Consider the following 202,511-nt stretch of genomic DNA (forward strand, 5'->3'; position numbering starts at 1 on the left):
CTAAAAATAAATAAATAAAATCTTTAAAAAAAAAAAAAATAAAGAAAGCTGTTGTTCAACCAAATCATTATCTCACGACAAAAGCATTATCAACAAATCTTCAATCAGCAAAAAGAATTTTAGAATTCTTCTAAAACTAATATTGTTATCACTGAAGGAGGAATTTGCAAAATAAAAAAATAGATTTGGGGACTTTAACACCAAACTTCATTCCTTTTAGCAAATTCTTTATGTTTAAAGATGTTTGTGCCCTGGCTGGCATAGCTCAGTGGATTGAGCGTGGGCTGCGAACCAAAGCATCGCAGGTTCGATTCCCAGTCAGGGCACATGCCTGGGTTGCAGGCCACGGCCCCCAGCAACCGCACATTGATGTTTCTCTCTCTCTCTCTTTCTCCCTCCCTTCCCTCTCTAAAAATAAATAAATAATTTAAAAAAAAGATGTTTGTGACCAGCCTTTGCAAAATATATGGATGCCATGGGGACTATCTAGGAGGATTACACCAAAACAACAGTGGCTGGCGATCATTTTATTCACCGAATACTTCTGTTACCGTACAGTGTGTGCTGGGAACTTAGCTGGACAGTGACCGGTGAAATGGTGGTGAATGAGACAAATTCAGCTCAGGCTGTCACTGAAGTCACAGTCTCGTTCAGACACAGATAAGCCATAAACAGGGACAAGCACAGTGCGACTCCACGCCACTAGGGTGGCATTAATCAAAAAGATAGACAGTAACAAATTTTGGCAAGGCTGTGGAGAAAGTGAAACACTCAGACATTCCTGGTGGCACTGGAAATGGTTGGCAGTTCCTTACAAAGCTAAACATAGAGCCACCGTATGGCACAGCACTTTCTCTTCTATTCTAGATGTTGCACATCCAGACGAAAATGTTCTGGAACCAGATAATGGTGACAATTGCCCAACATTGTGAGTGTACTAAATGCCACTCAACCGTACACCTTAAAGTGGTTAAAATGGTGAATTTTGTGCTATGTGAATTTTAGCACAAGAAGAAATATGGACATCTGCATTTTCTAATAAGTGCTACTTGCTGCTGTTCTTCTCGAAATTAATTCGAGGCCTCCAGGAAGAGGAAACTGAGGCCTCATGGTCACTCAGCTATTTGGTGGCAGAATAGGGCCCTTATTTCGTACCTACCTTTCCTGCTCTCAGCCATATGGGGTAAAAACTAATTTTAAACACAGCATAATATTGGATGCCTTTCCATCTACTTTAGGAAACAAGATCATCACATGAGTACAAACGAGCGATCAGCCAATGGAGAACCCTATGCACAAATGTAGAACAGTTGAATGTCAATCACTGAGCAGGAGTCTATAAATACTGCATTTATTTGGATAGTCAGCTTTGAGGAATCTCTCACTGCACGGGAAGCAATTCTAAGTAAATGAGCCAGGCACACCAGGCCGTAGGAGGCACCTCCCAACCTATGAAACACAACATCTCTGTCCTTCAAAAGTATCTGTGGTGAGCCTACCACTTTTTTGAAAAGGAGTTTATTTATTTATTTTTAGAGAGCAGGGAAGGGAAAGAGAAAGAGCAGGGAAGGGAAAGAGAAAGAGAAGGAGAGAAGCATCGATCAGTTGCTTCTTGCGCACCCCCAGCTGGGGACCTGGCCCACAACACAAGCATGTACCCTGACTGGGAATTGAACTGGTGACCTTTTGTTTTGCAGGACAACGCCCAGCCCACTGAATCACACCAGTCAGGGTGAGCCTACTACTTTTAAGGTCACGGTGAGAGGCATAAGTCCTGTAATCAGACTGCCTGGGTATGAACCTGGCCTCACAACTTATTATCATGGGATTTGGGGCAAGTTACTTAATCCTCTGTGCCTCAATTTTCCTGTCTGTAAAATGGGAATAAAAATAGTACTAACCTCAGGGGTTATTATAAGGATTAAATAAGAAGACAGAGGTAAAATCCTTACAAAAGGGGCTAGGACTTAGTAAACCATAGAAAGTGTTAGCTGTTAATTGCATTTTTAAAAAATTGATAAGCTGAGTAATTTTTTACCTATTCCCAGTCAGTCACTAGCTTTCTCTCTACCTCTGAAATGGCAAGGGACCACCTCCTTGACTTCTGAGGCTGAGGACCAAAATAAATCATAAAGGCAAAGTGTTTTGAAAATGATAAAGCACTCTACAAACATAAACTGGTTATTGAATGCAGGGGAAATCATATTTACCTGTTCATACAATCAAATTTTCAAGAATTTCAATTTCCCTAAATTTTGTTTGGCCTATTTGGAGTTATTGCACATACTCGAATGTGCTAAAATCACATTTCTTCCAGAATTATCATAATTCAGACTTTTCACTAATCCAGAGAGGTGTTTTCTCCATTGTTGCAGAGCTGTGATTTTATATTATACCAAAAAATACTGTTGTGGATTTATGCTCTTGCAGGGATTCGAACAAGAATATTTCTAACATCTCTTCCAACCTCATGCTGATGGAATCCAGAAAGAATTTCCTCAAGTGCAGGCAGAGTTAGGTGAGTCTGATCAGGGAACATATTTTAAGTCCAATAAAAAAGCTGTAATTTAGGAAGAAGAGGGAAGTATGAGGTGCCACATACACAGGACTACAAAGACAGTTGTTGAGTGAAAAAGAAAAAGAAAATCTGGAAGGAAATGGTGTTAACAGCAGTTATTTCCTGGGTTAGAAGATTTGGGAATAATATCGATCTTTTCCACAACAAAATATCATAGACTTGTTGGCTTAAACACCAGAATATTTTTTTTTCTCACAGTTCTGGTCACTGGCAAGTCCAAGGGCAGGTGCCAGCTGATTCAGGACCTGGTGACAGCTCTGTTCCTGGCCTGCAGATGGCTGCTTCCTCGCTGTGTCCTGAGAGAAGGGTGAGGGGACCTATGAGGCCACCAGTCATATAGAGCTCAGGCCTGACCCCTATGACCTCATTTAACCTTAACTATCTCCTAAAAACCTTACCCCAGATATAGTCACATTAGAGGTTAGGACTTCATTACATAAATTTGGGACACATTCAGTCTGTGGCACACGTGTGTTTGCATTTTCTGCATTTTGGCAAACAGCATGCATTATTTACATCATTAGTCTTTAAAAGACAGAAGTGGAAGGAAATATGTTGAAGGAAGATGTTACAAAGGAATTAGTAGTGATCAACAAGAATGTTAAAGCCCTGGCTGGTGTGGCTCAGTGGAAGGAGTGCCAGCCTGAGAACCAAAGGGTCACCAGTTCGATTCCCGGTCAGGGCACATGCCTGGGTTGCTGGCTAAGTCTCCAGTAGGCGGGCACATGAGAAGCAACCACACATTGATGTTTCTCTGCCTCTCTTTCTCCCTCCCTCCCCCTCTGTCTAAAAATAAAGAAAATCTTAAAAATAAATAAATAAATAAATAAGGATCCTGGTTTAGGGAGAAAAAATATAAAAGCCAGACCAGGTAAGATCTTAATCATAATTAATTAGAAATACACTAGATCATAATTTAAAATCAAACAATTGTTTTATGCACAGGTCATGCTCATATTTTTTAATCATGGCTCAAGGAACAAGATGCTGTATCTCAAATAATATAACATTCTTCTCTTAAATTTATCTTTCCTCCCTGTGAGTTAGGATTTGTCCTACTTCACAAGAAAAGTATTTTTTCAAGCATCAATGACGAAATAATGAACTACTCAAATAAAAGAGATCCTTCTAAGTCAAAAATTACCTTGAATTACAAGAGGTAAGAATCAAATAGAACTGAGCCAGCTGAAACAAAAAATCTTCCATGTAATGTCAGAAGAGCTCAAGATCTTTCCAACAATGCCCAAAGGAAAAGGCTATTTTATTTTAGCAAAGACAGTCAGATGTGTGTTTGGGAATATCATTTGAAATCATGACCTATACAAAATTACTACAAACATCATGACCCTAGAAGGTTTTAAGGCTTTGAAAGTAAGGGTGGACAGAAGATTGACATGTTAGGGAATAACTATGATGCACATACATATTTTACATGATTGTAAGTGAATGCGGTGGTAGAGAAAAGGGAAAAGTACTGTTTAACCTCGCATAGCTTGAAATTGGGATTTTTCAAGACAAGTCTCCTTATCCCAATCATGTGAATATTGCCATCTCTGAATGTTCACCTTGTTCATTTATGAGTGGACTTGTTTGTACCCCATTGTGTCTGTACAATTTGTCCGTAAATGTGAACCAGCGTCAGCCTGTCTGTCTTGCGTTATAACTGTTGGAAGAGACAAGGTTTAGCTAATTCTCTCTGTGAATCATTTAGCATGCCACAGCTCCACAGTGCAATTAGAGATTTCATAAGCGTGTTTATTGGGACCTTTGGTAGGAGCCTTTGTCGTGTTGACTGCTGTCTTGATCCTGCCAGCAGCTGTCAAGAGGCTGGGGAAGGTGGACTCGATCTACTTTTCCCAACTTGTTAGCCAGGAAGCGAATGCTGAGTGTGATCACTGAGGCTTATCACTGATGTCTACTGGTGAGTGTCTGGGTGGTATGGTAAAAATATATTTGGAATTTGTCCCCAGGTTCCTGGCATAGAGTCCCTCAAACTCTTGGAATTTCCTGAATGATGGGAATGTATTTTATCGCTCATAAGGAGTCCCTTTTAAGCCCACCTGAGTCTGTGCTACAGGTGACACAGGATGACTTAGAAGGGGTGGGTCACCAGAAAGACAAAATAATTAGAGGGTGGGAATTTTCAGCCCCACCCACTCATCTCTGGGTGGTGGAGGGAGCTGGAGACGAAGCTCTGTAAAATTGCTCAGGCAAGACTGGCCGGGATTCTGGGTCGGGGAGCACACGCACGTGCTGGGAGGACGGCACAGCCCCGTTCCACGGGGACGGGTGCTCCTGCGCTCAGGACTCCTCCGGACCTCACCCCGTGTACCGCTCCATCTGCATCCTTTACTGCATCCTGTATAATAAACTAGTGAATGTAAATAAATGTTTTCCTGGCCCTGGCTGGCGTAGCTCAGTGGATTGAACGCGGGCTGGGAACCGAAGTGTCGCAGGTTCGATTCCCAGTCGAGGCACATGCCTGGGTTGCAGACCATGACCCCCAGCAACCGCACATTGATGTTTCTCTCTCTCTCTCTCTTTCTCCCTCCCTTCCCTCTCTAAAAATAAATAAATACAATCTAAAAAAATAAATAAATGTTTTCCTGAGCTTTGCGAGCCACTCTAGCAAAGTATCAGTCCAGAAGACGGGGTTGTGGGAACCTCAGTTTACAGCCAGGCGATAACAAGCACAGGTGACAACCTGGACTTGCAGTGGCATCGGAAGCGGGGCCAGGCTTGTGGGACTGAGCCCTAAACCTATGGGGTCTGACACTGTCCCCAGACACAGTGTGTCAGCACTGAGTTATATCTGCAGGACACCCAGTCAGGGGCCGCTGGGCACTGGAGAGCTGTGCTTGCTGCTGCTGAAAAACACTCCAGTCTGAAATGTCATATTTTCACATTTCTGCAGCTGTTTGATGTGATATTATTATACATACTTAGCAACTTGACTAGAAATAAATATGTTCTAACATTTGATTCACTTTACTTATTTTTATTTTTTAAAGATTTTATTTATTCATTTTCAGAGAGGGGAAGGGAGGAAGAGAGGGAGAGAAACATCAGTGTGTGGTTGCCTCTTGTGTGCCCCCTACTGGGGACCTGGCCCATCCCAGGCACGTGCCCTGACTGGGAAACGAACCGGGGACCCCCTGGTTCCCAGGCCTGCACTCAGTCCACTGAGCCACACCAGCCAGGGCTAAAATTTGATTCACTTTAGCATGACATTCAAAGTTTGTGGGAAATAAAGGTTTTCTTTTTTTTTTTAATATGGATCAATTATTTCACACCTGAACCTTTGGTAGAACTCAGTTAGAGAGAGAGAGAGAGAGAGAGAGAGAGAGGGAGGGAGAGGGAGAGGGAGAGAGAGAGAGAGAGAGAGGGAGAAAGAGAGAGAGAGAGAGAGATATTTATTTTTAGAGAGGGAAGGGAGGGAGATAGAGAGAGAGAGAGACAGAAACACCAATGTGCGGTTTCTGGGGGTCATGGTCTGCAACCCAGGCATGTGCCCTGACTGGGAATCGAACCTGCGACACTTTGGTTCGCAGCCTGCGCTCAATCCACTGAGCTACGCCAGCCAGGGCGAAATAAGGGTTTTCAAATAATGGAGAATTACAAAGCTTTACTTTGTCTTTAACAACTGTTATTGGGAATGGGAATGTTTAATCTTTGAATTTGAATGTAGACAAGAGAAGCTTCTCACTACCAGCACAGGTAAAGAACCTGGACAAGGGCCCAGGGAGAGACAGTGCTTCTATTTTCTGCTGTGTTCATTAGTCACTTGGTACAATAACATTTAGTTTTCTTTTATTTGAACTGATCCCATAGGCTAATCACTTCTGTATGACATTTAACAAGCATCCACAAAAGCATTTGATAATAAGTTTTTTTTAATCTAGTAAAACAGAGACCCTTGATTTGGGGTCCCTCAAAATTGTGAGCCAGAAGTAAGGTTCTTATCAAGTGTGTAGGTTTAGCAGGAGTGAAAAGCAGGTGTTCAGATCAAGAGAACTGCTGAAGCTAACCATGGAACAGAAGGGAAATATTATTCCATGAAAATCTGTCAACATTGTCTCAGGAACTATTGTTATTAAAGTTAGCAATGTTAACCTTCAAGATCGCCAAGTAAATTAATGTAATCACTCCAGTTTTATTTTTTTTAGATTTTATTTATTTATTTTTAGAGAGGGAAGGGAGGGAGAAAGAGAGAGAGAGAGAAACATCTATGTGCGGTTGCTGGGGGCCATGGCCTGCAACTCAGGCATGTACCCTGGCTGGGAATCGAACCTGCGATGCTTTGGTTCACAGCCTACGCTCAATCCACTGAGCTACGCTAACCAGGGCTTCACTCCAGTTTTCTATCCATTCTACCCATGTGCCGTGTGCTCATTCATGCACCCCTATTTATAGAGTGCCTATTATGTGCTTGGTTGTGAAATATGTAAAGAAGGTAGACGTGGGGCTTCCAGTCTATCCAGACAAGTAAGCAATTACCCAGTGGGGCCCTTGCTGGTGGGAGGGGGTGCTGACTAGATAGAAACATCAGGGAATTTTCTGGGATGATGGAAATGTTTTATGTCTTGTTTTAGGTGGTGATTACATGGGTGTATATAGTCACTAAACCACCAGTCTTAAGATCCATGCATTTTATTATATCCTAATTGTACCTCAGTTTTAAAGAGGGGGCAGCAGCCAACCACCCCCAGGAAAAGCAGTTATAACACAATGTAACGAATGCTATGACAGAGTGTGGGGTGTGATATACATATATAAGCATACCTGACCCAGTCCTGGAGGTTCAGAGGAAGCTTCCCTGAAAAACTATACAGGGGGGGTACCTAAAAGCTGAGTGATAATAGCCAGGTAAAGAAGCCAGGGAAGAGCTCCTTCGGCAGAGAAATTGCATGTGCAAAAGCCCGGAGGCAGGAGAGACTAGGAGCCACCTAGGGCACTGCACGCAGTTCAGTCTGATTAGAATGGAGGCTGTAAGGTGAGGCCGCTGGGAGATAGGGCTGGAAGGATGAGCAGGGAATAGGAAAGTCCCTGTAAAGCTATTTTAATGAGTTTGGGTGTTATCATGAAGCCACTGAGAAGCCCCAGAGGATTTTAAACAGGAAGAGCCCTCGCTGGTGTGGCTCAGTGGATTGAGTGCCGGCCTGCGACCCAGAGCCAGTCCAGTTCCCCGTCAGGGCGCAGGCCTGGGTTGGGGGCCAGGTCCCCAGTGGGGGGTGTGCAAGAGGGAACCGCACACTGATGTTCCTCTCCCTCTCCTTCTTCCTCCCTTTCCCTCTCTCTAAAAATGAATAAGTAAAATCTTTAAAAACAAAAGCAGGAAGAGAGACAAGGTCAGGTGTATGGTACAGAGAGGCGATTGGTCTTCAGGGTAGAGAACAGATAGGAAGCGGGCAAGGCTAAGAACAGAAGGGCAGTCAGGAGAAGACGTGGCCTGAGCACGGGTCATGGCCAAGGGGTTGAAGTCATGGCGATGAGCAGAAAGCAGAGGACGGAAATGCCTGGATACGGGATTTGGAGAGAAGTCAAAATCAAGGATGACTCCCAGGTCTCTGGTGTGGTGCCACATACCAAGACAGGGACCCAGGAAAAGGCGCAGGAGTGGAAGAGAAACGGGTACGAGTGGGCAGATCTGTTCAGCCAGCAGGTGTGCGTAGTCTGCAGCCGAGGGGAACGATTTGCAGGTCTGGCCTGGGAATTTCTCAGATGGCTGCGGTGTCTGGAGTCACACTGCAGGTCCAAACGTCAACAGTGCCGAAGCTGAAAACCCTGCTTTAAATGTTCACGATTTTTTCCTACACAGTACAGCATGATTCAATATTGGTATATATTGCACCCTGGCTGGCGTAGCTCAGTGGATTGAGCGCGGGCTGTGAACCAAAGTGAACCAAAGTGTCGCAGGTTCGATTCCCAGCCAGGGTACATGCCTGGGTTGCAGGCCATAACCCCCAGCAACCGCACATTGATGTTTCTCTCTCTCTCTCTCTCTCTCTCTCCCCCCTCCATTCCCTCTCTAAAAATAAAAATGAATAAAATCTTTAAAAAATATTGGTATATGTTGCAAAACTAACACCACAATAAGTCTAGTTAATGTCCATCACCAGACATCGTCACACCAATTCTTTTTCTTGTGGCGGGAACTTTTAACATTTGTTCTTAGCCTCTTTCAAATGTGCCATACAACATTACTAACTGTAGCTGCCATGCTGTGCATGACACCCCATGGCTTACTAATTCTGTCACTGGGTTTGTACCTTTGACTCCCTTCGCCCGTTTCTCCCGCCCACCACCCCGATGACTGTGAATGCAGATCTAATGTACAAGACATAACTTGTTTGGCCAGGTCTGTCTCTTTATTAGAAGAATAGTAATACAGGTGAGCAAAACACTCGGCTGGGGATAGGAGACTTGGCAGCTGTTCTGACTTTCATCCCTGCCTCATAAGTCTCACAAGCCTCAGGCTAGAGGGCTCACTTCTGTGGCTCAGTTTCCCAAGCCATGAAAGGGAAATCTTGTCCGCTTTTGTCTACTAAGGAGAATCATGGGGGCAGGGAACAGCCTGTAAAGTGCTCCAGCTTATTTCAGAGAAATATAAAATGGCCCTACTTTATTTGCTTTACTCTCTGGAAACCAGTTTAAAGTTGTGTTTCCATTTTACTTTAGGCATCAGGGTTCTTCAGCCATTCAGGAAAGTGTAAGACCAAAGCCAGTTAATGATCATTATGTCCATTTTCTTTTTTTTTAATTTATATTTTTTAAAGATGTTATTTATTTTTAGAGAGGGAAGGGAGGGAAAAAGAGAAAGAGAGAAACATCCATGTGTGGTTGCCTCTCACACGCACCCTACTGGGGACCTGGCCTGCAACCCAGGCCTGTGCCTTGACTGGGAATGGAACTGGTGACCCTTTGGTTTGTATGCCAGCGCTCAATCCACTGAGCCACACCAGCCAGGGCTCATTATGTCCATTTTATAGATGGAGAAACTTAAGGCAGAAAAGAGTTATATATTAAGTCAGCAAAGTAATTAACCAGAATTCCAAAAAGATTCTGAGCCCAAAACAAATGAATCTGTGGAACCATGTGGTGTGCTACCCCAGAGACGGCGCTCTAAAGTGCTGTTGGGTATTTTCGAAACCGTTTTTGCTGTAGCAGAAGTCAACCAGTCAGCTGGGATTCAGTAAGACCTGGCTTAAGCATTCCAGTGAAGAGATACTTTTTCATTTCATGAGTGGGTAGATGTTATGACCTGACTACAACTTTGGCATTTGCAAACTCAGGTTAAATGAGGACAGGCGGAGAATCCCTTAAGTCTTTTTTTTTTTAAACATCAATGTGCGGTTGCTGGGGGCTGTGGCCTGCAACCCAGGCATGTGCCCTGACTAGGAATGGAACCTGCGATGCTTTGGTTCGCAGCCCACGCTCAATCCACTGAGCTACGCCAGCCAGGGTGTTTTGTTTGTTTTGTTTTGTTTTGTTTTTTGGTGGATATTCGTTTTAATTTCTCTTGAGTTATGTCTACAAATGGAACTGCTGGGTCCTATGGTAACTCTGTGTTTAACACTTGCAGGAACACCCAGACCATTTTCCAAAGCAGCGGCACCCTTTAAGTCTCATCGGCAATGTATTAAGGTTCCAATGTCTCCACATTCACAGCAAAACTTATTATCCCTCTTCTTGGTGTTAGCTATCCTAATGGGTATGAAGTGGTGTCTCATTGTGGTTTTGATTTGCAGTTCTCTGATGGCTCATAACGTGGAGCTTCTCTCTTCATGTGCTTATTCAGGAATTCTTTTTAAAAAACTTTATGGTTGGTACTATTTCATGAACTCTTGAGACAGACCTGCCAACCTCCCTTCTCATGAGGAATAGGGCTCTGTACCACCAGCAAATGTTTACATTTCTTTGTGTACCTAGACCATTAGAAGACGGAATACTTTCTCTTCCACGGAAGCTCAGCGACCACTCATACATGGTGAATGAAAGTCTTTCTTTGCATTTTTCCCAAAGAAGAAAATCCAGGACTGTCCTGGATAAGAAGTTCAATTACATTACCCAAGCAATGCTTGAGGCAAGAAAAATAAACGAAAAAAGTATCATAGCCTAAAAAAAGTGGCGTGGCTCTGTGTTTTAATCAGAGACAGCCCTTACAAGCAAATCTGTTACCAAGGAGCACAACAGTCTCAGGTGCGAATTATGAGAAGCGAATTGCCATCTTCGCGTCTCTTTCTCATTGAGCCACTCAAGTCCTGGTAGAGCGGGAGGGGAGAGGGCGGAGCGCAGGAAAGCCAGCTGGGTGCCACCCAGGCAGGCTGCACCCACCGACCCTGCACAACCCCCGTTTTTCCGTCCAAATGAAGTCAGCTCCAGGGGGCTCCCCAGAATTCTCGCATTGCGCTGGAACGTGGTTGTTTTGAACGCCGCTCTCCAAGAGCAGCTGGGGCTGGAGAACCGTTCGGTGAAGTGTCTGCAAGAAGAGCCTTTTCAAACCCGCGTCCTCGCGGGCGCAGCTGCCGCCGCTCACAGGACCCTCGAGCGAGGCGACGTGAGTCACTACCGAGTGTGAGAAGCCTGAAAGTCTCTTGAGAAAATCTGAGGCCCTGCTCTGACGGTTGTAACAAAAGCCTCCCATACGGGCGTTTTCAAATCTACAACGCCCTTTCCCCTGCTCAGCGCCCGGGGAATTTGACCTAAAGCCAGACCTCTGCTGCACCCGTTCCTCAGGGAACGCCGATTCCCCTCTCAGCAACTCCGCGGAGAAACAGCCGGCGGAGCAGCTACCGCCACGCCCAGGTCCGCCCTTAGCAGCCGGAGCCCGGATGGAGTCGTCCTCCGCCCACCCCTTAGCGCCGGAGGCCCCGCCCCATTACCGCTACCTGATTGGGTCTGGTGACCGGCCCCCCGAGTACCGGCTCTGGATTGGTCAACTTGGCCGCCGCTCGTTGCTTCTTCGGGCGGTGCGTGGCAGGCGTGGCCACGCCCCTTACGTCCAGACGCTCTGTCGCCTCTGGAGGCCCCGCAATCGCAGTCCAGAAGGAAGGGGAACCTCGGTGCGAGGAACTGTTATGGTGTTGAGTTTGCGGCCAGAGCCGACCGAGACGCGGCTGTCGCGGCCATGAAGGTGAGGGATCGGTGGAGAAGGGCAGTCCCTCCTAGCCGCTCCCGTCCGGCCGGGGCTCCCGAATTGCCTTTTTCCCTCGGCAGCACCTCTCCAGAGACCTCCGCGGAGGGGCTTCCCGGCCGGCGTCTGGGTCCCTGACCGGCCCAGGGCGGCTAGCCTGGGCTCCCCGATCTCTCCAAGTCCCACACCGCCTCCGGTCGGCGAGCCCGAGGAGCGGGGAGAGGCCGGGCGCCCCCGGCGCTCACGCCTCGGGGTTCCTCTCCGCGCCGGGCCCTGTCCGCGTCCTCGGGGGCCTGCGGCAGACCCAGCGGTGCTCGGTTCAGCCCTCGTGGCTTTGCCCACAGCGTGCCCACGCCCCCCCCAAGTCCTTGAACCACCCCAACTGTCGGGAACACCACGGGACTGTCGCAGGACGGACACTGCAGGATGAAGGGGAAAAGAGGGGTGCGGGGAGCCGTGAGGCCGGGGCCCGGCTAACGGGTTAGGGATGCCTCGGGGCGGGGATCCCACCCTGAAGGGTTCTCTTTTCATAGACTTAAACCTTGGGGCCGCGACCTAGAGCGGCAGCAAACTCGGCGCGTCTCCGTCGCCGCTAGGTACGCAGCAAGTAATCGGACAGCTTGAGTTCTTCCAGGTGGGTGTGAGAGCGTGGGAGCCGCGCTGAGCGAGAAGTTTAAGGGAAGGGGGCGGACGCTGGCCTACTTTGGGGAGCCGAGAATTCTAAAGAGCTCCGTGCGCAACAATCATTCAGGTATTGATTCATGTGCCTAACTCCGACCAAGTGGGAAAGAGCCGTCCGGGGAGGATACTCCTTCAGACACAGCCGGTTTCTTGAGTCTCCGTGAAGAGGTGTGCTGGACGGTGCGGGTGAGGAAAGGAACAACAGTTTTTATGCCGCCGGCATAAAACTCTACCTGCACAAAGGCCCAGAGGTTTGCTGTGGGAGATTGATCAGGGAGTGTCACGTGGCCCGCGAAATTGAGCAGATGTTTTGTGGAACATTTCCTGTGTGTCGGCTCAGAAGGAGATAACTGTGCGTAGAAATAATTCAAAATAGGATCCCACCCTTGAGGAGTTTGCCAGTCAGAAGAGGCATTCTCAAGGAACCACAGTGTGAGAGTGAAAAAAATGTGAAGCTCCCGGGAGCAGAAAAGGTTATTTCAGGCTGCAGGAAGCAAGGAGGAATGTTGCAGTAGGTAACTTGTGAGCGTTCAAGTATGAGGCTGCCTTAGAGCTTATTTTTAATTCCCGGTTTAGCTGTAAAATATTTCAACTTAGAATACCTAGTAAAATGCCTAAAACTGGCTTTCCTTCCTGAAAAAAAAATCATCTTCCAAACACAGGGATCTTTATATAATGCCTCAAAGAACGTCATTACTTAATCAGGATTAAATTTGTGGTCCATCAAGGAACTAGATGTAGAAGGACAGAATTAGGGACGGGTCCAGTGTTGAATTTTTCAGCCAAGTTCTTTTAAAAACAAGTGTTTTTTAATTTAGGTGGAAGATAACTGCCTTCTGAGTTGAAATTTTACAAACAAGGTTTGGTGGCAGTTGAAAATGTAGAAAAGAAAGATACTTATTTTTTGAAGCATAATGCAGACCCAAATAGATAAATCTGAGCGAGATGACAGTTCTGAAGATACTGCTTTTCATTTATGTTTTTGTGAAACTGGATTCACAAAAATTGGGATTTCAGATGTTCGTTATTTGTTTTATCCCACAATTAAACCATTTCAGTATATTTTCATCTAGATTTCTAGGCAGGTTCAGTGATTCCTGATGTCATGGAATTCTAACATTTGAATGTTCATTTAAGCAAGTGCTTTCAGTGAGATTAAAATTTATTTAAAAGAAATCAGAAAAAGTACATCTTCACTCAAACCCAGGAGCAGCTGATTTTAGTGTATGTGTGGAATGGGTATTTATGTTCTTCCCTCATTTGTAAAGAAATTGGTATTTTGAAATAGGTTTTACTTCTTCAGACTTAAGTAACTGTTTAACTTGAGAGTAGCATTTAACTCCCTAGAAGGAATTAAAATTAGAATTGATGTCCTATGTTAATTTGATTTAATACTCTTTCTTGTTTTTCCATATTTATTTTGTTCTCACCCTTCCTTAATTGTACTAATCACGTTAATTCTTCCAAGCTCAAAATGAGATATCAAGGCATAAATGGGTTGACTGTAATTTTCTTTCCTTTTTTTTTTCCCTGAAAGGTGGGGGAATGGTGCTAAGGATCAAGTACACTGTTTTAGAAAAAGAAAACAAAACCCAAACATGAGGAAGGTATGATCTCCAGCACACGTTGTTGTAAAACTGTATCAATTTGACCAGATGTCTTGCCTAGAAATAATAACATTTTTAAGATCAGCATGTTTTTTCAACCTGTTTACTGTCCAGATGGTATGAAGAAAATATTTAGGATGTAGGTAGTATTTCTTCCTCCGTGGTATATGGTCTGATATTGGTCATAAATAGAGCAGAGTTCTTTTCATACTGTGTTTCAGTTAAAGCAGCAATTTCAATAAGAAATCCTTTCACATTTTAAGGGGCATATTTTCTCCAGTGGCTGTAAATAGGATAAAGGTTGTTGCCTATTATCTTAACTGTTTCTTCTGTTTTACCTTAAGTGCTAGGGGAAAGCTTAACCTAATTGAAATTCAGGCTGTAAAACTTATTTATATTACTGGTTTTAAGATTTGAAACATTTTTTCATACTGTTTACAGCAAGGACATTGACTTTTAGCAAACTGAAGGTTGTTGGGAGTTGAAAACAAAGCCAAGGACTGTTGATTTCTCTGAGGAAGCTTTCATGGGTGGAAGAACTGAATCCCTGCCTGGTCTTTGTAGCTTCTTACAATATCCAGGAAAATTAATGTTCTTGAATTTGAAACTGTGAGGTTTATCCTTAGAAATTTCTGTAAAATATTATAATTTTTAACTTAGAGTGGTGGCAAGCAGGTCTTAGGAGTTGGCGTTATCATTACTACTTATCTATTGGGTTGCCCAAAAAGTCTTTGTTTTTTTCTGTAAAATAGAAGACACATTTTTCATTTCACCAATAACTTTATTGATTTGGATATTTTGAGTATGTTGGCAATCTCCTGCTACTGGCTTTTAGTGGGTAGAGGCCAGGGGTGCTGCTAAACACCTTCCAGTGCATAAGACAGCCCCACAGCAAAGAATTATTTGGCCAAAATGTCAACAGTACCAAGAAATTTCACAAGCCACTTTTGGTATACTCGATCAGTCATAGCAAGTTCTCCATGCACTGCACAAATCTTGTTTTGCATTTCAGTTGTGTTTTTACCTTTCTTGAAATAATAAAGCATAATATGCTGAAAATGTTGCATATCTTCTTCCATCTTCAATATTAAAATGGCTGCACAAAAATTCACTAATTTTCATGTTTGTTTTTTAAATGCATGCTGATACGATTGTATGTCACAACAAATCTAACAAAATTGTTTGAAATGAAGTTACAGACAACCAAGCACTACTAGTAGAGTCATAATATGAAAAAAACTAAACAGACTTTTTGGGCAACCCAACAGTTTAATCAGAAGCAAATGATTTAGACTATAATTGTTGGCAGCAAAATGGCACCAGGTATCAAACTGCACATTGTTTCAGCAGCCTCAGTACTTGAGTTCTGGCCAAGAAATAATTCAGAGCAAGCCACAGAGGTAGAAGTGGTGAGCTACAGAAGAAACGGACTCGGGAAACAAGTTGCAAAGGCAAAAGAAGGGCCCTTGGAGCCAGAGGGAGAGAGAGAGAGAGAGGAGGAGAGCATGCCTGAGTGAGTGGGGTGGGCAAAGGTGCTAGCTCCTCCGTCCTGAGAGTTTTCACCCCTCTCCAGAGGCAGGGATCTTCGTGGAGGTCCCAGTAGCATATTCATCGGCTTTCCAGGTGTGTCCTCTCACTGACTGGTAGGCACCAGGTAGGGGGTCGCGCGTCAGAGCGGCTGGTCTTGATGTTAGCGTGGCACTGCTTATCTGGTTTTGCTGTTTTTCTGGGCCTGGAGCTGAACACAGGAAGGCCGAGATGTTACCCCTGGGAGTGAATGCTTACAGGAGTGGTTGTGCAGGGGCTCGCACGGGAGTTGCACGTGGCCCCTCTCGGGCCTCCTGTCCCCCCTCCAAGGGGAGCCACTGCGTGAAGCAGCACGCCGGAGGAGGAGCGGCCGGGGAGGGGCCACGGGGCATGAACAGGGATGGGGAAGGTCCGGGGTCTAGTCTGCATGACCAGTGATATGAGGGCAGGGCTAGCCTGGGGATGAGGTCCTTGTTTGCCCGGTTGTGCCCGCTGCTAGGCACCCGGCGCCTTCCTCCCTGGTGACCTTCTGTACCTGGCTCCTCATCTTTGCTCTGCTCACGTCTGTCTGACCAGCAGGTGGTCATTTCGTTTTCTCTGGCTTTCAGACCCATCGGCTCTCCCTCTCTTCGGCTCTCATCTAATCTTCATGGAAACTGCCATAGCTTTTCTTACTCTTCCTTCTAGTTTGCCTGCTTACTGTGACATACGGTAGAATCATGAAAAGGGATCCTAATGTATTTCAGAATAGGATTCAAAATTTGTAGTAAACTTTTTGTTAATTCTTTAAATTTTGGAAGTACGTTTTCCCCACAGGGATTCTAAAAGCACATAGGTCATACACTCACACACACGCACGCCCACAGCCAAAGGCAGCGGAACCTCCAGGCCGCTGGAAAACTGGCGCTCTGCCGGAAAGGAGAGTGCGCTGCCGCTCTTGCAGAGAAACAGCGCATCTCCTCCTGCCCTGCTGCCTGAAGGATGATTCAGAGTGGGCTGATACCCTGTGAATCTGACTGAGGAACCTGCGAGTGCTTATAAAATCCTTAGTCTGTTGCTGTTGTGGATATAAGTGTCACAACCCTGGAAACTGGCGGTCCCCCTCTCATGCAAATCACTGAGGTTTGTGGGTAACATTCCCTCCCCCTCCCCTCCTTTATACTCACTCCTGCCCGGGAGAGGAAATCTCTAATTCACCCTCTAAGAACTATATAGGAGGAACACTTTCAGCCTTTCTGCCACCAGAGAAAAAACAGCAACTTTTATGTTGGTGGCTTTTAGCAAATGAGCTAAAGGTGCTTTGGCACAGTACTTTCTGGGCCCTGTCCGGTCTGTCTTCCTGTGGCCGGGGCCAGGTGGGAGGGCAGTCTGGCCAACCGGGTGGTAAGCTGCTGGGGGTCAGCTGGGGCGTCATTATCAAGGCCAGTCCAGTCGGCTGCAGAGCTAACATCATGTTCTCCAATTGGTGTTATTAGTAAACAGGCAAACATTTAAATTTATATTTGTTTTATTTCTTAATTCCAAACTGGGTAGAGTTATTGGCCCTCAAAAATCTTGGTGCAGTGGCTTTGAAGATAACACAAAAACGGGCACTGGGGGCCAGAGTAACATGAAGAGATCCAGGTGTCTGTGGCCTTGGAATTTAATCTCTTACTATGGCCCCTGTAAGTTTTAATGGTACCTGGTTCTTAACTGATACAAACTGGGCCGCGGTCCCAGGGCTAATCTGGTCAGAGACAGTGCTGGTCTAAGGGGATGTGCCGGGAAGGGATTACCGAGGAAAAGCCGGCTGTCTTCGGTCGGCAGGGGTGACTGGGAAATCGGCCACGCAGATCGCCCGAGCGGCAGGTGTGTGCCAGGCATCAGTGGGTGGTGGTTGTCTTTGGGCTTTCTCCACACTCATGGTCCGTGGAGGAGATGCTGCCATCTTGACAGATTACTGTTCTTTCTAACCCCTTCCATTCATGGCGTTTGACCTGTGGAGTCTTGCTCTCAACCAGGCTCCGAGTAGGCTTAGAATTGTTAGTCTCATAAGGCCAGATCATAGCGTTAGCGTTCAGCGATCCACACTTTGCCTTCGTTTGTGGAAGGGGGGTAGTGGGTTGGTTTTGTTTTCTTTTTTAGTAAGCAAACAGAATCTGGGCAGCGACCCCTACATAAGGCAGAGCAACAACTCGGGGAACTTACTGCAAATTCAAAAGGCCGAAGGTCTGAGCCTTGTGTCCTGTCTGCACATTAGTTGGGTCTGCTCGGACAATCTGGGAGGAAAGTGGAGTGGTTTGGAGAGAGCTTCAAGCTTCCTACCCAAAGATAAACAGAGCAAATGTAAAAGGGAATGCGGAGGGAAGGTCTTAGGGGATAGGGAAGACAGAAATGGAACTTGAGTCTCCAGGGCTTTTAAAGGAAGGGTGCAAAGAGGGAAGCTTTTTGGTTATCGCTCTACGAGACACAGTAACTGGGCTCCAAGGAAATACGGCAGGCGGAGAGTCAAGAGCTGAGAGACTGGCACGCCCCCCACCCCTCAAGCGCCCACACTGAGTAACCGCTGGAAAATGCTCCCATAGACAGTTCCCACTGCTGCTGGGAGGAAAGGGTAGGCGGGTCGGAAGGAGCATGTGGCTGACGTGCTGGTCTCAGAACTCCGGAGGCGCAGGCTTCAGAGGGAATCGTGGTCCCCTTGGTTCAGGAGCCTGCAGAGTGATTCTCCAGCCCAAACCACGTGGGCAAGGAGGAGAAGTCGCCTAGACTGAGCGGTGAACCTTTTCACTTCAGCTGTACACGCGAATCACATGGGGAATTTTGAAACACTTCTAATGCCTAGGCAGCACCCCAGACTGTTCAGTCCGAATCTCTGGGGCTGGGACCCAGGCATCAGCATTTCTTAAGGCTCCGCTGGTGAGGCCGTGAGGGTGGCGGCATGGGCTTAGGTGGTTTCTCAGCAGGAGAGGGACAGCAACCACTGTGGTACGGGACTAAAAATACCTGCTCTGAAGTTGTTGGGGAGATAGAATCACTGAAGAGATGACCTTCATTTTCAGCACTGGGGGGCCAGAACACACGGGGCTTAAAGGGGAAATGGCACGAGTTTTTAAAGTGCGCTGGATGGGAGAGAAAGGTGCCGCAGAGAACACCAGTGGTGTCCAGGGTTTCAAATTTCTGACCTTTCAGGAAGGCAGGAGTGTTGCAGCTGCTGCCGTCAGAGGTAGCAGTGCCTGCAGGTAGATGTATCCTTCAGGATGACGCTAGGAGTGTTATTGGGAGATTATTCTCTTATTGGGAGATTTTGTCTAAGTTTAAGTTCACACGTCTAATGAGGCCGAAGCCTAGATTCTCCAGTGTTTCCTCTTGCCCTCTGCTATGGTTTTTGGTTTAGTTTGACCAAATAATAGGTTATTTTATTTGCCTGGAACAACACTTCGGGGGTTGGCTTGGGCTCTGCTTTTTAATTTTTATTTTATGATGAGCTGGCCGAAAGAAGAGAGTGTTGTTTTTATTATTTTCCCTCTCGGGGAATAGAGAGGAAATTCCCTCCCTTTCATAGAAACATGAGGAATGGGGCAAGATTACTACCTGTCAATAATGATGTCTGCACAGGGATTCCACCTATTTTCCCAAAATAAGTCTCTCTCTTCACCAGAGCTGTAAATATTTCAGCCTAGAATTTTAACGATTGTGCCATCAGTCTGGTTTGACAACTCACATCCTTCTGTAGCTCATTGTAAAACCGATTTCCGCCAGGACAAAATGTGTGGTAGTGCTGCTGTTAAAAGGGAGTGTCATCTGAGATTTTTAGCCTACTAGGTCAGAATCATTTTTTACCCTTTCTCAGTAAGACAGTTTGAACTTTCTGGGTAGCATGAAAATTTTAAGTAGTGTTACATTGCCTTTCAAGAAGTAATGTGAAGAAACCCTGCCTATCAGTCCCAGATGCAGTGGACCCAAGGAGCTCCCATGGGAGGGGGCAGGCGGCATCCCCCGGGAGTCAGAAGGGGGGTAAGAGCTGACACAGCCGTGTAATAGTTTGGTGGCGGGGGCAGAGGAAGCTGACGCTCAGGTTTTCCTTCTTCAGACTCCTGGAGTGAAGAGAAGTTACCCTGGTGGCACATTCTACAGTTCAGGTGTAACTCCCCAACAGTGTTATGTGCAAATTAAAAATTTTTAAACGGCCTTTCCCTTGTTTTAAGAGCGCAATGTATAAAGCACTGCAGGTGGAATCCTTGGGTGAAAGACTCACTTTAGATGAACTCGTCGTCAATCGGATTTTCATCCTTTCATGTTGAAACAAACCACGACTGAGTCTGAGGTTTATATTTAAAGATACGAACTACTAACGATACTGTAACCCGACTTTTAAAGGCAGCACTGTTCCTTGAGAATTACATGGTATGAAGCTATATAATACTTAAGTCAGTGACCCTGACACTTAAGACTGTTTGAACCTTGTATTGTGGCTTCTTACTGCTCTACCTTCTACTTTCCCTGTATCTAATACAGCGCATTGCTTCCGGGTAGTAGCAAGAATAGCACGATCCTCTTACAGCATCCCAAATAGCCTTTTAAAGTTCTTAAAATTTTTTTTCGAAGAGCTGGTTGGACAGTGAATATTGGACAGAGTCGGGTAATTCAATGAACTGCAGCACTGTCGTGGGCTGCCATCTCCATTACCTTCCCCGTTCTCGAGTCGGCAGTACGCTGAGAGTGAGGACGGGGGGCACACGTTCGCCCCAAACATCGTAGCTTTTCCACTCGAAGCATGGGACAGTATCTTAAGCCCTTACTGAAAAGCACTTGTACGTGCACGCACTTCTGGTTCCCGAGTCGGCAGCGAAAAGAAGGCAGGCTGCGAGGCAGGCACGGTGAGGGCGGTGGCGGTCCGCAAAAGGGCAGAGGTCAAAGAAAAAAACAAACAGCCACTAGTTCCAGGCCATTGAGTGGAGGGGCAGATAGCCCGCGCACTTCGGGGTCGTTGCGATTGCTGAGCCATCCAAAATTGTGTTCAATACTTGAAAAGGAAGGATACGTGCTTTTTAAAAATATTTTCCTTAATGTCAAACTAACATATTCTTTTAAAAGAATGTTGAAAATACAGAAAAACAAGAAAATAATTTTCATGAGGTACATTAAAACCTTCTCTTTCTTGTGTTAAAATACCAACCTTCAAGTTGGTACTTCAGAAGATAAAAATACCTTCCATTGGTATTTTGATGTTTTTCCACTCATTTAAAAAAAAATCGTATACCACAGTTTATTGTGCCCAGCTACAAATAACAATAGAAGTTTAATGAAATTAATTTGAATTTATATTCTTTCTGCTATGTGGTAGCCGGGAAAATTGTCTCACCCGATGGCGTGTGGTAGTCACCATCCAAGGCTGTCAGATGGAACACAGGGTGCTCAGTTAAATTTAAATTTCGAGTAAACAACAAACAATATTTCTGTGTGCAAGCCAGCAATTTTCAACCTTTTTCATCTCATGGCACGCATAAACGAATCACTCCACCCGCCCCCGCAATCTGACCAAAAAACAAAACACAACGCAACAACAACCCAAACCACACAGCATTTTGACCTGCTCATACCAGATAGCTCTTGTTGTGTTGTTACTGGGCTAAGGGAAGAGAGGTCAGTGCCCCTGACTAAATCGTCCATAAACAGTCAGGTGTTGCCTGTTTTAAAAAATTCTTGCAGCACACCTGTTGGAAGTCACTGGTGTAAGCACATCTCAGATATTGCACAGCATGTATTTCTGTCCCAATAAAAAATTGTTTTTATTTAACAATATATGAGTATCCCCAATGCCAAATATTCTTTGCAAACACCAGAGTTACCTCTTTCCAAATAGCTTAGAAATGTTTGACGCTGAAAAGAATCTGAGTTATTTAGGGCAAACATGCCTCTCCAGAGTGGCATTCCCCGAGGATCTCAGAGAGGCCATGTTCCACCTACTTTACACCGGTCCTTCTTGTGGTCTTTTCCAGGCGGGCGCCACGTCTATGTGGGCTTCATGCTGCGGGCTGCTGAATGAAGTCATGGGAACCGGAGCCGTCAGGGGCCAGCAGGCAGGGTTTGCAGGAGGCACCGGTCCATTCAGATTTACACCCAGCTCTGATTTTTCCACTTACCCACCAGCACCTACAGAAGGGCCTAACATAGTTTGCAAAGCTTGTGGACTTTCATTTTCAGTCTTTAGAAAGAAGGTGAGTTGTCTCCCTCTCTCTCTTTCTCCCTTCCTTGAAAATAAAATCTTAAAAAAAAAAGAAAAGAAATGTAGTAACAATGCACCAAGCAGAAATGACCACATCTTAGTTGTTGTCTTTAAGCTTTGCTAGTGGGTGGCTTTGCTTGTGATTGAGGTTGTGTAGGTCCCGATTACTGCATTAGTCAGGTCCTCTCTTGACTTGGACTGACCTTGAGAGATCAGTTGCCTTTCTCTTTCCTAGTTATGCTTTTCCCCCTCCTCTTTATTTAATTTTTATTTAATCTTTTAGTTCCCTTATACCCCACTCCCAGCAGTGTCTACACTATTGTCCCTGTCCTTGAGTCCTTTTGCCTTTTTGCTTAATCCCTCCGCCCCCCAGCCCCTTCCTCTTTAAATGGGGAAGTTGCTCACACGGGGAAGGAGCAGGAAGAGGGTTTGTGGTTGTGCTTTCTGCTCCACGTGTTTCAAGTCGGCTCTGTTCTGCTAATTACATGTTTGCACCGAGGGGTGGAAAGGTTTTAATTCACTAACACAAGAGTGTATGCTTTTCTTAAAGGGCTGTATTTGAACTTCAGTGAATCCAAACTGCCTCGGCAGTAACTGTTTTGATTTTCGTGGCTTTTGAAACACAGAAAAACGCCTGTGAGAATAGTCTGGTGCCACAGAGGACTTCATAAGAACCAGAACTGAATTTTAATAGAAGGCAGAAAGAAAGGGAACTGGTGCTTTCACAGTGGCTTTTGTATCTGGCTACCATTAAATGCTTCTTTTCTTTTTCTTCAGCACGTGTGCTGTGACTGCAAGAAGGATTTCTGCTCCGTTTGTTCGGTCTTACAAGAGAATCTTCGTAGATGTTCCACCTGTCACTTACTGCAAGAGACGGCCTTCCAGCGCCCTCAGCTAATGCGCCTGAAAGTGAAGGACCTGCGGCAGTATCTCATCCTTAGGAACATACCGACCGACACCTGTCGGGAGAAGGAAGACCTGGTGGATCTAGTGCTGTGCCACCACGGGCTGGGCTCTGAGGACGACCTGGACACCAGCAGTCTGAATTCCTCAAGGTCCCAGAGTTCTGGTTTTTTTGCCCATTCATTTTTTTCAAGCTACACAGCCCCCTCTGCGACAGTGTCTTCATTTCAGGGAGAGCTCATGGGTAGAGATCGGACCTTGGGATCTGGAGCGCTGGCGCAGGTACGAGGGGCTACTTACCCAGCGGGCCCGGCATGGCTGCTGTGGCCACATGCGGTGGGGCCTTTAGGGGCTGCTGTCTCCTTGCGGGAGCCAGAGGTCCTGCACGCTGAGCTCTGTGCTTACAGGCTCTCCTGGTGTGATTGTCCGAACTCAGGTGCCAGGTAGCCCCCCGTCAGCTACCTGAAGGGCCTAAATAACTAGTCAGTTCGTTGCACTTGGTTGTCTCAGTTTCTCTATCTTAAACACTAAACACAAGTGAAATAACGGCTGTGAAAAGTACTAGGATATAAACATCGGCAGGACTGTTTATGTCAGTGACATGGGAACAGTCCTGTAAGTTAACCTGCAGCCCAGCTGCCGTGCTGTAGAACTGTCCTGATCAGATCGTGGGAAACCACCGTCTGAATTAGGGAACGTGGTCACTGCTAACTTCAAAGAAGCGCCAGTGCAGAGCACTCGCCCAGTGAGGTCCTGGGCGTCCTGATTGAATAACATGCCAGGGCTCGTAATGAATAGCAATTTGTATGTATGAATGACTCCAAAGTGCTGAAGGAATTATTTCGAATAATTCTCTCCACATTTTCTTCCCTGAGTAACAGAGTTAGAAGCAGAGGGAAGTGTGGTCTAGTTGTCTTTTAAATAGTCACAAAGTAGATGAGTTCGAACTAGGAGTTTTTTCATTTCCCAAGTGAGGGCTGGCGGTTATCAGCCAAACCCTAGAGACGTCTGACTTCCGCGCCACGTTTGGGTTTACAGCATCACGTGGGGGTGGGGGTCTTGGGACACTACCTTACGGTGCTTGTGAGCCAGGGGTGGAGTATTTGAAATTGGGAACCGACCTAGACTGTTACAGAGCTATGGTCAAAGTAAAGTCAAAGTAAAAAGACATGAAATAAGGTACATAAATCGCATCAAAGGGATTTGTGTCCTTCCTAAAGAGAAGCACACCCCCGACTACTGAGGAATTTGTACAGACTGGACCTAGCATCAGCCTCCAGTGAGGAAGTCGGGCAGCCATTCTGGGGAATGGAGTTGTTCACAGCAGCTACCTCTGACCTTGGGCTAATCGTAGAGCTTCAGGTCCCGTCTGTGTCTTAGCGGCTGCAGGGCAGCCGGCCACATGCAGGCCCTCTGATGGCGACTTCAGTGCAATCGCACATGACGGCGGCCTCGGCATTCCATGGTGGGACCTTCCTTGGGGGCGTCTGGTTAGGTTTTGTAAACTCACGTACGATTGGGGTTTGGCTGTTGTGCTAATTTCATGGAGGCTGTGTGGTCTATGGATCATGTAGGGCCCCGCGCTTGGGGAGGGGCAGCTGCATCCAGGATCCAAAGAAGTTGTGGAGTACACCGGGTGCTGGGGGGGCAGGGGGGTCCTGCGGGGAGGTTTACTCCGGCGATGAAGGTGGGTTGGTTGATGCTGTTAGGAAGAGGAGATTCCTGACATGACTGTACCCATTGTGTGGCAGGTGCAGAGTGAAATAGCTTCTACAAACACCGAAGAGGACGACGACGATGATGACGATGACGACGACGATGACGATGATGAAGAAAACTTGGAGGAACAGGTGAGATCCCCTGTAAAATTTGGTTTCCCTGACGTTGCAACCTGGCAGACAGGAAGATGCCCGTGTGCACTTCGCTGGAGGAGCACCGGATGCTGCTTCTGGTTTGAATGTGGCACAGCGTGTAAGACACTCTGAGGACGGGCAGATCTGGGAAGACCGTCCGGGGCCGGTGACGACTGGAGGGGACCGTAGGGTGGCGGGGGGCTGGGTTCGCGGAACAGAGGTGACAGAGCGCTGCGATTGCAGACGCCGGGCCTCTCCAAGAAGAGACTGAGGGCTTCGCTGTCGGACCTGTCGAGCGTCGAAGACGTGGAGGGGATGAGCGTGCGCCAGCTGAAGGAGATCCTGGCCCGGAACTTTGTCAACTACTCCGGCTGCTGTGAGAAATGGGAGCTGGTAGAGAAAGTAAACCGGTTATACAAAGAGAATGAAGAAAACCAAAAGTCATGTAAGTTTTCTTCTTCTCACGTGGTATCCTTCCATATGCTTTAGAAACTGGGTTGTTACAAATCAAAATCGTTCTGAGAAAATGTTGTGTATCCTTTCTTGAGTGGGAATTCCTTATATGAACCTATTTATAGATCTGTTAAGAAGTAAGTTCATTACATGAAGTTGGCATTCTGAGATCACTGTTGCCAAGTGAGTGAGTTAGGTGATCATTTGTTCAGTCTGGTTTTTCTTGGCATAATTTGTTAGAACTAATGAAATTCCTTGTATCTATAAAAATGTTTGTTTTCTCACTAATTACTCAAGTAGGCCAATTCTGTGGTTATCTTGATTGGACCTTTTAAATCCCATCATTAGAAAGAAATTCTCTAGATCCACAGTGTTAAGTATTACATTTTTAGGATCAAGTTGCACTAGGCTGTTGGGTAAGCCACAGAGAGCTGAGACTAAGAACTTCTGAATGACTTAGGGATGAAGCACGGGGCAGAAATCCTCTGCTGCTAAGAAGTCCAAGCCGCAGGGCATTTACAGACAAGAAAAAATACTTCAGTGGTGTGCAGACTGACCAGTATTACGTTCGTATCCGGACTTCAACAGCCCTACCATTATTAACTTTTATCATCTCAAGTTTTTATCTTTGAAGGCTGGTTATAATACAGCATTTGTTGATAAACAGGTTTACACCTAGAATATGCACAAATTATTCTGGCACACCTATTTCCATGATGCTACAATGGTAGGCACAGGAATCTTAGTTCTCAGAGCCTTCCGAGGTCCCGGCCTTGTGCCTGGGAAATGGCGTGCTGGCTGAGGGGAGGAGCCAGTTTTAAATGCCAGCTGGAAGGGCGTGGCCAGGCCTACCCACGAGGAGAGACAGCCAGGACGTGCACTGGGGCCCGAGAGCCTTTCACAGTCCGTCATGGGCCCGATATCTAAGCTCATGGAACGCACGCTTTGTTTTGAGCACAGCGTGACCCTTTCCTAATCTGACTGGCTTCAGCCATTTGCACCAGGGTTTACCCTGGCAGCCTTGCCTAATAGCCTCGACAGACCCTGGACCCTCTGCTTTATGCCCAGAAATTGTAAGAGTTGGAAGGAGCCTTCTGCGCCAGAGAGACCAAAGCCCAGAAGACTCACTCCCGGGGGGCCCTTCTAGTGCCGTCCCCACCATTTCACCTTCCTGTGTGGGTCCGCTCTCCCCGCTCCCTAGCAGCGCAGCGGCGTGGGCCGTGAACCAAATTACAAGAAGCTCTTGACATAACAATGTTTATTTTTCTAAAATCCAGGGATTACTGGCTTCTCAAGCCTGACTTCTTGTTCTTTTCTAACCACATTCATGATCCCCATTGATCTGTTCTGTGACCTGTAGAAAGGGGAGCCACGTCCGTAGCTCTGTGGCCGGACCCCAGGGTGTAAACTTTCCAAACTCATTCAGCATCTTTCTTATTCAGAGTCTGGGTTTCCTCAAAACCTAATCTGGGCCACAGGGGCAGGACGGCCCATCCTTTCTGAGTTAGACGGATTCCAGCAGGACCAGGGTGGCCAGAAGCACAGGCGGCTTTTGAGATGCTTCCACGGCCGAGGTGGGGTGGGGGCTGCCAGGCCCTGTCAGTGTGGAAACGCAGCTCCTTTTCCCTGCGGGACGAGACCCCGAGACCGCGACTGTCCCAGGGCCGCACGGTTGGGCTGATGAAAATTCCAGTCGCGTTCTGACTCCAAGGCCCATACTCAGGACGACCCAGGGACGCTTCATGTTCACTTACGGAAGCAGTCTGTCCTCACAAAACCCCTGAGTTACAGAGACTGAAATAGAATTAAACAGCGGACAGGCGCTGGGCACTTCATACCTGGCCCCAAGCTAAGCATTTCCCATTTATTCATCAGGAAACTCGACCAGGCGCAGGCAGGACTAGCACCGCCCTTTCCCGTGGAGGGGGTGCAGCGCAGTCGGGATGGTTCTCTCACGGGAGGGTCCTGCTGCGCCTGTGGTGGCCACTCAGCCTGTCGGGGGGCCCGTCAGCAGCCCCAGCTCTCTGTTGCCTTTCAGACGGCGAGCGGACGCAGCTGCAGGACGAGGAGGACGACAGCCTGTGCCGCATCTGCATGGACGCCGTCATCGACTGCGTGCTGCTCGAGTGCGGGCACATGGTCACCTGCACCAAGTGCGGCAAGCGCATGAGCGAGTGCCCCATCTGCCGGCAGTACGTGGTGCGCGCCGTGCACGTGTTCAAGTCCTGAAGCGGCGCCCTCCCTGCCGGGACGCTCGCGCCCAAGCTCAACCCCAGACACTTCAGAGCACAGAAGGGACTAGAAACCTGCTGTTCAAAAGTGAAGTTATTTTTAAAAATTATTTTCACTACTGACTGGGAATAAAGATTCACCCCGAGTTACAGCAACACTGGTTCATACCGTGCGCCTGTCAGCCTGTGGGCGGGCTCGGCCTCCCAGGTCCCGCCGGGCTTCACTGCGTGTCCGTGGCCATCGCTCAGAGGCCAGACTGCCGACGGCCTCAGCTCCTCCCCTCATCCCTATTTCTCCTCCCTCTTTTCCACTGAACCTACTCAGATGTTTGCAACTTCGCTCTTTGGGTGAGATCGTTGTCCACAAGTGACCGACGTGGTACGCACTGACCAGTGGTGGCACCTCTGAATGTTCACTTTATCAGTCATGTGTATTTTAAATGCTACTCTTTAATGAATGTAAGTTTCCACATTGTTGCTATTTCTGCATTTAAACTTAATTGGGAACAACTGACATTCTATAGTCAACTGCCAGGGCCTTAGACGAACTGTGTCCATTTCTGTTCAGGTACAGCTTTTTATAGCAAGGGCTGCATCTAGCTTCTTTCACTAGAGAAATGTGTGTGTTAAATTCTTTATTAATATGTAACTGGGTTTACACTGTTTTGTATAGTGAAAGTGTATTTTCAGTGCTACTGCTAGCTGATTTGAACTTTAGGAATAAAATTAGATTTTCAAAAATGCTTTTATTTATATTGTCCTAGTCAGTTCCTAATTCACGTGGGGACAGCTTAAGTGGGTGTCCGTGCAGATTCGAGCCCCTTCAAACGCGCTGCGGCATCTCCCTTCGCATCTGGCTGGCTTGGTGAGGCGAACTTCAGATCTGCTGTTTACCGTGACCAGGAGTCTTAAGGCCCTCCCCAGCACTCTGCAATAGATAACGCCTCCTCCCGCAGGTGAGGCCCCTGACCTCTGAGAAGTTAAAAAAAAAAAAAACTTGTCTAAAATTTCAGTGAAATGGCGACTCTGTCAGACTTTGAACTTAGCTCTGATGCCAGTTTATCTTCATTCTTCCAATCCTGCATATCAAATGAGAAACCTGAGATGTTAGCTTATGCAAAGCTGTCTCAGGGAGCGAATGATCTGACATCTCCTTTAGGGTGAAACTCTAATGGGGGCGGGCTGGTGGAGATGAGACTGAATGTGGGCTCATTCCCATGGTAGTGGGCAGGTATGTTTTTAAGAAATGTTTTTTGTTGTTGCGATAAAACTGTGTTATAAATACTGAGTTTTTTTTAATTGTGGGGTAATACTCATTGTACAAATACACACTTTAAAACATTTTTTCATTCCCATCCCCCTCCATTTGGGCAGCCACCAGCTAGCTTGTTCTGTGTGTGTGTCTGCTTCTATTTTCTCCGATTGCACATGTAACTGCAGTCATACAGTATCTGTCCTTCCCTGATGTGCCTCACTTAGCGCAATGTGCTCTAGGCCCATCCACGCTGGGCTCTCTACTCCATTGAACTATATGTGTTTTCATGCCAGTATGATACTATTTTGATTATTGTAGCTTCACAGTCTAGTTTGATATCAGGGAGCGTGAGACTTCCTACTTCGTTCATTCTCAAAATTTCTTTGGCTCTTTGGGGTCTTCCGTGGTTCCGTGTAAATTTTAGGATTAGTTCTGGGAAGAATGCCATTGGTATTTCAACAGGGATTGAATTGCATCTGTATGTCGCATTAGGTAGTGAGCACATTTTTAATACTAATCCTTTCATTTATTTGTATCTTCAGTTTCTTTCTTCAATATTCTATAGTTTTCAGAGTACAATTCTTTAACCTCTTGGGTTAAATTTATTTTATCCCTAGATATTTTGCTTTTTGATGCAATTATCAATAATATTGTTTTCTTAATTTTCCCTCCTAATTGTTTATTGTATAGCAACAGATTTCTGTATGTGGGTGGATTCTGTATCCTGCAACTTGACTTATTTTAATATTTTCTGGTAGAGGTTTTAGGGTTTTCTCCATATAATATCACATCATCTGCAAACAAGTTTTACTTCCTCTTATCTGAGCTCGACACCTTTAGTTTCGTTTTGTTTTCTGATCGCCAGGGCGAGGACTTCCAATGCTCCGTGGAGTGGAAGTGGGCGTCCTCACCCTGTTCCAGGTACTAGAGGGGAAGCCTCGGCAGCTTTCCATTGCCGAGTGCGCTAGCTGCGAGTCTGTCGTATACCACCTTCATCATGTTGATCTCCTCCTTCTGCACTCCCTTCGCTGAGTTTTTATCATAAAAGGGTGCTGCATTTCATCACATGCTTTTTCTGCACCTGTTGGTGTATCTTTATTTTGTTAACGTGATGTATCACATTAGCTGCTTTTGCATGTACCATCCTTACAATCTGTGGTGTAAATCCCATTTGGATGTGGTGTATAATCTTTTTAATGTGCTGTTGAACCTGGTTTGCTAATACTTTTTCAGAATTTTTGCATCCGTGTCCATCAAGGATACTGGCTTCGAATTTTCTTCTTTTGTAATGTTGGTCTGGTTTTAGTTTCAGAGGAATACTGGCTTTGTAGAATGAGTTTGGAAATGTTAACTTCTCAACTGAGTCTTAGTGGGTTTTTAATCTTTTTTTTAAAGATTTTATTTATTTTTAGAGAGAGGGGAAGGGAGAGAGATATCAATGTGTGGTTGCCTCTCATGTACCCCCTACTGGGGACCTGGCCTGCAACCCGGGCATGTGCCCTGACTGGGAATCGAACCAGCGATCCTTTGGTTCCCAGGCCTACGCTCAATCCACTTGAGCCACACCAGCCAGGGCGGTTTTGAATCTCTTGACTCTGCAGTTTGGTAACACACAGACCTGAAAATTACAGCAAGGGAGGCAGACAGTGTGCTCCCATGCTTAGAGGAGGAAGTTTAACAAGTTGTGAAGAAAAACATGCCTTTGTACTACTCTTTTTGAGTTTTGAGGGTCAAAGCATGTAAATCAAGGCCTTGTGGATGTTTTCAAATACCTTCTCGTATTTCCCTGCAGAGCCCAGGGTGGGTGTGGGCCTCAGCGCACACTAACCCACACGAGCAGATCATCGCCACCCTACAGAAGCAATTAAAACTCAGCCCCTGCTGCAGCTTCAGGGGCACTTACCTTGTCCGTGCTTCCCATGAGACAGTGAGCTCCAGAGGTTCAGCCTCCCCCACAAGCTGGGAAATCTTCAAATCCAGGCCAGCACACGACGGGAAGCACATTTAGAAGCTGAGGGAGCAGCAGGTGCTGGCTTGTCTAAAGTTAAATTAGAAAATTGAGATTTATTTGCACATAGTCTCAGCTTAAAACAGCGTATTTGATGTTTTCCTCTTGGATTTATGTAAGTTTCAAGTGCCAATTTTTAGCAAAGAATAAAAACTCCTAATAGTGGATCTTTTTAGGTAGTGTTTTGAAGTACCCTTGGTTTAATGAAGGCCAGCAGATTTTTAGCCTCAGAAGCTTGACACTTGCAGTAACTGGATTGTAAGGTGCTCACTTGTTTGGCAGAGAGCAAACATTTCTACCTGGAATCTGCATTTTGTAGCTGGCATGCCAGGCCTCCAAGTTAATTTTCTAAATACGTGTCATATGAATACAATTCTGAAGGTTCAGAGTGGACTACAATGACATCTCCTCGGGCCTGTCCTCCCACTGCAGAAGCATGTCATTGAATCCTTTAGAGGGGCCGTGCTATCTCCCTTTGTAATCATCAGGTTCCCCAGAGGAAGGAGGGCTGGGCCTCTTCTCTTTCCTTGGTGAAGCAGCTAGGATCTAACACAAGTATTACCTCTGGTTTATGGCACTTTCATGACACCATCAGGCTCCGAGCAGCTGTTTGCAAGCTCCTAGCATAGCCTGGCCTCATCTAAAGCTCATTTTTAAACAACAGGTCTGCAGACTGCGCTGGGGCAAAATCTTAACCGGGTTTTCAGTGCACTGAGGCGGGGGTGGGGCTCACCTCTGACCGCCGCAGTACAGCAACCTGCCTCAAGCCCGGAGAGAGGCTGTGCTGTGTCTTGGCTCTGCAGCACATGCCTGTGGGGCTGCGGCTTCCCGCCCTGGCAGCCCCTCCTCTGCCTCCTTCCCGGAGGACTTGCGTGCTCCCAGAGACGTTAAAGTCCGCCGATTGTGTGATAGCACAATCAGGGGCCTCGGGCACTGAGCACTCTTCACCCGGAAACCACTACGACCCTTAAAACAATCCCCAAGGATGAGGAGATCTCTCCCAGATGTCAGGGTAACTCTTATTCGGAGGTTCAGAGAACTCGGGCTGTTCTCCGAAACCAGACTGCTGCATGGTGAACCATCAGGCTCGCAAAGGCAAGCGGCGTTTATAAACAAAGCACAGAGTGTCCAACTAATCTTACCTCTCTCACGTGCATCTCCCGAGTTAGACTCCGGGGGACAACAGCTTCAGATGTCTTCAGTCTGAGTCAGAAAGGATCTTGGGATTTAAATTACCAGGAGGCAGGAACCTGGATGGGATCTAAAACCATTCTGCCGTGGCCAACCACGTAAGGGGAGGGGCAACAGGAAAACTACCATTAACGGACAAGGCAAAGGCTCGTCCCCCGACACCCAAGTCTTATGTTGCTACTGACTACAGAGGCGGGAAGCTGGGTCATCGTCACCGTTTCCAGATTCGTGGGAGCAGCTGTGTCTGTGTCTGTGTACAAGACAGCAGGGCCCTGTCTGAAGACTGCCGTGATTTAAAATTACTTCTCACTAGTTTCTGTGTCTGCCACCCAGGGAACTGACCGCATAACCAAGTGCCTCCAGCCTCCTGGCCCGTGGCTACTACACTAGCCCAGGATGGAGCCTCCCATGGGAAGCTGAGGAACCGGACTCCCCCCACCCCCATCCTTTGGCAGTGGAAATGCCAAAAGGCCGTCTGGTGTAGCATAGCTCTTTCCCATCACCGTGATTAGCCACAGACAGTAAGATCTCTTTCTGAAGACGGAAAAAAAACACATCAAGGGGGCCACTGCATTTCTCAGATGAGTAAGAAATCATAGCTTGCTGGGCTTTAAAACAGTGGATGTAGTAGGCTAGTGCCGAGATCCGTGCCCCTGGACTTCCCGATCAAATGTCCTGTCCACCCCTAGAACAGAAACCCTCCAAGTCCAAGAGTGTTTTTTTTGTACAATTGTTTATACAAATTCAACAAAGGTAAAACCGCGTCAGGGGAGGTCTAGGAAAACACCACCTTACAACAATGGCACTTATGAATGCGCAACTTTACAACCGGGAAATAGCCATGTTATAAACCTGAAACGAGAACTCAACTCACACCCCAAAGGAGAGAGAAAAGGAAGAGGAAGGCTATGGTGGGTCGTTTACTCTACTTCTTGACTCACCGTATAAATTAGGTCTATGTCGAGTACAAGAGCTCATGCTGGAGCAAAACCCTCCTGAGTGCAAAGGTTGAAGTCTGAGTTTTAAAACTTTTGAGAAAAAGGTGAATCCTATACAGAGGAAACTTGGCAAAGTGTCTTACTTTGACTATAATTTACATATATGCACAACATGCTTATGGAACTTCTTGATGTACAAAGCAGGCTCTCAGCTTCCAGGTAAACATGCTTTTAACTGGAAGGTCTCAGCCCGCTTTGCCAGACCTGGGCACATGTGTAACTGAATTATTCGTGTCAATGAAGTACAGGTTCAGTTCTCTCCTACCTTAAGGAAACCAGGAAAGTTGGCAATCAGAAAACAATAAAAACACTGGTATGCATTCAGACCTTGCATAAATAACTTTTAAACAATTTGTACAAAAATAATTCTGCATAATGTAAGATGTAATAAAACCAAAGTGTGTCGAGATGGCAGACGTGGCGTGTGGTCCACTTCAGGCTGACACCAGAAACCCCAGTCGCAAGGAATAAGGTGCCCAGAACAAAACACCACCACCAAAGAAAAAAGAAGAAAAAAAAAAACCTCCTAAGCTCATGCTTCAGTAAGAGAATTTCTCCGAAAGTTCATCGTGCTCCCCAGCAGGAATGTCTTCGTGGTCAAGGCCGCCTTCGGAACGGTCCGGGAAGCGGTGCGGGTACGAGTCAGACCGGAGGAAGGCGTCCGGCCCGCGCACCCCCCACACGGCTTCGCCCTCGGCAAGACTTGCAAAATCGCACCGTTCCGCGGTTGCTCCGAGTCCCAGATGGAAAAGAAAAGCCCTCGTTTCTGTAAGGTCTCTCACCCTCCCCTGCCCTCCCCCTCGCCCCGCCGGCCCCGCGTATGTACACGCTAGTCCTCGGACTAACTCAGTTTCTGCAGGAGTTTCTCTTCCACTTGCCCGAACTGGACACTCACAGACATCTCCGCTATGAACTGCTCACAGCCTTCCTTGGTGACTTGCTTGCAGTACCTCAGGTCAATATGACAGATATTTCCACAGCGTTTGAAGAAGGACAGGCACTGGTCAGTGACCTTATTGCAGTCTGCAGGGAAGAGGACGCAGTGTGAGGCCGGGGGAGCGCGGGGCCCGCCCCGAGGCCCTGGGACCCCCGGCGCCCCAGGCAGGACCACTGGCTTAAAGAGCTCCCTTCGAAGGGGGCAGGGTTCCGTCTGCCGATGACAAAGGTTAACTTCTGCGTGAAGAGCGTTCTGAGTGAAACCTTCACACAGCTGCCTCCACGCACACACACACGCATTCTCACGTGAACAGGCCTCCTGTGTCCGTGTTTATACACACAGGACCATGGGCACGCTAAATCAAGCACCGTCCCCCGTTACAGTGCGGAATGCCCGTGCGCACGCCGGGGCACACTTATGTGCGGACTGCCCTCACACACCAATCCCGGGGGAGCAAGAAGGAAGCTCCGGGCGGGACGGCGAGTGTCTGCAAGGCCCCCTGGGACCCGTGGCCCTGGGGGCACCAGGGCTCCAGGGTGGGCACGGCGTGCCCGCCAGCCCCTCCACTGAATGTCCGCCTGCGACCTGTGCACAGGGCCCAGGTGCCGGAGAGACCCTGTCGGTACTGAGAGGAAAAGGGGAGCTGAACGGATGGATGGTGGTGCGAGATAAGACCCCGAAGATTCGATTTACACGAACGTGCGTGTGAACTGCCCGACGGGGAAGGGCGGTTCGCGCTGGGATCTCTGCTCCGTCGGCACAACCGAACGTTCACGTGCTAGACCGAGCGCTTAGGGCGAGGTGCCGCCTGGGCCCTTCTCGAGCACCAGTTCCAGACCACGGGCCGAGCCGCGAGCCAGCCGCCCGGTGAAGCTCACGGCAGCACCGTACTCTGTGCCCCACCCTCCGCAGGGTGGGACAACCCCGCCACCGACACTCCGAGGAGGAGGAGTGGCTTCCTAGGCCGCCAGGGACGGAACGATCGCCTACCACCCAAGCCTCCCCGCCTCCGCGCGAACGTGGCACTGGTGACGGGAAGTGTTCATCGAGCATGAACGTGGGGTGCAAAGAAGCAACTCAACAGCACGGTGGGTCCTTTTGAAGCAAAACATTAGAATGGACTGTGTCAAAATGTAACTTAAATGAGGCAATTCAGTTACCGCTTGGTAATTTCTGGAGAGAGAATTGGCAGGGGCGGGGGAAGCGGGGTTGTGGTTCTTGCTCAGATCTCACAGACCCAATCTGACCCCCCAGAGCGGCCCGACCGAAACTGGGTTAGCTGGGCCCCGAACAGACGGCACTGCCTCTGTCCTCCTCGCGGCCGCTCCGTGTCCCAAGCCCTTGGACACGGACTTGCACCCCACCAGCAAACAGAGGGGGTGAGGGCAGACCCCACAGTGTTCACGACGAGGCGTGGAAACGTAAGGGCACCAGCTGTGGAATTTCCCTCCCTCCGGCTCAGGCGGACTCCCGGGACGGACCACGGCAACGGGGGACACCAGGCCGCTCACTGCCACTCATGGCCGACTCCTCCCCGCCCCCCGCCCCCCCGAGCTGCGGCCGGTGTGCACGGAGGGAAGCTTCCCTGGTGCTCACGGTGGCTCGGGAACCACTCTCTGGTCTGCGTGCTCATACAGCTACCAGCACTTCTGGGGTAGCGACTATTACAAACCTGGCCATCATTTCTTTAACGTGTCTCCCCCCCGACCTAGGCTGTGTGTCTGTCATGATCACAGGTATGTCCTAGCACCTGACACTGTGACCCTGTAACAGCAGGCGCACACAGGTGAAATCCCCAGTTCGTCCCCTTGGGAGGCCGGGCGGTCCCCGAGGGGGGTCCCCGACTGACCTGACAGGTTGATCTCGGTTAAGGAGTCTCGGGTGGTGGTGCCCACGGCGGTGAGCAGGTTGATGGACTGGTCAGTCACGTGGTTACAGTAGCTGAGGTGGAGCTTGGAGAGCAGGGGCATGTGGCGGATGATGAGCCGCAAGGAGGCATCCGTGATGTCCAGGCCCGCCAGGCGCAGCTCCACGATGTTCCGGAGCTTGCTCCGGTTGTCCATCTGACCTGGGGCGCAGTGGGGAGGGGCGGCCACGCGTCACCCTGGCCGGAGGGCACCCAAGACCCACCAGCCAGACTGACACGTGGGCTCCAGTTCGTCCTCGAGGGCCTCCCCCCAGAAAACCCATCTGTTCCGACATTTAAAAATCGGACGACCCCACGTCAGATTTTAGACATCTAGATTCTTGAAAAACCAGAAGATCTAGGAACACAGAGCCACGCGCCGCCCAGCAGCACCGGGCCGACCGGCGCAGAGCTGGCGCAGCACGTCCAGATCACCGCAGTCTCCTTGTTCAAGCTGCCGGTGGGAGCGAGGACCCCCGGAACCCGACCTAGCAGGGTGGCCCCAGCCTGTGAGCCGCTGTCCGACCAACCCCACGGACCCCGATGCTCGAGGGGGCCTGCAGCTGAGGCAGGACACGGTAACAGAGAAGCAGTCAGACGTGTGCAGAGCTCCCGGAGGGGGCGTGACTGGGGGCCTCTGCCCTTAGCCCCTCCGTGTCCTGAGAACACAGCAGCCAGGACTCATCTCTGCAGCCTCTGGAGAAGGGCGGAGGCCCAAGGCGGCCCGAGGATGCGCAGACCAGACAGGGTACCCGGTGACAACCAGACCCGACAGCGCGCCTCAGACACACCACCTCCACATGACCTCAACTGACAGGCCCTGGGCCTGGCCACTCACCTGGCCTGTTATCCGTGGGCGGGGACAGGAGATCCCGCATCTGGGCGTCCTTTAGCCCTTCTACCCACTGGACATCCAGAGTCCGGAGCAACGGGCAACTGGAGCTGCAGAGGGCTGAGACCGCGATCCACGAGCAGCCTGACAGCACCAAGTCTCGGAGCCCTGGCGGGGACAGAGACGGGGTGACGGGTCAGGTGATGCACCCAGTCCCCACTCCTGCACATTCGGGGTCGCCGGGCCAGGAGCTCACCAGGCAACCGGTTGATGAGCCAACTCAGCTGTTTCTTGGAGATATTGGTCCAGCTGAGGTCCAGGGAGACAGGCTGCCGCCGGATGATGCCGCTCAGCATCAGCGGCGTGATGGACTTGCAGTGGTTCAGGTCTATGCGGGTCCACAACCGCTTATCGCAGCACCTGGAGGCCGGCCCGGCAGAGGGGGTGCCGTCAGCGCTGGGGGCTCACTTGTAGAGCGAGACCGTGCTTAGCGTGGCCGTGGTAACGCCCCACCTTCCCAGCCCAGGGGAGGAGGCTCCTTACTCCGCCCTCTGGACCCTTCTAGCTAGGTCCCATCTGCCTTCAGGGGCAACCGGGCACCTCCGCTCTGGCCACCGCAGGGCCTCCGAGGAAGGGGCTGGCACCTGCTCTCCAGTAAGGACTTAAAGGGGGCTTTACACACCCTGGACACGAGCCTGAGCAGCAGGCATCCCGCCCGTTCACAGAGGGAGGTAAGCAAGTGGGCCAGAAGCTAGGAGACGCCAGCGCTGGGATCCGTGTCTAACCGGCACCCCGGCTGTGAACCACCCCGGGCTACCGCTTTAGGGACGGGACTCTCCTTGGCCCTCAGTTCATTTTCCGAGCAGCTAAATCAGGAGATTAAACAGGGGTCACCTCTTCCGACAAGCCCAGACCGACTGGGCTGCTGGAGCTGCCTGGACTTCTTTGGGGAGGGGAACCAAGCTGGACCGGGCTTAGACACAGGGGAGTGGGGCCCCCGCAGGCCACCCACGCGGCATCCCTGGTCTAGCCTGAGCCTCGGCGCAGAGCTGGACACAGAGCCGGGCCCCAGGCCCTCCCCGTCCCGGCTCGGCCGGCGGCCCTCACCAGCGGTTCCAGGTCCTGCAGACCCGCATGCAGACACACAGGTCCCGGTGACTGAGGTAGCTGAAGACGGCCATCCACACCTCCCGGTGCATGACATGGGCCGCCCCGTCGTCCAAGGGCAGCGAGTCGGGCGGGGGGCTGATGGGCGGCGGCCGGATCACGTGTCTCTCCATCTGGATGCACTTGGGCGGGGACACGGAGGGCGGGGGCCGGGAGATGACGCGGGGCGGGCTGCGCAGGCCGGGCCCCAGCTGGTGCCGCAGCTCCCGGGGGGTGCCGTTGAGCCCCTTGCCGAAGCGGTGCGGGCGCTCGCAGAGGCCCGGGGGCCGCTTGGGCTCCTCGTTCTCGCTCTCGGGCTCCGACTTGATGGGCTGGTGGTTCTCATTGGCCAGGCTGCTCTCCGTCTTCTGGATCTCCTGGTTGAGCTCCTTGCTCAGCTCCTTGCTCAGCTCCTTGTTGGGGAACCGCCGTTTCCGGCGCATCTTGACCTTCTTCTTCTCCTCGGGGCCCTCCGCACCCTCGGTGCTGGGCCCAGCCGTCGGGGAGCTGGAGCGGGAGTGGTCGCTCTCCCTGGTCTTGGGGGGCGCCTCGGGCAGATCGTCCTCAGGCTCCTGCTTGAAGCGCCGCAGGGGCTTGTTGGCGAGAGCTATCCGGTCCTCGGCGTTCTTCCAGGACCTCCGCTGAGGAAGGGGTGGGGGGGCCAGGGCAGGTAAGGCCCCAGCCAGGGCTGTGCTCACCTAGGCCTCTCCTCCACCCTCCTCCAGGGGCCCACTGTTGCAGGCTGGAGGGGAGGGGAGGAGAGGGAAAGGGAAGGGAGGGGAGGGGGAGGAGAGGGGGAGAGGCGGTGCTGGTAGTACCTTTTTCCTGAAAAGCTTATCTTCTTTGCCTGGTTTTAGCTGTCACAGGGAAGAAAGGACACAGAGGTTGCTCCCAGGGCTCGTGGATTCGGTCCCCCCGACACCCAACCCCAGCACCAGCCATGGTGTCTATCGCAGGGGCTGGAGGGGCATCCCCCCCACAAACCCACCACAGATGGGTGGGCCCTGCCTGCTGGTTTCAAGGGCGAGGCTGGAAGTAGGGGAGTGCAGTGGAACTGCTCCCACCCCGCTGACCTCCCACCTTTGGACAGACCCAGAGATAGGCAGGGGCCGGGCAGGTCAGACTTGGCCCTGGGAGCCCGTCCTGGAGGGAGGCAGGGCCTGCGGGATTCCCAGCAGAGCCTGAAGGGCCAGAGAAGACCACTAGGCGCCACCTCGTGGCTCAGGCTGGAAGGGCCGGTGGGCGGAGCAGGGCCGCCGGGATCCTCCGAGGTTCCCCAGATCCCCAGGGCCTCCCAGCCGCAGCTTCAGCTTCCCAGGCCCCGCGCCAGAACCGCGAGCCAGCGATCTGGGGCTGGGGCTGAGGCCGGGGGAGCTGGGGTGCACAGGCGCCTGGGAGCAATGGGCTGGAGGTCCAGTGTAGCACGGCGGGGGGGGAGCGGGGTTGCTTGCAAATCCCCAGGGCCTCAGGAGGGTGGGGGCGGCGAGCGAGCACCTGCTGCTGGAAGTAAGTGAGACTGGATCTCCACCAGGGGCTGAGGCTGCTGCCCAGAGGGGGCCTCGGCGAGAGGTGAGAGGAGGAACCGGGGGACGTCTGCAGCGTCGAGGCCTAAAGGGCAGGAAGAGTGACCGGCTGGTTTCCCCTCCTTGCGCTTGGGCCGGGCTCTCAGCACCTAAGGGACCTGCTCAGGCAGCCGGAGCAAGGCCTCCCACCGCCCGTGCGCGCCCCCGCCCCCGGGCCGGCCACGCCACGCCACGCCACGCCACCCCTCCCCCACCCCTCCCCGGCCGTACCCTCTTCCGTCCACTCGGCTCCTGGGGCTTCTCGTATTTCCTCTTCCTCCGAAGGTGCACGTCGTCCGACTTTCGGCGCAGGATGCCGTCCGGGGCCACCTTCTTCGGGTGCTCATCCGACCTGCGCCGCGGCGCCTCCTCACACTCGCTCCTGCGCTTCGCCGACTCCGGGCCTTCCTTGTTGTCGCGGTTCATCTTCTGCTCCTTGAGCAGGGAGCCGGGCAGGTTGGACGCGTACTTAAAACCGGGGCCACGCTTTTGCTTGTAGGCCAAGAAGAGACAAGGTACAAGCGGACTGTATATCTTTGGACCAGCCCGCCGCCCCGAGCCCACTGCGCCCGCCAGCCGGCAACGTGGGCGCGGGGCGTGTCTGGCAGGGCCAAGCTCCGGGTCCGTGTCAACCCCCCCTGCCCCCCGCCCCGTGACCCCGCCCCGTGACCCCTGGGACAGGGAGCCCGGCACTCACTTTCCCGGTCTTGCCGGCGTGATTACACTTTGGACACTCCCAGCAGTTGGGAAGCTCATCGTTCACCACGCCCTCTGACTCCTTAATCTGCGAGGGACGGGCCAGTCAGCGCCCAGGGAGGGGGCGGGAGAGGCCGCCTCCCCCAGAAACATTAGCTCGCCCCCCACCCCAAAGGCCTTGTCCAGCCCATCTTTGGCCCAAAGAAAAGAATGCAAGAGTGGTTTAAGGCAGGTGACTCTGAATTCGGTCACTGTGTGACCCGGGGCTGGGTGTGACCAAGTCGGGCAGCCCGTCCCTGCCCGGGTCCGAGAGAGAGAGAGAGAGAGAGAGAAAGACAGAGAGAGACAGAGAGAGACAGAGAGAGACAGAGAGACAGACAGAGAGAGACAGAGAGACAGAGAGAGAGACAGAGAAAGACAGAGAGACAGAGAGAGAGACAGAGAGAGACAGAGAGAGAGACAGAGAGAGAGAGAGACAGAGAGAGAGAGAGAGAGAGAGAGAGAGAGAGAGAGAGAGAGAGAGAGAAGCAAGCGGACAAGGCAGGCGCGGTGCTCTGACCCCCAAAGGTCCCCTTCAGAGCGGGGAGTGAGCGTGAAAACCAACCCTGTGACCGCCACCCAGGGACAGGGGACACTTCAGGGCCGAGGCATCCTTCCGGGCAGGCCCCCTCTGCCCTCTAAAACACACCGATGCCCACGGGCCGACTCCCGAGCGCTGACAGGGAGGTGCTGGCATGCTGACATTCTCCCGGGACAGAAGCCCTGTGCCAGCCCAGAGCGGGCCCTTCCTTTCCAGCGAAGAACCTGCCGCCCAAGCCAGGCAGGTCCAGCGCGGCAGTCCCACGGGAAGGCAGCCCTGCCCTGGACACACCAAGGGCAGGCCCCCGCACCCAGGAACACAGCCCCCTGCTGGGATGGCACCCGCCCGCCCCTGGCCAGGGACCCAGCTGTCTCAGAAGCCCGGAGCCTGGGGTCCAGCGAGCAGCCCGAGCACCCAGTGTGTCTCCCCTGCGGAGTGCGTGTGCGTGTGCGGTCTGAGCTACCCCAGACCCTTCTGGCCCTCAGCTCGCCATCTGCCACCCCAAGTCCCCACGCTTGGGAGTCCCTCCACAGCAGGAACCAAAGTTCCCCCTGCCCCTGAGAGCTTCAGAACCCCCAGGCCCGCCCCCCCCACCGCCCACGGTGGGCCGGGCAGCACGGCCAGGTCCCAGGGCCGCTCACCTTAAGGCATCCGGGGTGGATGATCTCGTTGCAGATGGAGCACTCCATGAGCATGAGGTTGAACTTGCCGTCCTCCTCCTCCACCGTGTCCTCCTTCCCTGCCTCACCGCACACCAGGCACACGGCCGTGTGGGGCAGCACTGGCTGGAGAGCCGGGGAGGGCAGAGGTCAGCAGGGGCCGGCGCCCCGCAAGCAATGGAACCAAGGCGTGAGCTGCTCCCCTCCCTCCACCTGCCACTGTCACTCACTCACTCACTCACTCAAAATATTCAGGCTCCTGTGCACCAGGTACCACTCTTAAGCACACCTCTGCCATCCTGAGCCTGCATCTCAGTGGAGGGGGGAGGGCAGAATGGAGAAGGACACAGCATACTGCACAGTGACGAGGGGTGTGGAGAAAAACGCAGCAAGCAGGGCTGGGGCCAAGGGTGGGGGTGGGGGGTGGCCGGCAGGCCAATCCGAAACATGGAGGTCAGGAATGGCCTCCCATTTGAGGAGGGAGATCTGCAGGAGGTGGGGGCTGAGGCTGCACCTCCCCAGCGGGCATCACAGCCTAGGCTGCGGGCCTGTGGGACCCCCAAGACCTGCAACAGGAGGCCTGGGGGGTAGGTCAAAACTACTTTCAGGGCACGACCAGGCTGCACTGGCGGTCCCCTGGGCTACTCCTGGCCACACACCGGCTTCACGCAACAGTGTCTCACATGAAGCAGGAAAAAGGACTAATGCTATTAAAACTCTGACCCTTGATCCTGCTAGCACACTGGGTGACGACACAGAAAGTGTGCGCAAAGTGCGTCTGTGGGGGGCGGGGCGACAGCTGTCTGAGGCTCGCGTGCACGTGACCCAGCGCCCCCCCCCCCGCAGGGCGCCTCTCTGCTCGGAAGAACGACGGGAAAACCCGAGGATATCGGCTTACTTCATCCTCAGAGATGAAACCAGCGAGCCCGCCGCTTCCGGAGAAGCAACTTACAGCACGGGCTGCAAATTATACCACTCTAATTTTCCAACAAAAATCAGAACTTTAGAAACCTTACATCAGCCACCACGAACCAGACAGCTGCCCAATACTCAAAAAAAACTTTTCTGACCAGACTGGCAGCGGTGTTAACAAACGTGGTTGGGTTTGTGTTAACACTGTAGAATGCTACGCACCAGCATTCAGGAAATTCTGAGTAACTCAGCGACCCAGTATCTTCTGAATGGCTAATACGCGGTGTTACAACTCCATGCATGAGCCAATGAGCTATTCCAGGGGCCAGAAAGGCTGAGGCGTTTTAATGTAACAGGATGGAAAGTTCATTGATACAGTTTCAGATTCCACGTTGCAACTAACCTTTAAGAAAGTGCCACCCAAATAAATGAACAAAAAGAAAAAAGAAAAAAGAAAAAACCCTGCCACCTGAGGGGCTCTGGTGGAGTGCCGGAAATGACAGCGCACAATGGCCTGAAATGACCTTTATGATACTCCTGCCTTTCCCAACTACGTATCTGAGTGAGACCAGATATTCCTCTCACAGTTCTTCCAAAGAAACTGCAGCAGAAGGAATATAGAAACAGACGGTGAAAACCCAGGCCTTTTCTAATGAACCAGGCGTGAAAGAGAGTTACAAAACATACAACAAGGCCGCTTTCCACTAATCATTTTTGTTGGGAAGATATAGTTATTTCTTATAAAATGCAATTTTTGTTTACATGCAGTGGGTTTCTTGTTATTTTTTTTTAAGATTTTATTTATTTTTAGACAGAGGGGAAGAGTGGGAGAAAGAGAGGGAGAGAAACATCAATGTGGTTGCCTCTTGTGCGCCCCCTACTGGGGAGCTGGCCTGCAACCCAGGCACGTGCTCTGACTGGGAATCGAACCAGCGACCCTTCGGTTTGCAGGCCGGCTGCTCAATCCACTGAGCCACACCAGCCAGGGCTCTTTTTATTTTTAAATGAAGTCAGTGTGAATTTTGAATACAATAATAATAATAAATACCCCACATAAACAAAAGCTCTTTGGGTCCTCTTGATTTGGGAGGGGAAAGGGGGTCCTGAAAACACCGAGTTCGAGAAGGGACTCACTCGGCTGGCTCTGCACATGCCCGGCTCCCAGCACCGGGTTCAGGGATCCAGACGGAACCCATGGGCCATTTTTATTAAACTGAGTTAGAGGAGTTTCCAATACACTGGGGTACACACTCCACGGCATATATCCCAGCGAAAAAGTCTACACAACGGCACAAACACTACAATTCTAACAAATAAAACACTGAAGGTGAGAGAGCCATCATTCCTCCAAAATACTTCAACGAACACGCGCTAAAGCCGGAAGCAAGTGGCCCAGACGGGTACGGTGACGAGAGAGGATGGAGGCAGATCGCGCTGCAACCCTAGGAGAAGCCGGACAGGCCGTGCGCGCGAGTGTTTGCAGCGCAGCAGCAGCAGCAGCAGCAGCGAGGCTGCTGGAGGGTGTGCGGGCCGGGGAACTCGGGCTCACAACGGAAAGCGGGGAGCGTGGCGAGGCAGACGGGGCACTGGAGGAGGGTGGGGCAGGCGGCGGATGACTCCGACGAGAGGTAGGAACAGAAGTTCCTGGAGGGGACGCCCAGGGGCTGGAGGTGGTGCAGCAGCAGCGGGAAGGGATGAGCCTTCGGAAGAGCCTCAGGGAGAAGGGCAAAGGGGAAGGGGGGGGGGGGAGGGGGGAGGCGGGTGCGCTGACATGTCGAGAGAGAAAGGCCTGGAAGAGGAAGAGAAGGGGGTAAACCTCCCAAGAAAGTGGAAAGGCTGGAAGAAGATGATGACGGAGAAACAGCGCCCCCGCCCGGGTCAGGCCGACTCTGCGTCTGCGATCAATCCCAGAAGCCACATCGCAGCGGAGAGGAAGCGACACATGGAGGTGAGCGTCCTCTCCTTCCTTCAGCCAGCACCCACCGCGCCAGGTGCCGGGCCAGCACCAGGACCGCGGAGAGCAGGTGGCGGCAGGCACCGGTTTCCTCTCCCCGGGCCTGGGACACTCACTGGGCGGGCCGGCGGGGTCAGGAGAGAAAACAGTCCTGGGTCACGGCCAGCATGGCGAGTTTTAGGTGACACTGTTTTCAAAACGAACAGCCCCTGTGAACAGCCTCTCAAACCCGGACAGAACGCAGTGCGTCACTCGGGACCACCCCCCTCAGAAAAATACACGCACACACACGCACTCAGATAAAAATCTGTATTGAATTTCAAGGGGCATCTCAAATTCCCTGAAATCCATTCAAATGACCTGGGTACAGATAACAGAAACACCAGCAGTGAAACTTAAAAACTTCTGCACAGCAAAGGAAACAGTGAAAACACCACCCACGTACGGAGGGGGAGGAGTTACCTGCACACCGTATGGGTGATAAGGAGCTAACCCCCGTATTATTATGAAGAACTTCTATTCTAACAACAAAATGACAAACAGTCCGATTTAAAAACCGGGCAAAGGCCTTCAACAGACACTTCTGTGCTGAAGCGACAGACAGCCGATGTCGCATGCTCAGCCCAGGCAAAGAGGCTCCACACCACTCGTCCTCGGGAAAATGCAGATCGAAACCATAAAGGGGCACCACACCACACACCCATTCAGATGGCCATTATTAAAAAAAAAGAAAAGAAGAAAATAAGAAATTGTGCTGACAAACAGGGTTATATGGGGAAACTGGGACCCTCGGGGACTGCTAGTGGATTGGAAATTGCTGCAGCCACTATGGAAAAACAGTGTGGAAGTTCCTCAAAAAAATCAAGCATAGAATTACATATGGCCCTGGCTGGTGTGGCTCAGTGGCTGAGTGCTGGCCTGCGAATCAAAGGGTCACTGGTTCGATTCCCAGTCAGGGCACATGCTTGAGTTTCAGGCCAGGTCCCCCGTAGGGGGCATGTGAGAGGCAACCACACATTGACGTTTCTCTCCCTCTCTTTCTCCCACCCTTCCCCTCTCTAAAAAATAAATAAATAAAATCTTAAAAAAAAAAAAAAAAGAATTACATAGGATCCAGCAATTCCACTTCTGGGAATATATCCAAAAGAATTCAAAACAAGACCTCAAAGAAGAGGTACCCACACACCCGTGTTCATCACAGCATCACTCACAACGGCCAAGGGCGTAAGCAACCTAAAAGTCCGTGGACAGATGAACGGATGAAGAAAACGCAGGGTATACCCACAGTGGAGCATTACTCGGCCTTTACAAAGAAGGGAACCCCGCCACAGGCTACAGCACGGATGAACCTCAAGACCGTGCCCAGTGAAACGAGCCAGGCACAGGAGGGGAAATCCCACCTGATTCCGCTTACGTGACGTGTCCAAAGTAGTCTGAGAAACAGAAAGTAGAGGGGTGGCTGCCAGAGGCCGTGGGGCGGGGGGCGGGAAAGAGGAGCTGTGGTTTGACAGACACAGAGTTTCCATCTGGCCAGATGGAAAAGCCCCAGAGCACACAGGTGTACGATGGTTCTGTGCCCTTAAAAACGCGTGAAGTGACGGGGATGCGATGTATACGGCACGGGAGAACGTCAGTAACGCTGTAATACCAAAACTATCTGGGGGGAGTCTTTGTAAAGCGTGTGACTGGCTAACCACTAAGCTGCACACCTGAAACAAGTACAAATGTTGAATGTAAACTGTAAAAATGAAAAACTCAGCCCTGGCTGGCGTAGTGGGCTGCGAACCAAAGTATCACAGGTTCGATTCCCAGTCAAGGTACATGCCTGGGTTGCAGGCCACGGCCCTCAGCAACCGCACATTGATGTTTCTCTCTCTCCTTCTCCCTCCCTTCCCTCTCTAAAAAATAAAATCTTTAAAAAAAATAAAATAGAATAAAAATAAATAAAAAAATAAAAACAAAAAATTCTCCCCAAAACCTTTTGATTAAAAAAATGAGATAAAATAATAATTAATGAACAACAAAAAACTGTCCCATCAGAAAAAAATATGTCTTATCTGTGCACTGAGACGGATGTATTTATTTGGATGTGTGAACTAAGGAGTGGCTTTTTGCTTGTTCATTTAGAAAGTAAGCACAACTAACAATAAAATAAAGAAAGTGAAAATATACCGTGACGATTTACTGGAGCTTACCAACTGTTAGTATGAGCAAAATGTTTCTCATGCAAAAAAAAAAACTTGTATATATCTGTATCAAATATAGCACAAAATATATTTTGCAAAAAAGAAAAGGTTAAAATGATGGGTTTTATGTTACGTATCTTTTCACCACAATAAAAATAAAAGTCTCCCCAAAAGCAGTGTGTGGGGATGGATGGAGGAGGGGAAAATGCCCGCGGGGCTTGCAGGCACCCAGCAGCTAGGGAGAAAAGCTCGCGGTGCCCCGGGCGGGCCTGCAGAGGCGCTCGCCCAGGGCCTTGCCTGTCCCAGCTGAGCCTGCCGCTTTCTCTCGAAGCAGAGAGATCGCTCCCCGGACAGGGGGCGCCCCAGGGCCCTGAGAGCAGCACCTCCCCAGGGAAATCAGCGTGTGTGCAGGGGGGACTCGGTCAGAGTGCAGGCCAGGCCAGGTTGTCACAGTCTGTGTCCCCTGCCCTGGCAGGCGGGGGGGGCGGCACGGGCACGCAGGCAGTCAGCGGGGGCGGGCCAGGCTCCGCGGCGCCCAGCTCCCGAGCCCCATAAATCAGTCCTCTTTGCCCCGCGCAGCCCCTCAGGAGGGACACTGACCTGCCCCGCGGACCCCCGACTCTGAAGGGAGGACAGGAAGGAAGGGAGGGCCTGCACGACCTGGATCAGACGCGCCGGCAACGGGGTCGCCCCCGGGACAGGCTGCCCCGGCGTGCTTAATGGCAGACACTTCAAAGCACCCGGCCATCCAGGGGAGGAAGGCGTTGTAAGACCATGGGCCGACGGCGAACAGGAGCCGAGCACACGGCAGGAAGTGCTGCCACGTGGAATTGGAAACAGCACTTATCTGAGCCCCCGCGGGAACACTCCTCGTGGGGGGCACGGGGCGGGCCAGCAAGCGGGGAGCGAGGTGGCCTGATGGGGGGGGGCAGTGGGGGGGCGGGTGCCGGGGCCGGAAAGGGCCCACTCACCGCAATGCACTGCCGCATGATGCAGCTCTGCTTCATCCGCCCGGGGCCCCCGAACTTCTTCATGTCCTTGCAGAAGTGGCACTCCCCGCACTCGGTCCGCAGGCAGGCCTCGCACTTGCGGCATCGCGTCCGGCGCCGGCGGGCTCCGGCCGTGGTCCGGTTGGCGGCCAACTTCACCGCGGAGGCGGGGCCCAGCTTCACCTTGGGCCGCCCTATGGCCCGGTTCTGCGGGAGAACACACAGGGCTGTGAAATGCGGGGCTGCTGGGGTGGGCCAGACCCTGGCAGACAACGTTTCGGGCCGCTGTGTCCATTAAGACTTACGGACCCCAGGACCCCAGAGTGTGACCGGGTTTACCAGCAGGGTTTTTACAGGGGTGACCCAACAACAGCCAAGTCATTAGGGTGCACCATAACGCAAGAGCCCGGCACCCCGCATGACCCGGAGAAATTTGGACACAGGCGCAAAGGGATCCTGTGTGAAGACACAGGGAAGAGACGGCCACGTGGCCCGAGCGCCGTGCCTCCAAAAGCCAAGGAATGCCGGGTTTTGCCAGAAGCCGGAGGCGGTGCGGAAGGAGCTCCCCTTGCAGTCTTCCCGGCAAGCTGGCCCTGCGGACACCTTGATTTGAGACTCCTCGTCTCCAGACCTGCCAGAGAATTAATTTAGTTTCTGCCGCTTTAAGTCCCCCAGTTTGTGGGGCTTCCTGATGGCACCCCAAGAGCCAACCCCAGAGGGTACTCCAGCTTCCCACAGCCGCATGCCTGGGCTCGACACCCTCCCGCGGCCCCGCGCCGCAGGCCATGCCCTGTGACTCGTGCTTCCCCCAGAGGCCACGGGGTCAGTCCCTATTTCCTGGGCCAGAAACACCGCCCCCACCTACCCTGGCTAATGCCCACCTACCCTGCAAGCCCCAGTTCACATGCTACTTTCTCCCAGCAGCACCCCCCCATCTCCACCACCCTGCACCAGGCTTGGTGCCTCCTGCTGACCCCTCAGGGCACCAATCAGAACTGCCCTTCCATAGGCCCTCCCCTGGGACAAGGGGCTCGGGAGGCAGTTATCAAGGGTGTCATAGCTCCACTGTCCCCGAACAAGACGATGGGCACAGAGGACATGCTCCATAAACCACACAAACCCCAGGAGAAGGAGGCAGAAACCCTGAGGAACCTCGATTTCTGAGACCTCCTCGAAATGGACGGCAAATCCTTCCCACCGCATGACTCAGGAGGAAAGAGACAGGTAGATTAACCGCTACACGGCGAACAAGCCAGCCACGTGTCCCTGCATCCCGGTGGTCACAGCCCCCCCACCCCCACCCCGGGGCCTCCTGAAAACAAGAACCAATGGTGGAGCTCCTGCTCGCCCCGCCCCCCCGGCCACGCCCTGTGGCGGGCACTCAGCCCTGCCCCCACCACCTAGGATCTGATCAGGCAAGGAAGAACCCGGAAGGTTGTGTGGGTCTTGTGTGAAGCCCCTTCCCCAGGAGCACGAGTTTGCAGGGAAATGGTTCGTCCCTCGGTCAGGGCGACCATCACTCAACCCAAAACTATCTGATCTCAGTGGCGGGTAACGCTCCAAGTCACTTCTCAGCCACCTCCATAAGCTTCAGTCTGGTCCCGGCCTTTCCGTTTTAACTGCTTGCCACACTTTGACCCCTAAGCACAATCGCATCCTCCCGTTCGCTCCGGGCCCAGAGGCACGCTTGTAGTGCACCACGAGGGCGGCCGGGGTCCCCCTGAACCTCCCACAGCACACACGGCCCCCCCCTCCCGAGAGAGGCTGCCCAGAAACGTGGCCGCATCAGAAAGAGAGACAGTCCACCCCGCTCGGTGAATAAACCCTCACCCTCACCAATTTCCTTCTGCTGTGGCCCCTGCGAAGGGGGGGGGGGCGCTGAACATCTCACTTATCTCGACCCACACGCACCTCTGGGTGTTGATAGAGGCGAGGATCCTGCTCTGTCATTTATTTTCCCAGCAGGCTGCGGGATTCAGGAAGACAGTGCGCGGCCTCTGCGCGCGGTAGTGTCCACCCAACGGAGCGCGCTCCGGCTCCCTGTCCTGCTCGACTTGGTCTGAACTCCGCGGGTGAAAGGCAGGCGCTACACCGGGTTCCAATGGCGCGTCTCTTCCGACCTCCCCCCAAGTCACGCCAGGGTCAGTCCCGCCCACCCACCTTCGGGGCAGGCACTGGCCAGCCCACACAGCCAGCAGCTGCCCCCGGGCAAGGGGCCGCCTCAACATCTGTCACTCTTCCGCGCAGGTCCCGCAGGCCTCCTGGCGCAGCAGGCCTTACACAATACCCAAGGAGAGCCCGCGCCACGCCGAGTCACATACTCCTAGCAGTAACGCCGATAACGCCGATAACGCCGACGCCACCCACACACACTGCGCGCATTAATTCACGTTTGGTTTTGGTGCCCAAGGAGCAGTTAAAAATAAATAAATAAATAAATACAGATGTTTTCAACGCCTTTGGATTTGAGGACTGCAGGCAAGGGGCCGCGGACCTGAAAACAATGACAAGGACGGCGAACACGGAGAAAGTATTCTCAGCTACTTGCTGAAGGTGAGCAACTGTGCTCATATTTCACACGTGGTATTACCTAATTTTCCCGTTTGGGTTATTACCCAATGGGCCCCGGCTGGTGTGGCTCAGTGGACTGAGCGGAGGATGCGAACCAAAAGGTTCCAGGTTCTATCCCAGTCGGGGCACAGGCCTGGGCTGTGGGCCAGGTCCCCAGCAGGGGGCGCACGGGATGCAACCACACATTGATGTTTCTCTCCCTCTCTCTCCCTCCCTTCCCGCCCACTCCAAGAATAAATAAAATCTTAAAAATAAAATACCCCAAAGAGATGCTGTTTTACAGATAAACTGGAGGTGGAGGTTCAGTGACTTGCCCAGGGTCACGGAGCCAGCAGCGGACGCGCACACCTATGTCTGAAACACTAGAGACTACAGCGCATGTGCAGGCAAAGCGGTTCGAGACCCCGGAGTCCACACACCCCAGGGGGCGGGGCTCACAGCTAGTGCTGGACGCCTAACTTAGTACAACGGGCGCCAACAGGGGGTGCGCAGAAGCCTGGCTACTTCCAGAGAAATGGAAACCACGAAGGCTTCTCCCTCTCTTCACGGCCCGGAAGATGTGTCTCCCGTTAACAACTGCTCTTCAAATCATCACATGAGCAACCAAGAGGAATCCAGGGTCTCCGGTCAGATGCAGAGAGCGCAGCGCGGGAGCCGCCCTCCAAGGACAAACCAGAGGCGAAGGGCTCTCACCTAAGGTCTAGCTTCTTCAGTGGAGAACTGAAATGGGGGTGGGGGGAGGGTGGGGAACCAGGCATCCAAACAGGCCTCCCGCCTCCCACTCAGGAATGGCAGGTATAAACAGCCGCTGAGCCGGGCCTCTGGCCTCGCTGGCCACGAAGACAGTGCCTCTCGGAAGTTAAAAAAAAAAAAAAAAAAAAAAGTTGGGCCCGTCCAGCCAGTCGCAAAGCTTGTACGTGCTCTCCAAAGCGCATTCCTATCAGAAGAAGCACTTTTCTAATCTGTGGAAAAAAACAAGCCCGTCTGGATTTCCGTGGCAGCTGAGACATCCTGGAAAAGGACAGAGCAAAGGACAGAAAGAAGAGGTGTAAGGAATCCCTGTTCCTGAGGTCTTTGATTCTGGCCCCCTCTAGCCAGCCGGCTGCCCATCAGGCTGGAAGAGTCGCAGCTGACGGCAGCTTCTCCTAGTTAACTGAGCAACACCTGAGTCCTGACCAGCATGGCTCAGTGGGTTAGGTGACATCCCCCAAACCGAAAACGTCACCAGTTCAATTCCTAATCAGGGCACATGCCTGGGTTGCAAGCCAGGACTCTGTTTAGGGGTGGGCAAGAGGCAACCAATGAATGCATCCGTGTTTCTCTCCCTTCCCCTCTCTCAAAAAATAAATAAATAAATAAATAAATAAATAAATAAAGCAGTGTATAAGATTTGCTTAGGCAGATGTGAGCAGTCTTACCATTTAAAATAATAATAATAATAAATAAAATCTTAAAAAACAAACAACCGAGCAACATCTGAAATGCAGGATCCTGATAAAGAGCGCTGAGAAAACGGGCACAGAAGCAAAGGCATCATCAGATGGTTTCTATGTGGGAGCTGAGCAGGCCTCTCTCGTTTTGGGGTGAAGCTTCAGGCCCGCTCTCCGCTGGGTGCCATCAACAGGTTCACACACTGCAACTGAACTCCAGGGTCTCCGGCCCCTGTCTCTGAAGGGCCTCTGTCTGTTGGAGTAGAGAACCAACCAACGCTGGGGGCTCTCTGTTAATTTCAGCACCACGTGTTCTTCTCAGCAAAAGGCAACTAACTAGCCCGAGAAGAACTAGTTGCCTCCCACTAGCATGGGAGGCACCCGACTGATTTTCTGATTTTCTCACATCCACGTTTCTCTCACTCCCTCTCCCCACCTCCCTCCCTCCTTCTAATATCAATACACACATCCTCGGGTAAGGATTAAAATAATTAAAAATAATTATAATAATAATGGCAACAATGGGACGTACTGACTTCCACTTCCAAACCAGCCTCCCCGACGCTGAGACCGCTCGTTGAGCTCATCCACTCAGGGTCCACAGCCTCAGCTTCATCTGGTTACAACAATCTCAAGTCTACAGGCCCACGCCCATAAATCTTAGTATTCCAACACCTTTTTCCTACCAGCAACCTGTCGGCATTGTCCTTAAAAGGAACACCAGTAAGGCAGTGCTTCCAGTCATTTACTCCACAAATATTAAAGGAGTGCCTCCTCTGTCAGCCCCTGTTCTCCAGGATATCCACGGGCAGCACCCCTTCAGTCCCTCCTCTCTCCAAGCCGGGGGTTAAAATTACTTGGATTACCCCAAATTAATGAAAAGACATCCCATGTTCATGGAATGAGCGGCAACGTGGTTAAGATGGCTACATGCTCCAAAGTGCTCTACAGATTCAACGCCATCAAAATCCCGGTGACTTTTTTGCAGAAATTAACAAACAGACCCTGACATTTACGTGGAAATTCACAGAACCTGGAACAGCCCAAACAATCTTAAAAACGAAGGACAAGATGACAGCACCCATATTCCATGCCTTCAAAACTTACTGCAAAGCTGCAGAAACAAGAGTTGGACCTGTAGCTCACACCATATACAAATATTAATTCAAAAAGGGGCTGAAGACCTAAATGGAAGAGCTAAAGCTATAAAATGCTTTGGAGAAAGCCTACGGGTAAATCTGCACAGCTTTGGACGAGGCCAGGGTTTTTCGCAGGACGCAGGCAACAATCCACAGTGAAAGACACCACGGAACGAGAGAAAATATTTGCAAATCACGTATCTGGTGAAGAAGCCAGTGCCAAGCATCTATAAAGAACTCTTGCCCTGGCTGGTGTAGCTCAGTGGATTGAACGTGGACTGTGAACCAAATTGTCGCAGGTTTGATCCCCAGCCAGGGTACATGCTTGGGTTGCAGGCCATAACCCCCAGCAACCACACATTGATGTTTCTCTCCCTCTCTCTCTCTCTCTCTAAAAGTGAATAAATAAAAAAAAAAACTCTTAAAAAAAAAAACTCTTAACAACTCAACTACAGTAACAAATGTCCCGACTTTTAAATGGGCAAAGGACTTCGATATTTCTCCAAAACAAGTAGGTGGGCAAAAAAAAAAAAAAAAAAATGTGAAAAGATGTTCAACATCACCAGTCAGCAGAGGCTGGGAGGTGCACGTGAGACTCGGTCATTAACCCCCACATGCACCCACCCAAGTGTTTCTGGCCGTGAATTAAGCACCAGAGTCAAGGCCACTGCCTGCACTACAGAGACGAGCAAGAGCTGCTCCCTACTCTCCAAGGCGCTGCGGCAACGGAGGGGGAGGCGGACTATATGTAACCACACGCACGCGCAATGCAACACGATGATGAGAATACCAAAAGCTAACATTTATTAAGTAATTACTCTTTTCAACGTTTGTATCGATCACCAATGAGGCGGGAATCATTGTTGCCATTTAGAAATGGGGAAACGGAGGCACGGCATAGTTCAAGTCGTCTCTACCCAATGTCACGGGACCGGTCAATGAGAAGCCGGGACTCGAACCCACGCAGTGGGTTCAAAAGCCCGGACCCCGGTGTGCGGACCCAGGAGAAGTGCCCCTTCTCCCGGGGAAGGGGGGTTGGGAGGAGTGCCACAGACACAGGAGGTGGCGACTGCAGAGAGCCTGAGAGGGCGGCCAGGACTCCGCGGGCCAGGGGCAGGGGTGGGGTTAAGGCACGGGGAGCCTCGGCAGAAGGAAGAGTCAGATATTGACGTGCGACAGCACGGCACGTCCATGGAGCAGGCTGATAGGACTGCCGGGAGCCAGCCCCGAGGCAGCAGAGGCCCGACCCTGCAGGGGCCCATGTCCCACAGCAGAGACACGGTGGCCCCTGGAGGAGCCGCGGAAGGACTGTACACGCAGGAGCAATGAGGTCGTTATTCTGGCAACAACGTGGGTGGGGTCATTTTTTCGGGGGTGGGCAAGGCGCGAGGCAGAGAGACGGGTGGGGGACGCTGCGGCTGTCCAGCTGAAGATTATGGAGGGATGAGAGCAGGGGACGACCAGGAGACATTTCAGAGGCTGGCTGACCCAGTGTTAGGAGACCCGCAGGCTGTGTGGACACAGGGCATGCGAGCAGGAAGGGGCCTGGAAAACGTGGAGGTTTCCAGCAGGGGCATCAGGAGAACCATGGGGCTCAAGAACACAGACAATAAAAGCTCCGCCGTGGAACGTGAGGAGCCCACGGGGCATCCAAGGAAGGTGGCCGCCCAGCAGGCAGGTGGGGCGGGAGCCGGGGTCCACTACTGGGAATGGGCACCGCTCATTGCGAAACTAGTGAAGTCCATGTGGCAGTCCAGGTAGAACGGGCAGAGTGAGAGGAGGAGGGTCTTGGACAGTAGCTTCAAGGCTAGTGCCACCCAAGGGCCAGGTGACAAAAAGCCACCTGCGGAGGACTGGTCAGAAAGGCAGGAGCAAGGGCAAGAGGTGAGGCATCACAGAGCTAGGAAATGTTTCAAGTAGAGAGATGGCTGGAGTTTCAACTGTCAAGGGGGAAAAAGCGAGAAAAAGAGTAAAACCTGGGTGGAGGTTTTCACAATTAAGACGGTTCCCCACCAAACCACCTGCCACAGCAGCGCACGGACACTTAGCCCCTCCAAGGGGTGGACACAGGCCCCCTGAACAGTGGACTTCCTTTGTCACGCTGACGCTGCGTTCCACGGCGGAACAGATTCCTGTCAACCTTGTATCTGCGCCCAAATCTTCGGGCATCGTGGGCGTCCCGGGAAAAGCTGGGTTTCAGCAGCACCACGGGCCCCTTAAGACACACCTGGGGACCGCAGGAAGGCTTTAGTTTGTTTACACGCTGAGGGTAAGAGCAAGAGAAAACAAAACAAAACAAAACAAGGGGTAGGAGAACCCAGGGGACGGTTTCTGGAGAGTCTGGGGAAAGCGGAGGGCTTTTCCCCCGGGAAAACGCACACACACAGGCCCAGAGTCCCCAAACTTCTGCATAGAATGTCAGGAAGATCCAAGGATCTCCGGTCTTGAAACGCCGTGATTTAAGAAGCCACCGTGAGCAACGCGGCGATTAGGGCCACACACCTTTCTGAAGGACCTTCTTCTGCCTCGTTTCCTAGTTTTTGTTATTTTAAACAGGGAATAATCATTTTCAGTTAGAGAAAAAAGAAAGGAATAAAACTATTTTCACTTCAGGGGGTTAAAAATAAATAAATAACCCAGGATGGAACAGGAATTCTTCTCCCCTAACGAGCCCTCCTTAAAGGGGCATCTCCTCCAACTGAGCAGCAGAGCCGAAGGATTTCCTGACACGTCCTGCCCTGGGAAGGCAAGCCAGGGCACCGGGAGAGGACGCAGCCAGGGCCGAGCCCCGCACAGCGCGATGCTGCAGGGGTCTCCTCCCACCCACCCTCGCATCAGCGCCCGGCTCCCGGGAGCAGGGGAGAGACCTGGGCTGCAGTGGGACGGTCCAGCCAGCCCAGAGCGGGCCTAAGGGAGCCCGATGGCGCCCAGTACTGCACCCCAGCCTCGGGTGGGGGTGAGACGTGCAGACTTGTACGGTGCCCCACGGGGGGGTGAGTGAGGGACTAGGCGCAGCTGCAGGCAGGGACAGGGGGACGGGAACTTCCCGGCAGAGCCTCCACGGGGTTCTTGCCCGCAGCCGGCGGGCAAGCACACCTGCATGCCCTCATGCCAGGACCCCAGCACCTGCCCACCAGGGGCCTCTCCTGTGGCGCCAGCCCATTCCGGCAGGGGTGGGGGCAGAGGGGCCAGACCTCCGGAGCCCTCTGTGAGGAAGGTGCGTTTAAAGACGGGAGTGAAGGGCCTGCGCACTGGAGACTCTGGCTTGCGTTTGGAAACAGCTGCCTCTGAGGTGCCTGGAGGAGGCCACCCTTCCACTCAGGCCCGAGAAGTCCCAGGACTGAAAAACGCTGGCGAGGGCAGGCTGGTGGCCGGGCAGCACAGCCCGGAGCACTCCGACGCCGATTACCTTCGCTGACAGCCATCCTCTCCCTGGGGCCGTGGGAAAGACCCGCTGCCCACGGGCCTGGCTTGCAGGCCGTCTCCCTCAGTGCACCTGAGCCAAAGGAGCCATCCTCAAGCAAACATCGCAACCTCCGAGAACTTCTGTGGCCAAACAACTCCTCAGGCCCAACTGGGCTGGCTGAGGAGGAAGAGGAGGAGGAGGAGGCGGAAGCACACGAAATCTGGCTACAGGGCATATACAGGTCCTCTCTTGATGGACACCTCTCTCGGGAGTGGCAGGACCTGAAAACGTGTTTTTAAAGCCCAGAGACATACTAAGCCTTGTCTCACGCGGCGTCAGATTATGGCTACCACAGGCCGTAAGTGTGGTCAAGTTAAAAAACCAGAAACAAAACAGGTGACAGGCACCTCAATCCCGAAACACCGAAGTTCGGGTACCCCGTGTGGAAGCGTCTTAAGAATGGCCCGATGCCACAGGAACGGCGAGCGGTGGGCAGGGACTAGGTAGCGCCCAACAAAACTGAAACTTCACACCAAGAGTTGAGGCGTGAACTACGCGGGGAGACCAGGAGAGCCGCTCCAAGGCTGCGCTGCGGCCTGGATCTAAGTCCCAAGCGCCGCCGGGACCACTTGGGTCGTCTCTGGGTTAATCCATTAGCCCAGTGAGATCCAGCAACATCCCGTAAGGCGCGCGTGCCTGAAAAACGTCCAGCAAAGCCGAGGAAACGATACAATTTAACTTCATCTCTGCCAAATAAACCCACTTAATAGCATGTGTGATACGATTTCAGGACAACACGCACAGCACTTCCTCAATCGCGCCTGGTGGAAGGGAAAACACCTAGGCCTGAACATCCCCAAACATCTTTATCCCACCCAGGCTTGTGAGCAAGCATCTTACTCACCTAGCCCCGTGCCCACATGACAACCCAACCGCCCGGCGCTTAATTCCTTGCCCAAGTCTACCTCGCCTGGGTCCTGTTTCAAATACTCTCCAGATTATACTTCGTAAAACCTCCACTTTCTTCCCCGCTTCCTGAACGCGAAATCTTCCCGTAGTAAATTCACGCCGTAAACACACCCAGGGCTTTGTTTTATACACAGATTTCTCTCCCCTGCTCCCCAGAGAGGTTGCTTTCCCTTCTAAACCCAACCGAGGCCAAATACTGCCATCTGGGGTCACGGCTTCCTCCGCCGCGGAGCGCACTCGCCGGTTCCGGATTCCCCGCGCCGATCGCGGCTCGCACCCCTTCCTGTCTCCGTCTGCCCACGGCAGGCGGCGGGCGCGCGGCGCCCAGACAAAAGCTCGGGCCGTCGGGCCCACGGCCCCGGGCCGCACACCCTTCGGGCCGCGGCGTCCTTCAGCCCAAAGGCCGACGGTCCCGGTGCAACTTTGCAAACGGAAAGGAGGGAGGCGCCTGCGCCCGCAGGTCCGGGTGCGCCCGGGGCGGCCGGCACGCGCGTGGGCCGCGGGCGAGGGCGCGAGGGGAGGGCGAGGCGCGCCCCGGCCGAACGCGCGCCGGCGCCCGCAACTTGCCCGCCGGCCCTGGCTGGCGCCCGGCAGGGCCCGCCCGACGGCGAGGCCCACATTGTCCCCGAGGCACGGCCGGCCACCCTAGCGCACAGCCGCTTGCACACGCCCCCTGCCCGGGCCGGCTGCCGGGCCCGGGGCGTCCGCCGGCCTGCCGCGCTCCTCGGTGCCCCGCTCGGGCCAGGCCCTGGCGGCACCACCATCGGCGGCTGCAAAACTTTCTCCTCATCGCGGCAGGGTGGCGTCGCGGCCGCCCTGGGCGCGTCAGTCGGTCGGTCGGGAGGTCGGGTGGCGGGTCCCTCCCTTAGCCCCACCCCGGGCCCCCGACCTGGTCCGGCTCCGATTCATAGTCGTCGTCCTCGGCGCTCACGGACATGGCCATGGCTCATGGTGGGCCCAGGCTCGCGCGCGCTGACATGGCTGGAGCGCCGCCGCCGCCGCCGCCGCCGCCCGCCCGGAGCAGGCTCGGCTCGCCCGGGCTCGGGCTCGGGCTCGGGCTCCGGCTGCCGCGAGGAGGGAGCCGCGCCGCGCGCCTCGCACGCCCGCGCGGGAGGGGGCGGGGAGGGGCCGGGGAGGGGAGGGCCGGGGCGCTCATGCATATGCATAAGGCGAGCCAGGAAGGGGCTGGCCCCCCGGGCCGGCGGGCCAATGGCGCGGCCGCGGCTCTCGGGCCGCACACAAAGGGAGCCCGGCCTGCGGTGACACGGGGGCGGACCCGCAGAGGGCGGCCCCTCACGGCAGGCGCGCGGGGACTGGGGCTGCGTGGGGGCGTGCCCCGTGCCCCGCCCGGCCCGCGCGCCGCGGGATACACATGGGTGGCTGGCTGCACGCCGCCGCCAATCTAACAGGAAATGCACGCCCGACCTCGGGTGGGGTCTTTTGTGTGGTCCTGCGGGGTGTCTTGCGGGAGCCCCGGGGCGCACGGGCCACGGGGTGCACCCCTGCACGAGAAGCCAGGCACGGGTCCCTCTGCCCCCGAGGGCGGACACCCAGGCTCCCGGGTCTGCGCAAGCTCTGGGACCAGGACCTGATGTCCGCGAACCTGAGAATCCCGTGCCCAGCGCTTGCAGGCCCGTTGGCCTGGATACGGTCTGGGGGCCCATTTTTCCCAGATGAGGGCATTTGGGTTGGCCGATCGCCTGACGCGGCCCTCTCAGCCCTCAGGTTTGCCTTTCCAGGTCCGGAGGGAATTGGCGTGGAAGGTGGGGTGATGCAGATGGGAGCTCAGATTGAGCGTCAGATGTGCAGGCTGCCAGAGAGAAGCCCTGAATGCATGTGTCCCAGGTGGGGGCCCCCAGTTCTAGGAGACTGGCAACTCCCTGGGGGGGCTGGCCTGGAAGGTGTGCGTTTCTAAATTCTTAAACCGTAAAGATTCCTAGTGCTTACTCCAAAAGCAGCCCACTCCTGCAGAAAATGGTTACTGCAAATCCAGGTGGAGATTGATTAAAAAAAAAAAAGTCTATGGGGTCACTTACCCCAACCGCCCTTACTCTGAAGGGGGACCTCCGACCATTAGCTATAGTGGACAGTGCTATATTGTCAGCGTCCAAACCGCAGCTCCACTGCAGCTGAGGAGCAGAGAGCCTTAGCCCAGGGGCCGCATACTCGGCACTTAGCTAGAAGCGCCCAAGGTGACACTAAACGTGCACACCTGCAAGTCTTCATTTGTAAAACCAGGAGGTTTGCCCAGCAGAGGAATGGGTGACCTGTTAAGAGATGCGAGGCTTTCCCAAGGGGAGGGGGGGGAGCCCATTAGCTGTGAAATCTGGCGATCAATCGACCCTGCGATGTCATCCAACTGCTACTCGCACTCTGGCCACTGGCCCCGAAATCCACTGTGAGAACAGAAGGGACCCACAGGCAGGTCTCCGCCTGGTCTTTCAAGGAAGGCAGAATGTGTGTCGGAGAACTTGTAAATAAAACCCAGGAGGCTTCCAGCAGGGAGTCAGCAGGAGTGAGTAAACAGGGATGTCAGTTTCACGGAGGGGGTTTTAAAGTTTGTCTGAAATGTATACACCCACTGACACTGGGGGGAGGGGGGCAGGGAATCCCAGCAGACTTGCTACTTTCTGAAACATGTCTGCTCTGAGTATCTTATATTTTTCACAATCAAGGTTAACAACAAAAACAAGCCACAGAATAACCCCACACACACCTCACTCGACCCTCAATGATCTTTTAAAAAACTACCTTGTCTGAACCGAAGTCTGAATTTGATACTGCCCTTAGGGGACATGCTACCCAGAAGGAAGACCCTTAAAGAAAGGCAGGGATGCTGATAAAACGCTAATCATGCTTTCACATCATTGTAATTGGCAAAAAACACAAGAGTACAGAGACTCCCAAATAACAGCCCAGACTAATGGGCTGGGTTCTAAGTACTAAGGGGCTCCTGCTAGCCACTATCCTAACACCTCTAAAAATTCCTCTTCTGACATTTACAAAGAACTTCCTACTCCTCTCTTCCCTCAATTGTTTCCTTTAGCTAAATGGTGCACACAATTATCCAACATTGCTTTTGTATGAATCGTGTCCTGATCTGTATATGAAATACATGATGTCAGCCCTTGCCCAGCAGAACTGCCAACTCAAAATTCAGTGTTTATAACGTGCCTTGGGCTCATTTCTTCTCCTGGAGCTCGTCTTTCAGTGACACTAAGAACCGAACACTCTCCCAGCTCCATTAGCTTAGGCTGACATTCTCAGAACGTGCCCTGCAACGCTGGTGCCACCCGGGCAGTTGGCAAACGCCCAGAGCCAGGAGGATCCAGAAACTCCACCAAGTGGCGAGGGAAGAAAAACAGATGTATTCCAAGTTCACTTGGGCCGTGTCACCCACTCCCCCGCTTTCTCTTGAGTGGCATTTAATTTTCTGTCTGCCTATCAGATCGTGACCCCTTTCCGCCCAGGGGTTTTGTCCTGATTTAGCCACCTAAGGGTGCTGCAGGCTGACCCAGGGTGGGGACAGGCGGGGAGCTAAGGTCACAGGTGGCAGGGAACCCGTCCTCTCCACCTCCATTTCCAGGAACAAGAGAGAAAAAGGGCAGGCAGACTGGGCACTCACTCCCTGAACTCGGAGCTCCCCCAGGGCAAGGGCGACTCCTGCATGTGGCCCCTTCCCCTGAGCCCAGGTCACAGACAGCACGGCTACAGCTTGGGAACATGACTTACTAGAGGATCAGGGCAGGAAAAGCGAGTGGATTCTGTGTCCAGACCGGTAAGGGGCTGGCACTCTCCCGAACCAAAGGACAGCATTTGTCAACATGCCCGAGAGGAGGAAACAGAAATGACAGAGCAGGCATGCAAGAGGTCGCTTATTAATGCAAGTAATAATTTATGTTACTAGAGAACACTGGTAACATAATGAGCACTAGAGAATGCATACCTCGGTTATTTTACCCTGATTTCACCATTTTTTAAGTGTATTGCTCAAGTTATTTCACCACTGGTCTCCCTGTTCTTCAACAGGTTTTCCCCCTTCAGGGCAAGGGGAGGTCTCCTGGAAGGTGACTTTTCCAATACAACGTACATGGGAGGACTTTCGGCACGGTGTCGCACAGCAGCCCGGGACTGAAACCAGGGTTCAGAGGGTGCCTGAGGGACAACGGGCTGCAGCGATTTCTGTGACGGAAATTACGAATGTTACTTAGTTACCTTTTATGGCCCCCCTGGAGAGCCACGCCACAAGCATTTAAAAACCAAGTATATTCGTCAGATATTTAACAGACAGAGCTTTCTGTTCAATGGGGCTCCTCTCCTAAGCATGTCTCTCCACATCACCGACATCAGCCAATAAATACTCACATTCCCCGCCCGACTGTGACTGTACATAGGGTTTTTAAAGAATTAACTGGTTTAACAGGTGAAGGGCATGGATCTCAGAAATGTTTTTCCACCGTCCACCCCAGTTCCGATTCATTTGCTGACCATAGAAAGGTACTTCCCTTCTCTACTTACTTCCCCACAAAAGTCCAGGCTAAGGGCTGAGGGCTCAGACAATCCGGACAAACAAATGGGTTCGTTTGACAAACCGCCCTACACCAGCTCCGGAAAGTTTAAGGAGCTAAAGACGCATAAAACGCCAGTATAATTCCAGCCTACAACTAGAGCTTTTTACATTTAAAAACATTCTTCATAACAGGGCCAAATCTCCCCCTAGTCACCCACCCTTGGTTTCCCGGCGCCACAGCATCTGTGATGTCGATCCCAAGGTCCTCCAAAGACAAGACCTTGGAGAAATACAGGACATAAAGAAATGTTCCGTGTTTTTAAAAATGAGCCATCCTAACGGGTGTTCCTTCGTTTTAACTCCCTTTATTTCCTGATGCTGAAGTATTGTTTAGAAAATTACAGACACCACGAAAATTCCACCCCTAAATACTTACATTTGTATCTCTGAAAAAAGAATGTTTTCTACTTAGCCAAAATATGTTTTTAAATCCAGAAGACCGAATCCAAAGATTACGCAAAATGGGATGATAAAGCAGACAGAAAAGAAGTAACATTACGGCCCTGACCAGTGTGGCTCAGTGGGTTGGGCATCATCCTGCAAAGCAAAAGGTCGCTGGGCTGATCCCCAGGCAGGGCACAGGCCTGGGTTGTGTGTTCGGTCCCCAGTCCAGGGTGTGTACGAGAGGCAGCGAACTGATGTTTGTCTCACACTGATGTTCCTCTCCATTTCTTTCTCCCTCCCTTCCCCTCTCTCTAAAAATAAATAAAGTCTTTAAAAAACAAAACAAAACTAAAATTATGTTCACCACTGATAACAGCTCTGTTTGCAAAGGCCAAAAGGTGAAGACAAACCAAATTCCATCCAACGGTGATGAGTGGGTAAACAAAACGTGGTCTTTCCATCCAACGGAATATTATTCGGCCACAAAAAGCCACGAAGGGCTGACACACACACACAGCAACATACACAGACCTTGAAAACACCACGCTGAGTGCAAGAAGCCAGACACAAGGGCCACACAGGATATGATTCCATACACAGGGGCGGGCGAAAGTAGGCTTACAGTTGTTCATGTAAAAATAAAAAGACCTGCAGGTTATGATTATTTATACTATTTACACCTACTTATTTACACATGACATTATTTACACATTCTGTGCTTTGCATACTGACAACTGTAAACCTACTTTTGCCCACCCCTGTGCATGACATGTCCAGTCCAGAACAGGCACATCCAGAGAGACAGACAGTAGACTGGTGGTCGCCAGGGGCTGAAGGGGGGTGGGGTTGGGCCCGGGTGGGGGTGGGGGAGACGAGGAGTGACTGCTAAAGCGTGCAGGGTTTCTTTTTGGAGTGGTGAAGTTATCTTGGACTTTAGACAGAAGTGGCGGTGGCACAACATCGCGAATGAACTAAATGCCACTGAATTGTTCCCTTTGGTTACTCTTACGTGATTTTTACCTGAATGAAAAAGTATATATACATATATCTATGCCATTATTTGGCAGTGATCTTAGTTCCTATGTCTAAAAAAGGTAACCTGGTTGGGACTGTTGGGTGTAGGGCCAACGGGGCGTGTTGAAACGAATCGAACCTTGGAGAGAGCTGAACCAACTCTTCAGCGAGCCGCCGCCAACAGTCCCTGATGGGCTCAGACAGAACCTGAATGCCTCTCGCTCAGGGATGCAGGCCTGACGGATGCAGATGCTCGCAGGTGGGTGCGGCTGGGGGACACACACACACACACACACACACACTCACTCACACACTCACACAGGCCGAGCCGCCACCGGCCTCCCTTCATTTACCGTTCTTGCTTTTCTTTTCAAATGGCTTATCCCCAGCAGGCCAATTTGCCTCTGAAATCCCCTTGGATCTATGAAAATCCGTGAGTTTATCATGACACTCAGCATAGAAAAAAACCTGACAAAACTCGCCTGTCACCACTGGAGGCTACCACGAACCGGGCTCCTTTTTGAAAACTGGTCTTTTTTTTTTTTTAATTGGTCTTTAAAGGGGAAGCAGCAGCAGCAGGCAGGCAGCCCTTTCAGGAGGAACTGCGTGGATGAGCGAAACCCCTGGAAAAAATGGGAGCGAGCTGGCATGGGAGGGGCGGCACGCTTTACTCCGCCTCCTGACACAGCTATTGATCCAGGCAAGGACGATCCACCGATGTTGAAACCGTCTGTGACTGGTGCCAGGGAGCAAGGGGCCAACGCCTCCCCTTCCAGATCATTCTCCGGAGGAAAGACGGACAAACATAACTGAGTTTGAAGAATCAGGCCTCAGCCACCTTAATCGCCATGACGTTTAACTTTGATCTAACCAAGCCTTTAGAGGTTTACTGTCCAGTTTATGGACATTCCAACAGGGGGCGGGAAGAGCAAAAAGACACCGCGAGGAAGCAGAGAGACGCACGCGTCGAGCAGGACTTCCTGCTCGCCCCTCCGAGCTTCTCTGCAAAGCGACATCCTGAGAAAGGTCTACAGCAAAGAGAGAATTACAAACAGGTTCAGTGTGTGGCCCCGGGCTGGGTCCTGGTTTGGGCGATGCAGCTCCAAAGGATGATCTGGGAAATCGGAGCATGACCAGGATGACCAGGCATTAGGTAGTGTTAAGGAATTACAACATTTTCTAGGGGTAATAACGTTATTTTGGCCATGTATAAAATCTGCTTTTTCAGAGATGCAAGCGTTAAGCATTTAGGGGTAGAGTTGCCAAGTCTGTCGTTTTCTAAACAAGACTTCATCCTAAAAAATGAAGGGAGTTAAAAAGAAATAACAGTCATTAAGATGGCTACTAAAAAAAATAAAACAGAAAATAACAAGCAGGGACCAGGATGCGGAGAAACGGGAGCCTTTCCGAGCCGAGGCTGGGAATGCGAAATTGTGCTGCTGCTGTAGAAAAGGGGGACGGCAGTTCCTCAAAAACCGAGCACACCGTCACCATCTGACCCAGCAGTTCTGTTTCTGGGCTGATGCCCAAAAGAACAGAAAGTAAGGGCTGGAAAATATGTTTACACTCCCGTGTTCACAGCAGCATTATTTACAACAAAGACGGAAGCAAGCCAGCGTCCACCTATCAATGAACAGAAACGCAGGATGTGGCCCGTCACCCTTGCCAGGTGGCTCGACTGGTTGGAGTGTCAGCCCGTACACCAAAAGGTCGTGGGTTCGATTCCCAGTCAGAGTGCATACCTAGGTTGTGGGTTCAATCCCCAATCAGGGCGCGTATGGTAAGACAACCCGATTGGTGTCTTTCTCTCCCCCTTCCTCTCTCTCTCTCTCTAAAAAGAAAAATCAGTACAAACATATCCTCGGGTGAGGATTTAAAAAAACAAAACAGAACCGTGAATGTGGTCCATCCACACAATGGAATATGATGCAGCCATAAAAAGGAAGAGACTTCTGACATCGGCCACCACATGGATGAGCCTCGAAGACATTATGCTGAGTGAAATAAGCCAGACACAGAAAGACAAATCCCGTGTGACTTCACTTCTTCCAGGTCCTCGGAGCAGTCAGACTCACAGAGACAGAAAGCAGAGCGGGGGCCCCAGGGCCCGGGAAGGGGGGCCGAGGACGGGGAGCTACTGTTTAATGGGGTTTCGATGGAAAGATTCTGCTGATGGATGGCAGTGATGGCGGTACAATGATGTGAATATCTTTAACGCCGCTGAACTGCACACCTAAAAACGGTTAAAACAGTCAACTCTATGTTGTGTTTATTTTCCTACCATTTAACAAAACAGTGATAAAAATAAATATAAAGAAGGAAGACTCTCGCCTAGAAGAACCAATCAAGTGGGAATAGCCATGCTAATGAACCTCCCTCGGTGAACCTCCCCACATCCGGGCCCCTCCCCCCACCTTGTCCCCCCAGCGTTAACAGAGAGAGCAATGAACCTAAATAGCGCCCCCAAATCATTCTTCTGAGTAAAATGATCTCTGAGCTCTTGCAGAGCGCTTCCCTTCGTCGTGTGCGTTCACAGGTGGGGAAGGTCGGTGTGTTAGAGCAGGTTCTACTAAGGGTTCCACTTCCCGCTTTTTTTTTTATTTTTGAGTTACAGTTTACATTCAATATTATTTTGCATGAGTTTCAGATGTGCCCACCTACTTTCTTTGTCCCTATAAGCACACTTGCCCTCCCCACCTGTGAAACACAAAGCAAAATGACACAACGTCCATAATTCCCCTAATCGTGCTTTTTTTTGTCTCTGGAGTGCCTGGATGTGGAGGAAGACGACCTGACACCAGCAGATGGCTCATCCATGTGGTGGCCGATGTCAGAAGTCTCTTCCTTTTTATGGCTGCATCATATTCCATTGTGTGGATGGACCACATTCACGGTTCTGTTTTGTTTTTTTAAATCCTCACCCGAGGATATGCTTGTATTGATTTTTCTTTTTAGAGAGAGAGAGAGAGGAAGGGGGAGAGAAAGAGAGCAATATCGATGTGAGAGAAAGACACCAATCGGGTTGTCTTACCATACGCGCCCTGACCGGGGATTGAACGCACATCCCTGTCTCTAACGGAGCCGGGTTCCGGAGAAGGGGGGAAAAGGAACGTGACAACTCACTCCCAGCGTCAGTGACCAGGAGTCCTCCTTTAAAATGGGACAACTTTTAAGCCCTGGCTGGCATAGCTCAGTGGATTGAGCTCGGGCTGCGAACCAAAGTGTCGCAGGTTCGATTCCCAGTCAGGGCACATGCCTGGGTTGCAGGCCACGGCCCCCAGCAACTGCACATTGAGTTTCTCTCTCTCTTTCTCCCCCCACTTCCCTCTCTAAAAATAAATAAATAAAATCTTTAAAAAAAATGGGACAGCTTTTGATGACACGTGACACAAAGGGAAGTCTGAAGGACAGGCCACTGTCCCGGAAATACGACCGTGATCATGGCCCGTGGTCCCCCTCGCAGTGCCTGCCGGGCTCTCTCATTACTCCACCGGAGGCAGGAGCCCTCAACACCGCTGCCGCTTTCCAAGAATTTGTCGGCGGCATTACTAACGCAGACAGCCGAGCAGGCTACAGCCCGAGAAAGAAACCCGGGGCTGCAGACTTTAATTACAGGTTATTTCAGCCGAGCGCTGCCTCCGAGTTCCGATAAAGTGGTTGCACAACGACGGAGAGGACGGCTGGAAATCTCCAGGTGCGACGGGATCTTTCTCGGTTGGCAGACGAAGGGGGCTGCCCGAGTCTGGGGGACAGAAGGGTCTGGGCCCTGGAGGTGTGCGAATGTGGTGGCGTCCCTGGGCCACGCTGCAAGAAGAAGGGTTGTCCTGGGCCACACATTAAACCCACAGCGACAGGTAATCACACACACACACACACACAATCTCATAATGCGTTAAGTGAATTTACGATTTGGTGTTGGGCCGCAGGTTGGGCAGCCCCGTGGCCCTTTCTCAGGACCCTTCTATTTAGGGTCCTCTCTACGGTTGGCTGGGACTGGGACACAAACGTTAAAGTCGGGAGAGACCCTCACTCTCCGGGAAGAGAGGACGCAGAGGCATCTGGAGAATGAAAGGACTAAAACTAATCCAACACAACCTCATCTTCTGGAAGCTCTGGGAAGACCTTGCTATCAAGCCGATCCCTTCAATAAGCACTTCCCAGTCCCTGGCTCCCTGGGACCAATCACGCCCGACAGGATGCAAAAACCGACGAGGGAAAAGTCGACAGGCGAGCTCCGGTCTCCAGAAACCAGTGGGGGCTTAGGACCGACACGCGACAACAGTCAGAGCGGAGTGTGGGCGTCCAGTGGGAAGAGAAATTGGGGAGTGTATCGCCAGGATGTCGGCAGGACATGGATGGCACCCCGGCCCCCTCCCACCCGGTCACGGGGCAGAGTTGAACAGGCTCAATCACAGAGCGCTGGGTAGGGCCAGAGCAGCCAGCTCCGCATGGCAAGGCAACGCACCCTGAGCCCAGAGACGGTGGCAAGCTGTTACCTCCCTTTGGCTGACGGGCCAGGGGGGCCGTCACCAGACACACAGAGAAGAGCCGGAGCAGGCCATGGAACAGGAGCCATGGTCCTCGGTGGGAGGGAACCACCAACCCGCAAGGACGCTGGGGGAACAAATACCCCGGCCCCTCTCCCCTCCCACGTCCCCATCTCCTCCTGCCGGTCCCTCCCAGGGGCTGAGCCCAACCACAAGCCAAGGCGACCAGGATGCCCTTTGACCTCTGAGGCAGCCCACAGAGCAGGCCGGACATGAGGGTGCAGGTAAAAAACACCCAGATCAGGAGGCTTCCTAGTGAAGAAGGGAGTCAGTTGGGCGCAGAGGTGGCGAACGTGTACGTGGGGAAATAAGGGCATTCTCAAGAAGGGGTACCGTATGAGCAAAGACCCAGGCCGGCAAGAAAAGGGAAAAGAGGGGGTAACGCGGCTCCCCTGCCAGGCCGAGAACAGGGAGAAGCCGCCACCGGATCCTAAGGCGGAGCTCCGGGGGAAGACTTGGGCACTCGAGGCCAGGACGGGGACTTGGGAGGCGACTGAGAGACGACAGAGAGCCACGGAAGGTTTGGTAACAGCTTTCTGGGCTGAACTGCCTTTCCCCCCAAATCCACGTGGGTGAAGTCGGACGCCCAGAATGCCACCGTCTTTAGACGCGGGGTCCAGACAGAGGCGATTAAGTTAAAATGCGGTCGCTAGGGCCCTACGCGCAGGGCGGGTGTCCTTATCAAAAGGGGAAGTTCGGAAACAGACGCGCAGAAGGAAGACCACGTGACGGCACAGGAAGGAGCCGGCTGGAACTCGCACCCGGAGCCGGCAGGTGAAGCCGTTGCCCTGCGGCCCGGCCCCGCCCTCCCATCTGGTGTGACGCCAAACCTCCCCTTCCAGGCTCCCGTCCCCTCCGCGAAGAGGGGGGGTTGGAGGGGTAGCTCGCAGGCATGCCTGTCACACGGTTCAGCCCCTGACAAATTGGGGAATCAGAGCTCACATAAGCTGGCTAGAGAGCTGGACCCCAGCTTGCAAAGACACGGTGGCGCCCGAGCCACCGAGCATTTTCTTTGCACCGGATTCTCCAGCCGTTGATGTAAACAACTCTGCTCAGATCAAGGGGACCGCCTTCTGTGGGCCAGCTTTTAGCAGAGGTACCTGACGGAGCTCAGGGGCACCCGCCACGCTCCAAGCTCCACGAAAGCCTTCGCTGTCATGTAGGGCACCCCGGGGAATTCCAGACAAGGGCCCCAGGTTGGTTTTTACTCGCTTCCCCCTCCCTCACTGCACCCTGCTCCGTCCGTGTTGCTGCGCATTACCGCTGCCACCCTCGGAGGCTGCCCTGTCACCAGGCCTTTCCTGCACCCTCTCCTCCTACCCGGCCCAGCGGGGGGAGGGGTGGCCTCAGCCGCCTCCACCCCCAGGGGCACAGTCTACACAACGGTCGCCAGGGTGAGGGAGGGAGAAGGAAGCACTTTCTGAAACCAGCCCCCTTGTAGGAAACGCCAGCCATTTCGGCACGGCCCGTGACCACTTCAGGGAAATTAAGCCACTTGGGTCTTGCTGGAGATTAAGTTGTATCACGAGCCGAACAATGATAATAGCGGGAAATGTCTCTCAAGTGTTCACCTCCTTCCCTGCTCCCGGCTCTTCCTTCTATGTCCTCTAGCTCTACTGAGAAGATCACCCGCCCTCGGGGAGGGCGAATTCAGAATTGTATCATTTCCTTACAAACCGTGATTACAAAAAGCTGTAATTGCCATCGTGGACGGATAGCCTACTGCTGAGGGGTTTCATAGACAGCACCTTGCAGGAAAGGCGTCATCGGCCCCTTTTACAGATGAGTCAACTGAGGCTCAGGCTGGCCCACAAACACCCAGCTAGAAAGTAGCACAGCCAGGATTCGACCTCCAGGTCCACCTGACCCCAGAGCTCGCCCTGGTCGTGGATGAGAATTAACTGTGAAGCGTTTAGAAAGTGCAGGTTCCCGGGCCCCGTGCCAAACCTACTGGCTCACAGTATCCGAGGTGGGGCCTGGGCAGCTGTATTTTTTAAACCGATTCCCCTCACCAGGCTATGCTCACTGTCTAGGAGACCACCTGGCCCTGAGCACACGCCACAGCCGGCAGTCCTCCTCGTCGTCTTCCTCCTCCCCAGCTGTGCGCCACCAACGTGACTGCTCCGGCGGTGACAGGAACTGCAGCAGAGGACAAACAGGAAGTGCATGGGGGCCCCTTCCACCCACTGAAGTCTGTGCCTCCCCTGAAGGGAAAGGCTATCGGGCCCCCAGATCTAAATGACCAACGGTGGCGGAAGGGGAACAGAAACAGCAGAACTGAGGGTGACGCACACATCAGGGGTATGTGTGTGTGTGTGTGTGTGTGTGTCTTGCTTCCTCCCCTGGTTCCTAGGTGGCCCCATAACAGCCCTGTAAAGAAGCTGCCCCAGTAGCTGCTGCAAGGGACTGCCCCCGCATTCCCTGTCATGCGACTTGTTCATACACACTCCAGCCACTTGGCTCCTACACTCCAAAAAAATTTGCCAGTAATTGAAATTCAAGTGGCAACCATCTTTGGCCACTAGAGATAATGGATGAAGAACCAGGATGCTGCCCTTGCTGGTGTGGCTCAGTGGATTGAGAACTGGCCTGCAAACCAAAAGGTCACTGGTTCGATTCCCAGTCAAGGCACATGCCTGGGTTGCTGGCCAGGTCGCCAGTAGGGGGCGCACTAGAGGCAAATACACATTAATGTTTCTCTGCCTCTTTCTCCTTCCCTTCCCTCTGTCTAAAAATAAAATAAATAAAATCTTAAAAAAAAAAAAAAAGAACCAGGCCGCTTCAACAGGCTCGCTTTCCAAAAGGGGTGCTTTCCACATGTGGCCAGGGCTCAGCCTCCCAGCTTCCTCAGTTTCCTCCCATGAATGAACCAGCAAGCCGGCCAAGTAGTGTCGCCTGGCTGGTGAGCCGGTCTACTCACTACTGAGTTCAGAGGTCAGGCTTCAAATAGCTCAGCTCCTTCGGCTGGGTTCTAAGGTCGCAGACAGGCCCCCACCATCGCGCCACCTGGTCGTGAAAGGAAGCGGACGGAGTGTAGACGGATCAAACAAATCGGGCACCACCGGTGAAAACAGCCCGTCGAGTGGATGGTGACGGATGGCGGTCCAGTAGCATCTTTGATTTGAGAGACGCCAGGTCAGAAATGACCTCCCGGCACCTCATCAGTTCCAGGAAAGGACCTCGTTTCTCCGGGAGCCAAGGTGGGAGATCAAAGCGTTGCTAGCTGATCATCACTTATCATTAATTACTTGGGAAGTAACCTGACCCAGACCCCAGGCAGCTCCCTGCCTCGCATCCTGACAGCCTCAGTGGGCACCCTTGATCTCTCAACCCAACCTGCATGAAACAGAGAGGAGGTGGCCCGCAAAGCTGGGAACCAGGAGACCCCGGGCGGCCCGGGCACCCGGTGGCGCACTCGCTCCTTCCGCCCCTGTTCACTTTTTAACCCCGCGGGCCAGGAAACGCATAAATATAGCACCCGGCCTCCGCCGCCCCTCCCCTCCGACACATCTCATTGAGTTCCTGAGAGCACGGAAACACATCTGGCGGCAAAAGCGCCTTAGGATCCGCAGCTGTGTGGCCCCGAGCACGGCCGCGCGCCTCGGACTGCCCTGCTGCCAGAGCGCCCTGGAGATAAGACGACCCGCCTCCTGGCCTCCTTGTGAGGATTAAATAAGATCTAGTAACGGCATCCAAAAACTGGTGCGTAACTGGGAGGGGGAAGAGCCAGGGGATGAGGGCTGTACTGCCAATAGTTTATTCTAGAACTGGGTGGGGGGGGTGGGGGGTGGATGGTATTATTATTCCTATATTATTTATACCTTTTTGTGACTCTGAACTATGTTGGTAGTTTACCATAAATGCTATTGGCTGACTTGTGCCCCCCCCACACACACCAAATTCCTAGGTTGGAGTCCATGAGCCCCAGCACCTCCAAATGTGACTGTATTTGGAAACAGATCTTTAAAGAGGCAACTAAGTTAAAACCGGGCCGTTTGGGCGGGGTGCTAATTCAGTGTGACTGGTGTCACTGTAAGGACACAGACACACCCAAAGGGAAGACCTTGCAGACACACACACAGGCCGTGGCCGTCTACAAGCCAAACACAGGCCCCGGAAGCAATGCTCCCCGTCCGCTGACACCTGCTCTCCGACCTCTGCCCTCTGGCAGCTCGAGAAATTGGATTTCCATTGTTGAGGCCACACAGTCTGCAATTACTGTCATGCTAGCCCTCGCAAGCTCAGACGATGCACACTGAAGAAGTGAAAGAAAACACAAACGGAATGACAAAGGGAAATCTGGGCTAGCATGGCTTTCGGCAAAAAGACGGACGATAAGTGTTGGCCAGGACATGGAGGAGCCGGACCCCTCGAGCACAGCGGTGGGAAGGGAACACGACGCAGCCGCCGCCGCGGCCAGCTGTCTGGCCGTCCCTCAGCAAGTTAAACATAGAGGCACCACCTGACCAGGCTAGGCATCTACCCAAAAGAAACGAAGACACAGGCTCACATTGAAACCTGTACACGCATGTGCATAGCAGCACTAGTCACAGTCGCTACAAAATAGAAACAGCTCAAACGTGCCCATCAACAGCCCTGGCCGGGTAGCTCAGCTGGTTAGAATGTCGCCCCAATAGGACAAGGTTGTGAGTTCGATCCCTGGTCAGGCCACATAAAAGAGTCAACCAATGAGGCCTGGCTGATGCAGCTAAGTGGATCGAGCACAGGCCTATGAACCAAACGGTCACCAGTTCGATTCCCAGTCAGGGCACATGCCTGGGTTGCAGGCCAGGTTCCGGGTAGAGGAGGGGTGCACGAGAGGCAACCACACATTGAAGTTTCTCTCCCTCTTTCTCCTTCCCTTCCCCTCTCTCTAGAAATAAATAAATAAAATCTAAAAAAAAAAGAGAATCAACCAATGAATGCATAACCAAGTTAAATGACAAATTGATGTTTCTCTCTCTCTCCCCCATCCTCTAACATCCATTTTTAAAACCTGCAGATGAATGGATACACAGAAGGTAACATGTATCCATACAACAGAATATGACTTAGCCGTAGAAAGGAATGAAATACATGCTCAACTTGGATGAAGCTTAAAAATATTACACTAAGTGAAAGATACCAATGACACAGGGCCACATACTGTATGACTTCATTTCTACGAATGTCCAGGACAGGCAAATGCACGGAGACAGGAAGCACCCCAGTGACGGCTGGGAGAAACGGCAGCTTCCGGAAAAGGTGGAACGACCGCCGAGGGGGCTTCGAGAACATGAAAATGTTCTAAGATTAGATTCTGGCGATGGCTGTACAGCTCCCTCGATATTGCCAATGTACCAGAGCATCTCACTGTGCACTTTAACTGGGAGACTGGGAGGTATGCAAGATAGATTTGTTTTATTACAAGGTGTCGTGGAAGTGAAACTGGTACCCCAGAAGTGTTGCTGAATGTCGAAGGTCCTTCCCTCTCCCTCCCAATCCCTCTTTCCCACCAGCCTAAGGGCCCCGGTCTCTCCCACCGGTGCGGACACCAGCCCAGGCGGAGCTCGGGTGCAGCCCAGTGCTTGTGACAGATTCTCCTCGGGAACCTTATGTAAGGGCTTCTTCCCCTAGAAGCCAGCTTCCCTGTTTCCAGGCCTTTGGAGGAAAGACAGGAGAGGTCTGGTTTAAAAAAAAAAAAAAAAAAGCCTAGCCACATCCGGTGTGAATCAGCGGGTTGGGTGTCATCCTGCAAACTGAAAGGTCACCGGTTCGATTCCCAGTCAGGGCACGTGGGTGGGTTGTGGGCCAGGTCCCCAGTTGGGGGCATGTGAGAGGCAACCAATGGATGTTTCTCTTGCACATTGATGTTTCTCTCCCTCTCCTTCTCTCTCCCATCCCCTCTCTCTAAAAAATAAATAAATAAACCCTTTTTAAAAACAAAAAATAAAATCCCCATAAGCCCCCTAGGAGTGGGCCACGGGTCTCCGGCCCGGAAGCCAGGGCGCACATGTGGTCCTGGACTGATGTTGCCTGGGGAGGCTCACTCGGGCCTCCCTGCGAATTCTGAGAGGACAGTGGGCAGTGGTGAGTTTGTCTCTTTAAACGCCCACATTCTGCAAACCCTGACCCCCCCCGCCCCCCCCCCCGGGGAGCAGTGAGGCAAAGCCACGGTTTCCCCTGCAGGGTCGGAGCAGCTGCGGGGCGTGGCGGGGTGGCCTCGAGGTGCTGTGTCTGCGAGAGGACAGTTTGTGGTCTGACAAATGGCATTTGCATTTAGCGCCCCTGTCGGGGAACGCCAACTTGAAAACCCCGTACGATTCCGCGGACTGGGGAACCGAAGGCAGAAGACAGGGTGGCGAGTCATTTTCCATTCCCCCCGCCACATAAACGACCACTCAGCTTCACAGAGTATTTGGGTCCAACGCCCTCAATACCCACGGGAATGGGTGTCCTTCTCCCCACCAGGTCCGCATTTAGGGACGTGCCCTAAGGAGATAAACAATAGGGAGAAGAAGAGCCTAAAACAGCACTGTCCAGTAGAAGTAGAATGTGAGCTACAAGTGGGTTTGTTTTTAATTTTTAAAAGATTTTATTCATTTATTTTTAGAGAGAGGGGAAGGGAGGGAGAGAGGGAGAGAAACATTGATGGGCGAGAGATACATCCATCGGTTGCCTTTCAACTGCGGGACCGACCTGGTGCACAACCCAGGCACGTGCCCTGACTGGGAATCAAACCGGCGACCTTTTGGTTTGTAGGCCAGCATTCAATCCACTGAGCCACACTAGCCCAAGCTAGATTTAAAAAAAATTTTGTAGCCACATTTAAAAAGGTAAAAAGAGACAGGTGAAATTAAATTAATAATCTATCTATTAAACCCATACATCAACTAGGGCTGCCCAATCTATTTTTTTAGGGTTGACTGATTCAGCAAATAATAAAAATAAAGTAACCCAATGACACCTCAGAGCAACAAATAATCTTTTTTAGCGTAAGTATATCTCATGCAACATGTACGACATACTTATAGCAAACACGTTACTTGTTGTTTATCTGAAATTCAAATTTAAAGGAGCATCTTTTTTAAAATCTGGCAACCCTAACTTCAACATGCAATCACATAAAAAATTACATTAATGAGCCCTGGCTGGCGTAGCTCAGTGGATTGAGCGCGGGCTGTGAACCAAAGTGTCGCAGGTTCGATTCCCAGTCAGGGTACATGCCTGGGTTGCAGGCCATAACCCCCAGCAACCACACATTGATGTTTCTCTCTCAATCGCTCTATCTTTCCCCCTTCCCTCTCTAAAAATAAATAAATAAAATCTTAAAAAAAAAAGAGTCCAAAATGTCTTTAAAAAATTACATTAATGAAGTATTTTCCATTGTTCTTTTCTGGGATAAGTCTTTGAAACCCTCTGTGTATCTGGCACTGAACATGAGCTCACCCTGTCTCAGGTCTCAACAGTCATGTAGGGCTTAGTGGCTACCATTCCAGACAGCACGGGTCTCGAAGGTTCCTCTCAGTGTGTCATACAATGACAAAGGAAAAACCCAGAAATTTGCCAAATACACATCAATAAGGAGGTTGCTTCAGTCACAGCTACCGTTTGGAGAGCACCAACCACAGTCGGTCCTTGTCCCAAGAACACTCAATCCTCACGACCACCATTCAGAGAAGATCCCCTTTCACACACAAGGGAAGGAGGGAAGGTTCTGGGAGCTTATACAGCTTGCTTAAGAAAGCCGGGAAGTGCCCTGGCTGGTGTAGCTCAGTGGATTGAGCGCGGACTGCGAACCAGGCATCACAGGTTCGATTCCCAGTCAGGGCATATGCCTAGGTTGCAGGTGATGACCCCCAGCAACTGCACACTGATGTTTCTCTCTCCCTTCCCTCTCTAAAAATAAAGAAATAAAATCTTAAAAAAAAAGAAAGAAAGAAAGCAGGGAAGCCCTGGCCGGTTGGCTCAGTTGGTTGGAGCATTGTCCCATGCACCGAAAGGTTGTGGGTTTGATCCCTGGTGAGGGCACATGCCTGAGTTGCTGGTTCGATCCCCAGTCAGCTCACATACAAGAGACAACCTATCGAAGTTGCTCTCTCACATTGATGGTCCTCCCCCTCTCTCTCATTCTCTTTCTCTCTCTAAAGTCAGTGGAGTTTTAGGGGAAAAAAGGTGGCGAAGCTTAGTATAGACAGAGTGACAGTACATGGGTGGGCTGATGCTTATGAATCCCACGCTAGCACAGCCTTCAGAAGGAAACACACCAAAACGCCACCGGTTTTCTCTGGATGGCGGACTCTGAGGTGGGTGCTGGCTCAAAGGTTTGGGTCTGCTGTCTGTTAAGCCATCCCTCGCCCCGGCCAAGCACCCTCAGAAGGGACTGCTCCATTTAAAGCCTCAGTGTCTTCATCTGCCAAACGAGGCCCAGGTGTCTGCTCCACAGGGTTGTCCGGTCTAAATAAGACACAGGATGGAGAGCACTAGGCAGCGCGACCCGCTCCCGGTGAGTTCTAGAGATGTCACTAGTGTTCCTCCCAGTGCCTTTGTCCTTTCCTGTTTGATCGAGTTTTTTATGGTGAGCACCAATCTAATTTACAGAGATAAAAAAATCACTTTCAAAAGAGAAGAAAACAGCCCATGCAGCAGCTGGAAAAAAAAAAGAAAGGAAGGAAAAGAAAGCAGGGGTTTGGGGGAGTGGAGTGGAGAAAGAAAAAAGGAAGGAGAGGAAGAAAATTCCTTGAATCACAGGTAGAGGTGAGGCATCACTTCTCTGCAGTTTCCTGAGTGACCACCAGGGGTCACTGTCTGCAGTTCCCGCGCTAGTGCAAAGGATCCCTTCCCAACACCAAAAACTTGCAATGAACAAATCACAAATCTCAATTGGGATGCCCTCTCCCAGGAGCTCCCCCTGGAAAGGTGCCAACATTCACCTTACAGGAGATGGGAAAGGCCAAGGAGACAGTCTTCCAGCTGCGGGCAACCTGCCTCTTACCTTTGGAGTCTTCTTTGGCCAAGTGACTATGGGGACCCCGGTGATAGCCAGACTGGGGTCGTCGTCCGCATGCTCCTTCAGGACATTCTGTGGCCAAACAAAGGAGCCATATTAGCCCAGGGCAAGGGGAAGGCCTTTCAAGGGGGCTGGAGGCCAAACCTAAGCCCCCAGCAAACCCCTGAGAGCCGCCCACCCTCCCCTGCTGCACCACCACCCACACTCTCAGTAGAAACCAAGCCAATGTTACCGATTTGTAGATGTTGTCTACACTTGTCTTGGTTCACTGGTGTATCCCCATAGCCTCCTACAATGGCTAACCTCTGGTAAGCTTCCAGTAAATAACTTTTTAAAAAAGCCACAAATCCCCAAAGAGGGACTTTCTACAAAACGCCTGACCAGTACGCCTCAAATCCGTGAAGGTCAATAGAAACAGGGGAAGTGTGAGAACTGTTGCCGCCAAAAGCCGCCTAAAGAGACAGAAGAGTAATTGTAACCGGGTGTCCTGGGGGAGGGGGTGGGGTCCAGGAACAGGTAAAGGACATCAGGGAAAGACTGGGGAGATGCGAGTAAACTGGAGACTTCAGTTAATAATAATGTACCAACACTGGCTCGTGGACTGTAACCAATGCGCTATACTAATGTGAGATGTTCATGATAGAGGGAACTGCCCCTGACTTGGTGGAGCCAAGTCCTCCAAAGCGGAAGGAAGCCGGTTCGATTCCCAGTCGGGACACATGCCTGGGTTGCCAGCCAGGGCACGCGAGAGGCGACCAATAGATGTTTCTCTCGCACATCGACATTTCTCTCCCTCTCTGGGTTCCTCCTCCTTTCCCCTCTCTCTAAAAATAAACAAAATATTTTAAAAAACAGAGAAAAGTGGGTGTGTGTAGGTCTATGGAAACTTTCTGTACTACCTGCTGAATTTTTCTCTAAATGTAAAACTGTTCAAAAACATGAAGCCTATTAATAGAAAACACGTTTTTAAGTGCTCAGGCTGTAACAGTAAAGGTAAAATACGATGCACCAAGTTTTCTACCGTGCACACACCTAAAAAGAAACACAACAGAGAGGAAACGGAGAACAAGGACGGGATTCAACTCTGGAGGGCACTCCACGTGGGTGGGGCACTGGGGGAGGTGACCAAGGGCTGGGGGAGACGGTGGGAACCATCCCATCGTAGGGGAAGACGTCATTTTTAGAATTGCCAACTCCGGATGATATACAAGGCCCACCAGCTTTTCATCAGTTTCCGCTTCTAATTATTGGTTTTAAATGCGCCGCAGACATTGTAATCCTTAGTTCGCAGGCCTGGGTGGGCCTCGGAGTCCAGGGTTCCCAAGCAGCTTCCGGCCTAGAAGCAATTCCCCCCTTGTGCTGCCCCCTTGGTGGCCACCAGGGGGCGCCGTGGGTTCTGCCCTCACGAAAAGCCTGTTTTCATTTGTGGCTGTAGGACGGGATAACTCAATTGAAGATTTCTCTCTGAGAAATAAATTGTGCCGAAGGCAATCTTGCCATTGGCTGCCCGAGGCTCTGCCGCTCTTGGCAGCAGACACCAGGGAACGTGGGTCCTCACCCCCCAGCCCAGCGCCCTGCAGGCTACACGCTACAAGTTTTCACTAGGAAAGCCCAGGGCTTTCAAAAGGAGACAGATCGGGGCCCCAGGGCCCCTTCTCCTGGAAACTGGCCAGTTTGTGACTGAACAAGATCACCAGGGACCATGCGTGTGGCGGGTCTCTCCCCACGTTGACAATGGGTTTGGGCGGGTCCCACTGGTTCTGGGTGGGAGCGCTGATAATGAGAATCTCCGCCTATACCGTGACTAAAGATGCCACCACTGGGATAATACAGCAGAGTCAGGCATCAAGAATCACCCACTACAGGCAGTACAGGGGGAGGAACGCGGCAGGGAGGCGCTCAGGCGGCTGGTCTGGGGAAGCCGGCCGTCTCAGCGGTCCCCCTCCCCACCGGTGAGGACCCCTGCAGCCGGGTGTCAGTGCACCCTGGGTCTCCCAGGGCACCCCCTGACGCTCCAGCCCAACCCTCATGTGCCTGCTGGGTCACACTGTGTCTCTCACAAAGGTGTCTTCAAGCCCTGCCTCCTGACACCTGGAATGTGACATTGCTTGGGGGAGTGACGCTGTGGCAAGCCAAGGAACACCAGGAACCACCAGAAGCCGGAAGGACCCTCCCCGAGAGCCTTCCCAGGAGCTCGGCCCTGCCAGCACCCCGAGGTCTGACTCCTGGCCTCTGGGACTGTTAGAGAACAAATTCCTGTCGCCGTAAGCCCCCAAGCTTGTGGTCACTTGTCACGGTAGTCACAGGAAGCAAACACACCAGCCTTGCCATGGTGCGTCGTAGTTAAACGCGGATCAGCTCCATGACGTGGGTGAGTCATCACATCTCTCTGAATCTGCTTCCTTCTCCAAGAAACGGGATAGTGACAGCCCCCACCTGTGCAGGTCACGGTGAGGACCATAACGCGTGGAAGCTACTGGGCGCGTGGGTAAACGCTCAACCAATGCCAACCAGTCCCTTCGGGCTCGCACCATTGGGATACGCTGCCCCCATTCTCTGTGGAATGTATCCACTGAACGAGTTCTGAGCACGGGGAAATGAAAAAGTTTCTTTTGTTGTGACAGGGTAATTTAAAAACTGGTTTAGCTGCATAACTAGCAGGGATAATAAATTTGATGCAGGGGCCCAGAAGTTAATTTCAGAACAAAAAAAAAAAAGCGCCCAGTGGCAGGGGTCAACCTAACCATTCTTCAGATCCACGGTTGCCCAGACGACTGGCACGGAGCCCTCTGGCCCCCCCACGGCTCTCCTCCATCCTCCCGAGGGGGTACAGGAGCGGAATCGCGTACCCAGAGCTCTCTCGTTTTGTGATCACACCGGGAGCTCCTCAGGTGAGAGGCCCGTCTCATTCCTCCTCCAGTCAATTCTCTGTACCCTCTCTGCCCTCCCCCCTGCCCTCACCCCCCATCCCCCACCCAAAGTACCAAACACAGGGCTCCCTCTCAAACTCCAGCAGGAATGCCTCCGCAGCTACGGGCGGCCTGACCCCGAGGGCTGGGCTAAATCCAGCTGGGCCCCATCTCCATGTTCTGGGTCATCTCAGGGTGGCAGCAGGTCAGGCTGCAGACCGCCCACGGGTCCCCCGTGTCTGGCTCTGCGTTTGGCCCTGCTGAAGCGGGCAGGTGTGTGATGATTCAAAAAAGCCCCCCAGTGCTGCCAGTCTGGGCTCGACAGCTGCCTGTTTTGCGAACAGCAAGAATCAGGAGGGGCAACTTAAATGAGCAGGTGGGTTCCGAGGTCAGGAGCTGATTAACCGCAAGGTCGTGGGTTTCACACACTCAGACTGGAACATAAACAGACCTGTGTTCATTCCATAGCGGCTAGTGTCTGGAATAATCATAACAATATCGGCTTAGCTCCCTGGCCCTTTAAGGGCCCCGTCCTAGTGATACTTTGCCAAATCCAATGAGTCATGTACTCTTACTATCCCCATCCTACCGACGTCCCCAAGACCCCTGAGCTGATTCATCACGACATGGGGGGTTCCGCTGGACCCTAGAACCTGTGGTCTTAAAAGATAACACCGGCCCTGGCTGGTGTGGCCCAGTGGGTTGAGCCCCATCCTGCAAACCAAAAGGTTATCAGTTCGATTCCCCATCAGGGCACATGCCTGGGTTGCAGGCCAGGTCCCCAGTTGGGGGTGCGCAAGGCAACTAATCGATGTTTCTTTCCCACACTGATGTTTCTCTCCCACTCCTCCCCTCTCTGCAAATAAATAAAAATCTTTAAAAAAAAAAGATAACACCTGTTTGGATAATAGACTCTTAATTTAGGGTTATTTTCTATTATATCTGGGCTTTTTTGTGTTTTTTAAAAAAAAGATAACCTCTGAAAACAATGGCTCCCTCCCTTATTGTCTCTTCCACCCCCTTAACTCTCTGTGGGAATTCCGCTAGTCCCGTAAGTCCCCGCGGTCCCGTAACACCTCCAATAGGAAAGGCTGCTGCCTACAGTGAGCTGGCGTGTCCACCCCTCGCTGACACTCCGGCAGCCGGGGGAGCGCGGCCTCAGTGCAAAGAGAGCCTGCAGGTACCTGAAGGGGCAGCGGCAGGATCACCCCGCCGAGGGGTACGGGACAAAGGCCCTCTGCGGCCAGCCCCCGGGGTCCCTCCCCTTCACGGCCTTACGACGCGCTGGCGGTTGTCAAGCCGTTTACAGCCCACTGGAGGACTAGACCCACCGCGACCAGCCAGACGCCCTGCGCCCCCGCGCCCCCCGTCGGGAGCCTGTGCTCTCCCACCAAGTTCTCAGTTCTCGAGGGAAGTGCAGGTCCTTCGGGAGAGACAGCGGGCAGGGCCATGTCCCTCGTACCGTGACTCACTCTGCCCACCCACGAACGCGTGCCGCTCCCAGAGGGAAGAGAGAAAAGACGACAGTGTCAGGCGGATCGGCACGCGCCCCCAAAATTCACATGCGTTCCCAACCTTGGAGCCCCCCAAATTCACATGCGTTCCAAACCTCGGAGCCCCCAAAATTCACATGCGTTCCAAACCTCGGAGCCCCCCAAATTCACACGTGTTCCAAACCTCGGAGTGGGACCTTATTGGGAAACAGGATCCTCGCAGGTGTCATCAGATCAAGGACGAAATCCAACAGACCGGGGCAGGCCCTGGGCCAATCAATGACTGGTGTCCCTGCAAGAGGAGCAGGCCCTCGGAGACACCGGGGAGACAGGTGGCCAGGTGAAGACGGAGGCAGAGGCTGCAGTGGTGAGGCTGCAAGCCGGGGAATGCCAAGGACCACGGCGAGCAGCCGGGAGGAACGGCACGGGATGAGGACGGAGCCCTCCCTAGAGACTGGCAGCGCGAGCGGGGATGGCTGACTTCCTGCCTGCAGAACGGACAGATTCAGGCTCCCCGGCTTTGAGCCAGGCTGGGGCTCTTTGTTACGCAGCCCTTGGGGACCAACACAGACTTCACTCATCACCCTGAAAGAGGGTAGGGGAAGCTGCGGGTATAGGGGGGAACCGCTTGGTTGGGGAGGGCGGGGCGCTGGCCGAAGCCAGTCCAGTTCTCCCCTGACGGATGCCTGTGAACAGCCAGGCCCTCTCCCAGCACTGAGTGTTCACAGCCTCGCTGTTTCTCACAGTCGTTCCGTGACACAGGTCCCTGTTATTACCCTCACTTTACAGGGAGGACAGCAGGTGGCAATCCCTTAAGCACTTCCAAACAGCCAAGGATCCACGGAAAGGTGGAGTGACCTGCCCAAGGCCACACGGTGAGTAGTTAAGACAGGAAGCAAAACTGGACTCAGGGTTCTCGTGCATCCCGCTTCCTTGGTTTTCCCTTTGTGTAGAAGCCACCCCGCCGCACCCCCAGCCGAGCAGGTGTCTTAACAGAAGGAAGTCACCGAAGACGCCTCAAGGCCAAGTCCCAGAGGGTTTCACAAAGACGGGCGAGAAAACGTCTTTCTCAGGCCCTCACCAGAGAGTTGAAATCTTCCTTTCCCTAAAGCCGATGGAGTAAGTAGGACGATCATTGAGGATCAGATCTAAGTCAAGTTTACACGGTCCCAGTGAGCGAACCTGCACTTGCTGCAACCAGCGCCTCTGGGGGTCTCCCGTCAGCACGGCTGCATGGGCGACCTCCGCTGCCGAAAGTTCTGCCCACGAAAAAGAATACGCTAGACTTACAGGAACAGGCGCACAAAAAGAAAGCTTTAAGGGACAAAAGCAAGTCGTAAGATGGTATGATCTAATTTTTTTTTTAAATTATGATAGCACTGGCTGGTGTAGCTCAGTGGATTGAGCGCGGGCTGCGAACCAAAGTGTCGCAGGTTTGATTCCCCATCAGGGCACATGCCCAGGTTGCAGGCCATGACCCCCAGCAACCACACATTGACGTTTCTCTCTCTCTCTCTCTCTCTCTCCCTCCCTTCCCTCTAAAAATAAATAAATAAAACCTTTCAAAAAATTATGATGTGTTTGTATACACAGGGGTGAGAGGAAAGCTCCGGAAGTATATTCACCAGGTGATTAACAAAGGGATCACCTCCAGGGCGTGAGGACTGAGCAGAGGACACTTTCTGTCCCGTTGCCTAGGATGTTAAATTTTGCTTTACAACGATCAGGTAACACTACCACGTTTAAAGCCTTTTTGCAGAAGAGACATCCTCCAGAATAGGTAAATCCACAGAGAGACAAGGCAGGCCTGAGGGCGGGGGCCAGGGCTCTGCTGTCCCTGTCCATGGGGACAGGGCTCTGTCTGGTGTGACGACAGAGGTTGGGACTGGGTAGGAGTGGTGGTCGCACAATCCTGTGAACGTGCTGGACACCACCTTACCATGGTAATAATACAGGCTCCCTCCTGCAGGCTCTAACCTGGTGGTCTAGTAGGAAAAATGAATGAATGAGTGATGATAAATGTTCGTGTGTCTTCTACCACAATTCTAAAACCCATTATATTCCCTGTTCTCCAAGAACCTGTCTTTGGTTGGTTTTCCCTCTCCTGGAAAGTATGCCCCCTCCCCCTTCCCCCTCTCGGCTGGTCTGGGTGGCTCCAGAACTTGGAGAGCAGGGCACACAGCACCCGGCTGACCGCTGACCGCGTGACGGCCGCCCTCCAGGCCTAGAACGGGGAGCCCCGGGGACCGGCGAGTGGGGCAGAGAATGAACCTGACGGTGTCGAGGGGACAAGGGCTTTCTCTCCGCATCGTGCGTGGGAGGCCCCGGCAGGGTTCCCCGAGCAGCCGACACTGACACCACCTGCCTCCTGAGCTCCACTCTGGAAGGATCACGGTCCGGAGCCACACGGTCTCCTCGATCCCGCCACGCGTCCCACGTCGCCAGGGAGTGGCATCGGAGGCCCCAGCCCAGCAACATTAACTGAGGTGCGCCCATTAGCACCAGACGCCTACTCTGTGGGGAGATGCCCAAACCACTGCCAATGCCCTGGAGCAGGCAGCTGACCCTGGCCCGGTTCCCACCTGCCTCCCTCTTCAGCGGCCACCTGCACGTCACATCTTGTGGTTAGTTTTGTAGCTTCATCCCGTGACTTCAAACGCATTTCCTGGCTTGGCCTTCGGAGCCTCCGAGCAGCAGGCAGGGTAAGAGGTCTCGTTTCCACGATATAAACGAGAAATAATGGCTCAGAGGAGTGCAACGACACGCCCGAGTCACGCAGCCACAGCCCGAGGGAGCAGTGGTCGGACCGAGGTCTTCCGACTCTGAGTCCAGCGTTCCTTCTCCACGCCCCCCACACCCCACGGCCGGCCACACGGCGGGGGGACAGCTTGGGGAGAGAACACTGAAGGAGACACATTGTCCCTTCCCGGTCCTCTCAGCCTCCAGCCACAGCCCACTCACCAGAAGTCTCTGATCAAGGTCTGCAAACGTTTAAATAAAAAAAATTGTCCCGCAACGCGAAAGGTCGCCGGTTCAATTCCTAGTCAGGGCACTTGCCTGGGTTGCAGGTTGGGTCCCCTGACAGGGTGTGTATAAGAGGCAACCCATCCATGTTTCTTTCTCACATCGATGTTTCTCTCGCTCTCTTCCCCCCTCCCTCCTCCTCTCTCTAGAAATACATAAATTTAAAATCTTTTATAAAGAATAATAATAATAAAATAAAAATAATCCAAAGATGCATTACAAATGTAAGAAAAAGTGGGTTATTGAAGCCCTGGCTGGCGTAGCTCAGTGGATTGAGCGTGGGCTGCGAACCAAAGTGTCACAGGTTCGATTCCCAGTCAGGGCACATGCCTGGGTTGCAGGCCATGACCCCCAGCAACCGCACATGGATGTTTCTCTCTCTCTCTCTTTCTCCCTCCCTTCCCTCTCTAAAAATAAATAAATAAAATCTTTACCAAAAAAAAAAGTGCGTTATTGATAAAAGCCAAAACCCAGCCATCCGGAGACTGACTGATTTTGGGGACCGTCTCCAATCCCAGGGGCTCCGATGACCGTGAGGCACCAGGAGCAGCAGCCTGAGGCCGCAGAGAAACGGAGAGAGGGAAAGAAGACTTCGTCTCTTTGCAACACCAGCCAGAGAGCAAAAGTGGTCGGTCACGAAGGAGAGAAACACCACCGGGGAGAACCGGGACGCCCTCCCCGGCGGCGGGAGCAGGGGGCATCGGCGGGGAGGTCTGCCTTGGACTCCCATCCCTGAGCCCGTCCTCATTCTCGGTGAGGGCACAAGGGAACCCCCCAACACCTGGGAAGAGAGAAGGGCGGAGGCGCCCAAGAGTGCGGCCAGGAAGAGGCTGCTCACGCTCTGACCACACTCGCACTCCGAAGGCCAGCTTTGGCTTCAGCCACCTCTCCTGCGTCTCCGGAGACTGGAAGACACCCTGGGTACGCTCCTGGCCGCACAGCATTGCAAGACACTAGCAGGAGGCCCGATTGTCCCAGGGCTCCAGGGCACCTGTCCACCCAGCTTATAACCTCTTGAGCCCAAAAAGGGCCTCCTCAGCCAAGGCTCAAGAGCCTAAGTATCTCTAAAGACTGTTGAGTTCAGCAAACGAGCTAAGTGGCCAGATTACATGAAAAGGACCTGTGCCAGCCGTGTGCGGAACACACGCTCAGGGAGGCAGTAGGGAGTGGTGGGGACTGCGGTGTGCGAAGTCAGCCTCGACTCACTTCCACAGCTGCAGCCAGTCAGAAACAGGGGCCAGGATAACCGGGCTATTTTACATGACTCTCCTGATTGGTTAATGTTGGCAACGAATTAATAACAATGTTGAACACCATGCAGGCCAGACACAATTGTTGGGAGGTTTGAATGAGTAAGTGTACGGAAAACACCTACAATAGCACACAGTAACTGAGACGCCCTGTCACACATCATCATGAACTGCACCCCACGGAACCCCATGGGCGGGGCAAAGAGCCTGGCTCCTTGACAGTTGTGAGCCCGCCACCCCCCCAGGCTTCCTCCACCCCTCCCAGGGGCCAAACCGGCCTCAGAGGCCCGTCAGGCGAGAGTAGGCGAGAGACAGGAGGGGCCGAGTCCCACTCCCAGAAAAACACCTGACTAACCAGGCACCAGGAGCACTGCACGCAAACAGATCAGAGGTGTAGGAAGCGTGTAAAGAAAAAAACACTCTCCATAGCACAGAAGAACATTTCCTCTCGAGACGAATGTGTTTTTAACTCCTTTGCAACATTCCGGCACCCTCACACTATGACTGCTTTAATTATTCATGGAAATACCTTGTTCTCACTTTTCAGGACCTCACAAGAGAGAAAGCAGCCACCGGGCGGTCTTCTCAGGCTCCCTTCGGGGACCCTCATACACAGAACCCCTCCTCACAAGGTTCCCGCTTCCTCACGTGGGGCAGAGGGACAGGCTGGAGTTCACGACGCCCGAGTGTTTCTTGGCATGCAAAACGTTTCTGTGCATAAAACCTGTTTTCATAAAAATCTCAAGAACAGCCGGCAACCTCCAAAAAAAAAAGCCAAGAGTCCATGAAAAAGGCCCCATAGCAAGTAAAGATTTGCTTTACAGAAATATCTAATACAGCATTCTTTTACTGGGCAATGTCCCCAAGTTAGAAAGACACTTAAATTCAGTTCCCGGCCCTGGCAGGCAGCTGGATTTTCTGGGGGAGTCGGACGTTGGAGGAGGAAAGCCAGGGGCCTCTGAGGCCTCGCCCCAAAAAGCTTCAGCAGCGCTGACAGGCGGAAGCTGGCGCGGTAGGTCGACACAGGCGCTCCGGAGGTGCTCCCGGGCCTTCGCCCCAGCGAGGCCATCTACCTGCTCCGTCACCTCGGGCATGTCCCCGAGCCTTCCCCAGCCTGCTCCCTCGTGGGGCGAAGGCAGAGTCAGGGTAACGACTGCTTGCCTAGCGCTGGTACCCGGCCCTGGGCAGCAAGCTTTCAGCAAACGTCATGCTTGTGAGGACAAAGAAGACAAGGCCGCCCGGTGCTTCTCCTGTTTCTTAAACACCTGCCCGTGAGCACTCCGCTTCCAACAGCCTTCCCCATCTGCAGAAATCCTCCCCAGCCTCTCTGATCCGGCTCGCGCGGCCTCTGTATCCCTCCGCCCGAGCCCCGGCCCGCTCCCGCTCCCGCGCCCTGGGCGCACACAGCGGGCCAGGGGCGCTGAATTCCGCCTCCCGATGTCTTCACCTGCGTGCTGTCCTGCTAGACGGGGAACTACCCAAGGTCACTGACCATGACCCCTGCTCTCTGCTCCCCCGTGGACAGCACAGCTGGTGCTCCCTGAGTGAGTGTGGGCGCCATACCTGGGCTCTGCTTGGCGACCTCTGAACCCCAGGTGGCCACGTGGCCCACCATGGCTGGGCACCCTGAAGACCACCAGGAGGTACAGCTTGCTCACGTAAAAACAGAGACACGTTGCAGCGGGAGCCAACCCAGAACCCAAATCTCCCTGACTCGATGGCCGAGTCTGTCTGCGAAACCCACAGCAGCACTCGCGGCGCACGCACGGCACCAGCGGCTGGCAAATCCGCACGTTTCGACAAGGGTGGGAAAGAGCGCATCGTCAGCCGGAGCCAGCCTCCACCCAGATACCCTGCAGGTCTCGGTGGTGGCCTCCGCTTGGACACCCCGGATGAGGTGGCCTCTCCAGGCGTGGACACGCCCCGAGGACAGTCGGCACCAAGCCGCCCTGAGCTGAGCTGAGCTGAGCTGCCCTTGCAAAGCTGTGCTCCGAACAGAACCTGCCCGGCCCTCGGCTGCCCAGCCCCTGACGCCACTCCCTGCCCACCTTCACACCCTCCAGGAGTGCCTGGGGGTCCTCGATGCCCTCGGGGACGCACTTCTTGTTTTCCGGGAGGGATTCGAGCTTCTCCACCAGAGCTTTCAGGCCCTTCAGCTCAAACTCGGTGAGGTGGGTCCATCTGGCAGAGCCCTCGGGGGTGGGGGAGCCCGTGGGCGTCTTGGGGTACTCTGCGGGCAGCGCCGTGGACTTCACACTGTCCTCGGACTCGTTCGACAACGTCCTTTTCAGGAACCGCAGGGCGGGGGCTTTGGGCTTCTTTCTGGGGGGCTCCTGGTCCTCCGAGGGGGTGCTGGTGGGCGAGGCAGGGCCCTCGGCAGACGGCTTGGGTGCTTTATCTGCACCCTCTTCTTCCTCCTCCTCCTCCTCCTTCTCCTCCTCCTGGGGCTGCTGCTCACAAGACTCCTCCTCCATCTCCAGCCAGGAATCCGACGAGAAGCCGTCTACACTGGGCTTTCTTGGGGCATCTATAGGGAGGGGGTGGGGGTGGAGGGGTCACAAGAAAGACTGAGACCAACGCCCCAGACTCCCTGCTGGGCGTCCCTGGGACCTTCCCTCACTAGGCCTCCCCTTCGCTCCGGAGATCAGGCTGCTATTGACAGCTCTAATGGTCTGTGCCTCCCTCAGCTTCTAGGAAGTTTGGGGTCAGTCAGACATAGGTTCGAATCCCAGCTCAACTTCCTACAGCTGTGTGTACCCAGACAAGTTGCTTCCCCTCTCTGAACACGCCCAGCATTTCATTTTTCAACATATAAAAAATAAAACAGAAGGGCATGTGTTATGTATGATTCACTCACTGAAAAGGCCAGAACAGGAAAAAAAAATCCATAGAGATAGAAAGTGGAGTAGTGACTGCCTCATGCCGGGGAAGAGGGGATAGGTAACATAACTCAAGGGCACAGGTGTTGCCCCGGCCAGTGTCGCTCAGGTAGTTGGGAACATCATTCCTGGGGACTGAAATGTCATAGGTTCGATTCCTATCCAGGGCACATGCCTAGGCTGCAGGTTCGGTCCCTGGTCCGGGAGTATGCGAGAGGGAACCAATCAATACTTCTCTTTCCTGTCGATGTTTCTCTCCCTCCCTTCCCCGCTCTCTAAAATCAAAGAGCACGTCCTCAGGATTAAAATAAGTAAGTAAGAAAATAAATAAAGCAAGCAAGCAATAGACGGCACAGGTTTCTCTCTGTGTGATGAGTGTCCTCAACATTAACGGTTGTGACGGCTGCACAACTAAAAACCTTCAGCGTGAACGCAAGAAACGGGGCAGAGTGTGTGGGAGCGATATCCCCGCAATGGTCTTGAAAAACTATCACGCAAAGATGACTTCCTCCGAAGGCCTGTTGCAAGGAACAAAGAAGGCACCACCGAGCGCGGTTCCTGGCGTACGACCCAGCCTTCGGTCCAGGAGGGGGGTCCCCCTAACGCCCACCTCTCCCTTTGGCAGACGGACCGGAGAAGTGGGGGAAACAGTGGCGAGAAATTTTAAGAAAAAAGGAGGCGCCAGAGCCCCCGACGCTGGCTCAAGTTTGCCCCTCAGAACTGGGCATGTTCTTCCACAGCCCTGAGTATCCAAACAAGAGAGAAGTGACCCTCATCTCTGGCTCCTGGGCACGGCCACAAAAATCAAGCCTCCCGTCCGCACGGGAGCGCGCTTCGGCCGCCCAAACTGTCCCAGCAGTTCGCGAGAGAGTCGTTTCCAGCTCCCACCAGGCTGCAGGCTTCGGAACAACAGGTGGTAGGCTCTCGGTGTCTTTCACGCCTGAGTGTCGCCACATCTGACGGAAATGGGACTCAAAGCACCACCCCCCGACCGCTCCCTGCCAGACGGAACTGGATTTCCAAGAGGCGCATAAGCACTTCCCAACAGAACCCCAGCAGAGACATTTGGGCCCCATCCTGGGCCCACCGGGAGCCAGCCCCCTAAAGGCACTAAGGACGGGAGCCACGGAAACAGAGGAAGAGGGTTTAGTGAGCGGAAGAGAAAAAATAAAGAGTCCAAGAATCCTGGAGATGACAGGGCAAATCGTGTGGACCGGTTGCATTTTTCAATCTCGCGATGAGAAAGACGAAATAAGGGAGGCCCAGTGGACTCCGCACCCAGGACAAGCCCTCGGCGGTGACAGCTCAGAGGCAGGGGGGAGGGACGACGCGAGGCTGCCACAGCTCTGCGCAGCTCTGGCGAGGACATCGATGAGCCCGGACACAAGGACCGAGCGCCGTGGGGGGGGTGAGGTCCCTTTGAGTAACGGCAGCAGGGCCGGGAGCTGCAGCCGGGACGAAAAACCACGCACCGCTCTGCCGAGCTTGCGTCCCCAGCCCCGGCATCCTGCCGGCGGGCTCAGGGCCGGCCTGGGACTTGGCGGGCTGGCTGCCTTTTGCACATCTGCTCTTACATGGACAAAAAACCAAGCCCTGGGGCTCAGGTGGGGAAAAAAAAAATCAGCTGGTAGCTACTGAGAATTAAAAAGAACCAGGATGGCCCTGGCTGGCGTAGCTCAGTGGATTGAGTGTGGGCTACGAACCAAAGCATCACAGGTTTGATTCCCAGCCAGGGTACATACCTGGGTTGCAGGCCATGGCCCCCCAGCAAACGCACATTGATGTTTCTCTCTCTCTCTCTATCTCCCTCCCTTCCCTCTCTAAATAAATAAATAAATAATCTAAAAAAAAAAAAAAAAGAACCAGGATGCTCTGCTCCGTGGGGCCCTGCTTCAGCAATCACGGCCAGGACTTGCTCCCCCGCCCCACCCCCACCCCCCGCATTCACAAAGTCACTGGCGAGCCCTGGAAGCCAGCGCCGCCGTTACTCTGTTGGGGTCACGATTTCATTTTCGGGGCGGGGGGGGAAGGGGGTGGGCCGCGCCGTGCACTCACCAATCAGCATCGACTCCCTCTGGTACTCCTGAGTGAGGAAGGACCGCTGGGTCACAGAGTACACGTATCTCTCCAACACATACCAGCACATCTCATAGTAGAAGGGGTACCGGAATTTGGGCTGCACCTGAAAGCGAAGACCCGGGGCGGAGGTCAGCTTCTGGAGGGCAAAGGGGGAAAAGGTGGGCGAGAAGGGAGGAGGGCGGTGTTTCCTGGGGGGCGGGAATTATTGTCATCATCTCAGCGAAGAAAGCATGAACGGTGTGAGGGGAACATGGTCGGAGGGCAAGCTGCAGGGCGAGGGGGAGACGCTGCACGCGGGGGAGACCGGCAGCATGCACGAAATGAGGCGGAAGAGCGGAGCGAGAGGCCTCGGTGGGAGCGCTATGTCAGGGTTCCCTGAGCAGCACGCCGCGGGGAAGGTGGACGGGGGCCGCTTGGTGCCTCTGGAGGTGCAGAGAGACTGTGTTGTCCCCGGACCTGCGCGGACGGAGGGTGCGGGGACCTACGAAGGCGAGCCACTGCCTGATTCTAGCGACAACAGAAACGGGCTCCTGCTCGTTCTCCAAGATTCTTGCCCAGACTCTGCTTTGCCTCTTTCCGTCTTGAAAATCCATAATTTCCAAACGTCACCCGCCTGCGGACAGGCTGTGAAGCATCTCCTGCACCCTGGGGGAGGGGCTGCGCCCGCTGGGCCAATGAGGATGAAGGGGTGTGGCCGCTCCTCCCTCTGGGGGTGGGGCCGCCCAGGGGCCCACCTCCTGCTCCGTCACCGCGGCCACCGCTAGCTGGCACCGCCCAGTGCGCATTCCCAGGGCACTCCCTTACTTAGACACGAGTCCCCAGTGTAGCCCTAACACCAAGGGACACAACCCCAGGTCTGGAGCAGGAGTCCAGACAGAGATCCGCTTTGGCTGTTTCTTGGAGGGGAGGAAGTACAGGTGCTGAGAGCTTCACTGTGACAAGAACTGTGACAAGGCCTGGGCCCCAGGGGGATTTTGTGGGGCCTTTAAGGGTGAGCTGACAGCAAAAGACAGGGAGGAAGCCATACCACTGACACCCCGACACAGAGGACCCTTCCAAAAACTGCACCCTGAGTGGGCCAGGGGGGAGTGGCAGCGCTGGGAGGGTGGCCCCTCCCCCACCGCTGGGCCCTCCTCTCCAAGGCTACATACAGACCCTGCACGCCCGCGGCCCACACTCACACCTGGCCTGCTCACCTGCCCTCTCACCGAGGGTGCACCTGCCTCGAGGGACCTCCGCAGGGGCCAGAGACCCCTCTCCACCTCCTCTGTCTCCCAGGGACTCAGGGAGCCTGACGTTAAGCACAGCACTCTCCTCACTTTCTCTGCGGACAACCAACAGGCAACCTTCCACACGTGGAACGAAGACACGTGCAAGCAGACCCGGGTCCACCGCGGGTCCTAAGGCACTGTTCTCCTGCCTCTCTCACAGAGCCCACTCGGAAAAGGCCCCCACCTCGCCCCACCCGAGCGTCCCAGGCTCTCAATCTCCCTCACTGACTCAGTTTCCAGCTTTGAGGCCCTTTTCCCACGTTAGGGGCCTCACTTCTCCCATCTGCGCATTGGGTCCATCGGACCTCCCTGCCTCGGGTGGATGGTACGCTTTGGAATGATACCCTGGCTGCATGCTTTTGGGCTCCTCGGGGGCAGGGGGGATGCATGGAGTTGGGAACATCATTGAGTGGTTTCCTTGGCTCCAGCTTCTTCCCCAAGAACTCCAGGCTGATTGCTGGGGTCGTGTATTAATAATGCTTTTTTCTTCAGGCACCGGATCCGTGCCCTCTGGAGTTTACATGGAAGAGAGGCTCCTCAGCCTGAGGCAGGCCCTCAACTCCTGGGGAGAAGGGCTTGGGGGTCTCAGCCCCACCCCGACTTCAGAACAAAGGCCAAGCGATTTTGAAACAAGCTGCCAATTGCCAGAGCAAGCCAAGGACACGCAGGTCCGCCTCTTCTTGGACCCTCACTCAAATAACCCCTGGCTTTAGGCTGGATCGGCCAGACTCTGAAGCGCTTTTGACTTTTCAAATTTGGGGAGATCATCTGAGCCACTCTGCATGGAAGGGCACCATCGAGCCCAAGAATCTCTGTGGATTGGGGCGGGGAACAATTTTGTGTTTGGCTGTGTTTCAGGAGAGGAAGGTAAGTCTTTGCTGAGCCCAAAGGAAACCAGCTGGGTGAAGACAAAATGCTGATGAAGGAATTAAAATCTCTTTCATTTCATTTTATTTTTTTTTTTCCAAGAGAGCACCGCAGGAAACGAAATTGGCAAAGAATTGACTTACAAACGGGTTGTCGCCTTCCACCCTTCGCCTTCAAAAGGATTCAGCCACATGCCTGGGAACATTAAACACACGATTGCTCAACATGACTTGTTGACGGGATCGGGGCCTCCTCGAACTGAGTCGTCGCCGAAAGGCAAGGCGGTCAGAAAGCGTGCACTGCTCCCTGCATCGGCGGGGCTCCAAGGGTCAGGGTGGGTCCCCAAAGACCCCCTCGAGTGAGTGGCACCTGGCCTGAGCCCTTCCTCTTACAGCAGAGTGACCTCAGGGGATCAGAACCAGCGGTATTTCAGTGCATCTACAACTCCCAGGTCTCGGGACTTGAAAAAACTGAAATATGAGATTGGGTGGAAGTGTCTTAAAAATTTGTTTGTTTGTTTTTTTTTCTCCTGGAAAAAAAAAGTCAATGAGGAAAAAAAAATAATCCAATGGTAGGAGAAAGGTGAAAGGAAGGGTAAATTATTTGTAACTTCCGAATAGATTCACTGACTCAGAGGAAATGGGGCATGCGGGCGTTACCTTTCCTGAGAAGGCTGTTTTCACTAGAACCATTAGGGGGCGTGGAAAAAGGGTAAAAAAAAAAAGAGAGAGAGAGAGAGAGAGACACTGCAGTTTAATGATCATCTGGACCATCCCTACCCTTATCAATCTAGCTGGAGTTAAAGTATGTACTGCTCATTGTTGAGATGTTATCTTTGAACAATAAACACGCAACCCATCCATTCTCTGGTGTAGCTCTCCACCGCCCCTCCCCCACACATATCTTTAGAGTGAGCGGCGAAAGGTGTCATCTCCAAAAGGGGCAGGAAATGGAAACCCGTCAGTCCCAGACACCTGTCCGCGCTTGTCTTCGGGGCAGCAGGTGAAGGCTCCTATCATCCAGCCCAGAAAAACTAAAACCATGAGAGCAAGACCTGGCTTTCTAAAGCTCGGAGAACCTTGGGACTCCCCTGCTCTGGATGGTGGGGGGTCCCCCACCTTGGACCACGAAAAGCAAATTCTTTTTCTCAGACAAACTCGCACCTCGAGGCTTAGAGACTGATGCTGCCCACTGTCCTGCCCCCTGCATGTGGTTTCCGAGCCACGCCATGTGTTAGGACTCTTGAAAAACTCTTTTTAAATGGCCACGTCCTTCTGGAGCGGCTCGCGGGGATGTAAAGAATGAAGCTGTAGCGCGTTGACAAGGAGCCCTGGCGCTTTTCCTGGCCTCCAGTGCTCTCTCCCCGGCATCTTTTGTCTGCCTGGGCTCCCAAGACACGAACAATTGGGCCTTGCAGACAAGCCCTCGCCAAGGACCAGAAATCAAAGCAGATTAAACAGCCTGCCTCTGGGTCCAGTCCAGCCTGCCCACTCGCCCCGCCCCCGCCCGTCCACCTGCTTGGGGGGAACCAGATGGGTGTCCACTCAGACGACAGAGACAGTGGGCCTTGGGGGAGGGGGCCCTGTCATCTCATCTGGATATGGCCGTGATATTGCACGGGAGCTGGGGGTTCCACTTCATTTACCTCCCCCCACCCCCGCCTCCTGCTGAGGAGGGAGGGGGGCTGGGCTCCTCACAGGATGATGGGGCCCAAAGCCACCGTATGAGCTGGATTCCCAGTGGGGAGGGGCGGCTGGAGCCTTTAGAAATCCCAGCCTGACTCTCTCTGCCTTTCAGGAATTGCCTGGAAAGTCATGGGCCTGGCTGCTCTTTCTAGATGTTTCCTTTTCTAGCCTGCACTTCCTGGTCTGCTCACAAACTGGCCCATTCCTCAGCACCGGCCAAAGAACAGTTGGCCAGAGCCCCAGGCGGCACGTGACCCAGACTCTGAGATGACCACTCACACCCAGACGGAGCCTCTCCCACAGAACACGCCCCCCCCCCGACCAGGAGAGGGATGTTGGGCGGGCGGCAGAGAGGAGAGGCACAAACGTCCACAAAACGAGACCCGATCTTGGCAGATCTGGGCGTCCCACGGAGCAAGCCCACCAGGAGGAGATGGGCACGCTCCCCTCTGGTGCCCCTGACACTGAATGCGGCTAATGTGGTCCCTGGGAAACCCTCTGGGCGGGGTCCCTCGACGTCAGGACCGCTAGAAAGGTCAGACACACACACACACACACACACACACACACACACACACACACAGGGGCTAAGGCTTCGACTCCTCTGTGCGATTCCATAGACACCGAGGCCAGGAAGCAAGGCCAGGAAAGGCGGGGGTCTTCAAGGCCCAAGCGCAGAAATGCATCTTTGGGGCAAGAAAGCCAGCTGGGTGGCAAAGCCCGAGAGGGCACGGTCTGCCTGCCTCGTGGACCACGACTCAGCTGTGACACGGAGTGACGCTCGGACACCTGCCGCACCACAGAGGACGCCTGGAGTCACCACGCCGAGCGGGGGAAGCCAGACACGGAAGGCCACGTGACATGATCCCGTTTCTGAGAAACGTCCGGAACAGACGAATCCACACAGACAGAAAGCAGATTAGTGATGGGGGGGGGGGGGACGAGGAGTGACTGCCAATGGGGGACGGGGGTTTCTTCTGGGGGGGGGGCGCCCTGGGTCTACACAGAGGTGGCGGCCGCGCGACACTGGGAATGCGCCGAACGCCACCGAACTGTGCACTTTAAATGGTGAAATTCGTGGTATATGTGAGTTCTGTCCAGAAAAAAGGAAGAGCACTATCTGAATAACTGTAAGAAAAAAAGAAGAAGAAATGGGCCTTTTTGGCCCCGGTTTCCCACCCACCCTCTGGCCTGTCTCAAATGCCTGGGGACGGTTGGTCAAGCTCCAGAGCAGCAAAGAGGGCGGCAAGTTCCAAGGAGCCAGCGCTTTTCAGGGGACACTCGCGGAGCAGAGCTGGGGACACCCGCCAAGTCCTGGCTGTGGGTGAGGGTGAGGGGACCTCATGTCTGAGAAACCATTACCATCACTATCGAGGGGAGAGCTAGGGACCCCCCGTGGGCACCCAGACGGAGCTCAGAGGCAGCCCCCGTGGGGTCCACAGACGCCGGCTTCCTCCGTCTCCACGTCACACCTGAGGTCCCCGGGAACTCTCGGCCAAGACCTGACCTTTCTCCCAAGGCCCAGCCCCCTGCAAACCACAGCAGCGACCACGACGAAATTCCCCCGGCTCCCTCCAACCCCCTCTCCACGTGAGGAAGGGGAAGAGCCGGGCTGGCTGACAAAGTCGCAGTGCTTTCTCAAAACACACTTCCTCTTTGGCAAGGGGGTTTTGGCTGCCACGAGCCCGGAGAGGAGCAGAAAACTCCCAGGACTCGGGGAGGGGCTCCGGTCATCACCCCCTGCCCCGAAAAGCCAGGCCCGAGGCCCGGCCTGAGGCAGGGAGCGGGAGGAAGGGGGCACCGTGGAGGACTTCGGAGCGACTTGTCCGCACACCCGGATCTCAGCAGAGCCCGGGGGCCGGGCACGCCCACCCAGAGAGGAGGAAGCCGACTTACCCGCGTCCTGTCCTCGATCTCGTAGATCCGCAGCTGCATGGGCACGTTGAAGCTGTGCAGGATGTTTCCGCCGAACACCAGCGAGTCCACCGGGGTGTAGACCGCATGGATCCAGCCTGGGGCGGGGCGGGAGAGACCCGGTCAGCCGCCGGCCCCACCCCACCCGTGCCCCGTGCAGGAGTGGGCTGGAGGCCCAGGGCTAAGGATGCTGGGGGACGCCTGACGCAGAAGCCGAGGCTCTGGCCGGCCTGGAGGACTCAGGCCGGCAGCCGGCTGGACGGTGGCAGGCAGTGACGTGCACTAGCTCAGGCCAGGTGGTGGGCAGCGGCCGGCCGGCCCCCACCTGTCGAGGATCGTGATGACAAAGGCTTCCTTGTGCTGTTTCGGACCTGGCTACGGCAGCCGACGGAGAAGGCGGGCCCTGGCCCCTCCCGTGCCGGCCAGGGAGAGCTGGAAAAGCCTCCCTCGGGCTGCTCGGATGTCCTTGAGCCTTTTCCTGGACATCCCAGGGACCGCCAGTCTCTCGAGTGGTCACAAAGGATTGCCGGAGGCCACAACTAAGAAGTGACATCTTAAGCCCTGGCTGGCATAGCTCAGTGGATTGAGCTCGGGCTGCGAACCAAAGTGTCGCAGGTTCGATTCCCAGTCAGGGCACATGCCTGGGTTGCAGGTCATGACCCCCAGCAACCACACATTGATGTTTCTCTCTCTCTCTCTCTCTCTCCCTCCCTTCCCTCTCTAAAAACAAATAAATAAAATCTTTAAAAAAAAAAGTGACATCTTGCCAGAACCACGGGACCCAGCCTCTCTTCTCTGCCCGATTCCACCTCCTGCCGCCAAAACCCGCCAAGGCCTGTTTTCAGGCGTCTCCCTAGCCACACGACACCTGCACCCCCGCACCAGCTCTGCCCTACAGACCTGCAGCTTCGTAACAGGCTGGGGCACCCTGGGGCTCTTTCACCCCCGGAGCACGCAGCCCCACGTCTGGCCCAGTAAACGTGGTAATCAAGTGCTTCCAGGGGCCAGGCACTGGCCTAAGGGCAGCATAGGGCTTAACTCATTTAATCTTACAAAATTCTGAAAAAAGTGTATGTTAGAGTCACCCCCCATTTACAGAGGACGAGCAAGCATAAGGCGGAGAAAAATAAAGTCACGTATCAGGACTAGATCCCAGAGAGCCAGCCCCCACTCGGTCCCTAAAAGCCAGAGGCAAAGCAGGCTGCCTCATTCATTCCCTTCAGCGACTCCGGGGCTGGCCAGGATTCAAGCGCTCACTGCACCGGCGCGCAGCTCCTGGCGACCGTAAGGGACAGCGCAGAGCAAGGCGACAGGGAGTATCATGATCCACTCGCATGCACAGACGCTGACACCGAGGCTGAGAGAAGCTAGGTCACTCGCTGAGTGAAGTCCCAGCCGGTAAGTGACAGCAGCTCCGTTTTCAGCCGCCACGCTGCACCGTGACTGCGTCACGGGCTTCGCACGGCCCGCGGGTCCCTGGAGGCAGGCCTGCAAACGCGCAGGGGGAGAACGCAGAGAGGAACGGGGCAGAAAGAACAGAGGCGGAGACGGAGGATGAGCAGAGGGGCTGGGGCAGGGGCAGGCCAGGATGCCGCGCCAGGTGCCACGGTCCCCTCTCCTCCCACCCACCGAGCTGTCCCGGCCTCTTCCCGCCCGGGAGCTGACACGCGCCAGCCGGAGTCACAGGCGGCCACAGGCCGTCACGGCTGCCGGGGCGACGCTGCCAGTGGAAGAGAGCTCAGAGGCTGCAAGGCCACTGCTGGCACGCGGGCCCTGGCCCTCCCCTGCTTGGGGCCTGGGCAGAGGGCAGAAGGAGGGCGCCGGCCAGGAGCCCAGGAATGAGGGCTTTTACGTAACTGGCCGTGCTGCGCGAAGCAGAGGAGCGGCTCCGCACGCCCTAGGGGTGCCCTTGCAGTCGCCGGGGCCTCCGTCCCCACCCCTTTTACCCCCCTTTGCTGATACCTAGAGTCTGTTTCCTGTCTGCTTTAGCCTCTCTGCCTCGGCTGGGTACCACCTGATTTCTCTCAACCTTTTTATGTTTCTGCCAGGAGGAGCACTATTATTACTGCTGTTGTTACTGCCCTCTGTGGTATTTCAGCCACATTTTCTACACCGGGACCGGGGCCGTGCGGTCTCCGTGGATGCACGTGGCAGGGGGAAGCCTGCCCAGGGACGAGGATTCCCGGGTCCCGCTCCCCACGCACCTCACGTGCCCGCTCACCTCCCTACGGAAAGGCCGGGTCGGGACTCGTAAGTCCAAAACTGTCCCCAGCACCGACTCACCCTACCACCTGCGGCACCTGACCCTCCCCCTCGCGGCCACCACCTACCAGGTACGCAACTCGGTGGCGAACAAGAACTCATCCCACACGAGCACCTGCCGCCGAGGTCCCCGTGGCCCCACCCCCCGCAGGGCTTTGGAAGGCACAGTGCCCCGTGAAGCGCACCGACCAGCCCCCGCCTCTCCCTTCACTCCCGGCAGGTGGAAACGCAGACACACCTGACGTACGCCTCCACTCACCTGACGCGTGAGCATGGAGGGCGACAGAAGAGAGGTGCTGTTGCAAAGAGGGAAACAGGAGCCTGCCCCCCAGGAACACGCCCAGCAGGGGGCTCTAAAAGCTTCTCCTGGCTCCCTCCCCCCCATCTGGGCTGAAAGGGTGGGCAGGCAGCCTCCACTGGATTAGAATTAGAGTCGCTGCCGGGGGCCTCCCCCTGGCCCACCCCCCCACACCTGCTTCATTACTTCAATGATTCCCTCCAGAAGGGCCAGCGAGGGGAAACGACACTGTTCCCAAGGCCCATCCGTACCCACCCTCCCGATGGCGTCTCGCTGGCTGCCCCCCAGGGAGCAGGGGAGCGCAGGTGTCCCGAGCTGCGGACGGGGCCGGGCCGGCTGGCATCCGCCTCCCGCTCCCAGGCCAGAACCGCCGACAACACAAAGGTAATAACAACAGAGGCTATTCAGGCCAAGTGGCGGGGGACAGATCCAGTCGTGGAAGGAACGCAGGCGACCCACAGAACCCACTGGCAGGCACTCTCTGCAACCAGAGAGGGCGGAGAAGGACGGCAGGGGCCCGTGGAGCCGTGCCCGTGGAGCTGTGCCCACGAGTCCGATGCTCAGACTTCGGAATCCAGCGTCCCACCCGCTGCCCCGACATTTGTCTATCTTTGCGGCGGCTGCAGGAGTGAAACCCAAGGTCACGGAATGCAGGGGTGGGGCCTCTCCCCACGCTGTGCCAGGCCCGAGTCTGCCGTGAGGAAGCAGGGAGAGCCTCTCGCCTCTCTGGGAGCTGGGAGCTGGCAATGGGGCCCCGAACGGTCAGGCCACAGGCTGCCTCAGGGCCCAGGGCTGTGCTGGGTTGGACCCACTGCTATGATAAAAAAAAATGGGGAAAATGCAAATTCTGAATTGCTTCCTTCTCAAGAAAAATGAGAAGATGGGCCCGCCTGGCCCCAACGGGCTGGAGCTGAGCAGCGGCCCGGTGCCCACAGCCCCGCCGCCCTCTGCCTCACTGCCACGGGGGCCCTTCCCTGTACCCATTTTACAGCTGGAACGTCTGGGGCCTGAGCCGACTGAGGCTCATAAGTAGTGACCGGTCACAGTTCTGCAGGCTGGCCCGAGTCGGAGGAACACCGGGAGCTGCCATGAATTTGGGGTCCCGGGTGTAAAGTAAGGGTGGGTAACACCTTCAGGACAGCCCACATCACTGACCTCAGGGGCCCCCTACACTGAGCACCCCACCCTCCTGGCAGCCACCTGGCCGGGCGTGAGCTCCAAACAGAAGGAATCTGTCTCGCAGCCTCCCCCCCAGCACCTTCCAGGCTGCCAAGCGGACCCTCAAGAAAGTCTGTAAAACAGACAAATCCTTCTCCGGAAGCCGTATGACAAAGAAAAGGGGACAGACATCTCAAATCTGCCGGCTCCCAGGCAAACAGGGAACCAGGTGGGCTCTGGAGCCGCGCACACCTGGGCTCCCGCCCTGCCCTGCCACTGATTAACTGTGCGACCTTGGGCGGGTTTGTTCACCTCTCTGGGCCTCGGGAACCTTCTTTATTACCAGAGGGAGAGGGGGATGGTTTTTCTTAACGTGCCTGCAGAGAAGATAGAAATACAAAATATTTGCTGCTCGGTAATACCAGGCATTATTAGTGTTAGCTCTAGTTCACCTGGGCAGGCGCAGCCGGGGGGAGGCCAAGCCTGGGAGCGAACATGGGGTCAAGTTCCATAAACTCCTCGCCGTCGAAGTGCAAGTGCCGTCCTGCATCCTGAGGGCGCGCACTGCCCACGTGTTCGGTGTCAGAACGGCCTTCCTCTCGTGAAGCACCGGCATACATGGATTCCGTGTTTTGTGTGTGTGTGTTTTTTAAATGTCCACCTTTAGCAATCTTGTATTTATCAGCTCCCGACCTTTTTTCTTTTTTAGTTTCATTGGTCCATGAAATCAATGCCTGGGAACCACATGCGCCCCCCTTCCCCCGAGATGGTGACACATCCCAATGGTCCCTTTTTGACCTCCCCCAAATCCTGAAAGAAAGTCCTGCGTCTCGCTGAGGACCCTCAGGAGCAGAAGGCTTTGCCTGCTCACGGCAGGTCAAGTCCATGTCCTGCCTTCCGGTCCCCCCGCCACCCCACGCTGTGGCTCCGATGCTGCTTCCCTAGACCTTTTCCAACGTGCCGAAGTCACAGCACCAACCTGCTCCCAGCCCCGACTTGGGGGAAGCGACGCGCCACCTCCCAGCTCCGCGTAAGGCCCTGAGGGAAGAAGGCCCGTCTCCCCAGGGACACGAAGAGGTCTGAGCTCAGGGGACAGGATGGGAAGGACCCGGAGGGTCTCGGGGTTCAGCCCCGCCCTGCCCCCATTGTAGAGATGGGATAGTTGAGGTGCAGAGAGGAGACAACAGCCCAGGGTCAGAGTCAGCACGGCCCAGAGCGTGTCAGAGCTCTTTGAATGCGCAGGGCCCATCCTCCCACGCCCGCGGCGTGGCTGCGTCACACTGGAGAAGGACACCACCTCCTTCCCGACGCTCCATGCCATGTCCCCTCGGGTTCACACCACAGACACTGCCCACCGGTCCAGCCCGTCCCGTGCTAAGCAAGGGGCCCTTCCCTCCCTGAGCCACACAGGCCCGAGGATGGACCTGGGGCCACGATAACAAGGTCACCTACTAAGCCCCGCCTCCTCGAATCTCCACTTTCCCTAATAGGGAAGTCTCCACCTTCTGTCCAACGTTCTGGAAGAGCCCAGGTGTGCAGACCCCATCGCCACGGTGGGAACTGCTGCCACCTCCATCCCCACCTCACCCGACACCACACACTGGTGCCTGGTGTCCAGACCCGAGGCCAGCTCTCAGCCCAGGTCCCAGAAACTTAAGTGTCACCCAGCTTCTCCAGCCAACGGATCTCAGTGGCCTCCTATCCTAAGGTCCAATCATCTACTCAGTGGCAAATGCCCTGCAGTCCCCTTGGCCCAATCATATATACTTTCTACTTGTATACCTCCAGAGATGGGGAGTTCACTACCTGGTAGAACTCATTCCAGTACCATTTGGTTATACCTCTCCATCCAGGAGACAATCCTTCCATTGGCTGACTGCATTACCATATACCTTTGCTTCCCCGGGTAAAAACCACCCAATTCCTCCTTCAGATTCATCTCATGAGATGCGGTATCCAGAATCCTCTCTCTCTAGGGCAGCTTACCCTCCAAAGTACAATCAGGAGAACACAACCTCCTAGGTCCTCCCTCATCCTGGGTAGAATGCTCCCATTAATGCAGCCTAAGGCCGCACTTGCTCCCTGACTGCCAGGTCAGCTGTCACGTCCACCGTGACCCGGCTTATACCTGGCCCGAGGTGCTCAGCCCACCTCCAAACAGCTGCAGGACTCCACTCACGCAGTCCCATTTTACAGAGAGGCACACCAAGCCACAGACAGGCAAAGTCCCTCCTGGGAAGTCACAGCTTGTAAACAGCAGAGCCGGAATTGGCAGTGAGGCCACACGGTCTGGCTCCAGGGCCGGCGCTCTTAATCACCACCCTCTGCTGTCGCGGTGCAGTTAATTTTGGCTTTGGCGTGGGGAGTCCCAGCGCGAGAGCTGCCACCGATGCCAATTCCGTTTCATCATGTTCCGAGAGAAGGAGGCTGCCCCTCTGGGTCCTTCCCAGGCAACCCAGGCTGGGGGGCACCCCAGCAAACCCCCAGGCCCCTGGGGACTGCCCAGAGAGTCCGCAGGGTAAACCCGCCACCCCCCACGACCCACAGGACCAGGCTGGCACCCAGAGATCTCCACGCGGGGAGTGCTGGGGAGGCATCCAAACTCTCCCAGAGGGAGAGCCCCGGGCGTCCCCCCTGGAGAGAATCCCAGCCCGCAGGCGGAGAGACGCGGGTTGGACGTGCGAGGGAAGAGAGGCTGCTTTTCCCCACAGCCAGGAGCCGCCCCTCTCAGGGACTGCCCGCGGCCAGGAGGCCCAGAGGAACCAGGTCGCTGGGCCTGAAACCCGGGCTGAAGCCACAGGGACGCAGGGACTCGAGAGCCCGCCACCAGCCCCGCTGGCACCTACCGGAAGGGATGAAGAACGTGTAGCCCTGTTTCAGCTCGATTCTCTGGCAGCGCTCCACGCGGTCTCCCAGGAAGATGTCACTCTGCTTGCCCGACAGCACCCACTCCTCGTACAGCGCCAAGTTGTGCAGGGTTGGCGGGATCAGCCAGAAGATCTTGGGAGGAAAGGAAGGCAGTCAGCTGAGGATGCAGGCCGAGCCTCTGACTGCTCCAGGCTCCGCCAGGGCCGAGGAGACAGCCCCACCTGCCTGCGAGGGAGGAGGACGGGCTGGGGAGGGGGGCACCCCGGGGATGCCTCCAGGACCGGCCCGAAGGGCCTCTGGGGTGGCAGGGAGGGCTGGGCCGCCCTTGTGGGATGCCCGGAACACGCCTCTGGGGGGGAACCTCTGCTCCCCGTGAGACGCCAGGCGGGGAAGCCTTCCTGGACTCAGTGGAACATTCTTTCTCCTGGGCCACGGGCTTGTCGGGGAGGTGGGGGCAGGAGAGGAAGGGCAATTTCCGAAGTCGTATGATAAAACGAAGTCGAAAAATAAACCCAGCTCAGGCTCACTCCGGAGAAGGAGGACCAACATCTGGAACCAAGCGGGACGACTTCCTAGCCAGAATTCCTTCCAGCGAGTTTGATTAAAACAGGCACACACGCAGACCCGGATGAGCGGGGCGGCGCACACGTATTCCCAGGGGGCACCCACGTCCCTGCGGTGATGCCCTCGTCCCCATGTGACGCTCACAGGAGCAAACACAGCAGGAGCATCCTGAACACCCCCTCCCACCACGTCCTTTCTCTGGGTGACGTCGGTCCCTGATGTAACATGTTCTTGGAGGCAGGTGATGCTGGCAACTAGAGTTTTCAGTGAAATGGTCTCAGGCTGCAGCGAAACGGTAGCGGAGGGAAATGAACGCTGGGGGTGCTTGGGAGCCAAATCTGGAGTTCCAGCCCGGCCTCGGGTGCTCAGAGCCCCAGACTGGGTGAGTGAGTGTGCACGGGTGACCCGATGTGACACAAAAGAGGTGACCTTGAGCTTTCCCCTCCAGAAGAAGACAAGCATGAAGAGGTGGCCCCGGGAAGACCGAGAGGCCCCGACAGCACTCACAGAGCAGGGGCTGGCTGGAGGAAGGGGCGGAAGGGAGAGTAAAAGCAAGTGAGCCCCACCACGCACAGACAGCCGGAGACACACACCGAGTTGAAGGGGCTGACCCCGACTCACCTTCCCACCCCGGAAAACATGGTACCAGACAGACGTGCCGCCGAAGTCGATGTGGAAGTCAGTGAAACAACCCTTCACGCTCATCAGACAGTACCTGCAGCACAGAAGTCGGGGGGTGGGGGGGCAGGGAAACAATTCAACGCCCGAACCACGGGAGGGAAGAAGACAGCCCCGGGGACGGCGGACCTGCTGCCCTTTTATAAACGCTGACACTGGGGAATTTTCCTTTCTCTTTTTTTAAACTCAACCAGAACCGGAGTTCCCCACGGGGGAAGCCCCTGTGATCAGGTGACCACCGATCTCATGCACTGGCCACCTCCCCCCCCCCCACAGGGCCGGGGGAGGCACTTGTGTTTTCAGGTTCCCACGAGAGAGCTGGCAGCCCAAAGGTCACCCAGGTCAGCCCTCCCAGGCTTCTACCCTTGCCTCGCCCACGCTCCGACGCCAGGGAGGTCTTCCTTTCTGCCCCTATGAGGCTCCCACACCTACAGCTCTCCCAAGCCGCCGGCCCCCGGTGCGGCAGCCGGGCCCCCGGAACCTGCCTAGTTTGCCAGTTCCCAGCCCCCATTCATCCTCCCAGTCATTCAGTAATCGTAACTATTGAGAGCCGCCCAGCGCTCCAGCCCAGACCTAGGCTGGGCACTGAGGGAAACGCAACAGGCCCCCCCGCCCATAAGGATGAAACCCTCCTGGAGCACTGCACAGGAAAAGTTCAATGGCAAGACCGGCGGCCCCTGGCCGCGAAGTAAGCAAAGCGGCTAGAAGTTCAGGGGTGCCAGCCACAGCAGACCACACCGCCGGTGATTCCACGTATATGAAATGTCCCGCGTAGGCAAGTCGACGGAGACAGAGTAGGTGAGTGGTGGCCAGAGGCTAGGGGTGACTCCCGAGGGTACAGGGTCCCATGTAGGGTGATAAAAAAATGTTCCCAAATTGACTGTGGTTGCCCAACTCCACAAACCTAACTAAAAACCACTGAATCGGACACTTTGAATGGCTAGATGGCATGTGAATTATGTCTCCACAAAGCTGCTTTTAATCAAAGTAAAGGGATGAAGAGAAGACCCTGGGGGGGTGGGGGGTGGACAGTGGGCGGGGGGAGGCTCGGCTTTAGAGGCTGGGGGGGGGGGCAGGGCATTCGGGGGGAAGGAAAGAACAGTCCGCAGCCCCCTCCTGAGCCCTTCCTTACTGGGACTCATCAGGGTCCCCCCTGCTCCCTGAACGCGCTGCCCTCCTAGAGGGAGGCAGGACTGGAGGAGGAGGGAGAACGGAGCAGGCTTCCAAGTCCAAGCCCGGCAGACAGGAGTGGCAGGGTCCCCCCTCCCACCTGTCCCTTCCCACAAGAGCCGCGGGAGGCACAGATGGGGCAGCCTCCCTGGGGCTCCTGCCTCTCGGCAGCTCCAGGGCTCCCCCTCCCCCATGCTTAGCCCACTGACCTCTTTTCCCGGGAGCACTTTTCTTTTCCACGGTTTGGGGACGAGGGGAGGAAGGGGGCCAGGCGGGCCAGCAGGGGGAGGAGCCAGCAGCTGAGCGGCGCGGAGAGAATAAAAGGGAGGGGCGGGGCGGGGCGGGGCGGGTTAGGAGGCGGGAGGGCCGAAAGTGCCCCCTCCTTCTGGGGCTGCCTTTTGCACCTCGCCTTCAGGTGGACCCGGGTGCGCTTGGCAATATGCAGGCAGCGTGCGGCGCCCCTCCTCGGGATAGGCTGGAAGGAGCCTTAGGCGTGTGTCTGCAGGAGGCTGACAAATCAGAAGGCCTTCCCCGCACATCAGAGCCCCGCTGCCTAGCAACCCCATCGGAGGGTGTAGTGGACAGCGCAGGACGCAGCCCTGTCACGGAGACAGGCGCGGGCTGCGGGGCTGGCGCTGGGGCTGTTCAAGTCCCGGCTCCGGACTCCGGGTCCACACCCGCTCGCTTCTGCCCAGCCCCGGCCATGTCCCCATGCTGAAGGCCGGGGTGACCCCCTTCCCGCCCCCCCAGAAACTGGGGTGGGAGGGCAGCTGAAGCCCCAACCGCCCCCCCCCACCACCACCCCAACGACCACACAGGCCTCTTTTCTCTAAGCACCACTTCAAAATATTAGTCCTCTTTCCCCCCCTAAAACCACCTCTTCCTCTCCGTTTTTTTTTTTTTTCTTTTTTTAATCTAACCTTGGTTTCCACCCCCTCCAAGCCTCAGCAGAGCACGGTCTAAGGAAAACAATTTAAGTGTTTGCGGAGCAAGAGACACGCTTCCTTCAGTCTGCAGCCGAGTGCCCACCCAGGTGCCCACCTAGGGCAGGGAAAGACGGCAGTGCTTCGGCTCCAGGCCCCAGGCCTGCCTGGCCAAACTGCCCGCGGCCCCAACCTCCCCAGCACGTGTGGAAAACGGAATCGCAGGGTGCCGCAGCTGCTGCTGCGTGCGGGGAAAGTTCTCCAAGTTGAGCTCGAGTCTCATCTGCCCTCGCGGCCACCCTCCAGCATCCTCTGAGGGCCCTGGGAGCTTGGGGGCACCACTTCTAGACGCGCCTGTCCTGGAGTGGCCCCTCCTCCCACGCCCCCTTATTTCCTGGCCACCAGGCCTGGGCCGCCCCCTCCCTCCCCTCCCGCCCGCACTCGCACGCATCAGGGCAGCCAGGGTGGCTGCGACAGGGCGGCTTTTGTCCCTGGCGCCTGTGGCCGCCACCCCCGCCTGCCCCCACCCCTCGCAGCCCTGCCCCACGCTTATTCCGGGTCCCCCCCCCACTCCTGCTCTCGCCCGCTCTGGCGTGACGTCTTTGCACTGACCTCTACAGCTTCCTCTTCCAAAGCACACCGCAGTCACATGGGCACCCCGGCTCGGTGCCACGGAGGCTAAGCTCTCCCTGCGGCTGGCGGGCTGGCCGGCCGGCCTGGCTTCCGCCTTGGCCGCCCCCTGCCTGGAAAGCCGCGCCCCCCGGACACCCCCACCACAGCCTCCTAGCTTCTGTGTCAGAGGGCACCCTGGGTTGGGGGCTAAAAATCAGGAGCCCCCAGAGCCAAGCCTCTAAAGGGTTCCCGCCTCCCAGGGCTGGCTGGGGAGGAGCTTGGCGGAGGGGACGCTGCACCTGCAAGCACCAACTTTGGGGTGCAGCCTGGGGTCCGGGCAGGCGGGGAGGCGGGGCAGCCCCACCCCGCCCATTTCCCTCCAACTTCGTGAAAGTCCCCTGGCAGCCCAGGAAGCATCCCCCTTGGGCGAAGGGCCGGCGCGGAAACCTGGAAAGCTTGCATTGGGCGCCGGGGCTGGAGGCGCCGACGCGCGCACACCCCGCACTTACGCTCAGAGCCTGGAGACACAAAGAGCAGCTTCGCGACGCCACGGTGCGGCCCGCGGGCGGGAGGCCACCCCCACCCCGCCCGGCGCGCCCTGAAGGAGCAGCCGGACGCTGAGGCAGCCCCCGGCCGGCCCGGGGTGGGGGAAAATCGCAGGGACAACCGCCCGGCCCCGCCCGGCGCGCCCGCGGTTACCCTCGGCGGCGGCGGCGGTGGCTGCGCGGCACCCGGGCGTCCCCTTCGGTGCTGGAGGCTCGACGCGCGCCCGGCCCCGGCGACCAGAGCCGAGCCCCGTCCCCGGCGCGGCCAGGCACCCAGCCGAGGACCCTGGAGCTGCCCGAGCTTCCTTCCTTCCTCGGGAAGCCGGGCGCGGGCTGCGCTCATCCCCGCGCTGAAACTGAACACCGGCGCGGCGCGGCGGCCGCCCAGGAGGCGGAGGGAGGCCGCGGCGGCGACAGGGAAGCGCCGGCCAGCGTCCAGGGGACGCGGCCGCCTCCCACGGCCGCCCCCTCGGCCCCGTCCTACAGGGACCCCCGCAGCCCTGTTTTCAGGGAGCGCGGACTCCTGCCGCTGGAGCGGCCGACCCAGCAAAGCCACTCTCCTTAAACGGGCCCGGGTGGGCACGGCTAGAGAAATGACCGGTGCTAGGGGCGTCAGAGGCGGGGCACGGCAAGCCAGGGACCAGAGCCGGGGCTCTGGCCCGACGACAGACAGGCTGTACGAAGACAGACGAGAAGACAGACGAGCCGTATGACCTCAGACAACGTACTTCCCCTCTCTGAGCCATTTCCTCGTCCTAACGGCCGAGAGGTGACCTGAAGTTCACCTCTGCGCTCCAAGATGCTTTCTCGCCGCCCTTCCTCCAGCCGCCCGCCGTGGCAGCTCTAGAACCCTACAGCACAGAAGCATTCTGGGAATTGACTGAGACCTGTACACACGTGAACACCTACCTGACACCTGCATATTTCGATTATTTCACACAATTTTCACAACAGCCCCACGAAGTCATTCTCGGGACCGGCCTCATTTCACAGGTGAGGAAGCCGAGGCCCCGAGGCAGTGCCCGGCCCCGGCCACTACCCTGGGCTGTGGTGGTGCGCACCCAACAGCCCGTCTGGGGGTTCCTGAGTCCTCCTCCACCCACGTCTACCTGGTAACTAACGCCCAGCGCCCCCCAGAAGCCGCTCTGCAGTTACAGCCAGGCCTCCGCCGCGGGCTTCCTGCTGGGGGAGCGCATCCAGATCACATCAGAAGTCCCACCCTCCACGGCCTGCTCCCCGGGCCCCGGCCCTCCTCCCATCCGGTCCCCACACCCTCGCCCCCAAAAAACATGACAAGGGGACAGGAGACCTGCAGCACGTAACCACGACAGGGGTAGAAACCCAGCTTCTCCGTTCTTTGACCGAACCCCATCCACTGGGGCTACCCACCAGTATTAATGATCAAGTGCTAATTAAGCCACCAAAATCAAGTATCAAGTCCAACGATCAAGTGCTAATATTAGCTATTTACATGCATGATGTCCTTTCACCTTTAAGACAGCCCTAGGACCCCCCCCCTCCTAGGGAGGCAGACACTAAAGCCATTTGGAGGTGGTGTGTGCCTCCAGCCAGGGCACTGCTCCCTGGTGGTGGCCAAGCCAAGGGGTGGCCGGCCAAGGGGTCAGGCAGAGCTCCTTGGACTGGCTGGATTTTCCATCCTATCTATGTTTTGCCTTTTTGAGAGAAAAAGTAATAATTACAAGAACTATCCCCCACCCTGGATTTGAGCAGTCATTCATGGGTGTCCTTGAGTGAGGGTTTCGCCCCCCACAGAACGGAGGTGGAGTTCAAGGAATTGTCCACACGGGAGAATTATGACCACGCACGCCTCAGCTCCCGAATGGCAGGGGCCCTGTCGGGTTCATCCGCGTGAGTGGTGCCCCCGGCAGCAGGCCTGGAGTTCACTGGACTCAGCCTTTCCCGCCTCTGCGCCTCGGCGAGAGTCTGGGGCCTCTAGCGCCGGCCCTCCTGAGTCAGATCAGGTCCTGCACGTGTCTGGTTTGGGCCAGCACGGTTTCCTTCAGAAAACCAAACCAAGCTTTCTGAAGGCCTGGCTCTCCACTTAGTCCACAAGCCACACCAGCCCTTCCAGGATTATTCAGTTGCTACACCCTGGACCTGCAGGAAAGCTCCATGAACTTCAGTTTTCTCGTCTGCAGATTGGAAGTAGTCACACCTGCTTCCAGCCCTGCTACAATATGTGCACTAAGTGTCTAACTCACAGCACCTGGGTGTGTACATGGCGGCTCAGAAAAGGCCGGCTTTCTTTGTTCCTCTTAAACGTAGAGAGGAAAAGCCAGAAATCCAGCTCCACCCCACCCCCGCCCCGCCCCGTGTGAGCTGAGCAGCCTCCCCAGGCCAGTCGGCCTCCCTGTCCGATCTACCACACAGGGATTTTCCTTTACAAGGCCCGCACGCGTGGCTGAGGAGAGGACCAGCTGGGCGTGGGGTGCAGAGAGAGATAAAAGCCCGACGCAAATGTGAGCGGGGAGAGACCGAAAAGCAGAGGATGGCCCTGGCTGGGCAGCTCAACTGGTTAGAGCATCACCCACATATGACAGATGCGGGTTAAATGAATTCATCAGTAAGTAGAATAACAAATTGATGTTATTCTCTCTCCCTCTCTCAAACCAATACAAAGAAGACAAAGCAGAGGAAGTAGGCTGGGTCCTGTGTGACTACCTGAGGCCACCAGGTCTAGCATCTTGTCACATCCACTGTAACTGTAGCCTATGACTTCCCCAAGGCATATGGGGAGGGGGCAGGGGCAGGCGCTACAGCCCCCGCACTTCACAGAAGGGAAATCGGAGTCTCTAAGAGAAGATGCAAGACTCGCTGCGGCCCCCAGCGTGGCAGAGGAGCCCCCGGAACTGGCCCGTCCTGTGCCTGTTTTTATCCTGTTTCAGTTTTGCGTCCCCACATTTCCCCAGTTCTTCCTGTCGCCCCGAGAAACTGCACGGCCAGAAAATGCTGCCAACGCTCAACGCTGTGGGGGCCAACACGCTTTTTGCGAGATCCCCTTTCTGCTGGGACTTTTGAGCTCTTTCAATCCACAGCCAGCAACCCTCATGTCCACCGGCCCTGCGTGCTGCAGAGCCGGGGAGGAAGGGACTTGCTCGTTTCCTTCTGGAACGCGTTATAATACCCAACGGTCCACAGGGGAAAATGCACGCCCGTGTCATACACCCGGGGCGGCGATTTCCAGTGGGTGTGCCCCGTGCAATCAATACCTGACTGTTTTAGTGGGGGGAGGGGGGCGCTGGCCTCTGTTCCCTCAGATCGTTCAGTAGCATAATGACGCGATAGCCACCCAGTGTGAGCGAGTCGAAATCACACCTATTTTTTCATCAGATCAGCAAAAAGTATATGTTTTGGTGTACCGCAGAATTTTAGTAGTTAGTTCTCGTGTGCAGGGAAATGAAAAAGGTTGAACATCGCTGACCTGGGAGACAGTGGAGCCCTCAGAACAGGCCCACGAACTCTTTAACACCCCTCCCTCCCGGGGGCAGAGCCCAGTTCCCCACCCCGGGAGTTCGGGCCAGAGGCGGTGACTCACTTTTAATTAATAGAATGTGGCTGAAGTGAACGGTATGCAACTTCCAAAATTAGGCCTCGCGAGGCACTCCGGCTCCCTTCGTGCTCTCTCGGACCCCAGGCTCTGGCGGACCAGCTGCCATGACATGGGGACACTCAAGCGCCCCTTGGGAGAGACCCACGGGGTGGAGAGATGAGGCCTCCTGCCCGCAGCCGTGGGGGCGGGTCCTCCAGCCCCAGGCGAGCCTTCAGAGGGCGGCGGCCCCAGCCCGTCTGGACAGGAGCTCCTGAGAGATCGGAACCGGAGCCACACTGCTGAGCCACCTACGGAATCCTGACCTACACAGACTACGAAACAACGCTTGTTGTTGTTAAGTTGTAAGATTTTTTTTTAAGTTGTGAATTTTGAGGGGTGATCTGTTGTGCAGCAATAATACCCCTACAGTTATGTAGGGTTATTCCTACATAAATGATCACTGTGGATATAATCATAAGGAATTTGCCTAGACGATTCTACACAGCAAAGAGTATTTTTAAAAATTCTGTAGGTAGAGCGGAAGGCAATAGAAATGGACAGTACAACTGATATTCATTCAGTCCACCCAGTCGTCCTCCTTCCCCTTTATGTTTCTTCACGTTTGTCACCTAAATTATATTATTCACTTGTTTGCTTGCCTGTTTCTTCTCCCCGCCAGACTATAAGGACCATGAGAACAAGCAGTCCACCAACTACTTAAAATAGTGTCTTGTACATAACACTGAATAAATGCAACAACAGCCCTGGCTGGTGTAGCTCAGTGGATTGAGCACCGGCCTGAGAACCAAGGGGTCGTCGGTTCGATTCCCAGTCAGGGCACATGCCTGGGTTGTGGGCCAGGTCCCCAGTAGGGGGTGTGCAAGAGGCAACCACACATTGCTGTTTCTCTCCCTCTTTCTCCTTCCCTTGCCCTCTCTCTAAAAATAAATAAACAGAATCTTAAAAAAAGAGAAAAGATGGATACAATTTTTAAAACGTAAATAAATACATGCAACAATAGATAACTAACATACTACATACTCAGTATGAACCTGTTGTCTCCCATACACTTGTAACTGCCACCTCCACAACTGTCACCACCCCTTGCCTTAAGTATCTCAATCGAAACCCGTTAAAATGCCTAACCCCTGCCTTGGCTGGCGTAGCTCAGTGGGTTGAGAGCAATTTGGAACCAAAGTATCGCAGGTTCGATTCCCAGCCAGGGCACATGCCAGAGTTGCAGGCCACGATCCCCAGCAACTGCACATTGATGTTTCTCTCTCTCTCTCTTTCTCCCTCCCTTCCCTCTCTAAAAATAAATAAATAAAATCTTTTTTAAAAACCCCTAACCCCTCAGGACTGAGCAGCACAGCTCTGGAGACGGCAGTGACAGTTTGTGACGCTCCGTCTCCCCTCCCGCAAGCCCCCGATTCGGGTGGCGGGCCGGCCGTCTCCAGTCTCCAGGCACCTCCAGCATGAAAACGCTGTGATTTCCAAAACAGTGCCGTTTTAATTAAATTCCACAGAACCATGCTGCGGTCCTGGGGGCCTTCGTCGCCGCAGGATTTTACCTGGCTGATTAACGGAAACCAGCATTCTTTCCAGCCGAATGAGCGGGCTAGCTAGTTCCACGGTGACGATTTTCCTTCCAACAGGGTGCAAATCCTCTAACAAGTTGGCACAGCCACTGGCGGAGCTTATAAATCTGTCTGGCACACAATCCCACCGGTATGTCCAAGACAGGTGGTCCCAGAAAACGGTGAGCCCTTTTTGGGGTAATTAGACAGGATTCTCAAGGTATTAACAGAGCTCACTATGTAGAGGAGTCTTTCAATGAAGCGAAATTCTTCCCTAAGTATCTAAGGGAGTCAAGGTAGACATCAGTTCCCTGAAATACACGTCAGCCACTGCTGTCTATTATTTCCCCTTCCCACACGCCCGGTCTGCCCTCCGCCCTCCTCTCCCCGGCCCGTCTTCACCCTCATCTGACGCTGCAGTGGTTCCTCGCGCTGCCCCACCCCCCTCTCCCTCAGCTCACACAGCAGCCGGGAAGCGTGCAGGATGCAACTCCGAGCCCATCCCTCTCTGCTTCTGATCTCAGCAGGCTCCCCACTGCTCTTAGGAGAAATACAGGCCCCTCGCTATGGTGCACCAGCCCTGTTCCCCCTGGCGCCCCACCCCCACCCGCCGTGTACCCAGTGCCCTTTCCCTGACCCCCAGCCTCACCGGCCACCCTTCCACAGGTCGTCGCCCGCCCTACCCTGCCACCCAGGCTCTCTGCACAGCCAGGAAAGGTCTTCCTGGGCCTCAGCTCCTAAGAAACCCCTTTCCCTTTAGAGCTCAGCTCAGGGATGCCTGCCCTGCCTGCCCCACCCCCGCCTAGGGGATCTCCCGATACAGTGTCCTATGGCACAGTGGGTGTCCGCCTGTGGCCTCATCTCAGCTGATAGGGTCCCTTTGTTCCTCTGGTTATTAGATGAATGTCTGTCCCCAGAGAGACTGTAAGCTCTATCAGGGCAGGGAGCTCATCCGGGCTTCTCCCGGCTGCATTCCCAGTGCCCAGCACCAACTCGATGTTCAGCACGCTGAATGAACGAATGCATCAATCAATCAATCAATCATCATCCAATCAATGAGAACCGGGGCCTGCCTCTAACTCATCCCTGAGTCCTGCCTGCCTTCCTCCAGCTCCACCTTCATGATTCCTTCCAGGCCCTTGGCACGTCCCTCCCTCCGTCCCCGCCCACGTCCCTTCCATCTCCTTTAAAGCCCAGGTTCGATGTCTCCTCTGAGAGCATTTCCCGCTGCCACCAGCCAAAAAGGACTCCTCCTGGGAATGTTTGCCTCTGCTGGGGGGAGAGGCACACCTCAGCCCTTGTCTTTGAGAGGAGAAAAACGCCTGGGAAGTCATTAAAGAGAGCGAGAGCGAGAGCTTGAAAACAAAGCCTGGCGAAGCCCAGCGCCAGCACCCTGGCCTCCCTGACAAAGCCTGGCGCCGAGTCTGCATTCAGCAGGCGCCGAACGAGGTGCCGCCCGAATGAGGAGTTCACAGCCTCTGTGAGCTCCTGGGGGCACTCCTGGCAGCAGGGCAGACAGACGCTGATGGACTCAGGCCACCAGAGCCGACTCTTCTGGGAAGCCCAGGGCGGCCGCCCTGCCTGGGACAGCCAGCATCTCCTTCCCGTCCTGGAAACGGAAACACCGACGGCCCCAGAGAGTGAAGGCCTCAGGGTGACTTTGTGGCCTCCTCCCAAGGGGCAGTCACACAAATTCTCCAGCCCGTGTTGAGCAACCGGACGGTCTCATGACTTGCTCGGCACGGCGTATGTCTCGAGGTATATGCGGCGACACCCCTGCTAGTGGGTGTGGCCGCCAGCCCAGCCCAGTGCCAACCTCGTGCTTACAGCCACGTCTCAGGATGTCTGGTGAGGAAGCGGTCCCCGGGCTGGCGTGGGGAAAGGCTTTCCTGGGTTAGTGGCCCCAGGGCCCAGCAGCAAGAAGAAAAGAAACACCACAACCCACCCTATCCCTCCACAAAAGCAGTGTCCACAGTGGGTGGGCCTCCCTGAGTTGAGAAAGGCTGGACAAGTTTGTGTGAACACACACATGTGAGTGCACACACGTGTGCAAACACACATGTGTGCAGTCAGATGCATATGCACAGAGACCATTCCCATTACTCTTCCTCCTCCTCAGGCCACACCCCCCTGGGGACAGCTGGCAGGGAGGCCAAAGGACCGTCCGGAAGGAGGCTGCAGCCCTCGAGCAGAACACGGGGCCTCGAGTTCCGGGGAAGCGAGATGCCCACCCGCCCACACCGAGGGCCCGTCTCTGCCCGTCTCAGCGTCACTCTGGCCTCCGCAGGGGCTCACTTCCGGCCTCCACCCCTTCCCAGCCCCCCGCTGCCAGCGGGCCGTCTTACTTCTTCACTTTCGGATACTTCATCTCCGCAATGGCGTTTGTGGCTTCCATCTGCTTCTCCTTCAAGTGCTGGGGCCACATGTTGTCCACCCAGTCCACCAGGTCTACCTGGAAGCCAGACCCCCGTCAGCACCTCCTGGCCTCAGCTGTCCCTGAACTGGGCTCCCACAGCGCCTCACCCCCGCATCCTGTTCCCGCCATCCCTCACCCTCACCCTCCCCCCGGCCGGCAGCAGCAGGGCAGGCAGGGTGAGGCCTGGAGGTGGCGGGTATCCCAAGGGAGCCCCCACGCGCGCGGCCAGGGGCCTACCACAGTCGGCCGCTTGACCAAGTGCTCCAGCTTGGTGTGGCTGAACTCCAGGCTGATCACGTTGTACAGCTTCTCCCGCTGAGCCTCCGGCGTCTCGTAGTAGCGCACGAACTGGGACATGCTCATCTCCGTGCCCTTCTGCGTGTTCACGTCCATCACGTCCACCAGCCGCCGGCTGCCTGGGGGCGGGATGCACACGCCAGTTAACTCCCGCCGCCTGGGGGGCCACGCCCTACCTGGGAGCGCCCCCATAAAGTAAACCTCCTCCCACGCCCCCTCCTAAGGACACCCCACACGCATCACCCTTAATGCCACGTTCACGCTATCACCTCGCCTGTCACTCTCCTTACTGAATCTCTCCAACCCGCCTGCTTCCTGCACCATCCAGCCCACGCCACCATTACCGCTGCTCTCCAAGGTGACCCCCACAGCTCTGCAAGGGTCTGCACTCTCCGCCTCCTCCCCACCCGCCATGCTGCTGCCGGCGTGAGCTGTCTAGGACAGAGAGACCTGACCGTGGGCACGCCTCTCTCTGCTCAAACCGTCCATGGCTCCCCACTGCCCACCAAAGAACCCTTTGCAAGGCGCTCAAGGCCTTTCTGTTTATTGGCAGCACGAGGAAACGACTTAGCTCTAAGGCAATTGTTTGTCTAGCAGGCCCCCCCTCCTCGTCTGGGAGGCCGGGAAAGGTACATGGCGGCTCCGAACACCCTCAGCTTCACCCTGCTCTTCTTTTGCCGGCTGGCAGCCGAGAGGACTGGCCCCGACGGAGATTACAGGGGCCCTCGGCACTGCGTCCGGCACGTAAACGAACGTGTCCCTCTGTTACTCCCTGGTACGGATCGCAATACCTAAATAGGTTTCTTCTTTATTTAAGATTTTGTTTATGTATATATACATTTTAGAGAGATGGGAAGGGAGGGAGAAAGAGAGGGAGAGAAACACTGATGTGGGAGAGAAACATCAATGTGTTGCCTCTCTCATGTGCCCCCAAACCAGGGACCTGGCTCACAACCCAGGCATGTGCCCTGACTGGGAATCGAACCTGTGACCTTTCAGTTCGCAGGCCAGCGTTCAATCCACTGAGCCACACCAGCCAGGGCCCTAAGTATGTTTCGTTGTCTTTCTTCCCTCCTCCTCTGCAGCTGTCCTGAGGGCAGGAGGCTTATGTCTTATTCACTCCTTCGCCCCACATGTCTAGGTAACTTGGCGCGTAGTAGGAGCTCAGTAGATATTTATGAACCAAACAAGCGATGAACATTGGCTGTTCCGCACAGCATGTGACACACAACTTCTCAGACGCATGACTGAACCACGGAGAGCGAGTGCCCCTCCTCAGGGAAGTCCAGCCCCCACCTGTGCGGCGAGCCCCCCCACAGAGGAGGACAGGCTCGGAACTAGGGGGCGGGGCCTTTGCTGCAAGCCCTGGAGCACCACGGACCGCAGACCCTCGAGGAAGACGTGACCCTTTTGGGGCCTCTGCTTCCCCATCTGCGAATGGGAATCACGAGGGTTCCGGAGCTCCAGCCCGGGCGGAAAGTGGACGTGCTGTGAGCAGGGGAGACGGCAGACAGGAAGCAGACAGCCAGATCCTCAGGGCCTCGGGGCCTCGGGGCCTGGTCCCTCCTGTCTGCCGGGCACCGTCTGGTAAGAACCCAGCTCCTCATCAGCTCAGGGACAAGGATACAGCAAGCCAGAGGAGAAAAAGAAAGGCGGGCAAGAACCAGAAGCAGGTGGGCAGCACCCCCCACCAAAGCCAGCCAAGAATCATGCATGCACAGAGCGCCAAATGGGCCGGGCCCGCCACCCATTTCTCTGTGGGCCACGCTAAGGATGGCTTTTACACTTTTACGCGGTGGAGGAGGAAGTTAAAAGAACAGTAACGTTTTGCGGGGTGAAAAATCACATGACGTTCCAATCTCTGGGTCCAGATAGGACGCTTCACGGGGAACACGGCCCCGCTCCCTGGTTCCCACGTCCCTGGACGCTTCCAAGCTGCAGCGGCAGAGCTGAGTGATTGACGGAGGCTGAAGGGCGGGCAGAGCCTGAGATATTTGCTCTCTGGCTCTGGAGAAAGTCTGCAGACCCTTGAACCGGACGAAACCCTCGTGGAGCTTGCACACCGATGCTCCCTGTCCGTTCACGGTGGCAAGCACAGCTCTGTGCACCCAGCCGGCCCCCTGACGGGCCCACGGTCAATATTTGCTAAATAAACACATTGTGCCTTTCACCTGGTTGGAAGTGAGTTATAACAGAATGCCTTTAACGCAGAAAAGAACGTGGGTGTTACTGTCGTCTGCATTCGGTGCCTGGTTTTCCCAACCACCCCAGGAGCTAAGGAGGACCGTCCCTGTTTTACTAATGAGGAAACCAAGGTCTGGAGACAGATGTGATTCGCTCAAGACATCCCCAGAACATTCTCTTTCTGCCAATTAGAACAGTCAGTCCTTACTGGGCACCGCAGCCCAGGCAAGCTCTCTACACAGAGTAAGTTAATTGTAGTAACAGTTCTGTGAGGTGGGACATCTATTATACCCATTTGATGGATAAGAAACTGAGGCTTGGACCACTCGCTTGCCCCAAAATACCCAGGCAGTGTGAGCAGCAGAGGTGGGACTTGAAGCCCATTCTATGTGATGCCAGGGCCCAAGTGCTCACCGCCACCCCCGCCTCGTCCCAGGCAATGCTGAATTCCGATCATGCACTGAGGTTAAAAACGACCCACCCCCCAGGGATCCTGGGAAAGCTGGGAGAAGCGCTTTGTTGCTGCTCTGGGAGTGCAGATCCACCAGGGGGCATCCCTGAACTTTGCTGGGGATTCCGGTGCGCTCCCGGCCCTGCTGGCTCCTGACCAGGGCTCCTGGAACAGGTGGGCTCTGCTCAGCTCTTCTGGAAAGCCCACCTGGCAGGGAGCCTGCTGTCAGAGCCTGGGAGGTGGGGGCAGAACAGGCCTCCAGGCGCCCAAACCCTCACCCCTCTGGCAGCCTCCCCCATCTCCTCTCCTCTCCTCCCCTCCCCTCCCCTCCCTACCCTCACTCAAGGTCAAGCCTGTGAGGTCTCCTGTGGGAGGGGGTTTGCTGGCAGGTAGGCGATGGGAATCACAGCCTTCGAGGTTCCTGCAAGTCAGCATGGAAGGCTGAGAACTCAGCCGCCCCGGACCAACACAATGCAGTGATTAAGCAAAGACTTCGTGGGTTCAAACCCCAGCCGGGCCTCTTCGCTCCTCTAAGAATTCTTCTTCCCCTCAGGAACGTGGCCACAGAAATGGCAGCCAGCCCGTGGGGCTGTCCTGGGACCGAAACCAGCTCACGCAGGTGAAACGCTTCTGAGAAGCGCCTGCGTACAGGTAGGCCCGCGGGCAGCCAAGTCCGTCTCTCATTACAGGTGGACAAAGGGACGTACTCTATCCTCTGCCAGCCGGTCCCGATGGACTGACCACTACAGACCCTAAAGCAGTCGAGACGGCTACGGCTAAGGGGCTTTGATGAGGGAGGGGGCGACGAAAATGTTCTCCAGTTCACGGCGGGTGGTCACACACATCTGCGGACAGACCCCAAACCATCCAACGGTACACTTTAAACAGGTGAATTGCATGGTATGTAAATTATCTCAGTAAAGCTGTTGTTAAAAGAAACCCAGACACCGAATGACCCAAGTTGGTTTTACTGAAAGTATGTCTTTCCTTTCAGAAGTCTCCTATCAATTAAAGAAAAAACCATTAAAAATGTAAATTATTCAGCCACGAGAAGACATGCAGTGCCCACCCACGCGATGACACGGAGGAACCTCAGAAACATGATGCTCGGCGAGAAGAGACACGCAAGTGGTCGAGTGGCGTGACGACGCCATTGGTACGGAATGTCCGGAACAGGTGAATCCGTGGAGACGGAGAGTGGCCGAGCGGTTGTCAGGGGCTGGGGGCAGAGAAACGGGGAGTGACCGCGGCTGGGTCCAAGTCCCCTTTGGAACAGGCAGAAGTGACGGTTGCACAACACGTGAAGGTATTAGACGCCGGTGCATTGTGCACTTTAAAAATGGTAAGTTTTTTTTAATCTGGCTGGCATAGCTCAGTGGATTGAGTGCAGGCTGCGAACCAAAGTGTCGCAGGTTCGATTCCCAGTCAGGGCACGTGCCTAGGTTGCAGGCCACGGCCCCCAGCAACCGCACATTGATATTTCTGTCTCTCTCTCTCTTTCTCCCTCCCTTCCCTCTCTAAAAATAACTAAATAAAATCTTTTAAAAAATGGTAAGTTTTATATTGTGTCAGTTTCACTTCAATACATTCTTTCTTTAAAAACGTCATGCAGGACACTGCTTTACATCTCAGATGCTCTCCCACTCTGGCAAGAACAAGCCCTCCTTTGGTTCCGACCTCTCTCTCCCTCCTTTCACCCAACGACTTCTGTCGTCGGAGGGTCCTCCTCGGGGCTCAGGCACTTGGCACATGGGGGATCATTCATCTCCACAGACTGGCCCCAGGGCTCTTCCCTCCCCCAGCCAGGCACCTGCCTGGGCTCAGTAAGGTGACCTAGGGCTCAGGGATGCAGGGACAGGTGGAACCCTCTAGAGCAGAGGTGCCAAACTCATTTTCCCCGGGGGCCACATCAGCCTCGAGGTCGCCTTCAAAGGGCTGAATGTGAGGTTAGGACTGTATACATGTAACGACTCCTTAACAGTTAAGTGAGATCCCAGTGTTGCCGCCTGGTAGAAACAAGGTGCGGCCAGATTCGGCCCTTGTGTGTGCCACCTGTGCTCTAGAGAAACGACAAAGGGTTCAGTACTGCAGGGCAGTGGAAGTGTGGAATGGGCATTTACTCATTTTATTTTAGATTTTATTTATTAATTTTTAGAGAAGGAAGGGAGGGAGAGAGAGAGAGAGAAACATCAATAACATCAATGTGCGGTTGCTGGGGGCTGTGGCCTGCAGCCCAGGCATGTGCCCTGACTGGGAATCGAACCTGCGACACTTTGGTTCGCAGCCCGAGCTCAATCCACTGAGTTATGCCAGCCAGGCGGTATTCACTCATTTTAAGGGACTGTGACAATGTTACTGTGGTTAGGAGCTTCAAAATCTCTTCTCATGGAGAATCGCACATGGAAAACGTGATGGGTGAAATGGTCTGACGTGTGGAAATGCTGTGAATGGTGCAGGAGAGGAGGACGTGGACGGGATGGGGGGCGGGGGCGGGACCACAGAGGGTGTTCTCGGGGGTGATGGGGACACAGGAGTTCAGGATACTTGGTCTGCTCTCGGTGCTTTTTAAAATTCTCTCCAATAAAAAAAAAAACATAAAATAAAAAATAAATAAATAAATAAAATTCTCTCCAATAAAAAGTATTTTTGTAAATCCCAAGCTCGAGCCCTGGCTTGCGTAGCTCAGTGGATTGAGCGCGGGCTGCGAACTGAAGTGTCACAGGTTCGATTCCCAGTCAGGGCACATGCCTGGGTTGCAGGCCACAGCCCCCAGCAACCGCACATTGATGTTTCTCTCTCTCTCTCTCTCTCTTTCTCCCTCCTTTCCCTCTCTAAAAATAAATAAATAAAATCTTTAAAAATAAATAATAAATAAATAAATCCCAAGCTCGGTTGCTGGCTCTGCGGCTCAGGGAACGCACCCCTCCAGGACTGCCCGTTCACGGAAGAGGACCTAACTCGGGGCCTGGCACCCGGTAAGGCCCGCCACGCACTCGGCCACTGGCCTCCGCGTCGGTCTGGGAGAGAACCGTGGGGCTCTGGATTCCACGGAGTGCGGAGGCGCCCCCATGGGACAAAAAGGGAAAGGGTGCTCCTTCTCTCTGCCCTGTGCATTCCAATTCTAACCCTGGAGCGGCAGCCCTACCCGGGGCTCTTTTATTCTCACTGGTGAACACGCCGGACGCCCAGGTGTCTGGCCTGTTCCTCATCAGGGACAGCCATCGGGAGGCCAAGGAATAAGCAGCGGGAGTGCCCCCGGCACCTGGGACGGTGCCCAGAGCCCTGGATGGAGCTCCAGGCCCAGCCACCCCGACCGGCCCTGCGCTAGGCCTCAGTGGCCTAGGATGTGAAGACAGGAAGTACTTGACCTTCATACCTTTTTTTTTTTTGGTTGCCACAAAACTCTTTCTTCAAACAGAAGCTGTGACAAGAGCCGAATGCATGAATAAAAACAAGAGCTCGGGCCGAGGTGGGAAGGGCGCTCAGGACTCACACACAGATTCTCAGGAACTCCCTTTGAAAGCCACTGGCTTAGGTCACGTGTGGGCCCTCTTCCAGGGCCACCGCGCTGACTTTTAGCCTAGTTCTTAAATCCTCAGGTCACACCCGTTAAATGTGAAGTGGGGGGGGGGAAGGAGGCAGAAGAGGCCCAGAGGGGTCACCGGGGACAGTCGGGGCCTGCCAGTCCCTTTTGGTCTGAGCTGGGGGATTAAGAGTTGACGCTCCGTCTTCTCAGGTTCCCTGTCTGACCTGCCACCAGTGGCAAAGGAGAGAGCTGGGTACAAGTGTCCCGTCTCTGAGCAGGAAGCCCGGCAAATGCCCACAGGGACAGAAGGGCCAGATCAGTGCCAAGGCGGAATGTGGCCCTCCCAGCTTCAGGGAGCAGCCACCCAGAGCAGGTGACAGGGACAAGCCGCCCTCTGGAGCCTGCATGGGACCACAGCGCTGCAACCCTCCGGCCCCCGGAAGGCAGTGGGTTGCAGGGGAAACGTTCCCCTCCAGCGCTGGGTGCCTGGCCCTGGCGTTGCTAAGTAGGCCGGCAGCTCGGCCCCCTCCTCTCTCCCCTCCCCCCGCCCCTCCCTCCCAGTCTCATTGGTTCGCTGGGCTCACAGGCTATACACACACACACACACACACACACACACACACACGCATCCAACGAATTCCAGCCGCATAAATTAACCCGTGGCCCCCTGGCCCTTGCTGTGAAGGCTCCATCAGTCAGCTCCCAGAGTCCCCGGCTCCGGCCGGGAGGGGCTGCTGAAAGTCACCTTGAACACACTAATGTGAAGCACACACGGGCCCCGACCCCGAACTCCCCCGAGCCCGCCCTTCAGAGAGTGCAGCCCACTGGTCTGTGCCATTCTTCTGGAACCTTCTCCGTCATCCTCCAGTTTCTGCACTGGTTTTTTTTAGCTCTCTCCTAGGGAGTCTTTCCTCATCCATCTCACAGAGGCCGACTTTATTAGCAAGACAACTGGCCACAGGTTCAAATCCCACTCTTCTATTTCCCAGCAGGGAGGCCTTGGGTATACCCCCTGAACCTCACTGGGCCTCAGTTTCTGCATCTGGAAAGTGGGGACAACAGGACCTGCTCTAGTGTCCTGACACAATTACCAAAAGCACTTTGTAGACATAAAAGCAGGGGTCCCCCATTAAGGACACTGTCCCTAACCGAACTCAGGAAAAATCCTCTCCCCAGGCCTAGGCTCGCCGAGATGCCCAGGGCTTCCCAAAGCACTAACACCTTCCGCCTCCTGACCCCTGCACCTTTCACAGTGACCCCCGGGGACCAATCAGTGCCAGGCTGTCTGTCCTCTGGGGTCAAGACCCCGACCCCCTGCATAGGCAGAGGAGCATATGATGCAAACCCAGACTAGCAAATCGGGGCAGAACCCAACCAGGCAGGGAAATCCGAAAAGACACTCAAGGCAAGAGCAGCCGCCTCCCGGAGCGGGAGATGCTGAGAGCCAGCCGCCGCAGCACGTCGGACAGAGGTGCGCGCGCATCCTTGCCCCTCCCACACGCCCCCTATCTGGCTGTGACCAGTCACTCCGAGCCTCAGATCTGACGTGTGTAAAACCGGGGGCAGCGATACATACGGTTTTACGTAGATCAGACAAAATAATACATGCAAGGCGGCTGGCTCGTAGCAGTAAGGTCTCTGTGAACAGCGGCTAGTACTGCCCATATTCCGTGGAGCCCCCGCCCCCAGGGGGTGATGCGTGTCAGACGAGCAGTGGGCAGAGGCGAGCACAGTTGCCCACGGCCTTGAGCACGCCCCAGACTTTGATTTTAGAGCACTAGCTTTCTAGGAAAAGGGAAATAAAACCAATCCGTGAGGTGGGTGTTCATCTTATAGAGGGAGCACCTGAGAACGTGACTGCACCCCCAAAACCTTCCTCCTCCCTTGGGGCTCACGGTCCTCAGCTCTCCTGACCTCGTCCACCTTTCTCTCCTCGGATTTCTTTTTATTTGTTTGTTTATTTGTTTGTTTGTTTTTAGAGAGGAAGAGAGAGAGAAACATCAATCCGCAGTTGCTTGGGGCCATGGCCTGCAACCCAGGCATGTGCCCTGACTGGGAATCGAGCCTGCCATGCTTTGATTCGCAGCCCACATTCAATCCACTGAGCTACGCCAGCCAGGGCCACCCCCCTCGAATTTCTATCTACTCTGCCAGCCAGATGCCTCCCCCACCTGCCTGTCCAACCCTGACCTCTCTCCTGGGCTCAAATTCAATGGGGCCGGAACTGAACTCATCTGCGCACCCGCACACCCTACACGCCCAACACGCACACTCGTCTCCTTTCCCTCTGGGGTCCTGTTACAGGCATCACCTCCTCCCAGTCGCTGAAACTGAACCCTGCATCAGAATCTGACGTGCGGTCTACTGTCTGGGTAACTTGCGACTTACTTCTCTCCAGGCCTCAGGTCTTCCCACCTGTGAAATGGGAAAGCAGGACTAGAAGAGTTCTAAGGACCCTTTCAGTGTTGAAACTTTAAAAACGACCCTGGCTGGTGTGGCTCAGTGGAATGAGCACTGGCCTGTGAACTGAAAGGTCACTGGTTCGATTCCCAGTCAGGGCACATGCCTGGGTTGTGGGCCAGGTCCCCAGTTGAAGATGTGTGAGAGGCAACCAATCAATGTTTCTCTCACACATCAATGTTTCTATCCCTCTCTTTCTCCCTCCCTTCCCCTCTCTCTAAAATTATTACTTTTTAAATAAGATGTTCTTTTTTTTTAAGATTTTATTTATTTATTTTTAGAGAGGTGAAGGGAGGGAGAAAGAGAGAGAGAGAAACATCAATGTGTGGTTGCCTCTCATGTGGCCCGCAACCCAGGCATGTGCCCTGACTGGGAATCGAACCTGCGATGCTTTGGTGCGCAGCCCACGCTCAATCCACTGAGCTACGCCAGCCAGGGCTAATTTTTTTAAACTTAAAAAAAAAAAAAAAGAAGGTCTGGGGACAAGCCAGCTACCTTTAATTTAGCCGTTTCCCTCAGCACAGCGGGTCAAGGGCAGAGCCCAGGTCTCGGGAGCCTGTGTAACCAGACACAACACAGACAGGCGCCCAGTGCGCTTGTGAGTGAAGCATGGGGGAGGGTTCACGTTGGGGACAGGGTGAGGGTGAGGGTAGCAAGTAGTAAAGCGAAAGCACAGGCTGTGGAAACGCCCCAGTGACCCCCTGAGCCCTGGCTCGGCCGCCCTCTCGCTGTGAGGCTCGACCCCTCCAAGCCTCAGATCCCTGGTCTGGAGAAGTCAACAGTAACACTTCAATGTATACTATGGGTGAGGACAAAATGAGGTCACACGGTAAACAACCAGTGAAAGAGAGGTGATTATTACTATAATCGGAAGGATAAATGAATACTGAATGAGGTGATTTATCACGAAGATTTTTTCAAGAAAAGGGGCCAAAGAAAGCATCGGTTCGCTCGAGCATCCTGCACAGAGAGAAATCCAATGAAGAGGTAATTGGTAACACACCCCCCAAGCTGCAGATCCCGGGTGACACAGTATCAACAATGAATCCCTTTATGGATACGTTTTTTTCAGTGGGTTTAAATCATCTTCCGAGGCAGCAAAAATGCTCGCTGCTCTGGTCTCCTCCCCAGCCCCTCAACCCTGAATCCACGGCTGTGAAATCACCCGTCTCCCGTGGGGAGACACAGACTAGAGCATCCAGGAGCAGACCCACACAGAGGCCATCCGCTGATTTACGACGAAGATGACACCTCGGTACCTTGGGTGGAGGGCGTGTTTTTTTTTTTAATAACGGTACTGAGTCAACTAGATATCTACGTAGGAAAAGGACCTTGAGCCCTTTCTCGTACCAAACACACAAAAAATCAATCCCAGGTGAACTACAGTTGAAATGTGAGAGTTCAAAGGATGGGTTTTTTTGACAGAAATGTATGGACATCTTCAAGACCTTGGAGTGTGCCAAAATTTCTGAAACAAGAGACAAGAACAGCTAATGAACCAAGACGAGCTAAATGATCTATATTAAAATGAAGAGCTTCTGTCTGTTCCAAGACATCTTTAAGAGTATGCAAAGGCAGCCCACAAAATCAGAGAAGATTCTAGAATGCGTACCCATATCCAGAATATACAAAAGAACCTTTATGTCATGGGCTGACTTGTGTCCCCAGAATTCCATATGTTCAGGTCGTAACCCCCCAGTAACTCGAAATATGTAACCGAATCCGGGGGTGAGGACTTGAAAGAGGCGATTACAGTAACACGAGTTCTCTCGGGTGGGCCCTCATCCGCCGAGACGGGCATCCTCAAACAAGGAGCGAAGACACAGACACACAGAGGCAAGGCCACGTGAAGACACGGGAGAAGGCGGAGGTCTGCAAGCCGAGGGCAGCGAGCCTGGAGAAACCGCCCCCCCCCCACCCGCCCCGCCGACCCGGTGATCTGCAGCCTCTAGCTCCAGAACGAGGAGAGAAAAGAGATTCCTGCCGTTTACGTCACCCAGTCTGCGGTGCTGTGACGCGGCCAGAGCACACTCTAGAAGAGACAATCCTTGAAAATACAACCACGGACAAGAGACCTGATCGGGTATTTCACAACGGGAGGATTCCAAATAGCACATGAACACGAAATGGGGCTCCATTCCGTTCTCTGTGAGAGAAATTCGAACCGAAACCACAGGGAGCCCCCCCCCCCCGCCCCGCCCAGCATGGAAGCACGGCCGGAATCAAAGGGATGGAACACCACCTCCTAGAGAGGACGTGGAGCGGCCAGAACCAGAACCAGAACCAGAACCAGAACCACCCCTCTGAACCGTTACTCGGCAGTAACTACTGAGCCCGAGAGAACGTGCATTTTCTATGACCCAAGCAATTCTGCTTTTAAATACAGGGTGGAGCGAATACAGGGTGTTCGTATGGAAAATATAATAATTAATAAAAGGTAATACAAGAATATGGCCCTGGCCTGTAGCTCAGTTGGTTAGGGCGTCATCCTGATACACCAAGGTTGTGGGTTCGATCCCAGGTCAGGACACATGCAAGAATCAGCCAATGAATGCACAAATCAGTGGAACAACAATCACTGTTTCTCTCTCTCTGTCTCTCCCCCCGCTTCTCTCAAGTCAATAAGTTTAAAAAATATATAAATAAAATAAATAATAACACAACAGTAAAACTGTGTTTCCTGTACTATAAAGCTACTTTTGCACCCCCTGTATATATCTAACCAAAATGCACCCACCTGCCCACCCAGTCACGTTCTAGAATGTTCACAGCAACACTATACGTAGAGCCTTAAACTGACAATTCCCCAAGTGGCCAGGAACAGCAGAATGAATAAAGTCAATTCATAAAGTCACATGTTGGAAAACGATGTAGCAGTGAAAAATAAATCCTCTATGACTACATGCAACATGAATGAATCTCGTCAACACCAAGGTGCACGGAAGAAGCCCAAACCCGCAGAGGTCACCCCGTGTGGTCCCACTGACATGCAGTGTGGGGACAGGCAAGCTTGGACTGCGCTGTCAGAGGTCAGGAGGACAGGGGCGGGTGCTGACTGCACGGGAACGTGTGGGGTGCTGGCACTGGGGTGCCCCTCACCCTGGCATGCCCCAGTTATTACAATTACCAGGCTGTGTGGTTACTGTACGTGCCCTTTCCTATGTATACAAGGGGGACCCAAAGAAAGCAGAGTTTATTTATCTAAAATTCTGTCCTGGCTGGCGTAGCTCAGTGGATTGAGCATGGGCTGCGAACCAAAGCATCACAGGTTCAATTCCCAGTCAGGGCACATGCCTGGGTTGCAGGCCACGGCCCCCAGCAATTGCACATTGATGTTTCTCTTTCTCTCTTTCTCCCTCCCTTCCCTCTCTGAAAATAAATAAATAAAATCTTTAAAAAAAAAGTCATTTAAAAAAAATTCTGTATTTATTCTTACATGTGTAAACTTCAGTCACCTTCAAAGTACTCTCCTTTTGATGTATTACACCTATGGAGACTTCTTCCCGCTGCTCAAAACAGTTTTTGAACTTGTCAATTTTGATGCCTTTTAGTGCTTCTTCCAGGGTTTTTTGTTGTTGTTGTTGTTTGTTTCATCTCTTCCACATCGTCAAAATGTTTCCCTCTGAGGACTTTTTTCATCCAGGGAAACAAAAAAAGTTGCTCGGGGCGAGATCAGGTGAATAGGGAGGGTGAGGCACTGGGGTCATGCTGTTTTTGGTCAAAAACTGCTGACACTCAGCGTGGGCACTTATAAATCACCCAACATGAAATGGGCAGGTGCATTGAAAGAGTCTTCAAAAAAAATATTCACTGAAGCCAAACACAGCCTCTCACAACCACACCAGCTGGCACACTGATGCAGATGGGTTCCCAGAACAGTCACCTAGCGGCAGAAGCCTGGCCTGTAAGAGGTCTGCCCTCCAGAAGATCATTCCGGGTTCTCTTTGGGTCCCTCTCATGTATTGCACTTGAATAAAAAGGGTTTGTTTTTTTTAAGACTTTATTCATTTAGCCCTGGCTGGTGTGGCTCACGGGACTGAATGCTGGCCTGTGGACTGAAGGATCGCCGGTTCAAGTTCGGGTCAGGGCACACGTCTGGGTTGCGGGCCAGGTCCCCAGCTGCAGCGTGAGAGAGGCAACCAATAGCTGTCTCTCTCCACTTTCTCCCTCCCTTCTCCTCTCTCTAAAAAATAAATAAACTATTAAAAAAAAAAGAAAAAAAATGAGTTTATTTTTTAGAGAGAGGGGAAGGGAAGGAGAGAGGGAGAGAAACATTGATGCGAGAGAGAAACCTCCATTAGTTGCATCTTGTACGCACCCCGACTAGGTACCGAACCCAGGCATGTGCCCTTACCGGGGATTGAACCGGCGACGTTTTGCTTTGCAGGACAACGCTCAACCAACTGAGCCACACTGGTCAGGGCATATAAAAAGTTTTTATATTAAGTGTACAGCGTGCTAAAAAGGGAAAGTGCCCTTTCTTTCTTTCTTTCTTTCTTTCTTTCTTTCTTTTAAAGGCAGGGAGCTAGTGAGAGAGGCTACGTACCTATCTTCCCAGCGAGCAGAGAAACAGGGCTTTCAGAGAAAATCCCGAGTTGAGAACATTAGAAAAGAATCTGTAGCCCCAAGTCATGGCCCGAACACCTGGGTGTGCACCAGCCCCTTTCTCAAACATCCCCCTCCCAGAGCAGAGCCCGGGGAGGGGGCAGGAGGCTGGGATCCCACACTCACTGGAGGGTTGGTCCAGCCTTCCCTTCCGAAGAGGACTGCCATTTACATCCGGGGCATGTTCCCATCACCCCGCCACCCTAGGGAGTCCCTCCTTCCCGTGCACCGTGCACGTGGGTCTGCCGGGCTGACCGGGCCACCACCAGCCCCGGGAGGTGTGGGTGTGCTAAGCCACTCCGAGGCCCACCCAGACACAGCTGATGGAATTACTGGGTGGGGGGGGGTGCGGGGGGTTGGGAAGGAGGACCCTAAGCTGGTAGGGGTGAAGCCTAGAGCTGCTGGCTCCCCAGCTTTGCCGCCACACGGGGAGGAGCTCGCCAAAGAAGAAAGCACAAAGGAAGATGCAGCAAAAGAGGGAAACAGAAAGAGAAACAGGCAACTTCTTGAGATCTTGGAGCGCTTAGGTCTAGACATGCCCGGAAGCCACCCCTTGCTTGAACTTATTACGGACGCCTGTGAATTCTGTTTTGCTTAGGCCAGCTTGAGTTACACTTGTCACTTAAGTCACTATTAAGAAGTGCCCTATGGCTGCTCTCTGGATGTCTGTGTGCACTGAAACGGGGTAATGATACCCCACGCTAACCATAATTACAGGCATGTCTCCTGGCGTCAGAGCTCGCTACACCTTACAAAGCACTTGAATGTTCACCAACCATCTGATCATCACAGAAACGCCAGAGGAGGCTGTGCAGGTATTACTAGTCCTGCTTGCTTGCTTTCTTGCTGAGATTTTATTTACTCATTTCTTTACAGAAAGGGAAAGGGAGGGAGAAAGAGAGGGAGAGAAACCTCAATGTGCGGTTGCCTCTCACATGCTCCCAGGTGGGGGGACCTGGTCCGCAACCCAGGCACGTGCCCCGACTGGGAATTGAGCCAGCGACCCTTTCGCTCAACCCACTGAGCTGCACCAGCCGGGGCTAGTCCTGCTGTCTTTGCCATCCTAGGCTTCCCAAGAGCTGGCAAGGTCACAGGCAGCATCCATTTGCTTCCACAATGAGAAGAAGGAGGCTGAAAGGAAGAAGAGGCGGCCCAGACACAACCAGAGCATCATGGGACTGCAGAGGGCTTGACAATCCCTCAAAAGGGCCAAGAGCAAGGTCAGTTAAGACTGGGATGTAGCCTGAACCCCAGATTTGAGAACCTGGCTTTAATCCTTGATCATAAAGAAGATTTCATCAGCCCAATAAATAATAATAGCAGGAACCTCTCACTGAGTGCCCATCATCCAGCATAATTCTAAGCATCCTATTCATTCCCTTACAAAGCTCTTCTCCCAGGCAGATTCTGCGATTAAGCTCCACTCTGCAGATGAGGAAACAGAGGCTCAGGGAGGTTAAGCAGCCTGCCCCACATTGCCTGCCAGCTAGCACAGCGGGGCCTGCAACAAGGCTCCTTAACAGCAAAGGCTGGGGCTGGGTTGAGGCACCACAGTGGGTCGCCTGGGCCTCCTGGGTCTTGAGACTTGATTTATCGAGTCCACTGTCTGATCTGGAAAGTGTGCTCTGCTCTGATGTTCCCTTCCTTCAACACTTCGGGAATGCCACTTAAAAAGGAAACCTACCCCCTCCTGAGCGAGCCCCAGCCAATTAACCGAGGTCCTTCCGTCATCGGTACCCTGTCTCTCCAGATAACGGCCCTCCCTTCTGAGTATCAGTTAACACACTTTTAGGTCAATTATTCACGCTGGATTATCTGACACACCCACCGGTCAGCTGTCTTCACCCCCCACACCGCCACCAGAATCGGCTTTTAGCAAACTTCAGCGAGATCACACCACTTCACACCCACTAGGGTGGCTCCCGTCAACAAGACAGACAATGACAAGTGTTGGTGCGCACGTGGAGAAACCGGAGCCCTCGGGCATGGCTAATGGGCACGTAAAATGGCGCAGCTGCTTTGAGAAGCAGGCTGGCAGTTCCGCAGGAGGTTAAATATAGTTACCGAATGACCCAGCAATTCCAGCCCTAGGTATATATACCCAAGAGAAATAAAACATATGTCCACCTAAGACTCGTGCATAACTATCTCCAGGAGCATTATCCATAAAAAGCGAAGAACTAGAAACGACCAAAACGTCCGTCCATCAGCCGCTACACGAAATGCGCTCAGTCCCTGCAGTGGAATATTACTCGGCCGTGAAAAGGAACGAAGCCCTGACACCTGCCACGACGTGGCTGAACCTCGAGAACATGATGCTGAGTGAGAAGCCAGCATCTCAAAGGACCATGTATTACATGATCCCACTGACACGAAAAGTCCAGAACAGACAAACCCACAGAGGCAGAGAGCGGACCAGTGGCTGACAGGGGACAGAGGCAGCGGGCAACTGGGAGGCACAGGGTTCTTTTTGAGGGTGAAAGCAGTGTTCTGGAGTTAAGACTGTGCCGATGATGGTCCCACAACACTGTGCCCATACTAAACTCCACTGGATGGTACGGTCAAAAAGGGCTCAGTGGTACCATTGATGGTACATGAATTTTATCTCCCTATGTAGAAAACTGTGTAGCCACCCCCCCCCGCCCCGAGAAAATAATCAGGTCACACAGTCACCTGCTCACCGCACGTTAAACTCCCACCTGCATTCCCATCACACCAGCAGTCAAACCCCGACTCCCTACCAGGCCCTGCACGAACCTGGCCCTGGGGCCCCTCCCTTCTCACGCTACTTTTCCTCTCGCTCATTCTGCTCCCCCCGGACCTCCTGACCTTTGCCCTTTGTTCATCCCACAATCTGGAACGTTCTTTCCCACAGCTGGCTTCCCGCCATCAGTCAGGTGTCTGTCCAGATGTCCTCGCGCCACCCCCAGGCCCTCCTTCCACGGCCCCATCTAAATAAAACACCATCACGATCCATCCCATTAACCTACTTTACTCCTCAGCCTTGAGCACCCTTCAGAAGGATATGTATTTTTAGCCCTGGCCGGGTAGCTCAGTTGGTGGGAGCGTCGTCCCAATGCACCAAGGTTGCAGGTTCCATCGTGCAAGACTCAACCAATGAATGCATAAAGAAGCGGAACAGCCAACAGCTGTTTTTCTTTCTCTCTCAAATCAATAAATACAATTGTTTAAGAAAAGTATATTTTTAAAAGCTGCTGACTTTTCTCGCCCATCACTCCAACCAAGAGGGCAGGAATCTTGCCTGTCATGCCCACAGCTAAATGTAGGAGCCATGTAGGAGCCACTTGAGAAACACTTCTGGAGAGAATGGATTTATCGATCGACTCCCCATGCAATCTGAAATGCCGCCTGCTGCCTGGTCTGCAGCCGTCCGAGCGGCCACTCCACAGGCCCTCCGGGCGTTAACCAGCCTGCACCGGGCTCTCCGCGGTCGCCCCGCCCCAGACCTGTCTAGCGCCCTGAGGAAGTGGGAACAGGCGAACAAGCCCTCCGGTGGAAAGTCAGAAAGTCACAAAGCGCGCAGCGCTCACCCTGCAACTCGCAAACGCAAAGGAGACATCTAAGACTGCGGCGCCGACACCCGAGCTGGAGGCCGGGGTCCAAAGCGGCCTCGTCAAAACTGCGCACGGGCAGACACCCTCTGACCCAGCTCCTTAGAACCCCGCAATCCGACCTGTGACCCATGATGACGCGGGTGCAGCTCACACCTGCTCCTGCCTCCTCCCTCGGGGCCTGGGTTGTCAGCGGCAGCTCAAACCTAAGCAGGCGGGCGGGCGGGCCCCCACCCCTCTCCCCCTCACCCTACCTCAGCATCTCTCGATCTACAGGATCGCCGCGCACAGCCAGCTACTCACCCACTAGCAGCTTGACGTCGCGGACGGTGAAGTCAGGGTCCGGCATCCTGAAAAACGAGCCGCAGACTTGAGTGAGAAGCCAGAAACCCGGGTGAGACCCAACTCCGCGGGCAGGGTGACCGTTTCTCCAAGAGGGTTCCCTTGCTCTCACTGCTGAACCCTTGCTGAGCCGCGATGGGCACACCGAACCCGCACACTCTCCCGGAGCCCTGAACTCAGCCCCGCTCCAAGAAAGAACGGGGACATCCACTGTCCGCCCACTCTTCCAGGGAAGACCGGAGTGTGGCGTCAGGGGTAAGAGCCAGAGCCGGGCATTCAAACACCTGCTTCTTTCAGGGTGGGCACCCCTCTTTGGGACTCTCCCTCTAGAAAATAATCTGAGCCCTGGCTTGGCGTAGCTCAGTGGATTGAGCGTGGGCTGCGAACCAAAGCGTCGCAGGTTCGATTCCCAGTCAGGGTACATGCCTGGGTTGCAGGCCATGACCCCCAGCAACCACACATCAATGTTTCTCTCTCTCTACCTCCCTTCCCTCTCTAAAAATAAATAAATAAAATCTTTTTTAAAATTTAATAATAATAATAATAATAATAATCTGCACGATGAGTTTGAAGGAAGGTGGGAGGGACCCCTGTGCATTTAGAGGGAAAAAAAGACACAGTCACCATACCACCTGCAGGGGTAGGGCAACATGGCCAGCTGCAATGATTATGGTGACATTCACCACTCATTAACAACGACGCCGCAGGTTTCATTTCTACCGCGGGGAGTGAGACTCTTGCGCAGGTGTGGCAGGAGGTGCTGGAGAGGGCAGCCCGCTGGGATGACACCCTCAGCCTCCTCCCCGCCCCTGCCCAAGGGGTGGAAACCTGTTCTTCCAGCCTGCCTCCCAGATGGCTCCCCACCTGGAGCTCTGACAGATCTCTAAGAGAACGTAAACCAAACAAGACCCAGTGCGGAGGAGGCAGGTGCTGGGGCAGGGGAGGGAGGCTGAGACAGGGGAGCCACGCCCCCCACAGGCAAGGACCAATCCCCGCACAGTGGGAGTCGGAGGGCAAAGACACAACCAGGTACCCTATCTCTGGGCCCGGAGGCCGGCCCATCCCTTCCCAGCCCAGGCGCTGCCTCAGTTTCCTGATTTGGAGTGAGGGGGGGGACACTCTCTTTAGGAAGTCACCGCGTGTTAGCTGGGGTGAATCAGGGGAGAAAGTCGGCACTGTTTAAACGTCCTATATCCTCTTTGCCCAAATTCTCTGAATAAGTCCGATCTTTGGAAGGTTTTTCCCTTTTGTCAGGGCTTGAACAAGGAGATACTGTATTCCCCAGGCTATGAAGAAACATCCTTCCCAGTGCTAAGGGGTGGGTGGGGCAGAGGATACAAGGAACCCATCCCAAGCTACGAACTGTGTTAGGGAGGCAGGGGGCGGGGGCGGAGGAGGGAGCAATTAGTTTCGGCAACTTACTTAATTCCCAGTCCATCCTTCTCTGGAAATATCAGGGGAACCCTGAGAGCTTCTCTCTGCACATACTCGTAGTTGAAATCTGTTTGGGTATTGGAATTAAAACAAGCTGGTGAAGCCACAAAGCAGCGAATGAACCCCAGTGCATTGGGGAGGGGGAGAAAAATGATGGCGGGGGGGGGGGTTACAGTAGTCGCGGGCACCGGCTCGAGGGCCAAAGCTCCGTGGAAAAACGACAGGGAAATGGATTAGGCGAAGCCCAGGAGAAACCATGCCAACTCTCAGCTCCTCTGCCTACTCAGTCATTCCCGGCATGCCCCACGGGTCAGAACTTGTCAATGAACAGCCCAAGGCTGGGCGAGGGGTGGGGAGCGGAGACTCATGAAAGAACCCCACACAGAAGGAGCCCGGGCTGGCGCTGAGCAAAGAGGGACGGGGCCGCGCATCCCTAGCTGAGCTCAGAAAGGGAAGGGACTGCAAGACTGAAGAATGCCACCTGGGAGGATCTGAAGGCCCAGAGAGGAGGCTGGGAGGAGGGTTCTCATTGTAGCTGAGCATCGGGGAAGATCTTATTGTAATATCCTGTATAGTGAAGGGGAGGGGGGGGGAGCCGGTTTCCCTGGAAACTGTGTATTTGGTGCCAAAATAACTAGGGAACTGGGCACAGCTTTGTTGTCTTAATGGTGAAATTGTGCTGCAGCCGTCACAATACTTGCTCCAACGGGGTAACCCGGAGGGGTGCGCCCCGGGCGGAGAAGACTGTGCAAAGAGGACGTGGAGAAGCCCAGAGAAAATTCATCACGGCACCGTCTTCCACTTGGGGGTCTGTCTGGTGCAGACCCCCAAATCCTTACCCTAACTGTGGAGGGGAGAGAGGCTGAGACAAACCCTCACGGCCCCAAGTCCTCAGGGAACGGAACAATCCACGAGGGCGCCAGGCCTCGCCGGCCAGTCAGGAGACGGAGGAGCTCACAGGTCACGGAAGCCCCTGCCCCAGGCGAGCAGTTCACCGGGGCAGCTCGGAGGGGGAGGAGGCCGAGGCAGCGCAGCTCCGAGGGGGAGAGAACAAAACCAGGGCTGGGGAGAGCCCTGACCTTAGCAGCTCAGATCCCCAGGGGCTCCCAGTGAATGGGGATTCCTAAGGATTTGGAGGCACAGAAGTTTAAGAAGCTTCTATCTTGAATCCAAGCTCAGGGCTCCTTCTGTTTCTCAGCTCCTCCCTCGAGTTTTGGGGCCAGATCTGAATTAGCTACCAAAACCCTAGAGCCGACCGTCTCCTTTGAAAGGAGCCCGGACAGCAGATTGAAGCAATCTCCCTTGCTGGAACCCCTGCCCCCTACACACACACCCCCAAAGCCCACCCCCAGGGTCAGCTTTCGGCTTCTTCCAATGAGCCTGAGAAAACTCTGAGGTCCCCGGGGCAGAGAATTCCTCACAAATGACCAGGAAGAGTTTGCATATTGTTTTCTCATCGGATCCGTCAACTACTCAGTTTGAGGGTGAAGAAAGGCGAGGCATTAAAATCCCATTTGTGCTAAGGAAATTTAAATGAAGCTGAGAATGGCCCCTTCAAGACCGAGCAGGCTGGAAGAAATGTCTTCTTCCCTCCCCCCACAACCACCCCCTGCCACGGGAGCCCAGCGCCCCAGAAAACAGGGGCACAAAAGAGAAACTTCAAAAATGCAAAGCCTGGACGGTCTCTAGAGAGAGCAGAGGCGAGCCACTGGAGCGGAACCTGGGGGGCGGGAGGGCTTCTCAGCTATCAGCGCGCGGAGGGATGGAAGGGGTTTCCAAGGGGGATGGGAGATAAACAACACGGGCGCGGAGTGATATAAAGGAAACTTGAATATTTGGGTGGGGGGGGGATGAATTTACAAATCCCAGGAGGGCAAAGGGCAATGCCCAGGCAAGCAAGGACACCTCCAAACCACCAACCCCACAGGACCGCTGGAAGCCTCGGACTCAAGCCGGAGCACCGCAGCACCCCCAAAGACCGGGCGGGGTCCCCAGACATGCTCCCAGCACCAGGGTCAGGGAGAAATGGTAGCCCTAAAAGTCTCCAACTGGGTGGCATCCCCCAATCCTAGAGGCTCTAAACTGGCAGGGCCCTCAAAAGGGGGCAGAGCTCAGGCCCGGAAGAAACCCCACGTCCTGGAGGGGCGCCCCAAGTCTTCACTTGGAAAGTGCCAGGGGACAGGGAACTCAGCCTTAAGCCGGAGGGGAGATCACCCCCTCCACCGCAGTCCCCTCTTCCAACCGTCAGAGCTGCAGGACTAGAGGCCACCGGCTTAGGTGGGGACGCGAGCCAGCGACTCTGCTCCAATCTGGCAGAGCCCGCCAGGTGATGGGGTGCCTTAGACCCCAGGCTTGAGGAGGCCCGTCATTCGGTGACCCCTGGGCGCCCCCAGCGCCAGCTTCCAACTGGAAGGGCCCACACAGCACGAAGTTTGCGAGGATTCAGGCCTGGGTGCCTCACCCCAGTCTGACTCCAGCCGGGCAGCGAGCAAGCAGCTGGGCCGGCTCCGGGAGGGATAGAACGCGGCGCACCCGCCTTCCCTCGGTCCGCCCGTCCGTTCGTCCCCAAGGTCTCTCTGTCGGCCAGACCCTGGCTCTGCCCACCCTGGGGCTGGTGGTGGGCGCTGGCCAGGCCTAGGCCCTCGGCCGGCCCCGGTTTCAGCAGCCTGCCCTCCTCCCTCGCCACCCCACCCCACCCTACCCCACCCCCCCAGTGCTCGGCCTCGTTTCGTCACCGGATCCCCTGGAATGGGGGACGCGGGCGCGAAATACGAACCCAGCCACCGGCAGCTCCCTCCCCACGTGCGCTCGGGCTGCGGCGCGGACGGTGGCTGGAGGAAGGGGCACCTCACCTTTGCCCTCCATGGCGTGCACGAAGTCCCCCTGGTACAGCTGGCTGCGCAGCTTCTCCTCCAGGCTGAAGCCGCGGACACTAACGATCTCCTCCACGTCCGACAAGTCCTCGTTCTCGTCGTATCTCTGGCGGTCAATCGGGCGCTGCGGGGACCCAAGCCAGAGAGCCCGGGACATTACTGGGAGACCTGAGGGTCGCCTCTCACCCTGGGCCCAGCTCCAACAGGTGCAGAAGCCGCGCACCCCTGCACCCTACCAGTGCGACCCGAGCAACTTTGCGCAAATGCTCAAGATGCTGGAAATCAGGATAACGAGAGGGGCCGCACCCCCCAAGTGTCTGGCTGCGCCCTCCAGGGCATTCCCCTCCTGCATCTCGGGAGGCCGTGGAAGGGACATCTGGGGGGGGCTCCCTTTGCTCCCCACCCCCGGAAGGTGTTGACTTTTGCTCACTCGGCCGGGAGCTTCGTTATGTAACCCGCGAAGGGGGCTCCGCGCACGGGCTGGCGGGGCATCTGTAGGCCCCGGGAGGAGCCGCGGCGGCGCCCGGCTCGGCGCTAACAGCAGCCGCGGCGGCAGAGCCGGGAAGCCGGAACCGGGGGCTGGCGGCATTTCTAAGACTGGAGCCGCCCCCGACCTACCCGGGAAGCTGGAAAGCTAAAATGGAAGGGCTGAGACCCCAGCCGCCCCCGCCGACCGCCCTCCAGTGCAAGAAGAAGAGGTGGGAGGGGGGTTCTGGGCTTGGGAGGGGGAGAGGCTGACCGCCCGCCACAAAGCTCCCATCCGAGACCCCAAAACGCACCAGCAGCTGCCTCATCTCCCCACAAGCGCGCGCGCACACTCACTTCCTAAGGAGACTCCCCCGCCACTCCCCGCATCCCCTGCCTCCTCCCTCCACCGCCCAGCGCCTGGCCCCGCAGCCCCCCAGATTCCGGGCGAACCCCGAGCCCGCTCGGCCCCCTTCCACGCCTTTCCCCGCTACCACCTCTCCACTTAAGTGTCTGAGACTCTGAGCTTCACAAGAGACTGGAGGAGTAATCTGCTGGCTTCCTTTTGCATGCAATTTATTATATATTTTTTTCCGGTCCTCTTGCAAAATACAGAAAAGGAAAGAAAAGGCAGCGAGAAACAACAACAACAAAAAAATAGATCTATCATATACCAGATACAGATTGGGGGGGAAAAAAAAAAAGCTACACACCAATCTTCTTCCAGAGTCTTTCTCTGCCTCCATTTTTTTAGGAGAGTTCACCAATTAATTGTCAACACTCCTGCCCCCTGCATTTTGGCAGAGGGGGTAAGGAGAGAAGACCAAAGAAAACAAACCAAAAAAATAAATAAATAAAGCAAGCCAGAGCCGAGATCTACAAAGTTTTGCACCAACACTTAAGCAGATCCGTTTGCAAAGTCCTAGGAAACCATTTTCAGCAGTTGTGGGGGGGGGAGGCGTCGACGTCATAATCCCCGGAACGTAAACATTGTTGCCGATCGCGCTCTGAGCCCGCGGCCGGGCTAGGGTGGGGGGGGGCGGCCCTCGGCCCGCGACCGGGGGGCGGGGGCGGCGGCCCCGGGAGGTGTGTGGTGGGGAGGGCGCTCGGGAGGCACCGGGCGCCGTTAGCGCCCTGGCATCGCTGTTTTGTTGTTGGGTCACGAGTGAGCTTCTGCACGCAGGCGCCGCCGCGGCCCGGGAGTTGTGTGCAGAGCTGACTTTTGGAGGGCTGAGTTGCAGGCGGAGGGCGCATCCCGGAGATGGCGGGGCAGGGAAGGAGGGGAGGAGGAGGGGGGAGGGAGGGAGGTGCAGATTTGCACGGCTGGCCTCAGCGGGAGGCACGGAAATGCAAGCGGAGCAAGCCTGCGTGAAAGCTCGTGAGGCTTGGCACCCCAAAAGACGCCCCCCCAGCTCAACCCTTGCCCCCCATTGCCCACGGGCTACCCCTCTTCCTCCTCCTCCAGCCACCCCACCCCGTTACCTACGGGGCCGATCCAAATTCAAAGCATTTTTAATATATAAATTTTTTCCTTTCCTTCTGAAAGTCTTTTCTCTTGGCAGGGGGCGGGGGGGGGGGACCATCCTCCTAGACCCTATTTGCGGACCTACATAAGGAGGAGGCGTTTGGGGGCTCCGGAAGGTATTAGCACAGCCCCACTCCAGTACGAACCGCATAACTTTTAAACTCCCAGACTCAAAAGAGGGGCATCCACACGCGCGCGCGCGCACACACACGCGCACGCAGGTACAGGAAATTCAGCCAGAGCAGAGCCTTTTCAGACCCAAGCTGACCGGAAGATGCTGCCTTTCATTCATTCATTCGGCCCGCGGGCGTGGAGTCCTGTGCTGGGTGACGAGCCCTGGCACGGAAGCTGGACATTTTTTAGAGGTCCCTGCGCTCGCCAACAGGAGGGAATGGAGGCTCAGGAGTGAAATGCTGAAAGAATTGGATCTGGCGCCTCCGAACACAGCTGGCGAACCGGCGGAGGGTAAGCCCTTATTGGCCGATTATAAAGGAAAGTCTGCGGAAGGATGGAAGGAGCTCTGGGATGGGGCGCGGGGAACTCTGGGTGCCCCCTGATGAATCCTAGAGGGCTTCTTGGCAGAGGCATGGCCACCCTCTATACATAGAAAAAGTATCTTTAGCTCTGAGTATGCTTCCCTGTCCACATTCCTGGTTCGCTGTGACCACCCCCAAAACTGGAATCCTGAACGTGTTGTCCTGTCGTTCTGTCAGGAACAGTCAGGTCGACTTTGGATGTGAGAAAAGCTGGCCCTAAACATTCTTCTAGGCCAACTTAGGCCTGATCTTGGGGGTAAAGATCACAATGAGAGGACGAGGCAGTGGGACTTAAATCAATTAAATAAATAATAAAGGAATGTTACAAATGCTCATAGCAGGCGTTGTGAAAAATTCTTGCCATTCTTTTAATATTTCTGCCGCTAACCTTGTGCGATGGAGCAGGTCATTTTGCAGAGAGGGAAACCGAGGCTCAGAGAAGTCATGAGTCTGGCTGGGGTGGCTCTGCCCCCCTGTCATCCCCGTGTCAACACGGCAGTCAGACGTGTGGAGAGGAAGTGGCTTCCCCAGCAGAGATCGGATGTGAACCATCAGCTCCTATTGGTCACCCTAAGAGACCGCTTCCCCCACACTCGTCTCAAAGTTTCCTGCCCTGTCTTCTTGTACTCTTCCCCTTCCTCCGCCAGAGACCTCTGACAGGTTTGTTTTCATCCAAGTCCACGAGCTGGCAAACATCAAACGCTGTTTCACGTTGACTTAGTGGGAGCGAAAAGGGTTTTTTGCCTTCCGTCTCTGTCAAGAACTGAGGGGGGTGCCTTTTATTTCCTTCCCTCTCACAAGAAAGCTTGAAGGGAAATAGTGTTCTTATTCCTCATTTTGCAAATGAGGAAACTGCAACTCAGAAAGGCAAAGCCACCCACCCAAGATCACACAGTTTGTGAGTGGGGTAGCTGGGGATCTAACCAGAGCCTCGGGTACCCCATGCTCTATCTGATACTGACCATCCTTTACCGCCCCCACGTAAGGAAATGGAAATGAACATGTTTAAGGACGGTGCGGGGCCTGGAGGGTACAGGAGAGTGAGAAAAGTGGAATTAAGGAAAACCGAAATCTTAATTCTTTCCTCCTAATGACCCTTCTCTCTCCTGGTGTCCCCAAAATGTGGTGTCAGGAAAAGATCTGAGGACAGGCACCTGAGGGTAGAACAGTTAAGTCCATATATCACCCCGATGAGGAGTCCCTGGCCTGTCCGAGTGGGAAAGGGTAGTCACCTAATGTAATCCTCTCCCTGTACGAACTGCAAGGAAACTGAAGACCGGAGGGAAGAAGAATAGGCCAGGCCAGGGCCTTGCTCGCCTCGGACTCCCCCAGAACGCCTACCCTGCCGCCTGCTCCTAAGTGATCACTCAATAAATGTTGAGCCCTTGATGGATCACCTTCCCCAGCGATATTTGCATTTTCCCTTTATCAGTAATTGGCAGATGAAAGGCTTTGTCCCCCTGTTGAAAGAATTTCAGGCATTCGCTCCAAGTGGGGGAGGAGGTTATTTTGGGCCCAAGGGGGGAGGGCCAAGACCCTTGAGCTCCTGGTGTGGGCTAATATCCCAGAGGAGTGGGCAGTAGGTGAGAGAGGGAGGATTAGCATAATTCTCCAAGAGAGGTATTTTTTTCTTGCAGGAAAATAAAAAGACCAGGACTGTTGTATCTGAAGCATCATCGTAATGACTTCCTGGACCCTCCTGCTCATTCTTACAAAAGGCCCAGTCAGATCCCGTGTTGGCCCCATTCATTCATTTCTTCATTCATCAAAGGTTGATTGAGCAGCTCTGGGCTTTAAGACAGAGGGTATGGAGGAACCAGCTCCGTCTGTGGACATACTCCGGGCTGGGCAGGGAGTGGCCCCCCGGCTTCCCAAGGCAGTTAGTTAGGAAGGGCTGCTACGGGCTGGAACCCTCAGAAGTCAGGATTTTCAAACTGTCAGAAATGGAGGCTGTTGTCACGCTTACATAGAATTACAATAGCTCCTGGGTTTTGAGAGCTCACTATAACTCTCGTTGAGCAAAGCCACTCACTCGCTTTTGCTTTCTCCAAATCTTCACCAAAGTTCTAAGAAGGAGGGTCCGTAATGCCCCACTCTTAGAGCTGGGGCTCACACAGAGGTTAGGTTACTTGGCCAACATTTACAGCTGTGAAACAGCAAAGACAGGACTTGAACCCCGGGCTTACAGGAATCCAGAGCCCACAGACTTGAGCGCTATGCCTCCCTGCAGGTCTGCCCTAACACAGGAGCCCGCAGCCACATCAACTACTGAGCACCTGAAACACAGGCCATGGCATTAAGACATGGAATGTTAAAAATTTATTTACTTGTAATGAAATGTAAATACTTATATGTAACTCCTCTTTAACTTACTGGGCCGTTGCAGCCTTCGAATGCTTTCCAGAATTGGTCATAATAACTCACCTACCTCACCGTCTGATTCGGCACTGGGCCCCTGTATCGACCTTCTGGCAACATTTGGGGAGTGAATGAAGAGAGTGAAGTATTATAATGATGAGGTGCGGGGAGGGCGCCTGGGACGTCGCAAAGGTTTCCTTCGAAGGGGCCATCTGGTACCACGGGAGTGTCTGCGGTGTTTGGGGATGCCAGTTGGACAGAGGATTGTCCCACCTGCCTGGATCAGACAGACTTCTCAAGGACAGGTAAGAGGTGGTGGGGCAGGAAGCCTTAGAAATAGTGGACTACTTCCTGATAGCTTTCCTGTGAGACTCCGACACGAAGGTGCAAACAGAGCCCCCTGTGCCGCAGAAAAAGAATCAAATCGATCTCTAAAAGTTGGAGAGCTGATGAAATAATTCCTGGACCATCTATGTGCCCAACGAAATGTTCTTATATCATTTTTTTAAATAACGTAGCTCTATATATACCGATGTGGAGTGATCGCATAGCCCTACAACAAAACAAGGTGCAGAACACGAATACTTCATGGTACTGACCGCTTACGTGAACCAAGGGGATATATCTATATGTATATATATTTTGTGTGCACAGAATTTTCTTTGGAAAGAAAGAGTAAAAAATGGGGGAAAGAACCGAGAGGAGAGAAGAAAACTTACTGTTTGGTCCAGTGTGAAATTTTTACCACTTGTATGCATTAAAATGTCCCAATTTTGAACCTTATAGACATTTCATTTTATATGTTGTAGCACCTTTGGAATTTTGTACTAGACGGATATATTACCTATTCAAAAATGAATTTCATTTTATTCCCCCTTTTTGAGGCTACAACATTCCAAATTAGGCAAATCCAAAAAACCAAATAAATATTGTTTAGCTCTATAGAGATAAGTGGCAAAGCATAAATAAAAGCAAAGGCGTGTTTAACATGAAACGCAGGAAGAGACGCAACTCTAGGGGTGATATGAAGTTACTGGTCATTTTCTCTCAGCATCTACAAGGTGGGCACCCAAATCCTTACATATTTTACAAGTTATACTGTAATTATGAGCTAGTCTAGAGTTTAAAAATTGTTTCAATATTGCTTTATGTCTTTCTCTCCCACCCCCAGAAAACTCATTAGCAAGTCTGTTGAGTGCCCTCTCAGAAATAGTGTCACGTGTTCACAAACCTCTACACGTGTTTTCTTTTATTATTGTGTCACACACATAGGCATACTGTCCTACCCCCCCCCCGCCCTTTTCACTTAATACGGTCTTGGTGATCTTTCCATGTACTCTCTTTCCCTCACCTGATTCGAAAATGTTACTTAAGGATGAAGTGAAACCGAATGTCATAATACAGGAAAAGTTCAGGAAGGGTCAGGGAAGGAAAAAGCAGTCACAGAAAACTGTGTATGTTACTCGCCCATTTATGTTAAAACAAATTAGATATAGGTAATGCACAGATGCCAAAAGAAAAAGAAAAGCAAGGAAAATTGATCATTTTTGAGGAGGGGAGGACATTTTTGAAGAGGTTATGTAGAGACTATATTTAAATATTATTTGCACTTTTGGCAATGATTGTGCCCCTTTAAACTTAGCCAATATAACATAATATAAACAAAGGGGTAGAAAATAAGTATCACAAAAAATGTATAGCGAGGACTCGTGTATCCAGTAACTGGCTTTGCCAAACCTGAAAGTTTGCCACACTTTGCATTACTTTTGCAATTAAAAAAAATACTTTGGGGAACCACAGACCACACTGTTTCTATTCAAGTGATTGCAGTTCCCAAAGACCTTTTCTGTGTTTTCATGGCTTGGGCCCTTGTAGATCGGGGTATCAGAAAGAGCAGAATTACAGATAGCTTTGGTCATCTGAGGAAGACAAGTTTATGTGCAGAGTTCTGCATTTTTTAATATCTCCCTTCCTGTGTGAGCATTGCAAAGAAACTTGGAAATAACAGGTGAGTTTACTAAGGGGTTAACACCAGGAAGCAAGTCAGAAAAAGTTCAAAGATATTTTCAAAACTTGCATCTTTGGTTTGATGGACAAGTGTGTTAGCCAATGGAAATCAAAACCCAAGAATTACTTCACCATGCTAAACAGTCATTGGTTACCAATCCCCAAGGGTCACACAGCAAGGCTGGCCGTTAACCCTTTCAGGGACGACCAGGCCCTTTACATTAGTTTTTATTTTGCAAGATGAAGCAGGGACAGATGAAAAGCCTAGAAAGGCCCCCGGACCTTCAGGGGCCACCTCTGGATCTCACCCCAGAAGGCAGTTTCCTCCTGCAAAGGGACACCTGGGGACACATTTCCGGGAGAAGAGTTTTGAACCTTTAAAATGAGGAATCAGCTGACCTTGCTTCCTTAGTAAGAGGAGAGCGGAGGAGAGAAGTTTGATTCACTTTTTGTGCTGTCAGAACAGAGTCCGGGGCTGGGGACGATCCCATTAATCTCGCAGAGCCATCAGTCACCGGGAGGATTGAATTGCATTTCCTGCCCAGAGCTGTGGGGACCGGGGACCTTCGCCGCAGCTCTCAGACCCCCGGTTCACAGCTGGAGAGAGGATGTGTCAGCCTCTGCTCTCGGGTCTCACCCTGCCCTTTGTTCAAAATTCAGACTCTTTGTGTTCAGGCCTCTGCAGGAGTTTTTTTGTAGTTGTTGGTGCTGCTGTTTTGTTTTGTTTTTTTTTTAACCTCCCACGTCTTGCAACTTCTGAGAAACAAATTCTACTTGGCAGGAGGTGATATCTGGAGGTGCCCGGAGAGGGAACCAGCATAGACGCGGGGAAATTTTAAGAGAGGCCCTTGAACCTTTTGGCTTTCATTAGCGCCCCTTCCTGGGCTCTCCAAATACTGTGGACTGACAACTAATAACGCCTGGTGTTTACATGGCTCTATTACAGAAAAGCTTTCACACGCATTACCTCATGTAAAAGGAACTGCTGGAACAGAAGCATTTACATAAAGCAACACTGAAACTCCCAAACGGCGTGAGTGAGCTACGTGACCTTGAATCAGACGCCCAAACACTCTCAGTCGTCCCGCCTGTAAAATGGGAGTCATATTATCGAACCTGTAAGAGCTGCATGAGGTCTGGATGAGCCAATGTTCTGTAACGTGGTGGTCCATAGATGATGCATCTTCGCTGAAATGAAGTCGACCCTCTGGACTTCATAACCCTAACTAGTGGATTGGGGAAACTGAGTGTGTCCTCGCCACCCCACCTCTCCGCACCCCGCCAGGGGAATGCTGGAGGGGAAACCTCCCCCAGGTGGGCAGAACAGCCCGGCTTTTCTCTCTTTCCTGCCCTCCCAGGGCTCAGTCTGGTGAGAGCAAAGGCAGCAATAAGATAATGAGATAAGCATTTTGAGGGGCAGGAAGGAGAAGATACTGAAGTTGATTCCAGGAGGATACCGGTTTTGGAGAGAAAGAGGACTGGCAGGAGAGAGGGCTCCCCACAGAGGACATGCAGAGGCCTGGGGGAGAGAAAGCAGGTTTATTTGAAGAACTCGGAATCGTTCATGCAGCACGCTCCAGCTTTGCAGGAAACCCACTGGGGAGGTCTCATCCACTGCCCCGGCTCGGTCACTGATGTGTCTCCTACCTAGCACACTGCCAGAACCTCCTCTAAAAGTATGTGTCTAGCCCTGGCTGGCGTAGCTCAGTGGATTGAGTGCGGGCTGCAAACCAAAGGGTTGCAGGTTTGCTCCCAGTCAGGGCACAGGCCTGGGTTGCGGGCCAGGTCCCTAGTGGGGGCCATGCAAGAGGCAACCACGCATTGATGTTTCTCTCCCTCTCTCTCTCCCTCCCTTCCCATCTCTAAAAATAAATAAAATCTTTTAAAAAATAGATAAAATAAAAGTATGCGTCTAATGGAAGTCCAGCATCCCCCCATCGTGCCTCCCCTGGTCCCAACATTCCTCACCCTTCCAGAAATCTGGGAGCAACAGGGCTGAGATTCTCTTTCCCCGGCGAGCCATTCACCCTTTGCCGATGGAGTCGGCGGCTTTTCATCTCTCCCTGAAACGACAGGAGCTCCCCAGTTATTTACTGAGCGCCTCCTAGATTCATACACAGAGCGCCTTTATAGGAAACCCTCTGCTGGGTCCGTCAGCACCTATTTATGGCGGAGAGCAGGCCTTTCGCCCTGACCTTGCTCTTGTTAACTGCCTGTCCTCGGCCTGAGGGCCTGGCTCATAAAATAGGCTCAACAAGCACTTGTTGAATGAGTGAATTCCTCAAACTCCAAAATATGTCTCTCTTCAGCTTGGTTAACCAGACCTAAAACTGTGCCTCTTTAAAGAGCATGCAGAGGTTTCTAAGGGCGCCCTCTCCAAGGGCAGCAAGCAAGGTGGCCTGCCCGAGGGCGGTGGCGCTCTGCACCTCAGAGGCTCCAAAGCCTGGGCTCCCCTCCCCTGAGCTCCACACTGCCTTGCCGGTTGAGGCGATCTGCTGGGCAGAAACGGAGTCCCAGGACCACCCCAGGGCAGCTGTCATCGCCCCAGACCCCCTTATCTGAGAGGTCCCTCAAGAGGTTCATGCCCCTGGGGGGAAAGGAGGCCACTATTTGCAAGTGTGTGGCTTCCCCAGGGCAGGCCAGAGCTTGTCACTTGGTCACTAGTCACTTTCTCCCCACTTCATGCCCTGGAGGGCTGGAGACCTAGGGCAGACAGGGGTGGGGCTCCCAGCTGGCTGTTGGGGGCAGGACAGGGACTGGTGGTCTGTGAATCACCGACAACCCTAGGGCATGGGTGCCTTAGGCTTCCGCTCCTGATCTCTGGAATTGATTTGTCTGCCTGAGTCTGGACTCCAGCCTGAGAGTCTCCCACAGCCAGTCACACTCAATGTCTGCTCTGGCGCCGCAGGGCACTGCTGTGCAGCCGTGTGAGCCCTCCTCTCGCCCGGGTGAACGGACTGGCCTGGCAGATCTTACCCTCTCGGAAAAATCTTTCACGTTCTTTGTGTCTCCCCCACAATGCTAAGCACTCAGTAGGCACAGGAGCATGAGCGGCGCGATGGGATCCTCAGTCCTTCCAGGGCCCTGACTTCTCCGCCCGCCAGCTGTGAGGCCGCCATGTCACCCCCCTGGCCCTCATTGTCACTCGAAAAAGAAGACAGTGGGGAAGAAGCAGCGAGACCACGGAAACCTCGGTCACCGCACTCCACAGCTCCCTTTTCTGCTTGCATCTGCCCTGGGGCACTGATCACTGCCGTATGGTTTACTTGTTTTCCTTCTTTCTTCCTCACACTAGGGTCTCGACTCTGCAAAACAGGTGTTTTACTCTGTCTGGTTCATCGCTATATCTCCTGCCTCTCACACAGCTTAGCACGTGGTAGGCCCTCAGTACATAGTTGTTGAAAAAAAAAATGAATGGAGGGATGCAAAGCAGTTAGTACTTGGTAGGTGCCCCGTGATGGTAGATATGAATTTGCCACTGTGGGTGAGAACTCAGCCTCTGGAATCTGAAAGTAGTGGAATGGGGACAGGAGGAAATTAGCATCACGAGAGGTAGTTAGCAGCTCCGCCTGAGAAATCCTGTCTGCACCATTTATGAGTTGCGTCACTTGGAACAAGTGCCTTCAGGTTCCTGAGGCTCAGTTTCGTCATCTGTAAAATGGAGGTGATAGCGGTCCCTCCCTGGTGGGAGGCGAGGATAGGATGAGATGGCAAATGCAAAGCACTCCGGAGAGTGCCGGGCACATAATAAGTGCTCAGTGAACAGTAGCCATCATTACTCATTATAGTAATACTCAGGCTAAAGGTGACTTCTGAGTCAATTCAACAGTTGCTGAGCATTTAGAACATGCCAGGGTCCAGCCAGCTCAGTAATGTTTGTTGACCTTTATCTGTGAGCTGCTCAAGGAAAGACACTGTGTTTATTTACATTGTCATGATCCTGGCTCCCAGTAGATGCCAATGAATGTGAAACGTGCAGGGAATATTAGACACTGAACTTGCATGTGAGTAAGGACAGAATGGCTATTAGAAAAATAATATCGCCCTGGCTGGTGTAGCTCAGTGGATTGAGCTCGGGCTGCGAACCAAAGCATCGCAGGTTCGATTCCCAGTCAGAGCACATGCCTGGGTTGCAGGCCACAGCCCCCCAGCAACCACACATGGATGTTTCTCTCTCTCTATCTCCCTCCCTTCCCTCTCTAAAAATAAATAAATAAAATCTTTTTAAAAAAGAAAAAGAACCCTGGCTGGCGTAGCTCAGTGGATTGAGCACGGGCTGGGAACCAAAGTGTCCCAGGTTCGATTCCCAGCCAGGGTACATTCCTGGGTTGCAGGCCATAACCCCCAGCAACCGCACATCGATGTTTCTCTCTCTCTCTCTCTCTCTCTCTCTCTTTCTCTCTCTCTAAAAATAAATAAATAAAATCTTTTTAAAAAAGAAAGAAAAAGAATATCAACTCACTACTATGTGCCAGGCAGAGGGCTGGGTGCTGGAATATGGCAGTGAACTTAAACGAGCATGGAGATCACTACTTTTAGGCCAGTGAAACTCAGCGATGTTAGCAGCCCTTGTTCCAACAGTTGCACAGACAGGTGAAGCGTTGCAACTGATCGGTGTATCACAACAGAGAGGAGTGTGAGGCTGTGAGCAGCATAAAACAAACGGGCGGGGGGGCTGGGGGGAGTGTCCTGGTCTGGGGCTGAGGAGGAAGCCAGGAAGCTGTCCCAGGGAAGCGGGGCCCAGAGCTGATCTCTGCGGAAACAGGAGGTCTCAGCTGGGCTGAGCGCGGGCAAAGTGTTCTCAGCAGAAAAAGTAGCAGACTCAGGAGCCTCATGGTGGCGGGGCACGTGGGCCAAAGGAACTGAAAGAAGACCCGAATGGCCCAACCAATGGAGTGAGCTGGAGGCGCGGAAGGCGCTGACATAAACTGGAAGAGTAAGTAGGCACTTCGGGAATTAGCCTGGCAGTGTCTGGTGCAGCGGGAGAGGGTGTGCGTGCAGCCTGCAATCCAGCAGTTCCCCTGCTGGGGACACGCTGCAGAAACGGACACAAGTGCGCCAGGAAGCATGAACAAGGGTGTGAGTCCCGGCCACACTGCACGCAATCTCAAAAACTCGACACAGTGCCCGTCAGCAGGAGGGGGACGGATGGCAGGCTACGTCAGTGTCGGGTTCCTGGGAAAGCAGAGCCAGAATCAGGCGTTGGTGCTGTGCACCTCTGCGGGGGCAGCAGGAGTGAGGAACAGGGGGGCCGAGGGAAGACGAGCAGGTGAGTGGACAGGAGGACACTGAGGAGAGGCCACAGGTACTACGGCATCTTAGGGTGGCTCCGGAGAGCATGGGGGAAGGGAAGACAATCCCCTGCTGGCTCCTTGTCACAGGTGAGCCTCATGGGGTGTACGCCCCACTCTGTATCAGTATATCCACGTGTGAGCCCCTCAGCCACACAGCAGCCCCGGGGGGAGGCCACCAGGTCAGAGCCCGCGCAGGACCGGTCCCCATAGCAACAGCCAGGATGCAACCAGTGACTAAGAGATCACCTAAGGCGGGGAGACTGAGAGGATCTGAAGGGCCCAAGGTTATGTACATTGTAAGGAGGAAAACTACGCAGCACTGAAAAAAGAATGAGCCCCCCCACACGTGGATGACTCCGATCCAAAAAAACACTGCACTGCAGGGCGAGTTGCAGAAGGAGGCACACAGTAAAGTTTATTTATATTAAGTTCAAAAACATGTCAAAACAAACAGTATACTATATAGAAAAGCAACAAACAATAACGGAATAAATCCAAAATTGAGGGCCATAATTTCCCCTGGGGCATTAGGAGGAGGAGACGGAGATGGGGTCGTGGAAAATTTCAAAGAAGGGGGTTTTGTTGTTGCCACTGTTCTTTTTTTCTTTTTCTTTTTCTTTTTCGAATGGAATGCTTCACGAATTTGCATGTCATCCCTGTGCAGGGGCCACGTTAATATGCTGTACATTGTTCCAATTTGAGTAAACGAACTGCTGAAGTAAGCACTGTTTTTTTTTTTTTTTTCAGTTGTGGCAAATACACAGACAACGTAGGTTTGGCCACTTTAACCACTTTCAGGTCTACAGTTCAGCAGCACTAAGCACACTCACGCTGCTGTGCAACCATCACTACCACCCCGCTCTGGAATTTTCCATCACCTCTGTCTTAGTTAGCTTGAGCTACTAGAAGAAAATCAACTGGGTGGCTTACACACCAGACATTTATTTCTCGCCGTTTCGAAGGCTGGGAAGCCCAAGGTCAAGGTGCCAGCACATTCAGTTCCCGGCGAGGGCCTGCTTCTCGGTTTGGAGTCTGGAGATGGCAGCCTTGTCCTGGAGAGCTCGCACGGCCTTTGCTGGGCGTGTGCAGGGCGAGGGCTCTCTCTCTCTTCCTCTTCTTCTGAGGGCGCTAATCTCATCAGGAGGGCCCCGCTCTCCTGGTCTAGTCTAAAGCGAATCATCTCAAGGTTCTGCCTCCAAATACCATCACACTGGGGGGGGGGGGTAGGGCCCAATGTAGCAGCTTGGGTGGAGGGGACACAGACATTCCGTCCATAACACTCCCGAACAAACCCTGCTCCTAACGAGTAAATAACTCCCAACGTGGCCCCCTCATCCAGCCACTGGCAACCACCATTCTATTTCTGGTCGCTGTAAATGGGACTACCATAGGCTCTTCAAGTAAGTAGAATCATACCAATATTTGTCCTTTTACATCTGGTCAAATTCACTGAGCATAATGTCTTCAGAGTTCATGCACCTCGCAGCCTGTGTCAGAATTTCCCTCCTTTCTAAGACTGAACAAGAATCCATGGTGTGGCCCTGGCTGGTGTGGCTCAGTGGATTCACCACCCGCCTGTGAACCAAAGGGTCGCCAGTTCAATTCCCAGTCAGGGCACATGCCTGGGTTGTGGGCCAGGTCCCCAGCAAGGGGCACATGAGAAGCAACAACACATTGATGTTTCTCTCCCTCTCTTTCTCCCTCCCTTCCCCTCTCTAAAATAAATAAATAAAATCTTTTAAAAAAGTATCCATGGTATGTACATAGCACAGGAGTTATTCCATTCATCTGCTGATGGGTATTCGGGTGGTGTCTGCCTTTTGGCTACAGCGAATAATGCTGCTACGAAGGTGGTAAAGCTTTGTAAATTAAGCTGATGGTGACAATAATACAGCACTTAAAAAAAAACACTTACTGTTTATTTCCTATTTTTAAAGCTTAGAACTGCATAATATGCTTCTTTATTTTTACACATGCTCATGGGATTAGCCATTTCTCACCAAAAGAGTTGGTATATTATTAAAGTCATCTTCGTATGTGGTGGTTGCACAACAATGTGAATGTGCTTAATGACACTGAACTGTATGCTTTAAAAAAAATCAATGAATAAGCCTTGGCTGGCATAGCTCAGTGGATTGAGTAGGGGCTGCGAACCAAAGAATCGCAGGTTCGATTCCCAGTCAGAGCACATGCCTGGGTTGCAGGCCACGGCCCCCAGCAACAGCACATTGATGTTTCTCTCTCTCTCTTTCTCCCTTCCTTCCCTCTCTAAAAATAAATAATAAAATAAAATATTTTTTAAAATCAATGAATAAAGTGAAAAAATAATAATTAAAAAATAGAGAAAGAAAAACATTGTTTGTTCCACTTGTGCATGCGTTCATTGCTCGCTTCTTGTTTGAGCCCAGACAGGGGATCGAACCCACAACCTTGGTGCATTGGGACAATGCTCTTACCAACTGAGTTACCCGGCCAGGGCTGAACTGTGCACTTTAAAATAGTTAAAATGGTAAGTTGTTATGTATATTTTACCACAATTTAAAATAGAAGCAGGAGGAAGAGGAAGGAAGAGAGGAGGGAAGGAAAGTATCAGGCCAGGCAAAGCCTTGTAACTATGATAAGGGTATGAGGCTGCAATAATTTCTGTGCATTGTCTACATTTTTGCAAGAAGTCCAGGCAAATGGGTTGCACCAAGAAGGGAGAATCAAGTGCTTCATTTCTAGTTGAAAAAGGCCACATGGGAGGGTGGGCAGCCTGCGGGAGGCTCCCAGCTCCCTGGCAGCAGCCCCAGGATTAGGGCCAGCCTGCTGCCCTCTGTTCTGGTGCGCAAAGGGCGGAACCACCACCAGGAGGACGAGCAGCAGGAATCAGACAACAGACACTGGCTGACTATGTGCTACAGGCAAAGCCCTTCCTGGGTGCCCAGGGGATGGGCGGGCAGGTGAGCGAGGGGCAAGGCAACCTGGCCTTCAAAGAGCTGGCCACAGGTGAGGAGATAAGAGTCTGGGAAAGGTACCCGGCACTGTGAGGCGATAAGGGCCCCTCTACGCTCTGAACACACCCGCATTATAATCTTACCTTTGTATGTTAGTTATTTATTTACAGGGCACTTTAGAAGGAAGACTGGGGGATCCTTGAGGGTATTCGTGGATTCAGGCACGTGTTTTATTACTGTGTACTCAGGCACTGATTTGGGATAGCTGGCATGCAGTGGCTGCTTAGCAAACATGCATGACCTAGCGTTCAGCAGGCACTCAATAAATGTTCTTTGCATTGAATAAGTCGGTCGCACCAGGCCTGGCACGCAGATGGTGTTCAATGAATGTTGAACTTCATGAGGGAAGGACTAGCTCAGGGCCGGGCACACAGGAAGGACTCACGAAGCACTGCACCCTCCCATCTTTCTGACCTGCCTCCGCCCTGAGCCTGAATCCTGGAAACTGAAGCTCAGAGGCCAGACTGGACCATCAGACCATCATCTGCGCATTCATTCATTCAACAAGCATTTAATAAACGCCTACCATGCACCAGTCGTGGGGATGGAGCAGTGGGAAAAAAAAAAGCCCACAGGTGAGGTTAAGGTTTTATGGGGACATTATGGAAACCGCGGCGACGTGAGAGACTGCAGGGAGTGACGGGCGAGATGGATTAATCAGGGAAAGGCCTCTCGGAGGTGACATTGAGCTGAGGTCTAAAAGGGAAGAAGCAGCCCTGGCTGGTGTGGCTCAGTCGATTGTGTCGTGGTTCGATTCCCAGTCAGGGCACGCGCCTGGGTTGCAGGCTGGGTCCCCAGTTGGGGGCGCAAGAGAGGCAACCGATATACATCATACATCGATCTTTCTCTCTTTCTCTCTCCCTTCCCCTCTCTTTAAAAATAACTAAAATCTTTTTAAAAATAAATTTTAAAAAGGCATCCATGTGAAGATCTGGGGGAAGAGCATTTAGACAGCGGGAACAGCAAGCACAGAGGCCCTGAGGACCTGGCCCGTGGAAAGAACAGCAAGAAGTGGCTCCTGTGCAAGTGAGCTGGGAGCGGGGCGGTGGCGGTGGGCATGAATGGCGTTAGAGAGCCGGAAAGGGGCTAGGCCGTGGGAGGCCTTCCCATCGCAGGTAAGGAGCTTGGGTTTTATTGCAACTCAGATGAAAAGCCACTGGAGGACTTGAAGCGGTGGGGCCACCTGAACAATGGATGACTCCCCCGCCCCCAAAAAATGTCCACACCCTGATCTCTAGAACCTGTGAACTTGTTACCTCATATGGCAGAAGGGGCTTTGCCGATGCGATCAAGCTATGTCAAGGATCTTTTACTTTTACTGATAGATTTTACTTTTTTTTTAGGTTTTATTTGTTTATTTTTAGACAGAGGGCAAAGGAAAGAGAGAGAGAGAGGGAGAGAAGCATCAACATGTGGTTGCCCACTGGGGACCTGACCCACAACCCAGGCACGTGCCCTGACCAGGAATCGAACCAGTGACCCTTTGGTTCACAGACCAGCACTCAATCCACTGAGCGACACCAGCCAGGGCTACTGATTGATTTTAGAAAGAGAGAGAGAGGAAGGAGGGGGACAGAGAGAAAAAAAAAACATTGATTTGTTGTTCCTCTTATTTCTGCATTATGGGTTGTTTCTTGCATGTGTCCTGACCAGGGATTGAACCCGCAACCTTGGCGTACCAGGACTCACCCTAACCAGCTGAACTACCCGTCCTGGATTAGCCAGGTGGGCCTGGTGTAACCACAAGCTCCTCACAAGAGGTAGACAGAAGGGGCGGAAACAGGAGATGTGACCGTGGAAGCGGACACTGGACTGACGTCCTTTGAAGAAGAAGGAAGGGGCCACGAGGCGACCAGCCACTAGAGGCCCCCCTCCAAAAAAAAAAAAGCAAGGAAATAGATTCCCCTTGGAGGCTTCCAGAAGGAGCCAGCCTTGCCATCACCTCAGTCTTAGCCCCTGATGACTCATTTTGGACTTCTGACCTCTGGAACGGTAAGAGGATAAATTTGTATTGTTTTAAGCCACTAAATGTGTGGTAATTAGTCACAGCAGCGCCAGGAAATACAACCAGAGAGGGGCCTGGATCGGATTTGTTAGAAAGATCGCCCTGGCTGCTGCTACAGAATGGCTCGAGGAGGACCAAGAGGGAGGGGACGCCTGGGCGCAGGTGACGGCTGCGGACTTTCCTCCCCACCCCCGTAAGTGACGATGGGGACCTGCCGAAGATGGAGGAGGACACTGGGGAGATGAGCAGAGACTTTAAGAAAATCAAAAGGGCCCTATCGCCTGGGTGTGCTGGTGGACCAGGCGTGGTAGGGGAAAGGCAGGCTGAAGAAGCAAGGGCTCAGGGGTGGCTGGCTCCTCGGGTGATCAGCACCCCAATTTCCCCACCTCCCCAGGGGCCTCTCGGAACCCCTTGGCACTGGACAGGCTGTTCCTGGGAGGCTGGGCATTTTCTGTGTGATCAGACTGGAATTGTTCTCTGGGAAATAAATGCCTGAAGTTTAAAGGCTTTTTACAAACCAGGGTGAGGGATTAGAGGCGGCCCGGGGTCAGGAGACAGCTGAGCATGGAGACTTTTAGTCTAAACCTTAAACGTTTTTATTTTTCACTCCCTTGGACCCAAGGTGTCACTTTAAATACATGTTTGGCAACATCGGCTGTTCTATTTTTCTTTTTAATTATACAAAGAGAGAGTCTGGAGACAGCTCAGCCCCGGGATGGAGGAGGCGAGGAAACTTTGGCAGCCGTTGGAGGCAGAGACACTAAATAAAAATCCAGGGGATCCGAAATCCTTTTGAAGCGGCCTGGAGACCTTCTACCCTGGACTTGGTGTGGTTAGCCCTGACTCAGGAGTTCTAAAAGGAGACTGTCAGAGTCATCAGCTTAGAACAGAGAGAGGACAGATGGGCACGTCTCCGAGATAAAAATACCACCAGCAGCCGCTCTGCTCCTATACCTTGCGTTGATTCCCAGGCCTCTTCCCTCCCTTCATCCCCTGAGCAGAAAACAGCTAACGCGACCATCTATTCACATTGACAAAGGTACCTCCACTCACGTGCCAGGCACTCAGCTACTTAGAGGAGATACCCGTACACCATTACCCCCGTTTTCTAGGTGGAGAATCAGGCTCAGAGGGATTCCACACAAGCCCTCCTCTCTGGTCCTGGGCTTCTTTGCCATTCCTTGCCCTCCGCTGCTTTGCTCTGCGTCATGGGGAGGCTGATCCCAGCAGGCTGCTGCTCCACTAGCCTCCTGCATCGATACACTCACGGGGCGGCCGTGGTGGTAGGAGCCTGGGGGCGGGAGGGAGGAGCCAGGGTATTTCTCTGCCCTCCCTCTGCCCTCCCTCTGCCGGGGGTAGGATCTCCAGCAGCAGCCGCATTTCCTGCGTCTCCACCTCCCACCACACAGGCTCACTGCGGGTCCAAGCTTGTAACTGGTGACAACAGTCCTTCCTGGGGACCAGAAACACCTCCTTCTGTCCCTCCAGTCCCAGTGGAACTGAGCCCTCTGGCCACTGCTAAGGTCTTCCTTTACCCACGAAGCAATTCTCTGTATACGTTCCCCTGTGCTGGTGTGTTTTTCCTAGTTGGACTCTCACCGACATTCTGCCTTTTATAAGTAGCCACTTGGTTGGATTTGGAATGAAACGATCCCTTCCAGGGAGCACAGAACATCCCACCAGAGGGAAAATAGTCGCCGCCGTTTATGGAGCATCGTGCTAATTGCCAGACAAATGTTCTTTCCAGAAACGCTCATAACAACCCTTCTGTCAAGTCCCATTTCCATGCCCATCTGACGGGTGGGGCTCAGAGAGGCTGGGCCGCTTGCCTAGAGCGGCACAGTCATAAGCTGACCAAGCTGGGATTCGAACTGACGCGGGCCTGGTTCCAAACGCCGTGCCCTTTTCTAGTCTCTGTTGACGTCTTGAACACACTTGCGGCCCCTGATAAACTCATTAGAACTCAGCACATGCGGCTGGCTGAGGACCCCACCTCGGCTCTCTCCGGGGCGCTCCTGGTCTCCTTGAGTTCTTACTGCAGCACCCGAGCTGGGGGGCCGAGAACACCAGAAACCTGTTGCCCCAAAATTCTGGAGGCCGTGTTCCCTCTAAGGCGCCGTGAAAATCCACTGGAGACTCCCCCGGGCTCCTGGCAGCTGCGGGCACTCCTTGGCCTGTAGACGGCCTCCTCCTCAATGTGTCTCTTCACAGTGTCTTCTCTCTGGGCAGGTCTCCGTGTCCAGATGTCCCCTCCCTCTTTAAAAAAAATATTTTATTTATTTATTTTTTAGAAAGGGAAGGAAGGGAGAAAGAGAGGGAAAGAAACATCAATGTGTGGTTGCCTCCCACGCACCCACGACTGTGGACCTGGCCTCCAAGCCAGGCATGTGCCCTAGACTGGGAATCGAACCCGAGGCCCTTTGATTTGCAGGCCGGCACTTAGCCACTGAGTTACACCACTCAGGGTCCAAGTGTCCCCTTTTGATAAGCACACCAGTCATACTGGATTAGGGCTCCCTGTAATGACCTCCTTTAACTCGGTTACCTCTCCAAAGAAGATTACATTCAGAGGTGCTGGGAGTTAGGAACTGAACGGAATTTTCGGGGGACACAGTTCAATGAAAAATAGGCCTCCCTGATCCCAGGTGCTCAGTCTCTGCAGTGCGACCCAGGGGTCCTGTTTTGTTCAGGGAGGATTAGGTCTTCCAGAAGGTATTTCATTCTGCTGACGCCCCGCCCAGTAGAGATGCAGTGATTCCTAAAGCATGTATGTATTGACAAAATGTATCCCAAGACTTTATTCTAAAAATACACAGAGAGATGTAAAGCACCTCATATAGACAAAGCAATTTTGAAAAAGAAGAACAAAGTTGAAAGACTTAATCTCTTGACTTCAAGACTTCATTTTAAAACGAGAGTAATCAGGACAGTGCATATTGGCAGAAGAATAGGCAAACAGAGCAATGGACCAGAATAGAGTCCAGAAAGAGAGTTGCTTCATTCTTTTGGAGACAATTTACATTCTTTTTATTGGTACTAAGTTTTCCAGATCCATTGTACATTGAGTCACTTCGTTTTTGATAAAAATGTCCATGCATTTCCATGGGCGAACTTACCTCACTCAAAAATCAGTTGATGGGTCATACACCTAAACTCTACAGCTTTTTAAAAATCTGTTTTAAAGTGTTCAAACAGGAAGATAGGTGACTATCCTCATGACCTTGAGGTTGGCAAAGACTTCTTAGCCAGGACAAAAAAAGCACTCACCATAAAAGGCACGGGCACAAAGCCACAGACCCAGCTTCTGACCAGGGGGGACCGGGGCCGGAGGAGCTGGAGGAGCCCAGGAACTGGGGAGTTCTGTTCTAAAAAGGCACAAGCTCAGGAAACGGTGGCTCTTTTTTATTACTATTAATTTAGGGGTTTCAAGGCTCAGAGGAGAGGGGAGGCGTGAATGGGGGAAGGGAGCAAACAGGCGAGCGACTATGAGGCGCTCTGACAAAAACGCCCTCTTTTTGAACTGCAGTGAAAGGGGTGACTTCTTTGAGGCCTCCGTGGGGCAGGAAGGGGTGGGGGTGTTCCTCCTCACTTCCTAAAAACCTGCCTGGGCCAGAGGGTGGCTGGGTGTCCAAAGGCAGGGTCTGTGAATAGGTATTTAGAAGGCCTGCATTTTGGCGAAAAGGATTGGGGGCTCAGAGAGGCTAAAGTCACACTGCAGCTGAGCAGCCAAGGGGACAGCCAGCCTTAATCACTGCAGAAGACTAACAGCAGTTAAAGACGCACGCTGACCTAGTTCAGTCCTCAGACTTTGCCGGAGACTTGCTAAAAATAAACTGCTTGGGTGGGTTTTAGTAACTTGCACTTTAACAAAACCTCTGGAAATTCTAATGCAGAGGCACTTGATGGAGGTGAAGCCCCGGACTCTGGGTGCCCACCCAGTGGGCTTAGGGTCCTGTGTTACTACTTTCCACCTCCCTGCCCCTTTCTCTCATCTGTAATATGGGGATAGTAATGCCACAGGTTGTGGTAAGGAATCTCCGAGGTCAGTGCAGTATGCTTAATATAATAATAAGATAATCTAAATATAACATGGGTATATGATTAATGTATACTTCTACTTAAACATATTTTATATTATATCTTTTTCCCAAGTGATTGATTTTATTATTTTTTAAATTTTATTTAAATTGTTGTTGCAGTACAATTTTCTATCTTTTACTCCTATCCCAACCCACCCACCCAACCCTCTCCTCCTCCCTCCCATTTCCACCCGCCCCTAGTTTTTATCCATGTGTCCTTATACTCGTTCCTGTAAACCCTTCCCCTTTTCCCCTGAAATTCCCCCGAAATTCCCTCTCCTCTCCCCTCTGAACTCTGTCAGTCTGTTCTTTTTTTTTTTTTAAGATTTTATTTATTTTTAGAGAGGGAAGGGAGAGAGAAAGAGAGAGAAAGAGAAACATCAATGTGTGGTTGCTGGGGGCCGTGGCCTGCAACCCAGGCATGTGCCCTGGCTGGGAATCGAACCTGCGACACTTTGGTTTGCAGCCCGAGCTCAATCCACTGAGCTATGCCAGCCAGGGCTATCTGTCAGTCTGTTCTTTATTTCAGTGTCTTTGGTTGTATTTTGCTTGTTTCTTTGTTTTGTTGTTTAGGTTCCTGTCAAAGATGAGATCACATGGTATTTGTCTTTCACCGCCTGGCTTATTTCACTTAGCATAATGCTTTCCAGCTCCATCCAAGCTGTTGCAAAATGTAGGAGCTCCTTCTTTCTCTCTGCTGAATAGAATTCCATTGTGTAAATGTACCACAGTTTTTTTGTATTTTATATTATATCTTTATAATATACATATAAATTATTTAATAAAAAGGGCTTTAAATAGTGCCTGTCATTGTTAAGTACTAATTAAGCATTAACTATTTTTTTCACCCCACGTGACAGTGAGCTTTCTACCTGCCGAGGAAGGTCACGCCATCTCTGACCAGCCCTGGGCTACGCCCATTGATCACAGTGGTGTAGCCAGTTGCAACAGCCCTTTCGTTTGCATCTTTACACCCTCGTGCAGAGTTGACTGAAAAATTCTATTTGGCTTCTTTGGATACAAACCCCCAAAGGCTGAGAGCACAGCTCCCCGACCACACAGGGTGCCTGCAGGCAACTGCAGGGAGGAGCACCCCTGGGTTCAGGTTCCGATTTTTCACTGGCTTGTTTGGTGTCCTTTCACAAGGCGCTTTCTCTCTGGGCCTCAGTTTCTCCATCTGTTAAACAGGCCTTTGGGATGGGTTGGTGCATCTCCTGGTTCCAGCTGTCTCTAACGGGGTGGGGGGGGGGAGCTACTAACCACACAGGCCTTCCAGGACTTTAGGACTCTAGGGTGGGAAAGGGGTTGCTCAGACACCTCCCCCTTAAGTCTGGACAGCACCTTATATGATTACTATTATCATTGATATTATTATTATTGCTCTGTGCAGATAGTGGGGCTCAAACCCCAGAAAACTAGGAGGGAGGATGGGCATGGTGTAGGAGCAGGAGAAAGGAGGCCTGGCCCCCTCCCCACTATGTCCCCCGCTGAGTTGCTACCACCACCCCCCGCCCGGTCCTTTTGTTCTTCTTAATCATCAAAATCTCTGGGCTTCCAGCCTCTTCCCCTTCTGGACCAGCTGGCCTCCCTCAGGCCCCAGCCGCCTTCATCTGTTGCGTATTCCCGATTCTGAGCTGAGGGTTTCTTGGAACCAGGGACATGTCATCATTTTATTCACTGACCATTTTCTGTGGGGAGTCTGACCTGGGAGTGGCCCTGGGGTGACAGCAAAATTTAAACAGATACGAACTTGGCTCTCAGGACCCTCATCCGTGGGACAGTTGGGGGCACAGGCAAACGGATCAATACATACAGTAGGTGATTTTAGATACTATAGTGATCAGAGCTGTAATGGAAATAAAACCGGGTGAGGTGATAGGACATTGAAATTTCGAAGCTCTCTCTTTGGAGGTGATATTGGAGCTGAGACACAGATGGTAAGTGGAGGGAGTAACAAGTACTGAGACTGTAGATTTCAAGTTCCAAGTTCTTTACTCCAGTGTTCATCAACGCAGAGCAAGGCCTCTGGCGGAATCCCACTTTTTCGGGAGGGAGGGGTGCTTCAGTTTTATCCTGCGGTGTGGGCGAGTGGAGGGGCGCTCTCTAGTGGTAAAAACAGTTACATTTCACACAGGTGACCTGGAATGACACACGCTTGTGATTTGACTCTGGGCTTAGTGAGGAGCTAGCTAGCTTCACTCACTCCTGTCTCTGCTACACTTACTCATGCAACAAATACGGAGCACCGCGTACACACCGAGTGATATTTTAGATGTAGGGGCAGAATTCGGCAGTAAAGGATCCTGCCTTCCTGGAGCTGACGTCCTAGGTACTCCGTCACACCTCACCTGTTACCCACTATTCTACAGCTCAATTGGCCTCCCGATGCTCCAGCCAGAAGTACTGCTTCTGGGTCTTTGCACCCGCTTTTCCCTTCTCCCCTGGAAAGCAGGTCCCTGGCTCTTTCTTTCTTTCTTTTTTTAAAGATTGTATTTATATCAGAGAGGAGAAGGAAGGGATAAAGAGGGAGAGAAACATCCAAACATCCAGCCTCTACCTCCTGCATGCCCCAAACCAGCCATGTGCCTGGAATTCAACCTAGGACACTAGGGTTCGCAAAGGGATGCCCAACTACTGAGCCACATCAGTCAGGGCAGGTCCCTGGCTCTTAACATTGATAGTCCAGGTCTCAGCTCAAATATGACCAAATCAGAAAGGTGTGAACTTATTTTGTTTTTTACTGTCTGTTCTCCCCACCAAAGTATTAGATTCCGTGGAAGTTACCATTTTGCTGGAATCCTCGGCTTAGTACTTAACAGGTGCTCAAGTAAACACCTGCTGAATGGGTGTCATCCGGTGCCCACCCAGCCTACTGTGTGTCACACGCTAGTCACCCGGAGGTGAACGAAATGGACGAAGGAGAGCAAAAAAAAATCCCTGTAACATTCTAAAATTAAAAGTGCAGCCAGGTCCTGATTTATTTTTTCTATACATTTATGATCTTCTAAACTATTATAATTTACTTCTTGGTGTGTCTCCCCAACCAGAATGAAAGCTACACGAGGGCGGGGGGTCTTGTCCAGCCGCTTCGTCACCCTACCCTCAGCGCCTAGAACAGTGCTGGCACCCAATACAAGCTCAGTAAGTACAGAATGAATGAACGCTAGCTCTCAGCCTGCTTTTTCCTGCAGACAGGAAAGAGCTACCTCGTTCCAAAGGGGAAACGAGCCTCAGGAACCGCCCGGAGGTGACCTCGGGCGACCTGAACAAGGAGTCCGAAGTCTGGGAGAAGGGCCGTCCGAGCAGTTGGGGAGGCGCGGGCAGCGGGAGCGCAGCGGGGCCGGCGGACCCGAGGCACTTCCAGGAAGAGGCGCCGGCGCCCGCGGCGTCACGCCAGGAACAGTGGGCGGTGCCGTCGGAGGGGACGAGTCACGTGTCTCGCACCGGCACCGCCCACTCGGTCGTGGGCGGGGTGTCAAGGCGGGCGGGGTGCATGCAAATAAGCCCGGGACAGCGGCCAATCGGGGCGCGCGCCGAGGGTCCCGGCCGGGGGGGATCCGGGTCGCCGGCGGGCGCGCAGGCTCGCGTCGGTGCCGCCCGTACTTGTGCAGGCGGCGCTGCGTGCCTGCGAGCTGCGGCTGCAACTTCTCGGTCTCCTCACGTCCTCGGCGGCCGGTCGGGCCAGGCCCGGCCCGCTCGAGGGGCAGGCGGCGGCTGCCTCTGGCAGAGGCGGACGTGCAGCGGGGAGTGGGGGCCGCTGCCTCCGCTGGCGCTCGGGCCGGCCCTCGCCTGTGCAGCGTGCTCCATGCATCCGGAGCCCGCCCCGCCCCCGAGCAACAACAGTCCCGAGCTTCCCCTCAGCGGCGGCAGCAACACCAGCAGCAGCCACCGGAGCCGCCGCCGCAGCGGGGACGGGGAGCCCCCGGGGTCGCCGCCGCCGCCGCCGCCGCCCGCCGTCACCTACCCGGACTGGATCAGCCAGAGTTACTGCAAGGTGATGAGCCTCAACGAGCACTCGATGCAGGCGCTGTCCTGGCGCAAGCTCTACTTGAGCCGCGCCAAGCTCAAAGCCTCCAGCCGGACCTCGGCTCTGCTCTCCGGCTTCGCCATGGTGAGCCCGGGCCGCCCTGCCCTGCCCTGCCCCCTCTCTCCCCTGTCCTGGCCGCTCCCGCCCGCCGCCCCGACGGGGCCCACGGGGCGGGCGGGCGGGCTGCGGGTGAGAAGAGCCGGCAGAGAAGGCTGTCGTGGACGTGAGGAGACATGGGCGACAAGTGACACCCGATGCGGGCGACTGGGCGTCCTACAACGTCCGGGGTTGGGGGCGTCTCAGATACCTTCAGATGGGCGAGCTAGTGACGCAAGGAGGGGGAGCCTGCAGGATCCTCAAAGGGGGTCTGTAGGAGCAGGGTCCCGCTTCTGCTTGCGGGGGGCGGGGAAAGGAGGGCCATCGAGGCTCCGGTCTCCTTGGGAGCGGGTGTCCGCGGCTGAGCCCCCGGGCGCTCTCCTGGGCCCTGGCCCTCGGGGCCGGGGTATCGGCCTTGCTCTTCTAGCACCCACTGGAGGGGATTTCCTGACACACCTTCTCCCACGCGTTTTCGGAGAGCCTCAGCCTGGGCATTTGACAACCGCTCCCCACCCTCGGTTTCTTCTCCAGCAACTTGCCACTGAGTCACCGCGTGTAGGGAGGGAGGGTAGGGAACGTTCCAGTTGAATGGGCTCTTTCTTGACCTAGAGGGGAGGCAGAGTTTCCTGTCCCCGCGCGCGCGTGGGGGCCTGCTGGCTGCGGCGAGGCGGGTGAGGCTGCGGGTCGTGCAGGGAGCCGGCCTGGGGGGGCCTTCCCGGGCGGGCGCGGCGCTCCCAAACAGTTCTTGATTACCTGCCTGTGTGAATGGGGTCTGTGCCGCCCCCCAGCACGCGCGCGCGCACACACAGGCACACACACACGCACACACACCCCCCCAAGGTCCCTAGCCCAGAACCCTCTTGCTTGTCAGTGAGTGAGCTCAGCCCTTGGCCTTGAGGGAGGGAGGGAGTGGCTCCACCCTTGTGTTTTGTTGAGAAGAGAGAAGAGAGTCTGTCTGGGGCTCTCCTTGTGTTCTGTATAAACTAGTGAGCCCAGGCCCTGGAGCCTGCACTTACTTTTCAGAAGCCCTGAGCCGGCCCAAGCTCACTGGGTCCCAGCGCAGAGGCCGGTGGCTGGGAGGGCGGGGAAGAGCTCTCTGAACTCTGCCTCTGGCTGCCTGTGAGACCTTAGGCAGATCCCTCTCTGGGTCTTGGTTTCTCACTCGGTGAATGAAGGCTGCTACTCAGAAGTCTCTCCGGCTTTAAGAATCAAAGCAAAGGAGCCTTGAGAGAGAGTAGGTGTGCGTGTGTTGTGTGTGTCAGGGAGTGGCATTCTGGTTTTCAGTTTAGGCTGATATGATGAAATTCTTTTTTATCAGTCCCAGATCCTAGGAGACCAGTCTCCGCCGTGGCCTGAAGAATCTTTCTAAGAAGAGCTGACATTTCCCCAGCACTCACTGGGTACCAGGCATTCTGTGCGTTTCCCCAACTTTCACGCTAACTCCTCAACCACCTTTTTTTGTTCTAGGACGTTCCCAAGGCCATCCAGCTAGTCTGCAGGAGTGAGATTTGAACCCAGGTCCGCTGGCATCCAGAACTCCTTTGGACACTTTTGTGTTGTTTGTGTATACGGAGCTCTGATTGATGCCCAGCCAGGGGCATGTTAGGACCAGGCCTCCTGGAGAATGAGAACTAGAGCAGAAAAGGTTTTATTTTATTTTATTTTATTTTATTTTAAAGATTTTACTTACTCATTTTTAGAGAGAGGGAAGTTAGGGAGAGAAACATTGATCAGTTGGCTCTCGCACACTCCAAACTGGACACCTGGCCTGCAACCCAGGCATGGGCCCTGACTGGGAATTGAACTGGTGACCTTATGGTTTGCAGGCTGGCACTCAATCCACTGAGCTATGCCAGACGGGGCTATTTTATTTTATTTTTTAAGCAAAATAAAATGTTACAGTTTTGAGGAAGGGCGTGACCCCGGTGATTGTCAGCCCTCCACAGCAGCGCCCTGAAGACGGTGGGACGCCTGTTTCCCTCTTTCTTGGAACCGTAAATTCACTGCTGCCCAGACCCCTTCCCACTCCAGGAGAGGTGAGGGCCAGTGGATGCCACTCTCCTGCCTTCCTCCTCTCAAGGAAGCAGGCCTTCTAAACCAATGTCACCTCCCTCTTCCTCTTGCTACAAACAGTGCGGGGAAGTCAGGAGGCAGGCTCAGCCAGTGGCACGGGATGGAATCCCCCACAATTTCTGCTGGCAGGGAGGAGCAGAATCCCGTGAGAGCCTCCATTCGGGGTTAGCAGGTGCAAGAGGGTAACTGTGTGTGCCGTGTGCCTGCAAACCTATGGGACGGGTGGTCCTGGGGAGGGGGGAGGACTCGGCGGGGCAGATCTGCCCGCGCCCCACCCCCACCACGGACACCCGGCCTTGGGAGTGAGCCTCCGAGGGGAAGGGGTGCCCCACAGCCTGGCACCATGGAAACGGAGTGGCTGAGTTTCCTGGACTGCTGTCCCTTGTCCTGTGAGTCAGCACTAGCAACTTCCTGACCTCGAGGGCTTCTTCCTTCCTAGAGAGACTTGGAAGACCAGAGGCGTGAGTGTGACCTTTGATCTCCAGGGATAGAGTCTCTGGGGATGCTGGGTTCACCTGGTCTCCAAATGAGATGGGGGCAGGGTCTCCGAAGAGACTGGAAGGGCTTGAGGGACACGCCCCCTCCTGCCCCGGGCGGAAGGGCCTGGCCCGGAGTCCTCCTGTGCTGAGGAGACAGGCCACGGGACCTCGGGCATGCAGCTTTGCTTGGGGGCCCAGTTTTCCCGTGTGGTCAGAGGGAGCACGGATCCTCCTCTCCCAGGGACTCGCGTGAGGATTCATGCGAGGCCCAGTTAGGCCCATGCCAGGCTGAAGAATTGTTAGGGTCTGAGATGTGCACCTTAGCTGGGCCTTCTCATCTGCAGACGGGATTCCCGCTCCCAATGGCGTTTCTAGAGACAGCAGGTCTTGTCTGGGCTTAGCACCCGGACGTCAGATAAGGGGCCCTGGATGGATGGAGCACACAATCCGCATCCTGCAGGTGCTCTTGAGCCGAAGGCACCCTCGAGGGCTGTGATTCAGGCCGTGTATGCCTCGGTTTGCCTCTCGGCGAGGGGCTGCCCCGGCCCCCGCAGGATTGTGGGAGCACACGCGGCAGGCTTGGTGTGCTGGGGAGGGCGGGCGCCGGGCCGTGTGTGAATGTAACGTTAGCCTAAGCAGAAGATAATTGGGAAGGTCAGCCCGCTGCCATAAACAAAATGCTTTCCACGACCTGGGATCAATTATTTTTGGATTATCTGCCTCCTCAAGTTCCCTGCCCGGCACCACCCTTGTGTTCCCAGGTCCCAGAGTGGGTTCAGAAGTTGCTTGGAATTTCTCGTGAAAATGAGTTGGAAGGTAGGGCTCAAGTCATAAGACACTGTTGAGCCTCGGTAACCTGTTCCGGATCCAGGGGGCATGGTGACGAGTAAGAAATGACTGTTCCTCCTCACAGTGCTCAGGACCAGTTGTGATCTTTGCTGTTGTTGGCTGGGCTCTCGCGAGAGGCTAGACCGTGTGCTGGGAGTCACACACCATCCCTTGCGATCTTCACGCAGCCTCGGGAGGGCTGGTGATGGGCCCGCGTGAGCGGCAGAACGCTGTGTCTGGGAGAGCCCCATTGCTAGGGGAGAGGAAGCATCCCAGTGGTGGGAGGGGGGATTGGATCCAAGAAAGAAAAGAACGGGGGCTCTGAAGCCAGGCATCTTGGGTTCAAATCCTGGCTCTCCCACACAACTGGGGAAGTCACTGAGTGTCTCTGGGTCTCGGTTTCCTCATTTGTAAGAAGCGGGTAATAGTAGTACCAGCCTCTTTGGGCTGGGGTGAGGATACATTGTATTAGTACAGGCGGTCCCACCTTAAGTGGTTCCATTTACGATTTTTTTCAACTTGACAATAGTGCGAAAGTGGCGCGCATAATAAATTACAACACTTTATTATACAGTAGGCTTTGTGTTAGGTGATTTTGCCCAACCGTACGCCAGTGTAAGAGTTCTGAGCACGTGTGAGGTAGGCTAGTCTAAGCTCTGGTGTTCAGTAGGTTAGGCACATTAAATGCATTTTTGACTTACGATATTTTCAACTTACGATCAGATTATTGGGATGTAATGTTATTGTAAGTTGAGCAGCATCTGTATTTGCTAAGCACTTAGAATATACCTGGCCCAGGTGTCCAGGAATCTTGCTCCCCCTTGTTCTCATGGAGCTGGGACTGCTCTTTGTACGGGTTAGCAGATTTGGAAGAATGTGATTTCCAGCTGGGCCTTGAGGGTGGTGGAGTCAGGGCTTCCCGGGAAGAGCTCCCTGGTCAGAGGAAGTGTTGGAAACAAAGTTACAAAAGTGAGGATTTACAGGGTCTCAGGGAAAGGCTGCTGGGTGGGGGGGCTGCTTTGCCTGGAGTGGAGAGTGTGTGGGAAGCAGTAGAGAAGGATGGGTCTAGCCAGGCAGGACGGGGCAGTGCCTGGGGTGACTGTTCAGAGAGTCGGAACTCGTGTGTAGGCAGTGGGGAGCCGTGGAAGGTTTGGGAGCAGAGGAATTACATGATGAGTTCTGGAATGATGCAGATGACGTTACCGTGGACTGAACACCAGGCTTGTACCTGGACCTTTTTCTTTCAGTCTCAGTTAACCCTCAGAACCGCTCTGAAGGTGTGTCCTGCAGACAGGGATAAGGTTCGTAGAGGTTAGGACCGCCCAGCTGATAAAATTAAACCCTAGTTCAACTTGGAGCCTTTTCTGCTCACCTCCAGCCTCTGTGCATCCCCTGTGGCTGGTTGGTACCTGGGCCTCTGAGGCCTTCCCCGTGTCCAGTTCTGCACTCGGGGATGTGTGCAGATGGGGTTTTGCCGAATGCCCCAAGGGGCAGCCCTGTCTGCCTAGCTGAGAAGCCTTTTGTAAAACTTCACAGATTTCTGGAATTTTCAGCCGGCATCCGCGCTGGGCTCTGCTGGCTCCTGGGCCCAGTGCTGGTGAAGGACTCCAGGGTTTTCCAGGGGGGCCCCATGGTAACCAGTGCGAGGAGTAGGGGACTTGGAGAGAGAAAACTGAGGCAGTTTAAACAAAAGCCAGCAGGCTTCTCTCTGATGGCACCTCTGGGAGTCCTTACTGTGCCCCACACAACAGGCGTCTCAGCCTGATAGGACCCGACTTTTCTTCAGAGGAGACTCTCCAGGGACTGCGATCTTCTTCCGGAGCATTGGTTTAACCTGGGAACTGGCCGACTTCTTCCTGCAGATAGCAAATATGTTTGGCTTTGCAGGCCATGCAATCTCTGTGGGAACTACTAAAGTCTGCTTAATGAATGGGCGTGGCCGTGTACCCATAAAACTTTATTTACAAAAATTACAGTCTGCAAGCCACAGTTTGCCAGCCCCTGGTCTCAGTATTGGTCTTCAAGCTTTTGAGTGTGCACCTCTCTCAGAAGTTGTTAGTACTAGCCTCAGTGTTTGTATGCTTATATATGCAAATATGTATGCGTACATATGTATGTGTTATACCTTATTTATGAAATGTGTTCTAATAAAACATACATAAAATACTATAATAAAAAGTTGAAAGGATGTATAAATAAGAAGTTCATTAGAAGTTCTGATAGAGTCCTCTGATTTCCAGTGGGTCACACAGAATTGTCTGTTGGACCCTCGGTTGAAACACCTGAAGGGCAGGTTTTACCTCCATTTTTTAATAAATTATTTTAAAGATTTTATTTATTTATTTTTAGAGGGGGGGGAGAGGGAGAGAAACATCAATGTGTGGTGGCCTCTCACACACTCCCAACTGGGGACCTGGCCCACAGCCCAGGCATGTGCCCTGACTGGGAATCGAACCAGCGGCCCTCTGGCTTGCAGGCTGGCACTCAATCCACTGAGCCACACTAGCCAGGGCGGCTTCACCATTCTTTTACTGAAGCACCTGGAGGGCCAGGCCCCGTGCTGGGTGCCGGGGGAGGAGAGACATAGAGCGGAGTGGAGGAAACGCGACACGTCGTTGCATCTTTAGGGCACGTTCAGTGAAGGGCGGCGGTGGAGGAACGTTGATGAAGACCCTTATCACAGCCCGAAAATACTTGCCCTGTAGGCGGTCGGCTTCCTTAGGTCCCGCTTTCTCTTCAGCAGAGCCACAAGACCCTGCAGGCGCGCAGTAGCTTCTCAATAAATGTTTCCCACGAATAAAAGAGTGGCCCCGTCCTCACCCGGGAGGCCGTGGAACGGCAGTAACTAGGAAGGCAAAACCTGGAGAAGCCAGAATTAGCCAGATGCAGACAAAGTGTAGGCCTCTTCTTTCCCTTCTCCCCCCACCTATTAGTGGTTTATGGCATAAATTTTGTGAGTTGCAACCAGCATTTTTTGAATGGAATAAGAATGGAATGAAATAAAGTAGCAGCATGCACCCTGTGTTGTAAGAAATAGACCTGGTCCGTGTTTTAAGGATAAGTATTGTTTGGTGGAACTTTTGTTTCTGTTATCAATGTGTGTATCTGTCTATTTATAGAAACATATGGAATCCTGGAGGTAGTGGTCAAAAGGGTTTGTAAACCGCAGGGCTAGGCCTCAGCCCTCCGGTAATAGGGGGTTTGCATCTGAGGCGGGCAGGGCAGGCTCAGACGGCTCTGGGTGACCCTGGGTGACCCTGGGTGACTGCGGCTTGGCGGCTCTCCTGTTCCAGGCTGCAGCCACCCACCCTCCTCAAGGTGAACAGGAGAAATCCAAGGGCTGGGAAAAGAGAGGTCCCCCAGCCGTGGATCCTGGGGTTGGGCCAGACATCAGAGGGCAGCCTCAGAAGGGCCCGGACTGCCGGGTGCCAGGTGGCCAGGGTCCCTGTGGAGCCCAGCAGGAGCGAGGAGAGGTGGTTGGCATTCGGGCATGGAAGGCAGGACCCTGGCAAAAACAGCCGGGCCCTACCTTTCAGAATCACGTGACCCTCTTGGCTCAGGCCTGGAAATCGGCATCCCAGCATCGCATGTAGGGGGAATCCGTGGGCCATTTTGAGGTGGGGCTGGCGGTCTCTCACCTTTCCTGTCCCTTTGGGACCCCTGTGGCCAGGTTCAAGCAGGCCCGTGGCTGGATGGGAGATGTTTATTTTGGTTTAATGAGCCCAGCACTCTGGCTATATTTACCTCCTGAAGCTGCTTGCAATCTGATCTATCTCTCCGGGACTCAGCAGGGGCCCTGGGAGTCGCCTGCCAGATTCTTAAGGCCCCCATGACTTCACGCTCCCTTCGTGTGGGGAGAGTTCCCGAGCGGAAGCATCCTGGAAAAAGCAGTGGCTTTATTCCTGGGAGCAGTTTTCTTCAGGATCCATGATCTGTGCCAGTCCTTCCCTCACTCAGCCCCGTGGCACGGAACTTGATCCCCAGGGTGGGGACGGTGCATGCAGCCAGCCCGCGTGGTCAAAGTTCCAGGAATTGTAGGGTCCCGCCAGGGTGACAGGGTTTCTTCCGGGGCACAGCCACGGGCCCCTTCCTCTTCCTCGGAGGGCCCGGTGTCGCAGACGGAGCCGCCCCTCCTCTCGCTGGCCCGAGAGCTGGAGGAAGGCTGGCCGGGTCTGGTGTCCCCAGGCCAGGTGTGTCCCAACGGCTGCATCTGGCCCTGAGGCCTGCGGTTGTAACAGACGGTGTGGAAAAGGTGCTTTCTGTCCTGCTGATGTGGCCATCTGGCCAGGCACGGTTTGGGGTACACTTTCTCCTTGTGCCCGAGGGGGTGCATTTTGGGCAAACAAGGCCCAAAATGGGGGTCCGGCCCCTCTCCTACTCCCAGGTGTAGAACGTGGGCATGTGGGGTCGGCCGACTCCAGCCTGAGCTGAAGGCATCCGGGGGCTAGTTCTCGTCCGCTTCGAGCCTGCGTTTCTCTCTCTAACTGAGACTCACTGAGCACCGGCCCTGGGTCAAGACCTCATTTCATCTCCTTGGCGACCGTCTCAGTCCATCTGGACTGATACAACAGAATGCCACCCCTGGGTAGTGCGTGAACAACAGACATTTATTTCTCGCAGCTCTGGGGGCTGGACGTCCAAGATCAAGGCACCTGCAGATTCAGTGTCTGGCGAAGGCCGACCCCCTGACTGTGGAGCCATCTTCGCACTGCGTCCTCACGTGGTGACATGATGGGAGGCACGGGGGTCTCAGAAGCCTTTTATTTATTTATTTTTTGAGAGAGAGAGAAAGGGGGCGAGAGAGAAACGTCCATTTGTTCTACTTACGCATTCATTGGTTGATTCTTGTCTGTGCTCTGACTGGGGATCGAACCCACAACCTTGGCATATCGGGACAATGCTCTAACCAACTAAGCTACCTGGCTAGGGCTGCAGCCTCTTTTATAAGGGCACCAGTCCCATCCTGGGGGCTCCACCCTCACGACCGAATCACCTTTCAGAGGCCCTGCCTCCCGACACCATCGCATTGGGGGTTAGGGCTGCAACCTATGAAATTAAAGGGAGGGTGTCGCAAACATTTGGTCTATGGTAGCAAAAGCACGTGAGGGAGATGTTCCTGTTGCTCTCTTCCCGCAAGGCTTTAGAGCCACGTGGACTTGAGTTCAGATTCCTCGCTCAACAGCAGTGTAAGTAACCCTTGGGACCGCCGACCTCACCTCTCTGAGCCTCGGTTCCTGCTAATCATCGTTAACACTTTATGAAGCTTATTATCTGCCAGGTCTTCTTCTGAGGGCTTTGTAATTGCGAACTCTTGGAACCCTCGTAACAACCAGGAGAAGCAGGCCCCTGGTCTGCAGGTGCGGAAGCTGTGGCACTGAGAGGTGGAAGCACTGGTCCAGAGTGTTCAGGTTTGTAAGGTGGGGAGCCAGTTGACTTTCAACAGCCACATAGGGGGGAGACACCAGACAAGGGAGCAATACGCCCCCCTGGCCCCTCGTCCCCTGCTCAGACCCTCCCAGTGTCCAGCGCAGGGCCTGGTGCACCGAACGGGCCTGGACATCTCCAGGGAGTGAATAAATAGCCAGTGGGCCTGGGGCAGCCGGGCAGCAGGCTCTTCTCCTTGTCCCTTCTCTGGTTTCAGGTTTTAGGGCAGCAGCCAAAACAGGAGAGGAGGCCCTGGCTGGGTAGCTCCGTTGGTTGGAGCATCGTTCCCCACACCAACAGGTTGGGGGTTCAAGTCTCAGGGCACATACCTAGGTCATGGGTTTGATCCCTGGTTGGGGTGTGTATGGGAGGCAGTCGATCAATGTTTCTGTCTCTCTACCCCACCCCCTGCTGCTTCTTTAAAATTAAGAAACATACCCTGGCCAGTGTGGCTCTGTCGGAGCATCGTTCTGTAAACCAGAAGGTTGCAGGTTCAGTTCCCAGTCGGGGCACGTGAGAGAGGCAACTGATTGATGTTTCTTTCTCACATTGCCGTTTCTTTCCCTCCTTCCGCTCTCTTTAAAATCAATAAGCATGTCCTCGGGTGAAGATAAAATAAAATAAATACACAGTTTTTAAAAAAAGAGTAAACCAACGAATGCATAGGTAAGTGGAACAACAAATCAACGTTTCCCCCCTTTCCTCTCTCTAGAAATAAGTAAAAATTAAAAAAAAAACAAAACAGGAAGAGGAAGTGCCGGGGGTGGGAAGGTGGCAGGAGGCAGCCCCTGCTAGGGCGTGTGGGCAGCCCTGGGGACAGAGACCGTGGGGCCTCCGGATGTGGCCTGGAGTCCACTGCGCCCTGGTGGCCTGCCCCGATGCCCTGCATCCCTTAGATGCACTGAATGCCCGGGGCTGGCATTAGGCCACTCTCAGTCTTAAAAATGGCCAGAATCCTAATGGCCCTTCTCCAGCTTTGTATGAACTTGAACTATTTTGTAAACTCTTGGGCCGAAAAGCTCATACAATATTCAGTCGTGGGAATTCCAGAACAAAGGTTTGTGGATCCCACTGAATTTGTCTGAAAAGTCCTATGAATGTGTAGGCCCGGGCCTTCTAAGGAGGATGTCCGTTGTCACCAGATTCTCGAAGGTGTTGGGCCCCAAATCAGCTCTAGATTGTGGGTACCTCTCCAGCCAAAGGAGAGAAATCTCAGAGGATCTCACATAGAGATAGTGGGTTTGGGGATGATGTTTGTAAACTGAATAATAATGATAATTAATAAAGCTCTCTTTCTCTGAGGGTTTATACTCTATGCCAGGCCCTCAGTCTGTTGCTTTGGATGAGCTCAGTTCTCACAACAACCTTCTGAGCCATGTGCCATTATTCCCATCTTTAGGTAAGGGAACCAAGGCCCAGGAAGTTGGAGGAACTTGGCCAGAGTCACCGCCTAATAAAAGGCGGAGGAGTCAGGGTTCACAACCAGGCTGCCTGGCTCCGGAGCCCGCACTCCTGGCCACTGCCCGGCGCTGCCTGTCCAGGCCGTAGGAAGAGTGCACAGGAGCAAGAAAGGAAAGCGAACTGGGCCAGGCGTTGCAGGCAGAAGGAGAGCGGTGGGGAGGGAAGGAGCCCACCACCCTCCCCAGCAGTAAGTGGGGTCAGGGCAGGCTGGTGTGGGGCTGGTGGACACATTTCAGCATTAGAACCACCCTCCCCGGCGCCCTGCCCCCCCCGCATGCCACCCCTGCCCTCTGAGCCTGCACATGAGGAGTGAACACTTCAGGAAGGGTCACTGTCCTTAATGGCATTGTCATCGGCGCTTGCGGTTCCAGGCCCCAGTAGGCAAGCCCTGGCAGTGTGCCCACTGCTTGCTGCTCCCAGCCCGGACCTGAGGAGCTGGCTCCTTCACGTGGGGGTGATCTGCAAGGCCCAGGTGAGGTGCGTGCCCCTGGTGACCCCGGATCTATAGGTCTCCAGGAACTGGGTAGAAGCTAGTGCGTCAGCCTTGGGGCCCCGAGCCTGGAACTGAGGCCTGGGGAGTAGGCGGCCCCAGGGCTAGAGGCCATCTCTTCTGGGAAGCTTTGTGGTTCCTCGTTGGTTGGTGCACTGGGTTCTCAGAAAGGGCCTGGGCATGACCTTCACCTCCATCCCGACCCCTCTGCTGGAGAATGGGAGTGCGGGGCCAAAGGGAGGGTGGTGGGTGGTTGCTTTTTCCTTTTTTTCTTTTTCTTTTTTTTAATTTTAAAAGATTTTATTTATTTTTAGAGAGGGAAGGGAGGGAGATAGAAACATCAATGTGCGGTTGCTGGGGGTCATGGCCTACAGCCCAGGCATGTACCCTGACTGGGAATCGAACCTGCTACACTTGGGTTCGCAGCCTGAGCTCAATCCACTGAGCTACGCCAGCCAGGGCCTCTTTTATTTATTTATTTTTTTCATGCAAACTTTTTATCGTAGTAATACAAGACATAAAACCATTGTAACCACTTGTGGCGTTTGGCTTTTAATGCCTGGCTGAGTGGTAAGAACAGTGTATGCTATCGGGGAGGTGTTTGCCATGTGCCAGGAGCTCTCGTTTAATTGTTAAAATAATCCTGTGGGTGAGTGTGATGTTCCTGTTGTGCAAATAAGAACGCTGCGGCTCAGAGAGGTCGGTGACGTTCCCAAGGACGTGTAGCTACCGGGCAGCAGAACTGGGGGTCAGACTCAGGCAGCCTACTTCCTTTCCTAGCACTTTCTGCAGCTTCTGAACCCGAGTAGATGAGTCTGATGTTCCCCATTGTACAGCTGTGGAAACTGAGGCCCAGAGAGACCACGTGACTTGCTCAGGGTCCCAGAGTTTGACAGAAGGAAAGCCTCTGTGGGCCTTGACCGTCCTGGCGCTCAGCCCGCCTCTTCCCTACCCCCAGGTGGCGATGGTGGAAGTGCAGCTGGACGCCGACCATGACTACCCGCCGGGGCTGCTCATCGCCTTCAGCGCCTGCACGACGGTGCTCGTGGCCGTGCACCTGTTCGCGCTCATGATCAGCACCTGCATCCTGCCCAACATCGAGGCGGTGAGCAACGTGCACAACCTCAACTCGGTCAAGGAGTCGCCCCACGAGCGCATGCACCGCCACATCGAGCTAGCCTGGGCCTTCTCCACTGTCATCGGCACGCTGCTGTTCCTGGCCGAGGTTGTGCTGCTCTGCTGGGTCAAGTTCTTGCCCCTCAAGAAGCAGCCGGGCCAGCCACGGCCCACCAGCCAGCCCCCAGCCAGTGGGGCCCCAGCCGTCAGCAACGAAAGCACGGGCGGCATCACCCCGGGCCAGGCCGCTGCCATCGCCTCCACCACCATCATGGTCCCCTTCGGCCTGGTCTTCATCGTTTTTGCGGTCCACTTCTACCGCTCACTGGTCAGCCATAAGACGGACCGACAGTTCCAGGAGCTCAACGAGTTGGCGGAGTTCGCTCGCTTGCAGGACCAGCTGGACCACAGAGGGGACCACCCCCTGACTCCTGGCAGCCACTACGCCTAAGCCCTCCTTGGCCTGGGCACTTCCTCGCTTTGGCCTTAGGCCCTTCCCCGAGACCTTGTCCTGCTCCAGCCTCAAGCACAGCCTGCACAGGGTGCGGGCTTTCGTCGGGGGGCAGAGAGTGGAGGGAAGAGGCTCTTTTTAAACAGCAATAACTGCACCCTGAAAGTTTCCTCTAAGAGAAAAAGCACTTCCTGTTCTTCCAGGTCTTCTGGGTTCACCTCTGTTAGGAGGCCACCGATGGGAGCCAGACCCGGGACAAATGCTCCCTTTGTCCCTCCTCCGGGCCCATGCCAGTGCCATCTGGATGCTTCCTGTCCTTTCAGCCTTGACGCCCCCCCCCATTCAGTGTCGAGTGTGTGCGTGCGCATGTGAACACATAAATATACTCATAAGGGGTGCCTCCTCTTGTGTCCGTGTTTGCTGGGCCGGGGCTGCCTGGCGTCATTTCTCTTGCTGCCTCCATCAGGTGAGCCTTTCAGCAGGTTATTTTTTTCAACATTTTGAGAAATTTCAAACCTGCAAAAAAGTTGCATGAACAGGAATTGAAAATATATACGCAGTCAGTTCTTGTTATTCGTGGTAGTTCTGTTCTACAGAATTACCGTGGACACTGAATTTGTGGGTACTGAACCATCATCACTCCTATGGGAAACACGGGGGTAGGGTTCCTGCGAGTTTCTGGCCACAGTATTTCTGTCAACTGATCATCAGTACATAACCTTGTTTTGTGTGTGTTTCCATTTAAAAAGACCTTATTTAATATGTGTTGCTGATTCACTGGCACTGAGTTCAGGGAACTACCACTCATGCCCGAATGGAGCTTGCCCGCCTGGCACCGCCGTTTTCTCCAGGGCACGGCACACCCCCTGCACTCGGGGTACACTGGAGAGAAGCGCTCCGGCACCTGAGGACCGGTCTAAACGGCGAAACCAACAAAAGGCATGAAACAAAACATGGGGCCCTAAACAGACGGAAAGGGATACTTGTTTACAGTAGGAGCGCTGAAGCAAGGCGGAAAGTTTCCGTATTCAACTTCACCAGGCAATTCGCAAATACAGAGGCCGTGTGTGATGAGGATCACCCTGCCCCCCCACACCCCGGGCTGTAGGCGTTAGTTGCAGACACCTCGACCCTTCCTGCTTAAATACTTCCTCCTCAAACCTAGGATATTCTCCTGTGTAAGCACGATGCAGTGATCAAACTCAGGAGGTCTGGCGTTGATGCAGTCCTGATAGAACATTCACGGTCACTTTCCTACTTGTCCCAGTCTCGTCCTTTCTAGCTGTGGCGTTTTCCGCCCAGGGTCGTGGCGTTCCATTGAGTTGGAACAGCCTCTCTTGTCCTTCACGACATGGACATTTTTGAGGCGTCCAGCCCGGCGGTTTGTATGTAGAATGTGACCTCAGTTTGGTTTCTCTGCTAGTTTGTCATTCTTGCAGTCAGGTTGTGCACTTTGGCAGGGAGATTTGTCTCCGTTTTGCAGATGACAGAACTGATGCCCTAAGAGGTTAAGTCATTGGCCAGAATTTGAACCTAGAAAGTCTGGCCCAGAGCCTGGACACTCACAGAAATCTTACACGGGAGGATTCTGGCTTTGCTTAAGAAATCGGAAGACCCAGCAGTAGCACTGGGCCCACCTTCTCCTGGAGCAATAATGAGCAGGAGCTGACTTGCAGCCACCCTCTGCCACAGGACATGTGTTTGCCACAGTCCCCACTACTCCCTCTTGTCTTACACCAAGACAGCTTCATCTGTGCCGCTTCCCTGGCCCCAGGGACCTTTGAGTTTGAGAGTTCTGTCTGTCTCAGCAAGTGGGGTTTATAAATACAAAGCGCTCTGGCTAAAGTGAAAATCGGTAGGGGAAAGTGTGGCCCTAAGGTCTTGTCCTGTACAGACTTGAACTTGACAGCAGCTGAGTGGGGAAGGGGGCCATCCTTTTTCCTATCTCAGCGTCTTGCCTCCATCCTGCATCACATACACCAGGGCTCACGCCTCCCCCGTGCCTAGGGGGCCTGAACTGAGTAGGACAGTTAGGACAGGATCAGGGCCCCTGTGTGGAGCTGTCCACTGCCGCCCAGAGAAGACAAAGGCACCTTCCGTGCATCCTCAAGAGACCTGCCTCCCCACCTCTGAGGAGACTTAGAATCCCTCTGGAATCATTTCTGGTCTGTGACTGTAGTCTTAGGTTTTCTTTCCTACACTTCCCTGATTCAAGAATCGCCACCTCGGCCTGTAAAATGCAGATACCCAAGCCCTTCCCCTCGGTGTGTCTGATTCTGTTTGTTTCTTTGTATTTTTTCCCCATTCCCATTTATCCCCCCTACAATTCTGTATTTTTAACAAGCATTCCAGATACTCAAACCCAGGCAACTTGAGGAAATGCTGGTAGTTGAGAACAGTCTCTAACTTCAGTTTTATTCGTGTTTTGAACAGATGATACACTCGCATGGTTCCAAACGCACAGTGAAAAGCCGCCCTCCCCCGTCCCTGGTCCTCCCTAGAGACGACCATCTGTTGCCAGTTCATTTGGTTTCCCACTCTGCTTCCGGGAGAGAGATTATACGTAAACCGGCACGTACCCCCTTTTTCTGGGGGGGGCAAAAAAAAGGTGCCCTGTGCACACGGTTCTGGACTGTAACTGCAGATAAGTGTGCCTGTGAGTACAGTCACTCTCCAGGTGGCGACTTGTGGACCTCCCTGGACCTCCGTCTCCTCCTCTAAAGTGGGACGAGTGATAGCAGAACATCACAGGTTGCTGAGGGCCAGGGGATGGGACACACGCAAAGCCATCAGCACAGCACCTGGCCCCCGAGTGAGCGCTCTGGGTCTGTCTGGTTAATTCCGTGTCCCGAGGAGGCCAGGCTCAGCTTCCTGGTGTCAGGCCACCCCGTTACAGTTTAGAAGCAGAACCTGACTGTGTCAGTATTTATGGACCCTTTACTAGGCACCAGGCGCCCGGCGATGCCCCCCTACCTCCTGGTATTTCGGGGTGCCACTGTGGAGAGCCGGCTGAATCATTCTTTGGTGGCGTGTTTACATTGCAGCCAGCAAACTGAATGCCCCGGGGAAGGGTGTCGTGTTTGATCCTCCCAGTAACCACAACAACACTGGGCGGTAAATACCGTTATTGTCCCATATTAGAGGAGAGGAAACCTGGAGGACGGAGAGGTGGGGCGACGTACCCGAGACCGCACAGCTGATAAGTCACGCTGGATTCACAGCGCCGGGTGCGGGCGGTCCGACCCGCAGAGCTCCTGGCCCTCCTCGTTGTGTAAGAGCCCCTTATCTCGCAGGAATGCCGTCCGCATTAGAATCGTGCAGAGCCCTTCGCAGACATCGCTTCCCCATTAACCTCGATACGTGTTAGTCAGCGTGATGACATCTGAGAGCAAACCCTCCAAACGCCCCTGTGGGACCTCAGATGTCCCATGTTGCAGAGGCGGCACGGGGGTCCCTTGCCAAGGGTCACAGATCCTGCAAGTCGGGGGTTCTCGGCCCTGGCTCTGTACGTCAGAATCATCTGGGGAAGATTTTGAAGGCCCGGGCCTCACCCCAGTGAAATGAGAAATTCCGGGCGTGGATCTTGGGCTTCTGGCTTTTAGAGCTCCCACGGGATTCCAAAGTTGAGAGCCCTTGTGTTGGACCAAGAAGCCAGGTCAGGTTTAAGCCCAGATCTTAGGGACCAGTGTGCCAGATGCAGGCTTTCTTCTCTCCCGAGTGCTTCAAGAGTGCAGAGACCCAGAGCCACCTCCCCCCACCCCTTAGGGTCTAGCCTGCCTCCTCTCTCCCTGAGATCCCTTCCAGCCTCCCCTGCCCCCAAACCTGACACCACCAGCCCCAGGCTAATGCCACCAGGTGCTCCTTTATTCTCATGCACTCAGGGGTAGGGTCCTGGAATGAAGCAAGAGGGTACCCAAGGCCAGCTGGAGAGAGAAGCGCTGGCACCCTGTTGGCAAAGAAGAACCCAGTGCTGGGAGGAGCGAGGTGCCGAGGGTGTGCCGGAGCCACAGCGCACTCCTCCAGTGGGAGCCGCACCGGTCTGAGCAGTTGGGTGACGTGCGTTTGACTTTCTCCTGAAGCTCTGGGAGTCTCTCTGCAGAGGCGAAGGGGCGGTGGAAGCTGGCTTTTCAAAGACACTATCAACGCCCTCCCCTTGAACCCCACTTACACCCACAGCAGGAGGGGCTAGGGCCGAATGGGCCCACTGGACAGATGTGCAGGTGGAGGCCAGGCGCAAACCACCCTCCGCGCATTCGGGGGCGAGCCTGCCACCTGACCCTCAGCAGTGCGCCTCCCAGGACGCCCAGGGCACAAATGGGAGGGCCGGCCAGGGCTGCAAGGAGCTGATCTTCGGTGACATTGAGTCCTGAAGGCGAGGAGCCAGAAAGGACCAGCGGGACTGCAGGAGGAGGCAACCCGCCCTCTCTGGTCCGGCCCTGAGCCCCTTGGCCAGGGGAGACCCCAGGGGCTGCCTCGCTCCCACAGAGGGTGCCATCCCCACACCTGGCATCAGTCTCCTTGTTTTTCCTCCGCCTTCTTGAGCACGGCCAAGGCTTCCTCCAGCACTCCGTCGGGGTCTAGGATCTCGACCTGGGGGGAGGCAGCAGGGGTGGGTTTGAGGTGCATAGAGGTCCCAGGCAGCCAGTGTTATGAGGCGCTGCCTGCCTTTGGCGGTGCTGACAGCCTTGTGGGGTGCTGCCCGCCTCCCTGGAGATGCCCCGACCGAAAACAAAACCTCGTCTGTTCGCTAGTTGGACTGAGCTGGGTCAGGCCGGGCTGGGTGTGGCTGGCGGGGGGGGGGGGGTTCTTTTCCGTCTGTTTCTGGGCGTGGTCACGGCGCCCTGGTGAGGGCTGCCCACCTGAGGAATGGGGAACTGGGTGGGCTCGGGGGCCTCCTCGCGGCCAAAGTCCATCATTGTGCCACACTTGGCCACGTCGTCCACCCAGAAGCCTTCAAACAGCTGACCATGGTTCAGGTGGAAGAAACGCCCCGGCCCGTTTTTCAAGCCTCCCTGCCAGTGGCCCTCATAGCGGTTCCCATTCTCTGGAAGAAAGGACAGGGCTGTGGGTGCCGGGCACAGCCAACCAGCCCCTCCACCATGCCCTGCTGGCCTTCTGCCACCTAAGTTTTTGGGAGACTGGGCTCCAGGCTCCTCACCAAGAGCACCCGCTATGTGCCAGGCACTGGGGAGACAGTGAGGAACAAGAGACCAGTCCTGGTCCTCACGCAGCTCACAGTCTAAAGGGACAATACCGCCAGCCTTATAGACCGTGGGCCGTGGGCCAGACCCTATTTTAAGCACTCCACAGAGACCCCCCTCATCTAATCCTCATCACGGTCCTGTGGCGTGGGCACTGCTATTATGCCCAGGTGAGAAACAGGCACGGGAAGGCAACGTCACCCCCTTGATTGCACACCTGGTGCTCCGCAGGAAAGGAAACAGGTGCTGAGAAGAAAGAGGAGCATGCGCTGTAGGTGGAGTGGGCGGGGGAGGCCTCTCCGAGGTGGAGACAAAGCAAAGATCTGGGCATCGCCTTTCTGTTCCAGGGAGGGGGAACAGCAGTGCAAGGGCCCTGAGGCAGGGAGCGTGGGAACTGAAGGGAAGTATGGCTGAAACCAAGGGAGCCCAGGGGAGAGGGGCAGGCAGGGCAGGACACGTGGGCCCCCACACCGCAGGCAGTGTGAGCTCATTCCGAGGGCAATAAGCGAACTATGGAAAGTGGAAAGCAAGACAGTGACATGCTCCCTTTTGTAAAAAGCTCCCTCGGGTTGTTATGTAAAGAATAGATTATGTCCTGACACCAGTGTGGGCTTCTCTTTACTCTTTGCTGGGGGACATTTTCCCTAGTTCAACGCATACCCGGCTCCTCCTCTGCCTTCAGGTCTCTGTGCAAAGGCTGCCCCCTGAGGAAGGCACCCCCTGACTCCTGACCCTCAGTCAGCCTAAATAGTCCCTGTCACCAGCTCCTTTGTCATCCTCCGACACACCTTCCTGTTTCTTCAGGGGAATGCCTTAGCAATGTTTGACCTCACAACTAACAGACTGTGTGACCTTGATCGAGTGACTTAACCTCTCTGGTGCCTCGTTCCTTTGTAGAGTGGGGCCGAGAGTGCCGGTGCTGTCGAACTGGAGTGAGGATTAAATGGGTCCATGGCTGTATAAGTGTAGCTATGATTGTTATGACCATAAGAAAATGTCTTAATTGTCCATTTTTATTGTGAGGCTCTCATTTTAGAGCATAAGCTCCCTCAGGGCAGGGATTTGGACCTGTTGTCCCCCTTAACCCACACTGGAGCAGGGTTCTGCCGGGGGCGTGGCTTGATGGGGGCGGGTCTGGCTGAGCCCAGAGGAATAAAGCTGGGTGGGCGTGACCAGCAGGCTGGGGCGTGGTCGCGTGGGCGTGGCTGGGAGGGTGGGCGGGGCACTCACTCTGGCGTAACATGCCCTCCCCTTCCGGCTTGTCGTTCCACCATTGGCCTTCGTAAATGTCACCATCGCTGTAGTACATGCGGCCCCACCCGCAGCGCTGGTTGCAACACCACTCACCTTCGTAATACTCTTTGGGTCCGTAAAAATGGATCCCATAGCCCTGAAAGCAGGAAGGTAAACCCGTTCACTTCACGGCGCCCCCCAACCACCACTAGGAAAGCCCCACCATCCTCCCTGGCACCCAGTCCACACACCTGGGCTTCTCCTTGCTTCCTCTCTCAGTCCTGCACCTCGTATCGAAAAATCGCTCCAAGCTGCCCATTTCCCTCTGCTACCCAATTCGAGCAGCCCACCGTTCTTTCTCCCCTCCTCATTGGTCCCTTCTTCCACTCTCCCATTCTCCCCGCCCTCATGCATCCTCTATACAGCAGCCAGAAGGGTCTTTTACATAGCCCATCTGCTTATGTTAACCCCAACTCTGATCTGACCCTCTTAAAAGTAACAGTTGCCTCTGAGAATCAGATCAGAGCTGTGGACTTTCTCCCCAGAAAAATGAACATCAACACCACCATACTCAGCATCCAACCACAGAGAATCATGGACTCCCCACAGATCACACCTAAGGAGGTTGGGTGAGGCAGCTCAAGCTTCCTGATTCCCCACCAACACCAGGCCCACACCTACACCCCCTCTTCCCCCCACCCCTTTGGGCATGCACACCTTGCTGACATATCCTTCCTTTTGTTACTTCTGCCTCCTTTGCTACTTCCCCTTCTTTTTTACTCCCAGGTTAACTGCATTTTTTTTAATGTCACCTCCTACAGGAAGCCTGCCATGAATGAATGTTCAGTAATCTTCCTCTGGGTTCCCTGTGCAAACCTCCATCCTAACACTGTATTATATGTACACTGTTTATTTTGAGTTCTCTCTACCCACTGGCCAATAAACAGTTTGACAGCAGAGATCATGAAATCCTGGACCCCAAGCAGTGTGACCCCAAGCAAGACACTTCACTTCTCTGAGCTTATTTCCTCATCAGTAAACGGGGGGGATGATGATGATGATGATGATGATGATGATGATGTGAGAGTTAGGTGAAGGACAGTATCATGTTCCAAGATTGCAATAGTGGTTGTTCAATAGCAATATTATATTTTTATGTTACCATGGCCTGTGGTGAGGATTTGAGTGTTTATGGGTGAGGACACGCCTCTGGCTAGCTTCTACCCCTGGGACCTGGGTCCTTCCTCTCTTGTTCGATGACTAAGGGTGTGGCCTCAGCTTTCCTGCTCCCACTCTTCCTACTCCTCTTATCCTGGCCCAACAGAAGGGTGATTCTCAGAAAGAACTGCCCAGGGAAAAGAAAGCCAGGAAATGAGTGGAGGAGAAGGGGGAGGAGACTCCCCCCCACCCCCCAGCCCGTGGCCTGGCCGGCTTCTTGTAGCCACAGGGTTTCAAATGCTCCTCCCTGGGCCCTCTCCTCCGGCTTCCTGTTTCCTGGGTTTTGTTCTGAGAAACTTGGCGATTCCCCCACCCTTCCTTCTACCCACACAGTACCCCTGTTCTCCCCTCAAACCCATCCCCCCCTTTTCTCCCAGGCCTCTGTGACTCCTCCCCCCCACACATACACGTAGCCTGCTTTCAGCCTGGCCCATGCCCCAGGACATGATAGGAACCACTCACCATTTTCTTACCGTCCCTCCACCAGCCCGAGTACACTCTCCTGTTCTTCCCTGTCTCAGGGTCCGGAAGGCTGAGGGTGCCATAGCCATCTCGCTTCCCGGACTTCCAGTCCCCCTCGTAGATGGCCCCTGTCTTCTTCCAGATCTGTGTCCCTTTCCCTGATGACACACAGATGGGCCAGCACTGTGGACATGGCCACACGGGGCTGGGGGGCAGGTGCTGGGTCTGCCTGGGCCTCGGGGGCCCCTAGACTTGGCGATTCCCGAAGACCGGGACAGAGTCTGTGCCTTGTCTCTAGACCCCCAGCACCTGGGAAGCCCCAAGAAAGTTCCATTTCCACAAACGGTGGTCCTCCAGACTTTTGCCCCGAAGCCAGACACATAGCAAGCCCCAAGTCAGTTTCATCTCTTAATAGCATGGGGCCGAACCTGCAACCCAGGCATGTGCACTGAGGGGGAATCGAACTGGTGACCTTTCCGCCTTGGGAGACAATGGCCAACCAACTGAGCCACACTAGGTCCAGGCATTATTCCCATTTTACAGATGGGGGAACGGAGGCTCCGAATGGTGTGTGATCGCTCAAGGTCATAGTTGGTGGGCCTAAGATTCTCGTCCAGGTTTATGGACTCAAAAGCACTCACTGCAGGAAAGCAGGAGAAAAGTGGTTAAGAGCACAGAATCTGGAATTGCGAGACTGGAGTGAAGAGTCATGCCACCTTTTTAAATCAAAAGCTTTTTTTTTCCTTCAGGTCTTAATTTGTATCACAAGGACCCCTGCACCCTCCACTGGTTAGACCCGGAGCGCAAACCAGTTAACGCCTAAGCCCCAGCTGCTTGGGGTGGGGGGTTCTGCTTCACCTCCTGCTGGTCAGGCTCCATGTCAGGGCTGAGTCTGAAGACCAGACTCCCAACTGCAGGCTGGTTTCTGGGCTCTGCCTTTCCCTGCTCTTAGGCAGTCCCACGCTTAGCCCAGGCCTCGGAGGGTAGGGCCAGAGCTGAGTCCCCTGAGCCCCAGCTGGGGCCGGGGCTGGCGTCTCAAGACTGCTCTGTGCCCCGCTGGTCCCTGAGACCTTCTCTCAGCTGAAGTCAGGGCCGAGTTCCTTTCCAGAACCACAGCATGTGGGGGCCCCTGGCTGGTCCAGGCCAGCATTTACCCCTTGGAGGAGCCTCGGGGACACATCTTATATCCCGGTGAGCTCTGAAAGCTGTTTTCTTGGCCCAAAGCCCACACTTGCCGCCCGAGCCCCTGAGGGTCCCCCACTCACCATGTTTCATGTTGTCCTTCCACTCGCCCACGTAGCAGTCGCCACCGACACTGTACACCTGGTGTCTCAGTCCGTTCTTCTGGGCCTTTTGGTCCCATGCCTTCCACAGGGGCTCTGACTTCCGTGGGTACTTGGAGATGGGCATGCTGGCTGCCTCTTCAGGGCCTGAGGGTGCCGGCGAAAGCTGGGGACATCGAGGGCTCAGCGCGCCCCTGGCTAGGCCAGCGTTCCGGGGCTCCTGGGGGAGGCACCTGTCTGGAGCTCAAGCCGGGTGAGTCATGTGTGTTCTGAGTCCTTGGGGCACATGTACTGCTTCGGGAGGGGATCCTTTTGTGCTGGTCTGACCTTGGGCTGTCTCCTCCCTTGCTTCTCCAGGGGCGCACTTGAGGGGAGGGGGGGGCCTGATGACACAATTGCTTGGGAAACCAGGGAAACCAGTAGAGCAGTTGGGTTTGTGATGGCATCAGGAAGAAACTGCCCTCGGGCAGGAGGTCACGGTCACATATTAATGGCCAGTATGACCAATCAGAGTGGATGCTGGCCCTGAGGCTAGAACTTGGCCTGGAGCCCCCCCGTGGTGAGCACCCACCGAGATCCCTTCCAGGGGAATGGGGGATTGGGGTAGCCGTGCCGCCCTGGGCCGCCGGCAGACAGCTGCTATGGCATAGTCCACAGGGACACCCTTACACACACACCGCCTGGCGCCCAGCACTTTAACCCCCTCGGTCTCGCATCATCTGTCTGGCGGATAGGATGATGCAAAAGTCCAGGGGCTGGCTTTACAAGCTATCAAGAGAGCCCACAACTGAAGATACTGCTTCTAGGGTGACCAGCTGCCCCATATGGCTGGGACTGAGGGGTTTCCTAGGGCTTCGGACCTTCTGTCTAAAACTGAGAAAATCCTGGGCACATCAGGATGGTTGGTCACCCTTCTCCATCTGACCCCTGGCCCCTGCCTCGGTCCTCCGCCTGCCTGCCTCATCACCTGGCTGGGTTTTTCCATCAGATCCAGCTCTCCTCCCCACCCTGCCTGGTGGGGTTGCAGAGAGACTTTGGTGGGGGGAGGGGTGTGTCTAGGGCCTCTCCGCAGTCGGGGAGCCCCCTGTCTGTGCTCTTCATGTCCCCAGGGTCTCCAGTGCAGAGACATTCACAGCCCCCTGTCTGTCTCCACGCGGCTTGTGCCAGCTGGTAATGATGGTCCCCTCCAAAGCTGGGGATCCCCGTTCCGCATTAGCAAATACTACCTCTTCCGTCCCATGGGCTTGGGGAATACACTCATACACACACAGGCACACACCGGCAGTGCTGGCAGCAGGGGCTACAGTGAAATATTTGACCGCGAGCACGCAGAGCTGCTGACCAATCAGAATGGCCTCGGGGCTGAGCAGATTCCCGGAGATCGCGGTGGCCCAGGCATCCACCCACCCAGGGGCAGCAACACGGACATGGGACCCAAGCAGTGGCAGAGGGCCCAGACCCGAGAAGGGCTGTGCTTCGTTCACCTCTCTGCGGCCACTGTTCTGAAATTCTTACAGACACTTTCCGAGCTGGGCCCTGTATTTGCCTCTAGCACTGGGCCCCACCCACCAAGGAGTTCCTCCGGTTGGGCTGCAGCGGCGGACTGCGGGGGTCTGACCGGGCTGACAACCACACCGGCTGGTACAGATCTTGAGGACCAAGCCTAGAAACAGAGAGGGTCACTCCAAGCCACGGAATCAGCAACGGCAACAGCTGGGAGGAGATAACAGCCTCAGGCCCTACATTTAGTGTTTTTTTTTCATTTGTCTCCTATTTCCAAGTATCACCTGCGTTGTGCTCAATCTTGATATTTGCATGAATTCCCTTTTACAAATAATTTTGCCAAGAAAGAGACCCTACATCACATTACTATAAAGGGAAAATCAAGTGTCAGGTACCCGAAGGGGAAGGTAACTGTAAAAATAAAAATACTGAACAGAAACCAATTTGTCTTAGCGAGATGGAGATTAGCAACTGTTCAGAAAGGTGTTAATGCCATATCAGCCCCAAACTGACACTTTCTCCTTGGTTTACTCAGAATTGTAACCTAGAATCTAATAACTTCCTTACGATGTCAACTGGGGGTTACTTAAAGCCTCATGGGAGTAATAAGAACTCAACCAGACGGATGCACCGGCCGGCACTTTCGGGAACCTAGGTTCTGCTATAGCGGAGGCTGAGGACCGAATACATGAGCTACTGATTGGAAAAGAAAGCTTTGCAAAGCGCTGCGCGGACTCTGCCTGAGCTGTTTTAATACTGAATAACAATAGTAACCGCACTGGGAAGGTGGAGGGGCTGGGCCCGGAGTCTTAGGGGTCCGTCCGGAACCCCCGCCCAGTCCCACCTGCGCCCTCTCACCTGCGATCACCTGCCGAGTGGAGCCTGGATCCGGAGTCCTCAAGCAGGAACTGAGGGATCGCAGCCTAGTGTCTCTGAGCAGTGCAAAGCGCGCGCTCCAGCGTCCAGGGCCGCGGCCTGGGTCGCTATGGCAACGTAGGGCTACAACAAAGCCCGCCCCTTCCTGCGGAGACAGTGCGCTCACTGGTCCTCGTGTAGGGAAACCGCGCCACTCCTCCCGCGTCCGGGGAAGGAAGTCTTCGAACCCGTGGAGGTTGGGTGCCGGCTGGTGCACCCGCCTGGTGGCCAAAGGTGTGCGGAGCGAGAGTCACGGTGTGCGCAGGGAGGTTATTCCCGTTTGCACCCCCATCCCTCTCCGGTCTGGGGATCCCCAGAGCAAATACAACCCTGAACAAGGGTTAAAGGCGGTTCTGCCGAGGTGCAGTCAAAGCGGCAGAATTTGCAGGGCAAACCAACGTCACAGGGGCTCTTAGTGCCGTGGGGGTTTGCTACCCGACTCTGAGACTTCGAGGGAGGTTTTATAGCCCCTCCAACCCTGGAAGACGCATACGCGGTACATGAGCACCAGCAGGCCCAGGTCCCTCCTCGGCTCCCATCCTCCCAGAGGCTCCCCTTGTCACTCAGAGTAAAAGCCACGGTCCTAGTGACCTTCAAAACCCTGCTTCATCGGCCCGCCTCTCGCCCCTTTCCTCTCTGACCTTCACCCCTATTCAGTGCGCAGGGTCTAGCTGTGCTCCAGCCCCGCACACTTGCTTCCCCGGGAAATGCGGGGCATGTCCCGTTTTCGGGGCCTTCGCCTCTTCCGTGCCCCCTACCAGGACTTCCTTTCCTCCAGACCGCAGCCCGGCCAGAGGCAACGGGGCTTTTCCCGTCTGCAGTTCTGAGGGTCCCCCCGCCCCCCCCGGCCCCTGGAGCCACTCCGCTGCGTGGGCAGAGAGGCGGGAGTGACTGGGGACTGACCCCCGGGAAGGGTGCCCCACAGACAACGACTGACCCAGGAGTGTGAGGGCCCTGGCTTCAAGCATGCTTGAACTCGGGTGTAATTTTTTTTCTTTTTTCTTTTTTTTTTTGCGGTTCTTTTTGTTTATTGTGGTAATCTATAATACATCCCATAAAGGTTACTGTTTTGATTATTCTTTTTAAAAAATATTTTCTTTCTTTATTTTTTTTAGAGAGGGAAGGGAGGGAGAAAGAGAGAGAGAGAGAAACATCAATATGCAGTTGCTGGGGGCCACGGCCTGCAACCCAGGCATGTGCCCTGACTGGGAATCGAACCTGCAATGCTTTGGTTCGCAGCCTGTGCTCAATCCACTGAGCTATGCCAGCCAGGGCTTGATTATTCTTAAGTGTACAGTTCAGTGGCAGCCAGTATTCACAATATCCTGTAATCATTCACACTATCCTTTTCCAGGACTTTCCCATCTCCCCAAACTGAAATTCTTGTGCCCATTAAACAATAACTTCCGATTCTCCTGTCCCCCAGACCCCTGGTAACGTCTGTTCTCCTCACTGTCCCCGTGAATCGGCCTGTCCCGGGTGCCTCACTGCACCGGATTCACACAGCATCTGTTGAAGTGTGATTTTTGTTCCCGTGAGTGCTCCTTCGTTGCTTCGCTCTTCACTCCCATTGGAAAGAGAATTTTGCTCTGATTTCCACCCTTATCATTTATAGTTAATTTGTTGAGTGTGTGTCCCTCTCAGAGATGGTTATTAATAGACATGGAACTTCCACAATGTATCTTCTTGCTTTACCCAAGGTTCTTTTGGTTGCCAGTAGAGACACCATCTCATACCACCCGATAAAGGAAGTGTACTAAGGATGCGAGGGTGTTGGAAAGTTGTCGACATCAAAGCCACCATCCCCCTTTATCTCCAGCTCTATCTCTGTCTCTATTTCCGTCTGTCTCTATCTCTCTGTCCCTCTCCTTCTTCGTGCTCGCAGTTGTGGTGGAAAATTGCTGCCCCTTATAACACCTCCGTTCCAGTTGCTCACAGAAATTAGTTGGCTCTTTCTGAATTCCAATCCCTAATTCCTGAGGGGCTTAACTAGCTAGGGTCCAGAGTGGCCCTTGGCCAGTCATGCTGCTGACACTGTGGTTTTCCTCGCGACCTTTTCTTCTGCTCCGCAGGCACCTGCCAGACTTTCCAACCCTGTAAGTCAGACTGTCCCTTGGCTCATGCTGTGTCCAGAGCTGCCCTGCTGCCTGAGGAATGGCGCCTCGTGGCCTAGAATCTTCCTTCTCCTTAGGCCAGGCCAGGACACAGGCACAAGCCTCAGTTCCTCTATTGCAGAGACCTCTTTCGCAGCCCCTAATTAGACCCTGGTTCAGGAGGAGGCAGGACCGTCTGCTAGAGAAGAATCTGGGGCAGGCTAAGGCTTATCTGCAGGCCATCTGGAAGGGCGGGTCACACGTCTATGAGGCTGTTTTTCCTATCAGGTCAGAACCTGGTGCCATTCTTCACAAACTCCTGAGCAGTTGCTGTGGACTGGGAACTCCCCAGCACCGACACATCAGCAGCATCAGGCTCGAGGGCTTCTGTCCTAAATACTCTTCTCATCACCACCTGCCAGACTGAGTGATTGGAATTTGGCTGGGTTCCTCTCAAGGACCTTGTCTGCAGATGGGGTGAATGGAGTTCTCCTGGGTAGTCAATCAAAAGATGAATGGATATAAATAAAATCTTAAAAAAAAAAAAAAAGCTCTGGCTGGGGTGGCTCAGTGGTTGAGCGCTGGCCTGCGAATCAAAGGGTTGCTGGTTCGATTCCCAATCTAGGGCACATGCCTGGGTTGCAGGCCAGGCCCCCAGTAGGGGGCGCACAAGAGACAACCACGCATTGATGTTTCTCTCCTCTTCCTTCTCCTCTCTAAAAAATAAATAAATAAAATCTTTAAAAAAATGGATGGATAAACAACACGTGTTCTAGCCACACAATGGAATATTAGTCAGCCATGAAAAGGGATAAAGTACTAATACATGCTACAACATGGATAAACTGTGAAAACATTATGCTAAGTGAAAGAAGCCAGACACAAAAGGCCACAAATTAGCCCTGGCTGGCATGGCTCAGTGGATTGAGCACTGGCCTGCAAACCAAAAGGTCATGGGTTTGACTCCTGGGCAGGGCATATGCCTGGGTTGGGGGCCAGGTCCCTGGACAGGGGCGTGTAAGAGGCAATCGATCACTTGCACTTCAATGTTTCTCTCCCTCTAGTTTTCCCTCCTTTTCCCTCTCTTTAAAAATAAATATATATATTTTAAAAGGCTACATATAACATGATTTCTCTTATAGGAAATATCCAGAAAAGGCAAACCCATAGAGGCAGAAAATAGATTAATGATTTCCTGGGAGGAGGAAAGGGAAATAAGGAGGTGATGGTTCAAGGGCAGAGAGGCTTTTTTTCCATCGGTAATGAAAATATTTTGAAACTGACTATGGTGATGGTTGCACAACTCTGTGAACAGACTGAAAACCATCGAACTGTACACGAGAGGAATGAATTGGGTGGTGCGTGAATGAATTCTCACAGTAAAGCCTTAATCGCTGGTGCAGGATGAGCGCCCTCTAGGGGCTCTCAGATGTCCAGCGTGAGTCACAGGCCACTTCTAGATTTTGAGACTTCTGCTAAAATAAAAATCAGAAAAATGCCTAAAGAGTGTAACACAAAGTGTGGCAAAGGTGGTTTACATTTTTATTGAAGTGTAAAATACACATAGGAAAGTAAAAATATCATCAGTGTATAGCTTGATAGATTTTTTAAGAAGATTTTATTTATTTTTAGAGAATGTAAGAGAGGGAGAAAGAGAGAGAAACATCATGTGTGAGAGAAACATTGATCTATTGCCTCTCACACGCCCCCAGCTGAGGACCTGGCCTGTAACCCAGGCATGTGCCCTGACTTGGAATTGAACCAGTGTGACCTTTCGGTTTGCAGGCCAGTGAGCCACACCAGCCAGGAAAAGCTGGACAGACTTTTGCAAACGGAACACACCCTTGTCTGGGACTGTCTCCCTTGGGAACAATGCCAAAAATGTCCATTTGAGCCCCTTCATATTTATGAGGTGACTTCTGAGTGACTCCATAGGACCCCTCTTTTCCTCTCCATTTTCTTCTTCTTTCCTAATCTCTAGGGTTAGACCATCTGGGAGATGGGTATTCAATACTTACTTATTGTTATTTATTGATTTTAGAGAGAGGAAGGAAGGGAGAGATAAACATAGAGATAGAGAGAGTGAGACATCAATTTGTTGTTCCACTTATTTGTGCATTCATTGGCTGATTCTTGGATGCGCTCTGGCCAGGGATTGAACCCACAACCTTGGGGTATCAGGTCAATGCTCTGACCAACTGAGCTACCCAGACAGAGCATATTTAAGTTTAAGTTCAACAAAAACAAAACCTCAATTCCTTAGTCACCCTAGCCGTGTTCCAAGTATTCAGTGGGCACATACGGCACCCGGCTACCATACGGGACAGCAGAGACACCGAGCATGTCCTTTATCGTAGAAAGTTCACCTGGCCACGCTGCTTCTGAGATTTCCGTCCTCTAGCCTCTATCCCTTCCTTAGGAAAGTTTCCTTTTAATTCCCTCTCTCTGCCCCAATCCTCTTTCTTTTTCTTTTAATTGGTAAAAAAAAAATGCTTTGTCAGAACCTAACATAATGTCTGTAGAAATAAGCCAGTGAAAATTACAGTGTTTGAGAATACTCATTAGGCAAAGAAATACACATAATAAATCATCCGAAGGAAAAACACACAGCCTCACTAGCAATTAAAGAAATGAAACTTGAAACAACCCTGCCACACCATTACACACTGTCTAGACTACGGAAAATGTGTACAAGCCATAGACTGTGTGTGATATTGGCAACACTGTGAGGAAATAAGCACTGCTACATTCTGCTAGCCATCCTGGCCATTATTTCCTCCCAAAGAACCATCTGGAACAATGTTCCAGGAACTATAAAACCATTTTCTGATTAATTTCACTTAATAACTACTTTTTACTTATTTATTTAATAGCTGGTGTGAGGCATAGTATTGGTACTTTACATACTTTTTTAAAAAATATACTTCTCAGAACAACCCTATGAGGTAGGTAGGAACCTTATCAGCATTTTAAAAAATCAGCAAACTCATAAAACAGCCACGGGGCTGTAAAGCGTGGCATGGGGAATACAGTCAATAATACTGCAACAACTACGTGTGGTGCCAGGTGGGCACTGGGTCTATCAGGGGGACCACTTCGTAAGGCATATAAATGTCTAACCACTATACTGTACACCTGAAAGTAATATAAAATAATATTGAACTCTTGCTGGTGTGGCACAGTGGATTGAGTGCCAGCATGCAAACCAAAGGTTCACCAGTTCGATTCCCAGTCAGGGCACATGCCTGGGTTTCAGTCCAGGTCCCCATTAGGGGGCGCAGGGGAGGCAACCACATGTTGATGTTTTCCTCCCTCTCTCCCTCCCTTTCCCTCTGTCTAAAAATAAACAAATAAATATCTTATAAAATAATATTGAATGTCTACTGTAGTTGAAAAGTAAAAAATATTAATAAAAAATCAACAAACAGGTGCACAGAAGTTAGATATCATATCTGGAGTAAAAGAGCATGCAGATGGCGGTGGAGCCAGGATTCAATCTCAGACCTCTTGACCTAGGAAGACCTACCCAGAATACCACTTTTGCCTCCCATTTCCAATTATTGCCTCCTAAGGAATGGTTCAACAGGGGCGGGGTAAGAAATTTACGCAAACGTAATTATTACAATGGTTACAAAAGGAACAACTAGAAAAGGCACACAGGAGACAATGCAAATTGGGCCTGGCACAAGACGGGTTCTCAATAAATGCTTACTTTTAGAAAAGCAATTTGTTTAAAAGGGCCTCCGGCCCTTTAAAAGTCAAAGGCGGGTGAAGAGAGAAAAGAGGCAGATTCAGTTGTGACGTAAAGGTTTCTTGCCTCATTTACATGAGCATGCGTAAAGGCTCGCCCTCGTTCCTTCGCCACGTTCCTGTACTCAGTGCGCGTGCGCTGCCTGAACCAGGTTTGAGGAGACTCTGGGTTCCGCCCGCCTATTTAGGTGGGTGGAGACAGTCGCATGAGTTCGGTTGGCCTACAATCTCCCGCGCAATTACCCAGACACTCCCCTTTTGCACATGCGCATACATCAGCACTCGCTCGAGGGAGAGTGCGCCTGCGCTCTGTATGCCCCCTGCCGGAAGTGGGTGGAATCGTGTTCTAAAGCGGAAGGGGCGGAGGGAGGAAGCACGGCGTAGGTGAGTGTACCTGAATGGGAAGCCGGGTTTAGGAGTTATCCGCAATGCCCTGCCGTAAAATGACTAACCCTAGACATGTAAAGACCAGATTGTGATAACCGAGACCTGATAGGTTTTCAAAACGTTTCACAAGATTATTATTCTTCACGTATGTGTTAAATAAAGATTTTAGGGAGAGGGAAGATTTTTTCCCCGATGTTTTCTTTTTCCCCATGAGTTCTTACATTTCTAAAACAATTCTGCAAGACTCAATAGAGAAACATTTGAATGCCTCCTGTGCGCCCAGGTTGAAAACAAGTATTGTAGCAAAAGTTGAGGACAGGTCCTCACCCACAGGAACATAATATGGTCAGGAAACCAACCGTAAGGAAGGTCCGGTTAAGTAAGAGCCAGAGCAGGAAACTAGTCTGCACAGAGGTGAGGGTGATTTTGTCACAAATCTGTAAATGCTGTGGAAGCCTCTCAGGCCAGTTCATCGACTTTATTCCATACGCATTTGTGGGAAGCGTATTATGTTTCATATGTGGACACTGTGCCGGGTGCTGGAGATTCAGAGGCGAATTACAGTTCAGCCCCCGCCGGTGAAGAGCTCGCACCGGGAGGAAGGGAACAGGATTAGCCTGGGCAAGGTCTTGGAGGTGCGATGATAGCGTCAATCTGGAGACTGTCTCGACAAAAGCATCAAGTGTGTGTGTGTGGCTACCATCTCCCTAAGCTCTTTTCTCCTTGGGAGACAGGGTCTTAGGGTCCTCAGCCAAGAATGGACCTGTTACAAGAGTGACTGCTTCACTGGTACTTCATAAAGGGCAGAGAAAAATACTGAAAAAGCATGAAAGAAAACCCTTTAAGGACACAATACTCTAGTCTGTACAATCCTCTCCGTAGGGAAGCCGCCCAGGGCCTTATTTTCACAAGGGCCTTGTGTTTGGTTTCATGCTCTGCTGTCACCATTTCAAAATTATTAATTTTTTAAGCAAGGGTCCCTACATTTTCATTTTGCACTGGGCCCCACAAATTATGCAGCTGGTCCTGTTTCTCTCCTGCAAGTTTTCTCCCTTTGTTTTCTCTTCACTTGTCCTACACTTCCATCTCTTCCTCTCTCTTCCCTTCTTCTAGTCTCCCCCTCCCTATTTTTCTTTCTTGTCTTCTCCCCCCATTTCTTTAAGCCCGATTTTAAGTATGCCGTGGCCTTGTAAGCCTCAAAACATCTTCCCGTGATGAGTTGAACTGCATTCCCCGCAAAGGTGTTGAGGTCCTCATCCCGTACCTGTGACTCAGACCTTATGTGGAAAGAGGGTCCTTGCAGAAGATCAGGTTAAGGTGAAGGCATTAGGGTGGATCCTAATCCCACATGACCGATGTCCTTATGAAAAGTGGAAATCTGGGCACAGAGACAGACCCAAAAATGCCACGTGAAGATTGAGGTGATGCTGCTGAGAAACTCCAAAGCTTGTAGGCAAACCACCGGAAGCTGGGAGAGAGTCACAGGACAGCTTCTCCCCCGGGGTCTCCGGGAGGAAGACCCTGCTGACACCTTGATTTCAGATTTCTGGCCTCCGAAACGGCAAGACAATACATTTCTGTTGTTTAACAAGCAAAATATAACCAAAGACACTGAAATAGAGAACAGGCTGACAGTGACCAGAGGGGAGAGGGGAGGGAATTTCAGGGGAAAAGGGGAAGGGTTGACAGGAACAAGTATAAAGGACACGTGGACAAAAACTTAGGGGGCGGTTGGAAATGGGAGGGAGGTGGGGAGGGCTGGGGGAGTGGGCTGGGATGGGAGCAGAAGACAGAAAACTACTTGAACAACAATTAAAAGTTTAAAAAATTTTAAAAAAGGTCAAACAGGCTACCAAGAAATAAATTAAATACATAAATAAATATATAAATAAATAAATTTCTGTTGTTTAAGCCACACAATTTGTGGCGCTTTGTTACGGCAGCCCTAGAAAATGAGTCCAGTTCCCAATAAGTCCTCAATAAATACTTGTTGAATAAAGGGATGAATGAATAGAGGATAATTTTATGATCTGTGACTCTTTAAAGGATGACAAAAGACATATCAAGATACTAACTTGATCCATTCAAGTCTGGTGAATGACTGAAAAGTGGGCCCTCTCCACAACCTACTTCATTTTCTCCTGTGATATTGTCTATATTTGATTCACATATAGCACTGGCTTTGTCCTGTCCCTTAGGCTGGGCGGAGACAATATGGGCTGGTAGAGTGGGTAGCTTCGGCAGTGGACGCTATTGGTTGCTACTGAAATTCAACACCCCGCTTCCCTTTCCTCCTTGATGGCAGATCTCCAAATGTGTTAGCTTCTCTTTTGTCCAGGAAAAGTGATCCGCTCCCCAGCGCCAGGGAGCGAATTATAATTAGGCAAACCTAAAGATAGTAAATATTTTTTTGGCTCTGCTGGCCAAACATCCTCTGAAACATAAGAGTATATCTGGCGACAGTAACTGTACTTCTAAAATAGTGAATGGAATTGAGATTCTGTTGCGAGTAATATGAATCTCATTCATTACTCGAAATGTTAGGCCCTGTCTTACTTGTTCAAAATAACACAGGCTGGATGGCTTATAAACAACAGAAATTTTTATTCCACACTCCTGAAGCCTGGAAATCTAAGGTCAGGATGCCGGCATGGCTGGGCGAAGGCCCTCTTCCACACTGCTGACTTCTTGTGTCTCTGTATGGTGGAAGGGGCTAGGGAGCTCTGTGGGGTCTCTCTCTTTTTCCTTCTTTCTTTTTTTTTATTATATATTTTTTTAGAGAGAGGGGAAAGGAAAGTGAAAGAGAGAAAGAAACATCAGTGTGTGGTTGCCCCTTGTGTGCCCCCAACCAGGGACCCAGCCCACAACCCAGGCATGTGTCCCAACCAGGAATCGAACCGGCAACCCCCCAGTTCACAGGCCTCTGCTCAGCCCACTGAGCTACACCAGCCAGGTCTGGGGTCTCTCTTTTTAAAAAATAAATTAAAATATAATTTTTATTATATTTCTTCCTGTTACTATTTAGTCCCCTTATACCCCCTCCTCCCCCCGCCCAATTTGTTTTTATTTATTGATTTGAGAGAGAGAAAGAGAAACATTGGTTTTGTTGTTCCATCTGTTTGTGCATTCATTGGTTGCTTGTTATATACACCCCGACCAGGGACCGAACCTGCAGCCTTGGCGTGCTGGGATGATGTTCTAACCAGCTGAGCCCCTCATCCAGGGCTTGCTGTCTGATTCTTGAACTGGCTCTTACAGCACAAGTTCTCTTTATAATTATTATTTGAACTATATGTTTTCTCTCATAATAAAAAGTCAGTATATTCTCATTGTTGAAAACTTGGAAAGGACATGTTTTGTTGTATTAAAGGAAACTGAAATATTTTTATTACCCAAACTCTGTGAGTGGTAGATTTTTAGGTGGGAGAAGACAGAATATCTGTTCAGAAATCTTTGTTGAACAAGCCTTTTTTTTACCTTTTGTTGGAAGAAACAGAAATTCTGAGAAGCTGCCAGCAGGTGGCGCAATAACATAAGATTTAATCAGGCTAAAAACAAAAAGCAAAACAAAACAAAAAACTATGAAAAGCAGCCAACATTTCATCTGGTCATTGGAAAGCATTTCGGTGAATTTCCTATTCCCTACAGTCTTCCTCCCATGTCTGCCATCATTCAAAAGAACCTGGAAAGTACATCTTCCCTGGGGGGATTGTCAGATGTCATCCTTCAGATGCATCATAGAGAAAAACACAGAAAGATGCTGTACATTCTCTCCCTGTTGCTAGACAGAGGGCCTTCAAAATCATCGGATGGCTGGAGCCTAAGATACAGGGACTTTCTGCGTCCACAACAGATGAGGACAGCAAAGGTGTCTAGTAGTAAATATTCCTCAAATACTGTTCGATGGCTTTTGAGATATATTAGGAAGTGTTCAACTTCTAAATCTTTTTTTAAAGATTCTATTTATTCTTAGAGAGGGGAAGCGGGGGAGAAAGAGACAGAGAAACATCAATGTGCGGTTGCTGGGGGCCGTGGCCCACAACCCAGGCATGTGCCCTGACTGGGAATCAAACCTGCGATGCTTTGGTTCACAGCCCACGCTCAATCCACTGAGCTGCGCCAGGCAGGGCCAATTTCTAAATCTTCATCAAGCACTTCCACTCATATCTTGTTGATCCTGGCCATTGGAGGGTGGGGAAATTTTCATTACTTTTTTTAAAAAGTCATTTTAATCTGGACACCAAGCCAAGAAAGGGATGCTCATCGTCTCAGTTCCACTGAGATGCATTTATTTGGGGCAAGGTTGGCACCAGGCGAGGGGACAGGATGGTGGCGGCAGTGGGAGGTGGTTTGTACACGGGGAGGCGTGACCGGGTGAGTAATACACCGAGGACAAAGGGAGCCAGGTTTCTCGCTGCTGGAGACAGGAGCCGTGGAAATGGAAAAGGGAGAAGCTGGAGTGAGCCCTGTGGGTTGGACTTGCACATCGATGTAACATCCTGGTGTTGAGTATTTATAGATAGTTATAGATAAAGGTGTAAATGTGTAAAAGTATATATATGTACATTCATATGCAAACATGGTTTCTAGATCTGTCCTGCGAGAGAGCCAAGGGTGGTGACATCCCATGGTGGCGAGAACACACACCTCGGACCCAGAACTTGACTCCTAAGGACCGTTCTTTGCTAAAAGGGACCAGGAACGGCGAAGAAATCACTGGTCCCAGAGTTGGAGCCGGATGGTTATAAGATGTGCCTGGAGCACCTTTTGGTGTCAAAAACATAAGGAAATGCTCTTTAAAAAATGATGGGGGCCCTGGCTGGTGTAGCTCAGTGGATTGAGTGCGGGCTGCGAACCAAAGTGTCGCAGGTTCGATTCCCAGTCAGGGTACATGCCTGGGTTGCAGGCCATGACCCCCAGCAACCGCACGTTGATGTTTCTCTCTCTTTCTCCCTTCCTTCCCTCTCTAAAAAATAAATAAATAAAATCTTAAAAAAAAACAAAACGATGGGGGTCTATCAAAAGGACACATAAGCCAGCCTGAAATGGGTGCCAGTGACTAAGTCTGTGACAACTTGAGCATCCAAGTAAGGAATGGCAATAGATTATAGCTCATTGGCCAAAATAGAAAACTGTGAGTTCAGGCTGGTAGAAATAGATGGGAAGTGTGATGAAGAGCAGAGTATTTTCACCGAGTGCCCCCCAGAGAATACGTACAAATACTTACGCCCAGGGAGTAAGAGGAAGGTTCACAGTGGGGAAGCCAGGGGAACACCCCCTTCGCCGAGCAACGTGGGCGTCGTCCGGGGTGGGAGGAACTGAAACCCCGCAGCCCCTGCTGAGCTGCAGCCGGAACACAGGGTCACTTCCCTGACGAAGACACCTGGCCGGGGTCTGATCACAGGGCTGTGTGCGACAGACACGCCCGGACTGCGAAGAACACCACGAAGTACCCACCGCGTCCTGCTCAGCAGCGTCACCTCGAGGAAGACGAGGCAGACGGAGGAGCTGCTGCAGGCGGAAGCGACCGCGGAGACGTGACGGCCGAGCACCGCAGGCCCGGGGCGGCTCCTTTTGCTATAGAGGATGCCATGGGCACAAGTGGCAAACTTGTAATTCTTTTTTTTTTTTAATTAAGATTCTATTTATTTTATTTTTAGACAGAGGGGAAGGGAGGGAGAAAGAGGGAGAGAAACATCCATGTGTGGTTGCCTCTCATACACCTCCTATTGGGGACCCAACCCGCAACCCAGGCATGTGCCCTGACTGGGAGTCAAACCTGCGATGCTTTGGTTCGCAGCCCGCGCTCAATCCACTGAGCCACACCAGCCAGGGCAAAAAAAGGTTTTTGTAATGTACTTGCAACTTCTTTTTCGGTCTGAGATTGTTGAATAAGTCAAAGAAATTATATATAAATTATGTATATTTACATTTACATCTATAAATTATATATATTTTACATATATAATATATATATAATCAGCTCACAGAACGGGATAAAATAAATGAAAATACATATGATAAGAGACTTGTATCCAGAATATATAAAGCACTGTTACAACTCAACAATAACAGGGGAAGTAACCCAATTTTAAGATGAGGAAAGGATTAGAATAGACATTTCTCCGAAAGAAGATATACAGGTGGGCCCTGACTGGTGTGGCTTAGTGGGCTGGGCATCATCCTGCAAACTGGAATGTCACTGGTTCAGTTCCTGGCCAGGGCACATGCCCGAGTTGCAGGCCAGGTCCCTGGTTGGGGGTGTGCAAGAGGCAAGTGACTCATGTTTCTCTTGAACGTGGATGTATTTCTTCCTAACTTTCTCCCTCCCTTCCTTTTTCTCTAAAAATAAATAAAAATTAGAAAAAAAAAGATATGCACTTGGCCAATGAACACATGAAAATACAGTCAACATTCTCAGCCATTAGGAAAATGGAAAATCAAAACCTCAGTGAGATACAGTTCACATGAAATTACAGGACAGCTAAAATGAAAAAAAGATAATAACAAGTGTTCACAAAACCGTGGAGAGCCCTGACAGGTACATATCAGTTGGCTGGGTACACTCCCACGAATCGAAAGGTCGCTGGTTTGATTCCAGGTCAGGCAGGGCACATGCCTGGGTTGCAGCCTGGTCCCTAGTCAGGGAGCAAGTGAGAGGCAATCGATCAATATTTCTCATTGATGTTTCTCTCCCTCCCTGCCTGCCTTCTTACTCCCCTATCTAAAAATAAATAAATAAAATATTTAAAAAGAAATTAGAACCTTCATACGTTGCTGGTGCGGGTACACAATGGTACAGCCACTATAGAAAACAGTTTGGCAGTTGCCCAAAATGTTAACCTCAGTTGCCATCTGACCCTGCAAGCCTACTGCTGGGCGCACGGGGAGAGAAAACATACAGCCACACGAAACCTTGCACTTGAATATCCAGAGCAGCCCGGTCCGTAACAGGCGAAACGCGGGAACAGCCCAGATGTCCATCAGCTGATGACGGGATGAACAGACGTGTGGCTCCAGTCCGAGTCTCGAGGCCTGAGAACCAGAAGCGCTGATGGTGTAAGTCCCACTCCGAGGAGAGAAGACCCTTTTTCCAAGCTCAGGCACGGAGAGAGAATCCTTCTTTACCTTTGTGTGCTATTTAGACCCTCGACTGATTGAATGAACTTGTCTGCCCCACACACACATTGAGGGAGATAACCTACTCAGTGTACCATTCAGATAATCTCCTGGAAACAGCCTCACAGACACACCCAGAATAACCCGATATCTGGGCGTCACATGGCCCAGTCAAGCTGACACAGAAAATGAACCACCGCAATATCTCAATAAAGCAATTATTAAAAAATACACATTACTCTTCAGGACTGTCAAAGTCAAGACCGAGACACCATCACAGACCAGAGGAGACCCTGGAGACCTGAGCCCAAAACGCAGTGTCACAGCGAATCCTGGAACATCGGTGGGAAAACTGGTAAAATCTGAACCAAGTCTGGAGTTCAGCTGCTAGTAGTACACCTCTGTTCACGTCTCCGTTTGACAAAGGTGTCATGGTTATGTACGCTGGCAGCATTAGGGGAAACTGGCGAGTAGGTGGGAACTTTCTCTACTGTCTGCAGGTTTTTTGTAAATCTAAAAATATTCCCAAATGAAATGTCTTCTGAAAAACTCAAACATACGGAGTCAGGGCTTTCCGGTGCTTCCATGTTGCCGGGCACTTCACACCATGCACCGCATTTAATCCTCGCAGCGGGCTTAGCCGAGCAACTGGGGTTTACAGACGAGGGGAACTGGGTTCTCAGGAGGGGGTAGAACTGGGTTTTGTTTGTTTTTGAAAAAATATTTTATTTATTTTATTTTTAGACAGACAGAAAGGGAGGGAGAGAAACATCGGTTGGTTGCCTCTCAGACCAAAGCCGCAACCCAGGCATGTGCCCTGACCCGGAGTCCAGCCGGTGACCCTTCGCCTTGTGGGACGATGCCCAACCCACTGAGCCACACCGGTCGGGGCCTGAACTGGCATTTGAACTCAGGTCTGTCTGACTGGGCCAGGTGAATCACACAGCCCCATCTAGCCCCAGGTAGGTCCGGCAATACAAGTAACTGAAGAAGGTCGTAAAGGACATCTTGGTACTTGAAGAGTAAATGTTAAACAAATGACGTGTACTAGATGATGCTTGCTGTTTCCATTACATCCTACACCCGTGAACAGCAGGCTAGGGATTTGAATTTTATTTTACTTTTTAAAAAGATTGTATTTATTTATTTTTAGAGAGAGAGAGGAAAGGGAGGAGAAAGAGAGGGAGAGAAACATCAATGTGTAGTTGCCTCTTGAATGCCCCCACTGGAGACCTGGCCTGCAACCCAGGCATGTGCCCCGACTGGGAATCGAACTGGCTGACCCCTTGGTTGGCAGGCTGGCACTCAATCCACTGAGCCACACCAGCCAGGGCGGGGCGGGGGGGTTGAAATTTCTTTCAAATACCTGCACAACCTTTCAGGAAATAAAAATTCTCATCAATTGACATGATGGGTGATTTCCCCCATCCAAGTACTGACCAGGTCCAACCCTGCTTAGCTTCTGAGATCAGATGAGATCGGGCGCGTTCAGGGCGGTGTGGCCGTAGACGTGGGTGATTCCTGTTATATTAAACCCACCCAGTTTTCTTCGGGGTCCACAAATGACTGGATAACTTTAACCAGTATACACATACTGCTGTGTGTTTTCTCCTTTTTTACTTACCACGATTTCATACACCTGTTCACAAGCGTGCACTTAGTTCCCATAATGCTCACTCTAACAGCCACATGGGCGGACGATGGCTTACTTAACCACCTCGCTGCTGTAGGGCACTTGGGATGTTTCCAGCGTGTGACTGATCGGGAAAGTGCTGCTATAAATGTCTTCGCACAAATTGCTCGTTAGATCTGTGGGACTATTTTTGAGCAAGTGCATCTGTGGGAAGCGGATGAAGGAAAAGTCCCTGCAATTTTTTTTTCTTTTCTTTTTCTTTTCTTTTTTGTTCCACTCATTTATGCATCCATTGGTTGATTCTCATATGCGCCCTGACCAGGGGTGAACCCGCGACCTTGGTGTAGCGGGACAGTGCTCTAACCAGCTGAGCTACCTGGCCAGGGCTGTTTCCTGCTGTGGAAAGTGTGGTCCTCCGGCCAGCAGTGGCTGGACTTTGTAGAGCTACAGGATCTCAGGCTCTTCTTAGAATCTACCAAATCAGAATCAGCCTTTTAAAAGAATATATTTTATTTATTTATTTTTAGAGATGGGGGAGGGAGAAAGAGAGGGACAGAAACATCAGTGTGTGGTTGCCCCTTGTGTGCCCCCTACTGGGGACCTGGCCTGCAACCCAGGCACGTGCCCTGACTGGGAATCAAACTGGTGACTCTTTGGTTCGCAGGCCAGCACTCAATCCACGGAGCTACACCAGCCAGGGCAGAATCAGCCTTTTAACGAGACCTGCAGGAGGCAGTTCATGAGCACACTGAAAGCTGGAGAAACCATGCCTTAGGGTACTTGTAGGGACAATAAAGGTTCTTTCTCATAAGGTCGTCGTGAGACCTGATGTACTAATACATACACGTAAAGTGTATAGAAGACACCAGGTACCTAGTGAGTCCTGTGTGTTGCTACTTTCATGATTCTGTGCAGCTGGCTGAGCAAAGTCTGCTGGCAGGGGCCCAAGTGGAGTGCCTGAAAGAGAACAAGTAGGGAAGGTTCCCCTGGGGGTGTGGGCAGGGGGTGGGGACGATACCCTTGCAACACTTTCCCACATACCATGACCAGAGGACCCCCAGACGAGCCAGAGCCAGATCCAGTCCCAGAGAGCTGATGAGTGAGTCTGAGGGTGCTCTGGGCAAGAAGCGGGACAGGGTGGCAGCCAGGGAAGAGCTGGTACTTCTGGCACTTGAGTGACTACACAATAGGGGTGGCCAGCCTGTGCCATCAACAGCAGGGCTCATGAATGGTTCATGTGGAGTCTGGCCCCACAGAGAGAACAGCCCCGTAGATTGCAAGCTGTGTGCCGGCTAGCCTGCAGACAGCTGCAGGTGAGGTGCACCTGCCCAGGCCGCCCTCAGGGGCGGGGCCAGCCTCTCCTGCTCACCGGCAGCCTGGGGCTGAGGGACCTGCTAGGATTCCGCAACTGCAAACAGGTGAAGGGGCTGCTGCTTCCCAAGTCCTCTGCTCCATGACACTTCATTCATCCTTCAAGGCGCTGTGTTTTCTTCATGATTCTACTAACCCCAATTGAATAAACTGTTTTCTGTTTTACTACCCTTTGAGTATTTTAGCTGATTTTGCAGTCTTTAGAACACATTACATTGGGCCTCTCAGACTCAAATGTCTCCAGGGGCCACAGGGGATATAAATACGTGAAGCAAGAGGGGCGACAACACTGGGCATGGCGGGGACTGTGGCAACTGGTGAGTCCCGTGTAAAGGGGACACTGCTGCTCTCTTCCAGCCGGTTACCATGCAGGAATGTAGGCCCAGTGTGACCAGACCCTTCCATTTGTCAAGAGATGGAAAAATCTGGATTTCTACATAAAATCTTTTTCTTTTCAATTTAGAAACATTGACATAAATATTTATAATGGTTTTATCCTTAATTGGCCCAAACTGGAAACTACCTAAAGGTCCCTCAACCAGTGAAGGGATAAAGAGTGAGCAAACTGACACATCTGTTAAAGGAAATACACTCAGAAAGAAAGAGAAAGAAACTACTGATTCATACAATAATCATCCAGATCTCCAGTGTGTTATGCAGACTGACTTCTGCTTCTGTCCTCATGTAATAACATGCATCACACTGACCTTCTCACCTGAAACAACCAAAAAATGGAGAAAAATATAGGATTTTTAAAAAAATTCAAAACACTGGACACCAGTCAACAATTGGCAGTCCTACAATTGCCGCAGCTTACAGGGGGAAAAGGCCATGTGATAACAGAGGATTGGGGAGATACAGCTGCATGCTAAGGAGCGTCAAGCAAGGATTGACGG

The 202,511-nt window shown here is 53.3% G+C and overlaps 4 protein-coding genes, 1 long non-coding RNA gene and 1 other non-coding gene across 28 annotated transcripts; 3 read left to right on the top strand and 3 right to left on the bottom strand.

Annotated features, from left to right (window-relative positions):
* Nucleotides 1–11,583: 11,583 nt before the first annotated feature.
* On the top strand, nt 11,584–28,470 carry RNF34 (ring finger protein 34). 8 transcript variants are annotated; one of them, XM_045845369.1, is made up of 9 exons: nt 11,592–11,711; nt 12,245–12,345; nt 12,463–12,643; nt 13,930–13,999; nt 21,505–21,723; nt 22,509–22,916; nt 24,386–24,484; nt 24,731–24,932; nt 26,979–28,470. In XM_045845369.1, the coding sequence occupies exons 4-9, from the start codon at nt 13,991–13,993 to the stop codon at nt 27,167–27,169; spliced, it is 1,128 nt and encodes a 375-aa protein (XP_045701325.1). In that variant the 5' UTR covers nt 11,592–11,711; nt 12,245–12,345; nt 12,463–12,643; nt 13,930–13,990; the 3' UTR covers nt 27,170–28,470. The 8 variants fall into 8 exon arrangements, with proteins under 8 accessions (XP_045701362.1, XP_045701325.1, XP_045701334.1 ...); XM_045845378.1 differs by having other exon boundaries at nt 12,463–12,578; XM_045845387.1 differs by having other exon boundaries at nt 12,463–12,560.
* Nucleotides 28,471–30,384: 1,914 nt separating this feature from the next.
* Nucleotides 30,385–137,112, bottom strand: KDM2B (lysine demethylase 2B). Of its 9 annotated transcripts, none has more exons than XM_045845284.1 (24): nt 136,916–137,112; nt 135,717–135,861; nt 132,853–132,931; nt 131,392–131,438; nt 114,231–114,409; nt 113,923–114,029; nt 103,144–103,237; nt 101,937–102,090; nt 95,355–95,470; nt 89,612–89,738; nt 86,726–87,204; nt 75,987–76,073; nt 46,965–47,189; nt 40,924–41,067; nt 39,704–39,790; nt 39,238–39,507; nt 38,939–39,052; nt 38,263–38,301; nt 37,406–38,085; nt 36,555–36,718; nt 36,305–36,466; nt 35,410–35,628; nt 31,577–33,646; nt 30,385–30,464 (listed from the first exon to the last, which is right to left on the bottom strand). In XM_045845284.1, exons 1-23 carry the CDS (start codon nt 136,946–136,948, stop codon nt 33,465–33,467), a joined length of 3,933 nt encoding a protein of 1,310 aa, XP_045701240.1. In that variant the 5' UTR covers nt 136,949–137,112; the 3' UTR covers nt 30,385–30,464; nt 31,577–33,464. The 9 variants fall into 9 exon arrangements, with proteins under 9 accessions (XP_045701240.1, XP_045701257.1, XP_045701249.1 ...); XM_045845301.1 differs by lacking the exon at nt 136,916–137,112 and adding an exon at nt 136,517–136,543; XM_045845293.1 differs by having other exon boundaries at nt 30,387–30,464; nt 39,238–39,498; nt 136,916–137,110.
* A 723-nt stretch (nt 137,113–137,835) lies between these two features.
* LOC123822044 lies at nt 137,836–144,390 on the top strand. Of its 2 annotated transcripts, XR_006786202.1 has the most exons (4): nt 137,836–138,192; nt 138,669–138,923; nt 139,901–140,926; nt 143,575–144,390. It is a non-coding gene; the product is annotated as an uncharacterized LOC123822044 (long non-coding RNA). The 2 variants fall into 2 exon arrangements; XR_006786201.1 differs by lacking the exon at nt 143,575–144,390 and having other exon boundaries at nt 139,901–141,383.
* Nucleotides 144,391–148,541: 4,151 nt separating this feature from the next.
* Nucleotides 148,542–148,648, bottom strand: LOC123823731. The gene has a single exon (XR_006786582.1). It is a non-coding gene; the product is annotated as a U6 spliceosomal RNA (small nuclear RNA).
* Nucleotides 148,649–160,497: 11,849 nt separating this feature from the next.
* ORAI1 (ORAI calcium release-activated calcium modulator 1) lies at nt 160,498–173,849 on the top strand. Of its 2 annotated transcripts, none has more exons than XM_045846245.1 (2): nt 160,498–160,996; nt 172,839–173,849. In XM_045846245.1, the coding sequence occupies exons 1-2, from the start codon at nt 160,808–160,810 to the stop codon at nt 173,445–173,447; spliced, it is 798 nt and encodes a 265-aa protein (XP_045702201.1). In that variant the 5' UTR covers nt 160,498–160,807; the 3' UTR covers nt 173,448–173,849. The 2 variants fall into 2 exon arrangements, with proteins under 2 accessions (XP_045702201.1, XP_045702191.1); XM_045846235.1 differs by having other exon boundaries at nt 160,502–161,113.
* A 2,016-nt stretch (nt 173,850–175,865) lies between these two features.
* On the bottom strand, nt 175,866–185,321 carry MORN3 (MORN repeat containing 3). 6 transcript variants are annotated; one of them, XM_045846618.1, is made up of 8 exons: nt 185,206–185,321; nt 184,414–184,507; nt 182,827–182,991; nt 181,562–181,719; nt 179,879–180,038; nt 178,307–178,491; nt 177,951–178,037; nt 175,866–177,540 (listed from the first exon to the last, which is right to left on the bottom strand). In XM_045846618.1, exons 3-7 carry the CDS (start codon nt 182,969–182,971, stop codon nt 177,957–177,959), a joined length of 729 nt encoding a protein of 242 aa, XP_045702574.1. In that variant the 5' UTR covers nt 182,972–182,991; nt 184,414–184,507; nt 185,206–185,321; the 3' UTR covers nt 175,866–177,540; nt 177,951–177,956. The 6 variants fall into 6 exon arrangements, with proteins under 6 accessions (XP_045702574.1, XP_045702565.1, XP_045702584.1 ...); XM_045846609.1 differs by having other exon boundaries at nt 182,827–183,010; XM_045846628.1 differs by having other exon boundaries at nt 179,996–180,038; nt 182,827–183,081.
* Between the last annotated feature and the right edge of the window lie 17,190 nt (nt 185,322–202,511).

The sequence above is a fragment of the Phyllostomus hastatus genome, unplaced genomic scaffold (genome assembly GCF_019186645.2).
Source record: "Phyllostomus hastatus isolate PE091 unplaced genomic scaffold, TTU_PhHast_1.1 phas_contig_1162, whole genome shotgun sequence".
NCBI classification, from domain to species: Eukaryota; Metazoa; Chordata; class Mammalia; order Chiroptera; family Phyllostomidae; genus Phyllostomus; species Phyllostomus hastatus.

Bases quoted from the DNA above. Each gene is read 5' to 3' on its own strand.
- RNF34 (XM_045845362.1), top strand. The intron at 21,724-22,508 runs GTGAGTTGTCTC...CTTTTTCTTCAG, and splicing joins TTTCAGTCTTTAGAAAGAAG to CACGTGTGCTGTGACTGCAA. The intron at 22,917-24,385 runs GTACGAGGGGCT...ATTGTGTGGCAG, and splicing joins GATCTGGAGCGCTGGCGCAG to GTGCAGAGTGAAATAGCTTC.
- KDM2B (XM_045845284.1), bottom strand. From the start codon at position 136,948: ATGGAGGCAGAGAAAGACTCTGGAAGAAGATTG. The intron at 102,091-103,143 runs GTGAGTCGGGGT...TTTCCTCCCAAG, and splicing joins ATGTTTTCCGGGGTGGGAAG to ATCTTCTGGCTGATCCCGCC. The intron at 35,629-36,304 runs GTGAGTGGCCAG...ACTGCGCCCCAG, and splicing joins GCCCACGGATAACAGGCCAG to GTCAGATGGACAACCGGAGC.
- ORAI1 (XM_045846235.1), top strand. From the start codon at position 160,808: ATGCATCCGGAGCCCGCCCCGCCCCCGAGCAACAACAGTCCCGAGCTT. The intron at 161,114-172,838 runs GTGAGCCCGGGC...CCCTACCCCCAG, and splicing joins TGCTCTCCGGCTTCGCCATG to GTGGCGATGGTGGAAGTGCA.
- MORN3 (XM_045846618.1), bottom strand. From the start codon at position 182,971: ATGCCCATCTCCAAGTACCCACGGAAGTCAGAGCCCCTGTGGAAGGCA. The intron at 181,720-182,826 runs GTGAGTGGGGGA...GTGTGTCATCAG, and splicing joins GAAGGACAACATGAAACATG to GGAAAGGGACACAGATCTGG. The intron at 180,039-181,561 runs GTGAGTGGTTCC...TCCTGCTTTCAG, and splicing joins GGAGGGACGGTAAGAAAATG to GGCTATGGGATCCATTTTTA.